Here is a 219567-nt window from a genome sequence, read left to right on the forward strand (position 1 = left end):
GTGTGTGGCAATTAGTGTTACCAGCTCTTCCAGATTCATCCTTGCCCATTCCAGGAGCTCTCACTGGTTGACTGATGTGCAGAGATTCCAGTTTTTACACAAACACGCACATTTTAATCTGTTTCCCACCTTGGGATTGGGGGGGGGCACATCTACCTGTCCCGCAGCCCAGTAATTAATTATGTACAGTAGAACCTCAAATATAACACCAGAGTTCCGGACTTACCTGTCAACTGGACACCCTCTAGAACCAGAAGTAATCAGACAGCTGCGGAGACACAAAAACCCGTCCCAGAACCAGCACTCCCCTCATAGCGAGAGCCCCAGCACCTGCCCCCCCTCTGGGGCAGAAGCTGGGAACAGAACCACAGGGCTGAAGCCCCCAAGCCCCAGTGCTCCCTGCGAGGCTGAAACCGGGAGTGGATCCACGGGGCTGAAGCCCCGAGCCCTGGTGCTCCCAAGGGTCAGAAGCCCTGACTCTGCCCCGCCTGGATCCCTGACATCCCTCCCACAGTGGATGAAGTCTGTAATGTTTTGTTCAGAGTTACGGACAACCTCCATTCCCAAGGTGTTTGTAACTCCTGAGGTTCTACTGTAGTCCCTAGTCGTCACATCAGCTTTAGTTCTTCAGATCAGACATCTAGGTTCACCGGGGGAAGGAGACCAAAGCCCTGAGGTAAGTGGGAAAGCGGGATACCGGGAGGAAGCACAGGCAGGAATGTCTGTGAGGGGAGGGCTCCTGCCTCATACTGGGAATGAGGGGCGATCAACAGGTTATCTCAAGTGCTTATATACAAATGCACAAAGCCTTGGAAACAAGCAGGGAGAACTGGAGGGCCTGGTGATGTCAAGGAACTATGACGTGATCGGAATAACAGAGACTTGGTGGGATAACTCACATGACTGGAGTACTGTCATGGATGGTTATAAACTGTTCAGGAAGGACAGGCAGGGCAGAAAAGGTGGGGGAGTAGCACTGTATGTAAGAGAGCAGTATGACTGCTCAGAGCTCCGGTACGAAACTGCAGAAAAACCTGAGTGTCTCTGGATTAAGTTTAGAAGTGTGTGCAACAAGAGTGATGTAGTGGTGGGAGTCTGCTATAGACCACCGGACCAGGGGGATGAGGTAGATGAGGCTTTCTTCCGGCAGCTCGCGGAAGCTACCAGATCGCATGCCCTGATTCTCATGGGTGACTTTAATTTTCCTGATATCTGCTGGGAGAGCAATACAGCGGTGCATAGACAATCCAGGAAGTTTTTGGAAAGCATAGGGGACAATTTCCTGGCGCAAGTGCTAGAGGAGCCAACTACGGGGGGCGCTTTTCTTGACCTGCTGCTCACAAACCGGGTAGAATTAGTGGGGGAAGCAAAAGTGGATGGGAATCTGGGAGGCAGTGACCATGAGTTGGTTGAGTTCAGGATCCTGACGCAGGGAAGAAAGGTAAGCAGCAGGATACGGACCCTGGACTTCAGGAAAGCAGACTTCGACTCCCTCAGGGAACGGATGGCCAGGATCCCCTGAGAGACTAACTTGAAGGGGAAAGGAGTCCAGGAGAGCTGGCTGTATTTCAAGGAATCCCTGTTGAGGTTACAAGGACAAACCATCCCGATGAGTCGAAAGAATAGTAAATATGGCAGGCGACCAGCTTGGCTTAATAGTGAAATCCTAGCGGATCTTAAACATAAAAAAGAAGCTTACAAGAAGTGTAAGGTTGGACATATGACCAGGGAAGAGTATAAAAATATTGCTTGGGCATGTAGGAATGATATCAGGAGGGCCAAATCGCACCTGGAGCTGCAGCTAGCCAGAGATGTCAAGAGTAACAAGAAGGGTTTCTTCAGGTATGTTGGCAACAAGAAGAAAGCCAAGGAATGTGTGGGCCCCTTACTGAATGAGGGAGGCAACCTAGTGACAGAGGATGTGGAAAAAGCTAATGTACTCAATGCTTTTTTTGCCTCTGTTTTCACTAACAAGGTCAGCTCCCAGACTGCTGCGCTGGGCATCACAAAATGGGGAAGAGATGGCCAGCCCTCTGTGGAGATAGCGGTGGTTAGGGACTATTTAGAAAAGCTGGACGTGCACAAGTCCACGGGGCCGGACGAGTTGCATCCGAGAGTGCTGAAGGAATTGGCGGCTGTGATTGCAGAGCCATTGGCCATTATCTTTGAAAACTCGTGGCGAACCGGGGAAGTCCCGGATGACTGGAAAAAGGCTAATGTAGTGCCAATCTTTAAAAAAGGGAAGAAGGAGGATCCTGGGACCTACAGGCCAGTCAGCCTCACCTCAGTCCCTGGAAAAATCATGGAGCAGGTCCTCAAAGAATCAATCCTGAAGCACTTGCATGAGAAGAAAGTGATCAGGAACAGCCAGCATGGATTCACCAAGGGAAGGTCATGCCTGACTAATCTAATCGCCTTTTATGATGAGATTACTGGTTCTGTGGATGAAGGGAAAGCAGTGGATGTATTGTTTCTTGACTTTAGCAAAGCTTTTGACACGGTCTCCCACAGTATTCTTGTCAGCAAGTTAAAGAAGTATGGGCTGGATGAATGCACTATAAGGTGGGTAGAAAGCTGGCTAGATTGTCGGGCTCAACGGGTAGTGATCAATGGCTCCATGTCTAGTTGGCAGCCGGTATCAAGTGGAGTGCCCCAAGGGTCGGTCCTGGGGCCGGTTTTGTTCAATATCTTCATAAATGATCTGGAGGATGGTGTGGATTGCACTCTCAGCAAATTTGTGGATGATACTAAACTGGGAGGAGTGGTAGATACGCTGGAGGGGAGGGATAGGATACAGAAGGACCTAGACAAATTGGAGGATTGGGCCAAAAGAAATCTGATGAGGTTCAATAAGGATAAGTGTAGGGTCCTGCACTTAGGACGGAAGAACCCAATGCACAGCTACAGACTAGGGACCGAATGGCTAGGCAGCAGTTCTGCAGAAAAGGACCTAGGGGTGACAGTGGATGAGAAGCTGGATATGAGTCAGCAGTGTGCCCTTGTTGCCAAGAAGGCCAATGGCATTTTGGGATGTATAAGTAGGGGCATAGCGGGCAGATTGAGGGACGTGATCGTCCCCCTCTATTCGACATTGGTGAGGCCTCATCTGGAGTACTGTGTCCAGTTTTGGGCCCCACACTGCAAGAAGGATGTGGATAAATTGGAGAGAGTCCAGCGAAGGGCAACAAAAATGATTAGGGGACTGGAACACATGAGTTATGAGGAGAGGCTGAGGGAGCTGGGATTGTTTAGCCTGCAGAAGAGAAGAATGAGGGGGGATTTGATAGCTGCTTTCAACTACCTGAAAGGGGGTTCCAAAGAGGATGGCTCTAGACTGTTCTCAATGGTAGCAGATGACAGAACGAGGAGTAATGGTCTCAAGTTGCAGTGGGGGAGGTTTAGATTGGATATTAGGAAAAACTTTTTCACTAAGAGGGTGGTGAAACACTGGAATGCGTTACCTAGGGAGGTGGTAGAATCTCCTTCCTTAGAGGTTTTTAAGGTCAGGCTTGACAAAGCCCTGGCTGGGATGATTTAACTGGGAATTGGTCCTGCTTCGAGCAGGGGGTTGGACTAGATGACCTTCTGGGGTCCCTTCCAACCCTGATATTCTATGATTCTATGACATCTGCCATTTGCCTGTCATTGCATCTCTGCTCCTCCTACAGCTCCAAGATTTTTTTAGCCCCCCTCTGCCAGGCTTGGGGGGTGCAGCTCCATGGTTCTTTCCATCTCTTTTCCCATGTCAAGAACAGAGAGCAGATGGATCTATTTTTCACATGAGGGAGGGGGAAGCAGAACTGTCTTGAGCCTCTGGGCTCTATCTGCTCCTCCCTCCTCCCCCTGTGAGAATGGTGTCAATTGTTGCCTTCTTGATGGGAGAACTCTGCATGTTTCCTAAAGGAACCCTCACTGGGTGCTCTTCCCCAGGAGATGGGAAAATGGGGAAGGCAGCCAATTAAAGGGGGATTTACGCTCTCCTGAGATAAGCTCCGGTAGTGGTCAGAATTGCTACTTGTGACAGTTGGCAATGCTGCAAATGGCTGATGTATTATGAAACAGCCTGGTTGGAGAGTGCCTGCCTATGCTGGCTGCAGCGTGTGTGCTGCAATGAGCATGAGTAATTTTGCTGCACTACGTCAGTCTTCTTGACCTGCTGCTCACAAACCGGGTAGAATTAGTGGGGGAAGCAAAAGTGGATGGGAATCTGGGAGGCAGTGACCATGAGTTGGTTGAGTTCAGGATCCTGACGCAGGGAAGAAAGGTAAGCAGCAGGATACGGACCCTGGACTTCAGGAAAGCAGACTTCGACTCCCTCAGGGAACGGATGGCCAGGATCCCCTGGGGGACTAACTTGAAGGGGAAAGGAGTCCAGGAGAGCTGGCTGTATTTCAAGGAATCCCTGTTGAGGTTACAGGGACAAACCATCCCGATGAGTCGAAAGAATAGTAAATATGGCAGGCGACCAACTTGGCTTAATGGTGAAATCCTAGCGGATCTTAAACATAAAAAAGAAGCTTACAAGAAGTGGAAGGTTGGACATATGACCAGGGAAGAGTATAAAAATATTGCTCGGGCATGTAGGAATGTTATCAGGAGGGCCAAATCGCACCTGGAGCTGCAGCTAGCCAGAGATGTCAAGAGTAACAAGAAGGGTTTCTTCAGGTATGTTGGCAACAAGAAGAAAGCCAAGGAATGTGTGGGCCCCTTACTGAATGAGGGAGGCAACCTAGTGACAGAGGATGTGGAAAAAGCTAATGTACTCAATGCTTTTTTTGCCTCTGTTTTCACTAACAAGGTCAGCTCCCAGACTGCTGCGCTGGGCATCACAAAATGCGGAAGAGATGGCCAGCCCTCTGTGGAGATAGAGGCGGTTAGGGACTATTTAGAAAAGCTGGACGTGCACAAGTCCATGGGGCCGGACGAGTTGCATCCGAGAGTGCTGAAGGAATTGGCGGCTGTGATTGCAGAGCCACTGGCCATTATCTTTGAAAACTCGTGGCGAACCGGGGAAGTCCCGGATGACTGGAAAAAGGCTAATGTAGTGCCAATCTTTAAAAAAGGGAAGAAGGAAGATCCTGGGAACTACAGGCCAGTCAGCCTCACCTCAGTCCCTGGAAAAATCATGGAGCAGGTCCTCAAAGAATCAATCCTGAAGCACTTGCATGAGAGGAAAGTGATCAGGAACAGCCAGCATGGATTCACCAAGGGAAGGTCATGCCTGACTAATCTAATCGCCTTTTATGATGAGATTACTGGTTCTGTGGATGAAGGGAAAGCAGTGGATGTATTGTTTCTTGACTTTAGCAAAGCTTTTGACACGGTCTCCCATAGTATTCTTGTCAGCAAGTTAAGGAAGTATGGGCTGGATGAATGCACTATAAGGTGGGTAGAAAGCTGGCTAAATTGTCGGGCTCAACGGGTAGTGATCAATGGCTCCATGTCTAGTTGGCAGCCGGTATCAAGTGGAGTGCCCCAAGGGTCGGTCCTGGGGCCGGTTTTATTCAATATCTTCATAAATGATCTGGAGGATGGTGTGGATTGCACTCTCAGCAAATTTGCCGATGATACTAAACTGGGAGGAGTGGTAGATACGCTGGAGGGGAGGGATAGGATACAGAAGGACCTAGACCAATTGGAAGATTGGGCCAAAAGGAATCTGATGAGGTTCAATAAGGATAAGTGCAGGGTCCTGCACTTAGGACGGAAGAACCCAATGCACAGCTACAGACTAGGGACCGAATGGCTAGGCAGCAGTTCTGCAGAAAAGGACCTAGGGGTGACAGTGGACGAGAAGCTGGATATGAGTCAGCAGTGTGCCCTTGTTGCCAAGAAGGCCAATGGCATTTTGGGATGTATAAGTAGGGGCATAGCGAGCAGATCGAGGGACGTGATCGTTCCCCTCTATTCGACATTGGTGAGGCCTCATCTGGAGTACTGTGTGCAGTTTTGGGCCCCACACTTCAAGAAGGATGTGGATAAATTGGAGAGAGTCCAGCGAAGGGCAACAAAAATGATTAGGGGACTGGAACACATGAGTTATGAGGAGAGGCTGAGGGAGCTGGGATTGTTTAGCCTGCAGAAGAGAAGAATGAGGGGGGATTTGATAGCTGCTTTCAACTACCTGAAAGGGGGTTCCAAAGAGGATGGCTCTAGACTGTTCTCAATGGTAGCAGATGACAGAACGAGGAGTAATGGTCTCAAGTTGCAGTGGGGGAGGTTTAGATTGGATATTAGGAAAAACTTTTTCACTAAGAGGGTGGTGAAACACTGGAATGCGTTACCTAGGGAGGTGGTAGAATCTCCTTCCTTAGAGGTTTTTAAGGTCAGGCTTGACAAAGCCCTGGCTGGGATGATTTAACTGGGAATTGGTCCTGCTTTGAGCAGGGGGTTGGACTAGATGACCTTCTGGGGTCCCTTCCAACCCTGATATTCTATGATTCTATGATTCTATGATTCAGTCAGGAGAAATGCTACTGAGAAAAAGAGAACTTCCACTGTAGATTGGCTTCCACTACTTATCGATGAGTTTTCTTGGTCTGTTTCCTGATCAGATAGGGTAAGCAAGAGCCTTTACTCTCATTACCTAAAAAGATAAACACACAGTCTTATTCTGGGACAAGGCAGTCCAGACTAGTGAGTGGTTGTCTCACTGCCTGCCCTGAAATTCTGGTTGCCTTAAATTCTCCGCTGCTGTAGCTCACCGCCTGGACACTGACAGCCGGCAGACAAATGTACAGTGTGGCTTTGTGTTAAGCAGCTCTGGCTCAGCATTCTAATTCCAGTAGTCTGCTTGTTACATCCCAGCCCCACTCTGGTATCCATCAACCTTGGTTACTACTAACCAGGTGACTCCAACACATTGAGTCTCAGATTTTCCCAAAACCATGTGCTTGGCAAAGTCCAGCCCTTTCCGGAACCATTCAGAGGAATAATAAGGTTCGTTTGCTCCTCTAAAGAGACAAAATGCACAGCTTGTCACTTTAACTGGTGTTAACAGTCACTTTAATTCAAACACAGAGCTGGGTTGGTTTAGATTAAAAGTAAAACAAATTTATTAACAAAAGGAGATAGGATTTTAAGTGAGTTAAAATGTAAAGCATAGTGTTAGGAATGGTTACAAGCAAATAACCGTGAAAAACTCTTGCTAAAGACTAAGACAACAAAACTGTGGTCTTAGTTCAAGGCAAGATTCTTACCACACCTCCTTCCAGCAATATGGCTCTCCCTCTCCCCAACATCCTCGATCAGGATCTCTCTGCAAAGTCAAAGTGCTCAGTTCCTTTGTCGTCTTAGGTGAAAGATAACTTGGAATTCTTTTCCACTCTCTCTTATAATCCAGTGAACCTTTGCCATAGATTCTTGTGAAAGTTCCTGCCTCCCCCCAAATAAAATTCATTCAAGCTGTGAGGAAGAAGACATGAAGTCTGCTGTTGAAGGAAGTTTCATGCTGGTTTCTTCCCCTTCTGGTATTTGCTAAAATGCAAATAGATCTGTTTCTACCTTCCCCATGCAAATGAATGGCCACTTGACATATGATTGCTAATTGACGTGGATGACACCTGGCTTGTCCTTTGTCTGGGAGTAACCTGTTTACCCCCTCCCCAGATTTGCCTGGTAAATACATTTGAGTTCCATGTTTCCTTCACATTTGTAATGTCCCTTGGGTGTTTACCGTACATACATCCCACAAGAATATTATCAGTGTGTTGTTAGTTTTCCATTGATACCTTAGGTGACACACATCAGATACAGTTTGACATTAATAAATTGGGGGTACACTGAACTGGTTAAGTCAGCTGAAACCTGTACCAGATATCTGAGAGCACCTAGCCCTCTTGTACTGGGATGCTGTTAGGGTCAAGCACACAGTTTTGTATCATATTATATTCTGTGAATATTTCTGTTCATCTTAAGTTAAATGTATTTTTTTTATTTGCATATAGTTGAACAGTTGAACAATTAACATCTGCTAAATGTGACATTGAATTGTAATTGTTGGTTAACTACTTATTTTGACTTTTTTTTTATATATATATATATATTTCTAGTGATATATGGTCCCTGGGATGCATTTTATATGAGCTCTGTGCTCTTAAACATCCGGTAAGTGTGCTTATTTGTATCAAAACAATTCTAATTTTGTTATATAAACTTTCAAGTACTAATGAACTCTGAAACTTCATTAGCAGTTAGATTAAGTTGGATGGATTAACTGGTAATTACGCATATAGGTTTTCTAAGTGTTTTCTTCTCATTGAGTTTTATTCCATTTTAAAAAACTGATTATGACAGACAACAAGTAGAAAATTAATATATATTTAACAAAACACTCACCGCATAAGAATGGCGATAGAAGTTAAGATCAATGGTCCATCTAGCCCAGTATCCTGTCTTCTCACAGTGGAGTTTGCCAGATGCTTTAGAGGGAACGAACAGAATAGGGAAGTTTCAAGTGATCCATCCCTGTCATCCAATCTCAGCTAATTCTTTTTTAAACCCAGTTATACTTTTGGTCTTCACAACATCCTGTGGCAATGAGTTCCACAGATCAACTGTGCGTTGTGTGAAGAAGTGTTTCTTTTGTTTGTTTTAAACTTGCTCCCTATTAATTTCACCGGGTTCCCTCTAGTTCTTACATTATGTGAAGGGGTAAATATTCACTTTGTCTGTACCATTTGTGATTTTATAGACCTCTTATCATATCCCTCCTTAGTTGTCTCTTTTTTATGATGAACAGGCAGTTTTTTTTAGTCTCTCCTCATATGGAAGTTGTTCCATACTCCTGATTATTTCCATTGCCCTTCTCTGCATTTTTTTTTCAATTCTAATACAACTTTTTGAGATGGGATGACCAGAACTGCATGCAGTATTCAAGGTGTGAGCATATTGTGGATTTACATAATGGCATTATGATATTTTCTGTTTTATCACCTATCCTTAGAATCCTAGAATATCAGGGTTGGAAGGGACCTCAGGAGGTCATCTAGTCCAACCCCCTCCTCAAAGCAGGACCAATCCCCAATTTTTGCCCCAGATCCCTAAATGGCCCCCTCAAGGATTGAACTCACAACCCTGGGTTTAGCAGGCCAATGCTCAAACCACTGAGCTATGCCTCCCCGACCACTATCCTTTTCTTAGGTTTCAGAGTAGCAGCCGTCTTAGTCTGTATCCGCAAAAAGAAAAGGAGTACTTGTGGCACCTTAGAGACTAACAAATTTATTTGAGCATAAACTTTCGTGAGCTACAGCTCACTTCATCGGATGCATTCAGTGGAAAATACAGTGGGGAGATTTATATACACAGAGAACATGAAACAGTGGGTGTTACTATACACACTGTAAGGAGAGTGATCAGGTAAGGTGAGCTATTACCAGCAGGGGGGCGGGTGGAATCTTTTGTAGTGGTAATCAAGGTGGGCCATTTCCAGCAGTTGACAAGAACGTCTGAAGAACAGTGGGGGGGAATAAACATGGGGGAAATGGTTTTACTTTGTGTAATGACGCATCCACTCCCAGTCTTTATTCAAGCCTAAGTTAATTGTTAGTCTCTAAGGTGCCACAAGTTCTCCCAAAATATTGTTATTCCTTGAAGTTTCATGTCTAGAAGGCTTTATGTCCATGTTTACAGTTACAGTGTCAAGAATAAACTGTCACTATTACATCATTACTAGAAATACTACTTACAAAGGTAGTACTGACTGGCTAACTATCAAAAACAGTGTTCGTGACTGTTTAAGTGACAAAAGGCAGGAAGGTAAATACTTGCCCTAGTTGCAGTAGAGACCTGAGGTTTTCAAAACTCGTTGGCTGAACAGATAGCATACAGTTACACAATATGCATTATTGTAGAAATAATTAAACGTTAACATTGCTCTTACCTTATGTCAGCTTTTCTTTCCTTTCATATTTGCTTTCAAGGCTTTAAAATTAATTTCTTTCAAATTTAGTTTCAAGCCAGTAGCTGGAAACATCTCATCCTTAATATATGTAAAGGATCCTACAATCCACTTCCATCTCATTACTCCTACGAACTTCATTATTTAATAAAACAGATGTTTAAGAGAAATCCCAAGAACCGGCCATCCGCCAGTACTATTCTTGCAAGAGGCTGCTTAGCAAAACTTATAAAAAATTGTTTGCCAGCAGAGGTATAGTGTACTTTTATTTTGTCTCCAATTAACAGAATTTAAAAGTAGTGCAACATTTTAGAGGCTAACTCAAATACCTATATTGCCATGTCTTTGTTACTGAAAAACTACTATTTGGGGACCTACTTAAAGACTGTTAAAAATTAGTCACCATCCTATGTTAATACAGGTTTACAAATCAGAATTATTACTGTAGGGTAGTTGCTGTTCTTATGTTGAATTGTGGTGATGTGGTTAGGATTATACAAAATCTGTATCTGTCCAGAGGAGTTTACAGTCTAGGAAACTGACGAAGTTGACAGATTCAGAAAGCACAAAGGCACAGATCCTCAAAGTATTTAGGCACCTAACTCCCACTGAAATCAAGTGGAGTTAGGCTCCTAAATACATTTGAGGGTCTGGGCCAAAATGACCAGGTGATGGAACCAATACAAAACTGCAGAACCCTACACACGTATAGTCTTCTCAGAAAAGTGGAGTTTTGATGAGGGATTTTTAAAATAAAAAACCACACTGGTGTTAATTTATAATTTAATCAGTAGTGGGTAGTTATTGCTAACTAGAAGGTGCTTTTGTTCCTGTTGATTAGCCTATATTTTTAACACACAATTTGAGTAATCTGAAAAAAAATTAAAATATGCACGCACTACATAGAATCTTTGTGTACGATTTCCAGATGACAGCTGAGTTTGAACAAATATTAAAGGAGACAAAGAAACACAAAGGTGATTTAGGAGGAACAAAAGGTAATTTTTTGTTAGAATGATTTTATAAATGACTTATTTTGATACATTTTTATGAAATGCAGTATCTTAGAATCTAACATTAAAGAACATATGTCAGTTTTGTGTTTTAGAATAAAGTTGAGATTATTTTTAAATGTGGAATCTTGAACCTGTTAGGGTGCTATATAGTTCAGCTTTCCAGAGTTTAGCAGGCATTTTGATTTTTGCAAACTACAATTTTATCCTTTACCATAAGGAACAAATTTATCTGATATCTTTTAGCACAAGAAGGAAAAGTTTATGTGCCACATATTTTATTTGTAAGCAGTACTCTACTTTTGTGTGATAAATTTAAGGGTAAAAGTATCACTGTCTGGTTTGAGGCTCCAGTTCAATGAGGGCCTTCTGCTCGTGTGCATAACTTCAGGCATATAAATTGTCCTATTGGCATACCTTCTTAGTTTAAACCCTGTGTGTGGTTTGTTTGTTTGTTTTTTTCCTTTCCCTTAGGGATATTTACCCACTGCTCAAACCCCGTGCATAATCACAGACAATCAACAGTTCCTTTTTTCCACAGAGAGGTTCAGGGGACTTAAATAGCAGAAGTTTCTCAAGATGGGACTGAGGTATATTGGCAGAGCAGTGAAGAAGCTTTCACAGAATTTTCCTTCAAAATGTCTGGCTTGGTGGTGTTAATTTCTTACCTTCATGAGCACCACTTTACTCCAGCTGCTTACCTCAAATGTGGATTTAATTTTTGAACATGTCCGTTAACACGGCTGTTACTCTGAAACCTGTCATTAATTTAGCAGGTGCTGTCAGAACAGGTGGACGTTCTAATAATGGGGTAAGTACTCAAATATGAATAAAAATATAATCCCCATTTTTTAAAATAACATATAGCAAATTGTTGTTGCAGACCAGTTACTGTATTCATTAATAATCCATAGGTTGCTAGATCAGCAGTGGAGTGAATTGTAGTGGTATTCATATAAACATGTCACCCGCATATCTATTATAGTATGTACTGTCCACATCTGCTACAGTTAAAATTGCAACATTTTCTGATATAATCTCAGCTTCATATCCTTATGGCTTTCTGAAATTTTGGCTTAGGGTCTTGCGTTTTCCATGTTTAGTCCCTGCCCGGTGGTGGATTTTGTTTTATGTTTTAGCAAAAATCCCTCCAGTTGTTTGAGTTATGGGAGAGTGGATAAAAATACACATGTCCATTTGCTTTAAAAACAAAAACACTGAACAAGCCACAGCAAAAACAGTTTAGCTTGGACATAGTCCTCTCTGGGAACTAGTGCCCATGCTTGATTTGGGGTGAGGGGTAATTAATTTAAATTAAGTCATAAATGACTGAAAGATCACTTCTGAGCAAATTTTAGCAGAGCTTACACTATGCCCAGTGACTCTATTTTTCAAAATAGAAAAGAGACATGTTGCCAATAGCGCTTATTTCCTTTCCTTGGCTGAGTTTCTTAATGGACCTGTCAATCTGGGAGCTTCCTGTTTGGGTGTACCTTGTTCTTCTCCAGCTCAATTCCTATTCATTCATCCAATCCAGCTCCACCTATTCATTCTCCATTATATTGCTTCTGCTTAAAAAAATTAAAAGATGCATAGCCTTATGTAATTAAACTTATGCTTAGTGTCAGAAATTCAGACTCTCTGTCAAGAAGGGACATACAGTATGAAATGGGGTATAGGAAGTGCAGTGCAATTGCTGGTTTGGTTTCAGTGGTATTAACTTTAAAATTCTTGACTAGTATTTTTGTTCAAAATGTACCAAAAAAAGACTTGTAAGGATTATTGTTTAATTGCTTTAACAATACAAGTAATGATTAATGCTGTCCTTGTGCCTTTTAAAGCACCATGAAGATCAAAGTAGTGCAGGTAGCAATTCAGAACTAGAGAACATTACCAAGCACTTGAGTGAGAGGACACTGAAGCAAAGGGGAGCTGGTGAAGAGGGTAATGTACATTGATTTCTAAGGCTTACGAGTTCTCCTCTTTATAGTGATGCTGATCTGCTGTACAGACAGCTAAATCTTTAACTTAAATATGTGGAGTACACAACATTGTAATTACAGAAAAAGGTGCCAGTACACTTGCATGCAAACTTTTTGATATACAGGGATGATTATTGTATATTTCAGATTAAAGTCTTGCCCACCATGTTAGAAAAGCAGGTTCTTTGAAAACATTTGATGTAATAAAAATAAACTAACACATGAGACCAAACTGGAGTTACACCAACTTCCATTAAGTCCACATTGTGACCCATAGTGTCCAATCTCAGTGTTGCTAGAGTACTTTATTGCTCATTATAATATTTTGTTTGAGCATAGAAATGTGTTAGAAGCTAGTAATCAGCTTTCTTTTTCATGGCAGTTTCATCAGAAAACTGTGAAGTGCCCCCAAAGAATGCAAATTCGCCAAGTCCCCACAGAAGACATTGGGAAAGGGGAGTGTCCAATACAGTGGTAAATGTCCTGGAAAATGCATCCTTGCTTTCTTCCAGTTTTACAGCTGAAGAGGATAAAAGTAAGATCAGACTAAATGTATTTACAGTTGACTTTTATTTCTTTTTCATACAAGAAATGTGCAGGCTTCTTAATGGTGTTGTAAAAAAATGATTTTTTTAGAAAATGACAGCACTATGCAAGGGATATCTAATAATGACAAAAACCACCATACCAATAAGGGTTTGAAGAAGTAAACAATGCAGAAGAGAATAGGTGTCTGATTTTTAAGGTGTGATTTTAAAAGTCTGAGTTAGATGCCAGCAGTGTGGTAAAGAGCCACAAGTGATAAAAGCAGTGTTGACAGCAAAATGGTCGTCATCTCTGTCTGACCAAGAGATTGTGCCTTTATCACAGTTATGTCCCTGTTACATGAGGCTAAATCACTTTAACGTGCTCTACATTGAGCTAACCGTGAGAGCTACTTGTAAGATTCAGTTGATGCAGAATTCAGCTTCCCATCTTTTGAGTAGAGCAGGCTGGTGGGAGCATATCACATTTGTGCTTCAGCTTCTGCGCTGTTTTCAACTAACGTGCAGGTCATTCAAGTGCTGATTACCATTGACAAAGGCTTAAATGGCCTAGGATCTAATTACTGTGTCTCAGAGACTCTTTTTCTATGTCCTGCTGTGATAACAACTCTCAATAGGAACAGTTCAGCACAGATCCTTTACTGAAAAATGTGCAGATTTTACCTTGTACAGTGCACCCACATACTGCAGTAATGGATGCCTTGTTCATGCTTATAGGACTATAATTATTATGATGGGATAAATCTATATTATAAATAAATGTGAAAACTAGCATTAGCATTTGGTTACAAAATCAAAATATTAATGGTCAGAAAATTCCAGAAGTTGGGGGGGCAGATGATACACCAGGCCATGGAATGGAAACTAAACATGTTTGGACTCGTGCATTTCCCTTGATTTCCGCTATAGGAGTGAGTTTTTCTTCTGCAGAACTGGCCCCCCGGGCTCTATCCTATGAGATTCATAGAGGCATATGATATCCAGGCAGAGGTGTTATGCCTCTACACTTGGTCCTGGCTTCCTAACAGAATCCAGAATCTCTTGCTGCCTTCAGTACCCTCATTCTGCTCTAGTGCTAACATAATCAGCATCAGTTCACCAACTAAAGGACTATGTGTCTGGGCAGCTGGGCAATAATGCTATAAGCTCAAACCTCCAGATCACACCTCTCTGTTATTTCTCTAGTAGATACCATTAATAAAATGAATTATAGAGATATCTTATGTAGATAGCAAATCATACCCTGAAACATACTAATGATGTTTTTACTAGGTGGCTGTGTTATAAAATACAGTGAAGATAAGCCACGTAAGCAGTGGATCAAAGAAACTCCTCACACCTTGATGAATATTCTCAAGAATGCTGATATCAGCTTAGCATTTAAAACCTACACTATCTATAAACCAGGTAAATCCTGAGTCTACAGGCAAACTCACATTCTGAAAATCAGATCCACAGTGAACAAAGTTTTTCATTATATAGTATTATTTATATGTTTGACTTTCAAAATCACAGCAGATTTATTTTATAATAATTTTATTAAACAAAAGTTAGACTATTAAAAACAAATGAGAGAAATTTTACCACACAGCTGCAAGTCTGTATGTAATCTCTTGACCCCACACTTTCACCTACCGCTTTTGGTGGCCATGTCCATGGCAGCCTTCTGGAAGGCAGGATGCTGAAAGAGTAAGATAAAAAAGAATTTCTTCTAGCAAATTTGCTGCTGCTTTAGTACAAGTGGCAGAGCTTTGGGAAGCCATGGCCCCAGGGTATGTCTACACTACAAGCACTACAGTGCTGCACCTACGCTGCTGTAGTGTAGACATTCGCTACAATGATAGGGTATTTCTGTTGCTCTAGTAAATCCACAACCTTGAGCGATGGTAGGTAGGTCGACAGAAGAATTTTTCCGTTGACCCAGCTGCATCTACAATAGTGGTTAGGCTGACTTAGCTATGTCACACAGGGCTTGAAATTTTTCACAGCCCTGAGAAATGTAGCTAGGTTGATCTAATTTTTAGGTGTAGACCAGGTGCCAGATTCTGATTCTACCCTGCATTCTTTTACAGACTGCTTTATTAGCTTGTTTAACTACTCATTTAACAAAGAGTGTAACAGCCTGTGCTGATGCTGTGGGCACAGGAGAATGTGTTTCTTTGAGTCCAGTTTATGATTTGACTTTATACTTTCTTTGCTTGTCCACATTTAAAAACTGAAGAAAGGGTTAAGGAAAAAGTTACAAGTATGATTTGAGTTTGGGAAAACCTGCCTTACAGTGAAAGACTTAAGAAGCTCAATTTATTCAGCTTACCAAAGAGAATGTTAAGAGGTCTATGAGTACTACATGGGGGGAAAAAATTTCTGATAGCAGGGTGTTCCTTAACAGATAAAGGGACAATGCGATCCAATGGCTGGAAGTTGAAGTTAAACAAATTCAGACAAAATAAAGTACACATTAACAGTGAGAGTAAGTAGTCATTGGAACAGCTTGCCTCGGGATTTGGTGTATTTTCCATCACTTGAACTCTTTAAATAAAGATTGGATGATTTTCTAAAATATATGTTCTAGCTCAGCCACAAACTCTGAGCTAGATACATGATTTGATGGGTGAAATTTTTGGCCTGTGTTATGTGGGGTGTCAGACTAGATGATCATAATGGTCTCCTGTCTCCTTAAAATCTATGAATGTGCTGATGTTGGTTGATTTTTCATATGGTAGCAGTGAGAGAGCTAAATTCAGACAGGCTAATTTGCCTGAGAAACAAAAGAGTTGTTGGACCATGGAGCCTGATTTTGGCAGAATGTGTACTCTCTCTTAGGATGTGTGTAGCCCTACAAATACATAAGATGAAATTCACCCAGTACAAAAAGGTTCTTTGAACATAAGTGGTGGGAAGGCCTTCACATGGGCCACCTGAAGTAAGGTTACTCCTGTGGACATTCTGCTCCAAAAAATTGAAAATTTTGCAAATTTTATTTGTCAAAATAACACTAGATAATCATGCTAGTTTCAGTTATTTTGGTAATTTATTTCAAAATACCTGTCAGCAAATATGTTTGTAATAATACAGACACTCGCAAACATTTCCCTAGGAGTAGAGAGTTAAAGAAACTCCTATGACAACTCAATTCCTGTTTCTCTGCTCCCTTCCCTCCCCACCTCCGAGTCCAGCAAAGGGCCAGATGCCTACAACCCCTCCCCCGCATAGCCCAGCTGCAGTGCCCCCCCGCCCTCCCAGCCAATACATCCAAACCCCCTCCTCCCCAGAGCCCAGTTATCCACACCCTGTCCCCCAAGCCCAGCCATGGGCCCCCCTTTTCCCAAATACTTGCACCCCCTGCCGAGCCCAGACACCCATTCCTTCCCCGCCAGAGGTCAGCCATGTGCCCACCAGCCCCCCTCCTGCCCCAGAACCCAGGGATCCAGAGGGAGAAACAAGCTGATGCTTGGTCCCAGGCTTGCACAGAGTTTCCTGTGCGCCACCCTCTCCTTCCCTCAGGGCATGCTGGGAACTCTAGCTGCCAGGAAGCCTTTAGGTCCCTCTCCCTCCCCCCAGCAGTGTCTTCTGTGTGTGAGCTGGGCTCTGTCAGGTCTAGTGGCCACTCATGGTGGCCAACAGCACTGCAACCCGTTTCTGTTGGGAAAAGGAAATTCTGTTTTGTGCAGTGGCGCAGAATTGTTCCAGGAGTAAGGTAGGGTGAATATTACCAATAGCTATGTCTTCACAGCAGGGTTAACTCGAGTTATCTACATCTAAGTTAACGCCACTTGAGTTATCCTAGCTCAGGTCAAAACAACCATGCTGCAAATCAACACTTAGGCTTTGTCTACACTGCCACGTACAGTGCTGAAACTTTCTTTGCTTAGGGGTGTATAAAAAAACCCCTGAGCGATGCAAGTTTCAGCGCTGTAAAGTGGTAGTGTAGATAGCGCTGATAGTTATTCCCCTCATGGAGGTGGTTTTATTACAGCCCACAACTACATAGCCACGTTAAAGTGCTGCCACGGCAGCGCTTTAACGTCGGCTGTGTAGACGTGCCCTTAGCTGCACAGAATGATTGGTTTATTGCACAGAGTGATTGTATTAGCAACACAGAGCAATTGTGTTAGCAGTTGAAGAATTGTGCTAACTTGAGCTATAGCCAAAAGGCTTGTCAGCTCAAATTAAAAAAATACTACCACACTCAAATTAAGGGGTTTTGTGTGTGAATGGAACTCAAGTTAAATGCTCAAGTTATAACTTGGGTTAACTACAATGAAGACAAACCTTGTGATTTATGGAGCTTAGTTTGGTTGGAAGAGTTAACAAAGGGGGCGGTAGAAAGAATTCAGGAGCAATGTTCAAAACTTGGGGGACTGGTGAGGCATTGGGAGGTGTGAATTTTATGGACATTTGATTTTGGTTTTGAAACACTTCTAGCTTTATTTTTTCACACTAAATTATTGTGGGTCCGTCCCCCCCTCTGTTTCAAAGCCTCTGAAGACTTATTGAGAGGTCCACTTTCTGAGGAAACCAAAGTATCTGATGAAATAGATGGTGAAGGTGAAGCCATTTTAATGGATTCTGAGAGGCTTGAACCAAGATCTGATGAAGAAGACACGTATGTTCCAACACAGCTTGAAAATTATATTCAGCTCTCATGGTTTTCTTTAGTTTTGTTAGAGCAATTGTTCAAAAATAACCTTTTCTCATGAAAATGTGGAATGTTTTATCATTTTTCAGCATATAAATCTATGCCTCTTTTATCTAACCACATTTATTGCTACTAAAGTATAAAATTCAAAGTACTTTTTCACTACCATATTTCACATACTTGCCACGTTGTGGCGAGCCAAATGGGAATGAGCTGCTCCCACTGTAAGAAACTCCTTCCTCATCACTCAGCCTGATGAGAGACTAACTGGCTTCAAGCTTCTGGTGCAAGTGCAGCCATTTCAGATGTGAAGTGGTGAGGTGTGCGGCAAGTGAGCATACCCAGAACCTCAGGAACAGCTGTCAAGTGGCTGCAGTGTGGTTTGGGATGCCACACATCTCCTGAATGGCTGCCTATCTCTTCCTGGGCTGTCAGGAGGACTTTTCAGACTTCACACTGCTGACCCCAAGACTATTGAATGGCCTTAGAGTGTGTGATGCCCACCTACGCTGTTTTGACACTTTGGACATTTCTGATTTTTGACTTTATACATCTCTGTTTTCTCTCCTGAATTATTATTTTATATTTTGAACCTTTTTTCCTCTTTATAGTACCACTTGTGCATTTGCTAATAAGTACCATTTTTATATGTACTGGTGATGTAAAAATTAAATAAATTACAGATTTCCTTACCGTTGTTCACTATTGGCATAAGAATGGTCGTACTGGGTAAGACCAATGGTCCATCTAGTCCAGTATCCCGTCTTCTGACAGTGGCCAGTGCCAGGTGCTTCAGAGGGAATTAACAGAACAGGGAAATTATTGAGTGATCCATCCCCTGTCGTCCAGTCCCAGCTTCTGGCAGTTGGAGGTTTAGGAACACTCGGAACATGGGATTGCATCCCTGGCCATCTTGGCTGATAGCCACTGGTGGACCTATCATCTATGAACTTATCTAATTTGTTTTTAACCCAGTTATACTTTTGGCTTTCACCACATCACATGGCAACAAGTTCTGCAGGTTCACTGTGTGTTGTGTGAAGAAGCACTTCATTTTGTTTGTTTTTAAACCTGCTGTCTATTAATTTTATCGGGTGACCCCTAGTTCTTATGGTGTGTGAAGGGGTAAATAATGCTTCCCCATTTACTTTCTCCAAACCAGTCATGATTTTATAGACCTCTAGCATATCTCCCCTTTAGTCATCTCTTTTTTAAGATGAACAGTCTAGTCTTTTTAATCTCTTCTCATATGGAAGCTGTTCCATACCTCTAATCACTTTTATAGTCCTTCTCTGTACCTTTTCCAATTCAAATATATCTTATTTGAGATGGGGTGACCAGAACTGCACGCAATATTGAAGGTGTGGGCACACTATATATTTATATAGTGGCATTATGATATTTTCTGTTTCATTATCTCTCCCTTTCCTAATGGTTCAGAATATTTTCCACTGAATGCATCCGATGAAGTGAGCTGTAGCTCACAAAAGCTTATGCTCAAATAAATTTGTTAGTCTCTAAGGTGCCAGAAGTACTCCTATCCTTTTCTTAGTGGTTCCTAATATTTTGTTAGCTTTTTTGATTGCCACTACATATTGAGCAGATGTTTACAGAGAACTATCCACATAGACTGCAAGATCTTTCTTGAGTGGTAAGAGCTAATTTAGACCCCAGCATTTGATATGTATAGCTGGGATTATTTTTCCCAATGTGCATTGCTTTGTATTTATCAACATTTGAATGTCGTCTGCCATTTTGTTGCCCAGTCACCCAGTTTAGTGAGATCTCTTTGTAACTCTTCGTAGCCAGCTTTGGACTTCACTGTTTTGAGTAATTCTGTATTGTCTACAGATTTTGCCAGCTGACTGTTCACTCCCCTTTCCAAATCATTTATGAGTATGTTAAACAACACAGATCCCAGTACAGATAATTGGGGGATCGCTCTCCATTATGAAAATCGACAGTTTATTCCTACCCTTTGTGTCCTGTCTTTTAACCAGTTACTGATCCATGAGAGGATCTTCCCTCTTACCCCATGACTGCTTAGGGCTTGTCTACACTTACCGGAGGATCAACGAGTGGCAATCGATGCAGAGGCGGTCGATTTAGTGGGTCTAGTGAAGACCCGCTAATCAACTGCAGATTGCTCTCCTGTTGACTCCTATACTCCACTGAATCAAGAAGAGTAGGGGTAGTCCGGAGAGCGTCTCCCGTTGACATCACGTAGTGTGGACCCCACAGTAAGTAGATCTAAGTGACATCGATTTGAGGTACGCTATTCATGTAGCTCAAATTGTGTAGCTTAGATTGAATTTCTCCTGTAGTGTAGACAAGACCTTAGTTTGCTTAAGAGCTGTTGATGAGGGACCTTGTCAGAGGCTTTCTGAAAGGTTTAGAACACGGTCCTCTTGTTGGCATCTTTCATTTTTTGGTTTATGTGGCTCTCCACCTAGCATGCTGGTTTTGCAGATCAAGTTCTAAGCCACCTATCTCTCCCCATTCGTTGTATAAGAGCCTAGGTACCTAATTTAGGCTTCCTGGATCACAGTGGTGTTCCTGTAATTTTCTACGTGCCTAAAAGTTAGATGCCATGATGCTCGGCATTGCAACACCTTAGTCCCTTTTGTGGATCTGGGCCCTTGTCTTTGTTTTCTTATGAAAGCTATAATTTGAATGAATTCAAAATATAATTCCTTTCCATTCCCTAATCACAAAGGTGTAAGGAATATATCTTTCGTAATTAGGTTGTTTTGACTGTAATTCAGCGTGATATGTGGGATAATTATGGAAGAAGGAAATATAGTAGTCAAGATTTTTATGACTGTATTATTTTAGCTTTGAGAATTTATTTTTTTTAATCTGTTTTTAGGGACTTTGAAGAGGAAGATGATCCAGATTGGGTGTCTGAACTGAAGATGTTGGCCAAATACAGAGACTGAAAGACTATAAAATGTAACCATTATATGTACAATATATAAATTACAGTTGTTAAATGTTTCTACACCAAGTTTGGATTTTAATTTTTTATGCTAAATCAACAGTTTTCAAGTTGATTAGTTCTGAATCTATAAGTTTCATACACATCAGAATGGAGAAAAAATTTACATGATAAAAATTAAAACCCCAATCCAATGAACAAATCTGAGTATTGAATATATATGCTTGTTCTGTAGAAATGTCCAGGAGAGCAACACTGTTTAAATTGATCATAGTGTGGCAAGTGAGGAATGGTAGCACTAAAAGAATAATATGTAAGGTGTTTGTTTTTGATTAAAAATACAGATATTTTATAGTAGGAATAACTGATTTTTGCCTGAAGGTAGCTTTAGGACTATAATAACTTTTAATAAAGGTCTATGGCTCTCTCCAGCCCGTTTGTAATCCTTTGAAAATGCCCTAGATTTGATTGTTTTTGTTTATTCATTTTAATAACATAGAAGATATTTACAGAAAACCTTGAATATAGTGGTGGTAGGTTTATGTGCAGAGAGGACGTGTGTGTGGTGTGTCTGTGTGGGTGTGTGGTGTGGGTGTGTGGTGAGGGGAAGGGGACACTGGTCTCTCTTGTGAGGTGCAGGTGCAACACAGATCTTTGTCTATTGGAATGACCATTCTCGTCTTGGCGCAGGAACACTGGGCGATGGGGAAGATGTAATAAAGAAGACACAGGTCTTGATATGTAATGAGGACTCTGGTGATGGGGGGGGGCAGTCATGACTCTGGGTAATGGGGGGGCGCAATCAGAACACTGGGGATTGAGGTACACTGGGTGATGAGGGTGTAGTGAGGACACTGGGTGATGGGGGGACACTGGGTAATGTGTGCATTGAGGACACGGTGATGGGGTACACTGGGTGATGGTGGTACAGTGAGGACACTAGGTGATCAGGGTGCAGTGGGAGATGGGGTGCAGATGACACTGGGTGGTGGGGATCCATTGGGTGATAGGGTACAGTGATGGGATACAGTGGGTGATGGGGTGCATGTGCATTGGGTAATGGGGGTGCAGACAACACTGGGTGATAGGAGGCAGACGGTGATGCGGATGCAGTGAGGACCCTGGCCCCTGTTTGAGGGGGCCGCGCTAGGGGATCCGGGCAGGGGTCAGGGCTCTATGTTGTCCAGGCTCCTCCCACCTCGGGGAGCCCGCGCTCCTCCTTCTCCCCACCCCCGGGGTTCTCTCACTGCTGCGGGGCGCGGGAGCCGGGCCGGCTCCGGCACACAGGTACCGCGCGCCGCGCTCTAGAGCCGCCGGGGCCAGGCGGCGCCGCGCGGGGGGCTGAACGAGGGGCTGCGCTGGGGCTGCGGGCCTGGCGCGTCCCGGCTCCATGGCAACGGAGCGCGCGGGGCGGGGCGGGGCGGCCTGGCCTGGCGGGGCGATGACTCGGGGATAACCCCGTGGCCTCCACAGCACGTGGGGGGGGGCACCGGGGACAGAGCGCTCCTGCCCCCCAAAAAACAAAAACTGCAGAGATAGCGATAAACAGGGAGACTTTGTGTAGGGCCAGCTGCCAACCAAGGCCGCCCCAGCCCCGCCTTCTGCCTGCAGCTGCCTGGGGCCTGATACAGGCGCCCCCGGTCGGATCCAGCCTTTCCCGATTTGCGGGTTCCCCCCATCGTCCCAGAGCCCCGCTTGCGTCCGAGTCTCTAGCTGGTTGTCAGAAGGGGCTGCAAACGCAGTCCTGGCTGTGAGACAGGCATCCAGCGCTGCCTGGTAGCTGCAGTGTGAAAGTCCCCATTTGTTTCAGTGGGAGCGAACCCAGACGCCAGCGATAATACTTTGTAACTACTTCACTGAGCCTCAGAGCTTATAAGGAAAGAGAAGTCATGTCATATTATTAATGCCTATAGCATTAGTGCCAACACATCCTCAGACGTTCTTGTTAACTGCTGGAAATGGCCCACCTTGATTATCACTACAAAGGGGTTTCTCCCCCTCCTGCTGGTAATAGCTCATCTTAAGTGATCACCCTCCTTACAGTGTGCATGATAAACACCCATTGTTTCATGTTCTGTGTGTATATAGACAGGTTTCAGAGTAACAGCTGTGTTAGTCTGTTTGGGGACAATGTATACCTTCAGATCAGCAGCACTGCTATGGGTACCCGCATGGCCCCACAGTATGCCAACATTTTTATGGCTGACTTAGAACAACGCTACCTCAGCTCTCGTCCCCTAATGCCCCTACTCTACTTGCGCTATATTGATGACATCTTCATCATCTGGACCCATGGAAAAGAAGCCCTTGAGGAATTCCACCATAATTTCAACAATTTCCATCCCACATTCAACCTCAGCCTGGTCCAGTCCACACAAGAGATCCACTTCCTGGACAGTACAGTGCTAATAAACAATGGTCACATAAACACCACCCTATACCGGAAACCTACGGACCGCTATTCCTACCTACATGCCTCCTGCTTTCACCCTGACCACACCACACGATCCATCGTCTACAGCCAAGCTCTGCGATACAACCGCATTTGCTCCAACCCCTCAGACAGAGACAAACACCTACAAGATCTCTATCAAGCATTCTTACAACTACAATACCCACCTGCGGGAGTGAAGAAACAGATTGCTAGAGCCAGAAGAGTTTCCAGAAGTCACCTACTACAGGACAGGCCTAATAAAGAAAATAACAGAACGCCACTAGCCGTCACCTTCAGCCCCCAACTAAAACCCCTCCAACGCATTATTAAGGATCTACAACCTATCCTGAAGAATGACCCAACACTCTCACAAATCTTGGGAGACAGGCCAGTCCTTGCCTACAGACAGCCCCCCAACCTGAAGCAAATACTCACCAGCAACCACATACCACACAACAGAACCACTAACCCAGGAACCTATCCTTGCAACAAAGCCCGTTGCCAACTGTGCCCACATATCTATTCAGGGGACACCATCACAGGGCCTAATAACATCAGCCACACTATCAGAGGCTCGTCCACCTGCACATCCACCAATGTGATATATGCCATCATGTGCCAGCAATGCCCCTCTGCCATGTACATTGGTCAACCTGGACAGTCTCTATGTAAAAGAATAAATGGACACAAATCAGATGTCAATAATTATAACATTCATAAACCAGTCGGAGAACACTTCAATCTCTCTGGTCACGCAATTACAGACATGAAGGTCGCTATCTTAAAACAAAAAAAACTTCAAATCCAGACTCCAGCGAGAAACTGCTGAATTGGAATTCATTTGCAAATTGGATACTATTAATTTAGGCTTAAATAGAGACTGGGAGTGGCTAAGTCATTATGCAAGGTAGCCTATTTCCCCTTGTTTTTTCCTCCCCCCCAGACGTTCTGGTTAAACTTTGATTTATGCTGGAAATGGCCCACCTTGATTATCATACATATTGTAAGGAGAGTGGTCAGTTTGGATAAGCTATTACCAGCAGGAGAGTGAGTTTGTGTGTGTGGTTTTTGAAAAAAAAAAAAAAAAAAAAAGGGGAGGGGGTGAGAAAACCTGGATTTATGTTGGAAATGGCTCACCTTGAATATCATACACATTGTAAAGAGAGTGGTCACTTTGGATGGGTTATTACCAGCAGGAGAGTGAGTTTGTGTGTGGGGGGGAGGAGGGTGAGAAAACCTGGATTTGTGCTGGAAATGGCCCAACTTGATTATCATACACATTGTAAGGAGAGTGATCACTTTAGATAAACTATTACCAGCAGGAGAGTGGGGTGGGAGGAGGTATTGTTTCATGGTCTCTGTGTATATAATGTCTTCTGCAGTTTCCACAGTATGCATCCGATGAAGTGAGCTGTAGCTCACGAAAGCTTATGCTCAAATAAATTGGTTAGTCTCTAAGGTGCCGATAGTACTCCTTTTCCTTTTGCGAATACAGACTAACATGGCTGCTACTCTGAAACACATCTTGAGTGACTTCTAACACCACCTGGCACTGAAGGGAGTTGTGACTGGTTTATTTTCCTTAAGGTGGTGGGGGCTTAGCATTCTTACATTTGGAAAAGCTGGTTTAAATACACTGCACACCAACCCAGCTTGTGACAGTGATTGTGATTAAATTCTTCAAATATGTGACTTCACCAATGTGTGAAATCCCTTGGAATATTTTCAGAACATTGATTACCTGTGAGACCCTCATATTTGGGACTTTTTTTGTATTTTAGACACTGCTTTAAGACAAAGACATCATGGATAAATATGAAATTATTAAAATGATTGGGGAAGGAGCCTTTGGCAAAGTATTCTTAGCAAAAGGAAAGGTAGATAACCACCAATCTGTTATCAAAGAGATCAATTTAACAAAGGTAAAAACAACAAAAGTAACCCTATATAATACTGATGTTTTTTATTTAATTGGTTATATTGATATGTGTTACTACAATGTAAATTTAGGAGTTTTTTTTATTTCCTTTACAATTGTATGTAGACTATATAAAGTTAAGATTTCTAAAAGACTGTGTTCAGTTTGTCTATTAATGTAGCGATTTGCAAGCGTGATTACATGTACAAAGCTAACATAACAAAAACATGCCCACTATATTTCCAGTTAGTTCAGACTTATCTATGTGTAGAGTATGAGAACAAGTATAGAAATTATGGGCATATCCCTGCCAAACATTTATTACCAAGTATAATGATTACTAATTGTGAGTATTCCCATTTGCTCCACCAAAATTTGTTTAAATTTAATTTACTTGTTGTGTTTCAATCTCTCACAAGATAACTATGAATTGAACTTTATTAACAGAACATGTTTTAGTCTTCAAGCCATTTCAATTAATTCATTTCTAAACTTCTTTGTAGTTTAAAAACATGACAGTGAGTAAAATATGATAGAACATATAATTAAAATGAAGCTACTGCTCTCAAAATAACTGAACAAAGTATATTTTGTGATGTGTTACTCTGCTTCTTCAATGTTCACTTATTTTCAAAATTAAGTAATTCACAGTCTGGGGAGAGGAGCAGTCCTCTTAGTGATTAATGTGAATGAGTGTGTGGGGGGATGTATTAGGCAGCTGCAATAGAAGAATACATTTTTATAGTCCAGGTCTGAAAATCTTTATACAACTTTCATACTCACACCCAGAGACTTTACAACCTAAAAATTACAAAAGCTGTACAAATTTTCTCTAAACTGTATTCACGAACAATACAATAATCAACATTTGCCAGGAATACAAGACTTCAGATTTTGGCTGTACACAGCTTTAAGATAAATAATTTTAAAAAATTTCCAAGCCTGAGCATTCAAAAATCATGAGTCATGTTCAAAAATTACAAGACTTAAAAACCAATAGATTTTGGGTTCTTTTTATTTGCCTTTTGGTTTCTCACCCTCCAGTGTACAAATGTTACATTTTCAACTTTTAAATGAAAGATGAGATTCTCAAGAAATCACTAGACTTCAGGATCTGGTGCTTCAAGAAAAACACCATGGGTGAAATCTTATCCCCACTGAAATCAATGGGAGTTTTGCCATTGACTTCAGTGGTGCTAGGCTTTCATGCAAAATATTGGAAGAGTGGATAACACTTAAGAGGAATATTTTAAAATATTTTTCCTTTGTATTTTGTTCATATGAACTTACACATACCAAGAACGAAAGTCACATGGGTCCTGCTCCTACAAACACATAAGCCTGGGACTAACTTTACTCATGTGAGAAAAGTCCCTTTGACTAATTAGGACTACTCACATGAGTAAATTTACACACTTGCTTAAGTGTTTTCAGGATCAGAGTCTAAAAATGTCAGAAAGTGTCAATATATTTTCAAATATCAGAACTTGTATTTTTCACTATATATGCATCATATTTTTTTAAATGGTGATTAAAACCCTTTAAATAACTTTTGCAACATTTAGATCCACTACCACATATTTAATGGGATCTTTTAGGGTTGTTTTGATATGAGCTTTACATAGAAAAAGTTTTACTAGCAAATTGGCATTTTACTATTTGTTTTTTAAACTCACTTTAGATGCCTGTGAAAGAAAAAGAAGCATCTCAGAAAGAAGTAATTCTTCTGGCTAAGATGAAGCACCCAAATATAGTAACATTCTACAGTTCTCTTCAAGGTTTTAGTTTAACTTTATTTTATTTGTGATTTTAGTGTTTAAAATTAAGCCTTTATAAAACTCCTATTGATTTTTTTCCCCCTAGAAATGATTTGAGATTACAATACTTTACTCACCTAGGAACCTGAAAAAATGTAGCTTAAATGTTTTGTATGCATAAATGACTTCTGGAATTGGACCAAGTTATTAGGTATTACTTCTGTAGTACTTGAAGTATGCATGGTATTTTATTGACAAAGAAACAGCCTTATTGAGCTATGTACAGCCAGGAGTGATGGTTGGAAAAGGATGTACCATGCAACTTTTCCCCTCATTTTAGATTTCTCTGTGTGTGTGTTTGTGTTTCCCTTTTAATATTTTAAGCCTTCTCTGTTTGTCTCTTGCTTATTGTTATGGGGTACCATTCACCACTAGGGGACCTCCTCCTGGCTGTTTAGGGGATTAGCTCCTTCCAGGTAAGACACCCCTTTCCTTGCAGCATGGCCCCTCTCTCTCTGTGACTCAGGGTATTCCTTCTTTTTGACTGAGCCCTCTGACCAGGTCACTATAGTCCTCGCTTTCCAGGTATCAAAGTCCCATTCGAGGACTGTCCCAGACAGTCTTTGTCTCCACTGCCTAGTATATGCCACTTCGTCATTGGCTGGTAGGTGAACCCGGGCTGACCCTCTGCTCCTGGTTCCAGACCAGGGACCCTTTAATCAGCAACCAAGCTCTGCTGCTACAGTAGAAACTCAGAGTTACTAACACCAGAGTTACAAACTGACGGGTCAACCATATACCTCATTTAGAACTGGAAGGACACAATCTGGCAGCAGCAGAGACCAAAAAACCCCTACACAACCGAGTACTGTGTTAAATGTAAACTACTAAAAAAATAAAGGGAAGGTTTAAAAAAAGAAATTTGACAAGTAAGGAAACTGTTTCTGTGCTTGTTTCATTTAACTTAAGATGGTTAAAAGCAGTATTTTTCTTCTGCATAATAAAGTTTCGAAGCTGTATTAAGTCAATGCTCAGTTGTAAACCTTTGAAAGAACAACCATAATGTTTTGTTCAGAGTTACAAACAACATCCATTCCCGAGGTGTTCATAACTCTGAGATTCTACTCTCTCCCCCTGAGCCTTTTCCTACACTCTCTCCCACTAGGTTTCCTTCTTTCCCTCTCTAATATCCAGAGATTGGCTGTAGGCTCCCTCACTACAGCCCCCTTCTCTCACCAGCTTGCTGGCTTTATATTAGCCCTGCATGTTCCTTCTCAGCCTGGCTCCACCATCATTAAGGGGTTACTTAGGCCATCTAATTCCTTTCAGCTGTGGCTTATCCAGTTAGTTGGTCCTTTCTCAGCCTCACCATCTCCTTCTAGCCTAGTATGGGGTGAACATCCTGTGGCACTTATGTTTTAGTTTTTATTGTCTCTATGTGCCTCTCAAGGGGTGTTTTTTTTTAAACCCTTGCTTATTTATCTCTCTTTTGTGTTTTGTTTTCTTTTTTACTTGTGTCTGTTCTACTGTGCTGTCTAAAAGACCAAGCATTGTCATTTCTCTATTTGATACATATGATGATGGGAGATCTTCTTGATATTCATTATGATGGTTGAATTTTGCAGACTGACATATCTGGGGGGTAAAAATAGGGGGAATTGCTACATAATTTCCCAATTACAGGTGCACCTATGTCACAGATGATATTCTCCTCTTCATACTAAGGTTTTGTTGAGGAACCAGAAATGTGGGATTGGTCCTGGAGTACTGTGCTCAAATTGATAACTAAGTTTGTCATGAGATATTTCCTTTTCTCATTAAATTTGTGATTTATAGATGGTGCTTTGTTACAAATAAATAGGCTGTGGCAGTGAACTGAGTAGATATTCGCTAAGTCACAGGACAAACACAGGTACATATTTGGGAAAAAAACAAGTTTGTTATGGTAATTTATGAAAAGAAATTCATACCTAAAGTGCCAAGATGATAATGCTAGTCTTTTATAATTAATTGACAAGCTCACAGAGGACTTGTGTCCAAGTTGGCAAAATAATTATGCAAGGCACAGGCCTGAAAAAATAACCAAGCAAAAGGAAAACTTTGGCTGGTGGGGACTTTACCATCTTAAATTCCCTGTTTTGTGGATATCCTGATGAGTTAGTGATGTTTGCAATGATGTCCATGAAGTCTGTGGGCTGTTGAAGAAGGAGCTGTAGGCCTACATTACAAAACCCAACAGTTTTTAGTGCAGCCTGCAGCTTATGTTTCAACTCTAACTTGTACTTGAATTTCTGAGAGCTTGTAGATTTTCTTTTGTCGCATAGTACAACAAACTGTGGCCAATGTACATATTTGATAAAGGGGCACATGTATTCTTGAGTTCAGCCAGCAAGTCTGTCTCACATGCTCTCAACTACCAACTTGCATTTTGGCTTCTCAGAACTATTTTTAGTGATCGTTCTGTCTACTGCACTATTAAAATATCCCCTCAGGAATAAACATGGGGAAGCAGAATCCCTCTAAAGAGGATGTTTTGGGCTATGGCAACCTGGGCCCAAAGATGGAGCAGCTTGTTTCTCAAGGACACGTTCCTCCTCTTGGGGAAGCTCTGCTAAGAAGCTGAAAGAATCTGTGACCCATGGAATAGATCTCACACATAAGAAACTAAATACTATGCAAAATCTTTTGGATAACATTGAATAACATCTGAAGTCTGTTGCTGGATCCACACAAAACTTGGAAGCCAGCATAACCTTCATTTATGGGCTCTAGGATATTGCACATGCTATGATGGGGGAGACTTAGTTGAATATGTATTGGCCACAATTACTGGTGGAAATAAATTCACTTTGTCACAATGAGGGGTGAGTAGGAATGAACATTTAAGGACATGGGGATCATCCTGAACATGGATTGAGCTGTAAAGCTCTACTTTAGCAAATCTCCATCTCTTTTATGTGTCGTTTGCTATAATCAGTTTTTCCCCATTGATCATGAAAAGCATCCATCTTACCAGAAATCCTTGGGGACAAGAAGTAGAGATAGAGGATCAAAAGCTTTAAAGAAAGAAAGAAACAAACAAACAAACAAAAAACCCAGACACAGCAGCTGTAACCAAAATAATTAATTGCTGTATTCACTAATATCAATGAAGTAGGTAGAAAAACCTCTCTTTTCTTGCAGAAAAGAATAAGCTATATATTGTGATGGAATATTGTGATGGAGGTGATCTAATGAGACGGATCAATATGCAACATGGAGTGCTGTTTGATGAGGACCAGGTAAAGGAGTTATTTTTGGAGGAAAGGATTTATATCCTAATATGCACATTTAGGACTATCTAATATGTGATGCAGTTTCTTGTCTTTACAGTCACAAGAGACATATAGCTAAGCCCTTATGATTTCTGTGAGAATTTAGTGATTTTTCAGTTAAAAGCTAGAGAAAAGATCTCTCCTTAGAAATGACATTTGAGATGGAGGGTGAGGAGTAGTGTAGATCAACGCTGTGTCTTATAGACACAACAGTGTTACCTAGATGGGGTGAAATACTGGCCCCATTGAAGTCAATGGCAAAACTCCCACTGATTGCAGTGAGGGTCAGGATTTCACCCATGATGTTCAGTAATAGGATTCAGAATTGTTAAGCCAGCCTTTTGAACCTATTCCAGTATATATTAGCTCAGAAGTATGTGTGTGTGTGTGTATATATATATATTTAGTGGATGGAATGGGATCACAACTGTTTCCCACTCTTCACTTTTCTCCTCTCATTCTCATTCATGCTACTTTTTGACCTCCCTTCAACTAGCTGAAGCATACTTTTCTATTATGCATTGCACTTCAGAGTACAGAACTCAGGGCTAGTTTTTCAGATATTGATTTCCATTTTGCAGGTGCAAGCAAGAATTTAGATATCTAGTGACCTAAATTGCTAGTGAAAATAACTGGTTGTAAAACTGCACGTGCCCAAAAAGAAACCCAGTTAAGGCTATCCTTAAAATGTGACTCACAGTCTACTCTCAATCTTACATTTAAATAGAAAAAGAAATCTCTTCACTTTTCTTTTTTCCATTTAAGTGGTAGAGAAAGACACAGTCAATGGTGTGGCAATCAGTTGGGAGTTAATTGAGGGTTTAGGACTGTCTGGCTCATTCAGTTATTGGAAGCAGACGAACACAAGGGAGAGAATGAAATTGATATAAGAGGACAAAATCACAAATAAGAAAAATACAAAATAGGGAACCAACAATAAAAAAGAATGCTGACAACAAGAGAGAATAACAAAATACAGAGCGAAACTAACAGGAAATGTGACATCAGAAGACAAACAACGGAAGAGCAGACACAAATAAACAGAGTAAGACAAAAACAAAACAGTCCCCAAACTAAAGAAGCAAAGCAAGCTACCCAATTATATTTAGTTCCCATAATATGCTTATATATTTTCAAATGTATGTATGAATTTAGTGCTCATGAAAGGCTCCAAATCAAGGAATCATAATTAAGCACAACTAAATAGGTGGTTAAGTGCTTCCTGAATAATGTTGATTTCCTGAATGAAATCATGAAGTCGATGGGCTGTATGCATGTGTTGTAAAGTTAAGCATGTGTTTAAGTGCCTTCCTGAATAGGGATAGACTTAAGTATATGTTTTAACTGCTTCCCAAAGGTCTTGATCCAGGAAAGTACTTAACTATGTATTTAATATTAAGTATGAACTCAAGTGCTTTTCTGAATCAGGACCAACATAAGGATATAATAGCTGTGGCTTATGACAGGGATAGTAAAAAGAAAAGGAGTACTTGTGGCACCTTAGAGACTAACCAATTTATTTGAGCATGAGCTTTCGTGAGCTACAGCTCACTTCATCAGATGTTTACCGTGGAAACTGCAGCAGACTTTATATACACACAGAAATCATGAAACAATACCTCCTCCCACCCCACTGTCCTGCTGGTAATAGCTTATCTAAAGTGATCAACAGGTGGGCCATTTCCAGCACAAATCCAGGTTTTCTCACCCTCCACCCCCCCACACAAATTCACTCTCCTGCTGGTGCTAGCCCATCCAAAGTGACAACTCTTAACATAATCAAGTCGGGCTATTTCCTGCATAGATCAAGGTTTTCTCACATCCCCCCCGCCCCCATACACACACAAACTCACTCTCCTGCTGGTAATAGCTCATCTAAACTGACCATTCTCCAGGTTTAAATCCAAGTTAAACCAGAGCATCTGGGGGGGGGGGTAGGAAAAAACAAGAGGAAACAGGCTACCTTGCTTCCTACCAGGCTTCCTCTTGCTTTTTCCTACTCCCCCCCCCCCCCCCCCAGATGCTCTGGTTTAACTTGGATTTAAACCTGGAGAATGGTCAGTTTAGATGAGCTATTACCAGCAGGAGAGTGAGTTTGTGTGTGTATGGGGGCGGGGGGGATGTGAGAAAACCTTGATCTATGCAGGAAATAGCCCGACTTGATTATGTTAAGAGTTGTCACTTTGGATGGGCTAGCACCAGCAGGAGAGTGAATTTGTGTGGGGGGGTGGAGGGTGAGAAAACCTGGATTTGTGCTGGAAATGGCCCACCTGTTGATCACTTTAGATAAGCTATTACCAGCAGGACAGTGGGGTGGGAGGAGGTATTGTTTCATGATTTCTGTGTGTATATAAAGTCTGCTGCAGTTTCCACGGTAAACATCTGATGAAGTGAGCTGTAGCTCACGAAAGCTCATGCTCAAATAAATTGGTTAGTCTCTAAGGTGCCACAAGTACTCCTTTTCTTTTTGCGAATACAGACTAACACGGCTGTTCCTCTGAAACCTGTCATTAGACAGGGATAGTGTGAGAAGTTACTATGCAAGCTTCCTTATACAACGCTGCCATTTACCCACATTTCTAACTGGCAATCTGTATTTTTCTGTTCCTGGGCCTTTCTTGACAAGGGACCATAAATGTTATCAAAATTGTATGGTGGTTTAATGGTTTCCAACACTGAGGATTAGGATGAGACCATATAACTCCTTTTCAGATGTGATCTGAACTAAGATTTGAACTCACTCCTTCCTAAGTAAAAGGCAGCCTTGGGCTTGATTTCACATTCCTTACTCAAGCAGAACTCCCAGTGCAGTTACTGGAGGGTTTGTTGGAATAAGGACTGTAGGATTGTGTATTTGTCTGCATATTATTTTCTGATAATATTTAAAATTGGAAAATTGATTAAATGAGTCCAGTCACTCAAGTTGATATTAACAGCTTTGTTTATTTTTCCCTCTTTTTTTGTGCATATGCAGTGTGTATTTTAGGTTTTTCTTCTATTTTTGTTTTATGTTTTTCAGTAAGACATTCCATTGGAAATTACAGCGGTGCAGATTTACAGAGTCTTGTACCTTTTGTCTTTCACTATAGATTCTGGCTTGGTTTGTGCAGATTTCCTTAGGACTGAAGCATATTCATGACAGGAAGGTTTTACACAGAGACGTAAAAGCACAGGTAGTAAACTTGGAAGTTACAGTTCTTTATTTTACCCAGTCACAAAAATGCATACAGAGGAAATTCTTCCATGTTTCATCAAGGCAGTTTCTTCTTTATTTGCAGAACATTTTCCTTAGCAATAATGGAATGGTAGCAAAGCTTGGGGACTTTGGCATAGCAAGAATGTTGAACAAGTAAGCATCTTTTTTGTACAATCTGTGTCCTGTACCTAATGCCAGCCCTGAAAAATGTAACTGTTCCTAAAGATCAGGTGCAGATTCAAAGTGTGTTGTGTCTAATAAAGTCTAGGGGTCTAAGGGTCTGATACTGCCCTGTGGAAATCAATTTTTGCTATAGACTTGAATGGGAGCAGGAAAAGACTGCACAGACTGTATCCAGAATGATACATATTTTATTTTCTTTAAGAGGTATTTACAAGAAGCTAAACCAGAAGAGTATATGGGCTATGTGGTGGAAGGATGGTCCAGTGGCTAAGGCACTAGTTTACAACTCAGAAGATCTGGGTTCAAGTCACTGTTCCACTGCAGACTTCCTTTGTGACTGTGGACAAATTGCTTTGCATCTCTGTGCCTCAGTCTCCCAACTGTAAAATGGGGATAATAGTACTTCCCTACCTCTCAGAGGTGTTGTGAGGATAACTATATAAAAGATTGTGAGGTGTTGAGATACTACAGTAATGGGAGCCACATAAATACCTAAAATAGATGGCAGGTGAACCCCATGCTTTGTATCAGTACAGACTTTTTCTACAATATTTTAATACTCTTCATGGAATAGAAAAATTACAAGAAAAATATTTACTAGCTCAATAACACCATTCATCAAACAAGTTTACTATACAAACATGAATGACTTAAGCATCACAACCTCCCAGATGCTCAGAAGCATTTTCATCTCTATTTTACAAATGGGTAATCAGAGCCACAGAGAGGCTAGGCGCTAACCTTTCAGTGGGAGTTGTGGGTGCTCAGGACTTCTGAAAATGAGGCTGTCAGTGTCTCAAGTTTGACAAACCAAAACAAAGGCACCCCAAAATTTGTGTCCACTCTTGAAAATTTAGATGTACGGTGATTTGGCCACACAGGTTACACAGCAAGTCAGTGACAAAGCAGAAAATGGGACATGCAAACCCCAGGACAGCACTCCTTCCTTTCAGTCCTGGTTTGGGTGGGATACTCACATCTAGGACAACGTTGTTTCACGGTTTAATGGATATATTGCAAAACCACCTGGTGCATCATAAAATCTTGCTGCACAGTTGAATGCTTTTAAAATACTGTATTAATGATAACTAAAGGTACGATTTTTTTTAATGGCGGTCACAGGAGCCACAGAATCCGTGACTTCCAAAGACCTCTGTGACTTCAGCCCCGGCAGCTGGGAGCTGCAGGGTCCCACCACCTCTTGGAGCGGCAGGGAGCTGTGAAGTACGCCTGCCGCCTGAGGTACTGAGTCCCCAAGCTGCCATGTGCAGTGAAGGTACCCTGCAACTCCTGGCTGCCACAGGCAGGAGGTACCCCGCAGCTCCCTGACACCTTCCAGCCACCCCGCAGCTGCTTAGCCACTTCCCCTTTTATCATGGATATTTTTAGTAAAAGTCAGAGACAGTTCACAGGCTTCTGTGCATTTTTCTTTATTGCTCGTGACCTGTCTCTGACTTTTACTAAAAATATTCATGACAAAATCTTAGCCTTAGTGATAACCTTTTCTGCAGGAACACTGGTATGGGGTGAGGAGAGAGAGAATTTCTGAGCTTTGTATTGGAACACAAGTTTTCTCCACTATAGAATTACACAACCATTTTAACAGAGACCTGGAGAGTGTTTTAATTTTGTCCCTGCAGTGTATATATGAATGTACTGTACTAAACTGGCATTCATATACTTTTGAGCAGAAATGATAGCCTCTGTGTGTTCATTTCCTAGTTACATACAAGCCCTTTCCCCCACTTCTAGAATAAACTCTTTATCACTTACGTTTCTTTTGTTTTCTATCTTTCATTAGTACTATGGAGCTTGCTCGTACCTGTGTAGGGACACCCTACTATCTATCGCCTGAGATCTGTGAGAATCGACCATATAACAATAAAACGTATGTATCTAAATATATATTTGCTTGGATGCTTTCTCCAACCATATGATGAAACATGCGTGCTTGAAAACAGGAAGTTATTTGCTTTGATAATCTCATGACTTAACATTACAACTGCATTTTTATTTTTATAAACATGTTTGCAACTACTTATATTTTAATCTTTTTACTCATATTTGTAATACTGTCAGGTTGAAATTAAATTCTTTCCTTTGTTTCCTCTTTGTGATTTTATCCCACTGTGTGTCTAATGTGCCGTAGCTGACATAGATGTGGCTCTTTTTAGTTCTGAGTTTGCAAAAATTTGATAGACTGAGTATTGATTGTTAAAAATATTCTTCAAAGAACGGTGCTAGATTGACAGTTCTGGACAGTGAAAGCCCCTGTTTTCAGTAACTCTTACAGAGTTCCCTGCAGAGGAGGCAGATACGCCTGAGACTTGTAGACACTCACTGTGAGCCACCAAAACATTAGGTGCTGAGGGTTATGGGGAGCTACGTACCCTTATTCTGTGTGGGAAGCTTGACTTCAGACCAGAAGAGCCTTGATTCCAGACAGATACCTCCATTTCAAAGCTCTCAGGGGATTCCTCAGACTGCTCATCTCCCTTGCAGTCTCCTTGGTTGTCCATCAGACAGAGATAGCCTACCCCTTCCCTGTGTAGGAACATCCCTGCTGCAAGCATCGTACCTTGGTGACAGGGCTGCCATCTATGACAATAAGAGGGGAAAGTCTAAGGTAGTCAGTTACTACAATGATGGATGTGATACAGAAAAATATATAGAGTAATAGCTCCACCTCTGGGGATAGAGCTGTGTGGCCAAAGATCAGCTCTACAACCGCCTCTGTGTGGATTTCCATTCCCAGATACACCTAGATCTCCATGGATTCTAAACCTGACCAGCTCATTCAGCTCAGTCTTATCCAGTGAATGGATCTGTACTATAGCTACAAGTAGCACTGAAAATGAAGAGGCAGTTGTTTATATTTACACTGTCAGGCAGGCAAACATGATAGGCAAAAAGAACCACTGCAGTGAATGCTGAACATCTTTATTGCATCTCCAAAGTAATATTCTTCTTCAAAAACTATTTTACACTATTACAAGTGCAAACTGTTGACACCAGCCCATCAGTTCTACTCTTGGTCAGGACACTTGAAGGTAATAAAATAATAGTATGATTGTAATTGTTATTTATACTGCACCATCATTGTGCATGGTGTATAAATATTATTTTTCTTTAAAAAAGGCACCTTGTTATGTACTTCAGAAAGCAGAAAAATTAATTGCAGGTTAGTTTGGGCACGAATTTCTCTACAAATTACATTAATATTAACTTTTGGTGAAGTATCTTCAAGTAGTTTAAATGCTGAGGTGAGGGGATTGTATTATACTTACGAAAATGTTAGATGCATTCTCCTGACATTTGAATGGCTTTCATCCACAGAGATATTTGGTCTCTTGGCTGTGTTCTCTATGAGCTGTGCACTTTAAAGCACCCGGTAAGTATATTCACAATCTGACTAATATCACTGTATTTCAAAAAAAGATTGAGCAGGGCAGAAAATTGTTGCAATGAGAGTATTTCAAAGACAGCTATTGGAAGGAAACATTTGCAATTTAATGGAGTTGGAATTAGAATGTTCTCCTCAATTCTTTCACTTTAATTTCTCACATGAAGTCTCTTTTGGGCATATTGAAACAAAGTGAAGTGTACACACAGACACACACTGTATTCTTCCACATAGTGCTACTATTTTTATTCTAAGTGTGATCACCTCCAACACACTTAGGCCAGATATACTTCTGAATCATTCCTTTTTAGGTGAGAGCTGTCCTGGAGCTGGGAACTGGGAGGTGGAAGCTTCAGAAAATCCAATGTGGAACAGTGACAAATCCCTTGCCTTTAGGAAGGCAGTGGCATCTCAGCTAATTAGAATGAAATGGCAAAGTGGGAGACAGTGGAAGAAGTCATTTTGTGCCATTTATCCTAGAGGATCCCAGGCAGTTTACTAATTTTTATGTATAAGAATCAACCACCATTAAAATGCATCTGTCTTTGGAATGGAACATGGCTACTGTTTAACACTGCACAGCGACACTGTGTAAGTGACAGGAAATGAAGAATATCTTGTCCAAAGGAAACTGCAATGGGAATTTATGTATGAAGATATACTAAAGGAAGAACTAAAGCCAAACTTCAAACTTAGGTGCTTAAATATGGCTTTAGGTGCCTAACTTTAGTGCCCAAGTTTGAAAATATTGATCTAATTTATTGCAGATTTTGAAATCCAAATGTATGCACAGTCCTTGGAAACATTGATTTGATATGGAAGCATTTTAATGCCAGAAGAAACTAGACACAAAGTATTACAACAAGGAGCATTCCTTTGATTGGTGCTCCGCTCCTGAGCTTTGTGTGGAATAGAGAGCAGAACAGAGGCTGATCAGAGTGACTGGAAAGGACCAGCTTTGTGGAAGCAGCAGAAGCTAAGCTCCCACTCTGCCTATAAAATCATGGAGATGTCACACACAGCAGTATTGATGGAGGGGGCAGAAAGGCTGGCATGGGAATGGTACAAAAGTGCCAGGTACCCTCCTTCCTTGCTGCTGTGATCTTGCTTAGTGATTTTAAATGGCAGTGTGCAGTCATTACCTCCTATATCAAGTGGCAGTAATTATTATTGATTGATATATTTTATTGTTCAGTTTGAAGGCAGCAGTTTACACCAGCTGGTGCTGAAGATCTGCAGAGGACATTTTATCCCAGTGTCTCCAAAGTATTCCTATGACCTGAGGATTTTAATTTCCCAACTGTTTAAAATATCTCCAAGAGATCGACCATCTATCAATTCCGTATTAAAGAAGCCCTTCTTGGAGAAGCGCATCACCAACTACTTGCCCCCTGAGGTGAGTTTCTTGTGCTGCTGTCTGCACTTTGACTCATCCTTATCCTTTTTTTTATTAGTCTACAAGTTTGGTTGATAAAGGTAATAGTATTGACATAATATGCTTAGACTTCTGCAAGGCATTTGACTTGGTACCTCATGACATCTTGATTAAAAAACTACACATTAAATGGATTAAAAACTAGCTAACTGATCGGTTTCAAAATGTAATTGTAAATGGGGAATCATCAGCATGGTCGGGGAAGGGGGAGGCTCAACGGAGTGGAGTGAGTCCTGTAGGGTTTGGTTCTTGGCCCTATGCTATTAAACATTTTTATTAATGACTTGGAAGAGAACACAAAATCATCACTGATAAAGTTTGCAGATGACACAAAAATTGGGGGTGGAGGTTAAAAAAAAAAGCAGATGACAGATCACTGATGCAGAGCAATCTAGATCGCTGGTAAGCAGGATGCAAACACACAGTATGAATTTTAATATCGCTAAATGTAAATGTATACATCTAGGAACAAAGAAATAGCCTGTACTTACACCATGGGAAACTCTTGTGATGGGCTGGATCACAGAAACCCCCTTGGGAGCTGCCACCTGATGTGCCAAGACTACTTGTGCCCCTGCTTTCCTGCCCAGTCAGCTTAGGACTTCAGTGCCCTTCCTGGTTTGAGCCAGACCCACTAGCCTGCTGCAAACCCAGACCCAGGTCTGAACCACGTCCCCTAACAGCTGTAGGCTTAACTGAAAGCAGCTTGCAGAGGTGTGCCTGTCTTTAACACTCAGATGCCCAACTCCCAATGGGGTCCAAACCCCAAATAAATCTGTTTTACCCTGTATAAAGGTTATACAGGGTAAACTCATAAATTGTTCGCCCTCTATAACACTGAAAGAGAGATATGCACAGCTATTTGCCGCCCCTCCAAGTATTAATACATACTCTGGGTTAATTAATAAGTAAAAAGTGATTTTATTAAATAGATGTAAGCAGTGTCAGGATGAGCTCCACCCTGACATCTGGTGGTGAGGTGTGGCAAGTTGTGGAAAAGAACTTCAGGGACTGAGCTCATTTGCATAGGCACACCCACCCCGCCTAGAATGAGGCCATAGCTGACCAAATGGTCACTTTAGCTGCTGTGGGATCACCAGTGTCTCTGTTATTGGGACAGGAAGAATAAATTGTTATTACCTGATTATGGGAACTGTGCTTGGAACTGTACTTGACCTTTTGTTATGATGGAGGGACTCACCATCAACTAAGCAGCAGTCGCTAGGCAAGGGTCATGGGTTCCAAAACTCTGTGAATTGAGAGAGGTTGGGGACAAGTATTAATACTTGGTGGCATGGGCCCCTTGGTGAGGGCCTTACATGCTAATTGTGCTTCCTCCTCTCTCCACTGTGGAATATCAGAGCTAATTTTGATTTCATTAGGAGTCTAGTTACAGGCTGCTGAGCTCACTTTGGGCTAATGGTACACCAGCACTGAGGCTCCCCTACTACAAGCTGAATTCACCAAAGAGCTGAAATCACTGAGCGTTGTGTTAAGTAGTGGGGGAGCCTGAAGATACATTGTGGAGCAGTTTGCGGGATGGCTGGAGTGCCTTGTGGACAGGCTGGTGGAGCAGTTCATAGGATGGCGGGAGCTGCTGGTGGGACGTGGAGCAGTTTGTGGACCGGCTGGTGGAGCAGTTTGTGGGACGGCGGGAGCTGCTTGTGGGCCGCAGAGTGGAGCGGAGCTGAGCAAAGCAGTTCGTGGGGTGGCAGGTGGAGCGGAGAGAAGTGGAGTGGAGCAAAGGCCTATGGAGCTGTGGGGCGGTCAGCTTCAGTTCATGATTCAGCCTTTTATGATCTGAAGCTGACCGCCCCACAGCTCCATAGGCCTTTGCTCTGCTCCGCTTCGCTCCGCTCCACCAGCCAACCCAAGAACTACTTTGCTCAGCTCCGCTCCACTCTGCGGCCCACAAGCAGCTCCTACCGTCCCACGAACTGCTCCGCGTCCCACCAGCAGCTCCCGCCGTCGTATGAACTGCTCCACCAGCCTGTCCACAAAGCACTCTAGCCGTCCCGCAAACTGCTCCACAATATATCTTCAGGCTCCCCCACTACTTAACACAACGCTCAGTGATTTCAGCTCTTAGTCAGTTCAGCTCTTTGGTGAATTCAGCTTGTAGTAGGGGAGCCTCAGTGCTGGTGCACCATTAGCCCAAAGTGAGCTCAGCAACCTGTAACTAGACTCCTAATGAAATCAAAATTAGCTCTGATATTCCACAGTGGAGAGAGGAGGAAGTGCAATTAGCATGTAAAGCCCTCACCAAGGGGCCCATACCACCAAGTATTAATACTTGTCCCCAACCTCTCTCAATTCACAGAGTTTTGGAACCCATGACCCTTGCCTAGCGATGGTCAGTCTGTCTGATCAAACTGAATACAGATAAAAACCTCACCAGTTCCAATAAACTCTCTTTTACAGACTAGCCTCCTTCTAGTCTGGGTCCAGCAAGCACTCACACCCCCTGTAGTTACTGTCCTTTGTTCCAGTTTCTTTCAGGCATCCTTGGGGGTGGAGAGGCTATCTCCTTAGCCAGCTGAAGACAAGATGGAGGGGTCTCTCACGGGCTTAAATAGACTTTCTCTTGTGGGTGAAGACCCCCTCCTCTCTCCTATGCAAAGTCTAGCTCCAGGATGGAGTTCTGGAGTCACCTGGGCAAGTCACATGTCCATGCATGAATCACAGTTTTTATAGACAGAAGCCATTGCCCACATGGCATCTTGAATGTCTCCAGGAAGACTTTTTATGTGGATTGGAGCATTCCAAGATGCATTGTTCCTTAAGTACTTCTTGATTGGGCACTTAACTTTGTGAATTCCTTTCTCCAGGAACTGACCAAATGCTCTACCAAGGTTATTTAGAAATCAAGCCAGTACACAACCAGTATTCATAACTTCGAATACAAAAATGATACATGCATACAAATAGGATTAATAGATTCAGTAGATCATAACCTTTACATAGATATGTTACATGGCATATGTAGCATATAATATATTCCAGTTATGTCATATATTCTATGCATATTTCCATAAAGCCTTATGGGGGGCACTGTCACAACTCTATCATGGGAAACAATGACCTTGAAAAAGATTTGGGGGTTGTGGTGGATAATCAGCTGAATACTGAGCTCCCAGTGCAATGTTGTGGCCAAAAGGTCTAAGGCCATCATTGGATGTATATGGGAATCTTGAATAGCAGTTGAGGGGTTGTTTTACCTCTGTATTTGGCACTGTGCAACCTCTAATGGAATACTGTGTCCAGTTGTGGTGCTCACAGTTCAAGAAGGATGTTGATAAATTGGAGAGGGTTCAGAGAAGAGCCATGAGAATGATCAGAGGACTAGAAAACCTGATAGTGATACAGCTCCATGAGTCTGTCTGTTTTGCTTAACAAAGAGAAAGGTCAAGGGGTGACTTGATTACAGTCTATAAGTACCTACATGGGAAACAAATATTTAATAATGGGTTCTTCAATCTAGCAGAGAAAGGTATAGCACAATTCAGCTGGATGTTGAAGCGAGACAAATTCTGATGGGAAATAAGGTGTAAATTTGTTAACAGCAGAGTAATTAACCATTGGAACAACTTACACAGGGTCATGGTGGATTCTCCATCACTGACAACTTTTAAACTGATTGGCTGTTTTTCTAAAAGATATGCTCTAGGACAGGAGTTTTCAAACTTTTTCTTGCTGAGCCCCGCGCCACCCCCCTCTCCCCCGGCGACCATGCTATAAAAACTCCATGGCCCACCTGTGCCACAACTGGTTTTCTGCATATAAAAGCCAGGACTGGCATTAGGGGGTAGCAAGCAGGGCAACTGCCTGGGGCTCAGGGCCCAGAGCTTCAGCCCCATGCACTGGGCCTTTGGCTTTCTGTGCTGGGCCCCAGTGAGTCTAATGCTGGCCTTGCTTGGCGGCCCCCCCGAAATCTGCTTGTGGCCCCCCACTTGAGAACCACTGCTCAAGGAGTTATTTTGGGGGAGTTCTGTGGCCTATGTTGTACAGAAGATCAGACTAGATGATCACAAATAGAACCTTCTGGCCTTGAAATCTATGAATCTATTAAACAAGATGCAGCATAGACTGTTGTAACAGATACTTTTTGCTTATAGGTAATACAGGAAGAATTCAGCCACACTGTTATACATAAAAAAAGACCATCAGCACAGCCTGCAGCCAAGTTGGTGCAGGGTAAGTCTTGTTTTATGACAGAATAATAATAAAATACATACTTATTATTAATTAACGTTGGTTCTAAACTAATCTTAATACTATCCAGAAGTGAAGAAGCATGATAATTACTGGATGGACTTACCTTTTTCAGCAGTTTTTAATGTGACTTGCACATCAAGGGTTTGATTTAGCATCGCTAATATAGGGGCTGAGAACTTCACCAGCAGAGGCACTCCACCCTGGAGGGAGAGCAAGCATTGTTTATACCACTGTCCTACCCAGGTATTCCACCAGCGAAAGGCAACTTCCATTGAAATCCAGCTCACGATAGAAGCTCAGCTGGTGGAAGCTTCCATGGGGATGTGCTGAACCAGTGGTTTAAAATAACTTTTGTGGTTAAACTTAATATAATTTACAAAACTGAGGGACTGCTATCACTTGCAGCTACCTATAATTCAAGGCCACTGTTGGAACAAGTGTCCTTTCTTGGCTCTACCAAGGTACCACAGTCTTATCCTGCAAAACATATGCTATTGTAGTGCTGCACATTTCTGGGGCACAGACCACTATTTGTTTTACGTTACACAATGATTTTGTCATATGAACAAATGCCCTTTAAGGAGCACTCCTTTCTCACCACCCACAAGAAAAGTCAATAATAATAATTATTTAAAAAAACCAAACATACGTTTGGACTAATTAGTGCACATGCCTAAACTAACTGAACACATACTCTTTTTGCTGTAATCCTTGTTCTTTCTCAACTCATCCATTGCATCTGTCGTTAGAGTTTAAGGTTATCTGGGCAGGGTCATTGTGTTGCTATGTATTGTGCAAAGCAGTGAGCACACTTTTGTGTACTGTAAAAATAAATAATAATAATCTCGTTTGTACTTGTGGCACAAATACAATTTAATTCAGAGCTGAAAGTCATAGACATCTCAATAGTAACATGACAGGTACATTGTATTATTTTGTCAGCTGACAGCATTTTGCAAAATAACATAAATTAGATCAAAATATGAAAGACAACAATGTTGGATTTGTAATTGACACCCAGGGGTAAGTCAGGTATATATTCCTGATCTGTGTTCTGTGTTCTTCAGTATATCACAGATACTCCACAATGTTACTTATGGAAGAACAGAAGTAAATTAAAACAAATTTTCAGACATAGATATGGTTGGCTTTTTTATTTGTTTTTTAACTTCTAGGAATTGTGGGTAACATTTTCAGGTGTTCCAGAGTGACTTAGGAGCCAAGTCCCATGTTCCAATGAGACTTAGGCACTGAGGAGCATACGTATCACTGACTTTCAATTAGATTGATGCTCCTTGGTGCCTAAATTATTTTTGGAAAAAGGGACTTGGCTCCTAAGTCACAGAAGCACTTTTGAAAATTTTATCCATAAGCTTGGGTCCTAGCTGCAATGAATCCCCCAGTCATGATACTCTTTGCAGCTGACAGTCCATACTCAGGAGAAACTTAGGACTATACTAACAGTCTACTTCCTTCTCACAAGGGCACCACCTCTCTTCATTAGTGTTGAGGTCTTTGCAGTGGCACTGACTGTGGGACTCAAATTGGAGTGGCTTACAGTCCTCATTTACCTGGGGCATATATAAATTGAATTCCTCATTTTGCAGCTCTTTTTTCTTATAGTTCTGAAGAACTATGTTGAAGTTTTGTCTGATGGTTAGAGGACATGACTGAGGGCCAGATTTACAAACGTATTTTGGGTCCTACAGGTGCAGCTAGGCACCTAGTGGGATTTACAGAAGTGCCTAAGCAGGTTAGGGGGCTAACTGCATTGAAATCTGGCCCTGGACCTCAAAACTACTACATTCTATTCTTGAATCTAATACTGAATCCCTGTGTAACCTTGGACAAATCTCTCTGTGCTTCAGTTTACTTATCTGTAAAATGAGTGAAAGAATACCTACCTCACAAGAGTGTTCTGAATCTTAATTAATTAATGCTTTCAAAAAGCTTTGGACTCTTCGGATGTAAGGCATGAGGTGAGGTGTACAGTATTATTATTATTATTAAGGTGGAATATAAAGGCCTTGTCTACATTACAAAGTTTTGTCGACAAAAGTGATGTTGACGCTCAAAAATTGGCATAATAGAAATCAGTATGTCATGTTCACACTTGCTCCATCGGCAGAGCGTGTCCGCAATTGGGGCACTATCATTGACAGTGTGAGCAATGCACTGTGGGGTACCTATCCCACAGTCCAGCTCAACACCTTCTGTCTCTAGGTGTTGTGGGAAGGTGGAGTGGATTGGGTCACATCTTGGGACCGGGCTCAAAGTCCCGTGATACGTTGCTTTCTGTCTCAGCATTCCATGGGCTTCTGGCTTTCTTTCGCGGCATTTTTCAATGGCCCTTCTTTGCTGTGAACCCAGGCAACTTTGTGAGAAGGGATGGATCCTGCACTGCTTTCCTATGCTTTGATAACTGTCATTAAGACATCATGGATGGCAGTGCAGTTAATCGTGAAGTTCCTAACTGAAGAAGACTCCCAGTTTCCTGACATGCTGTGTGATATAGATAGGAGCAACTTTAGACTGCTTTTGGCATTCACAGAACAGCTGTAGAGGGCAGACCGTCACTTTTGGCCTCAGGAAACAAGCACTGAATGGTGGGATCGTATCGTCATGTAGGTGTGGGATGAAGAGCAGTGGCTACAGAACTTTCAGATGCAGAAAGCCACCTTCCTGGAACTGTGTATGGAGCTCGCCCCAGCACTGTGGCGCAAGGACATGAGAATAAAAGCTGCCCTATTGGTAGAGAAGTGTGTGGAAATTGCTATGTGGAAGCTGATGACTCCAGACTATCGGTCAGTCGCAAATCAATTTGGAGTCAGGAAGTCAACCATTGGGGCTGCATTAATGCAAGTGTGCAGGGCAATTAATCGCATCCTGCTACGAAGGACTGTAACTCTGGGAAATGTGTGCTGGCTGAGTTGGGGGGGCATGGAAAAAGAGTTCTGAATGTGCTGCAGGGGAGGCCAAGCATGGATCTGCTTAGTCTTCAGCATTATTAAGGACTTCAGCATCTGCGTTTGCTCCTCCATGACTTTAATCATCCGCTCAGTAGCGTCCTTAACAAACTCCTGATTTTATTTTCTGTTCTGCGTTTCGGCTTCCCTTCGCTCTTTGCATTCCCTTTTCTCTGCATTGGAGCACCGCAGTACCTCCCAGAACACATCATCTTTGCTCCATCTTTGATGCTTTCTTATCTGGCAGATTTCAGAGTAACAGCCGTGTTAGTCTGTATTCGCAAAAAGAAAAGGAGTACTTGTGGCACCTTAGAGACTAACCAATTTATTAGAGCATAAGCTTTCGTGAGCTACAGCTCACTTCCTCAGATGCATATTCCTCAGATGCAGTTTCCATGATATGCATCTGAGGAAGTGAGCTGTAGCTCACGAAAGCTTATGCTCTAATAAATTGGTTAGTCTCTAAGGTGCCACAAGTACTCCTTTTCTTTTTATCTGGCAGAGACACTCATCCGGGGTGTGTGGGGTGTTCCTGAAGGCCAAATCTGCTGAAGCAGAAGGAACAATGCACAGAAGCATGATTGTTAAATTCACGCACAGATTTGAAACATTTCAGTTAAATATACCTTTTGTAACATAACAATCACTTTCTCACTGACCCTTGGCAAGCACATATCTTTGTGAACACCCAAAGCATGCTGAGTGTTGGCTGGGTGGGTGAGTGCTCTACATGGCGAAAAGAGCACTCACTCTGCAAGGGTTGTGGTGCAGCCAACTAGGGAAAACATCCTAAAATTCTCCCACACTTTTCCACATTGTAGCTGATATCTCACTGCTGAGGGTAAGCAGGGAAATGAGGGTACATCTACTACATGCTTGTGGCTTCCGCCCTGGTCCCTATGCTGCTCGCCTGTGTGCCGCTTTGGTCCTTGCACAAGTGATTGCTGAATGGCATGGGAAAGTTTTCTACAATGGGGGAAGGATCAAAGCAGCTCTGCCAAGGAACCTTAGGCAGAGGATTACCAAGTACCTCCAGGAAACTTTCCTGGAGATCTCTCTGGAGGATTCCTGTGAGATCTCGGCATGGATCAACACCTTGTTCCCCTGTACTGATTAGCTACACAGGGAAATGTCCAGCTCACAGAAACACAGCCAGCCATGTACATTTCTGTACCCTGAACCCACTTCTGAGCTACACAAACCAGAGCCACTTACCAGGCATCTCCTCTCCTGCTTCTTGCTCACCGGAGAGCAACTGCTAAGACTGGCTAGACACCTCTGGAGTGATGAACAGTTCCTGGCTGCCTGGCCCACTGGGCAACCCTGCTGGGAGCTCCGCATTGTCGTCTAACTCCACCTCTTCATCAACAATGTCATCCTCCGGGTTAGGCCCTCTTTCCGCTGCCTCCAGGCCTGCTGAAGTATCCATGGGGCTCTTGGCGATGGAGGTGGGGTCGCCACCGAGGATAGCGTCCAGCTCCTTATAGAACGGGCAGGTCTTAGATGCAGCACCGGAGTGATGGTTTGCCTCCCTCGCCTTGTGGTACGCCTGCCTCAGTGTCTTTGTCTTTGCTCTGCACTGCAGCGTGTCCCAATTATAGCCCTTTTCTCACAAGCCTCGAGCAATCTGCCCTTAGGTATCCAGATTCCTATGGCTCAAGTGCAGCTGGGACTGCACAGCCTCCTCTCCCCATATACTGTGCAGATCATAGAATCATAGGACTGGAAGGGACCTCGAGAGGTCATCTGGTCTAGTCCCCTACACTCATGGCAAGACTAAGTATAAGATCCAGCAGCTCCGCAGTGGTCCAAGCAGGAGAGCGTTTGCTGCGATAACCTGCCATGGTCATCTGAGAAGATGTGATAAGACCTTCCAATGCCAAGCAAACAGGAAATGGAGTTTCAAAAATTCCCGGAACTTCTAAGGGGGAGGGGCGGATAGTTGTTTACCTGGCTGCGAGCCAGTGGAGTTCAAACTGCATTGTGGGACATCTTCTGGAGGCCAAATAAAGTGATTAAAATCAAGCGTCATGTTTACACTGGCACTTTGTCGACAAAAATTTTGATCAAAAAGGCTTATGTCTCTCGTCAGGGTGGTTTTATTTTGTCACCAAAACAGGGCATTTTTGCTGCCAAAAGTTGCATCACAGTGTACACATTCACTGTTTTGTCGACAAAACTTTGTAGTGTAGACAAGGCTAAAGGGATATGTATTAGACAGTTCAGTGTGTATTAGACATATGCACTTTATTACAATTTATAATTATTATGTAATAAGAACAATAGGAATAATTACCATTACAATTATATTTTTTTATTGTTAAATAAGTTCCTAAACTTCAAAAAGTGAGAATCCAGGACCATCATCCTCCAAGATCCAGGATGGTGGCACCTGTCAAGAAACAGGAATTATTACATAGTAATGAATGGAAACCTCCTTCAAGAGTCCAGCAACCTATTGCCCAGGTACTGTGACTACAAGACTTACAGAGCTTTATTCCTTTCTGAAATGTAGTCAGGTTGAAATGGAAGAAATCTGCTTTTTAAAAGACTATTTTGGATTATTGGCAGGAGTGCATTTCAAAGTATTTGGCAATGGAGGCAATGAAACTGAGTCTTTTCCCATTTGAAGGATATAAGGCTTAATTCTGCTCTCAGTTATACTGGTGTAAATCCAGAGCAATTCAACGGACATAGTGAAGTTGCTCCAAGTTTGCACGGGCATAACTGAGAGCAGAATTCGGAGCACGGTGTTTTTCTTATTTAGGCAAAGTTACAATATAATTAGGGCCCTACCAAATTAACAGTCATGAAAAATGCATCACTGACCCAGAAATCTGGTCTCCCACCGTGAACTCTGGTCTTTTGTGTGATTTTACCCTATACGATACAGATTTCATGGGGGAGAGCAGTGTTTCTCAAATGGGGGTTCTGACCCAAAGGGAGTTGCAGGGGGCTGCGGTATTGCCACCCTTACTTCTGCACTGCCTTCAGAGCGGGGTGGCTGGAGAGCATTGGCTGCTGACTGAGGGACCAGCTCTGCAGGCAGCAGTGCAGAAGTAAGGGTGGCAATAGCATCACATGCCATCCTTACTTCTGCGCTGCTGCTGGCGACGGCTCTGCCTTCAGAGCAGGGCTCTTGGCCAGCAGCTGCTACTCTCCAGCTGCCAAGCTCTGAAGTCAGTACTGCTGCCAGCAACAGTGCAGAAGTAAGGGTAGCATTACCGCAGGCTCCCCCCCCACACACACAATAACCTTTGCGATCCCCCCACAACTCTTTTTTGGGTCAGGACCCCTACAATTACAACACTGTGATATTTCAGATTTAAATAGCTGAAATAATGAAATTTACAATTTTTTAAATCCTATGACTGAAATTGGTAGGGCCCTAAATATAATGTTAACATATTATGTAACTATATAATACATTATGTTACTTATTTAGGATCAGGTTAATATTCAGACAACCTGGCTAAATATTCTGGCTTGTCAGTTGAGGAACCCTCCTCTTCTGAGTACGCTAGAAAAAGTGACCAATTTCTAAGTACAGTACCTATCCTCTTCCTGGCACTTCTCTTGTGTACGTACTTGTGTTTTTCCACTACAAGGACAATCCATATTTTACCATTCCACAATTCCATAGAAGGGGAAGGCGTGCCACATTTTTCCAATAACGTTCAATACAAAGTCTAACTGTTAAAAATAAAAAAAGAAAATAATTTGGTCTGTTTAAAATGTAGCTCCTTTCCAGAGCATTAAGTAAGCCTGTCAAGGGATCTCTAGGAAGCTGGCTTTTTGTCATGAGATTAATCTTTTTAATAATGTATTCCTTAAACTGTCTAATTCCTGGACAAAAGCACTACATGTGCAAATATGTTTCGCTTTCCCTGCAGCCTCCCTATTAGCAAAACTATGATGGATCTAAACTGGAGTCATATGCCATTTATAGAGTAATTTATATTTGTTAAAAAATCTTTGAGCTATACAAATTGAAGATGTATATCCCCTTTCTCAATTTCTTTGTCCAAATCCCTCTCCCATCTTTTCATCTGGGTTGTTTTCTTATCAGCATCTTTTTCTATCAAAATTGTATATATCTTAGAAATTAAACCTTTTGTTCCACCTTGCTCCTGGGTAACTCCTGAAATGTAGTTAAAGGTGTAGATAGAGCTGCCTCATATCCAAGTTTCACAATAAAATGTGTCATAATAAGCCAGCCCAGGAATTCATTCAGGGCTTCAGAGCAATGTGAATAAAATGTATTACAGTGGCTCTAATGTGTCTAGTTTATAGGCAAAAAGAACTGTTGGCTGACTCACAATGAGGAGAGCCTCTAAATAAGGAGAGTTGAAGTAATGGGTAGACAGGAAAGGACTGCAGTAAGAAAAATGTGCTTCAAGAAGCCTCTAGATGAGGTGTGAAAAGGTTAGGGGAAGTTGTCCTAGTGTAGACAGCTAGTATTATCACCTAACTGAGAATGGGGAGTGGGAATGGAACTTGCCTTAAAAATGTGACTAGTGCAGAGGATAAAATCTAGCATCCAGCTTATCATGTCTTGGGTTAAGAATGATCATTCATTACCTTTGAAATTTCATCCTGTTATATGTATTTTCAGCATTGGCGCTCCAGATTTAAGATGGCAGAAAGGCCAGAAGCTGCCAGAGTACATGGACATTATGGTAATTACTATGATAAACTTGACAACTTGCAGAAGAGACTTTATGTACAAGATGACCTTTCTCACATCAACCAAAGAGTCGAGGAATATTATAAACAGAAAGGACAAGTTGCACCACCCCCACCTGAGTGGTAAGCCTTTTCCCTCAATTTAATTACTGAAGAATCACCAATATCTTGACTCCTCAATCTTTTTGATCATGTAGCAATGTTGAGCTGTAGAAGTAGTCACGCATTCTGTGTTGTTCCTTTCCTGCTCAGCTTTTGATGTAGTTCTTGTATTACATATGATTCAACAAGAAAAAATGAAATGCCCATTTCTATCTACTCAATTCAACCTAGAGATTCACTTCTGAATGTATTTTCATGACATTTGAAACTGTTCATTGTAGAAACTTGTCCAAGATCTCCGTGCAGCTCCCAGTCCAAATATTGTGGGAGAAATAAAACTACCCTTATCTGGACATGTGCTTTTTAATTGGTAAAGGCTGTTCTTCCCCTCTGTCCTGCCACCCCTACCTCAAATGCTCAGAAGGCTCGAAACCCAGCAGAACCAATGCAGTTCTCTTGCCTGGAGATTGGGGTTAGGGTAGGCCACAGAGAGATTTCCTTCTGCAGAGCTTATACTATAGCTTCCATGGAAAGGTTCCTTTCTCCTGCAAGTTTATAAACTTCACAGCCTTCCTCATTCAGGCCCCACAGTGGGAAGCGTTCTCCTATTTCTGAGGCTGCCTGTCCATTAGTCACAAATGGATGGGTTCAAGAAGCATTGCATAAGGTAGACCAGGTTAAGGATTCAGGGATGCCAGATTTAAATAGTGACTTGTTTTGGAGGCTTCAGTTAAGGTAGGCTGGGTCATAAGGTTTTGGTCAAGGAAGGCAGGGTTGGGGATATCTCAGTTAAGGATGACTGAATTTGGGATACCCGGTTTAAGGATGATTAAATTCAGGATGTTAAGGACAAAATAAGTTGAGCCTGGTTCTTTGAATGACAGTAGCATTCAGAAGGCATGATGCCAAATAACTGAGGACCAAGGAACCTACAAGTGACTGCTGATGGTTTTGCAACTAAAAAAGAAGAAGAAATTCTATGAAAACCCCCTGCTAATATAAAATGAGAGTGTTACAGGCACACAGAAGTCAGAAAATGAAACATTTTGGATTGAACATGGAACTTTTAACTCTTGGTTCTTGTGTGAATGTATTACAAACCAGTATTGTTTTTAATAACATGTTCATATACTATTTCTCAAACTTCAGAAGATTGGTATAATTGATGGAGGGGGGAGGGCAAGGGACAGCGGTCAAGTGAATATATGGTTACTCAATGGTACATTCTTTATACATTTAGCACAGTATAGGTAGAATTCAGGAAGTAACTTCTGGTAAACAAATACATTTCTGGGTGTGTGTATATATAGGGAGCTTCCATGTTCATATAATTTGCTGAAAGTTGTAAACAAAAATACCATAGTTGAATGTCATTGTGTTCTGTCAGGCCCGCAGAGTATCTTCAAAGACAGCTCGAAGCCCAGCAGTACAAGATGAAAGTGGAAAAGCAGTTGGTAAATATAAACTGAATTATAGAATACAATCACTAAAGTGGAAATGAGTGACAGTCCAGAAAATGAACCTGGTCTTTCTCACATCAAAATATAGTGCTGACAAATAGGGAACTCTGCTGTAATGTTTTAATTGATGTACTCCGCAATTTTCTTCTCAAGGTTTTACTTTTTATTGTAAGAAAAACCTCCTAATGCGAAATACCATTGTAACTATTTCTTCCAGAATTATGTTCTGTACTTATGTCACTTTTGACTGCAGTGTGTGTGTGGGGGGAAGTCAGAAGAGAAAATCTCTAAATGGAAATTCCTTTGCTCTGGAAATGATCTTCTGCATATCAACAGGGACTGCGACCATCCTCTGCTGACCCACATCATAACCAGATCAAGAAGCAGGAAGTGATGGAAGAGCAGCTCAAAGACCATCAGAGGGATCTGGCTAGAAGGAATGAAATGAAAGAAGAGGTATAAGACATGTTCATCTTAGTTGGCCAGAGCCATTTTATTTTACTAATTGGCAAGTATACATTCCATTTGTCAAAAACGATACTCTTTCTCCTGTCCACAAGTACAGTATTAGGTGGATTCATATGTGGGTTGTATAGCACTGCCACCACCTGGTAAGGTCCTGGTACAAGAAGCTGATTTGAGTAACAATAAGAAAGAGCACAGTCCTGATTTTGATCTCACTTCCTTTGAAGTCAGTAGAATTACATTGTTGTAAAAACAGCGTGAGAGGAGAATGAGTCCCCATGTGCACAAACCAAAAGATGTATTATTCTCTTAGTTTTTGTTCCCAGTTTCACACTTCACTACCACATTTAGAGGTGCTACTTACGCGATGTATTGTTATCAATGGAGGTTACTTATATTTTTTATATAAACTGTACTTGATTCTATGATGCTTTTGTATGATTGATAAAATAGTAATAATATTTATTTCTCATATGGATACACAAAAATTACATGCTAATGTATTTAGTTAATAATAAACTGATTTATTAAAATAAATGTAACTACAATAAAATATTATTAAGGTAGAATCAATGTTACTATGTATAGTTACACAGATAATTTGGATGTCCATGTATTATTTTTTCTTAACCAGTGTTGTTTCTAAGGGAAACTGCATGCACGATATTCTAAACTTGGTGCTGTTTAACAGGAATACCTGAAACAATTACAGAAAATTCGGCAACAGTACCACAGTGATGTAAAAGAACTTAGATTCAAAGCAGGAGCACTGCAGGTAACAGCTCCCCCCTGCACAGTTCCAGAAGTGTTCATTTAAAGCCAATATCCAATTTACCCAGTAACTGAAACAAGCATTTTGTAAATATATCCTTTAGGAGAAACCGCAAATAAAAGACAAAACCTATCTTGTGAAACAAGGGAATGCTGGGTGCCAGCCCAATCCAAAAGATACTCCTGGAAGAAGAGAAGAACCAGTCCAGGTACCAACACTGTATAATAGAGTTTGAACACATTACCACAAACTAACTAAAGTACAATTAAGTTAATGTGATCCTACATACCTCTAGTCTATTTCTCTGAGAACTCTGAGAAGTAATAGTCAAGGAAATAAGGAACACATTAAAAATAACTTACATCTGATAGAGTCACTTTTTACTGCATGTGAGATTTTTATTTCCCTATGTTTATTTTATGTCTAAGCCTGAGAATTTTCTCTCTTTTGGTCCTGGTTTGTTCAGGTCAATGTTGTTTCTCCCCAGCTTTTACTGTAGTGTACTTTTGCTTTATTTAAAGAAATCTGTTCCTTTTTTCATGCTTTAAAAGTGGCATGCAGTGGAATCCACTCACAGGGGCAGATCTTCATGGGTGTGGATGACTCCGTGCAGAGCTAGCAGGTTCAGTTTTGCTGTGAAGGAGCAACACTTGCAGAGGCTGTACAGGGAGTGAGTTAGAGCCAAATTCCATTGGGACTTCTTGGCCAGGAAGAGACGTAGGGCCAGAGGATCCCCTGTAGCATAGATCCTCCACTTCTTCCTCACCAAGGGCTGGCAAACCCTTGATACAGAAAGACCTAGACAAATTGGAGGATTGGGCCAAAAGAAATCTGATGAGGTTCAATAAGGATAAGTGCAGGGTCCTGCACTTGGGACGGAAGAACCCAATGCACAGCTACAGACTAGGGACCGAATGGCTAGGCAGCCGTTCTGCGGAAAAGGACCTAGGGGTGACAGTGGACGAGAAGCTGGATATGAGTCAACAGTGTGCCCTTGTTGCCAAGAAGGCCAATGGCATTTTGGGATGTATAAGTAGGGGCATAGCGAGCAGATCGAGGGACGTGATCATTCCCCTCTATTCGACATTGGTGAGGCCTCATCTGGAGTACTGTGTCCAGTTTTGGGCCCCACACTTCAAGAAGGATGTGGATAAATTGGAGAGAGTCCAGCGAAGGGCAACAAAAATGATTAGGGGACTGGAACACATGAGTTATGAGGAGAGGCTGAGGGAGCTGGGATTGTTTAGCCTGCAGAAGAGAAGAATGAGGGGGGATTTGATAGCTGCTTTCAACTACCTGAGAGGTGGTTCCAGAGAGGATGGTTCTAGACTATTCTCAGTGGTAGAAGAGGACAGGACAAGGAGTAATGATCTCAAGTTGCAGTGGGGGAGGTTTAGGTTGGATATTAGGAAAAACTTTTTCACTAGGAGGGTGGTGAAACACCGGAATGCGTTACCTAGGGAGGTGGTAGAATCTCCTTCCTTAGAAGTTTTTAAGGTCAGGCTTGACAAAGCCCTGGCTGGGATGATTTAATTGGGGATTGGTCCTGCTTTGAGCAGGGGTTTGGACTAGATGACCTCCTGAGGTCCCTTCCAACCCTGATATTCTATGATTCTATGATCTGTGGGCTAAGCACCTGCTTGACTTCCTCCATGTATTTGAGAGAGTTTTCTTCTGCTTCACGTGTTAACTAAAGTCTGAAAATTGTTTGGATATTTTATTAGGGAGATGGCGATGCACCTGATCCCTTAAGATATGCTATTTTTTTTGTTTATTTGACAAGTAGCTAATACAGAGCTATGTTGTGGCATTGGATGTAGGAAAATGAAGTGGTATAATTAAATAACATTTTGAGTGCCATCATGAGACAAGATACTATGGAGGCAATTAGTCTTTCCACAGTTAAGTTTGTAACCAGATTACAATTCTAAACTTGATTTTTCACTGCCTCTCAAACTAGAACTAGATGAATCTGAAACTTCTTATACTGGTCCTGTGTCAGAGCAGGGGTTTGGTTTGTTGGGGGAATCTGACAAAGTATTCTTTAAATATGGGAGTTTGAAAAATCAGAGGTTTGCACTTTTTGAAAAATTTCCTAACTCTTTTTTTATGCCAAATCAGATAACTTTGGCAATTATTTGCTATTCCATTCCAATTAGCAGTGAAGCAATTAGGAGAATATTTATGAAGAGCAATTAATAAATGTACACCATAAACCATACACTTTATGCATAGTCTATACATACTCTGGTTCTGAGGAGTGGATGTATAATTGTACTTTTTGAACTTTATGAGCATTTTATTTTTTTCTTCAAGGATATTGAAGAAAACTTGAAACATATCAGACTACAGAACTGGCAAGAGAGAAGAGTCCTGGAAAAGAAACATAAAACAAAGGTAACAGAGATCATTGCCCTATTTTCTTCTCCTTTATAGCTTTCCTCTGTTTGTCTCAGATGGTCCCACTATACCACGATAGCTCTAGAAAGCAGGTTGCGTACAAGTCAACATCAGTGCTACTCTATGGATTGCTGGTAAGAATTTCTGTGGGAGCAAAGGGTCATCAAGGAAAATAGCATGGTAACACAGCCCTGCCCTCAACTGGATAATGACTCCCATTAGATACTCTAGAGACCAGCAGGATAGTGAGTTTGTGTGTGTGTGTTTTTTGGAGGGAGGTGACGGGGTGAGAGAATCTGGATTTGTGCAGGAAATGGCCCACCTTGATTATCATGCACATTGTGTAGAGAGTTGTCACTTTGGATGGGCTATTACCAGCAGGAGAGTGAGTTTGTGTGTGGGGGGTGGAGGGTCAGAAAACCTGGATTTGTGCTGGAAATGGCCCAACTTGATGATCACTTTAGATAAGCTATTACCAGCAGGACAGTGGGGTGGGAGGAGGTATTGTTTCATGATCTCTGTGTGTATATAAAGTCTGCTGCATTTTCCACGGTATGCATCCGATGAAGTGAGCTGTAGCTCACAAAAGCTCATGCTCAAATAAATTGGTTAGTCTCTAAGGTGCCACAAGTACTTCTTTTCTTTTTGCGAATACAGACTAACACGGCTGTTACTCTGAAATCTAGAGACAAGATGGGTGAAGTACCATGAGCTCCAGTACGAAACTGCAGAAAAACCTGAGTGTCTCTGGATTAAGTTTAGAAGTGTGAGCAACAAGAGTGATGTAGTGGTGGGAGTCTGCTATAGACCACCGGACCAGGGGGAAGAGGTGGATGAGGCTTTCTTCCGGCAGCTCGCAGAAGCTACTAGATCGCACGCCCTGGTTCTCATGGGTGACTTTAATTTTCCTGATATCTGCTGGGAGAGCAATACAGCGGTGCATAGACAATCCAGGAAGTTTTTGGAAAGCGTAGGGGACAATTTCCTGGTGCAAGCGCTAGACGAGCCAACTGGGGGGGGGGAGCTTTTCTTGACCTGCTGCTCACAAACAGGGAAGAATTAGTGGGGGAAGCAAAAGTGGATGGGAATCTGGGAGGCAGTGACCATGAGTTGGTTGAGTTCAGGATCCTGACACAGGGAAGAAAGGTAAGCAGCAGGATACGGACCCTGGACTTCAGGAAAGCAGACTTCGACTCCCTCATGGAACGGATGGGTAGGATCCCCTGGGGGACTAACATGAAGGGGAAAGGAGTCCAGGAGAGCTGGCTGTATTTCAAGGAATCCCTGTTGAGGTTACAGGGACAAACCATCCCAATGAGTCGAAAGAATAGTAAATATGGCAGGCGACCAGCTTGGCTTAACGGTGAAATCCTAGTGGACCTTAAACATAAAAAAGAAGCTTACAAGAAGTGGAAGGTTGGACATATGACCAGGGAAGAGTATAAAAATATTGCTCGGGCATGTAGGAATGAAATCAGGAGGGCCAAATCGCACCTGGAGCTGCAGCTAGCAAGAGATGTCAAGAGTAACAAGAAGGGTTTCTTCAGCTTTGTTGGCAACAAGAAGAAAGCGAAGGAAAGTGTGGGCCCCTTACTGAATGAAGGAGGCAACCTAGTGACAGAGGATGTGGAAAAAGCTAATGTACTCAATGCTTTTTTTGCCTCTGTCTTCACTAACAAGGACAGCTCCCAGACTGCTGCGCTGGGCATCACAAAATGGGGAGTAGATGGCCAGCCCTCTGTGGAGAAAGAGGTGATTAGGGACTATTTAGAAAAGCTGGACATGCACAAGTCCACGGGGCCGGACGAGTTGCATCCAAGAGTGCTGAAGGAATTGGTGGCTGTGATTGCAGAGCCATTGGCCATTATCTTTGAAAACTCGTGGCGAACGGGGGAAGTCCCAGATGACTGGAAAAAGGCTAATGTAGTGCCAATCTTTAAAAAAGGGAAGAAGGAGGATCCTGGGAACTACAGGCCAGTCAGCCTCACCTCAGTTCCTGGAAAAATCATGGAGCAGGTCCTCAAAGAATCAATCCTGAAACACTTACATGAGAGGAAAGTGATCAGGAACAGTCAGCGTAGATTCACCAAGGGAAGGTCATGCCTGACTAATCTAATCGCCTTCTATGATGAGATTACTGGTTCTGTGGATGAAGGGAAAGCAGTGGATGTATTGTTTCTTGACTTTAGCAAAGCTTTTGACACGGTCTCCCACAGTATTCTTGTCAGCAAGTTAAAGAAGTATGGGCTGGATGAATGCACTATAAGGTGGGTAGAAAGTTGGCTAGATTGTCGGGCTCAACGGGTAGTGATCAATGGCTCCATGTCTAGTTGGCAGCCGGTGTCAAGTGGAGTGCCCCAGGGGTCGGTCCTGGGGCTGGTTTTGTTCAATATCTTCATAAATGATCTGGAGGATGGTGTGGATTGCACTCTCAGCAAATTTGCGGATGATACTAAACTGGGAGGAGTGGTAGATACGCTGGAGGGCAGGGATAGGATACAGAGGGACCTAGACAAATTGGAGGATTGGGCCAAAAGAAATCTGATGAGGTTCAATAAGGATAAGTGCAGGGTCCTGCACTTAGGACGGAAGAACCCAATGCACAGCTACAGACTAGGGACCGAATGGCTAGGCAGCAGTTCTGCAGAAAAGGACCTGGGGTGACAGTGGACGAGAAGCTGGATATGAGTCAGCAGTGTGCCCTTGTTGCCAAGAAGGCCAATGGCATTTTGGGATGTATAAGTAGGGGCATAGCGAGCAGATCGAGGGACGTGATCGTTCCCCTCTATTCGACATTGGTGAGGCCTCATCTGGAGTACTGTGTCCAGTTTTGGGCCCCACACTACAAGAAGGATGTGGATAAATTGGAGAGAGTCCAGCGAAGGGCAACAAAAATGATTAGGGGTCTGGAACACATGACTTATGAGGAGAGGCTGAGGGAACTGGGATTGTTTAGTCTGCAGAAGAGAAGAATGAGGGGGGATTTGATAGCTGCTTTCAACTACCTGAGAGGTGGTTCCAGAGAGGATGGTTCTAGACTATTCTCAGTGGTAGAAGAGGACAGGACAAGGAGTAATGGTCTCAAGTTGCAGAGGGGGAGGTTTAGGTTGGATATTAGGAAAAACTTTTTCACTAGGAGGGTGGTGAAACACTGGAATGCGTTACCTTGTATCTTTTAGGTGTTACTGTATCTCTCTACTGTTGTTTGAATAATAGAAGCAGATGCAAATGTTAAATTAAAATTTACATGAGATATCAGGAAACTTTTCTAACAATAATATCAATTAGGCATTGGAATAAGGCTTCTAAGGGAAGTTATTGCAGACCAGGCACTGCAAGTATTCAAAATTTGGATTGGACTGGATTCTTGAGAACCTACAATAGAGACCAATCTTGTGCATGGCAAAGGGGGCACTAGACGGTTATTTAATAGGGCTTTTTTTAAATTCTCTGACATTGCCGTCTTGTCTAGTCTTGTCATACAATCATTTGCCATCTTGTCATAACAATAATTATCATATAATAACTATCTAAAAGATTGCTATCCCTCTTATGTTTATAGAGACATTGTAAATTTCAGTAAGTGTTTTAAAAATAGTTTTAAGTACTACTACTTCCCTGAAACCACCTGCAAATCTTTGTTGCTACATTTTTCAATTTTGAAAACTTTTTTCCCCCTTCCCTGTTGCTGTGTGAAAGACACAAACATGGGAAACTAACCATACTGAAACTGACTATACAGAAATTGCTGTCAAATAAACAAAGTGAACAAACAAAAAAATATTTTTTTTCTAATCTTTTCAGGCGTAATAACAATAGATAAACAGTTTTCATAGAAAAGTAATTTTTGAGTTGGTAGTGCCCCTTTTAAGCTGCATAGATTTTAATGAGCTACTTTAATGAAGTATGTGAACTTCTTTTTTGTAGGGAGGAGTAAAATTTGAAATTAATTTAGATGCATGTGTTCCTGAGGAAGATACTGTTCAAGAAGAGGTATGTTGTAGCTCTGTTAAAATCACATTTGCTTTAGTAGTCTGAAGATATGATAGCAGCTCCATCATTTAAGTTGTAACTAGGTTTCCATTATAATCCTCCTCCTCCTCCCTTTGTTATAAAGAAAACATTCCACTTGATATTGCACATGTATGATCATCTGCCAGAGGAAGATTTTTGGAGGGGGAAATTTGATGGTGATTGGATAAAGCATTAATCAGAAATAGGGCTGTCAAGTGAGTAAAAAAATTAATCGCGATGAATCGTGCAATTAAAAAGATGAATCACGCGATTAAAAAGATGAATCGTGATGAGTCGCACTGTTAAAAAATAGAATAGTATTTAAATATTTGTGGATGTTTTCTACATTTTAAAACATATTGATTTCAATTACCACACAGAATACAAAGTGTACAGTGCTCACATTATTTTATTATTTTTATTACAAATATTTGCACAGTAAAAAACAAAAGAAATAGTATTGTTCAGTTCACCTAATACAAATAATGTAGTGCAATCTCTTTATCATGAAAGTTGAACTTACAAATGTAGAATTATATACAAAAAATAACTGCACTCAAAAATAAAATAAAGTAAAATTTTAGAACCTACAAGTCCACTCAGTCCTACTTCTTGTTCAGCCAATCGCTCAGACAAACACATTTGTTTACATTTATAGGAAATAAATGCTGCCTGCTTCTTGTTTACAATGTCACCGGAAAGTGACAACAGGTGTTTGCATGGCACTGTTGTAGCCAGTGTTGCAAGATATTTACATGCCTGATGCACTAAAGATTCATATGTCCCTTCTTGCTTCAACCACCTTTCCAGAGGATGTGTCTATGCCGATGACGGGTTCTGCTCGATAACAATCCAAAGCAGTGCGGACCGATGCATATTCGTTTTCATCATCTGGAGTCAGATGCCACCAGCAGAAGGTTGATTTTCTTTTTTGGTGGTTCAGTTCTGTAGTTTCCGCATTGGAGTGTTGCACTTTTAAGACTTCTGAAAGCATGCTTCACACCTCATCCCTCTCAGATTTTGGAAGGCACTTCAGATTCTTAAACCTTGTGTTGAGTGCTGAAGCTATCTTTAGAAATTTCACATAGGTACCTTCTTTGCGTTTTGTCAAATCTGCAGTTGAAGTGCCTGTGCTGGGTCATCATCCGAGGTTGCTATAACATGAAGTATATGGCAGAATGCGTGTAAAACAGAGCAGGAGACATACAATTCTCCCCCAAGGAGTTCAGTCACGAATTTAATTAACACATTTTTATTTTAATGAGCGTCATCAGCATGGAAGCATGTCCTCTGGAATGGTGGCCGAAGCATGAAGGGGCATACGAATGTTTAGCATATCTGGCACGTAAATACCTTGCAATGCCGGCTACAAAAGTGCCATGCAAATGCCTGTTCTCACTTTCAGGTGACGTTGTAAATAAGAAGCAGGCAGGATTTTGTCCCGTAAATGTAAACAAACTTGTTTGTCTTAGCGATTGGCTGAACAAGAAGTAAGACTGAGTGGTCTTGTAGGCTCTAAAGTTTTACATAGTTTTGCTTTCTGACTGCAGTTATGTAACCAAAAAACCCCCCACATTTGTAGGTTGCACTTTCACAATAAAGATATTGCACTTCAGTACTTGTATGAAGTGAATTGAAAAATATTATTTCTTTATCATTTTTACAGTGCAAATATTTGTAATAAAAATAATATAAAGAGAGCTCTGTACATTTTGTATTCTGTGTTGTAACTGAAATCAATATATACCGGACCCTCGCTAGAGCGCGCATCTACATAGTGCAAATTCGCATAGAACGCGGTCTTGGCCATGGATCCCAAATTTAATTACTTTAATTGCAATTCATTTTAACTCGGTCCCCGTGTTAACACGGTACCATGCATGGATCCCAAATCCCGCATTCTAGCGAGCATCCAGTGTATTTGAAAATGTAGAAAGACATCCAAAAATATTTAATAAATTTTAGTTGGTAGTCTATTGTTTAACTGTGCAATTAATTGCGATTAATTTTTTTAATCGCTATTAATTTTTTGAGTTAATCACGTGAGTTAACTGCGATTAATCAACAGCCCTAATCAGAAACAAAAGGACGAAAGCTCAGAGTAATTTTACTTTTGTAAAAGTTTTTTTGGGGAATATCATATCTCAAAAGTGATTTAGTTTGCAAACTCCAAATTTGCCTTATAAATTACTTTAATAAGGTGCCTTTGAGTATTTCTGGAACATGTCAATGGCTGCTTTTGGAGCTACTAGCTACTGTTGTTTTGAGTTGGTGGTTGTTCCATAGAATTCAAAAGTTCGTAGCATTTCTGGACCCTTACAAGGAGAGGCTGAGGAAACTGGACTTATTTAGTCTGCAGAAGAGAAGAGTGAGGGGGAATTTAATAGCAGCCTTCAACTACCTGAAGGGGGGTGTCATGGAGTATGGGGGAGTCCAGGCCCTGCACCTCTCTTCCTGGGATTCACTGAGACTCTCAGCCAGCCAGTAAAACAGAAGGTTTATTGGACAACAGGGACACAGTCTCAAACAGAGCTTGTGGGTACAACCAGGACCCCTCAGTCAAGTCCTTCTGGGGGACCAGGGAGCTTAGACCCCAGCCCTGGGGTTCCCTGTGTTCCACCACCCAGCACCAAACTGAAACTAAACCCCCCCTTAGCAGGCTCCCTCCTGCAGCCTCTGTTCACATTCCTGGGTAGAGGTGTTACCTCCCGCTCTGGCTCAGGTTACAGGCTCTTGGGTCTCCCATTGAAACTCCCCTGCCACATTTCCAGGTCAACACTCCCCCCTCCCTGCTGCGTCACAGGGGGTTCCAAAGAGGATGGAGGTAGGCTGTTCTCAGTGGTGGCAGATGACAGAACTAGGAGCAAGTTGCAGTGGGGGAGGTCTAGGTTGGATATTAGGAAAAACTATTTCACTAGGAGGGTGGTGAAACAATGGAATGGGTTACCGAGGGAGATGGTGGAATCTCCATCCTTAAAGGTTTTTAAGGCCTAGCTTGACAAAGCCCTGGCTGGGATGATTTAGTTGGAATTGGTCCTGCTTTGAGCAGGGGGTAGGACTACATGATCTCCTGAGGTCTCTTCCAACCCTAATCTTCTATGATTCTAAGCACAAAGCAGGAATAATACAACAGTGAATTAGACACTTTTGGAAGAAATTGAAATGACACTTTAGAATATATAGGGAGAGTGATATGGTTATGTGTTTTAAAAACCCTAACATCTGAAAGTAGAACGCATTTTCAAAATAACGCATATTATTTATTCGGCACCATTCTACCAGCTTGTCTTCCTACATGTTTGGAAAGCCTCTTGCAAACCAGTGTTTTACAAATAATCATGTGTATTCTGAAACTCCTGCTGCATTATCACTTTTCATGTTGTGTCACTGTTTCAATCTACCTGTCCACCTGAAAACATTTGAAAAAAATCAATAAAAATGGGAATTAAGTGACTGCCCAATGTTTGTGTTCTGTTTCTTACTAAAATCTATTTTGTTTCAGGAACTAGATAAACTTAATGAGACGTTAACTTTTGAGGATGGTGAGAATCTTAAGGAGAAATGGATGAAGATCTATGAAGATTACACACAAAAATCTTTGGAAGAACTTTGCTCTCCAGAAGCAGGTATTACTTAGGGAAGCACAGGGCAAGTGAATATATTGACTTGGAAATTAATTAGTAGTTACACTCACTTAAATTCAGTCAGTGACTCCTATCATAACATCTGATAGATTCTTGTTTACAGGATTTGTTTCCAATATACAGGTATGTCAGAGTAAGCATTAGAATCACAGTAAAATCTGTTTGAAGGGCATTGAAATATTTATTTGTTCTTTTCTTTCCCTTAGAGGCTGGCAATATAGATAATACCATGGAAATCAGAAAACAATGGCAAGTTAGAGTCCCAAAGACTCTCCTGGATTTTCTAGCTGAGGCAGATGTCACATCTGTCTGCCCTACAATGGCTGAAAGTGAACTTGGTATGAATTTGTTGTTTTTTACTGCGTGTAGACAAAGACCAACTTAATCCAGCCAGACCGGTTATAGACATTTAAACAGTGTTTTCATTTGGGAGTTTCACAGCAGAATATTCATGAGATCTGCTGTGCTGTTATTACCGGAGTTTGTCATGATAATTGAGGTTATCGCATATGTTCAACCAAAGGATGTAATAATAATTTTCCATTTGTTCTAACATGTGTAAAATGGGGATAATGCTACTTTCCACCTTTTGTAAAGTGCTTTGAGATCTACTGATGAAAAGCACTAAAAAGAGGTTGGTGTTATCATCATTAGTGCTTAACTAGTGCTTTATCATATGAGCTAGACTGTGGCTTGCCCTGCATGGGTGTACAGGCTGGGAAAAGGTGCAAGAAGCTATCTCCCACCTTGCAAATGTGCACAAGGGATAACCACAGTCTTGGGCCTTGTGTTCCTGGCACTCAGGGACCAGGGATGTCTATCAGCAACAGCACCCAAGAGTGGCGTGGGGATGGAGTCATGATCCTTCTCCTGTTTCTGCACAGATACACAGAAATATGCTGTCACATGGCAGAGTGCCTGTTGTACCCTTCCAAAGGGTGGTGGTGGTTGTGATCCATCTTTTCAGAGTAGGCTGCTCTGATACCAGTTCTCTGTGTGTGTCAACTCTGCCATGGGTGCCTGGACTCAGCAAGACTGTCTGCAGGGACTGCCACTGGGAAAGACAGAAGGTGGCCCTATGGCCTTAGTTTTCACAATGACCTCCAGAATTGCAAGCACAATTAAAAGCAGGTTTTTAGACAAGTGCAGTTGTGGATGCAATTTAATCATATTTAATTGTGGGTGAAAAACTGCACAGCTAATATTGACTGTTGGGCTGAGGCCCAACTAAAGCCTGGCCTAAATATTTTCCTGGGGGGCCCTCCATATCAGCACACTGAGGATTTTCCTCTTCCTTTAATATCCAAACTCCACATTGTAAAGAAACAATATTATAGCCACCATTCTCCCAGCAGAAGGGAATGTCATGGAACTGCCCTGAGAGCTTTGTTAATCCCTAGTTGTCCAGGGGCTTGCTATTTACTGTTGTAGAAAAGAATATCTGTGCCACTCTTAGATTAAACCTTTGTTCAGTGTATTATGCATGAGCTGTATTATTTAGGTCTAATTTTGACTGTAGGCTTGTTCTGGCAGTCTCCTCTGTGTGTACAGGGCCAAACTCCACTATGGCACTCAATAAATAACAACAGTGAGCTATGTCCTCCCCCCACCCGAAACACTCACAAGAGGGCAAAGATAGCAGTAGTCTCACTTAGGACTTGCAGACCTTCTGCCTTCTCTCCTCCAGCGGCAGGGATTAGTGACAGGGTAGATGGAGCTCAGGGATCTATAAGAGAAGCACAGCACCATCCTGTAGCTCCTTGTCTATCCCCAGGGAAGACCACCACCACTACACTATGTGCTGGCTTCACTTCCCCTCCACATGCAGGTTTCTTAATGGAGACCCTCCAAGGGATTTGTACACATGCCTACAACTGGCATGGAAAGGCTTCCATTAGCCCCAGGGATTGGAGCTAAACCATGTTTGCTCTTTTCCCCTTTACATGGGTTTAGGGACCACACCATCCCTTTTGTGTTTCATTCCACCTCAGGGACACCTCCTCTGCAGCTTTCTCAGCCTGTAATGGACTATAAGAAAGAAATCAGGAATTAGTCAATGGAGTTGCACCTGCTTACACAAGGTCTGAATTGTAGAAGGCTATTTTGCTTTAATGAAAATGTAATTATTCTTGCACAGATACTTTATAGTGAGGACAAAGTGTTTAATTCTATTATTTTTGAGTATTAGAAACAATAGTGTTATCTGATCATTAGAAACTTTGGTGGCAAATACTCCAGAAGTAGGCCTTCCTTGCAATACCAGTCAGATCAAATACTGCAGATAAAGCAGTCTGCTTGGAGAAGGAAAAATCCCACAAGGAAAGCAATTGGCTACTTAAGGAGCCAAAGAAATGAGAAACTCCACTATAAAAATGAAAATCTTTTAAGTTGGCAAGGGAACATTGCAGTAATGCCAAGTCACATTCACGTTTTATCACATGCAGCAACCTGATGCTCCTCCTGTTTCCTAGCTGGCCAGGTGGTTGTCGTACCTGAAGAAACCCCAGAAAACAGGAAACAGTGGAAACAAGAAGCACCTAGCACACTGCTGAGTATCTTAGCGAAAGCAGAACTATCTAATGACTCCTTTGGCTGGACTGAAGAGGAATCTGGTAGGATATTTGTTACTGTCAATTATAGGATAAGTCCTCTGAAGAATTTTACTCTGTATTTTGATAATGAAAATAGAAATGAGATATCTCAAGAGTGGAAAGAGACATAAGATGTCCAACATCTCCAGACAGTTTTTCTTTGATTATATTCTTATTGTAGCTGGTAGAGGACTTGTGAAACAAAAATCTTTTAACCACTTGGCAAACTATTAAGACTGAAGAGAAGGGTTCAATCATTTAGTAGATGATTAGTATTTTAGAGCTAGGGGGATCCAGATGGTGGTATGACTGCCACTGAACTTTTGCAGCTTACCAACTTCACAAAGCTAGCACATTTTTTCTGTCCCGCGTTATTTTGATATATTTATCAGTTTCACTTTGTCAGGGGACAAGAACTGGACTAGAATGGGAATTCAGACACTATTACTTTAGAGAGAGCCATCTCTGGCAATGAACATTTTTCAAAACACTTTCCCAAGACATAAGAAAATCTTCCATACATTACTAGCTGCATCCTGTTTTTGGATATATCGTCTACAAGATATAGCATGTGATGGCAAAAGCACAATCACTGACTTTACATGATCGAACATGGTACAATTCCACATATAAGACATCTGCATTGAGCCCTAATCAGTTAGGTTGCAGCATACTGTTAGGATGATGGTTTTTAAAAAGAAAAAACCGAACGCAAAGTTACAGTGCACGTTGCCAAAAAGTAAGTGTAAAACAATTTTCATCATGTAATTAGTGCAACTGGAAATTAGTATGTTTTGCATGCTCCAATGCAAATTAACTGAACATGGAATTAGATACAGGCCTTTAAAACCAGCTCAACTGCATGTGTCAAACACAAGCCTCCTAAATGGATTACAGGGAAAATTCTTTCATTTGAAGTTGCACAATCAACGCTCCCTAGCTAACTAACATGCATGTGCTTTCTTAGCACATCAGGCTATTTTAAAAACTACCCCATCCTGACCATATTATTCTCTCCCCATAGATATACTTCTTTTAAGAAATTTGAACCAAACTAAGACCTCACTACTGTTAGGATATAGGTATTCAGGCCTGTCTGTAAAGGCCTATACTCTAAGAATTTAGGTGTATTCTTATCACTTGGCTAGTTATAGAGGTATAAAAGAAAGAATCAAAATCTCTGTCTGCCGGTGTAAGGGCCTTCTCTTAGCCCTGGTCTACATTAGGACTTTAGGTCGAATTTAGCAGCGTTAAATCGATGTAAACCTGCACCCGTCCACACGATGAAGCCCTTTATTTCGACTTAAAGGGTTCTTAAAATCGATTTCCTTACTTCACCCCGACAAGTGGATTAGCGCTTAAATCGGCCTTGCCGGCTCGAATTTGGGGTACTGTGGACACAATTTGACGGTATTGGCCTCCGGGAGCTATCCCAGAGTGCTCCATTGTGACCACTCTGGACAGCACTCTCAATTCAGATGCACTGGCCAGGTAGACAGGAAAAGAACTGAGAACTTTTGAATCTCATTTCCTTTTTGGCCAGTGTGGCAAGCTGCAGGTGACCATGCAGAGCTCATCAGCAGAGGTGACCATGATGGAGTCCCAGAATCGCAAAAGAGCTCCAGCAGGGACTGAACGGGAGGTACGGGATCTGATCGCTGTATGGGGAGAGGAATCCGTGCTATCAGAACTCCTTTCCAGTTTTCAAAATGCCAAAACCTTTGTCAAAATCTCCCAGGGCATGAAGGACAGAGGCCATAACAGGGACCCGAAGCAATGCCGCGTGAAACTTAAGGAGCTGAGGCAAGCCTACCAGAAAACCAGAGAGGCGAACGGCCACTCCGGGTCAGAGCCCCAAACATGCCGCTTCTATGATGAGCTGCATGCCATTTTAGGGGGTTCAGCCACCACTACCCCAGCCGTGTTGTTCGACTCCTTCAATGGAGATGGAGGCAACACGGAAGCAGGTTTTGGGGACGAAGAAGATGATGATGAGGAGGAGGTTGTAGATAGCTCACAGCAAGCAAGCGGAGAAACCGGTTTTCCCAACAGCCAGGAACTGTTTCTCACCCTGGACCTGGAGCCAGTACCCCCCGAACCCACCCAAGGCTGCTTCCTGGACCCGGCAGGCGGAGAAGGGACCTCCGGTGAGTGTACCTTTTAAAATACTATACGTGGTTTAAAAGCAAGCATGTGAAAGGATTACTTTGCCCTGGCATTCGCGGCTCTCCTGGATGTACTCCCAAAGCCTGTACAAAAGGTTTCTGGGGAGGGCAGCCTTATTGCGTCCTTCATGGTAGGACACTTTACCACTCCACGACAGTAACACGTACTCAGGAATCATTGTACAACAAAGCATTGCAGTATATGTTTGCTGGTGTTCAAACAACATCCGTTCTTTATCTCTCTGTGTAATCCGCAGGAGAGTGAGATATCATTCATGGTCACCTGGTTGAAATAGGGTACTTTTCTTCAGGGGACACTCAGAGGAGCCCGTTCCTGCTGGGCTGTTTGCCTGTGGCTGCACAGAAATGTTCCCCGCTGTTAGCTACGGGGAGGGGGGAGGCTTGAGGGGGTAGCCACGCGGTGGGGGGAGGCAAAATGCGACCTTGTAACGAAAGCACATGTGCTATGTATGTAATGTTAACAGCAAGGTTTACCCTGAAAGAATGTAGCCACTGTTTTATAAAATGTGTCTTTTTAAATACCGCTGTCCCCCTTTTTTTTCTCCACCAGCTGCATGTGTTTCAATGATCACAGGATCTTCTCCTTCCCAGAGGCTAGTGAAGATTAGAAAGAAAAAAAAAAGGCACTTGTGACTAAATGTTCTCTGAGCTCTTGCTGTCCTCCCACACTGACAGAGCACAGATGAATGCGTGGAGGCAAATAATGTCAGAGTGCAGGAAAGCACAAAATGACCAGGAGGAGAGGTGGTGGGCTGAAGAGAGTAAGTGGCGGGCTGAAGACAGGGCTGAAGCTCAAATGTGGCAGCAGCATGATGAGAGGAGGCAGGATTCAATGCTGAGGCTGCTGGAGGACCAAACCAGTATGCTCCAGTGTATGGTTGAGCTGCAGCAAAGGCAGCTGGAGCACAGACTGCCACTACAGCCCCTGTGTAACCAACCACCCTCCTCCCCAAGATCCATAGCCTCCACACCCAGACGCCCAAGAACGCGGTGGGGGGGCCACCGGCCAACCAGCCACTCCGCCACAGAGGATTGCCCAAAAAAAAAGAAGGCTGGCATTCAATAAATTTTAAAGTTATAAACTTTTAAAGTGCTGTGTGGCATTTTCCTTCCCTCCTCCACCACCCCTCCTGGGCTACCTTGGTAGTCATCCCCGTTTGTGTGATGAATGAATAAAGAATGCATGAATGTGAAGCAACAATGACTTTATTGCCTCTGCAAGCAATGATTAAAGGGAGGAGGGGAGGGTGGTTAGCTTGCAGGGAAGTAGAGTGAACCAAGGGGCGGGGGGTTTCATCAAGGAGAAACAAACAGAACTTTCACACCGTAGCCTGGCCAGTCATGAAACTGGTTTTCAAAGCTTCTCTGATGCGTACCGCGCCCTCCTGTGCTCTTCTAACCGCCCTGGTGTCTGGCTGCGCGTAACCAGCAGCCAGGCGATTTGCCTCAACCTCCCACCCCGCCATAAACGTCTCCCCCTTATTCTCACAGATATTGTGGAGCACACAGCAAGCAGTAATAACAGTGGGAATATTGGTTTCGCTGAGGTCTAAGCGAGTCAGTAAACTGCGCCAGCGTGCCTTTAAACGTCCAAATGCACATTCTACCACCATTCTGCACTTGCTCAGCCTGTAGTTGAACAGCTCCTGACTACTGTCCAGGCTGCCTGTGTACGGCTTCATGAGCCATGGCATTAAGGGGTAGGCTGGGTCCCCAAGGATACATATAGGCATTTCAACATCCCCAACAGTTATTTTCTGGTCTGGGAATAAAGTCCCTTCCTACAGCTTTTGAAACAGACCAGAGTTCCTGAAGATGCGAGCGTCATGTACCTTTCCCGGCCATCCCACGTTGATGTTGGTGAAACGTCCCTTGTGATCCACCAGAGCTTGCAGCACTATTGAAAAGTACCCCTTGCAGTTTATGTACTCGCCGGCTTGGTGCTCTGGTGCCAAGATAGGGATATGGGTTCCGTCTATGGCCCCACCACAGTTAGGGAATCCCATTGCAGCAAAGCCATCCACTATGACCTGCACAGTTCCCAGGGTCACTACCCTTGATATCAGCAGATCTTTGATTGCGTGGGCTACTTGCATCACAGCAGCCCCAACAGTAGATTTGCCCACTCCAAACTGATTCCCGACTGACCGGTAGCTGTCTGGCGTTGCAAGCTTCCACAGGGCTATCGCCACTCGCTTCTCAACTGTGAGGGCTGCTCTCATCTTGGTATTCATGCGCTTCAGGGCAGGGGAAAGCAAGTCACAAAGTTCCATGAAAGTGCCCTTACGCATGCGAAAGTTTCGCAGCCACTGGGAATCGTCCCAGACCTGCAACACTATGCGGTCCCACCAGTCTGTGCTTGTTTCCAGAGCCCGGAATCGGCGTTCCACAGCATGAACCTGCCCCATCAGCACCATGATGCATGCATTGGCAGGGCCCATGCTTTCAGAGAAATCTGTGTTCATGTCCTGATCAATGTGCTCCTAATTGCCAAAGTGAGCTGAGCGGCCTCCATGCTTGCCTTGGTATGGCGTCCGCACAGAAAAAAGGCGTGAAACGATTGTCTGCCGTTGCTCTGACGGAGGGAGGGGCTTCTGACGACACGGCTTACAGGGTTGGCTTCAGGGAGCTAAAATCAACAAAGGGGGTGTCTTTACATCAAGGAGTATTTCAGGCAGGACTTCACGGAGGGTTCCAATAAGAAATGGTGCACCTAAGTTATTGTTCTTATTGGAACAAGGAGGTTAGTCTGGCCTCTGATTGATACATGGCTTGATTTACCTCGCTGCACCTTCTCTGTGAGTGACTGCAGTGTGACCTAGAGGAATGAGTCCCCTAGACGGGGGAGGGGAGGGGAAGCAAATGAGTACAAAACAAATCTGGTCTATTTTTTGTTTTGATCCACTCCATCTATCTTTTACATCTTTGGCTGGCAGCAGACGGTGCAGTAGGACTGCATGCCATCCACATCTCATGGCTGCTCGGCAGAAGATGGTGCAATACGACTGCTAGCCATCCTCATCTCTTGCCTGCCCGGCAGAAGATGGTACAATACGACTGCTAGCCAGCCTCATCTCTTGCCTGCCCGGCAGAAGATGGTACAGTACGACTGCTAGCAATCGTCTCGCCTGCCTGCTCAACATAAGACGGTTCAATAGGACTGACTGCAGGACTAAAGAGAATGACCTGCTCAAGTCACTCCAAATTTAGTCCCTGCGCCTGTCTGCCCAGACGCTCCCGGCCGACGTGGCCATGAGCACCTCAGACATGACGATGACGGCTACCAGTCGTATTGCACCATCTGCTGCCAGAAGGCAATGGGTTGCTGCTACTGTGTAGCAATGCAGTACCACGTCTGCCAGCACCCAGGAGACATAGGGTGACGGTTACCTGAGCGGGCTCCATGCTTGCCGTGGTATGGCATCTGCACAGGTAACTCAGGAAAAAAGGCGCGAAATGATTGTCTGCCCTTGCTTTCACGGAGGGAGGGAGGGAATGGGGGCCTGACGATATGTACCCAGAACCACCCGCGACAATGTTTTAGCCCCATCAGGCATTGGGATCTCAACCCAGAATTCCAATGGGTAGCGGAGACTGCGGGAACTGTGGGATAGCTACCCACAGTGCAACGCTCCGGAAGTCGACGCTTGCCTCGGTACTGTGGAAGCACTCCGTTGAGTTAATGCACTTAATGCACTTAGAGCATTTTCTGTGGGGACACACACACTCGAATATATAAAACCGATTTCTAAAAAACCGACTTATATAAATTCGACCTTATTCCGTAGTGTAGACATACCCTTACTGTGACAATCTGAGGCCCTGTGCTTAGGCTAAGGCCTTTGGCTAAGCAGCAGAGGCAGCCATAAGCTAGGAAGCGAACAGTCACATCCTCACATTCGAAACTAGTCACATTGAAATCAGGTGCTGTTGGGCTGTTAGGAATACAATCCTGTCCTGATAGTGCCTATCACCTCCAGAGAAAGGGAAGTGCCTAGAAAATGTAAAAGGAAACTTAGTTTGATAGCATCCTGTCTGGCAAGAAATCACTTATCAATAGCTGGGATGTGAAATCCTCACTTCTGTATTGTTTTGTCATTATAGTTCCCACTTTGCTATTGTTTGTCTGTATAATCTCTGTCTGGTACTGTGATTGTTTCTGTCTGCTGTATAATTAATTTTGCTGGGTGTAAGGCTAATTAAGGTGGTGGGATATAATTGAGTACATAATCATGTTACAATATGTTAGGATTGGTTAGTTAAATTTCAGGAACATGACTGGTTAAAGTATAGCAAAGCAGAACTCAAGTTTTACTATATAGTCTGCAATCAATCAGGAAGTAGGGGTGTGGGGGTGGGCATGCGGGTGGGGGAAATGGGAACAGGGAATGGGGGTGGGGAAATTGGAATCATGTTTGGCTAAGGGCAGGAATGGGAACAGGGACACAGGTGTAAGGCTCTGTGGTGTCAGAGCTGGGAAGGAGGATACTAAGGAAGGAAACTGGAATCATGCTTGCTGGAAGTTCACCCCAATAAACATCGAATTGTTTGCACCTTTGGACTTCGGGTATTGTTGCTCTCTGTTCATGCGAGAAGGACCAGGGAAGTGAGTGGGTGAAGGAATAAGCCCCCTAACAACTACCCATATTCAACAAGCCATAGACCAAGTGCTGTAATAGGATCACAAATTTTTAGCTGATTTATCTTTTAGTGATTAAGTCTAATAAACCAGACTTAAGACCCAATTTTGCCACCTTTGCTCACATTAAATACCTTGCTACCCAAGTAGTCATATCCATTCCAGTTGGATTATTTGCAGAATAAGGCCCTTAATCAATACCCTGGCAACTTTTAAAAATTTAGTCTTCTCTGAACTTTCAGATCTGTGTTGCCCTCCCACCCCATAGGTTTTGTGTTGGTAACACGATTAGGGAGCTAGAGCTATCTAAATATTTCTATGAACAGCAACAATGGCTACCAGTGAAGTCTGGTGTTTGCACTGTTGTGATTTGAACAAAATCCTTTCCAAGAATTTCTGTAGTGGTTTTAGATATTTTATGTACATTTATCAGATACCTTTCTCCTCCACTCTCCAGAGGGGACATTGTCACCCTGGCCGCCAAAAGAGAGTAAGGAAGATAATGCAGAAGCAGGCTCCACTATCGATACCGATGAAAACAGACTTGAGCCAAGATCGGATGATGACGACACGTAAGTCACTGATGTGGATAAGGTAACTTAAGTCAAGTTACTCCAGAAGAGGGAAAAGCTATGAACGGACAGATTCCTTCTCTTAAGAAAATTGGCCCAGCAGGCTAAGTTGCTTAAAAAAAAATTCTGTACCTTTAGATTTTTCAGTGTAATTAAACAGAGCAAGTTATTAGCAGTCAAATTGGATTTTACATGTTGTTAAACTACAGAATTAGGTCGACTTAAATTAGTTCATGAAGATGCCAATACTAATGGCATCTATACTACACCATTAGTGTAGAAAAATGCAGATACAATAATGATAAAATTGGCCGTCTCCATATCATTTACATTGTCGTTTTAGTGGAGCTTAACAGGATGGAGGAATGGGGGCAGGAAAATATTTAAAATTCATACCCAGCTTTTATACTCCTCACAAAACAATTTTTTTTTTAAATGGAGACCTTATGGGCTTTGAGACCAGGACAGCTAATAACAGACACATTTTACTAACATCCATTTTCTCTGTTTAAACATGTAGGAACTTTGAAGAATCTGAAGATGAATTGAGGGATGAACTGGTGGAATCACTAGAAAAAGTGATAACTTCTCTGGCAGAGGAAGTCAGAGAGGTGCCAATCCAGTCAGCGAACAAAGACGAACCAGAAGAAGAGAAAGACAGGTTAGCTAGTGAAATACCTGGGAAACCTGATGAGATTTTAGACAGAAACACTGATCCATTTACTGCTGACATATGTAATGGAGAAGGCAGGCAGGAAGCAGCACTCAGCTAAAATAGGAGATTGACTGCTGTTTCAAGACTTTCATAAGTTGCTGGAAGACACAGCCATAGCAGGGCCAATATTTTAAAAACGGGGGCCTAAAGTTAGGTTCTTCAATCCATATTTAGGCACCTGAAGTGGCAGCCTGCTTTTCAAAGTGCTGAGCACTCATTTGAAACAAATGGGACATGCTGGGCATGCTGCACTTTTAACATTCAGGCTACTTATTCAAGTGGCTAAAATTAATCTTTTTTAAAAATCTTGGGCTAAAATGAAAAGCAAACTCAGCTTCTGCTTATATCTTTACTCGTCTACACTGCCTCTCTCTATCCACTCTTTAGTACATTCCTGATTCTTTTATCTGTTCCACATGACAGAATTGCACTCTTCGGTTATCTACTCCCCTACTTCTCTTCCCCAAAATCCATCTGTTTTGTGAAGCTTTCCAGTCATTATATGTTGTCCTGTGCAGCTTGAAGCTCCTGCTAGTAAGCCATTAAGAGACAGGAACCCATAGTTTGACTTGCACAGATCTTATTTTATATAGCACCAGGTACACTTAAACTCTTTTATAATGATTAATAGCAGCAGCAAAGGTTACTAGTACCCCAGTATGTTATGTATCTGAATTTCTAATTAAAAGTGCCATTATGCAAAAAATTTGACAGCTGGAACATGGTAAAGAGTTATTCCAGCTGTCATTTTCTCCTGTCCTCTCAAATTTTAGATGTAAGCTGTCTGGATACTATTTAAATGGAAGGAACACAAATAATAAATCTTTTTGATTTTAATAGTTTTTGCCTGTCTCTTACTAGCTTTTTTACTTAGAATCATAGAATATCAGGGTTGGAAGGGACCTCAGGAGGTCATCTAGTCCAACCCCCTGCTCAAAGCAGGACCAATCCCCAATTAAATCATCCCAGCCAGGGCTTTGTCAAGCCTGACCTTAAAACTTCTAAGGAAGGAGATTCTACCACCTCCCTAGGTAACGCATTCCAGTGTTTCACCACCCTCCTAGTGAAAAAGTTTTTCCTAATATCCAACCTAAACATCCCCCACTGCAACTTGAGACCATTACTCCTTCTCCTGTCCTCTTCTACCACTGAGAATAGTCTAGAACCATCCTCTCTGGAACCACTTCTCAGGTAGCTGAAAGCAGCTATCAAATACCCCCTCATTCTTCTCTTCCGCAGACTAAACAATCCCAGTTCCCTCAGCCTCTCCTCATAAGTCATGTGTTCCAGACCCCTAATCATTTTTGTTGCCCTTCGCTGGACTCTCTCCAATTTATCCACATCCTTCTTGAAGTGTGGGGCCCAAAACTGGACACAGGACTCCAGATGAGGCCTCACCAATGTCGAATAGAGGGGGACGATCACGTCCCTCGATCTGCTCGCTATGCCCCTACTTATACATCCCAAAATGCCATTGGCCTTCTTGGCAACAAGGGCACACTGCTGACTCATATCCAGCTTCTCGTCCACTGTCACCCCTAGGTCCTTTTCCGCAGAACTGCTGCCTAGCCATTCGGTCCCTAGTCTGTAGCTGTGCATTGGGTTCTTCCGTCCTAAGTGCAGGACTCTGCACTTATCCTTATTGAACCTCATCAGATTTCTTTTGGCCCAATCCTCCAATTTGTCTAGGTCCCTCTGTATCCTATCCTTGCCCTCCAGCGTATCTACCACTCCTCCCAGTTTAGTATCATCCGCAAATTTGCTGAGAGTGCAATCCACACCATCCTCCAGATCATTTATGAAGATATTGAACAAAACCGACCCCAGGACCGACCCCTGGGGCACTCCACTTGACACCGGCTGCCAACTAGACACGGAGCCATTGATCACTACCCGTTGAACCCGACAATCTAGCCAACTTTCTACCCACCTTATAGTGCATTCATCCAGCCCATACTTCTTTAACTTGCTGACAAGAATACTGTGGGAGACGGTGTCAAAAGCTTTGCTAAAGTCAAGAAACAATACATCCACTGCTTTCCCTTCATCCACAGAACCAGTAATCTCATCATAGAAGGCGATTAGATTAGTCAGGCATGACCTTCCCTTGGTGAATCCACGCTGACTGTTCCTGATCACTTTCCTCTCATGGAAGTGCTTCAGGATTGATTCTTTGAGGATCTGCTCTATGATTTTTCCGGGAACTGAGGTGAGGCTGACTGGCCTGTAGTTCCCAGGATCCTCCTCCTTCCCTTTTTTAAAGATTGGCACTACATTAGCCTTTTTCCAGTCATCTGGGCTTCCCCCGTTCGCCACGAGTTTTCAAAGATAATGGCCAATGGCTCTGCAATCACAGCCGCCAATTCCTTTAGCACTCTCAGATGCAACTCGTCCGGCCGCGTGGACTTGTGCACATCCAGCTTTTCTAAATAGTCCCTAACCACCTCTTTCTCCACAGAGGGCTGGCCATCTATTCCCCATGTTGTGATGCCCAATGCAGCAGTCTGGGAGCTGACCTTGTTAGTGAAGACAGAGGCAAAAAAAGCATTGAGTACATTAGCCTTTTTCCACATCCTCTGTCACTAGGTTGCCTCCCTCATTCATTAAGGGGCGCACACTTTCCTTGGCTTTCTTCTTGTTGCCAACATACCTGAAGAAATCCTTCTTGTTACTCTTGACATCTCTTGCTAGCTGCAGCTCCAGGTGCGATTTGGCCCTCCTGATTTTATTTCTACATGCCTGAGCAATATTTTTATACTCTTCCCTGGTCATATGTCTAAGCTTCTTTTTTATGTTTCAGATCCGCTAGGATTTCACCGTTAAGCCAAGCTGGTCGCCTGCCATATTTACTATTCTTTCGACACATCGGGATGGTTTGTCCCTGTAACCTCAACAGGGATTCCTTGAAATACAGCCAGCTCTCCTGGACTCCTTTCCCCTTCATGTTAGTCCCCCAGGGGATCCTACCCATCCGTTCCATGAGGGAGTCGAAGTCTGCTTTCCTGAAGTCCAGGGTCCGTATCCTGCTGCTTACCTTTCTTCCCTGTGTCAGGATCCTGAACTCAACCAACTCATGGTCACTGCCTCCCAGATTCCCATCCACTTTTGCTTCCCCCACTAATTCTTCCCGGTTTGTGAGCAGCAGGTCAAGAAAAGCTCCCCCGCTAGTTGGTTCCTCTAGCACTTGCACCAGGAAATTGTCCCCTACGCTTTCCAAAAACTTCCTGGATTGTCTATGCACCGCTGTATTGCTCTCCCAGCAGATATCAGGAAAATTAAAGTCACCCATGAGAACCAAGGCGTGCGATCTAGTAGCTTCTGCAAGCTGCCGGAAGAAAGCCTCATCCACCTCATCCCCCTGGTCCGGTGGTCTATAGCAGACTCCCACCACTACATCACTCTTGTTGCTCACACTTCTAAACTTAATCCAGAGACACTCAGGTTTTTCTGCAGTTTCGTACCAGAGCTCTGAGCAGTCATACTGCTCCCTTACATACAGTGCTACTCTCCCACCTTTTCTGCCCTGCCTGAACAGTTTATAACCATCCATGACAGTACTCCAGTCATGTGAGTTATCCCACGAAGTCTCTGTTATTCCAATTACGTTGTAATTCCTTGACATCACCAGGACCTCCAGTTCTCCCTGCTTGTTTCCAAGGCTTTGTGCATTCGTATATAAGCACTTGAGATAACCTGCTGATCGCCCCCCATTCTCAGTATGAGGCAGGAGCCCTCCCCTCACAGACATTCCTGCCTGTGCTTCCTCCTGGTATCCCACTTTTCCACTTACCTCAGGGCTTTGGTCTCCTTCCCCCAGTGAACCTCACTAGGTTAGCCAGCCTGCTTGCAAAGATGCTCTTCCCTCTCTTCGTAAGGTGGAGCCCGTCTCTGCCCAGCACTCCTCCTTCATGGAAGACCATCCCATGGTCAAAGAATCCAAAGCCTTCTCTCCAACACCACCTGCATAGCCATTCGTTCACTTCCACGATTCGACAGTCCCTACCCAGGCCTTTTCCTTCCACGGGGAGGATGGACGAGAACACCACTTGCGCCTCAAACTCCTTTATCCTTCTTCCCAGAGCCACTTAGCCTATAGTAGGCTGTAGCAAACTAACCATTTTTGTTAAAAGCAGAAGTCTACTGCTGCAGTGTTTTAACCATTAGACTAAAGTTTCCATGTTACATGAAGCAATAGTTTAAAGTCCAAATTTGTGACCCAATGGAATAGGCTCTGTCTGATCAAGTTTTCAATTTTCTTTAAAAATAGAAAAAACATAGGAGGGTAGGAGAAAACAACAAGATGTCCTTATAAGAGGAAGAAAGAAATGGTTAAAACAAGGGACAACTGCAAGTAGTTATACCTCTGCTCCTGCTTTTTTTAAAAGTACTGTAGGATTAAACTTTAGTGAACACTACAGCTAAGGCTGCAAAATAGTCTGTTTAATCTGATTTGAGATAGCTGTCTGAAAAATTTGCACTGGTGAATGCAAGCAAAGAAACCGTAAACTGAACTTTTCTTTTACATTGTGAAAGGAGAGTACCTAATATAAATATTGGTAGATTTAGGTAATATTTCAGGGAGGATTTGGTAATATTAAGGTTTGCATCAGAAATACAAAGAAGTGTTCATCATGAGAGTTTGTACTCAAAGAGCAAGCAGAGCCATCACTGGAAACTTCAGAATAGTGTTTTACCACTAACCCTGGAAATACATTTTTTGTCTTGAGCATCTGACTCATCAAAATCAGCAAAGTGTTAATCTTTAAAAACTGAATCCCTCTACTGTAGCTACTCCAATCTGTTTTTCTTCAGGCAAGAAGTCTTAAAAAAAACCAAAAACAAACAACTTTAAAATAACCTAAATATGAGGAGTTTCCACATGCAGTTCTACTACTCATGAGAAAACATTAAGAATTTAGAAAGTTTAGTAGTGCCCTGTAAATCCATTGGAAAAAAGTTAATTTTCATGGAATGGGGTTTCCTCCCTCTCCTAATAAAAATCTTTTAATGCACAGAGCTGATGTCCTAACAGAAGTATAGGACTCTTTATTGCACCATGATAGCACAGATTAGAAAAAATATTTACAAGTGACATATGTATAAAATTATCTTTATACATGTACACAAATACGACATTTATTTAAATAACTGTTCCACAGACAATAGGAATGCCACTTCAAACTCTTGGTCAGAAAATCTGTTCACAGACTGGCGAGCATTTTGTCTGATTTCCAGCCTCTTTTCAGGAGACAAAGAAAGGATCTGAGCCATGGTCTCAGAATAATCATCCTCATTTTCTGCTAGAAATCCTGTAATATGTCCTTCATAGGGTACCACGATATCTAGTTTGGGGCCACCAGAATTGTGAGCCAGAATAATTGTGCCAGCTGCCATACATTCAACTATTCCTGGAAAGATACAAAAAACATGTTATTAAGAATACAGTTCTCATATGTACATAGAGCTGGTTGAGCTTTTTCAGTGGAAGTGTTTTTTCAATGAATTTTTTGTCAAAATAGACACTTCAGAACCATTTTTTCCAAAATGTTTCATGTTTTTCATTAAAAAACCTACACCAAAATTTTCATTTTTTTTTGGCAACTAAAAAAATGAAGATTTCAGCTGATTGGATAAAAATAAAAACTTTAAGTGAAACCAAAACTGCTTACTCCCTCAGCTTTTTTTTTTTTTTGGATACTGGAAAATCAGTTTTCTATTTGTTGTTCCATCTGAACCCCGAAAAATTTTTCTAGATAAGATGACAATTTTTAAAAAAAATGTTATCACAATTTGGGGGAGGGGAAGTGGGGAGACCATCTCTACTTATGGATTTCAATAAAATTTAAAAATGTAGGGAAAAGACATCCAGTAACAGAATTCTAAACTGGTAATAGGTGCTGTTTTATCATTTAATTTCTTAGCACCTGACTGTTTGACATCTGAGTTCAAGCTCAGTCTGACAAGACTCGGAGGTGTTATAACAAAAGAGAATCAGTTTGTTTGTCAGTGATATCCATGGGCTTGAGCCATATCTTTCAAGATACAGCCAACACGTATTGTGACATTGGATTTCTAGGTTGAGATTTTTAGTATATTTTGCTAGTCTGATTTGTATAATAGACTTGAATAAAAAGCTACATATTGAAAAGAATAGAGGTGTACGGAATGAAGGTGCACTGAACTAGGCATACTACTAACCGCAGGGACCAGCAACACCTGAAGCCAAACAGTTAAAACACCTTTGAAAATTCAAAGAGTGCTGGAATTGAATGGTATATAGCATTTGTATTTGATCCCCATAGATTACACAACAACCCCAACAGACATTCTGATTACTGCCTTGCTGCTTCTTCGCTGCAATTCTGAGATTTTAAATGCTGTTAGCTCAAGAACTGCCAGAGGTAGAAAATAATGCCGTAACTATATCCTAAAGCTTGGAATATAAAGATAAAAAGCCATAAAAGGTGAGCTGCTAAATCATCCTGGAATTCAGGGCCATAATCTGAGTGGGGTGTCTACATGCTATTCTGGCAAAAGGCGAAGTCTTTGGGAAGAGGGAGTGTGTGTGGAAATGAACAAAATTATAATTGTGGATTTAAAAGTCCAATATCTTGTGACCTGCCAGGACTAGAATTCCTTTGAGGGACCATTACAAAAAATTAGAAGTACCTTCAATACCAGTAAGTACTGAGCCTGGACCAGAACTCGGAAGAAAACATTTTTGATCACTGCACAGTCATAAGACAAATCAGCTAACTATGTTACAATTGACACCATTGCTAATATTTATCCCTTTACTGCAACAAAATGGGAGCATGACTGAAAAGTCTCAGCAGTTTTAGTAATGGGAAAAATCCAATAAGAAGTAACAGGAAATGGGAAAAAAGCCAATAACAGAAGACAAAAATTCTCACATGTGGAAACAAAGTAGATATTGTAAAAAAAATATGGCTTGGGGGAGGTGAGAAGCAAGAGTAGGCGAATGAAGACAGTAACAGAGGCAACAGAAAAGCCATCAAGATACTACATAGGAGGAAAATTCTATCAGCTAGAGAGTATGCTTCTGAACTGACTCAACAGGCTTTACTTATATCATGGTCCTGTACAGCGTAAGTCGCTTCTGTTAATTGTAATTTAGTAATGGCTGATGACATCAGTTTCAGCTTGCTGAAGCCACAGCCAAGTAATCAGTCCATCCATTAGGATGCAAGCTTGTCTCATCCTGCATGCATGCCAGAGAGGTATGGTTAGTCTTACCCCATTCCATAAATGGGAAAAGCGAGCAAGTCCCTATTTCTGTGCCTCATTCATCTCCATAAAGCAAGCCTCCCTCCCCTCCCCCAGCTGAAGTCAGAGCCTTAAGGTGCTTGAAGTCGAGGAAAAGTACTCACCAATTCCAAAGTGCTCATTCCACATGGTGTGCAGACCAATAACTGCATCTGCCAGGTACTTCTTTAGCTCCTCAAATGGAATGTTTACTTTGAACTCCACCTTTTTGTCAACTCCTAGCTCTTCACAAAGCTTTTTAAGTCTGTTTACACGCTGCTCATCTTGTTGGTTACGACAGCCTCCAATCAGGATAAGCTTTGGTGAGGACTGCTGCCCCAGAGCTTTCTTTTCCAAGAATTTGGCAAAGGCTCTGATTTGCAAAGGATGGTCCTTCTCGGGCCTAAACTGTCCTACAGAGACAATGGAATATTCTGTGGTGCTCTTTTCCTCCTGTAACGGAATATCCAGGAATGTCTGAACATCACAAGGTGGATACACAACACTTGTGCAAATGCCAGTTCTCCAGAGGGAAAGGATGTGATTTAGGGTCCATGAAGAATTAACCATAATGACATCACTGCGAGAACCAACCAATCCATATACAAAAGCAAACAAGTAGTAATAGACAAATTTAAGTTTGCTGAGAAGGGGATTCCTTGTAATGAAGGCTGCATTGTTAAATCTGGCATTCTGACTCCTAACCACAGAAAGCATGTCAGTGCTGATAGTTGGATAATGAACATAACACCCAACACGGCAACCTCCTAAGTACTTAAACAGAGGCAATGTGAAGGCATAACCCATTGAGTCAATGTAAACATCAGGAACACACTTCATAAGAGCTTCCCAACCAAGAAACACAGACCCTAAGCTTTGACCCAGCAAAGTGAAGTGGGGGTAAAGAGAGGCCTCCACAAGGTAACGTTTTTCTAGAAATACAAACTTCACAGGATGAGTTAATTTGATGTTGAATCTTCTGAAAGCACTTTCTACAATCTGTTCTCCAGTGACATCTTTATCGCCAGTATAGACAACATATATTGCATCTTTGTACCTGAAAGAGTACAGTAAAGAAGAATTTCACAAATCTTTTTCTATAAAAATTTGTCACAAGTTATGCAACTGAGACTTATTTCCGTCTCAAAATTACCAGAAGTGAGAACAAACTTTTAGCCTCGGTCTTAAACATGTTGGCCTTAAAACATATTGGTTTTGGTTTAACTGAACCAGATTTTTTTTTTTAAACCACATTTCTGGAGCCTTAAGAGTCTTTGATCTGCCAAAAAGCATGGTTGTTTTTTGGCTAATTAAAAGAAACCATGTTATTCAATAGAATTCAACTTGCAGGGCAGGATATTCCCATTCCAAAAATGAAATATCAAGACTGCAGAATTGGTCCTCCTAGTGCAAACAAAAAGTAAAAAGGAGGAAGAGTGTAGCATAGACCAATGGATGTGTCAAAAGGGTAAAGAGGTTTTAGATGAGTGTTTGAATGCCTCAGGCAACTGTTTGGATTAGATGTGATTTACTTAAATATATGGGATGCCAAAAATTGCATAGATAATACCATAAAAAGTATCAGGAAAAATCAGACTGCAATATAAACTTGCACTTTGCTAAGTACGTGCACTTACTTTTTCTGCAGTGTTCTTACAGCACACCACAAAACTCTCTCCCCTCCACCACCTGCATTGCAATATGGATGGAAAAATGCAACAACCAGTTGATGTTTCCCATCTTTTCCTATTGAGGCCAACTGATTTTTCCTTTGTTGTAGCCACAGCCGTATTCCCCACAGTAGTACAACCAAACAGAGACATAAAGCTCCACTTAGGAACAATCCAGGGATGAACAATGAGCACAGCAACCTGGAACAAGCAGGGAAAATTAAATTCAAACATCATTTGTAAAAAATAGTATATGTAAGAAAATATTAAAAACAGTAAATACTATATATATTTCCTAGGCAATTTCTCAGATTATTCTCTCAGGGGTAATGGATATCAGTACCTTGTTTTAACAGCTAGCTTATTACTGGTTTGTTTTCAAACCTCTGCTTGGAAGACCGCAATAGACAAGAAGGTTACAACTAAGCTTATGGAGGTGATCTAAAATTATAATAAAGTAAAAAATCCAAAATATAGCTATCTCTAGCATGACTCCTATAGAATTCTGCCAACAGACACTGACTCTTGTGGTGAGTTTACTACATGATAGCAATAAATGAAGCAGGTTATTTCATCCTTCCCTTTCTCATCCATCTGTTCCAGCTTCTCATAGCCACTGTAAACTCTTTGGGGCAGGGACTAATTTTTTTTTTGGGGGGGGGAGAATATACAGTGCCTTGATCTTTGATTGATGATGCTATATATTTCAGCAACACAGCAAGTGATTTTCTGTTTTATTAACAGTAAATTAAGCATCCCAGCACCTACATGGGAAATCAGTGTAATCCCATTTTGCAGATGTGAAAACTAAAGTACAGAGGTATTAAGTGACTTGTTTAAAGTCTCACAAATGGGTGGCAAAGCTAAGGACAAAAAACAGGAGTCCATACTGCCTATTCTTTGCTTTAGACCTCTGTATGGTCCTTCTGAGCAAGTGGAAGGCACAGAATCACCAAGATGCCACACCTGACTACAGCACATAAGAGATTTGGGGTAAAATTTTCAAAAATGGCTAAGTGACTTGGGAACCTAAGTTTCATTTTGAGAGGTGACTTGGGCACCAAGGACCACCAGGCTTGGTCTGCAGTACAATGTTAAGTCAGCATAACTACACCACTCAGAGCTGTGAACAATGTCACACCCTGTGTGATGTAATTACAGGTTTCAGAGTAGCAGCTGTGTTAGTCTGTATCCGCAAAAAGAAAAGGAGGACTTGTGGCACCTGTGACGGGGCAAGGCCAGATGGCTATTGAAAAGTAGTGGGAGATACATATATTAGCTCCAGGCTAAACAAATCTCTGGTACCAGGTTAAGTAAAATGGAAGCTGCTCCAGGTCATTTAAGACACCTGGGGCCAATTAAGAGCTTTCCAGAAGGCAGGGAGAATGCTAGGTTGATTGGGACACCTGAAGTCAAACAGGGGCTGGCTGAAACTAGTTAAAAGCCTCCCAGCCAGTCAGGTGGGTGTCTATGTCAGGAGCTGTAGAAGAAAGTTGTGCTATTGGAGAGGCTGAGTAGTACACACCATATCAGGCACAAGGAAGCAGACCCTGAGGTAAGGGTGAAGTAGAGCTTGAGGAAGTGAGGTCTGCTGTGCGGGAAGTAGCCCAGGGATTTGTACATGTCATGTTTCTAAAAGGTCAGCTACCATAGCTGATACTATTAGGGTCCCTGGGCTGGAGCAGAAGGTGGGCCTGGGCTCCCCCCCTCCCTTTGCCCCCTGATTAATCACTGAGACTGGGAGACAGAGACTGTGCAAGGAAGGATAACTTCTCCTCACCTCCCTTGCTAGGTTATCATGAAAATGGCTCTGTAGACTGTGACCCTTATCTCTAGAGAAAGAAGGGTTACGTGAAGGGTCACAGAAAGCCTCTGAGGCTAGCGAAATCTGCCAGGAAACACAGGACCCATGGAGGCAAGGACAGAGCTTTGTCACACACCTTAGAGACTAACAAATTTATCTGAGCATAAATTTTCGTGAAGTACAACTCACTTCATCAGATGCATCCGATGAAGTGAGCTGTAGCTCACGAAAGCTTATGCTCAAATAAACTTCTAAGTCTCTAAGGTACCACAAGTCCTCCTTTCCTTCCTGTGTGATGTAGTCAGACATAGCTGGGGCACTGGAAGAACGCCTCCTGTTGCTGTAATGTCTACACTTAGGGTTGCCACCTGACTGAGTTTTGGCTTCTGTGTCCAGGTGCAATTTAGGGTTGCTTGGTGCCTGGTTTTTAACTGGAAAGCCCAGTGGAAAAGGGGACCTTGCAGCATCCAGTCATAGACTGACTGGACACCAAAAGTCCAGCTACCGCAGGGCTGGGGGAGGTGCCAGGTCATTAATCCAGGCCAGACCCTGCTCAGTCAGGGCTTCCTCCTACCTGCAGACTGCAGCAGCTCTCAGCCCAGCGGGGAGAGGACTCGGGAGTCCCGTTACCAGTAAACAGAAAGGGGGCAACCCTATCTGCACAAAGCTGGACTGCTGCAGTGCTTCCAGTGCAGCTGTGGCCTGCGTCTCACGGACAGCCACCAGGACTTGAGCGCCTGCGTGACTCAGGAGCCTTTCCAGGGGCGCCCCGTGGGGTGACAGCTCCTAAGGCAGGGGCAGCCGGGGAGAGCCAAGAGCCCGCTCCCGAGAAGGTCAGCGGGGAGGGAGCAGACCACGTTAGAGAGGAAGAGCAACAGGGCGCCCGCAGCCAAAGCCGCCTCCCCGCCGCAGGCCCCGGCCCCCACACAGCGCAGCCGGGCGACGCCCCGGCGCGGGACGAGCGCTCGGGTCGCGGGGGCCGAGTGAGCGGGAGGAAACCCCGGCCCGGCGGCTGCGGGGTAGACACGGGGGGGGGGGGGGGAGAGCGGCTGCTTCCCCTGCGGGAGGGGAATGGCGCCCCCGCCAGCGGGCCGGGAGGCGGCGGGACTATTTTCTTTCCCTCCCCCCAACCGTGGAGCTGAGGCGCCCGCCCTCACCTGACTAGCGAGCACAGACAGAACTCTCCCGCCGCCATCTTGGACAACGCCGGGTAACCTTTCACCCGGGAAGCGATCGCGCCGCTGGAGGCCCGGCCTGACTATTCCTCCTTCCCCATTGGCTCCCGCTGGGAGAACCCGGCTGGAAAGAGGGGCGGGGCTAGAACGCTAGCGGGGATTAGGGGGCGGGGCTAGGTCTGCATGGGGGTGGGGCGCGCGCGGTCTCGAGTGGGCGGGGCAGGGGGCGTGCCAGGGTGGGGGCCGTGCTCCCGGGTTTGCAGGGAGGAGCAGGTAAGGACCGTCCCCTCCCCCGCTCCCCCGCTGGTGACTGGCGCTGCGCCCCTCTCGTTAGGGGCAGCGCCTTTGCCTCACGGTTCCTGTAGCGTGGCTGCAGCCCAGGGGCGTGGGCGTCTGAGAAACCTGCGGCGCTGACCCCAGGTAGCCCCTATATGCCACCCCCCACCTCAAACAGCACTTCTTGTCGAGTTAGTGCCTACTCCTGCCAGGCCACACTGCTTTCCCCCTGCCCTCCCCAGGGGGGATGTTTCCCCCAGAGGGTGGGTGCAAAGGAGGAGAAATTTGCAGCACCTGAGTGAGGTGAGATAGAGGCATTTGTCTCCTCACCCTGAGCTGACTGCTCCCAGGGCACAACCTGATGGTTAAATCTCCTCTGGGCTGCAAAGGTTGTGTGCAGTGACAGAGAAGCATATTCCCTGCAAGTGGCAGAGGGGCACATGCACTATAAGGGCAGGGCTCGGCTAGGAAAGAGTGTGGTTTGAACTCAAATTAGTTAATGCATGGGAACTAAAACGAGGGGAAATCCTGTCTCTTTGTGTAAACCTGCCTTTTTTGGCAGTGAAGACATAGCCAAGGCAAAGGCAGTTTGTAGTTTTAACACAAGTTAGCAGGTTAAGGTAAAGTGGAAAGCCGAGGATTTCTGCTGACTCGTGTTAAACCAATGCACTGCCTTGCCTTAACTAGGATTTTACCCTTGTTTCTACTTGTTAGCTAACAAGAACTCACTGTTTTTCCTAGTGAAGATAAGGCAAGAGGATGGTGGGTGGTGTACCCCGGGCCACAGACCACGGTGTATAACTTCACATTACTTCCTACACCACTGGGTAAGTCATGTGGGGAGTGTTTGCTCAAAATACATGAAAACAGTGAAAAATTGCCTACTGGTTAGAGCATAAGCCTGGCAGTTGTACATTCTGGGTTCTACTTCCAGCCTTGTCACTGTTTTGTTGTGTAATGTTAGGCAAATTATGTCACTCCTCTGCCTCAGTCTAAGGATATTTAAGGCACTCTACAAGTGCAACGTATTATCACTTTTTTAGAAAAAGAAGGGCTGTGTTTGTAAATGGCTAATCATTTTCCTGTATGGACGATCTTAAAAAGATATTGTCAGGTCAAATTTGGCCCAATAGTATAAGCTTTTATAATATTTAAAACCAATAGACATTGTTACATGATTTTAAAAGAAAAATCTAATGGAAAGTTTTCTTTAAAACACAAGAACTTCCTTTGTAGGGTCCGCAACTTAAAAATCGCATATTCTGCAGGAGAGCCTGAAAATATTTTCTAGACATAGAAGTGGAGTTAGGCTGTTTTCATTAAAAGGAATGCAAAAAAGTAGGCAATCATAAATGCTGATGAGCTTATTATATTTCTGAAATTGGTAATATGCTTAACATTGTTTAACATAACAGCATCCCCTTAAATTCATGGACATAAGGATTTAAAAAAACGTAATGACAAACTTTTGATCTGAGGTCCTTTAAAAACTACCTGTAAAGAAGAAATTATGCTAGAGCTAATCCATTACCTATACAAAACAATACCCTGTTTTGGCCCTGATCCTGCATTGGTATTTGCTAGCATAGACTCTTGTGCTTAGGCATCTCATAAGCACATTAGCGGATCCCAATGCAAGATTTTTCTCTTTCTTATCACATTTCCATTGTTTGTTTAATTTTCATCCTTTACAGGCATTATTTCTGCATGTGTCTCTTCATTATGGCAAAATGGTATGTATTCACTTTCCTTGCTTCAAATCACACTTTTGATCTCTGACTGCCTGATAAGCCTAAACAAACAGATGGTATAGTCTCCTGGCAAAGTACACATGTAACTCATTAACACTAAGAGATTTAATTGCATATATACTCCAGAATATCCAGCATCTGCTTCTCACTCTTCCTAGACACACACAAATTGCCAGATAGGATTTCCAGTGGCGGGTGTTTTGTTTTATTTCATCTTCCATTTTCCCTGCATTGAGAGACAATGTACGCAGACCAAAGGTCAGAAATGAAATGGAATGTGAAGAGGGCACTGCTGCATTCACCACAGTGAACTTCAGTTTATGGGGAGAAGACGGGAAGAAGATGACGTAGTTGTAGATAAGGTGGCTCATTTTAATAGGCACAGTCATAATGTGGGCTTCTATGAATCAAACAACCCAGAAAAAAACTTCATAACAAAACTGGACAAAGGTCACTCATTGACGGGCTGCTCTGTCTCAGAAATGGCTAAACATGCTCAGAAAGGGATTCTGAAGGGCATCCTCTCATCAGGAGCCTTGCAGGTACCGTACCCAAAGAGGGAACCAGATTTACTGAAAAGTACTATATACGGTTTGAAAAGATAAAAGGGCATAACAAAGCTGTGTTTGTGTCTAACATACCTGCCCAGCCGTGTGCTGCTATACCAACAACCACCTGAATGACCGTTTCCAGTATTATGAATGTTGTTTTTTATAGTAAATGAATTTTTTTTAAAAATTCATAACTCAATAACAAAAGAATGTGAGGCAGAAATGTGGGAATTTACAAGCAAAAACTTTTATCCTGCACTTACAAATGCTGTGTTATTAGAGTCCAGTGGTTGTAAGCTTAGAATTTATATATCTATTTCTATCTTTCTATTTTCAAAGTATCATTAGTGTTTCATCACAGAACAGTTAGTGTGTTTTGCTGTTTATAAATTAATCTTTCACTGAATAATGGGAATGAATCCCACATCTTTCCTGTGTTGGAGGAAGTGTGAAGCTGGCTAAAGCATGGAAGGCAAAATCTAATCATCTGCAATACAGAGAATTTCTGAAGTCCTATGTGGAGCTGAAGATAAATGTCTTCATCTCCATTGTAATATCGGCAGTGTATCACATGAAAGATCCATTCCAGGTGGGTGAATCCTCACTGTCTCCAGTCTGTTACAGAGTCAAGGTTTTTCACATTTTTGAAGAGTTTTCAGTTCATTTTATGAATAGAATCGCTTAGATATGTACTGATCTGTCTGCCTCAATGAAGACAGAGCAACAGTCTTTCTGTGTCATAGTTCTGGCCTGTTTTGCTCACTGAGATTCTGGAGCTGTTAGGGGTTCTCTGAGCCATGACCTGTGAGTTAGATCAATGTCTTTCTTGACTGGGGTAAGCCAGTGGTGAAGTACTGGGTCCATTGCTGGTAGAGTGTGTCAACACATCCCTATGCAGGGAGGCTGGGTGCCTGTTGTCCTTAAATCAAGAATCATACAACAGCTGCCTTAAGAAATTATCACTTGAAGCTGATGACTTGGATCAAACTTCCCATTTGTGAAGCATCATTGAGAAGGCTATGGTAGGAAAACATCAATTTCTTTAGTCATCAGAATTCCTACATTTTGACCAATTGGGTGTCCAGTGGCAAGGAAGTCCAAGACAACTGCGGGCTTCTTCTCTGTTGAAGCCTTCGTCCACCTTCACAGCCATTAAGTGGTGATCCTGCTTCATCCACCTTTCTGCCATTGAGATCTTGTATTGGGTTGTGTTGTGCTGGGCTGCACTTTGTCTGGTATCTCCCCTTTGACCTTACGGCCATGGGTGGCCCTACCAGGAGTACAGGATTCCAGACGGCATTGCTCTTAGGGTCTTAAGTATATGCAAGCTTCTCCACCACGTCTTGGTGGCAGCCCAAGAAGTAGCATCTTTATGAAGCTGAAGGAATGGATGAGGGCAAGCTGGCTGAGGCTTACTTAAGGTGAGATGTGTGGAAGTATAACATTGTATAAGTATAACGTTGTATAAGGGGACATGCTGGATACATTGTATATGAGAGGGCATGCCAAAACATGTTACAAAGTAGCTGAGGGAGCACGCGTAGGGACAGTTAGCTTTTGAATGGAGAAGCAATTAAGATAGAGCCAGCATGTCTAAGAAGCAGACATCAGAATGGAAGGTGTGAAGGGCAATTAGTTAAGTTAACTGGAAGCTGTTAAAGGAGATTAAGGGTGGCAGGTAATTGAAGATACGTGACTGGTCTCGGGGATCTCGAAGGGTGGTGACTAAAATCTTTTTCTTCTTTTGTCTGTAACTTCTCTAACTTGTTCTCCAAAAAACTGTATAAATTAAAAGACACAAGCCCCACTCGGGGGGCTCACTTCTAAATGTATTAGCAGAGCAGCTTTGCTAATAAAACAGAGTGGTCTGATAAATTGTGAGTCTGAGTCGAACTTTGACAATTTGGAGGTTCCACCGAGATGGCAAGCGGCTTCACTGAGGCTGTGTGATCCCTGAGTGCCTTGCAGGACGATCATGGCAGCCGGCGCCTGGACGCTTAGTCCAAGTGATCCTCCACAAGACAGAAAGGTACACACAGCAGCGCAGTCTACGCCATTGAACTTGTTGGTTCCCACTCTGTTCGGGTAGGGGTCTTTGGATCCAGCTTCTGGAATCAGATGTCTCAGGTAATTATTATTTTTGTGCTTTAACCAGTTTGAGGACTGTCTTGTCTTTATGTCTATCCATCTTCCCCATGGGGTGTGTGTGTGTGAATCTGGGAGCCATCTCTGTCCAGAGACTGGCTGACCAAGGGGTCCCCATCCCCACGGTCTGAATAAGTAGAATCTGCTCAGCTGCAGCCGCACCACGTCTTGGGTATAACCCCTGGTGTGAAAGCAAGGGCAGTTGAGGCAGTAGCCTGTGGGCTCCTTTCTGTGTGTTGCACTGGGTACCGCTCTGCTGAGCCCAAATTTCCTTCTTGTGGGAGTGCTGTGTGAAGCCCTCCTGGATGGGTAATCAGAAGTCTAAGGTAGAACAGTTCCCTAAGGGAACTCCAGCTTATTTTATGTATTTTAGGAGGGGTCCAGACTCTTGGACCATTTTTCAAGAAACCTACAAATTAGCTCTAGAGAACCACAAATTACAGTGGCCACTGTTAGGTTCTTGGGACAAGGATCGAGTGGACGCTTTAAAAAGCAAACTCGTCCTCCCAAAAACCAAATTTGGAGAGAGAAGAAGTAGACTGCTTCATGCAGTGGTGGGAAGAGGCAAATCGTAGATGGACTGAGTCAAAACTCACCTCTCTTAAAAATTCTATCAAAAAACTAACAGTTCAATTGGATGCAGTCTCTCCCACCACTAGTCCGAGCACTCCCCTTTGCCCAGTCCTGTGCAATGATCCAGATCAAACCTGACCCCCACCATACTCCTGCGCAAATAAGAAATCAGAAAAGGAAAAATCTTCGGTGACTACAGATAATGAAAGTGAAGAAGACATACCCTCATTGGCCTCACAGCTCTGCAAAATATTATGAAGAAGAAATCCAAAGCAGACTGCAAAGATTCTCTTGACATCTCTTCTTGGAAAAGAGAACCTGATGGGAGGTTAATGAGAGACTCTGATCAAACTGTTGTGGCACCCTTACGACTCCTTAAGATGGGAGAAAGTGAGTCCATATGGGATTATAAGCCCTGGACTCATACGGAACTTTTATCTATAGTTAAGTTTTCCCAAACCACAGGAAAACTCTGTTAAATTTGCTGAGGAGTTTCTGTTAATCTGTTAAACCTATGAACCCTCTGAGACAGATCTCCTCCAACTGAGTAAATTGTTAGCTCCTGCCAGTTATTATGAAAAATGGTTGGCTGCCGCAGGCTGGTTGAGTGGTGTGCCTCAGCTGGCCATAAAAAGTACTGGCCCAGATTCGGCATACAGAGACCGGTGTATGGCTCTTTGGAAGCGCCTGCATCAAGCCATTCCCAAAGTGTGGTCTCCTAAAACAAACTGGACAGCAATACGTTGCTGTAAGCAAGGGCAAGGAGAAAGCCCAGGCGACTCTAGGTCCCGGCTAACTGATATTTTCCTACAACATTCAGGAATACAAGAGCCCGATGTAAATGGGCCGGGGGCCTTGGCACATGCATTTGTTGATGGTCTTCTCCCTGCCACAGGCAGCATGTTAAAACGAATAAGTGTGGGATGGGAGACTGAAACCATGGACAAATTGCTGGCAGTAGCAGAGCATTGCCACCGCACTTTAAAAGGAAAGGAGGAACAGTCCTCCCAAAAGTTAATGGCTCTGCAGATACAGCATTATTCAGGACTAAGCAGACCACACCGGGGACAGGGACGGGTTTGCAGAAGGGGGCGGGGGCTGGATTAACTGGGGTTTGTAACTACTGTAAACAGCCTGGACACTGGAAAAAAGAGTGTCCGAGACGACCTAATAATTGTATGGGAAATCAAGTGAACCCCCCGCTGGTTCCTCCAGCTGATCCCCAACCCTATTTTTCACCCCAACAATGACGGGATGCTGGGGAACCTCACAAAGTTTTAGCTCCCTTATTACCTCTGTCCCCTACTGGAGAATGTGTCCTGACTGTAAATGATTTCTCTCTCCCTTTCCTTGTTGATACTGGAGCTTCTCTTTCTACAATCCACACCACTGACTTGCCTGAGGTTCCCCGATCTGGAAAATCTGTGTCTGCTGTTGGCATTACAGGGATCCCTACCTCTTTTCCTCTCTCAAAACCTTTGTCTGTTCAGGTCGGTCCCCTCTCTGAGGAGCATGCATTCCTCCTCTCTGATTCCACCCCTGCAAACCTTCTGGGACGGGACTTGCTATGCAAACTTGGCTGTTCTATTTACTGCTCCCCAGATGGTGTCTATCTGCAAATCCCTCAGTCTTCCTTATGTGATTCTGTAGCCTCCCTGCTGTCTGAAACTTCTCTCTCCACTCCGGTCCCTTGCTGTCCCTTAACTCTGTCCCTAGAGCACCTAATCTCTCAGGTTCCTTCCTCCCTATGGCCATCTCACCCATCTGAAGTGGGCCGATTTTAAATACTGACCCAGTTCGGATTACTGTAGACAATTCCAAACCTCTGCCTCGCCTGTCTCAGTATCCTTTGAATCCTGAGGCAGAGGCTGGGATTGCTCCAGTTATATCTGCATTAAAAGAACAAGGAATTATTGTCCCTTGTTCCAGCCCCTGTAACACCCCTATCCTCCCAGTTCAAAAGGCTGATGGCAAATCGTGGCGATTTGTTCAAGACCTTCGAGCTATTAACCGTATTGTCATACCTTCTTTTCCAGTGGTTCCTAACCCTGCTACAATACTAGCGTCTATTCCCCCAAATGCAACCCACTTTAGAGTTGTAGATTTGTGCTCTGCTTTCTTCTCTGTCCCAGTTCACTCTGAATCCCAGTATCTCTTTGCCTTCTCCTACAAGGGTCAGCAATATACATGGACTACCCTTCCCCAGGGGTATACAGAGAGTCGATCCTATTTTTCTCAAGCCCTAGCCAGGGATCTTGCTGATCTGGTTTTCCCATCAGGATCCACACTGATCCAATATGTGGATGACTTACTCCTGTGCTCCCCCTCTGTCTGCCTCAGAAACGGATTCACTAACACTTCTCACAGCTTTAGCAAACAAGGGTCATAAGGCACAAAATTGCAGCTCTGCCAAACCTCTGTCACATACCTAGGCTTCCTTCTCTCCCAGGGCTCCCGTACACTCTATCCAGCCCGGGTACAAGCCATCCTTAGCTTTCCCCAGCCTTGCTCTCCACGCCAGGTCAGAAAATTCTTAGGCATGACAGGGTTCTGTAGGCAATGGATTCCCCAATATGCTTCTCTGGCTAAACCACTCCAAGAACTCACTTGATTCTCTGTACCTAACCCCATGCCATGGCCACTTGAAGCAAATGCTGCTTTCATCTCCCTTAAGCAGAATTTAGCCTCTGCCCCTGCCTTAGGGTTACCTAACTGTGACAAGCCTTTTACCCTTTTCTGTCACGAACAATCTGCTTGTGCCCTCAGGGTTCTTACTCAGGAGCACGGTGACAGAAATCGCCCGGTGGCTTATTTTTCTGCAACCTTGGACCCTGTAGCCCAGGGTTTACCCCCTTGCCTATGCGCTGTAGCTGCTGCAGCGCACCTGGTCGAGATGTCTGAGTCCCTTGTCCTCCGCTCTCCTCTCACTCTCATGGTTCCCCATTCTGTGGAAACTCTCCTTCTGCAACGCAACACTGCTCGCCTTTCCTCTGCTTGCCTCACTAGGTATGAACTTTTGCTGCTTTCAGCCTCACATATCACTATTAAGCACTGCTCCCAGTTAAACCCTGCTACTCTCCTTCCTTTACCTAGTGATGGTGAACCCCATGACTGCCTTGCAACTGTCTCCGCTATCGCTGTCCCGCGCCCCGACCTTTCAGATGTACCTCTCCCTAACTCTGACCTGGTATTATTCACTGATTGGGTCCTTTTATAGAAATGACCAAGGCCACCTTCTTGCAGGGTACGCTGTGGTCTCTCTCTCTGAGACCATAGAAGCTGCGCCCTTACCCTCTGTGACCTCTGCCCAGGTGGCTGAACTGATTGCTCTAACCCGTGTCTGCTTTCTAGCCAAGGGGCTCTCTGCCACTATTTTTACTGATTCTCGGTATGCCTTTGGGGTTGTGCATGACTTTGGCACCCTCTGGCAGGCTCGAGGTTTTCTTACCTCTACTGGTACCCCTATCAAGAATGGCCCCTACATTGCCGCCCTCCTGTATGCAGTTTTACTACCGTCTGCCTTGGCAATTGTTAAGTGTACTGGTCACTCAGCGGCAGACACCAAGGTGGCAAAAGGTAATGCACTTGCTGCTGCTGCTGCAAAACATGCTGCCACTATAAAACTTTCACCAGAAGCATTTCTTGGTCCCCTCTCTGTCTCTGTAACGCCACCATCCCTGTCTCATCTCGCTCAGCTCCAGGATTCTGCCCTGGAGTGCTTTGGGTTGCTCTTTGCATTCAGATTCCCTTTGGCGATCACCCACTGGTACCTTTGTAGCCCCCCTCTCACTCTACCCATCTCTAGCTGCCCTGCTAAATGGTGTTTCACATGTCGGCAAGGAGGGGATGGTCTCTGCTATGAGTAAGGCGGGGTGGTGGGCTCCCCATTTCAGCTCCTTTGCAACCCGCCACTGTGCCGCTTGTGTTACTTGTCAAAGCCACAATGTAGGCAAATCTGTAAAAGTAACACGAGTTCCAGGGTTTGCCTCAAGCACCTTTCCTACACTGGCAACTTGATTTTGTACAGATGCCAAAGTGTCAGAAATATGAATTCATTTTAGTTATAATATGTCTGTTTTCGGGTTGGATTGAAGCCTTTCCCTGTAGCAAAGCTGATTCATTGTCCGTTGCAAAATGTCTGTTAAACCACATTATCCCTACCAAGGGAATTCCTGCCACTTTGTCTAGTGACCGGGGAACACATTTTACTGGAAAAATTGTTCAACATCTAAACCAGGTATTACATGTCACCCACCTGTTGCACTGCCCTTACCATCCACAGAGTGCAGGGGCAGTTGAAAGGCGAAATGGTGTGCTTAAAAATAAGCTGGCAAAAATCTGTAGTTCCACAGGGTTAAACTGGCCAGCTGCTTTACCACTGGCCCTTATGGAAATTCAGTCATCCCCATCCCAGAGACACAAATTGAGTCCATTTGAAATCATCATGCCCTATGCGAACAATGGCTACTATTATCCCAGCCCCAGACCTAAACCTAACTCACAGCACGCTCCTCCAGTACTGCAAAGGGTTAATGCAAGCTGTGAGCTCCTTCCATTCGCAGGTGCAAGCAGCTTGGCCGCCGGAACCCACCTCTGCTGCCTGTCACACTCTTGAGCCTGGTGATTGGGTCTACCTGCAGCACCACCTTCAGAAGCATGCCTTGGAACCCCAGTGGAAGGGTCCATACCAGGTACTGCTCACCACCCAGACAGCAGTGAAATTATCCAGCATCGCTGCATGGATCCATGCCGCACAGTGTAAGCCAGCGCCACCTCAAGGGGACCAAGCACCTCTGCAAGACCATGTAGAACCAGCTTCAACCCCAGAAGACAGAGGAACAGCCTGCAATACCTTAAAATCTGCGCTCTCGTAAGGGTTGCCAGAAGCAGAGGGTAAGCAGACAGCAGGACCCAACAAACAAGAAGCAGTAGTGAGCCTAGCGCCTGCTGCCTGGTGGATGTAAAACCGTGACTGCGGTTCCCTCAAAAGGGGTTGTCGGAACCAGAAAGGGTCCTGCTTCCAACATGTGTCCTTTGAGAAGCTTAATCCTTAGAGAAGCTTATTCCTCAGCTACTGTGTCCTGAGGGTCTGGGGAATCCAGAGTGACAGTGACAATTCTTTCATCCAATAGGTGCAGATAGCCCAGATCCTGAATATTTCTAATTGCTGGGTCTGCAGCCACATCCCAGCTCACTCACAAGCTAGTATCCCCACCATGGCAATCCCTTTGAATTCCTCAGAGCTTGCTGGAGAACCCTATCCACTTAAAAGGACATGGAAAGAAAATGACACTTGGGGGCTGGGAAAAACATATGTTCCTAAACTTATAAGTGTGGTGAAAGAAAAGGGCCACTGGTGCTGGGTGCGTAATGGGACAGGGCTGAATCTAGGGAGGAGCAGCTGTCTCCAATACATCGTGTCCCATGGTGTATGGGACTATCCAAACAAGGTTGGAGAATGGCAAACCGGGTATGGAAAGATAAACTTCCTCTCAACCTGGGACCAAACCAAAGATTCAATCTCTTGCTCCCCCTACAGCCTCCCTGAGAAAAACAGCACCATCTACAAATGTCATGTGAATGCTACCTCTTTTTCTCCCCAGTGAAAATCATCCTGTGCCCTTTGGGGGATACTATTCGTAAATTCTTACATGTCAAAGGGTTGCAGTCAACCCTTCCCAGCTTTAATGGGACATCATTGGGTTTGTGGGGAAAATGCTTACACTGTGTTACCAGTAAATTGGTCAGGTATCTGTTATCCTGCTCAGCTTTTCCCACAATTCCGGGTGCTTCAATCCCTCCCATGAAATCGGTTCCATAATTTCAGGCGAAAAAGGAGGGACTTGCCAGATGCTAAATGGTATGTGGATAACATAAGCCCCCAAATTTGGGAAGAAGCTGTTGGCATTTCTTTAGTCCCAGTGGGGGGGGGGGGTAATCCACCATGCAAAAAGGCTTTTAAGGTTACAAGCGGTGATTGAGATCATGGCCAATGAAACGGGAGAGAGCTTAAAAGCTCTAGCCAAAGAAGCAGGAGCAGTCGACAAGTGGCCCTCCAAAACCATCAGGCATTAGATATAATACTGGCAGCCAAAGGAGGAACCTGTGCTCTAATTGGAACAGAATGCTGTGTATACATACCTGATAATACTAATGCGGTAATAAATCGTGCTAGCCATCTGGAGCAAATTGCATACCTTCCCCATGAAGAACCAAGTTCCTTGTGGTAATGGATAAGTAACTTATTAAATTTCTCTAGTCTGGGAAACTGGTTGTTTCAAGGAATCCTGACTATCCTATTTGGAATTCTAATAATCTTTGTGTGTTTTCAACTGATTTCTTGTTGTATCCAAAACTGCACAAAACACACCATCCATCAGGTTACCCCTAACCAGAGTGCTAATCTAATGTTGTTAAATGTCACCAGTGAAAGTAATGAAAAAACAATTGATGTATGGAATCCAGTAAGTCATTGGTCATGGGCGTAGCCTTGACCAAAAGGGGGGATTGTGGAAGTATAACATTGTATAAGTATAACGTTGTATAAAGGGACATGCTGGATACATTGTATATGAGAGGGCATGCCAAAATGTTACAAAGTAGCTGAGGGAGCACACGTAGGGACAGTTAGCTTTTGAATGGAGAAGCAATTAAGATAGAGCCAGCACATCTAAGAAGCTGGCATCAGAATGCAAGGTGTGAAGGGCAATTAGTTAAGTTAACTGGAAGCTGTTAAAGGAGATTGTTAAGGGTGGCAGGTAATTGAAGATACGTGACTGGTCTCAGGGATCTCGAAGGGTGGTGACTAAAATCTTTTTCTTTTGTCTGTAACTTCTCTGTAACTTGTTCTCCAAAAAACTGTATAAATTAAAAGACACAAGCCCCACTCGGGGGGCTCACTTCTAAATGTATTAGCAGAGCAGCTTTGCTAATAAAACAGAGTGGTCTGATAAATTGTGAGTCTGAGTCAAACTTTGACAGATGATGGAAGGGATGTTGGAGGGTTGTAGAAAGCAACTGGAAGAGTTAGTGAGGATATCTGCACTCCTGACCAATGAAGTGTATCTGCCACTTGTGGCCCAGGTTTATTAGAACTAGGGCTGCTTTTCGAAGATCAGATAGCAATGGTAGCTAGGGCTATGGCACTGGAGTATTACTGGCTCCCTGTGTGATTAACTGCTCAACAACAGGCAATTGCATTCTGCACTAGCTTATGTTTCAGAGGGCCAGGTGGTCTAGTGAGTAGCACACCCAGTATCTCCCCTTACTGGGAAGACCTTTCAGTCCTGTCCTTCACCTGATAATGTGGAGAGTTTATTTATTGGAAAGTGTATCGTTAACTGTGTGTGTGTGGTTAAATTTTGGGAGTTGCCTAAAGCCCATGAAAACAGGCACGTCGGTAATTGATAAAATAAATAAAAATGTAAATGCAATTTTGCATTTTATATTTCATTCTTAAGATTTTCATGAAAGTACAAAGCTTTTTTTCCTGTTAATGCTTGGCTTATCTTGTGAAGTTTGGCTTAGAGACCAGAACGTGTTGCTCACACATGATCTGAACTAGAGGTAATGCTTCAACACACATAATCTAGTTCTTGCATAATTAGGGTTGCGATATTTCAAGTTCTCAAATAGAGGACACTGCTGGGGAAGAGGGAGGGGGATCTGGAAGGGTGAGGGGTACAATTTCTATTGTACAGTTTCTTTCTACCACCCTTACTTCTGCACTACTGCTAGCGGCGGTGCTGCCTTCAGAGTTGGGCGCCCGGCCTGCTGCCCAGGTCTGAGGGCAGCGCCACCACCAGAAGCAGCACAGAAGTAAGGGTGGCAATACCATACTTCCTGGACACTTGTTCATATGTCAAAAGTCTGCCCGGACAGAGATCGGAGGACCAAAAAAGATGTCATGTCTGGGGAAATCCGGATGTATGGAACTGGTCATAGGCACTGACTCTGTGGGCACTCCAGCCCTGGAGCACCCAGGGGAAAAAAATAGCAGGTGCTCAGCACCTGCTAGCAGCCCTGTGGTTCAGCTCCTCCCTCCCACCTGCCACAATCAGCTGTTCGGTGACGTTCAGGAGGTTCTGGGAACTAACCGGGACTACTTCAGTTGGGCCAACTGGAGTTTGGACCCTGCAGGAATTTCTCTTTAGGAACCTGTGACAGCACTTGATTCAAGTGACTCAAAAACAACTTATTCAAAACAAAGCATTATTTAGTCTTTCACCCAATGGTACAAAGGGTACAGGGCCAGCTTATAAAACAAGAGTCATACATGCATTTCCTTACCTGTGCTTTAACCTCGCTTTCAATAGCTCAAGGCAGGACATTTTATTCTCCGCCTGGGTTGGGAGAAACAGCCTGCACTTTTTACAGCATGCTCCCTCTATCGCTAAGTAAATCTTAGCAGCCTGTCAGCTTTCACAGACATGCTGGAAAGCCTAACCCACACCTGCTCCCTTTTCCAGGGTCTTTGAGGTTTAAGAGGCCTGGATGGAGCCTCCTAAATCTCCCCCGCAGTTGATGGACCAGCCATTCTTATCTTAACTCCTTTGAAGCTGTCTTTATCTGTTTCAGAGTGTTAGCCTGTATCCGCAAAAACAAGGCGGAGTCCTTGTGGCACCACCTCTGTTTTCTCATCTGTGTCATCTGTCCTGCTTGGTTCCTTACCAGCCCCGTTACAGCCTCCTTTGATTTAATCCTATGCTTCCAGTCAGGTAGCAATACAAAATGGAACAAGGACACCGAATTACACATAGTATCTATTATAATAATAATGCAGATATCTCCCAGTTCATCAGCGATGATGCCACATAAAACTTGTATCGTTCTATCAGTTCAGAGAACTGCTAATGATTTTGTTTCTACAGTCCCTCCTGTGACAGCACTAAAATTGCATCTGATATAAAAGGACGGGTTTTTTTTCCACCACTGTGTTAAACATTCTACTGATTTTTTTTCTTTTAAATCACAAACTATTTGACTTGTGACTTCAGCCTCTGTGAAAGCTGCAGGGTTGGCAGCCCTAGGGACTGAAAGCACTGTATTTCACATAAAGAAAAGGAGTACTTATGGCACCTTAGAGACGAACCAATTTATTTGAGCATAAGCTTTTGTGAGCTACAGCTCACTTCATCGGATGCATACTGTGGAAAGTACAGAAGATCTTTTTATACACACAAACCATGAAAAAATGGGTGTTTACCACTACAAAAGGTTTTCTCTCCCCCCACCACACTCTCCTGCTGGTAATAGCTTATCTAAAGTGATCGCTCTCCTTACATTGTGTATGATAATCAAGGTGGGCCATTTCCAGCACAAATCCAGGGTTTAACAAGAACGTCCTGGGCGGGGGGCGGGGGGGGGGGGGGAATGGTAGGAAAAAACAAGGGGAAATAGGTTACCTTGCATAATGACTTAGCCACTCCCAGTCTCTATTCAAGCCTAAGTTAATTGTATCCAATTTGCAAATGAATTCCAATTCAACAGTCTCTCGCTGGAGTCTGGATTTGAAGTCTTTCGGTTTGTAATATCGCAACTTTCATGTCTGTAATTGCGTGACCAGAGAGATTGAAGTGTTCTCCGACTGGTTTATGAATGTTATAATTCTTGACATCTGATTTGTGTCCATTTATTCTTTTACGTAGAGACTGTCCAGTTTGACCAATGTACATGGCAGAGGGGCATTGCTGGCACATGATGGCATATATCACATTGGTGGATGTGCAGGTGAACGAGCCTCTGATAGTGTGGCTGATGTTATTAGGTCTTGTGATGGTGTCCCCTGAATAGATATGTGGGCACAGTTGGCAACGGGCTTTGTTGCAAGGATAGGTTCCTGGGTTAGTGGTTCTGTTGCTGGTGAGTTGCTTCAGGTTGGGGGGCTGTCTGTAGGCAGGACTGGCCTGTCTGTAGGAGGACTGGCCTGTCTCCCAAGATTTGTGAGAGTGTTGGGTCATCCTTCAGGATAGGTTGTAGATCCTTAATGATGCGTTGGAGGGGTTTTAGTTGGGGGCTGAAGGTGAGGGCTAGTGGCGTTCTGTTATTTTCTTTGACAGGCCTGTCCTGTAGTAGGTGACTTCTGGGAACTCTTCTGGCTCTATCAATCTGTTTCTTCATTTCAGCAAGTGGGCATTGTAGTTGTAAGAATGCTTGATAGAGATCTTGTAGGTGTTTGCCTGTCTGAGGGGTTGGAGCAAATGCAGTTGTATCGCAGCGCTTGGCTGTAGACGATGGATCATGTGGTGTGGTCAGGGTGAAAGCTGGAAGCATATAGGTAGGAATAGCGGTCAGTAGGTTTCCGGTATAGAGTGGTGTTTATGTGACCATCGTTTATTAGCACTGTAGTGTCCAAGTGTGTGGACTGGACCAGGCTGAGGTTGATGGTGGGATGGAAATTGTTGAAATCATGGTGGGATTCCTCAAGGGCTTCTTTTCCATGGGTCCAGATGATGATGTCATCAATATAGTGCAAGTAGAGTAGGGGCGTTAGGGGACGAGAGCTGAGGTAGCGTTGTTCTAAGTCAGCCATAAAAATGTTGGCATACTGTGGGGCTATGCGGGTACCCATAGCAGTGCCGCTGATCTGAAGGTATACATTGTCCCCAAATGTAAAATAGTTATGGGTAAGGACAAAGTCGCAAAGTTCAGACACCAGGTTAGCCGTGACATTATCAGGGATAGTGTTCTTGACAGCTTGTAGTCCATCTTTATGTGGAATGTTGTTGTAGAGGGCTTCTACATCCATAGTGGCCAGGATGGTGTTATCAGGAAGATCACCGATGGATTGTAGTTTCCTCAGGAAGTCAGTGGTGTCTCGAAGATAGCTGGGAGCGCTGGTAGCGTAGGGCCTGAGGAGGGAGTCTACATAGCCAGACAATCCTGCTGTCAGTGTGCCAATGCCTGAGATGATGGGGCACCCAGGATTTCCAGGTTTATGGATAGAATATCCCAGGTCAGGGTCCAGGGGTGTATCTGTGCGGATTTGATCTTGTGCTTTTTCAGGGAGTTTCTTGAGCAAATGCTGTAGTTTCTTTTGGTAACTCTCGGTGAGATCAGAGGGTAATGGCTTGTAGAAAGTGGTGTTGGAGAGTTGCCGAGCAGCCTCTTGTTCATATTCCGACCTAGTCATGATGACGACAGCACCTCCTTTGTCAGCCTTTTTGATTACGATGTCAGAGTTGTTTCTGAGGCTGTGGATGGCATTGTGTTCTGCATGGCTGAGGTTGTAGGGCAAGTGATGCGGCTTTTCCACAATTTCAGCCCATGCTTGTCGGCGGAAGCACTCTATGTAGAAGTCCAGTCTGCTGTCTCGACCTTCAGGAGGAGTCCACCTAGAATCCTTCTTTTTGTAGTGTTGGTAGGGAGGTCTCTGTGGATTAGTATGTTGTTCAGAGGTGTGTTGGAAATATTCCTTGAGTCGGACACAAACTTCCTTGTGGCTGGACTTTACTAAAACTAGACAAGCCATTTACAACACACACTTTGCTTCTCTACAAAAGAAAAAGGACACTACACTTTCTAAACTACTACATGCCACAAGGGGCCACAGCAATGGTTCCCTCAACCCACCCAGCAATACTGTTAACCTATCCAACTATACTCTTAGCCCAGCAGAAGCAGCTGTCCTATCTCGGGGCCTCTCCTTCTGCCCCTCCACCCCCACGAACATGATACAGTTCTGTGGTGATCTAGAATCCTATTTTCAACGTCTCCGACTCAAGGAATATTTCCAACACACCTCTGAACAATATACTAATCCACCTTACTAATCACGAAAGCTTATGCTTATGCTCAAATAAATGTGTTGGTCTCTAAGGTGCAACAAGTACTCCTCGTTCTTCTTAGAAGGCTTGTCTCTGGAAACCTTGGGTGGCTAAGATGCCAGAGGAATTATGCTGGCTCCCACCCTCTTCATACAAAATTTTGCATCGGAATTTTGAAGATACTGTAGACTAAATGCTGTGGGAGGTTGAGCCATTCCTGCCTCATTATAGCTGACCTTTAGGTAGGCCTCAGTTACTAACAACATTCCCTCTAAATTTACTTTGTACTAAGTGGGCTACAAATGCCATTGAACACTACATTTGTGTCCTGGGGCAAGCTTACACTTTTTTTTTAAGTCGTCTTACTGTACTAATTTGTCCTGCATGTGAGAGGGGTGTGCATAGGGGGGAGGAAGTGTGAAAGGGGTGTGCACCGGGAGTAGGAGTGTGCGCATGTGTGTACAGGGAGCTGCCCTAAGGTGCCCCTCAGTATCATACATTAGTTTCCATCACTGCCATTTGTGGGGTCTTAGAGGAAAGCGATTAGCTTTGTAGTAGGCAGCCCTAGCAGCCTGGCCAGGAGTCCGTGTGTGTGTGGGTGGTGGGGTGTGGTGTCTGACTGCACCTCCCCAGGCCAGGGATTTCAGAGCCCCAAGCTGGAAACGCTCAGGATGGGGCCCAGGCTGCAGCTCCTGTTGGCAGCAGCAACCACTGAGTGGAAACCAACTGCTGGGCGGCATATGGCAGTGCTATGGCACTATCAGGCCGCAGCTCTGGAGTCTCCACTGTCCTGGGATGGTACCGCAGAGCCCATCCAGGCCTTCACCTGAACTCCTGCACAAGGGGTATTCAGGTGCCTTGTCTCCTCCCAGCCAGACTGAGCGTGTCCCTGAGACTAGAAACGCTTCCACTCCTCCCACAGCAAGGAGATGGGCCATGTCTGGGGAGAGCCGTTCAGGGTCTTAAAGGGCCACACCATGTCCCTGCTGGGGCTGCACAGAGGAGACGTGAGTGGAACTGTTTTTGACTTGCACAGTGTAGACAAGATTGCTGCATGGCCGTGTGTGCACACAGTTGATAGAGTACTGGTTATTAAAGCCCTCATCCTGAAATGAATTCCATGCAGTTAGATCCATTTGAAGCCCATTGAAACCAGTGGGGATCTGCATGGGCACAGGGATCCATGGCCAGGGGCTCTGGAACAGTTTTTTTTTTTTTTTTTATAGTGGGGTGCTGAGAGCCATTGAACCAAACCGTAAACTCTGTATATGATAGAAACCACTTCAAGCCAGGGGGTGCAGCAGCACCCCTAATTCCAGCACCTATGCCCATGGAACTCTTTGCAGGATTGCGGCCTAAGACTCTGGAGAAAAATGTGTATTTTTTAGTTCCTAAATTCAATGCATGCAAATGACTTGATAAGATAAAGCCACTGGTCAGTAATCAAACACAGAGAAATTGGAGTAATTGCATTCAAGTATATTCATCTGACAGTCATGTGGCCTTTAATACTTGGTTGTACAGTTGAGAGCTTTCTTTGCTCACCATGTGCATTACAATACTGTGAACTTAGGCATTTCTACACGGATGCACTCTTAGCTTCCAAAATGCTTGGGACTGTATGTAACAGGAGGAGTTTTAGATCATCTGAGTACACTAAGGGTTTTTTTGTTTTGTTTTTAATATATCTCTTTTGACTGTGCATTACAGCAGCTTATTGTAGAATTGTTAGATACATAGCATAATGAGTATACATAGCATCGTGCAGAAAGCAAACTGTGCCATTTAACAAGCTCTTTGCTCCAAAGGGCTTGTAGTTTAAGGCCCCCACTGGGACAGTACAGAACAATCCAAAACCAAGGACCGAGAAGTGGATGTGTAAAATGAGAGCTGTGTATTTAGGAAGAAATTTTGGTGGTGTGGTTTTTACTAGAATGTTGTGATTATGTTAAGTTACTGAACACAGTAAATGCTGGTAAAAATAATTTTTTTTTAGTCAGGCTTATTTAGAGACCGATTCTACTTCTAGCTGAACCAGAGTAAATCTGAAGTAAGTTGAACTGAAGCCAATGGAGATATTTGAGGCTAAGGACATGTATACACTTCAAACTTTTACTGATGCAAGTTATGTTGGCATAAAGCAGCTATATATTGCTTGCGATTGTGCATTCTTGGCTCCTCGCAGTGGTGCTGCACATACTCACCAGGAAGTGGTTGTTTTGATGCACAGTGCAGTGTGTCATGGATAGGTATCCCAGTGTGCAACTTGCCACCATCCAGTGCACTGTCTATTTTGGGAAATTTAGACAGTGCTTGGTGGGGCAGAAACACAGGGGTGACAGAGACTGATTTCACCAGACATATCAGGTCCTTTGATGGCACTGTGCATTTTGATGGATTTCTGTTAAGCTTACATTATAAGTCGTTGCCATCTGTATGTTAATCTGTTGGCTATGATACGATGTACACATTTAATTGTTAGTAACAACCACAATCGCAGTTTTGCTTTTGCTCTTATTAAATGGATTGCTGGCTCTGTTTGAATCAATGCCTTACTGTTCTTAACATTGAGTGAGAGTTGAATGTTGGTTTTTTTTAAAATCAGTATATATACGTGTGGCAGGGTGGCTTAAACTACTATAGGCCCAAAGAATGGGGGCGTGATCAAATAAGTTGGAGAACCACTGGTCTACCTGGCCCTGCAGTTTGCAGGCCTGTTAGGAGGTGGTGCATATCTGTGAATATAACACTGACAATGCACCTCTTAATTTTGTCGTGCTTGCTGTAAATTTTATAACTATTATACTGTTTGTCATTGATCCTGTGTTGTCACAGAGTACAATAACAAGTAAGTGCATGCTATCACTACTGCCAGGCATTCTGCAGCAATATATTGGGAACTATTAAGATGAATTATTTTCCAATCAGGAGCTTTGGGTAATGAAAACGCTTCATAAATTCTGTGCAAATTAAAAGCAAATACATTAAAACCTTAAGAAATGTGTGGAACTTTTCTTAAAGAAGGGGAAGGAATATTCATGTCCATTTTAGTTATACACACTGACCTATGAGAGCCAGAGCTGATGTGTATATGTGAAGCTGTGATTGTCCTTACTGTCCCCTGGTGTGGAGTGGTAGGGGTAGGGATGCAGACCCTGATGGCATGTGCGCACGCGCACACATCAACATGCTTAACTACTCACTTTCCCCCAAAATATGTAGTATTCAGTCTGTTTATATGGAATATGGGAGTTGGGTGAGGAGCCATTTCAGCATATGTATGACTTATTAAAAGACAAATTTTAAGTAGAACTGTGTCCTAAACTGCTTTATGGTGTTGTACCCAAACATTGCATTTCAATGGGGGATTCCATTTCTTTTATAGGAACAGGTTTCAGAGTAGCAGCCGTCTTAGTCTGTATTCGCTGTACTCACTGTACTTCAGTGAGCTGTAGCTTACAAAAGCTTATGCTCAAATAAATTTGTTAGTCTTTAAGGTGCCACAAGTACTCCTCTTCCTTTTTATAGGAACAGCCTCCTGAAACTCTTACTAGTCCACAAAAGTGGTCCATAGTCCTGCAAATGGTCCCATTGTCTTCAGTGGGACTGATCAAATGATTTAAGGTTTACAGGATTAGGTTCCAAGTTTGTCAATTGTTCTGGACAAAACTGACAATGCCTGAGCTGTCCGATCAGAAGGAGCTTCATTCGAATAAAGGTGGGCAGATGTCTGGTAAGTCTTAGTTCCGTTGCTAAGATGAACATATTTTTCAGCAAAATTCTTGGCAGATTCCTGAGGCAGCTGGTTTAAGGCCATCATTGTCCGGCATTAATCTTCACTTATAATTCTCTCATCCACAAAGCTGGAAAATTAAGCACTTGTTTTCTTTGTTTTGCTGCTCCAGTTCCAGTTAACAAAATGCATGTTAGACAAGTTTGGCTGCAAAGAAGAATTCTGTGTACGCTGGGGACAACTCCTGATTCCTATCAGGCTGCAGAATTGGGCTGACATCACAATCCAAAAATTCTCTGGTCAGTGCAAGCAGAGGCATTCATCTAATGATTTGGACTTGATGTGATATAGTATGGATGTCATGGATAATTCAGACCAATGGGGAGAAACCGAATCAAAAACATTGTTTAAATACCTTCCATCCCCCGACTTCCCTCTTGAGGACTCCTGATCAACATAACAGCGTAATACATATGCTAACAAACTTAAACAAAGCCTATGTTTAAGTTTGTTAGCATATGTATTGTGCTGTTAAAGCCAAATAAAGAATGAATGCGCTCCCGGGTTAGCCATGTTCTGCTCCTTTAAGTAGCAGAGCACAGCCCCACCCACCCCCTCCAGTAGGGGCGGGGTTAGCGCCAAGTCTTTCTGGTACCCTTTACCTGCTAAAAATTTCTTGCCTGTACTGTGTACTGGCAGGTACTGCCCTACTTGCACTCTTGGGTTTAAGGCTTCCCCAGGTGTTCCATCTAGGTGGACTCACTGCAGGAAGCTCCTGGTGTCAACAGAGGTGCTGAATGCACTGAGGTCAGAACCAGGAAGCGCTGAACCTGAGGAGGCTTCTTGTCCTGGTGAGTGTGCCCTGAGGGGGAGATGCTGCACTAGAGTCCTGACTGACTTCATTCAGAGCACTGAGACTGTGATTCAATGACAACATACATCACACAATAATATTAATGGCCAGTGTGTTACCAGTTGGCATACAACGCCTTACGTGACATCTTTTAGATACAGTTTATGACAACAGTGAGCTGTGGCCAGGAGTGTGTAAGACCTGATGAGTTATGGTATGGTGTGTCCTCGGCCAGTTGGCATCTGCAGGGCTCTTGTGTCACAAGTATGTGACTTAAACAGCTAATGTCCTATGGCTCAATTGTTCTCACATGGATTATTCTTATAGGGACTATAAACTCTATACAGTTGCACTTCTGCAGTGTCCTTCGCACTGTTCCATCAGAGGGCTCCCTGCTACTAGCTGCTCTGGCAGAATTCGCAAAAAGAAAAGGAGTAACTTGTGGCACCTTAGAGACTAACCAATTTATTTGAGCATGAGCTTTCATGAGTTACAGCTCACTTCATCGGATGCATACCATGGAAACTGCAGCAGACTTTATATACACACAGAGAATATGAAACAATACCTCCTCCCACCCCACTGTCCTGCTGGTAATAGCTTATCTAAAGTGATCATCAAGTTGGGCCATTTCCAGCACAAATCCAGGTTTTCTCACCCTCCATCCCCCCCACCCCCCCACAAATTCACTCTCCTGCTGGTAATAGCCCATCCAAAGTGACAACTCTCCCTACAATGTGCATGGTAATCAAGGTGGGCCATGTCCAGCACAAATCCAGGCTTTCTCACCCCCCCCCCCTTTTTTTCCCAGGGACACACACACAAACTCACTCTCCTGCTGGCAATAGCTCATCCAAACTGACCACTCTCCAAGTTTAAATCCAAGTTAAACCAGAACGTCTGGGCGGGGGGGAGGTAGGAAAAAAACAAGGGGAAATAGGCTACCTTGCATAATGACTTAGCCACTCCCAGTCTCTATTTAAGCCTAAATTAATAGTATCCAATTTGCAAATGAATTCCAATTCAGCAGTTTCTCGCTGGAGTCTGGATTTGAAGTTTTTTTGTTTTAAGATAGCGACCTTTATGTCTGTGATTGCGTGACCAGAGAGATTGAAGTGTTCTCCGACTGGTTTATGAATGTTATAATTCTTGACATCTGATTTGTGGCCATTTGTTTACATGGGGAAAACCTGGATTTGTGATCATCATGCACATTGTAGGGAGAGTGGTCACTTTGGATAAGCTATTACCAGCTAGGACAGTGGGGTGGGAGGAGGTATTTTTTCATGCTTTGTGTGTATATGAAAAGATCTTCTACACTTTCCACAGTATGCATCCGATGAAGCGAGCTGTAGCTCACGAAAGCTTATGCTCAAATAAATTGGTTAGTCTCTAAGGTGCCACAAGTCCTCCTTTTCTTTTAGTGGAATGGAAAGAGTGTTATCACCATATGATGAAACTATATCAGTTGTTTTTTCTCCAAATACAGAACAGAAGTATTTATTGAATGCTTCTGGGTTTTTTGCATTATTATTGATAATTCTACCATTTTCCTCTAGTAATTGATCAATATCATTGTCAGGATTCTTTTTGTTCCTAATATATTTAAAAACTCCTTCTTATTGCCCTTACCTCTGCAGCCATAGGTTTTTGCCTTGGGTGTGCAGAAGTACAGATATTGATCTTCCTTGCAGTTCTACTGAACTCGGTGATCTTAGGCTGTTGTAAAACTGGTGTCAGATCAGAACTGGGCACACTCTTATTTTGGGAAATAAGGTTGCTGGTCTTTTGTTCTTAAAAGTTTATAAGACAGATTCCTTAGTTTTTAGTTTGGGGACAGGAAGAGACTCCAACTCAAGTTTTACAAAGAATTGAAGCCAAAATTCAGACCTGGTTCGAACTGGGATAAAGTCACCAACTTCTGTTGATGCTGTTGCTTAAGCAGGTATGAATTTGGCTCCAAGTGTATAGATTTTATGAAATCAAGTGGTTTGTATAACTTGTGTTATGATGATCCCAGGCTCTTTCATATAAGAAACTATATTGTTTGTGATCATTTCATCTATTAATCTTTTAGAGGAATATGTTTACCTTTCAATTTATGACGACACTGGTATATCTAAGAACTGCTATTATGCTTTTCCTGCAATGTTGTAATGCAGTCAAGAAAAGTTGGTCGAGGCTCTTTTGATCTCATAGGTCAAAGCTGCAGTTCTGAAGTCTGGGTGTGAATCCAATCCCTCTCTTTAAGAGTGAAGAAAGTCAGCTAAGTGTAAAATACCTAGTTGGTGCCCTGTTCATGATAAATAGATATGGCCTTTTTTTTTTCGTTAAAAAGTATGTCCGTTGGTTTGGAAAAGTACAGAGTGTAGTTAAATGCCCTGAACCTGATTCAACTTTCAATGAAGTCAGTAGCAGAACTGACTGTCTTCAATGGAAAAAGCGTCTAGCCTTGTGTGGATTAATATGAAAGAAAAATGTCATGATATGCAAAGATGTGTTAATACCATAGATTTATTTGAGTAGAAAATGTATAAATGTAATGACCCCAGGCCTTTGATTTACAGAACTCATAAGAATTGTATGAGTGGGATATTTCCCTTAAATTCAGTGGCTGTTTTTCTACAGAGTAAATTTTTGTTTTGTTGTTGTTTTTCCTCCCAGTCCAAGCAATATTTTGGAAACCAACTGCAAAGTTATCAAGTCTCATGATTTTACTGTGTTTCATGATATTTTGTGGGGGGTTTTCTTAAAGCTCCATCTCCTGGAATCACATGAATATGTGAGATCTCAGCTCGTTGAAACAAAAGTATGATTCTAGCCCTTGTAGCTGCAAAGCAAATCTTAAACACCAGCTGAGTGGACCTCAGGGCTCAAAAATGCAAAGGCAAATTAAAAGAACCTTATAATATATTCAGATCTCTTGCTTTTTAACCCAACATCATGGTTTTGGGCAGCTGCCTTGTGATTGTTGAACACTTAGGGATGACAATATTGCATTTGTTCTCAATGATGTATCTAAATCAGAAGAATGACAATCAAGGCCATTCTGACTTTGTCAAGTGGTAGATTTTATATGTACTTTAAGTAGTAAAATTTCTCTACTTCCCTCTTCTGTTCCACCTGACATACATGCATCTGAGCCTGTTCTTTTTGTCTGTCAGCTTAAGGAAATCTAACCCCCTAGGTTTATCCTTGAACCCAGGCTTCTCATGTTGCAGTGTAATTGTTTTGGAAATTTTAAGATGTTTTCCTTTTGAGAAGAACCTAGAGAGATTAGAAATGGGCAGCAACCATCTTTTTTAAAATGCAGGCGAGTTCATCTTGGGAACATAATCTGCAAGCAATGAGTGTCGTCTTTTGGGTTTAGAAAGCACTTAGCACATTATGGATGCTACGATAGTCTAAATAATCATGTTTACTAATTCCTGACGCCTTAATAAAGCAAACTCTGGGGTGTCCTTTTAATTTTCTGGCATGTGTTCCTTATCCTCATAATACTCTGCTATTGAAATCCTGCATTTCTGCAGAAAGCATCAGATTACATGCCAGCAAACCAAAATGGACCCTTATTATTTCTAATCAAGCCCATAATGTGCAAAAACAGTCCTAGAGCAATCCCTTTACACCTCTGCACCAAAGACTAGCTCAGTGAAGCCTAAATGAGATCCTTAACTTCAGTCTACTATCCCTGATCACCTGAAAATGTCTCTCCCATCCATAGAGAACTATCTGCATCCAAAAGGCCCTTTTAAAATGCAGATCCATACATTGCAAATACTACAACTTTTTTTGTGCATGCACAAAACCCTATAATAAATATGGCTACTTTAGTCCACATCCAAATTAATATTCAATATCCCCCTCAGTCAGGGAAGATGAAGACACTTGACCAAACTTAGGGCAGATCTACACTTAAAATGCTGTATCAGTGCAGCTGCGCTGCTGTAGCTTAAGTGAAGGTGTTCCTACGCTGGTTGGGGAGCTTCTCCCGTCAGCGTAGTTAATTCACCACTTCTGCCGACAGAGTGCTGTCTACTTGGGGGGGTTAGGTTATTATAATTATATCGCTCGGGGTTGTATGTGGATTTTTCACGCCCTTGAGCAATGTAGTTATACTGATACAAGTCTGGAGTGTAGACCTGGCCATCGTCTGAGAGTCCAAATTTATCTTAACTGGAAACTTGTCAGAAACCAGAATTTCTGTCCCGCAGAAATTACCAACATTTCAAATTTTGAAACCTTTTTGAATTGGAACAAAAAGCTGAAATTTCATGCAAAATAAAATCTCTGAAAAATTTCAATTCAGGATCATTAAATCATTTTTTTGTTGTGATAAGGTAAAACGTGTCACTTTGACTTTTATATTTAAAAGAGATGTTCCGTATAAATGGATTTTACATAGAAGTAATAATAAAAGTACAAAAACATTACATATAAAAGTAACCTTATATATTAAAATATTAATTGTAAATATGTATTATATTAGGTTACTTTTATATGTAAGTATTACAAATAATTAGGGTTGTCAATCGCAGTTAACTCACGCAATTAACTAAAAAAAAAGTAATCGCAATTTAAAAAATTAATCGCGATTAATTGCACTGCTAAACAATAGAATACCAATAGAAATTCATTAAATATTTTGGATGTTTTTCTACATTTTTCAAAAATATTTCTATTACAATACAGAATACAAAGTGTACAGTGCTTACTTTATATTATTTTTATTACAAATATTTGCACTGTAATATCCCGCTGGAGCACCCATGGAGTTGGTGCCTATGCCTGGAAGCTTAAATTCATAACTTTGCAAGACACTAAAAATCACAGGCTGACTAGAGAGACTGCATTTATGGCTTATTACAACACCCTATAACCCATTAAATAACACCCTCCCCCAGCCAGGTTTTTTTCTGCCTTTCCCCCTGTGACTGGAGAGGTGTTAACTGGCCACTTTACCTTGAATGGTCCTTGGCAATTATTTATAATTATTAATGGGAAAGAAGGCAAAGAAAGGTTTACGTAATTGTAGCAAGTCTTACTAGACTGCTAATTTAGAATTATTTCTAAACTACTTGTTCCACCTTGTACTCAGCATGTCGCAGATAAATACATTTCCCAGACCCGAAGAAGAGCTCTGTGTAAGCTCAAAAGCTTGTCTCTCAAAGACATTACCTCACGAACCTTGTCTTTTTAATAGACAAGAAGAAATTTTCAGTTAGTGCAGCTGACAACAGAACTGTATGCAGGGGGGCGCTGGAACCATTTGTACAGTGGGAGTACTGAGAGACATTAAACTAAACTGTAAATCCTGTATAAAATGGAAACCACTTCAAGCCAGAAGGTGCGACAGCACCCCTAGTTCCAGCACCTATGATTGTATGTTTGCAGTAATTGAATAACTTTTCATATAAATGCAAGTCTGACAGGCTGGGAAATAACTACCTGCCAGTGTAATCTGAGGCATCTCTGAAACATAGAGGGGACTGTATTTCATTCAAGAAATTGCGGTTCGTTTAATAATAAAAGGAAGTGGATTACGTGCTACTACCCATAGGCTGTGTGTCCAGGAGCTGTGGTTATGCACACGGCCACAGAGGAGCTACTGCTTGGCTGTTTGAGTTAATTGTGCACTGGGTTGCTGCACACAGGTCATGTTTGAGGAGCTTGTGAAAGGCAGCCTTGGCTGAGCAAGCAGAAGTGCCGTGTGCAAAGATTAGTAGAGTGCAAAGTGATGCTGATTGGTGGGGAGTATTTAAACCGGGTGTAAGAGCATACAGTTGAGTGCAGCATGCTACTTACATGTAAAGGGGGCAGATTATGTGTTCATGGTGAACTCCTAATTCTAAAGAGGAGAATATTGATGTAGAGGAACAGAATTTTTGTTCTGGATATCGCTGGAACAAGTTTTTCTGGTAATTTATGGAATAACATCTCTCTAAAAACTCCCATTTGGCATTACAATATTTGAAGCCTGGAAAGATAATGGAGAGTGAATCAGACAGTGATCTGAAAAGGGACCAGTCCACCCTGGCTACTTTAAATAACAAAAATGTAACCTTGGTGACTTTTCATAAGCGGCAATCATCTAATGGTGTGCCTACACTAATGATTGTCAGTGAACCCTCCAAGTCAGGATCTCCTGGAAAAGCAGGCGGCTGTTCTCAGAAAGAAGAGAAAGTTTCACAGAGTTACTCTGTGGGAGCATCAGAAGTCAACAGCATGCATGTAAGTTTGCACGTAAATGTACTGGAACTTAAAACAAAGTGTACTGGATATAGATTGTAAATTGATACATTACCCCTTTATATTCAAAGTTCGTTACGATCCCAGGAGTGCTGAAGTATAACTAATGTCTGTAAACTCCTGGATTTTCTCGCATAAAAAAATTGCTGTAAAAGTGCAAAGTATTTTGACAGGTTTCAGAGTAACAGCCGTGTTAGTCTGTATTCGCAAAAAGAAAAGGAGTACTTGTGGCACCTTAGAGACTAACCAATTTATTTGAGCATGAGCTTTCGTGAGCTACAGCTCACTTCATCAGATGTATGCCGTGGAAACTGCAGCAGACTTTATATATACACAGAGAATATGAAAAAATACCTCCTCCCACCCCATTGTCTAGCTGGTAATAGCTTATCTAAAGTGATCATCAGGTGGGCCATTTCCAGCACAAATCCAGGTTTTCTCACCCTCCACCCCCCCCCACAAATTCATCTATGCATAAATGCAAAGTTTTAAAATATTAGGCAGTTTTAACTAGTAGGCATCATTACCAGCTCTACCTAGAATAATATAATATGAAGTGGGAATCCCTAATACTTACAACATATACATATAATGTGTTAGCCTTCCTTCTTTTTAAGCTGCGTTTATTTCAGAACTTAGGCATCTGTCTGTGGTTTGGTTATCCTGTGGCATGAGAGAAATTGCCTGAACAGTTTTCAAAGTCAGATTCAGGACTCACATAATTTCTCAGACCACTCTGTTTATTAGCAAAGTGCTTTGCCAATGCACCCAGATGTGAGCCCCTCTCTGAGGCTAAAGATAACTTATTTATACAGCTAAGCCAAAGCCAATTTAACATAAGAGACAAAAGGAAGCAGAAACTGACAAATATACATACATATCTTATTTGCATACTAATGTTTACCAATCTCCTAGCTCAGTAGGAGCGCTAAGTTAATTAGTTTGAGGACCCATTGTCTCACACGCCTTAATGTTTCTCTTCCTGACAACTGTATTTCAACAAACCCTTCAAGTAGCATTTCTTTAATGAATTATAATTTCAATATAATTCATTCTACTTCCACACAGTGAAAATGATCATAATTATAGATAAGTAACTTATCTAAAACTATACCACTAATACCGGCAAAAGTTCATGGTAGTACAATTGCCACAACTGCCTTCTCACTTGGGCTTGTCTGTAATTGTATCCTAGTTTTGTACAGTAAGTCTTATTAGGAGGAAGTGCTATTTCATTTTGAAAAACCTGAACTTGCAAAATACAGTTGTGATTCTTCCTAAAAATACAGATGATACAGCATAATACTAAAGTGCACATAAACTATAACAGTGTAACTTGACTCACAGTCTGGTGTTTTAACTGACAGGATATTTTTAATGACTTATTTTTTAAACTTGTGTATGTTTATAGTTAGTTTTAAAGTGACTTAAACAATTGCCATCAATCAGGGACAGGCCAAGTAAACCTGAAGGCATTTACTATCTATAGTTGTTTGTTTCTCATATTATAGCTGTTTTCCATAAAACATGACATAAGATTAGGTTACTTCTGCCAGCTGGTCTTTCTACATACTTGGTTCAGGTATTTACTATGTTGGGTATACTGTACTACTAATTATATCAGAAACATGAAAACTGCATGCAGTCAGGCTTTTTTCATTCCAAATCAGAAATAAAAGTACATGTACCATAGAGGCCTTCCCCCTCTGCACCAATGTAAAAGTTTTAAACAAAGCTGCTTAAAGTAATCCATTTTTAATTAAACTTAAACTGAGCCCTCAGAGGCATTAAATGTGCGGTATATGGTATAGCAGTCTAGTAAGACTTGCTACAATTACGTAAACCTTTCTTTGCCTTCTTTCCCATTGGTAAAATGGGAGTGACAATACCTCCTTCATAGAGATGTAGCAGGGTTTAGTTAGTAAAGTGCTTTGAAGCTATAAAGGATCATACAGAGGTATTGCCTTTTAAAATTAACCTTCTCCTGAAGGATGAATTCCATGGAATAATATTGAGCTCCTGGTTGTGTTTTTAAAAGGGCCGAGGACTGTAACAACTATGTATGGGTATTATTAGCTACTAATAATGGCCAGTAATAATAGCAGCTATTATTACTTGTTAATGGTCTTCCTTTGTTTGTGTTTACTACACTAGGTTGAGAGTGAAGGGAGGAAAGAAATGTCTAGGTGGACACTCATAGCTTTAAACCAGTATGGTAACCAGAACAGGGACCCAGCCCTCACCTTGAGTGAAATCTTGAGCCTGGTGAAGTCAGTGGCCAAACTTCGGGTAACAGTGGTGTCACTTCAGGTGACATTGCAAACAAGAAGCGGGTGGCATTATCTTCTGCAAATTTAAACAAACTTGTTTGTCTGAGCGACTGGCTGAACAAGTACTAGGACTGAATGGACTTGTAAGCGTTAAAATTTTACATTGTTTTATTTTTGAATGCAGTTTTATTGGTACATAATTTTACATTTGTAAGTTCAACTTTCATGATAAAGAGATTGCTCTACAGTACTTGTATTAGGTGAATTGAAAAATACTGTTTCTTTTGTTTTTTTTATAGTGCAAATACTGGTAATCAAAAATAAATATAAAGTGAGCACTGTACACTTTGTATTCTGTGGTGTAATTGAAATCAATATATTTGAAAATGTAGAAAACATCCAAAAATATTTAAATAAATAGTATTCTATTACTGTTTAATAGTACGATTAATCGTGCAATTAATTACACTTAATTTTTTAAATTGCTTCACAGCCCTAGTTTAAACCTTAAGGTATTTTGTATTAAATTCAGATTTCATTTTAAACAGGTTTATTTTTAAAAAGAAAAACATAATTTATATAACCAAATAAAAACACACTTAATTTTTTTTCAAGAAAATAGGTTTTTATCCCCTTTGTATAAAAATATTTTTTAAAGCCGTGAAATAAACTGAAGACGAGTTCCCAGTGCAACATGGACAAGAGAGCTATTGCAATCCTTGGACATATGAACAAGGGAATCTCAAGCAGGAGTCGCGAGGTTACATTACCTCTGTATTTTGCCCTGGTGCCACTGCGGCTGGAATAGTAGGCCAATTCTGGTGTCAACCATTCAAGAAATACATTGATAAACTGTAGCGGGTTCAGAGAAGAGCCATGAAGAGAATGATTAAAGGATTAAAATCATGCCTTATAGTGATAGACACAAGGATCTCAATCTATTTAGCTTAACAAAGAGAAGGCTAAGGGTGTCTTGATTACAATCTGTAACATGGGCACAAGGTATTGAAGGCGGGGGGAGGCTGTGCCTCCCCAAACAGCCTTGTGTGGCCCCACCCACACTCCACCCCCAGGCCAGGCCCCTTACTGTTTCCCAGGCTGTGCTGTGGGGGGCTCTTCCCCATGGCCAGGGCCCTAGGCTGGGGCTGGGAGGCTAATAGGAGGCGGTCTGTGCTCTGGGGCTGGGGGAGGGAGGCCATGCCACCTGTGGGGAGGGGCGCTGCCCACCCTCCCGGTGCTTTGGGGCTGGGGAGGGCCATGCCTCCCTCTCACCCACCCAGCTCTCCGGGGCTGGGGGCACTCAGGCATCCTGGGAGTATGTAGGGGGGGTGGGGCCTTGGGCAGAAGGGGTGGTCATGGCTGGGGGATAGGCTCCCGGGATTCACCTGCTGCCCATGATCTGTAGTACGTACATGAAGAACAAATATTTGTTAATGAGGCCTTCAATCCAGCAGACAAAGATATAACCAGATCCAATGGCTGGAAATTGAAGCTAGATAAATTCAGACTGGAAATAAGGCATAAGTTTTAACAGTGGGGGAGCACTAGAACAATTTGCCAAACGCAGTGGTAGATTCTCCATCCCTCGATATTTTTAAAGCAAGTTTGGATGTTTTTCTAAGAGATCATGTTCAGCTTCAAACAGGAATTAATTCAGGGCAGTTTTATGACCTGTGTTATACAGGAGATCAGAGTAGATGATCACAGTGGTTCCTTCTGCCCTTATAATTTATGAATTCATAAAAAATTTCTGGGTTGTGAGTGTGTATTGTTGTTTTTTTCCCCACGTATTGACATCTTCCCACCCCCCTTTGCTCCCTTTTCCTTTTTTTCCTGTTTTCTTCAGTGGCAAAAGGAAACGGGGGAAGGAGAAAAAAGAAAAACTGTGTACAAATCTGAAGATTTTAAAAAAATATTTACACAGAATATTTTTAATTAGAAAAAAAAGGTTTTTTTGTAAAAATTGTTTTGGGGATCAGTCCTAACTCTTACAGATTTTGGGATCACTTCCTATTTAAGCTAAGAATTCAAGTAATGGACAAGCTTAGCAGCTTTCTGTTACTGATGACTAGGATCCTACCTAATTCACAGCTGTGAAAAACGCATAACAGACTGGTTTCAGAGTAACAGCCGTGTTAGTCTGTATTCGCAAAAAGAAAAGGAGTACTTGTGGCACCTTAGAGACTAACCAATGTATTTGAGCATAAGCTTTCGTGAGCTACAGCTCACTTCATCGGATGCATACTGTGGAAAGTTTAGAAGATCTTATTATATACACACAAAGCATGAAAAAAATACCTCCTCCCACCCCACTCTCCTGCTGGTAATAGCTTATCCAAAGTGACCACTCTCCTCACATTGTGTATGATGATCAAGGTGGGCCATTTCCAGCACAAATCCAGGGTTTAACAAGAACGTCGGAGGGGGAGGGGGGGTTAGGAAAAAACAAGGGGAAATAGGCTACCTTGCATAAAGACTAAGCCACTCCCAGTCTCTATTCAAGCCTAAGTTAATTGTATCCAATTTGCAAATGAATTCCAATTCAGCGGTTTCTCGCTGGAGTCTGGATTTGAAGTTTTTTTTGTTGTAAAATAGCGACTTTCATGTCTGTAATCACGTGACCAGAGAGATTGAAGTGTTCTCCGACTGGTTTATGAATGTTATAATTCTTGACATCTGATTTGTGTCCATTTATTCTTTTAAGTAGAGACTGTCCAGTTTGACCAATGTACATGGCAGAGGGGCATTGCTGGCACATGATGGCATATATCACATTGGTGGATGTGCAGGTGAACGAGCCTCTGATATTGTGGCTGATGTTATTAGGCCCTGTGATGGTGTCCCCTGAATAGATATGTGGGCACAGTTGGCAACGGGCTTTGTTGCAAGGATAGGTTCCTGGGTTAGTGGTTCTGTTGTGTGGTATGTGGTTGCTGGTGAGTATTTGCTTCAGGTTGGGGGGCTGTCTGTAGGCAAGGACTGGCCTGTCTCCCAAGATCTGTGAGAGTGTTGGGTCATCCTTCAGGATAGGTTGTAGATCCTTAATGATGCGTTGGAGGGGTTTTAGTTGGGGGCTGAAGGTGACGGCTAGTGGCGTTCTGTTATTTTCTTTGTTAGGCCTGTCCTGTAGTAGGTGACTTCTGGGAACTCTTCTGGCTCTAGCAATCTGTTTCTTCACTTCCACAGGTGGATATTGTAGTTGCAAGAATGCTTGATAGAGATCTTGTAGGTGTCTGTCTCTGTCTGAGGGGTTGGAGCAAATGCAGTTGTATCGCAGCGCTTGGCTGTAGACGATGGATCATGTGGTGTGGTCAGGGTGAAAGCAGGAGGCATGTAGGTAGGAATAGCAGTCAGTAGGTTTCCGGTATAGGGTGGTGTTTATGTGACCATCATTTATTAGCACTGTAGTGTCCAGGAAGTGGATCTCTTGTGTGGACTGGATCAGGCTGAGGTTGATGGTGGGATGGAAATTGTTGAAATCATGGTGGAATTCCTCAAGGGCTTCTTTTCCATGGGTCCAGATGATGATGTCATCAATATAGCGCAAGTAGAGTAGGGGCATTAGGGGACGAGAGCTGAGGAAGCGTTGTTCTAAATCAGCCATAAAAATGTTGGCATGCTGTGGGGCCATGCGGGTACCCATAGCAGTGCCGTTGATCTGAAGGTATACATTGTCCCCAAGTGTAAAATAGTTATGGGTAAGGACAAAGTCACAAATTGATAGAGCCAGAAGAGTTCCCAGACTTACAGATTTCCTGGGACAGCTACTCTGTCTCCCCCAGCCCTTTGTCTGTTGCATACTTCTTGCTCAAAGGGTGCAGAACACACATGCTCTGTAGTATGTGAGTAACTGGAACGTTATTTTCTCATAAGAATATTTAAATATACAAAGTGGGCTTTATACCTCTGTAACTAAGACTTTCTTGTTAGATGGGTGAGTGTGGGAATTCTCCTTAATGCCTATCTGCCTTGCTTTATTTTTATTCTATCACATCTTTGTAAAGAGAATAAAATCCTTGAGCCCATAAACAAATGTTACATATTTTTGTAACCTTTCAACAAGACTCCTCAAAATGAAAATATGGGCATGTTTGATCCTATATTTTATGGACAGTACTGTACATAAGAGAGACTTATTAAACTTTCAGAAGGAATTCTTTTCCTTCTGTCATGTCACATGCCTATATTTTTAGCTAATAGCTGGGGGGGGGGAACAGTCATTTAAATTTAGCTTCTATTCTGAAATACTTTTTTTGAAATGGGATTGGCAGCTGCATACATGCCTCTGAACCTCCAACCACTTCCAGTTGCACCTGGAAAGGATAGACAGGAAGTCTGAACTAAAACAGGATTTTTGTTGGAGAAAAAGGGAATGGGGATGGGGGTTGGGAAAATGAATTCTTTGTGTTAAACTTTTACCATTTTGGACCTGACCCACACATCTGGATTCCCAAGCTATCTGCCCATGAGGCAAAATTATATGAATGAATTTGAAGTTCTGCTTCAGATGAACTTGTGTAAATAACTGGCCTAATTCCAATGTGAATGTTGCGATATTAAGGAAGGATTTTTCCTGTGTAATAGAAACACAGGAATTGTCATACTGGTGGAGACCCAACATCCATCTAATCCAGTAGCCTGTCTCTAACAGTGGCCAATGCCAAATGTTTCAGAGGAAGATGTTAAGATCCCTGCATTAGGCAGATGTGGGATAGACTGTCCCCTCACATTAAGACTCATCCTGATTTCTAATAGAGATTATCTTAAACCCTGAAGCATGAGATTTAATATCTCTTCCACAAAAATTTTGTTACTAATTATGATCATTCTGGATATTCTTGATATCCATATAAATGTCTAATCTTTTGTTGAACCATGCATAGTGTTAGCATCAAAAATTTACTGTGGCAGTGAGTTCCACACTCTATGCATTGTGTTTTATCAGGTTTGAATTGAAAGCACCAAGCTACAGAACTATGGCCCTGAATTGTCCACATTTTAAATTTTAGTTACAACATCCTGAAAATTAGTGCTGGATCAAACCAGTGGGCTGCCTAATCTAATATCCTGTCTCTCATAGTGGTTAGTACCAGATGCTTCAGAGGGACGTGCAAAAAACCAAGTGGATAACTTGGAATAATCTGCACTAGGTGGAAATTTCTTCCTAACCCCTATCAGATTATGGTTTGTCTGAAGCATGAATTTATATCCCTTCTGTGGAACAAAGAGAGTTGGGTTTTTTTGGTTTTTTTTTTTTTTTTTTTAATGCTACTAATTAGAAGGACTTTTGAGCCTGTACTGTTTTTCAGATAACCTGTGATTGGGCTTTTCTCCTCTACTCCTGTTCCAGACTCTAGAAGGAATTTTTCAAACTGTTTCTTGTGGTTTTTTCAGATTTGGTGAGCATTAGGGGCATGGCTGATTGGGACTTTCATAGGTTCAGAGGTCAAGTAATTCTTCAAAACATCCCTTTACTGTAAATCGTTGAGTGTGAAATAATACTGCAAGGAACAGAGCCATAGTTTAGTGAAAGCATATGTTCAGTGGCCATGGAGAACTTTTATTTTAAATAAACATGCTGAGAGCTCATAGTTAACTTCACTTTTGCATCTGCTGAATATTTTAAAAATCTCAGTTAGATGCTCATCCCCTCCTTAAATTACTGATAGCATTTGATGTTTTAATTAACTTTGCAGTGCATTTTACTGGCATCTGTTAACTTAGCAGCACTTCCACCTGTATAGAATGTAACTGTTTTAGAACTTAGAAGTTACATCTGTTTTATTTTGTTTCTTTTTCTTGCACTTCAGGCTTCGTCTATGTCTAGCTCCCCTCCTAGTTGTGTATGGGAACCAACCATGAAGCAGAATTTTGCCTTTGACAACATCGGCTACGAAGGGAGCACTGAAAATACGCCCTCTCAAGATATGCTTCCTCAAATGAGCACCGTCACGGTCAATATTTTGGGTATGACTTGCCAGTCTTGTGTGCAGTCGATAGAGGGCAGAATTTCCAAGGTGAAGGGCGTTGTGAGCACCAAGGTCTCCCTTGAGCAGAGCAATGCTGTAGTAAAACATATACAGTCAGAAATAGGTCCCCAAGAGATTTGCCAGGAAATTGGAGACATGGGCTTTGATGCCAGCATTGCAGAAGGAAGAACGACACCATTATCTGTAAGATCAACATCCTTGGGAGAAGCACTAATGAAGCTGCGGGTAGAAGGTATGACATGCCAATCTTGTGTCAACACCATTGAAGGAAAGATTGGAAAACTACATGGCGTGTTGAGAATCAAAGTCTCCCTCAGTAACCAAGAAGCAGTCATTGCTTACCAGCCTTACATCATTCAACCTGAAGACCTCAAAAACCACATAGATAACATTGGGTATGAAAGCACTATTAAGAGCAAGCTAGCCCCATTAAAGCTTGGTATGATTGATCTAGAACGCTTGCAGACTACAAGCACAAAGAAAACTCCAGCCAGCCTGAACAATAGTAATGTGAAGCCAGCGGTAGGCAAAATGAATAGTACAACTACTATGACGCTGGGAGTAGAAGGGATGCATTGCAGGTCTTGCGTCAAAAACATTGAAGGAAATATATCCGGTCTTCCAGGCGTACAAAGTATTAAAGTGTCATTGGAATATAAAAATGCTGTCGTGCAATTTAACCCAAACGTAATTACCCCAGTATCTTTGCAACAAGCCATTGAGGCCCTTCAACCTGGTAACTTTAAAGTATCCCTCCCTAATGGAGTGGAAGCAAATAATGGAGAGCTTTTATCAAAGGCAGCATTTTCATCACCTCAGCTTCGTAGCACATTCTCTGGGGATCAGCTGACAAGCACAACTGTACTTAGTATTGATGGAATGACCTGTGGATCCTGTGTACAGTCCATAGAAGGCACAATGTCCCAAAGAAAAGGGGTACAACATATATCAGTTTCGTTAGTTGAAAGGACTGGAACCATACACTACAATTCAACTGTAACTAATTCAGAAGAGCTAAGAGGCGCTATAGAGGACATGGGATTTGATGCTTCCATTCTCACAGGTACTTACATGTTTTCTATAAGTAAGCTAGGAGAAAGTAAAACAATTACTTTTAAAATTGATAGTTGGGTGTGTGTGTGTGTTTTGGGTTTTTTGTTTGTTTTTTTTAAGGCTAGAAGGGACCATTATGATCTGGCCTGCCCTGTATAATACAGGCCGTAAAATTTCACCCTGACCAATTATTTATTTCCACATTCAAGTGAGTGTGTGATTGGGCAAAAGAGTTGTTTTTAAGTTACGGTATTCAGACAAAAGTCTAACCAGTAATGTAGTGGCTTTTAAATAGCAGAGAACCTGAGAAAACATACAAGCTGCACTCCACTGAAACAGGTTTCCACTCTTCTCCTCTCCACCCACCAAGCTGGTGTGAGTATAAATAATATACATGGGAAACAAACACTTTAATAAAATACCTTATGGTTAAAAGCAACCATTTCCCTAACTGGAATTGCTGCCTGGCACTTCAAGGCATGTCCACACTGCAGCTGGAGGTATGATTAGTAGCTGGTGTAGATGTACTTGTGCTAGCAAGCTAGCTAGAGTACAGCTAAAAATTGAAGTTAAGATATGGGCTGCGCGAGCCAGCTAGAGTAAAGTTAGCGCATATATGTCTATATAAGCTGCCGATCACACTCTAGGCTGCAGTGCAGATGTATCCTTAGTAGATCTTCTGTACCTAAACTGCAGAATGGTTATGCCAAGGGTCTAATCCTGCTTCCGGTCAGTCAATGTCAAAACTACTATTGACTTCGATGACAGGGGCGCTGGAACAATTATTATAGTGGGGGTGCTGAGAGCCATTGAATCAAACTGTTAACCCTGTATGTAATGGAATCTACTTCAAGCCAGAGGGGTGCAACAGCCCGCCCTGCACCCCTAGTTCCAGCACCTATGTTCAATGGGAGAAGTATAATGTATAAATCAAGTACGCTGGATTGAGCACCTGTGTTTAATGGTTAAGATGTTGCTATAGTGCATAATCTCATTTACTTGGTGAATTTCAAAACCAAGAATAATAGTAAAAAGCTATGCTTTACTAAGCATATAATTTTGACAGGTTTCCACACCCCTTTCTGCTTTGTCCCATTCCTAGGTCTTATTTTTGGACACGTTGATATTTGGCACTGTCAGCCATTGGGGTGGGGTGGGAGGAGGTTTTTTTTTTTTAAAATTTTTAAAATTGAATTTATCTTTTGGATGCATTAGAACTAAATGAATAAATATAGCTTTCACACCCTTTATTTTTAGAGGAAAATTTGCTTTTTTATACATTTAGTGCAATTCTGCATAAAGTGTAGTAAACAGGTGTGCAAAGTCTGAATGACAGAAAAATACAGTTTTAATGTGTGCTTTTAGAAAGGATGGTAACTTTTTATGGAGTTAATACTTTTTCTAAATAAAGGCATTAAATAATTGTGCACAGGCTTACTGACACAGAAAGGAAGTGTTTTTATATATATGCACGCACATTTTTAGAGGCAATTATTTGATATGCAATTAGTATATTGTTCAGCTTTGTTTAGCAAATGCACAAATATTCCCAAGTATTAGTGATAAAGAAAAACTATAACTATAGAGCTAGTTACATACTAAAAGGCATAGTCACCTTTCAGAGATGACCAAGAACTTTAAACCACCAAGAAAGGAAACAGACAGAAGAGAGAAGCATTTCGTGCCACAGATTGGTAGTGCCCAAATGGCAGAAACCCCTGTTCTGGGAGCTTGAGACAAAACCACACCTCCCTTGGCTGAACCAATCAGAAGGTATTCTTTAACCTAGGGGCCTCTTGGGGAATCCCACATCATAGGAAATTGTGATGCATTTTAACATTCTGAATCCACTTTATGGATTTATCCATAGATATTTAATTACTCCATATTTTCCCAAGTCACTATGAACACAGCACTTTATTTATTACAGCATATTAAAATATAAATTCGAACTAAAATACCAAACAAAAGGAGTATGCCTGTAGATTTATAAGAACTATGTAAAGTTATCAGTTAGGCTTATATCTGTTGAATTCTGGACCAGAAATAAAATTTCCTCTTTCTACATAATGGCTTAACTTGTATTAGAAGTCTCTTAAATTTTATAAAGTTTTTGAAGGACAGATAAATCTAACAAAAAAAAAAAAAAAAGCAAAACATAGAACACACAGAGACATAGCACCATTCACCTCCCATATCCCTGCCCTACTGTTCAAAACCATTAAGCGTACATTGAAGCCAACTTGTAGGCTATCTTATAATCACTGTAAGTATAATTCAAACTAGTTTTATATTATTTTATATGTCACCCACTTTCACACACATTCATTCTTGTTTTTTCAGCATTCCTTTATACAAAATACACCCAACCTACCTTTAAAGAAATCTAATGATGTAAAATTGGTTAATACGCCTCATTTAGACAAAATACAGAATTGGTTTAAACTGTTCTATGTAAAAGCGTTAATTATACTCTGTACCAGAGAACACTTTTTTCCCACAGGCACAGCACCAACATCCACCCTCCTCTTCTCTTTCAGAAAACAATTACACATACAGTCAAAGAAAATTGTATACTATTTTATAGATAAACTACCTTATGAATATATTCAATTTTATTTTTGTTTTGTAGATAAGACTCTTACACGTGTTATACTGGTTTTTCAGCATTATTCTATATAATATACACAGAGTCTAAATTAAAAGAAATCTAATGGTATAAAATCGGTTAATACACCCAACTATGAGACAAAATGCAGGATAGTTTAAACTATTTTATGTAAAAAGAATTGATAACACTTTTTACTATTTTTCCCACAAACTGTGCCCTTTTTGTAAAGGTCATCTTGCTCTTTCAGAATTGGGAATGTAGATTCAACAACTGATTAAACTTTGATTTAATAAATAAAATAAAACCAGGAATGGGTTATTAGGGAAAACTGTGTTTTAGTATTTGAGGGACAGTAGATGGTATATTTTAAGACCATTTTGTCTGTATTTTAAACGCTTTTAGCTATAAATATTTTGCATTATTAACTTGACTCCTTTAGCAAAATAAAAAAGTTAGAAATCGTGGCACAGACACCTATACCCACAAAATAACCCAGACTCTTAAAGGTAACATGAACAGAACATGAGGATAAGAAAGTTGGTCTGGATTTTTAGGGATATTTTAACAAACTGGCCAGGTGGCAGAGAGGAGACCTTAAGCTTATAGCAGACTTATTATTCATTTCCACCTAGACTTTTTTGTTACCTTTGATTTAAGGTTGCTAGGCTGAAAATCCACATCAACACAAACTGTAAAAAGCAAGGAAATAAGCAGTAAAGTCATTCAGCACTCTGTCTACACTCCATCCATCAGTTCCTTCCTCTTCCCAATCTCAGCTCACCACCCACAGTCCAGCATATCTCTGCCCTCCTCCCCAGTACCCATTGGGCAGCCTGCAAGCCAGATAAATGGGGCAGCTCCTTCAGCTGCTCCCTGGCTTAGTGTAGAGAACTAGTCTATGGATCTGGCTGGGGCTGGGGATTCTCCATCTGGGTATTCTACAGAGGTGGCCTACTCAGTGCCTGAGAAGGGAAGGAATTGATCCCACTGGGCCTGATCCTGAGGAATGCTAAGTACTCACAATAACCTTGACTAAAGTGTGACTTGTGGGTGCTCAGTACCTCTCAGGACCAAGGCTATACACTTTTATACCAGCGCTCGCTGCTCAGTTTATGGAGTAGCATTTGGATTACCTGCTGAGAAATGCACTCGTTTTCTAATCCTGGTTAGAGATCAGGTGCTGAGCTGGAGTCCTGAAGGAAAGAAGATGAGGACAATATGAACATGTAACTGGGCTGCATTCTCTAATGCTTTAACTGCCATGAAGTCACCCTCAGGGTAGATATTAATATCAGCAAACAGACAGATAGAAGGGGATCATTCGCTGATTGAAGATGGATTGCCACTAAATAAAGCAAAATGGTCATGCAGTGTTGATAGACTGCCCAAAAGTAACAAGTTGCTTGTGACTAAGGAAGCCAAGATCACAGGGTAGTGAGTCACCCTGTCATTTGAAAAACCTTGGATGTTTCTGTTGTTAAATGTGTTTCCAGTTTCCTTCTTTAAACATTTTATCATGTTCTGTTAACCAATGTTAATTCTGTTTATGGTGTGTTTATTCAAGATACCACCACTTGGAAATATATGGATCAGCCTCTTTTCAGGGACGCTACAATTCACCCTAATACTTGGGAGTCAGCTTCCCAGAGAACAGAAAATGTTTCTGAATCCTCTCATCAAGGCTACATGTCTGATGTCCAGCCAAAGAATTCTTCCCTTGATAGTCCAAAGCCACACAGTGTAGCAACAACAGAAAAGTGCTTTATGCAGATCACAGGCATGACCTGTGCATCATGTGTGTCGAACATTGAAAGAAATCTGCAAAAAGAAGATGGTGAGATGTTTAAAATTCCTATAGAGGGTCTGTAAAGTACTTTGGGATCTTCTGGATGTGAAGGATACTGCATTCTGTCAATAATAATTAATACCTAGCTCTTACATAGCTCTTTACATCAGTAGATCTCAAAGCACTTTACACAGATCAGTGTCATTATCCCCACTTTACCTTTGGGGAAACTGAGGCACTAGGTGGGAAGTGACTTGCCCAAGGTCACCCAGCAGGGCAGTGGCAGAGCCAGGAATTGAACCCAGGTCTCCTGAGCCCCTGTCCAGTGCTCTGTCTCCTAAAGCTCTATTCTTGTTATACACATTAAAATGTATTCTTGAGGGTAGGTGTAATTAATATTCTTATTTAGTTAATTATGTACTCATGTTGATACTAGCCACTCTACTATATTCAATCTGTCAGTGACTATACCAGTTGGGGGATATACCGGATAGTAGGGATAGCTGGTGGATAGACCCATAGTAAGACATAGCACCTCCCCCAAAGAGCTTCCAATCTGATTCTCATGTTCTTCTAATGCTAATGGGATTTGCATGAATAAATTAAAGGAAAGAATATGTATCTTGAGAAACGGAAGTTTTTGTCCTATTTTGTCAATATGCTCGTGGCATAACACTAGAGTGGGGAGAGTGATTAAAGCCATTAACTGTCCAAGCATTATATTACTGGTGTGCCCCTTGATTATCAGTTGCATTAAGTGCTCCTCAAAGGAGGTACAAGTTTCTAATATAACCCAATTGCTCCCATTGCAGGTATCGTTTCAGTGCTAGTAGCACTGATGGCAGGAAAAGCGGAGATAAAATACAAGCCAGAGAGCATTCAGCCTCTTGAAATAGTACAGCTGATCCAAAACTTGGGCTTCGATGCTACAGTTATAGAAGACCATACTGATACAGATGGCAATGTAGAGCTTATTGTGAGTATCATGGATAGGAACCTAAGCGGTTTTGTGGTACGTGTACAAATTTGACTGGAATGTGTCTTTGCAAGGGAATCTATTTTAGTGGTTGTGTTTTTGAACAGCTGTGGTGCTGGGTGCTGCTGCTGCTTTTCTTAACTACTCAAGAAAAAAATTATTCTAAAGGGGCAAAAATGTTTTGACTCGGTAAAGAGATATTAACACCTACCCAAGTGCACAGAGAAACCTTTCTTGGCAGGAAAACACTGCACTCCTCATGAGTCCAGTGAAAACTTATTTTTTTTATCAGTTTCACAAGCAGTGCAAACTTTTTGCATAACTTTGAAAAATCCCAAACAATAAATCTTCATTAACACATCTTCAGACTTGCTAATACTCTCTTTCTTTATGGCCAGAATAATGGTGATCAAATACATAATAATAATTAGAGCCCTGCAAATCTGTGGATATCCACTTTATATCTGCTGATGCGGTTGTATTGTTTACTATATTTGCGGATCATGGATAGGATGCGGATCCAAAATTTTGTATACATGCAGGGCTCTAACAGTAAGACAGGGTAAAAGGTGGCGCATGGAACGTGGGTCGGATACAAGTTAATTATTGCAGATGCAGATTGGATGCAGATACAAATTTTTGTATCCGCACAGGGCTTTAATAATAATACCTGAAACTTCATGCAAAGATCTCGAATTCTGTATAAACTTTGCAAATTGTTTATACAGGGCCAAATTCTACTATGCTCTATTTCCAACTTCTGAAATAAAGGCTGCTTCTCTGCTTCCCTCTCCCCTCACCAGTCCCACTTCAGGGGCAGTGGTGAGAGAGATTTCTCTGAACTGTAGAGATCACTAACTGCATTTACATTTCTGTTCTTCAGATTACGGGGATGACTTGTGCTTCCTGTGTTCACAATATTGAATCCAAACTAACCAGAACTAATGGCATCTTCTATGCCTCTGTGGCACTTGCTACCAGCAAAGCTCACATCCAGTTTGATCCTGAAATCATTGGACCTCGAGATATTATACAAATTATTGAGGTAAGTTATTAAAACAAACCAATAATAAATATAAGGTGATGTTAAAACAAATGGAAGTGACTAAAAGTGCTGAGGTTCACTGACCTTTGCAGCTCTAGATAAAGTACACTTTCCCATATGTGACAAAGCCAATAGTTTATGGTCAATGGAGGCTACATACTTCAAAGGGTAGCCTCCAGAGACAATAACGATTTCAGTGCTTTTTAAAAGTATCAATAGCTCGTAAAAATGTGATGTACCCCTCATTACTGCTCAGTGTACTGCACCAGGTCCTTCTCTGAACTGCAGATAGTCCAATGGAATGTTACCTCAGATTGCTCTCTACTCCCACCTAGAGACTCTAAGAGCCTCTCTGCAGCAAAAAGGCACTAAACCCAGGTAAATACCACTTTGAAAACGTACGGTAGACCCTCAGAGTCACAAACACCAGAGTTACGAACTGACTGGTCAACCATACACCTAATCTGGAACCGGAAGTTCACAGTCAGGCAGCAGCAGAGACCAAAAGGGGGGGGAAAAAAAGGCAAATACATTACAGTACTGTGTTAAATGTAAACTACTAAAAAATTAAGGGAAAGTTTTAAAAAAGATGATTTGACAAGGTAAGGAAACTGTTTCTGCATTTCATTTAAATTAAGATGGTTACAAGCTGCATTTTTCTTCTGCATAGTAAAGTTTCAAAGCTGTATTAAGTCAATGTTCAGTTGTAAACTTTTGAAAGAACTATAATGTTTTGTTCAGTTCCGAACATTTCAGAGTTACAAACTGCGATGGAGTTCCTGGGGTGCAACCTGGACTGTGGGACTGCTGAGCCCTCTGTCCCACCAATCTGGGGTGTCCCTCTCACACTGTGATGCTGTGTTAAGCCACAAACCTCTGACTGGCACTGCACTTACACAGACATCCACAGGCAGGGACACACCCAACTGAGTTACATGAATGATCTCCCAGCCACTCATGAACCATCAACAGGGAGACTCCAGCCAGTTTCCCCCACCTCCCCAGCCTTGCACCCCAGAACCGTACTGTCTTGCCCTGGTCAGAAGCCTGGCCAGTGTAAGTTCATTACCCAGTTTGCCTCTTCTGTGATGTGGAGAGGACACACACTAGCCTTTGCAAACTGAGCTGAGATTTCCTAAGCACTTCAACCAAAACACCGTTTTAGATAAAATATAAAAAAGATTTATTAACTACAGAAAGATTTTAAATGATTATAAGTAGCAAGCATAGAGATCAAAGTTGGTTACTTAAGAAATAAAAATAAATTCGTAGTCTGAGTTCTAGAAACTAAACAGGGTTTGAATCAAGCCGTGTCTCACCCTGACAGAGGGTACAAACAGGTCACATATCCTCAATACACAGGCTGGGACTCTTTCCCAGCCTGGGACCACCCTCCCCAGTTCAAAGTCTTTGTCTTCCAGATGTGTTTCCAGGTATTAAGTTGTGGAGGGAGCAAGGCCAAATAAAGATGTCACTCCCCCTCTTCTATAGTTTCTTCCACACCTTGCTGAAAATATATTTGCAATGATGTAGATTAGTTCACCCCCATGGCATATGTGCCTTCTCCAGGAAATCTCTAGGATAGTGGATTCTTTTCTTGATGGATGTTGATGAGCTGTTGACGCTGTCTGGCTACTCTGTTGTAGTACCTGAAAGGCTGGTTGTGGGTGTTCCCATCCTCACAACATATTGCTGTATGTGTTACTGAAATACTTCATAACCTCACATATAATGATAACACATACAATCCAATGGGATATTAGTGTTCAACAGATCAAGACTTTTAAAATCATACCTCACAAGGCATACTTTATACAAAACATATCATAATTATATGATGGTGGTGAATATGGGGATTCCAGGGTGCTACTTTGAGTACAGTGTGTCACACAAACAACCTCCATTCTGAGGTTCTATTGTACCTCAATTTTGATTGGAATTGATTCCCATGGTTGTTCAGAATAATCAGTGAGACGCACAATAGATGTTCAGAGCAGACTCTTTAAAGCAAAACACCTTGTAATATGCCTCTAAAGAAAATAATACCAACTCGGCAGTAACCACTACATCCATAAAATCTGTTACATAGTGAAGTATCATCATGCCAGTTTTGCTAGGGATGCTTTTAATTCTCTTCAGGAGGGGCAGGAGGGAGTGTAATTTTTCTGTGTGAACAGTATGGCAGAGAGTACAGTAACTCCTCTCTTTAAAGTTGTCCCAGTTAACGTTGTTTTATTACGTTGCTGATCAGATCATAATGGTCCCTTCTGACCTTAATGTCTATGAGTTAGGGAACATGCTCGTTTAAAGTTGTGCAAAGCTGCCTGCTTTGTCCACTGCTTGCAGGAAGAGCAGCCCTGTGGAGCTAGCTGGTGGGGGCTTGGAACCAGGGTGGACCGGCAGCCCCCCATCAGCTCCCTGCTCCCCTAAGTTCCCTGTGAAGCAGCTGCCCAGCAGGCTGTCAACTGCTGGCAGTTCAGCTGTCCCTCCCTCCATTGCCATGTGCTGCTCCTGCCCTCTGCCTTGGAGCTGCTCCCCGACCCTCCTGCTTGCTGGTTGGGGTGGGGGAGGGAGAAGAGCGGGGCTAATGTCAGGGTGTTCCCCTCCCCCTTGCTCCTGCACCCCACTTACCCCATCTCCATAGAGCAGGGGGTCACATGACAGGGCTCAGGATGGAGGAAGCTTCCTGGCAGCAGCTGCTGCGGTCTCAGCTTCCTGATTAACTCAACAAGGCAGTGCACTTAAGAGTGGGTCAGCCTACTTAAAGGGGAAATGCGCATCTCTCTCACACTCACGGTGTGTGTCTCTGTCTGCCATGCTGTCTCCCCTCCCTCTATTCCTGCTGCCTTGTAGCATGTGAGGCTACATTAACAACGAGTTAACCCCTTGAGGGCTCAGCCAGTTGCTAGTTCATCATTTAGCAGTAAGGCATTCCCTGGGAAGTGTCCCACCCTCTGACTTCACCACCTCAACCAAGCTTCACAATCATCATTCCTGTGTACAGTATTAAATTGTTTTGTTTAAAACTTATACTGTGTGTATATAGAAATATATATAGTCTTTCGTCTGGCCAAAAAAAAAATTTCCTTGGAACCTAACCCCCCCCCCCCGCATTTACATTAATTGTTACGGGGAAATTGGATTCGCTTAACGTCATTTCACTTGTCGCATTTTTCAGGAACATAACTACAATGTTAAGTGAGGACTTACTGTACTATGACAGGGAAACAGATTGTACCAAAATCAGTTAATTCATTTTGTGCTCTAGGATATTCCTTCAGAGAGTGTTTTCAAACTGCAGAATTGGTACAGCCTTACAGTGAGTTGTCAAGTAAATGGTGGGAGTTACTGATAATGGTACACTAAGTTGTAAGGTGGTGGTGGTGGTTCTGTAAAGCAAATCCTACCACTGGCCTTTCAGATAATTCCAGTTATCAAGTATAAATGTACCTGTGCTAACAGTGGTGTTGTTTATATTCCAGTAGCCCTGCAAAGTTCCAGTCAGATTTGGGGCCCCATTGTGCTGGGCACGGTATAGAAGCACATGGAAAGGCAGTCCCATTCTAATTAGTTTGTTGTTTTGGCTCCTGCCATGCTGCTGTTCACTACTGGTTCTTGTTGCTTTCTATGGTGGCTTGACGTATACCTGTGTTATACCAATAAAATAAAAACTAGCAGGATCTTATTAAAGGGAAAAAAGGCAAAATACCACATTTATTGCGACTACAGAAAGAATCATAGTAAGCAGTTAGTTATAGCTATAACATTCCATTCAATCTCATATTTATTCACACATTCATTCTCACACACACACACACACACACAGGTTCTGCAAGTTTATCATAGTTACCAGCCTTAGAGTTGCTCATGCCAAGCCACTAGCCAGGTGGCCTGGACATGAGGAGGGAGCAGGGCCTCGTCAGATGCACATCTGATGCTCCTGGAAGTTGGTTTGCAGAATCAGACCCCAAAGTTCTCACTTTCTAGAGTCCATTTTTATAGGAATTTCTTCCTATGCCAGTCTATGGGAATTGCTTCATCATGCTGTTGCTGAATCAATCAGCAAATAGCACATTCCTGACGGCTCCGTGCTGCCAGATGTTATCTTGTTCTTTGGTTCTCCCATTCTTGAGGCTGTTGGGTGGATTCCAGTCTGCCCTCTGGGGGTCCTCTGGTTATTTCCACTTGACGCCTTCTTCAGCCGATGGACACTGGATTCTTAGGCTGGCACCTCGCTGATCATTCAGTTGTTATCCACACCAAGCATCCATCCACATACATCCTCTATCTCTATTTTAATCGCAATTGTTAATACAACAAAAGGGCGGGGAGTCTCTGGGTGCTGTTTCTGTTGTTACAGAGTATTGCTTTGAGTCTCTCTCTGTGTGAATTGCTTTGAGAACAGACTGTCTTAGAAGGTACTAACGCAATTAGCATCAAGTTTCACACATAGAGGGAGAGAAACAGTACCAAAAACCAAGAGACCTCTTAATTAGTAATACCCTGGAATTTAAACTATAGGGAATCAAACTCGTTTGTGATTTTAATACAGAACTTCTTTAATATGATCCAACACCTGCAGTACTGTACCGTTAAGGAGATCCTATCAAGGTTATAGATTCATAGATATTAAGGTCAGAAGGGACCATTATGATCATCTAGTCCAACCTCCTGCACAACGCAGGCCACAGAATCTCACCCACCCACTCCTGTGATAAACCTCTCACCTATATCTGAGCTATTGAAATCCTCAAATCATGGTTTCAAGACTTCAAGGTGCAGAGAATCCTCCAACAAGTGACCCGTGCCTCATGCTACAGAGGAAAGCGAAAAACCCCCAGGGCCTCTTCCAATCTGCCCTAGAGGAAAATTCCTTCCTGACCCCAAATATGGCGATCAGCTGAACCCTGCGCATATGGGCAAGACTCATCAGCCGGATACCCAGGAAAGAATTCTCTGTAGTAACTCAGATCCCACCCCATTTAACATCCCATCACAGGCCATTGGGCCTATTTACCATGAATAGTTAAAGATCAATTAATTGCCAGAATCATGTTTATCCCATCATACCATCTTCTCCATAAACTTATCAAGTTTAATCTTGAAGCCAGATAGGTCTTTTGCCCCCACTACTTCCCTTGGAAGGCTATTCCAGAACTTCACTCCTCTGATGGTTACAAACCTTCGTCTAATTTCAAGTCTAAACTTCCCGATGGCCAGTTTATGTCCATTTGTTCTTGTGTCCACATTAGTACTGAGTTTAAATAATTCCTCTCCCTCTCCGGTATTTATCCCTCTGATATATTTATAGAGAGCAATCATATCTCCCCTCAACCTTCTTTAGCTTAGGCTAAACAAGCCAAGCTCCTTGAATCTCCTTTCATAAGACACATTTTCCATTCCTCGGATCATCCTAGTAGCCCTTCTCTGTACCTGTTCCAGTTTGAATTAATCCTTCTTAAACTTGGGAGACTAGAACTGCACACAGCATTCCAGGTTCACAGGCCTACCAGATTTAACGATGTCTCACCCTCCATATGGTATTTTTATTTTGTGAACAGTAGAACCTCAGAGTTACGAGCACCTCAGGAATGGAGGTTGTTCATAACTCTGCACAAAACGTTATGGTGGTTCTTTCAAAAGTTTACGACTGAATATTGACTTAATACGGCTTAGAAACTTTACTATGCAGAAGAAAAAAGCCACTTTCCCTTTATTTTTTAGTGGTTTACATTTAAGACTACTGTGCTGTATTTGCGTGTTTGTGGTTTTTTTTTTTTTTTTTTTGCAGTCTCTGCTGCTACCTTATTGTGTATTTCTGGTTCCAAATGAGGTGTGTGGTTGACTGGTCAATTTGTAACTCTGGTGTTTGTAACTGAGGTTCTACTGTATTTGTTTTAAACATTTCCTCAGTGAAGTTTGAGGGGGAATATCAGTCCTTCAGAATCCCAGCTGCGTCCACTGTTAAACTCAGGATGTTTGATTTCTTATGACTGTGGATGTGTGTCATAATAGAGGTACCTTACCATCCATGTTCTGCCTTCTACTCCATCATCATCGGCATTATCTGAACTCCTCTCACTTTGGCAGGCACTATAAATAAATAAGGAGGCATTCACCAAAGCGTGGATCAGTCCCCTGTTCTGACGTTTGATTTTAAATTTATCCTTTTAGATGAAGTTTTCATCTGTTGTACATAATAAATCTCAATTAACCAAACTCTTTTTGTCTTGTTTTTTTAATAAAAAGGGAATTGGTTTTCATGCTTCCTTGGCCAAGAGAGACCCTAATGCTCATAACTTGGATCACAAAAAGGAAATAAAACAGTAAGTATGACTTTCACAAAGAGAGGGCCTCTACAAGTGTGACCGTAATCTGCACAACAGTTAATCTGGTTTATGTTTGTGCAAGGCATATTTAATGTGCATGTACGTAGTCATTTGCTGTTCAGTTCAATTACTCAACAGAGCTGTAAACGGGAGTTTGAGTGGGAGTTCAAAAGGGGAGTTTGTCTTGTGGTGCTTGTTGGGGGTTTGTTTTTGCTGTGGGTGGTGGTGTTTGGGTGTGGTTTGTGTTTCCCAGATTAACAGGATTTAGGTGGAAAGGCTATGATAGATACAGAGGCAGCAGTGGGAATGATCCATGTAGTGGAAGACACAATGAGGATGACTGGATGTGGAAGCTGCGGTATGTACATGATCCTGGAGGGGGTACCTCGTAAGAGTTTTGTCTGCATTAAATGCCATCTGATAGAGCTGATGGAGGAAAAGATCCGAGGTTTGGAGATGCAGGTGGAAAGTCTGGTTGAGTTTAGGAAAGGGTTTGAGCAGATTTTGGAGCAAAGGCATGAGGTATCTGAAGGGAAAAGCTCAGACTTGCAGATGGAAGCAGGACTGGGGAATTCTGAGGGGAGACTGGGTGAGGAAAGTGGTCAGTGGAAGCATGTGACTAAAAGAACCAGGCAGAGGAAAAGATGGGCTAGTGAAGGCAAAATAGAGCTCAAGAATAGGTTTGCAGAGTTGGAAAATGAAGAAGGGGCTCAGCAGGTAATCACTGAAGATGGAAGGGCAAGGAAGAAGAGAAGAGCAGCTGGCCCTATAGGAAAAGGGGAAGAGTTAATGGAGACTACACCAAATATGAGCCCCAGGAGGATACAGGATGGGTTGAAGAGGATTATAAGGGAGAATAGGAATGGAAAGAACTTGCAGCCAGAGGGAACAGGGGATAGACTGGAGAACAGCACCGTCACCAGGAAAAGGCAGGTCTATGTGATCGGGGGATACAGCCGTGGGTAGGAGGAAGGGCTGTGTAGATACCAGTCTAATAGGTCATACTGGCTGTAGAATGAGCATGCCTAATAGGGTACAGAATGTGAGTGAGGCCAAACAGCAAAAATTAAGATGTTGGTACACCAATGTGAGGAGCCTCGGTAACAAAATGGAGGAACTAGAGCTACTGGTGCGGGAAGTGAAACCAGATACTATAGGGATAACAGAAACATGGTGGAATAGTCGTCATGACTGGGCTACAGGTATTGAAGGGTATGTGCTGTTTAGGAAAAACCGAAATAAAGGTAAAGGTGGTGGAGTAGCATTGTATATCAATGATGAGGTGGAATGTAAAGAAATAAGAAGCGATGAAATGGATAAGACAGAGTCCGTCTGGGCAAAAATTACATTGGGGAAGAAAACTATTAGAGCCTCCCCTGGGATAAAGAAAAGGAGTACTTGTGGCACCTTAGAGACTAACCATGGTGCCACAAGTACTCCTTTTCTTTTTGCGAATACAGACTAACACGGCTGTTACTCTGTCCCCTGGGATGGTGCTTGGGGTGTGCTGTAGACCGCCAGGATCTAATTTGGATATGGATAGAGTCCTTTTTAATGTTTTTAATAAAGTAAATACTAATGGAAACTGTGTGATCATGGGAGACTTTAACTTCCCAGATATAGACTGGAGGACAAGTGCTAGTAATAATAATAGGGCTCAGATTTTCCTAGATGTGATAGCTGATGGATTCCTTCAGCAAGTAGTTTCTGAACTGACTAGAGGGGATGCCATTTTAGATTTGGTTTTGGTGAGTAGTGAGGACCTCATAGAAGAAATGGTTGTAGGGGGTAGTCTTGGCTCAAGTGGTCATGAGCTAATTCAGTTCAAACTGAACGGAAGGATTAACAAAAATAAATCTGCAGCTAGGGTTTTTGATTTCAAAAGGGCTGACTTTCAAAAATTAAGGAAATTAGTTAGGGAAGTGGATTGGACTGAAGAATTTATGGATCTAAAGGTAGAGGAGGCCTGAGATTATTTTAAATCAAAGCTGCAGAAGCTATCAGAAGCCTGCATCCCAAGAAAGGGGAAAAACTTCATAGGCAGGAGTCGTAGACCAAGCTGGATGAGCAAGCATCTCAGAGAGGTGATTTAAGAAAAAGCAGAAAGCATACAGGGAGTGGAAGAAGGGAGGGATCAGCAAGGAAAGCTACCTTATTGAGGTCAGAACATGTAGGGTTAAAGTGAGACAGGCTAAAAGTCAAATAGAGTTGGACCTTGCAAAGGGAATTAAAACCAATAGTTCAAGGTTCTATAGCCATATAAATAATAAGAAGAAAACAAAGAAAGAAGAAGTGGGACTGCTAAACACTGAGGATGGAGTGGAAGTCAAGGATAATCTAGGCATGGCCCAATCTCTGAACAAATACTTTGCCTCAGTCTTTAATAAGACTAAAGAGAATCTTAGGGATAATGGTAGCATAACAAATGGGAATGAGGATATGGAGGTAGACATTACCATATCTGAGGTAGAAGAGAAACTCAAACAGCTTAATGGGACTAAATCAGATAATCTTCATCCAAGAATATTAAAGGAATTGGCACATGAAATTGCAAGCCCATTAGCAAGAATTTTTAATGAATCTGTAAACTCAGGGGTTGTACCGTATGATTGGAGAATTGTTAACATAGTTCCTATTTTTAAGAAAGGGGGAAAAAACGTGATCCGGGTAACTATAGGCCTGTTAGTTTGACATCTGTAGTATGCAAGGCCTTGGAAAAAAATTTTGAAGGAGAAGGTAGTTAAGGACATTGAAGTCAATGGTAAATGGGACAAAATACAACATGGTTTTACAAAAGGTAGATCGTGCCAAACCAACCTGATCTCCTTCTTTGAGAAACTAACAGATTTTTTAGACAAAGGAAACGCAGTGGATCTAATTTACCTAGATTTCAGTAAGGCATTTGATAGCGTGCCACATGGGGAATTATTAGTTAAATTGGATAAGATGGGGATCAATAGGAAAATTGAAAGGTGGATAAGGAATTGGTTAAAGGGGAGACTACAACGGGCCTACTGAAAGGTGAACTGTCAGGCTGGAGGGAGGTTACCAGTGGAGTTCCTCAAGGATCAGTTTTGGGTTTAGTCTTTTTTAATCTTTTTATTACTGACCTCGGCATAAAAAGTGGGAGTGTGCTAATAAAGTTTGCAGATGATACAAAGCTGGGAGGTATTACCAATTTAGAGAAGGACAGGGATATCATACAGGAGGATCTGGATGACCTTGTAAACTGGAGTAATAGTAATAGGATGAAATTTAATAGTGAGAAGTGTAAGGTCATGCATTTAGGGATTAATAACAAGAATTTTAGTTATAAGCTGGGGACGCATCAATTAGAAGTAACCAAGGAGGAGAAGGACCTTGGAGTATTGGTTGATCATAGGATGACTGAGCCGCCAATGTGATATGGCCGTGAAAAAAGCTAATGCGGTCTTGGGATGCATCAGGAGAGGTATTTCCAGTAGGGATAAGGAGGTTTTAGTACCGTTATACAAGGCACTGGTGAGACCTCACCTGGAATACTGTGTGCAGTTCTGGTCTCCCATGTTTAAGAAGGATTAATTCAAACTGGAACAGGTACAGAGAAGGGCTACTAGGATGATCCGAGGAATGGAAAACTTGTCTTATGAAAGGAGATTCAAGGAGCTTGGCTTGTTTAGCCTAACTAAAAGAAGGTTGAGGGGAGATATGATTGCTCTCTATAAATGTATCAGAGGGATAAATACCGGAGAGGGAGAGGAATTATTTAAGCTCAGTACCAATGTGGACACAAGAACAAATGGATATAAACTGGCCACCAGGAAATTTAGACTAGAAACTAGACAGAGGTTTCTAACCATCAGAGGAGTGACATTTTGGAACAGCCTTCCAAGGGAAGCAGTGGGGGCAAAAGATCTATCTGGCTTTAAAATTAAACTCGATAAGTTTATGGAGGAGATGGTATGATGGGATAACATGGTTTTGGTAATTAACTATTCATGGTAAATAGGCCCAATGGCCTGTGACGGGATATTAGATGGGATGGGATCTGAGTTAACCAGGAAAGAATTTTCTGTGGTATCTGGCTGATGAATCTTGCCCATATGCTCAGGGTTTAGCTGATCGCCATATTTGGGGTCAGGAAGGAATTTTCCTCCAGGGCAGATTGGAAGAGGCCCTGGAGGTTTTTTGCCTTCCTCCGTAGCATGGGGCACGGGTCACTTGCTGGAGGATTCTCTGCTCCTTGAAGTCTTTAAACCACGATTTGAGGACTTCAATAGCACAAACATAGGTGAGAGGTTTTTTGCAGGAGTGGTGGGTGAAATTCTGTGGCCTGCATTGTGCAGGAGGTCAGACTAGATCATAATGATCCCTTCTGACCTAAATATCTATGAATCTACTCTTTTATACGCATTTGGATTACCTTGCAGTTTTTACTTGTAGAGAGTTATGTATCTGAAACATGCAGATAGCAAACGAACTTCTTAAGCCAAAGTGTTTAAGCACTGGAAAGAAGTAATGACTTGGAGCCAGTTTTGCCGAGGGCTGAATGCGCTCGACTCAGCCAGGGAGCTGTACATGTGCAGTATTTGGGCCCCAGTACTACCAAACTGTACTCTAATACCATGGATTCACTACTTCTACTTTTCAGATGGAGGAAATCTTTCCTGTGCAGCCTAGTGTTTGGAATCCCTGTCTTAATCTTAATGATATATATGCTAATACCTGCTGGCCAACAGCATGGCAGTATGGTGCTGGAACGAAATCTAATTCCTGGATTATCTATTTTAAATCTTCTCTTCTTTGTCCTGTGCACTTTAGTTCAGGTATGTAAATGGTATTTCTTGGGTATTTTCTTTCCTTTCAATGTCCCCTTACTTAATCTGATTTAATACAAAAAATTAGACTGGAAAGCCGTATTGGATTGCATCCACCCCCCTGTAAATTCAGGATATATAGGATAAAGTGGCCCTATATATAAGTGAGTCAGTGACCAAATCAAGAGTTGAACTCAGGACCTTAACTCTTCTATCATAATGTTCACCCCCGCATGCCACCCCTTTATTTTCTCTCTTCACCTGTCATGTCATGCCTGGTTAGATTGTTTGGGGAGAGGGTACCATCTTATTCTGTATATTTTATTATATATATGTAATATGGCACCCAAGTTGTGTTAGTTATCTTTTTAGATAGATAAGATGGTATCCTCTCCCCAAAGAATTCAATCTAACCAGGCATGACATGACAGGTGAAGAGAGAAAATAAAGGGGTGGCATGCTGGGGTGAACATTATGATAGAAGAGTTAAGGTCGTGAGTTCAACTCTTGATTTGGTCACTGACTGTGACCTTGGGCAAGTCACTTAATCTTTATGCCTCCATTTTCCCCTACACTGTAATAAAAGGATAATAATACTGACCTACTAACCTCACAGGGTGGTTGAGACTGCAGCAGTTAATGTGAGAGGATAAAGGAGGGATGTGTACAACACAGAGCAGTGAGAGGGGGAAAGGAGCACAGAGGGGTGGGGATCAAGAAGTGAAAAGTGGGTAAGATAAGAGTGAGACAGAAGCGATGGGTGGGTGGGGTAGCAGTGAACTTAGGTTACTTTTTTCTTGCTGCATTCCTGTTCTGTTGCAATGAGGCTTTAAAAGCATTTCCTCACAGTCCTGCTATGACATGACTACATCTAACTATTTAGAACATTTCTATTTAATGGACCTAATTCTCTCTTACACAACTGATGTAAATCAGGAGTAACTCCATTATTTTTCATTTGTATTGCAGTAGCAGGTAGGGGGCCCAGTCATAGACAGGGGACCCCATTGTGTGAAGTGTTGCACAAAGAGAACAAAAAGACCATCTCTGTCCCCAGGGGTTTTACATTGTAAGACAATTCCATTGAAGTTAGACCATGGTTAAATTAGTGTGAGCTAAGAATCAGGCTCATTAACGTCAGCCTCACTATTTACAGCTCTTTGCTATAATCTGTACTGTACATGCCCTGCTTTCACTGCTGTGATTAATAGGCATTTGTATATACTTTCACTGACAGTTCCTCGGTGGATGGTACTTTTATGTCCAAGCTTACAAATCACTGAAGCACAAAACAGCCAATATGGATGTACTGATTGTGCTGGCCACAACTATTGCTTATATATACTCTTGTGTGATCTTGGTGGTGGCTATAGCTGAAAAAGCAGAGGAAAGCCCCGTCACGTTCTTTGACACACCACCTATGTTGTTCGTATTCATTTCTCTTGGGAGATGGTTGGAACACATAGCAAAGGTAACCAGTCTACACGTTAAGCACTTATGAACAGTAATGAAGAAAATAATATGGCATCTCTATGAACAGAAACTGCTTACATGTATTTTGGTAGGAGTGTTTCTGGCGTGCAGTGTGGCGTACGCTGCAGTTTGATGAGAGCCTGGTGGGTTGCTATGTTAACTGCACACACAGGATCATAGAACTGTGGGTCTGGAAGGGATCTTGAGAGGTCATCAAGTCCAGCCCCCGTGCATGTCTACTTAAAATGTGAGACACATGATGGGTGAGGTAATACCTTTTATTGGACCAACTTCTCAAGCATTTATCTTTATTTATGTTGTTTGCATAGAGTAAAACATCAGAAGCACTTGCTAAACTAATGTCTCTCCAAGCTACTGAAGCTACCATAGTGACTCTTGGACCTGACCACTCCGTCATCAGGTATATATTATTCACCCAAAGCCCTTCAGCCTGCTGGGATGGGCTGACTAGATCTGATGCATTTAATGGTAAAAGCATTTTTGTTCCTATTAACGGGATGGATCAAATTGTTCATCTCTCATAATTGGGTGCTTCTTACAGGGAGGAGCAGGTGGCTGTTGAACTGGTTCAGCGGGGTGACATTGTAAAAGTTGTCCCTGGTGGGAAGTTCCCAGTTGATGGAAAAGTCATTGAAGGCAGCTCTATGGCAGATGAATCTCTCATTACTGGTAATTTTCTTTATGCTTAGCAAAGCTAGCTGGCTGCTGGATCTCCTTCTTAAACTGGTCACACTTGTTCCCTGTATTCATTCTCCTCTTCATCCACTCCTCTTAGCTTTGGGAAAGTTCTGATACAGATTCAGACTACTTTATGGGACTGGCCTTTATACCAGGCTGATTCAAACCCTGATATCTGGTTACACCGGACTTTGGGGAAGACTGGATCTGGATTAGATGCCTCTGTCTAATTCTGACCATCATGACTTCTGTTGATCAGCTAACAGCAGTGTCGCATGGACTTCAGGACTGAGGGGCTTTAGGCACGGTTGTCTTAGACCTAAAAGGTGCTGGGGACCTGGAGGGAGTTTTCTCTGGAAGAATATTTGCAGAAATGGTGCATTTTTAAAACTAACTAATAAACTGTAAATAGACAATATCTCAAATCCATCAGGAAGTGAATGCACGGACTTGAGAAGGACAACCCCAGGCATTCATCAAGGGAGCAGGATAGAAGGAGAGCATTATCTCCTAACATTTGCTATGCTCATCAGAATTTTTTCTACTTCATGACATTTCCACATGGGAAACTGTGATGTTGAGACAGAGACATAGATAGATATATTATTTTTTTAACCTGGTTCCTGCCATTATAAATCCTTTAAAGGAACTATAAACCTTAACTATTCATTTGGTTGCTTGCTTTGGGTTGATGTGATTTTTGGAGGCGTGGGTGAAATTTTCTCATTTTGAGAACCAGCCACATCATTAACCTCGTGTGTAGAAAAAAATATGACTAAGGAAATACAGATTGGCTCCCAGTGTACTAGCGCTTGTCACAGTGTGCACATGGGAACTTTGCAAAGGTGGCAGTTTCTCTAGTCTCTGGAAGGGAAGGGGCTAGACTGCTTGCTCTCTGACATAGATGCCAAAAAAAGTTCTCCTAAGGTATCTGCATGTATTGAGCCAGTTTGTCCCTGGCCTTTGTGGGGGTGCACGGAAGAGAAGGAGTGAAAGATCAAGGACCCTTCCCTTTCCCCCCGTGTGTATTTTGTACAAGGGCCAGGAAGAGTCTCAGGCCCTGTGCTCAGAGGAGTATGGCTAAAGCAGATTCTCCTTTAACTCACTGTAATGCAATTTTGGAACATGAAAATATGAATTGCCTCCCCACTAACCTCATGATGTTCTTAGTGGCCAGGCAGTGCAGCATTGTGATGTCCTAGGTGGTCATGGCCTTGTTACAGTATTGTTCCACCTCGTTCCGACTGTCGGCTGAGCCTGAGCAGACTGACTAGTAATGTGATAAATGGTGAATTCCCTGGCTGAGATACATAATTAAAAAACAACCTTACTAGTCTAGCTCATTTGTCTCAAGGTTGCAACTGAGGCACATTGAACTAGCTGATTCTGATCTTTGAGTGGCAGGGATCAGAGGTCATTTGGATACGCTGGGACACGTCCATTCAAGGCTCTAAAAATAAACAATAGGCAGAGCCGGTGGTAGGCATAAACAGAATAAGCAACTGCTTAGGGCCCTTGAGCAGCTCAAGGGGGCTCCCTATTAATTATTAGTTGGGGGGGGGGAGAGAAATATTCCTGATTAGGACCCCCAGTGGGCTAGCGCTGGCATCAATAACCTTCAGACTCAATAACTGCTAGCCAAACAGCCTGTAGGTTCTGCCGTGGTGTCTGATCCAAACCTGTTGGAGTGAATGGGGTGACCTCTGTGGGCTTTGGATCAGGCCTCTGGAGGGGAGCAAGTGACAAAGTGAGCAAGAAAGAAGCAGTGGATGGTTGCTGAGGCTCTTGCTGTGAAAATGAACATGGAAAACATTTTCCTGAAAAGTGATACAGCCTTTTAAAAAAAAGCAGTCTTTCAAATTATGGTTCAAAACTGAATTATTATTTAGCATGTAGCAGGCTATCTATCTTTATGTACCTGTGCTCCCAGACTACAGGTAGTTGTCCTGACCCTATTGCTCTTTTGTCCTAGGGGAAGCCATGCCAGTCACTAAAAAACCTGGGAGCACAGTGATTGCAGGTTCTATAAATGCACATGGCTCAGTTCTCGTTAATGCAACTCACGTTGGGTCTGACACCACCCTGGCACAAATTGTGAAATTGGTAGAAGAAGCTCAGATGTCAAAGGTAAAAATAAAAATACTGCACTTTGTATGTAAATCAGCAAGGCTTTTGCTGTTGTGATATTTGTTTTAGAATGAGCAAGAAACAGACTTAAAAAAACCAACTCAGTTATGGAATAAGGGTTGGTAGATGTTACCATGTCCACTATGTACTTATCTTTGTTGGTTTAGTCATAAAACAAGTATCTTTGTGTTTTATTTTTATAGGCACCCATTCAGCAATTGGCTGATAAGTTTAGTGGATATTTTGTTCCATTTATCATCATCATTTCAACAGCGACATTGCTAGTGTGGATCACAATTGGTTTTATAAACTTTGATGTTGTTCAGAAATACTTTCCTGTAAGTAGTGCCGTTGGTCCCAATATTTGCTCTTAACAACCCCATATTAGTAATGTAGCTTTTGTACTTTCCAAAGGGCTGATACTGCCAGATGCCAAACACCCTCAACTCTCAAATGCGTTAGGTTTCTGTGTAGAATAAACTAAATATGTTTATGTAGTTAGTTTTTTGGCCAGCCTCCACAGAGTTGTTAGTCCATCTTCATCTCTGCATGGGATTCTGGCAAAAAATGAAATCGGTGGAGATATACCAGAGATGAATATGGTCCAGTAGCTGGATTGCCCAGAGAGCTGAGGAATTGCTGACAGGTTTGCAAACTGCCTTCACTGCTGCTGATCATGGAGCTGGTCTTTAGAAACATGAATGGCATATTGATTACGTTTAAGACACGTAAATGGTTCTGCCAGGCTCACAGATTGTGGAAGGCTGTGCATCCCAGAGATGGCATATTTATCCTTGCGAGTGGAGGGGAAAACACAGCAGGTTGTATTATTACCTGGGAACAGATCTGCATAGCAGCACTTTTGCATTTGCAATGCTTATTACTCCAAGGGGTAAATCTCCACAGGAGTGTGGTATAAGCAAAATTTTGGGGGCCCGTGTGGGGACGGAATAAGTTTGGGGGCGTGACAGGTGAGAGGTGTAATGCCAATGGATCTACCACTATGTGGATCCTTTGGCCACAGCTCACTGTGGAACGGGTCGTCTACTTCTGGTGGAGGATCCCTTCTCCCCCAGTCCTAATGGGATCCCAGCATAAAGTCATAGAAATGTAGGGCTGGAAGGGACCTCAAGAAGTCCTCAAGTCCAGCCACCTGCACTGAGGCAGGACCAAGTAAACCTAAACCATCCCTGACAGGTGTTTGTCCAACTTGTTTTCAAAAGTTTCCAGTGATGGGGACTCCATGACCTCCCTTGGAATGCTATTCCAGAGCTTAACTACCCTTATAGTTAGAAAACTTTTCCTAATATCTAACCTAAATCTCCCTTGCTGCAGATTAAGCCCATTGCTTCTTGTCCTACCTTCAGTGGACATGGAGAACAACTGATCACTGTCCTCTTTATAACAGTCCTTAACATATTGGAAGACTGTAATCAGGTCCCCCCTCAGTCTTCTTTTCTCAAGACTAAGCGTGGCCAGTTTTTTTAACCTTTCCTCATAGGTCAGGTTTTCTAAACCTTTTCTCATTTTTGTTGCTCTCTGCTGGACTCGCTCCAATTTGTCCACATCTTTCCTAAAGTGTAGTGCCCGGAATTGGACACAGTTCTCCAGCTAGGGCTACACCAGTGCCAAGCAGAGCAGGACAGTTACCGCCTATATCTTACATACAATATTCCTGTTAATACACCCCAGAATCACATTAGGTTTTTTTGCAGCTGCATCACATTGATGATTCATTCAGTTTGTGGTCCACTATAATCTCCTAGATCAGTGGTTCTCAACTGTGGTCCACCGCTTGTTCAGGGAAAGCCCCTGGCGTGCTGGGCCGGTTTGTTTACCTGCTGCATCCGCAGGTTCGGCTGATCGCGGCTCCCACTGGCTGCAGTTTGCTGTGCCTGGCCAATGGGGGCTGTGGGAAGCGGTGCGGGCCGAGAGGTGTGCTGGCCACCCTTCCCGCAACCCCCATAGGCCTGGAGCACTGAACCGCGGCCAGTGGGAGCTGCGATTGGCCAAACCTGCAGACGCCTGGCGCGCCAGGGGCTTTCCCTGAACAAGCAGTGGACCCCAGTTGAGAACCACTGTCCTAGATCCTTTTCAGCAGTGTTACCACCTAGACAATTATTCCCATTTTGTAGTTGTGCATTTGATTTTTTCCTTCCTAAGGGAAGTACTTTGCACTGAATTTCATCTTATTGAATTCAGACCAATTCTCCAATTTCTCAAGGTCATTTTGAGTTTTAAACCCTGTCCTCCACAGTGCTTGCAACTCCTCCCATCTTAGTGTCATCTGCAAATTTTATAAGCATATACTCCATTATCCAAGTCATTAATGGAAAATATTGAATAGTACCAGACCCAGGACTGACCCCTGTGAGGCTCCACTAGATGCAACCTGCCAATTTGACAGCAAACCATTGATAACTACTATTTGAGTACAGTCTTTCAACGAGTTGAGCACACACCTTATAGTACTTTCATCTAGACCACATTCCTCTAGTTTTCTTATGCATCATTGTGTCAAAAGCCTTACCAAAATCAAAGTATATCATGCTGCCCTGCTGCTCAATCTGTGCTCTGAGGGTGGGACTTGCCGCTAGATGAATATAATATTCCCAGTGTGCCTGGTAACTATAATCTGTTGTTCTGTTTTTCTTTTCTATATCTGAGATTTCCAGATAGATGCATGTTTGAAATTACTGCTCTTTACTAGACATTGTGTCCTATGTTAGCAAACAAACATCTTTCTCTCTCTTTTTTTTTTTTTTTTTTTTTTTTTTTACTTGCAGCATCAGAACAAACACCTCTCAAAAGCTGAAGTAATAGTGAGGTTTGCATTTCAAACCTCAATCACTGTGTTGTGCATTGCATGTCCCTGTTCCTTGGGCTTGGCTACTCCAACAGCTGTGATGGTGGGCACAGGAGTTGCTGCTCAGAATGGTATTCTCATCAAAGGTGGAAAACCCCTGGAAATGGCCCACAAGGTTAATAGCTCATCATGGAAGTGTTGTATTAATACCATTTATACTGGTTGCCAGCTAGAACAAAATTTCCCAGCAAATTCTGTTAATCTATGGAAATGACTTTTTTTTTTTTTAATTGGTCATTGCTCTTATCATTTTGAAGGTAGATACTTTTCAGAATCACAGAGAGAGGCAGTGTTTCTTTATGGTCACAGCAAAGGGGTGAGAGACTGCAGATCCTGACTTCTCATCCCAGCTGGGCCACTGAGTTGCTGTATGACCTTGTGCCAAGTCACTTTCACCTTTTGTTTCCTCATCTTTACTCCAGCTGTCAAGTGGTTACTACAAGTACTTCCCTCCCTAGGTTCAGGAATCTTGTGACATTTGATGAGTTCAAGTTTGAACTGCTTCAAAGCACCATACAAATGCTGCTGCTCATTGGTCTTTAGTACAGCATCTAAAAACTGTTCTTCTCATGTTGAGAGAGGAAAATAGATGCCACGATTTAATACTTTAGATATTGTCAGTTGAGTTTAAATAGACATTTCGTGAATTCTGTGCACACGCTGCTTGCCGTTAAATTTGCAATGCTTGTAGTAACTATTATATAGTGAAATACCCCAGTTTTACTTAGACAATGTGGTTATTTCCTATTTTATCAAGATGGAGTAATTTATGGTAAATGCTGACATTTTAATGACAATCACTCAGAGAAGGAAAAGAATATTAGGTAGAATTAGAGCACAGGACAGTTCATGGTATAGACACCTGTAACTTGCGTAGCTTATTCTCTTTTTATACTGGCAGAGGAGGTTGACTGCCAATGATGTGTCTATTTTGAATGTTGTGTGTGCATAAAAAGTAAAATATTCATGAACATTCATTAATTGATCATACTTCTCAACTACACACACACTTGAACAGAGACATTATATTGTACATTATATTCCAACCATTCTCATACTCACTGTGCTTGAGTTTAATATTACAGCAGTAACTGAAATATGTTATTTTGTGCAGATAAAGACTGTGATGTTTGATAAAACTGGGACCATCACCTGTGGCGTTCCTAAAGTCATGAGGATGCTCTTGCTAGGGGACACGGCTAAGCTGTCCCTAAAGAAGGTACTTGCAATTGTCGGCACTGCAGAAGCCAGCAGTGAGCATCCCTTAGGAGTGGCTGTCACTAAATACTGTAAAGAGGTATGTATTTCAAGCATTGCCCAAGGATATCTGTGTGAGCAGCAGTATTGCACTGAATAAGCCAGACACAGCTGGGTAGACCTGGCTTCACAGTGAGACCTGCATCTTTACAAACCTTTAGGACCTTAAATCTGATCATGGGCAGTAGCCCTTAGAAGAACCAGGTTTATGAACAGCACTGAGAATGTGGGTTCCAGCCTGATGATGGTCAGGAAATGGCAAGCCCTAGCTTCTTGCTTCTGTTTAAATGATTTAGACCTGGGATTCCCACTTTCCATTCCCGGTTGTGAATAGGATCTTAGTGTCTGCAGTGAACATAGCTCCCTGCCTGACCTAAGTGAAAGATGTTAGTACTGTTGCATTGTGGGTTGAATCACAGTTCCAGCTGTGTAAGCTAGTAATTAACCTGGCGACTTGCTGATGTTACATGCTTCCTACCATGGGAGTTAGGATCTGCTAAGTCGGTCTCCGTGTCAGTTCCAGGTTTTAAATTTCCTCTGGCTGACGACAGGTCCTCTTAATAAAAGGCTAGTTCATCTGGAATCTGCTTTCCCTTGCTGATTTGCCAGAGCCTGAGTTTGGTGACCTTCAGGTTACAGTGCAGCATTTATTCTGGCCAAGCTTTTGATGACTCTTAATAATGGGTAATTGAGCTGCAGCCGGGGGTGGGAGGAGTTTTACATTGTGATTTATAACTGGTGGGGTTACAAGAAACTGCATGGTTTAGTGGGAAGAGCATTGAGCTGAGATTTCAGAGACCTGTGTTCTAATTCAGTTTTTGCCTCTGATCTGGTGAGTGACACTGGGCAAGTCACTTCACCTCTCACCCTTTGTCTGTCATATTTAGATTTTAAGCCCTTCAGGGAAGAGACTCTCTCTCACGATTTTTGTTACAGTGTCTGACAAAATGGGGCCAGGATCTTGGTTGGAGCTTCTAGATGCTACTGTAATAGTAATAATAATTTAGATGCCTTGGCAACAGCCACCTAGTTTAAACTTTCAAATAAATACATAGAATGGGTACCTAGAACATGGAACTGGACTATGGACAGGTGAAATGGTGATTTTACATTTAATAATTCACAAGAAGCATGTATAGTCCCTTCTCACACACTGCCTGACAGTAGCCAGTTCTGTTAGTTATTTATCTGATCACTAAATTTAGCCAGAAAGATTTTAACAAACCTAAGTATCACATGAACTGCAAGCCTTTGAGTCTGACAAACGGCTAGTCTCTGAGATTACCCATCTCTGTGCAAATCAGCAAATACTATCTATGGCATGTGTTTCCCTAATACTTCAGGAAGAATGAAAACACAACCAGAAACACAAAAGGAAGGCAATCTTAAATAACAGCCTCCCCTTATGCTTACATAAAAGCTACTGGCCAATGTTAACTGACTTATGAAAAGATAAATTTGGCAGCAATATGAATATCCAACACGTCTAGTATAAACCTTTAGGGGTAAACGCTTAGAAAATTAAAATGCCTACTTGGAAGGAGAAGAATTCTAGTTGGTAATGATCTGGATGCCTGCCTGCCTTTTTTTTTTTTTTAAATGGGCTATCTTCTCCTGGTTGCTGTTTTTGAATCCACTTTCTTGTGCGTGAGTCACTTCTATAATATCACATGCCTTACTTGTCACCTGACCATAGCTTGCATGTATAGCCCTTACATATTTGAATATATTTTGTAGTATATCCACTGGCATTTCTAAACTATCGCTAGACTGTTCGATAGGCCATGGGTAGCTCTGTTGAATTCCGTGAATACCTCGGAAATTATTAGGGTCCATTAGCTTTTTAATTTGACTATTTCCTCTTTATAAATTTGGAGTTATAAAAAATGGTCTTGGCATCCTGTGAAGTGGTTCACTCACTGCAGGAGCTCCTCCTCGTGGCCAGGCGTGGCTTAGCGGCTCTCTCCCTATATGGCGCCCCTTCCTGATGGTTGCTCCGTTGGTCTCTCTTCTGTAACTCGGCCCTCTGGCCACGTCACAATATTTATGTCCTCCCATTTCGGGGTAACAAAGTTCAACAAACAAAAGTTCAACAAATAATTCCAAGACCTTGTGTCAGGTCTCTGACCCCTGACTCTGGGCCCAGTGGTTCTCACACCTTTGCCTCAGTGCTTTCTAATGTTCACTTCTCCAGACTCATGCCACCTTGCCAGTGGCCCTCCCACTACACCATATTCCAGCCCAGAGACTGTACAACCAGCAGCTGAGGTCTGGCACAGTCCCACTTGCTGCTCCTGCTTCCCTGGGCTCCTTCCTACCCAGCCTTTCTCAGGCTCTCTTCTCTGCAACTTCCCTAGGTTGACCTGCCTTTCAGGGTTAGGATCCTAGAGCTTATTCTCCTCCCATCCCGGCTTCCTCCTCACCATCTCTGTTCCCAGAAAGTGGTTGCAGACTCTCTCCTTGCCACTCCCATCTGCTACAAACTTCCTCTCTGCATACTAACCTGCCTGCTCCTGCCCAGCTGGGCTTCGTGATCCGTTCAGCCTGCCTGTCGCTCCAGGTGCAGCCAGGTAACAAAACTGGCTTCTAAGGCGCACAATAACCCATTCAGGGCCTCTACGGGGTACATACTGCGTGTCACAACACAATTCTTTAACTTCTCCCTCTGATTCAATAATAAAGCCTGTTATCATAAGATTTCATTTTCTTTAAAAGTCCCAAAAAGAGTACCAGAGACAAGCTGTTTCTTAGTCCCTTGGTCAAACCAGTAGCTTTTAAGAATTAAATACGCTGGCTTTTTTTAACTGTAGTCATTTTAAAAAAAAGCTCATACTCCCCAACAGCGTAGTTGAAAGTTGATCCTTCCAAGAGGCAGCATGGTGTAGTGGTAGATTAGAGATTGGATCAAAAAAACCATAAGGAATATAAACAGTCACGCTTTGGGCAGGAGGCAACTATGTACTGTACTTATTTATGGGCAGGTTTTCCATTTATGGGGTTTTTTCTTCTGCAGAATCTGATATTATCCACTATCAGTGATGGGTCACTGGAATAGATGGACCTCTAGATCTGATCTGGTATGGTGATCCCTGTTTCTAGAAATCTAATAATAGCATTAGAAACCAGTAACTTCTGACTTCCAGTCCCTATTCTGACACTGATGCTGCATGTGGCTTCCAGCAAATCACTTAATCTTTCTCTCTGTTACCTCTTTGTAAAAAAAGGAGGAGGAGACCAACTTTTCTGTGGTGTTTTGAGAATGAATTAGCTGATATTTGTGCATCACTTGGATGATTCAAATGTGTTACAAGTTTTCATTATTATGTTTGCAGGAACTTGGCACCGAGAGCCTGGGATACTGCACAGATTTTCAGGCAGTCCCAGGCTGTGGAATCAGCTGTAAAGTGCGCAATGTGGAAGCTATACTGGGCCAGAGTGAGCAGAGACTGAGTGAGCAGAATGCTTACCTGAGCAGTGTCAGCACGGTTTCGCTGGGACACAGTTCATCGATCATGGTCTCTGAATCTGATGGTATGTCTGCCCTCAAAGCGTTTAGCCAACTACAAAGAGAGGTTTGAAAAACCAACAATACCAGCCACGGTGAAATAGCTATACACAATTAGAACTTGCTTCCTGCAGCAGGGAAGGTGGGATTATGTTAGAAAATACAAAGTAGCTAAAATGTATCATGGGAGAAAAGCAATATTCTTTTTTCTTAATGTGGCTGGAAAGCTAGCTGAGTACTTAGATAGTACAATGATGGGTGCTTTGCAAGCACATGTGACAAATAGGTAGTAAGATTCATAGACTCTAAGGACAAAAATCATTATCATTTTTCATTTATCATTATCAATCGCTGTTATCATTAAGTCTGACTTCCTGTATAACATAGACCATAAAACTTTCCTGACTTAATTCCTGTTTCAGCTGGAGCATATTTTTTTATCAAAACACACAGTCTTGATTTGTGAATTATCAGTGATGGAGAATTCACCACAACCCTTGGTAAATTGTTCAGTGGTTAATTGCCCTCACTGTTAAAAATGTATGCCTTATTTCTAGTCTGAATTTGTCTAGCTCCGCTTCTAGCTGTTGGATCCCATTATACCTCTGTCTGCTAGATTGACGAGCCCAATATCAAACACTTGTTCCCCATGTAGGTACTGAACGATTGTGACCAAGTCACTCCTTAACCTTCTCTTTTGTTAGGCTCAAGAAGCTCAATCTATTTAGTTTATCACTATAAGGTATGTTGTCCAATCCTTTAATCATTCGTGTGGCTCTTCTCTGAACCCTCCCCAATATATCAAGGGATTTCTTATTCAGACTTCATACCACATAAAAACAAAACAGCAAGTTCCATTTGAAAAGACAAGAAAGCCAGGGGAGAGCACAATTTGCTAATCTGCAGTATAGTTCCCCCTAGAACAGTCCCCACTTTCGCCTATCCTCTTGCCTTGCTGCCCTCCCGCCACTTTTTAGCCCATGCTTACTTTAACTTTATGGATTAAGTGTACATGGTTATCTTCTCAAATATCCCTTAAGGTACTGAATTAAAGGCACCATTGAATGGGTGCACATGTATCCTTGGGATAAATGTTTATTTTACATATAGAATTATAGTTATGTCCCTTTTAAAACTCATTTTGTCTACTAATGTTTTGCTGTTGACAATTCAGTTGATCTCATTGTGGAAGATGCATAGACACCAAGATTTGTTTTCAGGCTGTGGAATCTATCTTGCTCCTTCTTTACAAGTCTTGAAACATCTTGTCCATTACCAGATCATTTTCTCTCCTGTGCACTCCTCATTCCTTCCCACTCCCAACATTACCTCTGCTATAACCTTGTGTGAAAAACCATTGGAAATATATAATTGGGATATCTACGGCCCTGGTTCTGCAAGCACTTTCGTGCATGAGTGTCTTTATGCCTGTGAATACTTCCACTGAGCTCAAGGGGACTGTTCACATGCATAAAGATACTGGTGTGCGCAAGTGTTTTCAGGATTGGAATCCAAAGTAGAAAAGAGCTTTATAATGTGAAGTGCTGTTACCATTCCAGTAGGTCTTGGCAGAACAGGAGAGTAACACTTTCTAGTTTTTGTTGCTAATCAAAACCAAGGCAAGTCTCAATCCATCTAAAAGGCTACAGGATCATTGACGTGTAATAGAAAATTCCAGACATCACCACTGCCAGAGCAGATAATCATAAGGCTTAAATCTGTCTTAGTTTCCAAAGTAGCTCTTTTTAAGATGAAGCAGGTTAGTGACTGATTGCATCCTAATCTGACTTTACCCATCTGCAGAGGTTTCTCCTTCTGGCTTGTGGATGGTTATTTAAGTTCCTCCTGGTTTTTATTTCTGTTTACCACAGGTGAAGCAGCCCCTCTGACCTACTCAGTGCTGATTGGAAATCGTGAATGGATGAAACGGAACGGCTTGCTTATATCCAGTGATGTTAATGATGCAATGACAGGCCATGAAATGAAAGGACAGACAGCCATATTGGTGGCTATAGATGGTAATTAAAATTCTTTGAAGTGACGCAATGAAAAAATAAATACCACATCACATTGACCCTGCAAGTAACCCTGCTTGAATCAGATATCAACTATTTATTACTTTAGAGGGTGTCTTTCTAAGTTAGAGTGACAAGAGGCTACTTACCTTTTGGCCATAAATTGTTTGTGAACTCTAAGTGTGTAATGTGTAATCTGCAAAATGGCTTTAATTAAAAAGTAATTTCCAAGTCTCCTTTTGGCTGGAACCATCATTCTGAAAAGAGATGCTGCCAAAACAGAAGTCAGCTTGCAAACCTGCTTCCTTCCTGCCTTCATGTTGTCATCTAAAGGATCACAAGGTGACCTGTTCCATCACTTATCACTCATTAAAATGTTTCATGGTCAAACATGAGCATTCTTGTTTGGTTGAAACACAAAATAAAAGATGGATTAGATTGTGAACTTGTTGGGGCTTGTGTGTAGCACATTGGGGCCCTGGTCTGTTTGGTACTGTTTGACACTGTTTGGTACAGTGTCTAACACAACAGTTCCCAGATCCGGACAGGAGGCCTCTGGGCTTTGTTACATAAATATTAACTAATAATTCTGGTCTGATCCTTTTGCGACCTTAGAGCTATTTTTGCAGACACTTCAACTTTTCAGCCTGCTGCCCGTTATCAGTAGTGGGTCCAGCAAGACTGAATGCCCTTATTTTTTCCCAGCAGCATCAAAAAGAGGGACTTGCTCTACAGTTGCTGGGCCTACCATTGGGAGATCATCCCCTGCCCCATCACGACCCTTGACTTACTACCCTTTCTCACCGTAACACAGGACTTTATAAAAAAAAATCCTTGATTGACCACTATTCCACCAGCAATAGTGACTGTAATTAAAGAGTTGGGGGCTGTGACTCATTTCAGATAAGCCCTTAATTTTTGAAATACAACTTGCAGTACTTGTCAACATGAAATATTTCAGACTGGCATGGCAGGCAGCAGGCATGCAACTTTCAGCGAGGCTATCTCAGGTAGAGGGCAAGTGTAATGTAAAAAGAAAAAAATATTCTGAGAGAGCCATCTGCTGAGGAGTTAGGTGGCTCAAAAGAGAGGTAGCTCCTTCCCTCTGGAGACATGCATTCAAATCCAGACTTGAATGACACCACCAGCGCAATTTCTGGCCCAAGTCCCCATTTGTCATCAGAAAACCATCACCTCATATGGCCCATTTTGGCACTGCATGCATAAAAGCCAGCCAGGACTGGAATAATAAGGATGATAAATGTTGGATCTGAACAGAAGCATATAGTCAGAGCAGTGTGTGTGTGTGTGTTTGCACTGTAGCAGTCTTCAGACAGTGATCATTACTATATTTGTGAACACTAAATTCACTCAAAATATTATAAATGCTGAAGTAATGTATTTGATAGTCCTACATATATTTATTTACAAGCAGGGGCAGGGTGGGGGAATCACACTAGCTTCTTTGAGATGTGTCTGCGCTATAATCCGGAGGTGTTCTTGCAGCATATGTGGATACACCTGAGCAGGTTTTTGATGTAGCTAGATCAAAGCTAGCTTGAGTTACAATAGCAGCAGGATGGGTGGTCCAATAGAGTATGCACCCAAGGCCCTGGGCAGGTGGGGCTTGTCCATGCTGCTGTGGCTTCACTACTATTATGAATCGATCCAGATATATCAAAGGTAGCTTGGGTACATCTACATGTGCTGCAGCCACATGTCCCAGTTGCAGTGTAGACATGCCCGTGGCCCTGCTTTGCTTTCCGTGCCTTTCTGCAGCTCTTTAATTAACTGAGTCTGTTTCCTTGCGAAGGTGCGTTGTGTGGAATGATCGCGATAGCAGATACCGTCAAACAGGAGGCAGCGCTTGCTGTGCACACTCTGCAAAATATGGGAATAGATGTGGTGCTAATAACAGGGGACAACAGAAAAACTGCAAAAGCAATTGCTACTCAGGTACTCTTCTTCTGTATAAAACAAATGTTCTAAACACTCGACCAGGGGCAGTGAACTGTTGTTGCTGGTTATTTTAGCCTTTGCATAGATGTGTAAGGTGTTTTACGCAAAGGAGGAAAAAAGATAATCTCTACCCTCATGAGTTTAACCATTAGGTAGGCTCATGCAAGCGAGTTATAGTGGGAGCTAGCAGACAAGGGAGTCTCGGAGCTTCCGTCAGCTCCCATGGAAGCGCAAATGAGCATTCAGTGTCGCACAGTGGCTGTTCAGCCACATGCAGTAGTTGCTGTACCCCTTTGCACTCTTTTCTTGTGAATTTATGAGCCATAGGCACAGCTTCGTAAAACCATTTTGATGGTGCCAAGAAGGAAGTTGCTAAATGAACTGGAAGTGAGCAGCAAGTTGGGCATACCATGAAGTCCTCTTCAAATAACTGAGTCCTAGGACAGCTCGCAAAAGCTCCCCAGAGAAAAAAGAATAATGCAGGCTTTTGTTTTTTGACAGTGATTTCACCCCTAATGGTTAGCCTCCTGCTTCCTTTCACTTAAAGGTAGTGTTCCTTCTAGTGACATCGGAAAACTCCTTTCGGGCCCTCTCCTGCTTCCTCTAAAGTTAATTGGAGTTTTGCTATTGATTTCAGTGGTAACAGGATCAGCCCCTTAAGCAGAGTTGTTACTACTAATGGTTGCTTTCTAAAGTGCAGACAGTGGCTTAAATGTATCTGATCATAGCCCATCGATGTCACCTACCAAGGTATAGCTACATCATCGCTCTACTTAGCCACTCCTCTACCCTTTCTCTGTTTTCTCTCACGCTGATGCTCCCATCTTTCCCTCTGTTCTACTGTCCTTTTTTCCTACTGTTGCTCCTACTGTTGCCTTCAATTACTCATTTAAGTAATCCACCAAATAGCAAAACCAGACAATAGCATGGTTCATAATCACCTTGTCTATTACAGTAATATCAGCTCCTTTTTGCTCATGCACGACACTTGTAATCCTTCTTGTATATTGTGTGTTATGTTTTCCTGAGATCTTTGAATAACGAAGGTTTCACTATATTTACTAATCTAGAAGCCTGTTTTTTATGACTCCTATGTTACGAGTGAAGTGAAAGGCTTGTAATTCCCCATCTATCTCTATCTCTCTGTCTCTCATCATATACTTACAGTATACGCTTTTTGGGGCAGGGACTGTGTTTGTACAGCATCTGGCACAACAGGGTCCTGGCCTCTGACTGGGACTCCTAAGTGCTACAGTAACATAAATAATACATAATATTGGGGGAAGGGGATGCCACAGCGCTTCAATACTTACCTGTTTAGAAAATGACTGAGTTAACCCTTAGAGCACTTGCCTTGTGTGTTATGCCAAGGAAGCCTTACAGTAGGAGCTGCAGTACTATGCAGTGCCTGAATCAAGGAGGAACAATGCTTGCTGGAATCTGTAGTCTCTGCAGCTGACGCTCTGGATGTGACTGCGTTCAGTCCCATTTTCTGAAAATTGTGTTTCCCTTCAGAGTCCATGCAAGTTGCTAGTGCAGCCCTCAATGGAGTTCAAGCATGGGGGACCCCAGAATAATCATCACTTTTTAATTTTTCTTTTCTGTGGTTAAAGCATATCAGAAGGGTCATTTATACTTTCTACTCTGCTGGGTTTTTTCTCCTTTCCCTGCTTGTTGTAGGTTGGCATCAAAAAGGTCTTTGCTGAGGTTCTGCCCTCTCACAAAGTCGCAAAGGTTCAGGAACTCCAGAACGAAGGGAAGAAGGTTGCCATGGTTGGAGATGGAGTCAACGATTCCCCGGCATTGGCTGGAGCAGACATTGGCATTGCTATTGGAACAGGCACGGATGTTGCCATTGAAGCTGCAGACGTCGTTCTTATTCGAGTGAGCTCAGTTGTTCAATGTAATCTTCTTCCTTGTTTCAGAGTAACAGCTGTGTTAGTCTGTATTCGCAAAAAGAAAAGGAGTACTTGTGGCACCTTAGAGACTAAACAATTTATTTGAGCATGAGCTTTCGTGAGCTACAGCTCACTTCATCGGATACATCCGATGAAGTGAGCTGTAGCTCACGAAAGCTCATGCTCAAATAAATTGTTTAGTCTCTAAGGTGCCACAAGTACTCCTTTTCTTCTTCCTTGTGTCGGTTCTGAGAAGTGCCTGGGTGGGACTGTGAAAAACTGTCTGTGCTTTTGTCTTGTAGAATGACTTACTGGACGTGGTTGCTAGTATTCATCTATCAAAGAGGACAGTAAGAAGAATACGAATAAATCTGGTCCTTGCCTTAATTTATAATCTGCTTGGGATACCTATAGCGGCAGGTAGGTGACTGCTGGTTCACAGCTTGTCAAAGAGCTCCTGAGTCCTGCTTTCAGATCTGACTCCAATTTGTTGGGAGAGGCAAGGTAGGCGCGATAATCTTTTACTGCACTAAGTTCTGCTGGTGGAAGACAAGCTTTTGAGCTTCACAGAGCTCTCCTTCAGAGCTCTACACAGAGTGTCATAGCGAAATACAAGATTGGACAGATTGTTAAGCATAAGAGGTTCACACAAGCGAGACCACTTAAAAGGAAGTGGACAGTTCAGGGTTAGCCAGCAGTAAGTTGCGTTACAAATTGTTGTAGTGAGCCATATTGCCAGTGGCTCTGTTAAGTCCGTAGCTTTTAGTGGTTTTTTTTTTTAAGTGGTCTCCTACAGCATGAGTGAACCCCTCATGCTTAACAATCTGTCCCGACTTGTATTTAATGTAGACATTCCCCAGACATGAAGAGCTCCGTGAAGCTAAAAAGTTTGTCTCTTCCAATGACAGAAGCTGGACCCACCTTGTCTCTTTCATATCCTGGGAACAACATGGCTGCAGCAACCCTGAATCCCGTTGGTTGTGCAGCCTTGGGCAAATCACATAAACCCCGTGAGTCAAAGGGAGATAATAATCAGTCTGCCTCCCAGGCATGTGTTAAAGAATACAGCTCTTGCAAAATATCAAAATCTGATGCTCTGCTATGGCATTGAGGGCTGTCTTTATACATGCATACAACAATCCTAATACTCACCGTGAGCCCACCTTTGAACCTGTATTCAAGTACTGTATAAACACAATGAAATAAGCTCTGCCTCAGACTGCTTCCGGTGTAAGTCAAGTGAGATGAAGGATGGCAGGAGAGGGCTGCCTATCTGCCTCCAACCCAGCCATTGCTAACTGGCTGCCTTTCTTACAAATCTTGAGGGCATTGACTCAGGTGCTCAGGACTAGGCCCTAAGTTTTTATTTTTAAGCACAGTGTAAAGCACAATGAGAGACACAGCTAATCAGACCACTGAAAGGGTCACTTCTTTCTGTTTCAGATCTCAAAAATCTTCCTGTTCCCTCTGCTAACCCTCTTCATACACTTGTCATCATCTTGCCTTAATTACTGTCACTTTCTCCTTTCTAGCTTCCCTGCCTCACAAAGTCCCCTTAGGTCTGTCCAGAGTGCTGTTGCTAAGGTAAACATTCTCTCCCACTGCTATGACTATGTCCCCTCCTTGAGTCCCTCCACCAGATTCCTGTCATCCCCATAACTGACTCAGATTTCTCATTTGCAAAGCCCTAAATAATCTTGCCTCCTACCCTTGTTTTCTCTTTTCTCTATTTTATAGTCCTCTCAGCTTACTGCTTTCTCTGTCTCCTTCCCTCTCCGCACCCCCCCTCCCCCGCTCCCAAATTACCTATTTTCTATCATGAAACTTGGAACGCTCTTCCTGTTGTCCTCCATGAAGCACCCTTTCCTTCTCCAAATCCCTCCTTAAAACCTATGTCTTAGAGCAGTCCTCTCCTCTATCCTCAACAATCCTCCCTCACCTGAACTGTTTCAGGCTTTTCTCATTCATTTGCTTTGCTTTATTGCTATAGCAACAGAGAGAGACAAATAGCACGTCTTACCTTTGACCACAGTCCTGCAGTTGGATCCAGGCAGGGACAGATCCTTGCATCCGCACAAAGCACTTCTCATGGGCGCAAGAGTGTCTCCCCATCTGGATCCAACTCTACGACTGAGAGCCCATGTTTTGAAAAGCCCCATGTAAATTTATGTTGGTATGTCCTTGTTTATAGAAGTCCGCACAAGTCATGTGGTGGGACTGTCTGTCCATTTAACGGTTGGACTTTCCCATTTTAAAATTAAAGCGACAGAATATTCTATATTTTAAGAGACTACATTTCTTAGTAATGTATGTGTGATCTGATATATTCTCTGTTGTTAGGGGTGTTCATGCCTATTGGAATTGTTCTGCAGCCATGGATGGGGTCAGCTGCAATGGCAGCTTCTTCCGTATCTGTGGTGCTATCTTCCCTGCAACTGAAATGGCAAGTTTTGCACAAAGCAGTTAGCAACTCTAGACTATTGGTTTTGGAGCTCAGATTAGAGACATGTCTATGGGCTGCCATAAACTTAAAATTACCAAGTGATCCTTTAGCTGAGAGCTATTTTACCTAATCCTTGGTCCCCTCCCTCCCAAAAAGAGCCATCTCATTATGAGGAGAATGCTTGATATATTCCTACTGCAATTATTATTCCTTAAATAGAGGGTAAAACTTTGACAAGACACAACACCTGTGCTGCTGTATTTGAGATCCACTTAAATAGTACCTGAGTTGATGATCAGTGGGGTTTTTTTGGTGAATATCAAATGAGCTAATGATGGCAAATCATTCAAACAGCTGTTCCATTAAAATTCAGCATTAACTGATGCTTTTTAAAAATGAGTTACTAATGGATTTATACTGGTGTTTCTGTTTCCTTTAGTCAACTATAAATTAGCCAGAGAGAAGCAGGGGGAAAGGGGAAGCAACAGGAAAGTGCATTTATTTTATTGCATTTGGTCGTTCATAGTTAGGGCTCCATGTTTTTCATGGAGGTCACGGATGTCACAGATTCCGTTACTTCCTGCGACCTCCATGACTTCTGCAGCAACCAGTGTGACTGACCTCAGGGGCCCAGAGCCACCCAAGCAGCTGGCCCCGGGGACAGCCACACTGGCTGCTGCTCGGGCAGCTGCTGGAGCAGCCCTGAACCCATGGCCAGCCGCACCGGCTGCTACTCTGGCAGCCCCGGGCAGCTGGCTCGGGGGCAGCGGGAGCAGCCACAGCTGGGCAGCTCCCGGCAGCTGTCCCAGGGCAGCCAGAGCAGTGGCTGGCCCCCCAGGGCTCCGCACCTTCCGGCAGCAGCTGGAGCAGCTGTGGACCCCCTGGGGCTCTCCCCCAGCAGCTGATGCCACGGGATCCCCTCCCTCCACCCAGCCCACACCCCCCATACCATAAATACCCCTGTTTTAATCTTGTAAGTCATGGACAGGTCACAGGCCATGTTTTTTTGTTTCTTGCCTGATTCTATTTTTGAACTGTGACTAGAAGTGAATATTTTTATAAAATGACTAGTGATTTTGGGTGCCTTCATTTTTGGGTGTCTACTTGAGACACCTGGACAGTTTCAGAAAGTGCTAAGCACCCATATTCTGAAAACCAGGCTACTTTCAGACATCTCAAATTGACACACATCTTCAATAAAGGCTGACAATGAACAAAGCATATTTGTACCTTTAGGTGGTTCTGACTGTATTCTTTTATAGGATCTAATATGGGAAATCACTTCTGGCATTATGACCCCAGTCCTGTAAACGCTTAAGCACATGCCTAACTTTTACTTGTGTGTAGTCAATGTGGGAGTATTCATTTGAGTAGAGTTATGTATAAGCTCAGGTGTCTGCAGGATCAAGACCTGTATTTGCAGGGATTTTCCCCTCCCAAAATTCCAGGGATTGGTTAGCCAAAGTCTGGGGAATTTCTCTAAGGTCTTCCCTTTGTTTTCTATCTTATTTGATTCTACACTTCTATATTCTAATACTAGAGGTCATTATGGCAAGGTGTTGCAGAATCATGCAAAATATATATGGCTCTGGACTCAAGGAGACAGTAATGCCTTATACTGTGCAGGATAATTATCTTAGCAGCCAGAAAGGCTAGAAGCTTCCTTTTTTTTTTTCAAAACATCTGTGGAGAGGACCTAAAATGTTTGCCACTCCTGGGCTTTTCTTGTCCCAGAGTATAAGGGTCTACTAGATCCACCAAGGAAATGGTCCACGATGTGACCAATACTGTGTCATTAATGCTTCTTCTGCAGTGCAAGTAGCAGATGATTAAGGCTAAGATTTTTGTCACAGATATTTTTAGTAAAAGTCACGGACAGGTCAAGGACAATAAAGAAAAATTCATGGAAGCCCGTGACCTGTCCCTGACTTTTACTAAAATATCCCTAACAAAATTAGGAGCTGCCCCCACACCGCCTGCGGCAGCTGTGGGGGCCCCAGCTCAGAGCTCCAGGGTCCCTGCTACCTGTGGCTCAGAGCTGCAGGGTCCCGCTGCTGCTTGGAGCTCTGGGGGGCCTGCCACCCACGGCGTCCGGGAGCTGCCGGGTTCCCCCACCGCCCGTGGCAGCTGGGAGCTGTGGGGGGACCCTGTAGCTCCCAGCCACTGCAGGCTGAAGTCATAGAGGTCTCTGGAAGTCACGGACTCCCTGACAAAATCGTAGTCTTAATGATTAATCACAAAAGTCTGACATCTTCTGACACTGTTGTCAGTTCTCTACACAGGCTCTTAAAGTTGTTGGGTGATCCTAAACTTTCCTATTCCACTTTTCCTAGCTACAAGAAGCCAGGAACTGAAAGGTATGAAGCAAAAGCTCAAGGCCACATGAAGCCACTGACTCCTTCCCAAATCAGTGTTCACATTGGGATGGACGACAGGAGACGGGATTCACCCAGGCCAACTGCCTGGGATCAGATTAGTCAAGTGTCTCTTTCCTCTCTGACTTCAAACAAGCTGCACAGACATGGTTTGTTTAGAGAGGAAGAAGGTGGCAAGTGGTCACTGCTCACTAATGACCGAGATGAAGAACAGTACATTTAAATGCTGCATCCCATCACTGAACATGAAGTCACTGTGATTCTTCACCATTGGCAGCGATGACCACAAGACCCACATAAGTATAAATGGAACCCTGATGTTCCAGTTTGCAAAGCAGCTCAGAAATTCAGCATTAGATTGTGTGAATTATGATTTTGTCAGTTCACAAATAATTTCCAGTCATTGAAAAAGCTTGAGACCCTACAATGAATTATGCCCTTTACTTCTTGCGCAGTGGGAAGTTGGAGTCCACAAAGCCTAACAGGACCCCTACGTTGTGGATCAGTTACTGAGAATCAAAACCCCAGCCTGTCCAGTCTCATTGACTCTCTTGTGCTTCTTTATGGAACTTCTGTGAAAAGATTTTTAAATTAAACGACCTAGAAAATGAATTTGGCAGAAAGTGAAAACCATTAAACCGGACATCAAATAGCTCTATATTTGGGGATCATATTTTTACATAGAATCAAATCTAGTCATCTCAACATGGGAAAATTTTATATTTAGGGCTCCGACAACATGTGTGTGTTTGATTAGCACAAAAATATATTTATTGTATATTTTGCTGTGCATAAAAATTGTAAAATTCTGTTTCAAAGATGACCATGTATCTTATAGCATCACTAATTGTATTTTATGAAACGTCTCCATTTGCCAAACTTGCTTGCTGTGTGCAACTACTCCTCTTAGGTTTTCCAGTTTTCTCCTGTGTGTTCTTTGGAGCCCTTTCTTCCCAGTAAAGTTCCACCTTTAGACATTTGTTATGTCTTCAGATTTTTCCCATGGGATGAGATCCTACAAGGCACCGGGGACCCTGCAATTCCTGTTGAAATCCACAGAGTTTGAGCTCCTGTCAAGGTTCTTTCCCCACTCTGAACGCTAGGGTACAGATGTGGGGACCTGCATGAAAACCTCCTAAGCATATCTTTACCAGCTTAGGTCAAAACTTCCCCAAGGTACAAAATATTCCACCCTTTGTCCTTGGATTGGCCGCTACCACCACCAAACAAATACTGGTTACTGGGGAAGAGCTGTTTGGAAACATCTTCCCCCCAAATACTTCCCAAAACCTTGCACCCCACTTCCTGGACAAGGTTTGGTAAAAAGCCTCACCAATTTGCATAGGTGACCACAGACCCAAACCCTTGGATCTGAGAACAATGAAAAAGCATTCGGTTTTCTTACAAGAAGACTTTTTTAATAGAAATAGAAGTAAAGAAATCCCCTCTGTAAAATCAGGATGGTAGATACCTTACAGGGTAATTAGATTCAAAACAGAGAGAATCCCTCTAGGCAAAACCTTAAGTTACAAAAAAGATACACAGACAAATAGTTATTCTATTCAGCACAATTCTTTTCTCAGCCATTTAAAGAAATCCTAATCTAACACATACCTAGCTAGATTACTTACTAAAAGTTCTAAGACTCCATTCCTGGTCTATCCCCGGCAAAAGCAGCATATAGACAGACAGAGACCCTTTGTTTTTCTCCCTCCTCCCTTTTGAAAGTATCTTGTCTCCTCATTGGTCATTTTGGTCAGGTGCCAGCGAGGTTACCTTTAGCTTCTTAACCCTTTACAGGTGAGAGGAGTTTTCCTCTGGCCAGGAGGGATTTTAAAGGGGTTTACCCTTCCCTTTATATTTATGACAGCTCCTCTCTGGGTTTTACTCTGGTTCAGGATAGCTCACCATTTTGTCAAATCTTTTGACACTCCTGATAACTGCAGTGTTCAGCTATTTCTTTGTGCAGAGTGGCATAAATGTGGCAGTGTAAGCCATCCTGGTGGCTCAATTATTGGTACGCTCATGCTAATGCATTGACGAGATGCTTTCCGACTTGGAGTGTTTTGTTCTTGGTCCTGATGGGAGCTAGAATGTTAGAGGTGACATGCTCAGTCTCTGTGCTGATGGATTAGCCAACAGTGCTTTTCAAGGACTCTGTGGAAGTTGTGGGGACACCTCAAAAGCCAAGGTTCAACAGAGAGGCAGGGTTTGGGAGGCTGTTCTGTGCAAATGGCAGGTGAGAAAGAAGTAGTAGGTTAAAGCCCATCTGTAACTCCACTCAAAATCCCTCTTGATATCTTGTGTTAGAGCTGGGTGCTTAAAGTAAAGTCCATGCCTGAAAACTCACCCTATCCCCTTTAAAAATTACTGCATTATTACAGATCACGTCAAGCTAAAAGGGACTCTTACTTCATCTCTGAGTTTATCTTGGACCACAAACACTACAGCCAATGCTTAAAAATTGCCACTAGGAGGCAATTGTATATATAACAATAATTATACTGATGTAACAGAGAACAGAGCATGACCAAGTGTTCATGGGATTCCAGGGTGGTTGGAGGGGGTGGGGGGAAAAGGGTTTGAGATTACTGTACTGTTTAAATAGCATCACATAACACAGCTTGTTAGTCGTTTAAAATAAAAGTGTAAACCGATTAAAAATGGAGATAATAGTGCATGGCCACCAGACTTTCATTTATTCTGGTATGAATCATCTCAGCAGTGCTAGCTGTTTGTCATTTAATCCTATTCTGGTTTATAGCCCGTGAAGACTTTGGAATTTATTTAAATGGAGCTTTAACATTTTTGTAGTGTTTTATCTCCCTGCTTGGGGTAGTGTAATAACAAATCAAGGTGGAAGAGAAAAGCCTTCTCTCATGCTGCTAAAGTATGAGCTTAATCACCGCAACTTTGTTTCCAAATTCACCCTCCAATACTTGTCTCTTAGTCAGGGCATTTGGAGTTAGGTGCTTCAGTGAGCTGAGTGGGTGAAATCCTGGCCCCATTGAAGTAAAAAAAATCTGAAGTTGGGAAGTGGGGCAGGATTTTACCCTGGTAAAAGATCCCAAATCATTGCCCTGGGCAGTGGTGAAAGCACTGGTTTGGTTTGGTTTAAAGTCTGCCAGTTTCCCTGCAAAGGGCCAAATCATGTTTCCACTAAAGTAAATGTCCACACTCCAGCAGACTCTGAGGGAAAGAGTGTTGTGTTCATAACATTGGAAATTGGTTCTAATCGTAATGTTCTATCCTTTGCATGTCCTTTTTAATAATTTCCTTATATTTAGGTTCCTGTAAATGACCCATTCATCTCTGTTGACTAATCACAACATTTGCTAGGATGTAATACACTGATTTTTTTCACATTTCTGTTTCAAAACTATAAAAACTTTTTAGATAATTTAAAAGTATACAACTGTAAAAATATCCAGTAAAACATGCAATACCTGGCTGGTCTTGGTCCCAGTGAGAGGTTTTCTATTGTTTGGACTAATTTAAAATTTTTCATATCAAACTGTAGAATAAATCTGGGTTTCTTGTCACATTTTTCTCTCTCTTTTGGGTAAGTGAAACAAAATCTGAGATTAAACAGAAGCTATTGGACCGCAGAATCTGCACATCTGATGTGCCGTGAGTAGCCCAGGTTGATAGGATGCAGCTTTCAGAAGCAATCACTTTTGGCCTAACTTTGCTCCTGCTGAAATCCCATCCCTAAAGCACAGATAATGCCAGACAGATTTGCTTTGCTTCTTTTCTTTTTTAAAATCAAATTGCAGTTTAAAGATATATCTTGTTCCATCAACAAAACTCCTTTGGATCAAGACTAGCTCAATATATTGAGCCATTCTTAATGCATCTGTTACTATATCATCAAAGGTTACTTGAAAAGGATACTGGCATAGACTGTTACAATATAACAGAGACTGGAAACTGGTTAGAGGACTGTAAATTGGTGACAATACCAAATAAAGAGAACGCACCAATGGGGTGGAGCAAGGAGTAGTTTTAGGTTTTATTTAATGTCTTTATTAATGAGCTGAAAGAAGGGATAAATACCGTAATTAAATTTGCATCATGTCCTAAACTAAGAACTATTTCAAACCTCACTGAGAAATAATATAATGGAGCCTTGAATAATTAGACACAGGGAGGAAAAATTGAGGCCCTGGTCCTGAAACTTGTTCCATGTGAGTGGACCCTGTGTTCTCATTGAGCCCCCATTGACTTGAGTGGCGCTGTATGAGGGTGCATGGGACTAGATGCAAGATTGTCTTTAAACTTTAGGAAGTTACTTGAATTGTGAGCTTTTTGAGTAAAGAGTGTCTCTGTTTTTGTACAGCACCTAGCACAATGGGATCCTGGTCTATGACTGGGTCTGCTACGCACTACCTCAATACCACCATTATTACTTGAGTGGGGCCAACATTTATCTTGGAAAAATATAAAGTGAGACATCCGAGGATGAATTACCTAGGCCCCGATATTCAATGGGAGGTTGGTGTTAAGTTCTTACTTAAATTTTTTCCTGCTGCTGGGGTATCTTGTATTGGGAGTACTTGGGCAAATCTGGGAGGCAACATGGACTAATGGGTAGAGCACTAGAATGGGACTCAGGGGACTTGGTTTCCATTCACAGCTCAGCCCCTGGCCTGCTGGGTGACCTTGGAAAAGTCCCTTTATCTCCCCGTGCCTCAGTTTTCCCATCTGCAAAATGGGGATAATGGTGCTGACCTTCTTTGTAAAGCACTTGGAGCTCTACTGATGAGAAGTGCTATATCCGAGCCAGGTATTATGTGGTCTTAATTTTTAAAAATTGCATGTTTTAAGGGCCCCTAGAGCCTGGGATAGGCACTTTTGTTATAGTGCAAAAAATAAAATTAAAAAATGCATGTTTCTTGTGAGCTTTTACACAACTATTTCCTCATACATGATTGCTCCATATTTGTATAAAACATTTTTGGCACATTTGAAAACTCCTGTAAGAATGGGTGGAATAATTTCTATATTCCCCATCCCTCCCTTTCAGCCAAATTAGGCAGAGATTCAGCTTGAATTGTACCCAAGCTAGCTTCACCTTCTTTATGACCAAGTATTCTTGCCAGGAACATACTTCCTTTGATGCATTTGTGTGAAGAAAACAATGAGTAGGTGGTAAAATGATACAATGGAATAGAAGAATGTTACATTAGCTAATACTGAAACGCCAGATTTAATTTCCTCTTCTAAAAAGTTAACAGAGAGACTTATTCCTCATTGGGACATCATTTGAAAGTGACAATGAAAACAGGAAGTGGTGAGGGGCAAATATCCTGATCTTACTTGTAGATCAATTGAGAACAAACACATTCATTAACAAACGGACACATTAATTTCTGTCTTTGTCTCCTAGCTAGGTAAAGCTGTGCAATTGGGGAGGCAGATGAAGCTAATACGTAGATTCTCAGCAGTGCCGGGTTTACAGTGGCTCCATGGAGCCGAGCCCATGCTGAGAAGGGGCCCTGGCCTGCTCCGCTTGTACTGCGCCCCGAGATCCTGCTGGCTCCCCCCATCCACCACTTGCTCCTCTCAGCCTGCCCACCGGCTGGCTGAGGGTTCCTCTCCACTCCATGGCCCCATCCCCTGCTCCTCTCAGCCCCCTGGCCGGACCCCAGTGCACCTCTGGCTCTGGGCAGTCTCTGCTCCCCACCACCTGTGGGGGCCCCACCTGTCTCCCTGGAGCTGAGCTGCCTGGGACTGGTGCAGAAGCCTGGCCAGTCTCAGCCAGGTGTGTGGGGGAGGGGATGGAGGGGGGGAAGGAGACGGTGTGGGGGGCTGGGATAGAGGGGGGGAAGGAGACTGTGTGGGGGGCTGGGTTGGGCTCTTCCAGGCAAGTGCATCTTGAGGGACCCTGGCCGGGGAAAGTCCTGGCCTGGCTGATCGCACCACTCCCGAGAGGCTAGAATGATTCCCGGCCCTGGGACCGGCCCTGGCTGCTCTGCCGGCTCAGCCTGGCAGACACAGACACCTCCAAGCAGGGCTGGTGAGTGCAGCTGGGAGGCAGGGCTTGGAGGAGTGGGTCTGTAGGGAGCATGGGGCAGGGGGATGTTGGGCTGTGACGTGGTGGGGAGGGTGTGTGTGTGTGTTGGGGCACTAGGGAGTGGGAGTTGTGGTGGGGCTGTGGGCAGGGGTGGTGTGCAGGGTGCTGTGCATTTGAAGGTTGGTCTGGGGGGGGCGCTGGGCATAGTAGGTCCGGGGGGCCTCTGGCCATAGGGAGTTGGGGGGTGTTGAGCTGTGTGGTGTGGCATAGGCCCACCTCTGAGGGGAAGCACAGGGCCGGGCAGGCCACTGTGCATCTGACAACTGCTGGTTTGTAAATAGTGCCCTTGCATTGGGCGGAACAGGGCCGCCCATGCCATGCCATGCCCCATGGCCTCTGGCTGTCCCCTTGCTCTGGGGACTGACCTCCCCGCGCCATGCTCCATTGCCTCCATGGGGGCCCACAAATATGTTTGGTGCCAGGCCCACAAAAGGTTAATCCGGCCCTGATTCTCAGTGCAAGCAACCACCCCAGCCACGCATTTAGTTTCTTCTCCAATTTGTGTATATACATGAGGATAACTGGGGAAGTCTTCCTTGGTGATGCAGGTAAAGGAAAAAAGATTAAACATCAGCCTTTTTTTCCTCTCCTGGAATTCATCATCCCTGGCATAGATGAAGAGTAAATCTGCTGAGAGAATATTTGAGCTATCTTATACCACCACTCAGATCCATCATTTTCTAGATGGTGATTTGAGGGGGAAAAGGCCTGATATATACTCTCTTACCCAGAATAACCACCAGATGTCAGTACAAGTATGAATACAAACTACCAGGGACTGGTTGGTTAATTCTTCTTTAATTTTTGAAGCATCTGAAACCCTAAAACATTTTAATGATGAGTATTGAAGAGGTAAAAATGCAGAGGGCAGTTTGTGTCAAATAATAGAGGGTCTAAAGTGAGAGGCTGACTTGCTACTATAACCTGGGAACAGAAGATTTCAGATTCTCTTTGTTTGCCTTCAGCTATGAATTGCTTGTTTGGCATATTTGACAGTCAGGTGTCTCCTGAGCTCCACCTATGCTGCTTATTGAAATTGTCATTCTATTGACAGCTGAAATTTTAAAAAGAAAAGCACAAGAGTAGGAAGACTTTACATTTGTAGTGGTGAATAACATTGTACACTTACACTTTTCAGCTTGCATGATAGCTTTAAACTAACTTTTTAAATGAAACTTAATTTTCTTCTTTGGCAGGGTTATTGGCCTAGTGGATGGGGGAAAGCTGTAGTCCTGATGTGTTTTGATTTTTGTATGGCTTTTGACAAAGTCCCACATGACATTCTTATAAGCTGTGACCAGAGTCTTACAGGGGAGCCAGCTATGGTCACTCAATTAGGCTGAACTGCAAAGAAGGGGCAACCAAACCCCCAAAAGCTGGTGGATATTCCAATACTTAGGCTGGCTTGGTAAATCTAAAACAGCTTCTTTTATTACCTTACTGGTTACTCAGAAGTCCAAACAACACCGTTCCCTTGGGGAACAAAAGGTAGTTAGGATGACTCTGAAGGAGGTCCATCACAGGTACTTAGCTATATGAATTAACATAAGGCTATTTGCTTTTTCCTCCACCATTCCCAGTACATTTCAAAGAGAGACGAATAGGGAGATATCCCGTGTTTACAATTCATTTAAATGCTAGAATCTTCTTTTGACCTAAAAGAAAAGGAGTACTTGTGGCACCTTAGAGACTAACCAATTTACTTGAGCATAAGCTTTGTTGCATCCGATGAAGTGAGCTGTAGCTCACGAAAGTTTATGCTCAACTAAATTGGTTAGTCTCTAAGGTGCCACAAGTACTCCTTTTCTTTTTGCAAATACAAACTAACATGGCTGCTACTCTGAAACCTGTTCTTTTGACCTCTGAATTATCAGAATACAGCATAGATGGGGACTGTTGATTACATTGTCGACCCTACTCATACATATGCAAATACACAAAAACACAAACATCTCCCCAGGTGTCTTTTGAGGGTTATTTATTTTGCAGGCTGTTTAACCCTTTCTAGCCATGCATCATATAAGCAAAGTAGGGAAGTGTGGCCCAGATGAAGTTCCTATCAGGTGGGTGCAAAACAGTTTGAAAGACCATACTAAAAGAGTAGCAATCAGTCATTCACTGTCCAATGGGGAGGGTGTATATCATGGGATTCCAAAGGGGTCTACCCTAGGTTTGGTGGAGTGGAGAGTATGTTCATAAAATTTTTAGATGACATCAAGCTGGGAGGTGTCGCTAGCACTTTGGAGGACAGGATTAGAATTCAAAACATCCTGGACAAATTGGAGAAGTGGCCTGAAATCAACAAGATGAAAGTCAATAAAGGAGTGCAAAGAATTACACTTAAGAAGGAAAAATCAAATGCCTAACTACAAAATAGGGCATAAATGACTAGACAACAGTACTGTTGGAAAGGATGTGGGGGTTATAGTGGATCACAGACTGAATATGAGTCAGGAATGTCATGCATTTGCATAATAAGACTAATATTTTGGTGTTTATTAACAGGAGGGTGGCATGTAAGACACGAGGTAAGTGTCCTGCTCTACTCAGCCCCGATAAGGCCCCAGCTGGAGAACTGTCCAATTCTGGGCACCACAATTTAAGAAAGATGTGGACAAATTGGGAAAGACTCCAGAGGAGAGCAGCAAAAATGATAAAAGGTTTAGAAAACCTGAGCAAGGAGGAAAGGTTAAATAACCTGGGCACGTTTAGTATTGAGAAAAGAAGACTGAGCGGAGACCTGATATGTCTTCCAATATGTGAAGGGCTGTTATAGCGATGACTATCAGTTATTCTCCATGTCCACTAAAGATAGGACAATAAGTAATTGATTTAATCTGCAGCATGGGATATTAGAAAAAACTTTCTAATTGTAAGGGTAGCTAAGCACTGGAATAAGCTTCCAAGGAAAGTTGTGGAATCCCTGTCCTTGGAGGTTTTCGATGATGATGATGATGGGTGATCACTCGTTACCGAGTATGATCATCTTCCAAGGGAGTTATGGGTCCTCAGGTGGCTAATAAAGCCAATCCTTGAACCACAAATTCTATTGCAATGAGGGCAGATGTTTTCAGACTCAGCAGGAGGCTGCTGACCATGACTGGAAGCCAGTCTCTTCATCCTTCTGGACCTCTTGTCCTCTTCAGCTCGTTGGCGAGCAAGTTCAAAATGCAGGAGACCATCATATAGGACTTCACTCCATTTTAAGCGATCTTGGGCAAGTGTCTCCCAAGTGTCAATGTCAGTATTACATTTTTTTAGGTTGTCCTTCAGTAAGTCCTTATAACGCTTCTGTTGTCCACCCATGTTATGGTATCCTCCTTTCAGCTGAGAGAACAGGACCTGTTTTGGGAGGCAAAGGTCTGGCATCTGGACAATGTGACCAGTCCAGCGGAATTGCTGACGGATGATCATTGCCTCGTCACTGGTGCTCTTTGCCTCTTCCAAGACACTAATATTGGTGCACCTGTCTTCCCATTTGATCTTCAGAATCTTATGAAGGCAGCATTGATGACGCCTCTCGAGGACTTTTAAGTGGTGTCTATAGGTTGTGCAAGTTTTGGACCCATACAACAGGGTTGGGAGAATAATGGCTCAATAAACAAGAAGCTTGGTGTCTGTTCAAATGTCATGATCTTCAAAACCCCTGTGCCATAAATGAGAAAAAGCTACGCTGGCACAGCTCAGGCGATGCTGAATTTCTGCATCAATATCTGTATGGGATGAAAGATGACTTCCAAGGTAGAGGAAGTGATTGACATTCTCCAGTGCCACTCCATTGATTTTGATAGATGGGGCCTGTAATACCTCATTTGGAGAAGGCTGACAGAGCACTTTCATCTTCTTGATGTTAAGAGTGAGACCAAGACATGCGTAAGCAAACTATCTTGAATGTGTTTGCCGATGAAGATCTTTCTCAGAGTGGGCAAAGATTGCGTTGTCATCAGCACACTGAAGTTCCACAACAGATGTTGTGGAGATCTTACTCTTGGCTTTCAGCCTGCTAAGCCTGAACAGCTTTCCGTCCATTGTGTAAATGATTTCAATGCCAGCTGTAAACTACCCAGCAACTAGGTAACGAATGACAATGATAAAAACTGCAAACATGGTCAGAGTGATGATACAGCCCTGTTTTACTCCTGTTTGTACTTTGAAAGGTTCGCTCTGGGAGCCAGTGCTGCTCAGAACAGTCGCTTTCATGTTATCATCAAGCAATTTTAGGACATTGGATGTCCTGATAAATACATCAATCTTAGAGAGTACAGTCCAGAGGGCATGGCGATTCACTGAATCTAAAGGCTTTAGTTAAATCAATAAAAGCCATGTACAGTCATTGCTTTTGCTCCCGACATTTTTCTTGCAGCTGCTATGGTGTGAAGATCATATCCACAGTCCCATGACATGGTCTGAAACCACTCTGTGACTCCGGTAAAATTTCTTCTGACAGGGGCAGAAGGTGAGTTGCAAGGATCCGTTAGGGTTACCAAATCTGAACATTCAAAAAAGAGGACACTCCATAGGAGGGGGGGGGGTATTTGCTCGCACTCCCCGCCCCCGACACCTGGCCCTGCCCCAACTCCATGCCTTCCCCGCCCCCATTCCAACCCCTTCCCAAAGTTCCTGCCCCAACTCTGCCCCGCCTCCTCCCTTGAGTGTGCCACATTCCCTCCCCTCCCAGCTGCGCGAAACAGCTGTTTCACGGCACAAGCGCTGGGAGAAAAAGCGGGCACTCTCTTGAGTGATCAACTTTTACTTTCTTTCTTGAATGATCAAATCTTGGAGTACTTTCTTATTTAAATAAACTACATCTGACCATCTGCCACATTCTGCTAATTGCCCTATGTCTTTGCCAACATACCTCAACTGTAATCTGCTAGGGCCACCTCTTTGGGTTGCGATGAAGTTATGTATCTATACTAAAAATTATGTTCTTAAGGTCTTGGAATTAAGGCAGGTCACAGGCAGTGATGTACCTCAGAGATGTCCTTTTCAGCCAGGAGGTAACGGACACCGATCTTCTTGCCAGACATTTTGTGCATTGTTTATTGTATGCCTATTTGCACACTGTATGTGACTTTTACTAAAAAATAACCATGAAAAAACCTTAGCCTTAATTATTATCCAGTTTAAATGTGTGTATGTTATTGTATGTGAAGTTATGAAACTTTGCTGTGTTTGAAGGCCAAGCATGTTGTGAGCTTGAGAAACATCCACCGGTTACCTCGTCAGGAACAACAAAGAAATGACAAACAAGGGCAAAGACACCTCAGACGGCAGGGGGCAGAGGGGTGTAAACAAAGATTTGCAATTCTGATAAAGAGCAGTTGGAAAAGCACGTAGCCAGTGGGGATGCTTAATCTTATGGGAAAACCAGTACTTTTCCAGCTACATGGATCAAGATATCAAAGGAGAGGACAAAGGCCCCTGCCCATCTCTTTCCTCCCTGATCTCTGGGCTGGTCAAGAGCATTTTGAACAAAAGGACTGAGGTCCCCAAACTTTGGGCAATCCAGGGAGATTTATGAAAACTAGCAGATTTAACATTCTTGCTATTGCTTTGGACTGTATGCTCTGATCTAACTGTAATGTATTTTATCTGCTTTAACCATTTAATAACCCTCATTTCTTTTTCTTAATTAATAAGCCTTTAGTTTTAGTTTTACTAAAGGATTGGCTGCCAGCGTAATTTTGGTGAAATCTGAAGTGTACCTTGACCTGGGGTAAATGACTGGTCATTTGGGACTAAGAGAACCTAATGTGTTGTGTTTTTTGGTTATGGTAACCTTTCATCACAGAAGTCCAGTTTAGGGGGTAATATAGTCTGGAGTGTCTAAGGTGACTGACTGTGGCTCTAGAGTAAACTAGTATAGCGAGCCAAGAGTACTCTTTGGCTGCTGGTTAGATGAAATCTAATTATAGAAAAAACAACGAGGAGTCCTTGGGGCACCTTAGAGACTAACACATTTATTTGGGCATAAGCTTTCGTGGGCTAAAACCCATTTCATCAGATGCATGGAGTGGAACATACAGTAGGGAGGTATAAATACACTGCATATGAAAATCTGGGAGTTGGTTACCAAGTGGGGGGTCAGTGCTAACGAGCCAATTCAATTCAGGTGGAAGTGGGCTATTCTCAAACAGTTGACAAAAAGGTTGGATACCTCCAGTTTGGGTCTGCCCTGTTTTCTGACAGTCTGTCCTGACATTGTTTCAGAGTAACAGCCATGTTAGTCTGTTTCCACAGTATGCATCCGACGAAGTGAGCTGTAGCTCACGAAAGCTTATGCTCAAATAAATTAGTTAGTCTCTAAGGTGCCACAAGTACTCCTTTTCTTTTTGTCCTGACATTGGCACTCACAGTTGGAAGCCACTCTGGGCACTGTGAAACTGGGAGCTTATATTTGTACATTTACAAAGCAAACAAAAACCAATTCTCATAAATGATTGGTAGCCATCACATTGGGCACTGTTTGTTATCCTCTCCCGTACCTGCAATGAATTTTCTGACAATTCTGTGGGATAAAAAGTTTATTGTGCTTAATCTGCTTCATGTATCTTCCTCTTCGGCTGTATTCAATATACTCCTCCAACAATGCATTAAAATATCTACACAGGTTTTTAGCAAAAGTCAACTGACAGCTAATGGCAGTAATATTTATTTTTTACTTCCTCTCAGGTGGCATTTTCAAAACCTCTCATTGGGAAGGAGTAAATTGAATGATCTGTGGCCAATTTTTTTTCATCCTTACAGAAAGCTATGAATATTCCCTTCACAGAGGACATGCAAATTGTTAAGCATTCATAATTTGCCCTCCCTTAGTATGAGCATTATTTATCACTTTCCAAAGTGCTCCATGTTCCATTGAGCGTCACCACAGACAGTAGATTAGTTAAAACATATGCTGGCCATTGCACATATATTCTTATTTATTAGACACAGAGGCCCAGCTCCATAAATGGTCTGAAGAAAGGGGTAAACAGTGAGGTGGCAAAGTTTGCTGATGATACTTAACTGCTCAAGATAGTTAAGACCAAAGCAGACTGTGACTAACTTCAAAAAGATCTCACAAAACTAAGTGATTGGGCAACAAAATGAAATGTAAAGTAATGCACATTGCAAAAAATAACCCCAACTATACATACAATATGATGGGGGGCTAATTTAGCTACAACTAAGCGGGAGAAAGATCTGGGAGTCATCATGGATAGTTCTCTAAAGATGTCCATCCAGTGTATAGCCGCAGTCAAAAAAGCAAACGGGATGTTAGGAATATTAAAAAAGGGATAGAGAATAAGACGGAGACTATTTTATTGCCCTTATATAAATCCATGGTATGCCCATATCTTGAATACTACATACAGATGTGGTCCCCTCATCTCAAAAACGATATACTGGCATTAGAAAAGGTTCAGAAAAGGGCAACTAAAGTGATTAGGGGTTTGGAACAGGTCCCATATGAGGAGAGATTAAAGAGGCTAGGACTTTTCAACTTTGAAAAGAGGAGACTAAGGGGGGCTATGATAGAGGTATATAAAATCATGAGTGGGATGGAGAAAGTGAATAAGGAAAAGTTATTTACTTGTTCCCATAATATAAGAATTAGGGGCCTCAAAATGAAATTAATGGGTAGCAGGTTTGAAACAAATAAAAGGAAGTAGTTCTTCACTCAGCGCATAGTCAACCTATGGAACTCCTTGCCTGAGGAGGTTATGAAGTCTAGGACTATAACAGGGTTTTAAAAAGAACTGGATAAATTCATGGAGGTTAAGTCCATTAATGGCTATTAGCCAGGATGGGTAAGGAATGGTGTCCCTAGCCTCTGTATGTCAGAGGGTGGAGATGGATGGCAGGAGAGAGATCACTAGAACATTACCTGTTAAGTTCACTCCCTCTGGGGCACCTGGCAATGGCCACTGTTGGTAGACAGGATACTGGGCTGGATGGACCTTTGGTCTGACCCAGTATAGCTATTCTTATGTACTTATGAAGTTAGGCATCTAAATACCTTTGATGATCTGGGTCAGAAAGCCTAACACTTGCTTATTTGAATAATTAACAGCTGTGCTCTTGGTCATCACCGGATTGATCCTAGAACCCCTAGAGCTGAAAACATGACCCTGCATATCCTGAGTTAAATGTCCCAGCTTAAGAAGGTAATTAAGCATGTGCTTAACTTTAAGCACATTGGTTCCAATTCAGAAAGCACTTAAGCCCAACTTGAAGTCAATGGAAATACTCACATGCTTAAAGCGGGGCACGTGCTTAAGTATCTTGCTGAAATGGGGTCTACAACTTCAAGCACCTGCTTACAGTTTCACAGATGCTAAAGTGCTTTGCGGAATCGGGACTGTGAGAAGTCTCATGGAAGTCCATGGAGCTACTCAGGTGCTTAAAGTTACACACATGCTAAGTACCTCGTTTAAGTCCTCTAGCTGGAAACTGTAGCAGGCTTGTATCTTCTTTGGATCAGGCCTGGGGTGGGACTCATAGTACACACTGCCCAGTGGGTTACATTATGACTGAGTAAGGGTTTGCAGGATCTGGCTCATACTGCCTGACCAAACAAATCTTTACCCAGTGGAGCTCCTAATGCAAACAAGAATTACTCAAGGGCCTGATCCAAAGTCCGCTGCAGTCTTGCCATTGATTTCAATGAGCTTTGGATCAGGCTGCCAGTGAGGAAGGAGTTGTAGGATCAGGCCTTACATTGTGAAGGCATGTCCCAGTTTCTTGTAAAAAGTAACTGTCCTTTCAAAGGGTTAATGTTATTTTAAGATACCTTGGCAACGCAGCTGCAAATCTGAATGACTGGGTCAGGGGAGGGAGATATGATGACAGGGGGACCTGCTCGCCAGGAAAGAGCTCATTAAATATATACTGTCACTGATTTATAAGAGAGCATCGAGACAATATAATTACTGTAATTATGTAAGATACATACTGCAGAATTGCCATTTGTGGTGTTTTTTTCTCTCACTTTGTACGATAGTAGAATAAAAATAATGTAACTGCCAAATTTAATGAAGCCACAAGTAAAAGTAAATGTCTTTCACTCCATTGTTTGATTGTTTTGTTTGGAGCAAAGGTAGCTTGTTAAGGGGCACCATCTTGGGGGCAAGGGGAAATGGTGGGGGTTTTGGTAATGCTCTATTTACTGTTAACACCTGTGATCTGGGTCAATTAAGTACCTTTCAGCAGTAAAGGTGAACTGACTCACCATATGCTCTTCTTAGAGTATGTGCAATGTGACCAGGATTCATCACTGAATTTGGTCCGCTGGTTGGATCATTAGCTTCCCTGGCCTGGGCCAGGTACTGACAGGGAGTGTGACGTGAATACTGATCCATGTCCCCTTCCCCCACCCAAATGCTCTGAAAGTAACTTACAAAACATATCCATTACCTTTAACTGTAGCAGCCATCAACAAGTTGTCAGTGGTTATAGTAACAGTTCTGGGTGCTTACACAAAAAGGAAGAAATTGGAGACTTGAGAAACGAATTAGAGAATGTGTGCATTTCACACGTGGGTGTATTGAGTTTGCTAAGCTGCTTGATATTCTTCACAGCAAAGCTGCATTAGGCACATTTTGCTAAAGGTCGGTGTCTATATGGTTCTCAGTGCAACTACATCTGGAGTAGTAAGCTCACTTTGGGCAAGTCATTGCTAGAAAGATACTGAAGAAGTAGAGAGAGTGCAGCGAAGAGCAACAAAAATGAGCAGGAGGCTAAAAAGAGTCAAGCAGCTAAGATAAGCTGCACAGTTTGGTTAAAGAACAACAAAGGATTTTGTGTGTGTATGTGGGGAGACATGGTAACTGTCCACTAATATGTGAAGGCTGTGTAAATCCCAAGCAGGGAGGAATTATTTAGTGTGGCACATGGGAGAATGGCTAGTAGTAACAGGATGAAATTAAGACATGGAAAATTCAGGCTGAATATCAGGAAAAGCAATGTGACTTATTTTATTTTTAGACTTTCCTAGGCTCCTCATCAACATGGTATCTGAGCACCTCACACACATTCACGAATTTATCTTCACAATGGCCCCATCCTAGGTGTATTATTATGCCCATTTTACAGATGGGAAACTGAGGCTCACTTAAAAGCCTGATCTACATTTAAAAGTTTACTGGCATGACTCTGCTGGTTAAGGGGGTGATATTTTACCAGTATCATTATACCTGTAAAAGCTGTACTTGGATAGTTCTTCCGGTATACAGGTGCCTCATACGGGTGTCATTGTTCTCTTTTCGGTACAGTAACAAACACTACCCATCTAACCACGTCTATGTCAATATAGCTGCATGCTCACTAGGGGAGTGGTATTGCTTTAGCTACACCAGGATAAGTAAAGCAGTACAGGTTTTCTACGTAGACAAGCTCTACATTTCTTGGCCAAGGTCACGGAGGGAGTTTGTGGCTGGGAACTGAATGTTCCCACATGACCATCCTTTCTCTTCCAGATGTGTTAGGTTGTGGGATAATCTCTGCAGGGAAGTAACGGAAACCCCTTCATTTTGATTTGTAAAACCAGACTGGACAAAGACCAAGGCGTTCGTAAACCTACGTTATTACTTTCAGGTGATCCCCTCTAGGCAATCACAAAAGTGGCTTTGCTCAAAGCACCATACCAGTATTCCAACCAGAGGGAATGTAGCCCAGAGGAGCTCATTGATGGTCATGGTTGGGAAATAAGGAGTTAAAATGAGGGTGATGCCAAAGTAATGCTTCTGCTTCCCCTCTTTAAAGAAGTGTTTTATGTTTAATGTAACATGAAAGCATAACACTGCTTGCTGGAGCTGCCCGTGTGGCGAGTGTTGTAACTGTTTAGCTAAACACAATTGTAATTGTTTAGCTGTGACTTGCTGAGTACCTTACTGCCTTTCTGCCCCCTTACTGCCCCCACTGTGGACGCACTTTGCCGACAGAGGAAGCGACTGTGAATGTGAGAGTCCGATTTTTATTATGTCAACTTTTGGGTGTTGACATCACTTTTGTCAGCAAAACTTGGTAGTGTAGAAAAGACCTAATATCCTGGGACTGACACGGCTACACTACTATGGCCTGCAACATTACTGTAAAATATTCAAGAAGGGCTTTTCCTTTTTCTCCCCAGTCCCCATCACCACCACATTTTTAACTATATATTTTAGGAATAAGTTATGAAAGCGGTACCTTGGGAAGCACTGCAGTTTGAAACTGGAATAGCAATGGAAGGAGCAGATTAAAAGTTCTTCCAAAGGGTTTATGCTATATCTACATTGCAGTCACCCATCTGTTTCATTACTAATTACCGTGCTTCATGGGCGCATCGCTGCTCAACTTATTTCTTCATTAATTAAAACACATGATGCTTTAAAAATGGCAACAAAAATGCAAGGATAATGGTAATTCTATGAGCACTATTTAATGATATGATTAATTATTGCATACATTGTTATTAGGCTTGGAAGGATTAGATTTTTTTATCAGTAAATGTTAGTAAACATCCATTTCACCATTCACACATAAACCAATGAAAAAAATATGTCCATCAATAATAATAGAAATTTACAGATAGCCAAAGTAAGAAAAATGCTGCTTGAGAACTTATTAGAGTTTGATTTAAGGATATTTACCTAGTATATTTTGATGTGATGTCTATGCAAACTCTGAAGTGTGTGCGCATCTGAATGTACTGATGAATCTCACACCCATCACAAACACGTTTCAAGCTGTTGGTAGATATCCATTTAAAGATCTGACACAATAAAATGGGAAGAAAATGAAAATCTGTATCAGAATATGTTTCAAAACACAAGGAAGTATTTGAAAGTTTTAAAAAAACAAAACCAGGAGAAAAGGATGAAGTTGAGTGTATGCTCTGCAAATGGTGTGGGCCAGTTATTAAGTGTCAACATTTATAGTTTAATAGTTCTAAGCCTACAACAGTAAACTGTTTATTCAAATGAAAATCTTTGTTTGTGAATTAGAGATGTATTGTTTTCTTAAACTCAGAGCATTGTGTTTGAGTTCTGCTTTAGTTCTGCAGCAAACCACTTTGATGAACGGAATTCAAAGCATTAATCTACTGAATACCCCCCCCCCGCGGCCTTTCTGTTCACCAAAATAAACTCCCAGAAAAATTATTAATAGTTTTTTGCACTGATTTACACCTATTGTTTATTGTTGTGGTAATAAACATTGATAAATTCCTGGGAAAAATTAAATAAAAAAATAACTGAAAACATTTAGACTATTCATTTGGAAGTGGGGAATGTGGCTTGTTTGGCTATTTTAGCCTCCAGGCCACAGTCACACAATAAACTCCGAACATTTTGTTAGTGACCAGAAGGGTTCAGCATCTCTTAAGCAGTCTATGTGACATGAGTCTGGTTGTCTCAAATCAGAAGCAGTACAAAGGACACACATCCAATTAAAAAAAAATCCTTTGTAGGTTACCTTTAACTAATTTAGCTTGATACAAATAATTAATTCAAAACGCTCAGTAAGGGACATAAGAACTTTACCCAATTTACACAGACTTTCGGGCCTAAATTTTCAAAAGTCGCCTTGCATTATGGGTGCGCAAATTAATACACCTGTTATGTTTTCATGCTGTGTAATGCTTTGGTTTGCTCACCTAACGTATCTAGGGCTTCTGTTTTTGGGGGTGGGGGGGGTTATTACTTTCATTTTTCAGGGTTTCTTTTTAGCAATTTTGTGAGTTTTATGGAGATGTCCGAAAATCAGGGCTGGGAGGGAAGGGGGGGCTTTCTCTTTGTATAGACTTAAATATATACCATATTCTTTACAGTAGTATACACTAAACTTTGGTGCCTCTCAGAACCAACAAAGTCAGGAAATCCAGAATTAAGTGCAAAGATCCAAACCCTAATTCCTATGGAAGAAAAGGTGTGTGTTTTGTTATGATTTGGAGTTACCAGAAAACAGACTGTTCTGTGCAGAAAAGGAGGGTCTCTCTGACCATATTAAGGAGAAAGGAAGAGTCTGAGTTCATACTGAAGACTTGCTGTGCATTGTCTAGTATAATTGCTCCTAGCAGTGTGTAATTAGTGTATTGGTTTTACGTATCAAATTTTTCTCTATAACAAAGCAATCTGGAAAGGGCTGAGAAATGTCTAGAGACTTTGGGTATCTAGTCCCAATGTTAAGCCTTTTGATGTTAAGACCAGCAGTAAATTTTAAATGCAGGGCAATATTTATGCCTTGTGTAATTTAAATTCCCAAAATGTGGTTGTCCTCCAGCATGGGAAAAACAGTTTGAACTGTAATGCAGATGTGACTTAGCCTTGTTTTAAGCATGTCCCCAACCTTGCTAAAGCACTGCTTTGTCTATGTGTGTCCCCAATATTTAGCAATGTTTGGGACACAATTAAATCATGGTAAGTTCCCACCTGCACTACATAACTGACCTACGTTTTATCTTTGACATGGGACCACCATGTTGAAACTGGAGCTCTGAATACAGTTGTTCTGCTAGACTTGTAGTATTCCTTTCCTTGAAATTCCTATGTAAGTACTTCTAATTAGACCCCCGTAAGCAAATTAATTGTTAATACAACTACAAATGTTCATCATGATAAGAAACTGACCTTCAAACTGATATTTTGGAAGCATTTTGGAATGGAGGAGGGGGATAAATGTGTACAGTCCTTCCTAGTTTGTAATGGTAGTGAGTAAGGGCAGAAATACATGCTGCTTTGATCACTTGCACTAGCTCTTCATTTGTTGAAGATTTTAACAGCAACCGATGTCTGGCTCCCCGGCTGCATATCAAGGCAAGGCTGATCCAATACACTGAAATTTAAATAGTGCAACATGTTCCTTTAAATGTGACCACAAGAATTTACAGTTTCATAAGGCAGGTTTGTTTCTATGGTTCCTTTGAGGCTGTGGTTGAAATATTTAAAAGAAGCAGTTTTTTCATTGCACATTGCTGATTTCTCCTGGCTGGTTCAGGGGAAGGAGCGGGGGAAATGAGACTGTATCTGGCCCTTGTACTGTGATGATGAGGGTTGTATTAACACTCAGATGCTGTGGTGATGAGCATGGTATAAAGGATAAATGGATCACATGGAATTTCATTATTAACTTTTTATTATAAGCTATAGAGAAAGTGGGTTACAGTACTTTCTGCCAGTCAGCTAACACAAAATGACTGCCACCAAAGTACAAGTGTGGCATGTATAACCTGATACCGAATCATGGGAATTTACGCACATCAAGGTCTAGTCTCCCCTGAATAACTCTCCTCAGATTGCTGAGAATGTCAATGACTTCAATGAGATAATAATAATAATACTTAACAGTTTATCTAGAAAACCCCATCCAATTCTGCCTCAGTGGATAATAAAGGCCCAACTTAGAATCTAGATATGAGATATTGAAGAAATTAGTTAATTTGGACTGAATGGAAAGTCCATATGTGACCAGGATCCCAGGGAGCCACACTGAAGTTACTCAGTTAGGGTGAACTGCAAAGAATGGGGCAGACAATCCCCAAAGCTGGTGGATATTCCAATACTGAGATTTACCAAACCAGCTTCTATAATACCTTACTGGTCACCCAGAAGCCAAGAACACAGTTCCCTCAAAGAAACCCAGCCTTGGGCCTCCACCCAGACACCGAAGTCAAATATGATGAAGATTACTGAAAATCTTATTCATCATATAAGAAAGTTCTACCAATCCCAAAGGATCAGACACATTACCTCCCAGGTTAATGAATATGCCAGATCTTACCCAAATACATGCTTACAGCCAATCCTTATTAACTAAGCTAAAATTTATTTAAAAAGAAGAGAGAGAGAGTGTTGGTTAAAAGATCAGTGTACATATAGACATGAGTACAATTCTTGAGATTCAGATTCATAGTATATATGGTGAGCTTTGTCATTGCAAAGAGTTCTTTCAGAATTAGTCCCTAGGTTATAGACCAATGTCCATATTCAGGATGATCCAGATAGGACTGGAGATCTCAGTCTTACAACTTACGCTTCCCCTGCATGAAGCATCAAGCAGATCTGAGATAAAAAGGATTGGGACCCAAGGGTTTTTATACAGTTCCAGGCCTTCTTTTGACAGCTCGGAGTCCTTAGGCAAACAATAGGCAATCATGGAGACTTTGAAGTAAACTTATTTCCTAAGCATCACTGGTAATCAGCTACATGAATTAACATAAGGCAATTGCCTGTTCTCCACCATTCACAGGTGATTTGCTATATATTTCAGAGAGATGAATACAGTGATATCACTATGTTTACAGTTCATTTAAATGTTAAGATGTTGTTTTGATCTCTGAATTAACAGAATACAGCATAGACAGGGACTGTTTGATTACATTGTTAACCTCTAACAATATATATGTAAACACACAAAAACACAAACATTGTCTACCAAAATGTCTCTAAGGGTTGAATTTGGGTCATTTATCTGGCAGGATGCTTAACCCTTTCTGGCCGTGCGTCACACCATAATTCAGTTTTGACAGGCTGGTGTGGAACATTTCTCCTACTTGACATACTGCAGTTAGTTGTCTTTGCATGGCAGTCCTCAGTGCAGATGTTGAAGGTAATGCTGCATGGCTAAATGATCAACACTGGAGCAGGAAAACAGAATTTGTGTTATAGCACATCTTGCTGCAAGACCTCAGATGAACAAAACTTTCCTACATAAACCACACTGGAACATTGGCATAAGTTGACTTTCATTGAACTTTCATGTGGTTCTGTACAAATTACACAAGTGATCCTTTGCTTCCTAGGGTTTTTCACAGCATACTTCCAACAAGCTAAAAAGTGGGTGGGAAGTCTTTGTTGTTCTTTCAGATATATGCAAAAAGATTTCTATATGTTTTTTTATAATTACACAGGATGACCTAGGTAATTATAGGCCTGGCATTGACTCTGGACCCCAAAAAAAAAAAAAAAAAGAGAATGGATGATCTGGGACCTAATTAATATAATTAATGCAAGGATATTTCCAAAAATGTTAGTGGCCCAAAATAAACTGCAGTAGCTTGAGGCTGGTAAGAACACTGTTCTTGGTTAATTTCTTTCACCATTGCTCATTGTATCACATCTCAGCAAGTAATCTTTCTTCCTACTGGGAAAAAAATGCACAAAAAATAATCATGGAACTGCAGAATTACTGCAAACGCCTACACATTCTAATAATATACACCACTGATGATATAGACTTCATTATGTATTTTCTCTGTCCTGGAGGTTGTGAACTAATAATTTTGCATTCTAGCACTAAATTCAGGAGTCCTATTTCTTCAGATGCAAATACAATACTGTATGAATTTGTCACTCTTGTTACGCGTTTGCTACTTAGTAGGAAATAGGAATATTGTGTAGTGAACTAGCCTTCGAGCTTTTGGTATCCTAAATAGGAACAGGTTAGAGTGCTCTGTTCTGAGTCAGAACTAGAATGCTTTTAAAAGCAGGGATTGCCAAAGGCAGGCTGAAAGTTTTTAAATTTTCAGATGAGCATTTTTCAGGGAAATTTTATGTAATTTCTTTTAATTACCTTATAGAGCTGGCCAACATTTTTTGAAAATCTGAAACTTTGACAAAAAATTTTGTGTGTGAAAATTTGTTGCCATTTTTTGATCAGCTCTAGGATTTTCATTTAGAAAATAAAAGCTTTAGCATTTCATTTCAAAGAAAATAAATCAATAGAAGCATGATCCTTAGATTATAACTCTTTAAGTAGATTCTTGATCTGTGTTAGAATTATAGAATCATAGAAGATTAGGGTTGGAAGAGACCTCAGGAGGTCATCTAGTCCTACCCCCTGCTCAAAGCAGGACCAACCCCAACTAAATCGTCCCAACCAGGGTTTTGTCAAGCTGGGCCTTAAAAACCTCTAAGGATGGAAATTCCACAACTTCCCTAGGTAACCCAGGTTATTTATACCCTCCTAGTAAAACAGTTTTTCCTAATATCCAGCCTAGACCTCCCACCACTGCAACTTGAGACCATTGCTCCCTGTTCTGTCATATGCCATCACTGAGAACAGCCGAGCTCCATCCTCTTTGGAACCCCCTTTCAGGAAGTTGAAGGCTGCTATCAAATCCCCCCTCACTCTTCTCTTCTGCAGACTAAATAAGCCCAGTCCCCTCAGCTTCTCCTTGTAAGTCATGTGCCCCAGCCCCCTAATCATCTTCGTTGCTCTCCACTGGACTATCTCCAATTTGTCCACATCCTTTCAGTGGCACAAAATTGGACACAATACTCCAGATGTGGCCTCACCAGTGCTGAATAGAGGGGAATAATCAGTTTCCTCAATCTGCTGGCAATGCTCCTACTAATGCAGCCCAATATGCCGTTAACCTTGGCAACAAGGGCACACTGTTGACTCATATCCAGCTTCTCATCCACTGTAATCCCCAGGTCCTTTTCTGCAGAACTGCCGCTTAGCCAGTCGGTCTCCAGCCTGTAGCAGTGCATGGGATTCTTCCATCCTAAGTGCAGGACTCTGCACTTTTCCTTGTTGACCCTCATCAGATTTCTTTTAGCCCAATCCTCCAATTTGTCTAGGTCACTCTGTATCCTATCCCTACCCTCCAGCATATCTACCACTCCTCCCATCTTAGTGTCATCCGTGAACTTGCTGAGGGTGCAATCCAGCCCATCATCCAGATACTTAATGAAGCTATTGAACAAAACCAGCTCCAGAACAGACCCCTGGGGCACTCCACTTGATACCGGCTGCCAGCTAGACATTGAGCTGTTGATCACTACCTGTTGAGCCCGATGATCTAGCCAGCTTTCTATCCATCTTATAGTCCATTCATCCAATCCATACCTTTTTAACTTGCTGGCAAGAATACTGTGGGAGACCATATCAAAAGCTTTGCTAAAGTCAAGATATATCTCATCCACCACTTTCTCCATATCCACAGAGCCAGTTATCTCATCATAGAAGGCGATCAGGTTGGTCAGGCATGACTTGCCCTTGGTGAATCCATGTTGACTGTAACCGATCACCTTCCTCTCCTCCAAGTTCTTCAAAATGGATTCCTTGAGGGCCTGCTCCATGATTTTTCCAGGGACTGAGGTGAGACTGGCCAGTCTGTAGTTCCCTGGATTCTCCTTCTTCCCTTTTTTAAAGATGGGCACTATATTTGCCTTTTTCAGTGATCCGGGACCTCCCCTGTTCGCCACGAGTTTTCAAAGATAATGGCCAATGGCTCTGCAATCATATCAGACAACTCCCTCAGCACCCTCGGATGCCTTAGATCTGGCCCCATGGACTTGTGCATGTCCAGCTTTTCTAAATAGTCCTTAACCTGTTCTTTCACCGCTTAGGGCTGCTCACCTCCTCCCCATACTGTGCTGCCCAGTGCAGTAGTCTAGGAGCTGACCTTGTCTGTGAAGACTGAGGCAAAAAAAGCATTGAGTACTTCAGCTTTTACCACATCATCTGTCACTAGGTTGCCTCCCCAATTCAATAAAGGTCCCACACTTTCCCTGACCTTCTTCTTGTTGCTAACATACCTGTAGAAACCCTTCTTGTTACCCTTCACATCCCTTGCTAGCTGCAACTCCAGTTGTGCTTTGGCCTTCCTGATTACACCCCTGCATGCGTGAGCACTATTTTACACTCCTCCCTAGTCATCTGTCCAAATTTTTATAAGCTTCCATTTTGTGTTTAAGCTCACCGAAGATTTCTCTGTTAAGCCAAGCTGGTTGCCTGCCATATTTGCTATTCTTTCTGCACATCGGGATGGTTTGTTCCTGCACCCTCAGTAAGGCTTCTTTAAAATACAGCCAACTCTCCTGGACTCCTTTCTCCCTCGTATTAGCCTCCCAGGGGATTCTGCCCATCAGTTCCCTGAGGGAGTCAAAGTCTGCTTTTCTGAAGTCCAGGGTCCATATTCTGCTGCTCTCCTTTCTTCCTTTTTTCAGGATCCTGAACTCAACCATCTCATGGTCACTGCTGCCCAGGTTGCCACCCACTTCTATTTCCCCTGCCAATTCTTCCCTGTTTGTGAGCAGCAGGTGAAGAGGAGCATGGCCCCTAGTTGGTTCCTCCAGCACTTGCACCAGGAAGTTGTCCCCAACACTCTTCAAAAACTTCCTGGATTGTCTATGCACTGCTGTATTGCTCTACCAGCAGATGTCATGGTGATTGAAGTCCCCCATGAGAACCAGGGCCTGTGATCTGGATGTGATGTTGCACTCCATATGTTTTATGGAAATATGCTTATAAGTGTGAATATGATGTAACTGGAATATACTTTATGCAAAAGATCTCTTATAAGGTATCATTACAAAGATTATAACTTACTGAATAAATTCATCCTATTTGTATGGATGTATCATTCTTGTATCTGAAATTACAAATATGAAGTATAACTCTGAGGTCCTATTGTAATTATACAAAGTGTGGGCCATTAATGGTGGTTTAGAATCTTGATGGCTCCCATTGACTAGGACAATTGGTTTTAAAAGGTTTATTTACCTGCAAGCTTTCTGGTGTACATGTGAGCCAGCCCGTGGGTAATGAAGAATGAGGTCTTACAGTGACATGTGACCATGTCACATGATACTGGAATCCATCTTAAATCTGGTACTTTTCCATTTAGAAGGAGGGGTGGGGACCCAGAGAGAAAAAAGATTCCTGCCTTGTACTAAAGCTATAAAAGGGGATGGAGCAAGACAAAAGGGCTTCCAGTCATGAGAAAACCCCTCCTTTCCACCTAAGATGTCTGCTGGAACGAACAAGGAATGTACCAGGGGAAAGGATCGGGCCCAGACTAGGAAGGAGTCTAGTCTGTGAAAGAAGCTTATTGGAACATCTCTGAGGATGAGATCTTACCTGTAATCAGTTTCTTAATGTATTAGGCTTACACCTGCATGTTTTTGCTTTATTTGCTTGCTAACTTACTTTGTTCTGTCTGTTATTACTCAAAACTACTAAATTCCTACTTTTTATACTTAATAAAATCACTTTTGTTTATTACTATACCCAGAGTAAGTGATTAATACCTGGGAGAACAAACAGCTGTGCATATCTCTCTAACAGTGTTATAGAGGGAGGACAATTCATGAGTTTACCCTGCATAAACTTTATACAGAGTAAAACAGATTTGTTTGGAGTTTGGATCCCATTGGGAACTGGTTGTCTGGGTGCTGGAGATAGGTAACCTGCTAAGTGGTTTTCAGTTTAAGCCTGCAGCTTTGGGTGCATGATCCAGACCCTGGGTCTGTATTGCTAGGCTAGCAGGCTAGCATGTCCAGCTCAACAAGACAGGGTTCTGGAGTCCCAAGCTGGCAGAGAAAACAGGCTCAGAGGTAATTTCAGCACATCAGGTGACAATCCTAAGGGGGTCTCTGTGACCAAACCTGTCACACTGGAAATTTCTGTTAGTTGTTCAAAGAAAGAAAGTGTTACTGCAATGTAAATGCTAACTAATTCCATTGTGCATTTACTCCGTATTTACACTCGTGTAACTGAGACTGTGGAAATAGTGTGGGCTAGATTTTTTTTTGTCAGTAAAGCATTATGCATGCCTATGACAGTGTATAAAGAACAATGATCCTTTTATTACAATTGGTGTTCAGAGGTATTAGCTAGTTAATGTTAATAATCTAGTTAAGTAGGTAAGCTAGTTAGTGTTGTATAGCATTTTGAACATGTAAAGTGCTATACAAATGCTAAGAGTGGCATTATTAATATAATCGATATAAAAGCATAGGAAGGCTGGAATTCTGTAACCATGTGTTTTAAAAAAGTCACCGGGCATGACAGCCCAGATCTTGAACACAGGCCTGAGCGTGCCCAGACAGATGCTGCCTCCTGGCCACCACCCAACATCTGCTAAAACATGGTGAGCTAAGAAGCTTATAGTACTGCAGCCTCAACCAAGCCCCACCCCCAGAAATCCTGATTGGAGGATTGTATGGCCCTATTGATTGGTCCAACCATGCTATTTGAGACCGAAGAAAGCACAGAAAGTTGTCTGAGCAGTAAGGTGATTTTCTGTTGTTGCTGTATTGGACCCTGCTTGTACCTGCATTCAAACCTGCCCCTGATTCTTGCTCTGCTCCTGTTCTCAAGGTGCTCCTGCTCCATACGTGATCCTTGTCTCTACTCCAGTTCCTGCTCTTACCTCAATTCCACCATCAGCTGCCAGTCCTGCCTCTGACCCTGGCTTGATGCTTGACTCTTAGCTCTGGCATTTGGTATCTGACCTCAGCTTCAATTCCTGGTTCTGACTCTGGCTTGACACCAGCTCTGGCTCTGGTGCTGATCCTTGTCTTTGTTCCCCAACCTGGATTCCTGCTCTGCACGTGAGACGTGATTCCTGCTCTGAGTACTAGGCCAGATTGCCTACATTCTGTTCTATACCAATAGCTATCTAAATCTAAGAGGCAATGGGTAATTACAGTACAATCCACTTTATATCCAGTGTTTCAAGTAGCTTCAAAATGGATAGCAACAAGGAGAAGATGGTCCAGTGGTTAGGGACTAGTGGTTTTGGGACCCAGGTTCATTTCTGTGTTCTGCCACAGACTTCCTGTGTGACCTTGTGCAGATCACTTAGCCCAAGGCTTCTCAACCTTTCTCTTTCTGAGCCTTCCCCCCACCCCAGCATGCTATAAAAACTCCACAACCCACTTGTGTCACAACAACTGTTCTTCTGCATATAAAAGCCAAGGCCGGCATTATGAGGTACCACGCCTGGCAATTGTCTGGGATACCACACCACAGGGGGACCTGCAAAGCTAAGTTGCTCAGGGTTCAGCTTCCACCCTGGGTGGCAGGGCTCAAGGCCCCAGGCTTAAGTCCTATGCGGTGGGGCTTCAGCTTTCTGCCCCGGGCCCCAGCAAGTCTAATGCCAGCCCTGCTTGGTGGTCCCCCTGAAACCTGCTTGAAGACCCCCAGGGGGCCCCGGACTTCTGGTTGAGAACTACTGACTTAGCCTCTCTGTGCCTCCATTCCCCATCTGTAAAATTGAGATAAAGCATTTCCCCATCTCACAGGGATGTTGTGAGGATATCTAGAGTAAAAATTGTGAAGTGCTCAGATACTACAGTGAGGATGGCCGTATAAGTACATGAGAGTGAGCTCTTAAATTCAGACTAGAAACTAGGTGAAAATTTGGAATAGGATTGCATTTGGAATAGTTTACATAGGGTGATAGTGGATTCTCCATTACTTTAAATCAAGTCTTTAAATCGAGACTGAATGTCTTTCTAAAAGTTATGCTGTAGCTCCAACTGAAGTTATAGGCTTTGATGCAGAAATTATTGTTGGAGGTTCTTTGACCTGTGTTATGCATGTGAAACTAGATGATCTTAATGGTCCTGTTTTGCCTTAAAAAAAAATCTAGGAATGGAGATTGATCCATTCCACCTATTGACACCAGAGGGCATAACTATGCTTTAATTCATTAGTAATCCGGTTAGCCAGGAGCAGCTGGATGGCATTTACCTGTATTTATTTGGGGAGGGGGGGAACAAATAAGTTAACCAGCACAGTCACACTTGTGAGTCCCCCATAGGACTGACAAACAGAGTGTCTCCATGGCCTCAGATTAGCACACAGACCTTGAGTCAATGTCCAGAGCAAGGTTTGGATTTATTTATAAATATCAAAAATCAAGACAACAGGAAAAAAACCATCCTACACTAGAAAGCTTTGCTGGCATGACTATGTTAGTAGGGGTGTGATTTTTTTATAATGACATCGCTATGCCAGCTAAAGCCCTGGTGTAAATGAAGCTATACTGCCAAAAAAGTGCTTTGGCTGGCATAGTTTATTTTTCTCACCAAATTGGAATATACAAGTGTGACTGGATCTACACTGTAGGAGGAGGTTACTGCTATAGCTATACTATCAAAACTTTTCTAGTGTAGACTAGGCCTAATGTCTGTTTTCAGGGCTTCCCTCCAGCACTTGTTCTGTCTTAGTTGTGACTGGATCCCCAGGGTACACCCTGGAACTGTGGGACCGCTGTTCCCCCTTAACTCTCCAGCCTGGGCTGTCCCTCACAATTCTATGCCAGTGACAAGCAGCAACTCCTCTGGGTGCTTTGATCACTGAGCCATTAGCATGTGGAGCCCCACACCCAAATAAGTCGCATGGATGCTCCCTGAGCCACTCATCAATTATACAGAGAGACACCAGCAAATCACCCAAGCCCCCAACCTTGCACCCCAGAAATATACTGTCGTACACTGCTCAAGACTCCCTTGGACAGTGCAAGCTCATGAATTAGTTCACCACTCCAACAAAGAATACTGGACATGCAACAGCCCTTGTTAACCTGAGATCAGATTCTCTAAGCACTTCAACTGAAAACACGCTGTTTTAGGTCAAATATAAAACAGATTTGTTAACTACAGAAAGATAGATTTTAAGAGGTTATAAGTGTTAGGCATAAAGGTCAAAATTGGTTACATGAGAAATAAAAATAGAATTGCAGTCTAAATTCTAACTTTAACAGACTAAGCAAGATTTGAATTAAACAGTTTCTCATCCCACTAGATGTTCCAAGCAGTTTATAATTCCTTTTACACAGGCTGAATTTCCTCTCAGCCTGGGACCAATTTCCCTAGTTCAAAGTCTTTGTCTTCCAAATAATCTTCCAGGTGTTGAGATGGGGGAGTAGAGAGGCCCTGTGGTGATGTCATCGACCTTTATTTATACTTTCTCTCCAGGTACTAGAAAGATCCTTGCTGTGACATGGAGGTTAGGTAGCCCCCATTGTGTATATGTGCGCTCTGAGGAATCTCTGGGAGAGTGGATTATTCTTAATGGGCCATCAGCGCCTATCTGGCCAGTGTTAGTTGCTCCTTTGGTGCCACAGAAAGGCTAGCTGTGGGTGTCTCCCAACCCCACAACATATTTCAGTAATACACACATAGCAAAACTTCAGATACGATGGTAGCATATGTAATTCAACAAGATAGTAACATTCAATGGATCATGACTTCTCAAATGATATCTCACAAGGTGTACTTTGTACCGAACACATCATAATCATATCACAGTGGTGAATACGGAGGTTCCAGGGTGCTATTTTGAAGTAGTTTGTCTCCCACCTCCCTTATGTTTAGAGTGGATTCATAGATTTTTAAGGCCAGAAGGGACCACTGTGATCATCTAGTCTGACCTCCTTTATAGCACTAGTCACAGAACTTCCCCAAAATGATTCCTAGAGCAGATATTTTTAGAAAAACAGTCAGTCTTGATTTAATAATTGTCCTTCTCCATAACCCTTGGTAAATTGGTGCACTGGTTAATTACTCTCACCGTTAAAAATATATACCTTATTTCCAGTCTGAATTTGTCTAGTTTCAACTTCCAGTTGGTGGATCATGTTATTCAATGAGCTAAGACGGGCTCCAACGCTGTTAATGCAGGGAGACAAAAGCAGCCCTCCTGTTATACTTTTAGCCACTTTGGTGTCATACACAACGGGAAGCAGGATTTATGAGGTGTGAGTTTGTGATATGTATTCGGATGCTCAGCAATCACAATGCTTATTTGAACATATGAGTTGTGCACATTTAAATCCCAGTGAAAGATTAGTACATTGCCCACTGAAAACCAGTAAGCCCTGGGATCCTCACCTGAGCAGAGGAGGCTGGTGAGCAGCCAGAAGAGACATAGAACAGCCCCTGGAGTGGTGCAGGCTCTGGTGGGAGGTCCTAGAAACAGGGCAGGAACTGGACTCCCAGCGAGGGAGCCCAAAGAGACATTTACTTAGGAGAGACGTAAAGTTACTTCCAGGGAGGTTGGAAGTAGGTTTTTGTTTGTACTTCTATCCTGGGGTTTTGTTAGAGGATTCCAGGGGAGGGTCCTGAGAGTCCTGGCCCTGAAACAAGGTGGAATCTAGAGATGTTGCAGGGGACAAGGCCTGAGAAAGGCTGGGTAGGAAGGAGCCCAGGGAAACAGCAGCAAGGAGTGGGACTGAGCAGACCTTGACTGCTAGTTATTGGTCCCTGGGCTGGAATCCAGTGTAGTGGGAGGGCATAAATGGGTCTCAAGAACACTCTGTACAGCAAAGCGCGAACTTCAGGGTTTTGCTAAATCGGGCCAAAGATTTGCAAAACTTCCCAAAATCACAATACATTCAGAAATCCCCCTTCTGTAAATCATCCTCTTGATTCAATTAGCAAGAAACTGAAGCTAGTCAAAAAAATCAAAGTATAATTTCTTAATGTATTTTTCTCTTTATTAACCTCCAATATACTCCACAGATTTCAAAAGGCAAAGCTGGGTTAATTTTTTTTCTCTGATGTTGTTCATAAAAATGTTACACTTACACCTTCAAATAGAATGACACATAATCTGACTTTTCCACAGCGCTGTTGGTCACCTTGTTTGTCACGTTTCGTGACAGATTGGACTATTTCCATACCGCCTATTTCCCATCAGTCACAGTCCTGCCTCTCAGGTTTTGCTGTTCCATATATTTAACTGACACACAGACTTGTATAATTTCTTTATTTCGTCACATTCTTTTCTTGTTTGACACGCACCCGTTGTCTGTTCTACTTACTCTTTACTATGCTCCATGCTTTATCTCTCCCAAAAGTTAGCTCTGTAGATGTGTCAGTAATGCTTTTCGATGACGATGCTGCCATTTAAAAATGGGCACGTCTTCTCACAAGCTATTTATTTCTCTTACTAAAGGATTTATGCTGATCTGGCACTAATGATTCAGGGCCTTTATCACTCCCTGCAGAAGCAGTTCAGAGCTGTCAGCCAGGTGCTGGAAGGCTCACCCTCCTTTGACTCTATCTGCCTCCTCTAGCAATGCTAACTAGCAGTCAGTAACTCCCACATTCTTCATGTCCTTATATATAGGATTGTGACATTCTACAGTGAATTTCTTGCCAATTAATGGTGGGGGGAGGAGGAGGAAAAGGTGCCTTGAGCATTATATGCAGATATGACTTTTAGGTTTCTTGGCCACTCACTTGTTTGGTAGCTTGGCCCTTGGCATCCTTTTGGCGCACTCTCTTTCCAGTGCATGAGGAGAGGGACAAGCCAAAGCAAAATGCTGCCACCTTCCACCTGTGCAACCACAGAGACAGATGGCTGGTTTGTGTGCAATCTCCTGAGGGTACAGAGAGCCCCTCCAAGTCAGAGGAGGAGGCAATGGAAAGGGCAAGCAGAGCCTTCATCTGTACCACATGGCGTGGTACCTTCTCCATTGCCTGTGCCCAGGCTCCCTGTCCCACTGCCGTACACTCTCGGCGTGTCCTGCAAGCACCTGGAGCAGCAGTAGCTGGGTAGTGAGGGTGGGAAAAGGAGGGGGAGGCCTCTCTTGTCCACTCCTCTCCCCTTCCCCTCCCTCCAAGCAGCAAAGAGAAGGTCCCAGGGAGGGAGGCACAGGCACCACAAGGCATGTTTGGGTAATGGAGGAGTGAGTGACAGTTGGGCAGCTACATTATTCACAGAAAGGAGAGGAGAAGCCGGAAGTGGAACAAGCCCTGAGCTGCTGGGCTGGTCACAGGCTGGAAGGCTCCACTCCCTGCTTTCCCGTTTCTTTTCCTGTGCCCCGACTGCTCCCTCTGACTTCCCCCCTCACTGCTCTCACAGGGGAGGCGAGGAGTGGCGGTGATGACCTGCAGGGGGCAGCAGCCATTGCATTGGCATAGGGTGAGACAGTGGGACTTGAATTAATTGTCTATTGGGGTGGGGGTGTCACAATATGGCTGGCCCTTGTAAATGAAGCAGGTCCAGCCCGCCCTGTGCCAGAACAGGTGCTCCCAGTTTGGCCGAGTGAGAGGGTGGGACAGTGCCTGGGAGAATCTGAGGGGGAAGAGAGCTGGGGAGAGACCGTCAGGAGGCTGGAGGAGGTCTCTGGGAAAAGTTGCAGAGAGCTCTCTGCAGGCACTCCCTGGACAGAGGGAGGAATTACCAGGAAGCCAGGGTGGGGGTGGCTTGCTAACCCAGAGAGCCATGGCCAGAGAAGGCAAGAGAGATCTGAAGGCTGACAGCAGCAGAGGGAGATGCCTGTTGGCTCTCAGAAGACCAGAGGGGGCTGAAGGCTGGGAGTGAAGCATGGTGAGGGACTCTGGCGCCATCCTGGAATGCTGGGCCCAGAGAGGAGCAGGGGTGGGGCGCTGCTGGACACTAGAGCTGTACCGGAGAGCTGGGGTGGGGTGCTGAGGGACTCTGGGGGACTCTACCTTTACTTGATGTATTGTCTGGAAAATGGTTATGAGACTTGGGCTATGGCTTATGAGCTGGGGCTTGCTTTTGGACTAGAATAACCCCCCATTTGCACACAGAAAGACTCTTTGACCTATTTTGGGGGACACTGAATGAGGGAAAATGAGGCAGGTGTGCCTGTCATACCACAGCCTCCCACAGGAGGGCAATTCTAGGTGGGGCTGCCCGATGGGAGGTGGCCTAGCTTGAATTAATTGCAATGGGGGCAGCCTGGGAAGAGACTATCCCTAAATCCTCCTTCTAGTGCCCAGAGAAACCCAGTCACAGCCCTTCTCCTCAAACCCACCAGTCCCTGAGCCACCGGTTGGGACACCACCCCTCCATCTTGTGGTCAAACTCAGACAGTGAAAAACCATTATCATTGCCAATTATGGCCTGACATGCAACGGAACAAGGGTACCCCAGGCTTTGGCAGTTTGGCACGCCTTTGGTGGCTTGTGTCACACATTGGCAGACTTGCAGATTGAGATGTCCAGTGTCCATCCCGCCCCAGTCTGCTCAGACTCCCCCTACGGCAAACTCTGGGTGCAAATGAAAGGACCCCCCACCTCTGAACCTTCTCCCACTGCAGAGCAAAATGAATGGTTTGCATGGGCCTTAGAGGCTATGAAAAAATATACATGAGGTGTTATCCTCAACTTCCACAAGGATTTCTCTGCCTTAGCTCTTGTTTCTCCAGAAGTCAGGAGGTGATCGTTATGGCTCCCACCAGGAAGACCATCTGGAATTTTCATGTGTCATAATCTTCTCTCCCAGATCCCTCAATCCCACCCATGCTTAATACATTGAACACCGCCAGAGACCTTTAATGCACACCCACAATTATATCACAGGGGTGCAAAACTTCATGGCTTGTTTTAAACTTAAAGCAAGAGGGGCACCCTGGATCCAGTGTGTGCAGTTCAAACACTCTCCCATCAGTCTCTGTTACTTACCAACAGATCTATTCAAAATGTATATGCTTTGGTAAGCAATCAAACACTTCTTGGCTATATTTTGTGTTATTTCATTAATTTAGAATAAATGGCACTGTTGCCAAATAACCCCTGTTTTGTTTATAAAAGTTCTCAAGTGTAAGGGGTGTATCCCTGAACCTACTGTGATGTTACAGTAACATGTTTTGAGGACTGATTCCCTACCTCCTTAATTACCCTTTCTTATAGCTGTACAAGCAAGCCCAAGAGGACATTTACATTAGAGTGAAGTTGGAATAACTCCGCAACAGTCCATTTCTCCATTCTATCCATGTACATTTGGTTAAATCAATGGATTTGCTCTGGGTCTGAACAGGTGTGAGATTGGAATGTGGAGTGGGGTGGCATAACAGCTGCTACAGAAACTGCACACTGCCAGAGGATTCCTCAGTGCAGGTTTAGATCAGATCTGCACCATCCTAAGGGACCTGTGAATTGAGCCCAGTGTGTGTGCTTTCCTAAGATTCTGGAGCAACTGGCTGGATCCCTTCTACAACATAAGCACTGTAAGGTTGGCCTTCTAGTATCTTTATATGCTGAATTTAGGGAGGAGATTGCTCCAAATTCGTTTTCCTATTTAATCCTTTTGGGGGGCCAGGGGGTGGGTGGGGACGACATGCTTTTAACATCTTTATTCCATCTGGTATATATTCAGCTACTTGCCATGAGTTAAGACCCACCTGCACCAGATCATGCTTTTGAAAGAGAGAGAGAACATTTTTCTTACCTGCTAACTGTCATGGCTGTTGATCTGGTTGCACTCAGTATTTATTGCAGGGGTGCTAAATATAGCTGAACTTTCTTTCTTATGACATTTCTTTTACTCATTCTCATTAAAAAACCCTCAGAAATTGCCAGAATTAGGGGTTAAATTTATGACCACAAGGCTTATGTACCATCTGAGTTCTACTCAAGCCTTGGGAGTGTCCTATGTACCATAGGGATTTCCCTACACTCACTCCTGAACTCCCCCATCACCCCCCGCTCCCCAGTGGTCAAACCAACCAAGATGAAGACCATAACAGAAACCAAGAATATACCAACACATCATCTGGTTCAAGTGGTGTATCTACTTCTAAACAGTCCGAAGCACAAATACAGCTACCTACCAAAGAAACAGTGTCTCCACAACCTAAAGGCAGTTCCTGATGTTTGTTGGTTAAACTTTTCCCATTTATTGAAGTTGCAAAATATGATAACTGGTGCACCTCTTGCAAAAAAGCTTACGAAGAAAGAAAGCTTCCTACTGCTACAATTGGTAAAACTGGAGGAACTGGTTTGCCAGACAGATCAGCAAAGCCAATACTGACAAACTACGTGAAAAGGCTGCAAAACACCAAGCGTCTGGAATGCATCGACATGCATAAGCCAGTCACTGTCAAAGCCAATTTTAGAAGTACTTTATGAGGCTGTTAAAGAATGCTGGAGATGCAACAAAGTTTATGCAAACAAACATGGCTGTCACATCTATTCTATTTAAGCAAGAGATACCACACACTACTAACTGGAAGACAACGTTAAATACATTGACACTTGTTAACCCTGAAGTTGGACACTGGTTCCAAAAAAGACTAGCAAATGCTCCCTATCTTTCTGTAAGAAACTCATCTGACTGGTTAGAAGCATGCAGTGCAACAGTGAAAGACTCAGCAGTTGAAAAAGTGAAGAACTCTTTCACCTCATTCAAAAAATTTGCATACATAGCTGATGAATTCGCCGATGCAAATGGGCATCAAGTATGAAGTCATTGCGTGCGATATCTTGATGTCAGTGGGAGGCCAGTAGATGCATTTCTAGATGGCCAGGTTATAGAAAACACATCAGCTGCATCTGTGATAACCCACATCTTAGATTTAAATGGTTGTAAATTGGACCCCAAACAGATGGCTGCTTGTGCATTTAATGGAGCTGCAAACTTCTGCAGAAGACATAGTGAAGTACAAGCTTTGTTCAGAGAAAAGTGTAGCCCTAATCTCTCCTATATACACTGCAGAGGCTATTTTAACTTCAGTACCTGAAAAGATGATGGAGCAAATAATTAAGCAATCAGTTTGCAAACACCTAAAAGATAATAAGGTGATAAGTAACAGTATGGATTTGTTAAGAACAAATTGTGTCTGTGAACAACCTAATAGCTTTCTTTGACAGGGTAACAATTCTTGTGGATAAGGGGGAGGTTGTAGATGTGGTATATCTTGACTTTAGTAAGGCTTTTGATACTGTCTTGCATGACCTTCTCATACAAACTAGGGAAATACAACTTAGATGGAGGTACTATAAGGTGGGTTCATAACTGGTTGGAAAACTGTTCCCAGAGTGTAGTTATCAGTAGTTCACAGTCAGGCCGGAAAGGCATATCAAGTAGGGTCCCGCAGGGATTGGTCCTGGGTCCAGTTCTGTTCAAAATCTTCATCAATGGTTTAGATAACGGCATAGAGAGTACACTTATAAAGTTTGTGGACAATACCAAGCTGGGAGGGGTTTCAAGTGCTTTGGAGTATAGGATTAAAATTCAAAATGATCTGGACAAACTGTAGAAATGGTCTGAAATAAAAGGGATGAAGTTCAATAAGGACAAATGCAAACTACTCCACTTAGGAAGGAACAATCAGTTGCACACATGGGCAATGACTGCCTAGGAAGGAGAACTGCAGAAAGGGATCTGGGGCTCATAGTGGATCACAAGCTAAATATGAGTCAATAGTGTAACACTGTTGCAAAAAAAAGCAAATATAGTAGATGCTTGTTAGTAGCAACATATTGGTGCCCTTTTGCCATGTTGCTCCTAAGCGGTAGTTGCTATTATGGGGAGTGTCGTCTGACCAAAGGTGTGTGGAGGGTTAAGGGTGTTACGGAACAGGTGGGGCAGCCACATTGTGGGGAGAGAGTTGGAGGATGGGGGGTGGGGGAACCCCAAGTTTGGGGGCAATGGGGCAGGGGAACCCTGGGTTTGGTAGGGGAGCCCCAGTTCACAAAATGGCTGAGCCAGCCTGGCTGCCTGGGACAGGCTGAGGATGCTCCTGCTGGCAGTTTTGTGCTCCACCCTGGCAAGGGATGGCTGGCTGGAGAGCGCACCGTGTGCAGCCTGCAACGGAGGAGGGGTGGCGACTCCTAGCAAGGACTGTGGACACGGAAGGGGAGTCCTCCAACCCCTCACTGCAAAACAGCACACCCACACCTCACTGCCGGCAACCGAGATGGAGGGGACAGCTCAGTGTATGGGGTGGGGGGTCCCCCGATACTTCCGTCTGCAAAATAGCAACCCCCCTCCCTGCTGTCTGAAAACCAAATGCTTAGGAAGGGAGGAGGAAACCTTCAGCTGTGTCTCTCCTGCTGCCCCAGCCCCAGCTTCCCCCCAGTCCCTCTCTTCCAGACCCTCCCCCCAAACTCCCTCTTACACACGCTCTCCATGTAGGCTCTGTCAGGCAGGGCAAGTGGACATGTCTGTGTGTCCTGGAGAGGCTCTGAAGGGCCAGGGTTGGCAGGGGAGTGAAAAGATACAGTTTGGGGGGGCAACACCCCTATATGCTCCCCAATCTCCACCCCTGGATGTGATGTCACAAACGTTGCCTGTACGCAGCATCTATATTGATGTTACCAGGTGGACAATTCAGTGGGGGAAGCATTCCCAGGGGAAATATTGCTCATAAGCAGCGATTACTCTTACCAGGTGTTGCTGCAAACAAGTGTCTAGTGTATCATTCTGGGATGTATTAGCAGGAGTGTTGTAAGCAAGACACAAGAAGTAATTCTTCCGCTCTACTCTGCGCTGATACAGCCTCATTTGGAGAATTGTGTCCAGTTCTGGGCGCCACATTTCAGGAAAAATTGGAGAAAATCCAGAGGAGAGCAACAAAAATGATTAAAGGTCTAGAAAACATGAGCTATGACAGAAGATTGAAAGAATTGGGTTTGTTTAGTCTGGAGAAGAGAAGACTGAGAGGGGACATGATAACAGTTTTCAAATATGTAGAAGATTTTCACAAGGAAGAAAGAGAAAAATTGTTCTTGTTTACCTCTGAGGATAGGCCAAGAAGCAATCGGTTTAAATTGCAGCAAAGGCAGTTTAGGTTGGCCATTAAGAAAAACTTCTTAACTGTCAGGGTAGGTAAGCAGCAGAATAAATTGCCTAGGGAGGTTATAGAATCTCTGTCATAGAAGGTTTTTAAGAGCAGGTTAGACAAACACCTGTCAAGGATGGTCTACATCGGGGCGGCCAACCTGAGCCTGAGAAGGAGCCAAAATTTACCAATGTACATTGCCAAAGAGCCACAGTAATATGTCAGCAGCCCCCAATCAGCTCCCCCCTGCTCCCAGCACCTCCCACCCACCGGCAGCCCAGACGATCAGCATCTCCCCATCCCTCCCTGCACCTCCCGATCACTGTTTCGTGGCGTGCATGAGTCTCGGAGGGGGAGGGGGAGGAGCGAGGGCATAGCAGGCTCAGGGGAAGGGGTAGAGTGGGGGCAGAGCCAGGGGTTGAGCAGTGAGCACCCCCTGGCACATTGGAAAGTTGGCGCCTGTCGCTCCAGCCCCAGAGTCGGTGCCTGTACAAGGAGCCGCACAGTAACTTCTAAAGAGCCGCACATTAACAGAGTTGTGCAAAATTACAACTAGAAGCCATGAAGGATGTAGATGTAGTGCTTCACTGAAGGCTTGAGTAGCCAACTTTAATTTGTGTGATGATTTTAAATCTAATAAAATGGTCATGAAGCATTTTTCAGATTTTACTGTGGTTCCATACACTCCACCTTTCCATCACAGTCTCATCCTTTGGCCCTCAGTCCTTCTAAATTCAACCCCCTCCCGCTTCCTGGGGAAAATACCTGTGCAAACAGCCAATCAAGCCTGCCCCCTTCCTAAGCCATAGTCTTACAAGGGCCAGTCCCAATGCCCCCTGAAATCCATACATATTTTAGGCTAAATGATTTTTAAGGGGAGCTACTAGAGGTTTGAAAGCATATTGATGTATCCTTTTCTCCTACTAAACTTCTGGCTTTTCTGCACTGAGTTGTGTAACTCCTTAAGTAGCACAACCATTGTATTATAATGACAGCACTGTCACCGATAACACTCCACTTGGCTATATGAGAAAAAATGAATAGGATCTCTCTTAAAAGCATTTCATATACTTCAGATTCTTCATAAGGAAAAACATGTCTAATTTTAGTTTAAATGGATGTTAATTTGACATGCTGATTTGAATAACAGAGATAAATTCCCAGAGGTTTTTTGCATTAAAATATATGAAATGACAGGTGCCTTTTGAATATTCTTATTTTCGAAAGGATTTTTTTTCTTTTTGCAGTGTCTAATGATACAGCTCGCAAATGTATAATAGGGAATGCTCCTGGCTGTATTTCAAGGAATCCCTGTTAAGGTTACAGGGACAAACTATCCTGATGTGTTGAAAGCATAGTATATATGGCAGGCGACCAGCTTGGCTTAACAGTGAAATCCTAGTGGATCTTAAACATAAAAAAGAAGCTTACAAGAAGTGGAAGGTTGGACATATGACCAGGGATGAGTATAAAAATATTGCTCGGGCATGTAGGAATGAAATCAGGAGGGCCAAATCGCACCTGGAGCTGCAGCTAGCGAGAGTTGTAAAGAGTAACAAGAAGGGTTTCTTCAGGTATGTTGGCAACAAGAAGAAAGCCAAGGAAAGTGTGGGCCCCTTAATGAATGAGGGAGGCAACCTAGTGACAGAGGATGTGGAAAAAGGCTAATGTACTCAATGCTTTTTTTGCCTCTGTCTTCACTAACAAGGTCAGCTCCCAGACTGCTGCGTTGGGCATCACAACATGGGGAATAGATGGCCAGCCCTCTGTGGAGAAAGAGGTGGTTAGGGACTATTTAGAAAAGCTGGACGTGCACAAGTCCACGCGGCCGGACGAGTTGCATCCGAGAGTGCTAAAGGAATTGGCGGCTGTGATTGCAGAGCCATTGGCCATTATCTTTGAAAACTCGTGGCGAACGGGGGAAGTCCCGGATGACTGGAAAAAGGCTAATGTAGTGCCAATCTTTAAAAAAGGGAAGGAGGAGGATCCTGGGAACTACAGGCCAGTCAGCCTCACCTCAGTCCCCGGAAAAATCGTGGAGCAGGTCCTCAAAGAATCAATCCTGAAGCACTTACATGAGAGGAAAGTGATCAGGAACAGTCAGCGTGGATTCACCAAGGGAAGGTCATGCCTGACTAATCTAATCACCTTCTATGATGAGATTACTGGTTCTGTGGATGAAGGGAAAGCAGTGGATGTATTGTTTCTTGACTTTAGCAAAGCTTTTGACACGGTCTCCCACAGTATTCTTGTCAGCAAGTTAAAGAAGTATGGGCTGGATGAATGCACTATAAGGTGGGGTAGAAAGTTGGCTAGATTGTCGGGCTCAACGCATAGTGATCAATGGCTTCATGTCTAGTTGGCAGCCGGTGTCAAGTGGAGTGCCCCAGGGGTCGGTCCTGGGGCTGGTTTTGTTCAATATCTTCATAAATGATCTGGAGGATGGTGTGGATTGCACTCTCAGCAAATTTGCGGATGATACTAAACTGGGAGGAGTGGTAGATACGCTGGAGGGCAGGGATAGGATACAGAGGGACCTAGACAAATTGGAGGATTGGGCCAAAAGAAATCTGATGAGGTTCAATAAGGATAAGTGCAGGGTCCTGCACTTAGGACGGAAGAACCCAATGCACAGCTACAGACTAGGGACCGAATGGCTAGGCAGCAGTTTTGCAGAAAAGGACCTAGGGGTGACAGTGGACGAGAAGCTGGATATGAGTCAGCAGTGTGCCCTTGTTGCCAAGAAGGCCAATGGCATTTTGGGATGTATAAGTAGGGGCATAGCGAGCAGATCGAGGGACGTGATCGTCCCCCTCTATTCGACATTGGTGAGGCCTCATCTGGAGTACTGTGTCCAGTTTTGGGCCCCACACTACAAGAAGGATGTGGATAAATTGGAGAGAGTCCAGCGAAGGGCAACAAAAATGATTAGGGCTCTGGAACACATGACTTATGAGGAGAGGCTGAGGGAACTGGGATTGTTTAGTCTGCAGAAGAGAAGAATGAGGGGGGATTTGATAGCTGCTTTCAATTACCTGAGAGGTGGTTCCAGAGAGGATGGTTCTAGACTATTCTCAGTGGTAGAAGAGGACAGGACAAGGAGTAATGGTCTCAAGTTGCAGTGGGGGAGGTTTAGGTTGCATATTAGGAAAAACTTTTTCACTAGGAGGGTGGTGAAACACTGGAATGCGTTACCTAGGGAGGTGGTAGAATCTCCTTCCTTAGAAGTTTTTAAGGTCAGGCTTGACAAAGCCCTGGCTGGGATGATTTAATTGGGGATTGGTCCTGCTTTGAGCAGGGGGTTGGACTAGATGACCTCCTGAGGTCCCTTCCAACCCTGATATTCTATGATTCTATGAATTTGATCTAATGGGGCATTTCCATCTATATTATTTATGACTATAATAGGAGGTTGCAAACCATGCCTACTTTGGTTGAGCCAGTTAATGAGAAGGTTTTCCTGGGGTAGATATTCATCAGGAGTTGTGTATTCATGTATTTCTAAGATAAGCCTTTGTGTACAATTTGTTCTGAACACTATAAAACAGGAGAGTCTAGCTCATCCTTCAGCAGATCACAAATGTAAAACTGTATTTGAAGGTGTGCTTGATTTATCCTGTATACATACCTAACAAATGCAGACGTCTCCAAATTCTTTAGCAGGGATTGTAAAGGGCTTTCTCATTATGGTGTAAACCTTTTGAACGCTGTCTAAACCTCAAACATGTTATTAAAGCTACCACACCAGATGCACACTCAACAACCTTGACTCTTAGTGTTTACCAGGTTGACTCTGATTAACGTTTTTCACAGTCTGCCGTTGTCCCTCTCCCCTTTTCGTCCCACCTCTATCTGCAACAAAGAGGGACAAATACAGAAGATTTATTTCTGTATCAACTTTCATGGCTCTGAATTTGGAGAAGAGCATTTTGTTTCCTCTTCAAAAATAGTCTGTCAGATCTGAAAGAGCGAGAGAACAAGCTCTGTACTGTGGTACTCATGTCTTTCCTGAAAACTGGACATCCCCAGAGTTCTGTTCAAAGTTTCTTCTCTTGCCTTTGTTGCAGACAGGGATACAGACATTAACTACACATCACACCCAATGGTTATCTAGGATTTTCTATAAGGAGCTCATGAGGAATGAATTCCCAGGAGAGGATAGTGCTCCCTATCTTGTGTCAGACAATGGCATCTCTGCAGCTAGATATGATCCAGGGCTATGTATGTTACCTTTCTTCTCACTCCCCAACATGCGTGCTCCCTTCCACTACTATCTTATTTCCTCCTTTCTGACTGACCCACTCCCACCAACTGACATCTTTTTCCTACTATTGTTGGGTTCCTTGCTCCCTCCCAATTTTCAACAGATCATCTTCCCATGTGATTCAGGGGTGAGACCCAGACAGATGGAGCTGGAGTCCTGGAAGAAACTAAAGGATGACCAGTAATGACCTATCCACATCAGACTCCAGAGAGCAATGAGGAGGAAGATCAAAAGCATAATGTTGGGGAAGAGCAAGAGTTTTCTCATCACTGACTTTAGCACAATGTCTCTTAAATATAAAGAGGGGGCCTAAAACACCACTGCCTTATTCCAGTGATATGCTGGTGTAACTCCACTGACTCGCATTACACTGGTGGATCAGCAGATTTATAATTATGATGATCTTGGACTCCGCTGGTAAATCCTCTTTCTTTGGTATGTTAGCACCCACTGAACATCAACCACCTGTTTTACAGATGAGAGGTTTGGAAACTGGGGTAGTGCATGACAGCTTCATGCCATTTACCAGTGCACAAGATCCCAGAACAATAAATAATGTAATGAAAACCTAAATGCAATCATCTTAAAGCAAATTACACTGTAAAATAGTTCTACTGAAATTCCATTAGGCTTTTATCAGGTTTCTGGGATCAAAGAGGCTATTTCAGAAGGGTAATCAAAGCAAAGAGGGAAACTGACTAATTACACAGCTGCTTCAGCATACGTGACTTTCCAAATATTGGTTTTTGCGTCCAGCAGAATAATTTACATCTTGTTTTCATTCCCTTGGGCTACCCTCTTCCTCTGAGAATATCTGGACCATGACCCCCAGGAGCATTGATAACTACAGCTAGCAGTAATTGTTCTCCTCTCAGAAGGCCAAATGCCCCTTCCCAGATAGATTTTTCATCTTCTTGGAGGGCTTTTTCATCTTCTCGGAGGGCTTCCTCATCCTCCCAGAAAGCTCTTTCCTCTTCTATGAGGGCTTTTTCATCTGCCCAGAGAGCTTTTTCTTCTGCCCACAGGACCTGGTGCTCGTCCAGGAGAACCTTGTCCTTTTCCCAGAGGACCTGATCCTCCTTCCAGAAAGCCTTGTCCTTCTTCCAGAAAGCATTATACCCCTTCCAGAAGTCCCTGTACCCCTCCCAGAAGGCTTTTCCGTCTTCCCGGAAAGCCTTTTCTGCCTCCCGAAAGGCATTTTCCTCCTCCCAGATGGGGTTTTCCTCCTCCCAGAAGGCCTGGATCGCCATCCTGAAGGCCCTGATCTTCACCTGAAAGGCATTCATCTTCTCCCGAAAGCCCTTGATCTTCTCCTGAAAAGCCTTGATTTCCTCCCGAAAAACTTTTTCATCCCATAGCTTCTTAATGAGCTGCTTCTGGCGGGAGGTGTAGGACATCTAGCAGCAATGGCAGTTTTATTCATTCACTTGCCAACCTTGATGAAAGCTCTCACCACTTACGGAGCCTTGTGAGGGCAAGGCATGGTCCAAGCCCAGTCCAGCCTGTCACATCCTATAGCCCATCAAATAGAGAAGTGTCAAGATGTCAGCAATGACTATCGTAATTGGAATTGCTCAAACATATGCAGTAATTGTGTAAATCGGGGGTTTTAAAATATGGCTTCACCATAAATACAGATGTTTACAAAGTCAAAAGCCTTAGCTTTGGATGGCACTTATATAGCATCAATTAGCGCAGTATTTGGGCAGGGATCCTGTATCTCATTGTAGGTGTAACACCTGGACCAAGATTTTCCAAAGTGACTTTCAAAAATGACTTTGGGTGCCTCTGTTTTTTGAGTGCCCAACTTGAGTTCTTGGCAGTGACCTGGGTTTTTTGAAAGTGCTGAGCACCCACCCTCTGAAAATTAAGCCCCTTGAAGGTGCCTTGAAATAGGCATCTCAAAATGGAGGCACACAGAATCACGAATCACCTCACCAATGGCGAGATTAAATATTCTGATTTTCTGTTGACTAACTCTGCCTCCTAATTACTGAATTGAGAGAAAAGCTGATTACTTATTTATACTGTTATATTTATTATGAATGATTGTACAATGCCTCAGGCTCCAGAGCAGGGTGTTTTATAAATAAAATGTCTTTTTATTATTTGATTATGCAAGAGTTCCTCTCTCCTTTGCTGGAAATTTAGAGGCTCCAGGAATAGCAGGGGCAGTGCGGGGAATGGTGTCTTCTCTTGCCAATGGTGATTATCAAGTAGATAGGAAGCGTGTGATCCCTTAAACCCCCTTCTTCCTTGATTTCCCCTCTCCTCTTGTGAGATCTAGGTGTTGAAGGGACTTACCAGGATAGGACCCAGTAGGCCCTTCCCAAGCCTTTCACGTGGATGTGGGAATCTATGGGGATGGTCTTCTAGCATCATCCATTCCACTCCCACCATCCACTCCCCCTGCCACTGCTACCAGTGATCACCGGGGTGAGTGGGGGCAGAGTGAATGAAAGAAGCCACTTCTAGCCTCTCTCACGGCCATTAGGATGAGCTGTGTGCCTAGCAGCCCCACAGTTGGAGAGTACCACTGCTGGGAGCCCTGTGTGGATGAAGAGGAACTATTGGTTCTCCTGGTCTCACCTACTCCTCTGATACTGCTTTGCTACTTCTCTGGCCTCCTCCTGAGAAGGGAGATTAACCATTCACTGGCACAGTGAAAGCTAGGTGGCTGTGAATGTGCTGCCTGGAGTAGGGAAGAGAAAGGGGGATAGAAGTGATGTTCCACTGCATCCTTGCAGGGCTCCTAGCAGCACACCTCAATCCCCGCTCCCTGCGAGGCTCTCAGCAGTCACTGAAACAACAGCGATTTCTTCTCAACAAAGGCGATTGCTGGCAGTGGCTCCTTTGCACCCACCCCTCTTGTGGGACTCCTGGGGAGGCAAGTCCTTTTCATCAAGAAGACCAATAAGTAGCATCTCCTCCTTTCCCACCCTCTGGGATCCCTGTTGGTGGCAGTCAGTGGGATAAGGAAAATTCAATTCCGTTTATCTCCATACTAACAAGAAGCTGCCTAAAAACAAAGGGGAAAGGGTGCCAGACCTGATCCCAACATATGCTCTATACTGGGGAGAGGGAGGGATCCTTGGAGAAGCGGCAGTGGCAGATCAGTCCCAACTCTTTGATAGACTTTTGAGGAGTGATGACATAGCAGAAACAGCGAATTTTGCCATTCCATGCACTGCAGCTGCTTAAGCCAAGTCCTTCCCTGAGGGTCCAGGCAGTAAGGAGACAGAGGCAGAGTTAGCAAACAGAAGACAGGATTGTTTGAGCCTTTTAAATAAAAAACCCACACTTACTCACACCCTACCTTGCCTGTGAGTGAGTCAGCACTTGTTCCATTTGTTCATACTCACACCTTAGCCACGCTTTAACTTTTATCTCTCAGGAGGAACCTTTTCCTCCCACATCTCCCTCTCTTCCAGCAGGGGATTGGAGGAATCCAAAGGACATGAGTCCCCTACCTCAGGATACAAGTAATTCACACAGAGCTTTTAATGGGAATTATTGTATCATGTAGAGGGAGAATCAGATACTGTATTAAAGGAGAAAGATTTAATTCTGAGTTTCTTACACTTATCAGTCTAATCACCAGTAGTGTGATGACAGCCAATAAGGACCACAAATACAGCCAGTCTTCTTTCAGGTTAAGTATCTCACATTTGATATTTCTATTAACAGGCAGTAGGTTTAAAACAAACAAAAGAAAGTATTTTTTCACACAATGCACAGTCAACCTGTGGAACTCCTTGCGAGAGGATGTTGTGAATGCCAAGACTATAAGAGGATTCAAAATAGAACTAGATAAGTTCATGGAGGATAGGTCCATCAATGGCTATTAGCCAGGATGGGCAGGGATGGTGTGCCTAGCCTCTGTTTGCCAAAAGCTGGGAATGGGCGACAGGATGGATCACTTGATGATTACCTGTTCTGTTCATTCCCTTGGGGCACCTGGCATTGGCGACTGTCAGAAGACAGGATACTGGGCTAGATGGACCTTTGGTCTGAATCTGTATGGACGTTCTTATATTCTTCTCTCTTCTTTAGGCCTCGGTGTCTCACCTCCTGGACTGCATACTTTTCCTTCTCCTTTTCTTTCTTGCCCTACCTCCAACCAACAGGAGCAGAGTGAAAATGGTATCTGCCTTGTTAGTTTCACTTTGCTGATCCTGTTAGGCCACTAGAGAAGTGCTATGCGCAGAGCAATATATTCATTATCTTGCTCTACCCAGCATGTTCATTTCCAGTGTTTTCTGGCCTGCCACAAGTCAGGGTAATTGAGGTAATCTGCTTTTGGCAACTGGTTTCGGCACATTTACTCACCTCATTTTGCCTGAGCTATAAAAACAATTGCATAAGACATGCTTCTATAGTCCAGCTAAGTGAGGCACATAACCAATGTCCCATTTTATTTAATACAACCTGATGAACTGATTTTTTCCTCATGCATGTATAGTATGTTAAATGCTAGAAAGCGAAGACAAATCAGACATCTTCTGGTTGCTTAGTTCTACTTCTAGGGAAGTAATGAAGAAGAGTTTTACTGATGCTTCAAGAGCAAGGACTAAAACAGACAATGAATATACAGTGGGGATCTCTTCCAAATCAGATCTGGTGCTCAGAAGACCAAACTAGTAAGACAGCAGTCCCACTTGGAACCTCCCTCTCCGTGACATGCATGTAAAATGCAAAGAAAGGGCTTGAAAGCTCTTTTTGAAAGGCTGAGTAAAAAGCAATTCAATTTCTTCTTACATCATGTTGCTGGACCACCCTTACAAAAATGCAGGCATAACTTTTGTCATTTTGTACATCAGAATTATCAAATAGAAAATATGACTAAATTATATCATTTTGTTCCACAAATCTGCAAAGATTATTTCTATTAGGTACAAGGAACAGTTGTTGGGTCATTGCTGATATCTCTAGATGTGTAGTAATGGCTGACATCTTTGATGACAATCTTAATTTAGCCTTTCACTTGCAGAGGCCTTATGGATAGATTGATAAAATAATTTCTTTACCCAAAGAGATTTTTTTTCTTGATGATGTGAACATCTGTAGACTTCAGGAAGTCAAACCCCAGGGATACCTAGTAATTTTGCTTAATAACAATACATGTACTACCAAAATGATAACATTTGTAACAAATTTAAGAGAGACTTTACAATACTTACACATGTGTGGTCCTTAACCCCACGGGATGTCTGATGCCCTCTGGGGATTGCCTAGCTAAGATTCAGGTCACCTATAGTGATGTCATTTCACAAAGTACAACACCAGTGATCCAAAGCTAAGTAATATTGAAATGAGCTTATGGTGGTCATTGGGGTGGAGGTGAATGAGGGAGGAGCCAAGGATGGATCCGAGTTCCCGGGTCTTACCTTTCTGTAAATGATCATCCGTTCATGGATTGTAATAAATAGAACTATAAAACCACAATAAATGGTGTGGCATCTCAGCTTGCATGTTGGGTTAAGGATTCCTGCTGAGGGACCTTAGCAAAACAGGCTTGCCTCAACATACTTTAAATATTAGGCAAATATCAATATTTTGGTTTTATTACTGTATGTATATGAAGCTTGACACCTAATGTAATAATTACACTCGTGCATCTCCCATTTAAAAACATATTATATGAAGAAAATTGAGACATACATGTCATGCTGGAGCTATAACTAAGCTTAATGGGCCCAGCTGATCATAAACCTGTGGCACAAAGGCTAAGATATAATAATATAAAGCCATATGTAGGCACCTACTGTAAATAAGTGGCCTGATTTGTTCAGAAGTGTTGAGTACCCACCAGCTCCCACTGACCTTTTGAAAATCAGGCCACTTATTTACAGTAGGTGCCCAAATATGGATTCAGGTTCCTGTTTCTGAAAATCTTGACCAGAATGCTTATTGATTTTAGTGGGGCTTCTGCCCACAGATGGTTTTCAATATATCTGTTGTTGTCTACAGTGTAACAATATACAGTATAATATAAATACTGATGCTTTGGCATGTACAATAGCTCCTTAAATGAAAGGAGAGATGGTCCATTTGTTTTCCCCATTATTAACCTTTAAATGTGGAGGAGTCGGTCTTTTGTGTTTCAGCTAAGTTATAGAATGTGAGTGAGCCCCAGCGTTCTTTCCATTATAGCATCTTTGAGCCAGATTCACCTGTATGCTTCAGCTGCTTTGATGACAGATAGATCAGAGGAGAATCAGGAATGAATGAAATGAAGTTCCAAGTGGAGAGCGAGAAATTGGAGCCAGAGTGTGCAAAGATTGCTGGGGGGCTTTTAAGGGAGGATGGAAAGCTGGGGCCACAAAAGAAGAAAATAAACAGTATAAAGAGCCTTAGAGGGAGGAACAGAGATGGTCCATATTAAGCACATGTACAATGTACGTATCACAAGCAAAATAACTTGTAATGTATTAGTGAGTATGTGTACTGCTGCCTTTTATTGGATCAAATCATAATTGCTTAATTGTGTGTCATAAGCCTTGTGCTGCTAACAGGTCCTTTTCCTTTAGCTCAAGTGTTAAATACCTGTGCTTATTTTGGAGAAGGATTTCAGATCTATCCTTGCTTCCACTATGAAGTTCCAAATAGTCAAGATATGCAGCACTGAGAAAATGATCAAGCTCTACAGGAGAGAGCCACAAATTTATTACAGTGGTTTAGAATGACACTCCCAACTAGCTTCTGAAATTTCCAGCACATCAAGAACAAACCACAAGTTATCCAGTCAAGGATGGGGTGCCTGGGCTGGCTATGGAGAGACTTCTTTGATCTGTCCAGTTATTAAAATTGAAGTTGAAAATGTTAGCTCACCATCAGCGTGAGAATAAAGTTTTCAGACATCCTTTTACAAGTGAAAGGTTCAAAAATCGGAGTGGCCATTCAGCAAATTTGTGGCAGTATCCCAGAGATGAAAATAAAATTAAACAAATATAGTAACAAATCTAAAAGGAAAAACTCATGCTCTTAAGCTGTTTATGTTTGTTTTTTCTTCTGAATCTCTGTTAGGGATTTATTACAGTCCTGGGATCAAAAAGATAGATAAAGATCTGTTTCTGTTTACATGAGCTATCATTCCTTCATTTCATGTCCAATACCATATTTATACCTTTTTCTAGTTTACGGAACAGGGACATGACCGCCATCAACATTTGTCACTGCAATTTCAGTTAAACGCTTTCCATCTGTATGCTCCGAGGCATCAGTTACCCCTTCCCAAAGGATTTACTCGTTTGCCTTCTTGAGAGTTTTCTCCGTCTCTTGAAGTGCACATTTTTTCATCAAGAAGACATCTTGTTCCACCCAAATGTCTCTTTCTTCATTCAGGATGATTCAGAAGTCAATTTATATGAAGGCTAGTTCCTTATTCCAGAACACTTCAAACATGTTGCGGTAGACTTCCTTGTCTTCCAGGCAGTCTCTTGTTTCTTCTGAAAGGCCTTTTCTTCCTCTCATGTGGCTTATTGATGGCTTGAATTTGTTCCCAGAAGACCTGATAGGGCTTTGTCTTCTCCCTATAGGCCTTAGCCTTCTCCCAAGAGGCCTTTACTTCTTCCTAGAAGGCTTTATTTTCCTGCCTTTTCTTCATATATCTCTTCTGGGAGGTAGTATAGTTGGAGGAGAATGCCAGTGGATGGAAACAGCAAAATGTATTCACCCACTTTCTGAACTTGGAGAAAATTGTCACTTATCCACATGTGAGGGGGCTGTAGCCGAAGTTCTGTTTTGTCTGTCACATCTCAAAATCTGTCAGATAGAAAGTGAATGACTGGGCGTAGAGGTGATTTGGTGAAGCAAGGAACTCATGGAATTCCTGACTACCCAATCTGTTCCTACTCTTGCTGTTAATCAAAGTTTCTGCTGGCAGTAATGGTAAGTTTCCATCTCTCCCCACTCCTTTAATCATCTCTTTTTGCCCCACCAAATCAAATTCAATGTCTAAGGGGCCGAACAGACCTGCTGGGCTTAGATTCTGCAGCCCTCCTTTCCTCCTGCCAGCCGTGGCAGCCCCAGAACCTGGGACTGATGTTCAACACCAATCATCCCTCTCACTGCCACCAGTTAAACATTATTGGTCTGTCATATACAGCTGAAGAGGACAGGCTCTTTCTCTCAAAGCATCAGGGTAGAAGGTTAGAAGGAGCCGCTGTCACAAATATTTTGGGGAAGAAAGGCCTGGGGGAGAGAGTGAGCCAATTTTGGGGTCCTAGAGGGTTGGTAGGAATCTGCATGGGGCAGAGAATGTGCCTGAACATTATTCAGATCTGAAGAGATCTGCTTCTTGTCTCCCACGTAGATGGCTCCTGTATTGTGGATGCTGCTACTATAGCAACAACTTCATGCAATATGAAAAGGTTCCAAAAGACAAAGAGCCCACAGTGTTCCATTGTGGAATGCTCCATTCAACCATACCAGCCATCTATAATTATTATTTATACTGTGGCTGCACTTAGAGGCCCAAATTAAGCTAGGAGCCCCATTGTGCAAAGTATTGTACAAACACCTCGCAAGAGACCATCCCTGCTGCAAGCAGCTTAAAAAATAAAACCAACAAAGGGAAGCATCTTTATGTTCATTTTGCAATGAAGACTGGAAACACAGTTTCAGAGACTTGACCAATGTCCCACAGGAAGTCTGATAGAGCTAGGAATTGAACTCAGATCTCCTGAATCCCAGTCCAGTATTTTAACCAGAAGAACATAAATCTCAAAGCTGTAAATAATAAGTTACTTTTTTTTTTAACTGCCTCTGAACCCACCAGCTCCCTTTGGCCAGTTGCACCAGCCAGTCTGCATCACCAATGCTGACTGAACAGTCTAATCCTACACAATTCACTAAGTAAATTTCACAGCCACTGTGAGGCATGGGATATAAAATCACTATGTTATCCACCCCTGACCGGGGAATGGAGCACAGGAAATGATGCAGAAAGCTATATCCAAGTGAGCATGCAGAATGTATGGAATGGAATTCCCAGAACTGGGACTTGGCCTGAACACTAGGCTGAACCTTGGAACCCTAGATCTTTGTTAATTGCAAGTGGCGCAGACTTTCAGGCCAAAGGATCATTTTGTTTCCAAAAATACTTGAAATATGGGGTTTAGAATGGACATGGTGCACCTGGGAGGCTCTCATGCCTCACATGGGACTTAGGGAAGCATTTTACTCCCTCTCACACCACAAGGAAGCAACAAGGTCTGAGGAACATGAACATATGGAGCCATGCCAGCTGTTAAAAGTCTGACATGTTCTAGACCCCTCAACCCTTCGCAGGAGTTCAAAACATTTAGATAAGGGAGGTCAGCGGGTCAATATTAGCTCCATTTTACAGATGAGAAAACTAAGACATAGAGGGACATGACTGACTCAACCAAAACCACACAGAGAGTTAGCAACAGAGCCAAGACTAGAATCCAGATGTCCTGGTTCTTGGGCCCCTGTTGTGATCACTGGACAGCCGGCTTCTCTGGATTCCTGCATTTCATGTTCTGAAACCAACAGTCCATGAAACAGAGGAGGTTGGTTGGGCAGCCTACGCTCAGCTGGGAGCCTCATGGCCCTGACCTACTCATCACAGACAATGACGACACAGTGATGTGGTTTACACAGTTGCTGCTAGCAGTCCCAAAACATTTTGGTCTCAGAAAGAGGCAGAGCAAGGTGATGCAGTCAAGAGCCAAACCGAGGTTGTGCAGCAGAGAGGACAGGACTGTATGGGCTTAGGCTGTGTCCCACATGGGGTACTTAATAAAAATGGAATGTTTGCACCTGTGTGTGTACACAATTTGTGTGCTTATTTCATTTAGTCTTAAATTTTCACCTGTGAAGGATAGATGGTTTAGTGGTTAAGGTGCAGAACTAGACCTCCTGAGTTCTGGGGCCAATTTCCAGCTCTTCACAGATTTCTTGGGTGACCTAGGACAAATCACTTAATCTCTCTGTGCCTCGGTTCCCCAACTGTAAAATGGGGATAAAGGTACTTTCCTATCTCATAGGACTATGGGAAGATAAATTAATCAGTGTTTATGAGGTGCTCAGCTACTGCAGTGTTTGGGGCGATAGATGTGGGTAGTGAGAGACAGAGAGTCACATCTTTCATTAAGTGAATAATCTGCACTACTGTGTTAAAGAACAATTGAGAGAGACAAGGTGGGTGAGATCATATGTTTTATTGGACCAACTTCTGTTGGTGAAAGAGACAAGATTTCAACATGAAGAGCTCTGTTGAGCTCAAAAGCTTGTCTCTTTCACCAACAGAAGTTGGTCCAATAAAACATATGATCTCACCCACCTTGTTTCTCTCATATTTTGGGACCAACATGGCTACACCAACAATGCAAACAACAATTAAAGAACAGTTGTTTAACATGGTTGCGGACCAATTTGTGAGATGCGTTAGTCCTGCTTGTATGATAAAGTTCAAAGTATATATTTAAATCTGGTTTAAAACAATTTGGGGCCCTTCACAGAAGCATAATATGATTGATCCCCGGTGATGTTAAACAATCAATTCTTTACCACAGTTGATTAATAGTGTACATGCTCAGTTAATTTAATAGTGTAAGCTCTCAGATTTGGCAACAAGGTCTCTTGATTCTTCCTATGTTCTAGAAAATATATTTGCCTTTTGTGGTAAATTAACGCTTGCCTCTTCAATCTGTTTGACCATGGAAATTTGACCATATATAAACATTTAAAAATTCTGCTTGCATCTCCTTCTGTGCTATCTGGAGCTCTGACTCTGTTACAACTTTCATTTCCAGTGGAATGGACTATTCTGCTGATGACAATCATTCAACTAAAAAGAAAAGGAGTACTTGTGGCACCTTAGAGACTAACCAATTTATTTGAGCATGAGCTTTCGTGAGCTACAGCTCGCTCACGAAAGCTCATGCTCAAATAAATTGGTTAGTCTCTAAGGTGCCACAAGTACTCCTTTTCTTTTTGCGAATACAGACTAACACGGCTGTTACTCTGAAACCAATCATTCAACTGTTACAGTTTCCTTTCTTGCACTGTTAAAGTGGCTTTAACATCTCTTGACCAATTTTCATAGCCTCTTGGCTGGCTTTCATCTTCATTAGGCAGCTTTAATTTCTTCCAGTATAGAACCAGATTTTTCATTTTCCTTACAAATGACATCTCTCCCTGGAAGTAGTATGCTACATGACAAACACCTAATTTACAGTGGCTGCAAGCAGTCAAGTGCCTGCAGACTTCAGAAGTGGATATTTCTTTTTGGAGAGAAAATGATGGACAGCAGATACAGAGTAAATAAATATCCTAATCTACTTTTATGAGGGCCCTAGTCTACAGCAACTGGGCCTAAATTCTGTGGAAAGCTCCCAGAAAGGACTTGAACTTTTTCCTGTTTTAAATGTGGCAATGACTATTAGTATCATTGCAGTTGCATCGCTGTTTTTTAATTTTGATATATATATAGGGCCCTACCAAATTCATGGCCATGAAAAATGGGTCATGGACTATGAAATCTGGTTTTCCCCCAGTGAAATCTGGTCTTTTTTTGTGCTTTTACAATATACTATACAGATTTCATGGGGGAGATGAGTGTTTCTCAAATTGGGGAGTTGCAGGGGGGGGTCACAAGGTTATTTTAGGGGGCCACGGTATTGCCACCCTTACTTTTGTGCTGCCTTCAGAGCTGGGTGGCCAGAGAGTGGCGGCTGTTAGCCGGGCGCCCAGCTAGCACACAAGTAAGCGTGGCAATAAGATACCAGGCCATCCTTCCTTCTGCGCTGCTGCTGGTGGTGGCTCTGTCTTCAGAGCTGGGCTCCCAGCCGGCAGTTGCCACTCTCCAGCTGCCCAGATCTGAAGGCAACACCGCCGCCAGCAGCAGCGCAGAAAGAAGGGCAGCGGTACCGCAACCCCCACTACAATAACCTTGTCACCGCCGCTCCACAAATCCTTTTTTGGGCCAGGATCTCTACAATTAAAACACTGTAAAATTTCAGATTTAAATAGCTGAAATCTTGAAATTTACAATTTTAAAAATCCTATGACAGTGGAATTGACCAAAATGGACCTTGAATTTGGTAGGACCCTACCAATAAATATAGCAAATGGATGATGGAGAACTTGTGGTGCCACTTGATTCTATCTCTGTATTTTGTGAGAACCACTCCAAAAAGAACTAAGAGGTGAACAAGATCTTAGAGGAGGGGCTCATGGTCTTCTGGGAAGAGAACATAGCTTTCCAACAGGAGATCAAAATATTCATGGACAAGAAAAAGAAGGCCTTCTGGGAGAAAATCAAGGGATTCTGGGAGAAGAAGTTTTTCTGGAAGGAAAACAAAGCCTTTCAAGTAGAAAACAAAATGTTTTGGAGACCAAGGCCATCCATCTGAAGATCAGTTATGAGGAGAGGCTGAGGGAGCTGGGATTGTTTAGCCTGCAGAAGAGAAGAATGAGGGGGGATTTGATAGCTGCTTTCAACTACCTGAAAGGGGGTTCCAAAGAGGATGGCTCTAGACTGTTCTCAATGGTAGCAGATGACAGAACGAGGAGTAATGGTCTCAAGTTGCAGTGGGGGAGGTTTAGATTGGATATTAGGAAAAACTTTTTCACTAAGAGGGTGGTGAAACACTGGAATGCGTTACCTAGGGAGGTGGTAGAATCTCCTTCCTTAGAGGTTTTTAAGGTCAGGCTTGACAAAGCCCTGGCTGGGATGATTTAACTGGGAATTGGTCCTGCTTCGAGCAGGGGGTTGGACTAGATGACCTTCTGGGGTCCCTTCCAACCCTGATATTCTATGATTCTATGATTCTATGATCAAGGCCTTCTAGGAGGGGACTGTGGCCTTCTGGGATAAGAATAAGGCCTTACCAGAAGAGATCAGAGCTCCAGCATATACACTTTATTTTTTTATTTTTAAACTATGTTCCTAACCCTCAGGGTTGTAAAAGACTTGAAAAGGTGATCCAAATGTACACTGAGGTACTGTTGTATTATTTAGTCTGCACACAGCTCCAAACAATAGCTCTGGAATTAACTGCCCCATTTATCTTAATGGATTGTTGACTCTTAAACCTAAAGACATCAATTGGCAACATGATTAAAACAAGAGTGGGCACAGCATCAAATAAAGTGAATATATATATATAGGTCCCTACCAAATTCACAGTCCTTTTTGGTCAATTTCACAGTCATAGGATTAAAAAAATTGTAAATTCCATGATTTCAGCTATTTAAATCTGAAATTTCACTGTGTTCTACTTGTAGGGGTCTTGACCCAAAAAGGAGTTATGGGGGTGTCACAAGAGTTATTTTAGGGGGGGTTGCGGTACTGCTACCCTTACTTCTGTGCTGCTGCTGGCTGGGAGCCCAGCTCTGAAGGCAGAGCCGTCGCCAGCAGCAGCGCAGAAGGAAGGAGGGCCTGGTATGGTATCACCAGCCTTCCTTCTGTGCTGCCACCTGCAGAGCTGGGCCTCAGTCAGCAGTTGCCACTCGCTAGCTGCCCAGCACTGAAGGCAGCAGAAGTGCAGAAGTAAGGGTGGCATAGTATGGTATTGCCACCCTTACTTCTGTGCTGCTGCTGGCGGGGTGCTGCCTTCAGAACTGGGCGCCCAACCAACAGCCGA

The 219567-nt window shown here is 42.7% G+C and overlaps 6 protein-coding genes across 9 annotated transcripts in view; 4 read left to right on the top strand and 2 right to left on the bottom strand.

Moving 5' to 3' along the window:
- NEK3 (NIMA related kinase 3) overlaps nt 1-21432 on the top strand; it is a 31927-nt gene extending 10495 nt beyond the window's left edge. For 2 of the 3 annotated variants that reach the window (XM_073342935.2, XM_073342945.2), the window contains exons 8-16: nt 8052-8106; nt 9950-10150; nt 10827-10896; nt 11685-11722; nt 12753-12855; nt 13276-13428; nt 14711-14845; nt 17918-18044; nt 20947-21432. In XM_073342935.2, the coding sequence (XP_073199036.1) occupies nt 8052-8106; nt 9950-10150; nt 10827-10896; nt 11685-11722; nt 12753-12855; nt 13276-13428; nt 14711-14845; nt 17918-18044; nt 20947-21016 (952 nt within the window). In that variant the 3' untranslated portion in view covers nt 21017-21432. The remainder of the gene's footprint in view (nt 1-8051; nt 8107-9949; nt 10151-10826; nt 10897-11684; nt 11723-12752; nt 12856-13275; nt 13429-14710; nt 14846-17917; nt 18045-20946) is intronic. The other variant, XM_073342952.2, reaches the window with a different exon arrangement.
- A 3802-nt stretch (nt 21433-25234) lies between these two features.
- NEK5 (NIMA related kinase 5) lies at nt 25235-74217 on the top strand. Its single transcript, XM_078852797.1, has 22 exons — nt 25235-25371; nt 27049-27145; nt 30308-30405; nt 33528-33611; nt 33717-33787; nt 35619-35705; nt 37154-37208; nt 38416-38616; nt 42771-42849; nt 48166-48302; nt 50452-50645; nt 52012-52078; nt 52421-52540; nt 53241-53324; nt 53425-53529; nt 55638-55718; nt 59649-59714; nt 63238-63361; nt 63586-63717; nt 65851-65991; nt 73253-73367; nt 73888-74217. The coding sequence occupies exons 1-22, from the start codon at nt 25255-25257 to the stop codon at nt 74138-74140; spliced, it is 2508 nt and encodes an 835-aa protein (XP_078708923.1). The 5' UTR covers nt 25235-25254; the 3' UTR covers nt 74141-74217.
- LOC140907179 (myb/SANT-like DNA-binding domain-containing protein 7) lies at nt 67535-69284 on the top strand. Its single transcript, XM_073332521.2, has 2 exons — nt 67535-68117; nt 68707-69284. Exons 1-2 carry the CDS (start codon nt 67535-67537, stop codon nt 68787-68789), a joined length of 666 nt encoding a protein of 221 aa, XP_073188622.1. The 3' UTR covers nt 68790-69284.
- Nucleotides 74218-79100: 4883 nt separating the features above from the next.
- ALG11 (ALG11 alpha-1,2-mannosyltransferase) lies at nt 79101-86084 on the bottom strand. Its single transcript, XM_073343021.2, has 4 exons — nt 85980-86084; nt 82986-83219; nt 81474-82405; nt 79101-79490 (listed from the first exon to the last, which is right to left on the bottom strand). The coding sequence occupies exons 1-4, from the start codon at nt 86015-86017 to the stop codon at nt 79219-79221; spliced, it is 1476 nt and encodes a 491-aa protein (XP_073199122.1). The 5' UTR covers nt 86018-86084; the 3' UTR covers nt 79101-79218.
- Nucleotides 86085-86215: 131 nt separating this feature from the next.
- Nucleotides 86216-167108, top strand: ATP7B (ATPase copper transporting beta). Of its 2 annotated transcripts, XM_073342989.2 has the most exons (23): nt 86216-86270; nt 87015-87100; nt 87968-88006; nt 121974-123216; nt 127382-127651; nt 128416-128579; nt 129463-129624; nt 135874-135950; nt 140584-140758; nt 141987-142220; nt 142552-142643; nt 142785-142912; nt 144894-145048; nt 145252-145386; nt 147835-148029; nt 149029-149211; nt 152504-152702; nt 154548-154694; nt 156505-156647; nt 158331-158534; nt 158851-158968; nt 160889-160991; nt 163325-167108. In XM_073342989.2, the coding sequence occupies exons 3-23, from the start codon at nt 88004-88006 to the stop codon at nt 163587-163589; spliced, it is 4395 nt and encodes a 1464-aa protein (XP_073199090.1). In that variant the 5' UTR covers nt 86216-86270; nt 87015-87100; nt 87968-88003; the 3' UTR covers nt 163590-167108. The 2 variants fall into 2 exon arrangements, with proteins under 2 accessions (XP_073199090.1, XP_073199100.1); XM_073342999.2 differs by lacking the exon at nt 87968-88006.
- A 39634-nt stretch (nt 167109-206742) lies between these two features.
- Nucleotides 206743-207348, bottom strand: CCDC70 (coiled-coil domain containing 70). Its single transcript, XM_073323018.1, has one exon. The coding sequence runs from the start codon at nt 207346-207348 to the stop codon at nt 206743-206745; it is 606 nt and encodes a 201-aa protein (XP_073179119.1).
- Between the last annotated feature and the right edge of the window lie 12219 nt (nt 207349-219567).

Source organism: Lepidochelys kempii, chromosome 1 (genome assembly GCF_965140285.1).
Source record: "Lepidochelys kempii isolate rLepKem1 chromosome 1, rLepKem1.hap1, whole genome shotgun sequence".
NCBI lineage: Eukaryota > Metazoa > Chordata > Testudines > Cheloniidae > Lepidochelys > Lepidochelys kempii.

Bases quoted from the DNA above. Each gene is read 5' to 3' on its own strand.
- NEK5 (XM_078852797.1), top strand. From the start codon at position 25,255: ATGGATAAATATGAAATTATTAAAATGATTGGGGAAGGAGCCTTTGGC. The intron at 59,715-63,237 runs GTATGTTGTAGC...ATTTTGTTTCAG, and splicing joins AAGATACTGTTCAAGAAGAG to GAACTAGATAAACTTAATGA. The intron at 65,992-73,252 runs GTAGGATATTTG...TCCACTCTCCAG, and splicing joins CTGGACTGAAGAGGAATCTG to AGGGGACATTGTCACCCTGG.
- LOC140907179 (XM_073332521.2), top strand. From the start codon at position 67,535: ATGCAGAGCTCATCAGCAGAGGTGACCATGATGGAGTCCCAGAATCGC. The intron at 68,118-68,706 runs GTGAGTGTACCT...TTTCTCCACCAG, and splicing joins AGGCGGAGAAGGGACCTCCG to CTGCATGTGTTTCAATGATC.
- ALG11 (XM_073343021.2), bottom strand. From the start codon at position 86,017: ATGGCGGCGGGAGAGTTCTGTCTGTGCTCGCTAGTCAG. The intron at 82,406-82,985 runs GTAAGTGCACGT...GTACTCTTTCAG, and splicing joins GTAAGAACACTGCAGAAAAA to GTACAAAGATGCAATATATG. The intron at 79,491-81,473 runs GTGAGTACTTTT...GTATCTTTCCAG, and splicing joins GAATGAGCACTTTGGAATTG to GAATAGTTGAATGTATGGCA.
- ATP7B (XM_073342989.2), top strand. The intron at 127,652-128,415 runs GTGAGATGTTTA...CTCCCATTGCAG, and splicing joins AAATCTGCAAAAAGAAGATG to GTATCGTTTCAGTGCTAGTA. The intron at 152,703-154,547 runs GTATGTCTGCCC...TGTTTACCACAG, and splicing joins CATGGTCTCTGAATCTGATG to GTGAAGCAGCCCCTCTGACC.
- CCDC70 (XM_073323018.1), bottom strand. From the start codon at position 207,348: ATGTCCTACACCTCCCGCCAGAAGCAGCTCATTAAGAAGCTATGGGAT.